This window comes from Rousettus aegyptiacus, unplaced genomic scaffold, assembly GCF_014176215.1.
Source record: "Rousettus aegyptiacus isolate mRouAeg1 unplaced genomic scaffold, mRouAeg1.p scaffold_m13_p_13, whole genome shotgun sequence".
Taxonomy (NCBI): domain Eukaryota; kingdom Metazoa; phylum Chordata; class Mammalia; order Chiroptera; family Pteropodidae; genus Rousettus; species Rousettus aegyptiacus.
Window position 1 is genome coordinate 62,529,203 of NW_023416288.1, and position 288,358 is coordinate 62,817,560.

Genomic DNA, 288,358 nt, shown 5'->3' on the forward strand with positions numbered 1-288,358 from the left:
TGAGCCATCAGCGGCAAACTCCAACAGCTGAGGAAGGAGCATCTCCCTCCTGAAGAGGGGTTGCGGTCGTGATGACCACAGTAATAATAATTTTCAAAAAGCATGAAACAACTTAAATGCCTGTCTCTTGGGGATTTGATACATACATAATGGGACATCCGTGCCGAAGGACACTACGCAGTTGTTAAAAACTCAGTTTACTGACGGAGTGGTAGTCAAGACAGATATGTTCACAAGTGGAAAAAAGCCAGTTGCATTTTTTCCATATTCATATTTAATAAACATACATATTTAAAATATCTAGCTCAAACTTTTAATACTGACCATCTCTGGAGAGGGGATTTTACTAAATAATTAACAATAATTATTTTTATTATAATAATCTTGAGAGTAAAACTTTTCCGGAAACAAAAATGCCCTAGCCAAATGAGACTAGGTAGCAGTGGATCAAATTTAAATCAGAGAAGTGACTTTTCTCGCTGCTGACTTGGATGTCTCTCCCCATCAGTTTCGTGTAAGAAATGGCATTTCTTGCCACTTCCTGCCTTAAATTGTGCTATAGCCCGTGCAGCTGTCGAGCAGCTGTCACATCCCGTTCCAACACAGAGGTGGCTGCTGTGAGCACCTAAAGAGAAGGCTGTTGGCTCCGTGTCCCGTGTGGGAGGAACAGGAAGGGCTGGGGGCGCCCAGATTGCGCAAAGCCACGCAACAAATTCCCAGGCTTTGGCTGCTGCTCAGTGTGTCTCCTGGCGGGAGTTTCAGGCTGCTCCCTCTTCACTCGTCATCCTCGTCACGATCGTTGGCAAAATAACAATTACCACTTATTGAGAGTTTATCACGTGCCAGGTGATGGACCAAGCACTTTATATTCATTATCACGCAATCTTATGAGGTTATATACAATCATTCTGTTTGACAGACAAGAAACCGAAGTCTTGGCACAACTCTGTGACTATACTAAAAACCACTGAACCGTTCACTTCAAATGGGTGAATTTTATGGTATGTGAATATTATCTCAAAAAGCTGTTTAAAAAGAGAGAGAGAGAAAACTGAAGTCCATGTGGGTTAGTTAACGTGCTTAAAGTCACGGAGGTATAAAGTGGCGGGGTATCGTTAGCAAGAAAGAAGCAGGCAATGGATGTTGAGCAGTGTGTGCGACCCTAGGACTTCCTGACTGTGTGCGGCAGACACCCGAGTGCTTTGCGTCACTGACGACCTCAGTCCACGGGGACAATGAAGGGTCTGGAATGGGTGAGCCCTCTGGGCAGTCGCTTCCGTAGCCTTAGCAGTGGAAGGGTACACAGGGATGGTATGAGAAGGAGTGTCAAAAACAAGTGCCATCTGTCACTGGAAGCCCTATGTGAAAAATGCTCGCTCATCAGTAGTAGCCTCGGCCCCCTGGCTGTGCACGAGGCGGAGGGGGCTGAGGAGCTGCTGGGGTTTGTGTTGCAAGTGTCCGGCCCCCCGCTAAGGTGATGGAGAGTGGGGTGTGGAGAGGCAGCTGCTGCTACTGGAGAGGGAGCATCAGGCTGGGTCCCAGATCTCTGTCTTCGCCCACGCTGGAATCTGCCCCTCTGCAGCCAGCGGGCCCCTCCAGGGCCATCCACGCCGATGTCTGGGAGTCGCTCTAATGACGCATGTGCTCTGCCAACAAGAACTTCACCGTTATCTCGAAACAGTTGATGTGAAAAGGTTTGATGAGTTCGGAATCTTTTTGCCTTATCACAAGAAATTTCCTTAAGAGCTGCTAAAACTCTTTAAAGATCATTTCAATGGCTATAAAAGTCTGAAGGGTGGTAAAAATGCTTTAAAAATATTTTTCTCCCATGTGGGCAAAATTTCTCACCGACGGCGATCACCAAGCACTCGAATAGATCATTATTTAAAAATCTCCACTGGCAATTATTTATCGCCATTGTCAGCATATAAAAAGAATGTTTCAGAGGTCTGCTTGTACTGTATTTGCTGTCCTCAAACTACTACAGGCAATTAAAATGAACCATGCATTGGGCAGCTCCTGGCCTCATGTCACCACTGAGCACTTGAGACGTGCTGCAAGTGGAAATACACACCAGATTTGGAAGAATTAGTAAGAAAACAAGAACGTAAACTATCCCATGAATAATTTTTATATTGATGATATGTAGAATCATAATATTGTGGATATATTAAGTTAAATAAACTATTCAAAAAAAATTTAAAGTTATGTTCGTGGAAGTAAGCTTATTTCTCATTAAAATTTGAAAATATTTTATTTGAATAATTTCGTACAAATTCAGTAGTTAATATAGCCTCCAATTACTTTATATTTTATTCTTATAATTCTTTAATATAAATAAAAAAAAATTACCTTTCCCAGCAAGCCCCACAGAGCTGTCCCCAAATGCCTTCCAGTTTACTTGAGCATCCCATAAAAATATGAACATTTCCTATAAGTGTGATGACATGGAATAGTTTCAAAGAGGGTATTTTTGATATCTATATCGTTCGAAAAGTCATTTTTGAGCAGCTTGGAGGTTCGGAAAAGGCATTTTTTAGCATCTCGCCATGCCGGGAGCTGCACTGGATTCTGGGGATGCGGAGCTGTGCATCTGGCATATTGTCCATGTGTACAGCAACAATTACTCCAGGGAAAGCTTTGTCAGCCCAAGACAACAAAGAAAAGGAACATCTGGCGAAAAGCTCGCAGCAAACTGCTTTGTTGGCCGCAGAATTTGTGGGCGTCTCAGTGAGGCCCGGACCAGCCACAGAGCAGTGGGCCAGGAGGCCTCAGTATGAGGAGAGTGACAAGGAGAGGTGGGGCCCTTTGCTTTCCCGAGGTTTGTGTTTAAGTAGAGGCTCTGACCTGGCTCCTTATTGCATGTTTCCACTATACAAGGCTTTCTCTCTGTCTTCCTGTAAACTCCAGCAGCCCTGGCTCAGCTGCTGAGCATCTGGTATGGGTTTCCTATAAGCCACATGCCTGAGGCAAGGCATGTCCAGAAGTCAGAGGCCAGGCTACCCGGGTGCTCGTAAACTTGGTTACTTTTCACATGTGTGACTTTGGCAAACCATTTAGACTCATTATGGGCCAGCCTAACGCCAAGGCTGACTTTCTGTTTCCAGCCTCGGCCCCCTGGGTGGAATACCGCCTTCTCCATAAAACGCCTCTGCCATACAGAAAACCACCTGTGTGTCCTCACTCGCATTATTCAAGACTCTGGCATTTTCTCTGCTCTTCTCTGACGGAGCCCAGGAGACTGCCCATCAGGAAACCCTTCAGGGAGTTCTGAAGGTGACTGAAGTCAACATTAGAGTCCATACTAGAGGGTCTCTTCCTGGAAATACAAAGAAGCAACATGGCATCTGTTAGATGAATACTGCTTTGTCCAATTCTGTGTGGTCTGCACCTGCTCGGTGATGTAACTTTGTCATAACTTTCTCCTTCTTTGCCCCCAAATACCTATGTAATTGTGTCTAAAACAATTGGCATACAAAGTATAGGTGGTGCACATTATCATAAAAACTATGTATATGTGTGAGGTATATACCATAGTTATAAAAAGTAGGGTAGTGAGATGATGAAGGTCATGGGTATTAATTACTACTAAGCTGTTTAAATGTAAATAAACATTTAAACTTTAAAAAATCATCCCATTGAAGGGAAAACCCGATAAAGCCCTTTGAAAAATGTATTAAAAATTTTCAGCCATTTAAATGCCCCATAATAGGGGAATGATTAAATCATAGTAATAATTAGTTATCACTTAACTACACATTTTACTTGGTATCTGGTACTAGGCGAAGTGTTTTATATGCATTATTTCATTTAAAAAAATGCTGGAAATAACTCAACAGAAGAAGACTCTATTGTCATCATCGTTTTCATTTTATAGATGAGAAAACTAGGTCATAGGGACATCAAGCCATCTCTCAAAGACCACACAGCTAACAACTGGCAGGACCGGGATTCGAACCCAAGACTGCTGGGTCCTACGAACAAGCATCAACTACTACTAGGTCATTAGACAACACACTACCACGCGAATGTGGTTAAGTGTTCATAGCCATGCATGCTGTTGATGAGGCTATACTGGGCAGAACCTTCTAAAAGGAAGGCAGTTCTGCAGCATATTTCACGATGTTACGATGTACAACCATTTGTCACACAATGCCCCTTCTAGGTCGCCACCCTAGAGAAATGCTCTTGATGTACATCAAGACAGTTGCACAGGTGATTAGAAACATCCTACAAATGTCTGTTAACGGGGAAATGGCAAAATAAATCATGGCACATCTATAGATGGATGATTTGGCAGCTTTCTTAAAGTGCGGTGGATCCCTATGTACCAATAAAGAAATGTCTCCAGGATACACTGTGACATGAGAAAGCTAGTTGCAAGTCCATTTGTTAAAGAGCTGTTCTGTATGAGTATAGAGAAAGATCTGCAAGAACAAAACTAAACTGTTAAAAGTGGCTTACCTCTGAGATGGCGGGTGGAGGTAGGGGGGTAGTGAAGGGAAGTTTTAACCTTTTCCTTTATGTATTTCTGAATTTTTAAAATTCTTCACAGTGGGTGTGCATTGCTTTTGTAATAAAAAAAAACTAATGTGGAAAAATTTTAATGTTTGCAACCAATTTTTAATGACATGGGAAAATATTGTAACAAGTAAAAAAAATAGAGCATGAAATTATGTATACAGTATGATCTCAGCTACAGAAAAATGCATTTAAAATTCAGGGAGGAAATATATCAAAATGTTAATAGGGCCTGCCCCTGGGTGGCAGGATTATAGGTGGGTTTTTTTTTTTTCTGCTTTTACCTTTCTATACTTTCTAAATGTGCCTTATTATTTTTATAATTAGAAAAAATTAAGCAGGTCTGCCAAAAGTGCATGGCAGGTTGTAAAACTCTAGCAGCTGAGGCCGGCAAAGTGTCGCTACCCATGCTGGGTGGCACTGATGGCCTAAGATGCTTGGCCACCTAAGGAAAATTTCCTAATTGCAATGGGAAGAGGAAAAAGGAGAGGGAGGTACCAAAGATGGGGAGAGAGTTCTGGCGAAGAGAGTGAGACTGCCAAAGGGCCACAATCAGATCATGAATGTGAGAGCACCAGGCCCCCTCAAGGGGAGGTTTCTGACCCTGAGGTCAGGGCTGGGCTCTGCGGGGAACTGGGGGGTCATTGGTGCTAACGGTTTCTGCATTCTGCAGTTGAGTGATTGGGCACAGAGGGTTGCTCCAGAGCCCGGCAGCACTGCAGGGGGGTGGAGGGAAGGCAGGCACTGCACTGGCTGAAGGGTCTTGCGTGGTCCCCAGAGACTGGCTGAGATGCTGCCATGACCTGGTGCTGAGGTTGAGGTCACTGGGGTGGTGGCTTCAGGGAAAGCAAATCTGTCACTTGATGCATATGACCTGATGGATCCAACACTTCTTGAAGTTTCTGAGACTGACAGGGATACTTTGTGGAGCCCAATGGTACCAAGCTCTAGGATTTTAGAAAAAAGTGCATCTCTTCCCACAAGTAATCATTCTCTTTTCGCTAAAGCGCTCTCAGCGTATGCGCCAATTCCAGAACTGTTGGTCATGTGTTTCTTGCTCTTCTCCTGCTTGGCTCTGTAACGCTGCTCCCTGAAAGCCGCGTTTCCTAGCATTCCGTGTTGGCTGATTTCTGGCAGGGTTTAGCCCCTGGGAGACACAGTCGTGGGGAGATTGGAAGACAGGAGATGGGGACGCCCCCTGCCTCAGGCGATGTCTCTGGTAGCAGATGGGTTTCCTGCACGGCCTGGCTTCCACTGCATAACCTTGGGTTGCGGTTACGCTACCTCTTCTCTTTGTCCCCTTCAGTAGTGGGGCAGGAATGGCTTCCTGTTACTGCTAATCTTTGGCTTATTTGGCTTTATATCCCTTGTTTGGCTCCTCAGGTCTTCTGTCACAATGTAGTCAATCCCCTGCATTAAATTCTCTCTACTGAAAGTACTTTAAATGGTTTCTGTTTTCTTGGTTAGATCTCGAACTAATACCTTCTCAGTCTAGGCTAGTCCCAGAAGGAGAATCCCAAGATGAGATTATTGAAGACGACTTACGTGCAATTGGCTTCTCTCACCCTGGCTATGTCCCCCAGGAGTGCCCAGTGCTTCTCAGCCTTTAATTTACATACAAATAACCTGGGGATCTTATTAAAATGTAGATTTGAATTTAATAGGTGTCAGGTAAGGTCTGAGTATCTGTATTTCTAACAAGCTCCCAAGTGAAGTCAGCGTTACTGGTGCAGGCCTGAGCAGCAAGGCACAGAAGCATTGAGAACTATAATAGGGAAGGAAATACCAGCATCCATCCTATCAAGCTCAGTTGTCCTCCGCGGCACTGTCACTAAGAGGCGTAATAACACTTGGTGAATCTGTTTCTCTTAGAGACAAAGCAATTCCATGTTTGAGTCTGTAGTTCTGATACATTTATTGAGTGGGGGACGGAAGGAGGAAGCCAGCTAGCTACCTGGTGGCAGGTTGACTACATTCATGTGGCTGCAAGCATCTGACTCCTTTACTATGACATCTAGAGTTGTTGTGCTTGAGCAATTACTTATTTAAGGAGATTTTAGTTGTCATGAGTTATTTATTTCCTCTGTATTATACAGTTAGAAATATACATACCTTTAAACTTATGTATATAGTTAGGACATTTTACCTCCGAATTTAATTTTCAGGGCAGTAAAGGGAATGTTACAAAATATTTGCTTTACAAAGAGGCTTTGGAGCGGAAGAGGACTGAGAACCGCTGGGTCAGAGGACGCAAGGCGGGATCCAGAAGAAGATGGGTGGCACTTGGAAGTCCTGGACCAGAAGTGGCAGAGGCACTGATGAGACCCTGGGTCGTTGCCCTTTCCCAGGGGAACATGCGCGCGTGCACGTGCGCGCGCCGCCCCCCCCCCCCCCACACACACACTCAGAGCCGTGATTTTATAAGGGTTAATGTCCACGTGTCAGTGTTCGAAGTGTAAGATTGGGGAGAGTTGTTTACACTGCTGCCCAGGAGCCAGAGACCTGGGTTCAGGGTGGAGTGGGGGGCGGGGCAGCTGCCCGGCCCCTGAACACCTTTTCTCTGCGCTGGGAATTCCTCGCCTCTTGAGTCTCAGCAGCTGGAAGAGCCCGCCTCCCACCACAGAAGCTGAAAGCGCTCCCCTGCAGCTGGGTGTGAATTCATGTGTTAGGCGCACGCAGAGCAGAGCAGAGCAGATGCACCCGCCCTGGACTTGGAGTGAAGACGCGATTGCTTTTCCCTGAGTGAGGAGGGAAGCCATTCCCAGGGAGGTGGTGTTTAAGCTAGGCTTTGAAGGGTGAGCAGAATTTCAGCAGGTGGCGAGGTTGGAGGAGTGGGCAGTAAGCGAATTAGGGGTTTGGTGGGTGGGCGGGCATTCTAAATACGGCAAAGGCATAAGTGTGAAGATGCTTTAAAATAGGTAAGTGCCATTAATTTTACTCATGGATGTTGGAGTCAAGGGCCCTGAAAAGGGGTCATAAGACCTAGGTTCAAATATGGCTCCTGCCTTGTGAGACCTTGGGCAAGTCCTAGATGCTCTAGGCTTAGTTCCCTTGCCTGGAGACAGAAACGACTACTCCTGATCTGCTGACTCATAGGGTTTTTATAGGATCAAGGGAAAACAAATGCAAAAATGCTCTTAAATGGGAAAATCTAAATGTAAATTAACAATTATGAATAACTACGGGAGGGGGAGAAATAAAATATTTGAGAGAGCACAAGGCTGAGGGATGTTAGAAGAGAAGCAACAGCCTGGGAAGGAACCGTCTGGTCAAAGACCAGCTCCCCTGAAGTGCAGGGCCTGGGAGGTCAGATGGGGTTCGGGGTGGGCGGGCTGGAAGCTGCCAGGAAGCTTTCAAGTCTGGACAGCAGGCAGGTGTCAAAAGGAGCACAGATATCCAGCCAGAAAAGGGATGCATTTAAAACTGGGATTCCAGGAAGTCTGCAAAAGCAACCCAACCCCATATGACAAGGGTCCATTCATTCCCCTCACCGTAATGTCTGCGAGGTCCCTCTCCTTTCCACTGCCCTGGCACTAGTCGAGGGGCCCACTTCCACTTGGGCTCTAGCAGTGACACATCCCATTTCCTCCTGTCCCATCCCGTGCACACGGCTTCCATCGTCTCCATCCCTCCACTGTGAAGATCCTCAAACACAGAGGCGGCCACACTCTTCTCAGAGCTTTGGGAGTGGATCCTGCAGAATCAAGACCAAGCCTGTCCAAGCCCGCACGCTCAGGCCTGTAGCCTTCACCCCAGCCTTCTCGTCCATCCAGCCTCTCTGTCACCACTGCTGCCCCTCCTGCTCCAGCCACATTCAGCTTTTCACTGACTTCACGACTGAAAAACCAGCACATGTCACACGCTCCGTCATTTTGGCCAGTGCTGTCAGCATCCTCTGTCATATTCTTACTCTTACTAGCATTCCACACTGTGAACGGTCAGCTAAGAAAAGCCAGACCACAAAATGCCGAAAACTGACCTAATGGTTCAAGTTGCATAAATAAATCGTACAGGGGAGAGGAAGAGAGAGGACAGAGACCTGCTGGCACCCGGGTACCCCTGGGCCAAAAGGCTGCCTACTCATCCCACAGGGGCCTGGAGAGCTTAAAGATGGTGGGTAATGGAGGAGCAGGGGAGCCCTGCTGGGTTCCTGGGACTTGTCTCTACCTGAATCACACATAGTAGGAGATTCAGCTTCACATGAAGGAGTTTTTATACCCTGTGGCTAGGAAAAGTTCTGCAGGCAAACGTGTTTCCCCAGAGCTTTGGTAGATTCAGGTCGGTGCTGATGTGCGGGAGAAAGGAAATAGAGGAAATGAGGTCAAGGTCGTGTCCACAACCTCCCTGAACCCCGACCTGGCCTTAGGGCTTTAGGAGAGAGGGTGGAAGAGGCAGGAACTAGAGAGGAGAATGGGAGCCCTAATGCAAGAGGAAGGGAGACAGCAGAAGGCTCCTTGGGTGACAAGGAGGATGTCCTTCTTTAAGTGAGGGGAGGTGTCTACAGAGAGTACCCATCCTCGCCTCTCCTTTTTTCTCTTTCCTATGTTTTAAAATAAACTCAGGATTTTTTTTTTTTTTTTTTTAAATTCTGGTATGGTGGCCAACAGTTTAGGAGACAACTGCCATTGGTAAAAGTTTGTCACTCATAGTCCCCGGACAGAGGGGCCACTCCAGGAAGGGGCTCACAGGGAGGAACCAGGGCTGATTGGGCGGGAGCAGAAAGCATGGCCGGATCCCTGGTTGTGGTTTTCCGGAGAAGGTCAGGCGAGGCGGGGCGGGCAAGCTGGGCAGGCTTAGGGTGGGATAGTTTGGGTCATTTCAGTGGGCACTGGCTGTAAGACTGGTCTCTACTTGTCTGGTATCTGGCCCTGGGGTGACTTAGGGTAGGGAGACAGAGTCCCGGACTGTGGCAAGCGGATAAAAGAAGATGAAAGGCATGGGGATCGGTCGGTTTGCATACCACAGGGGCGCTCACAGGCAGGCTGTTTCCTATCTCCAGAGTTAGTTAACCATGGGAGCTGCAGTCCCTCCCCGGGCCTGCAAGGCCCGAAGATGTCGAAACATCACAAAATACAGAAAATAAAAAGCAGAGTGTCAGAATGTGCCAGAGAGACAGCGAGTTGCTGCAGAGTCTATAACCCCTCCGTGCGTCCCACTCGGTGAGGTGGGACGGGAGAGACGAAATAGTGACCTGAAAGCAGGGTGCCCCCAGGTTTGGCCAACAACCTCGTTCAGCCATCAGCTAGTGAAAACTTAGGCTGTTCCGCTCTCCCCCGGGGTGCAGAATGGGGTGGACTAGAGCTTGGACTCTGGCGTCAGACCTGGCTTGACCTTCACCTCTTCAGTTACTGCTGTGTGGCCGTGGGTGACTTACTTCGCCCCTCTGAGCCTGAGAGGATTAGTGGGAAAATTAAACACATTGCTTACAGAAGCTTCTCTACGAAGGCATCTCGCTCTGTGAGCCGCACAACTCCTGCCTCAGAGACTCGTCCAGGGCAGGCAGGAAAACTCGAATTTCCTGGCTCCACCCAGACCTCCATGTGCCCAGTGCTTGGGCGACACTCAGTAAATTGTAGAGATGGCAAGACGAAGAAAAGAAACGGTCTTGGCGATTTCAGGTAACAGTAGGGAGACTCTGGGACAATACCGAATCCCTCCAGGCAGGTGGAAAGCAACGCCATTACATGGGAAGCCTGGTTAGGCTGGGTGGGCCTCCGTCACTTAATGCCTGGAAGTGGCCTACAAGGGCCCAGGACACAGGCACCTGTCCCAGGCTGTGAGAAGCTCTTTCTGGAGCCACATGCAGTGGGTGAGCACCCTTCCGCTGTGTCCACAGACCTGCTGTAGCCCAGGCCCGAAGTTAGAGGTGGTCAGTAAACACACGACAAAGACGCTATTTTCAGCTTTGTTAGGTCCAGGAGGAGAAACAAATACACATCCTCAAAGAAAAATGTAAATGTCATATCCTTTTCAAGTTCCTAGTAGTGCCTGTACAATCCAAACTGTGGAGGATGGACCATTACTTATTTAAGAATGAAGACTTTTCAAAGCAAGCTGACTTTTCCTCGTCGTCTTTTTATCTATACATTCCGTGAAGGCTAAACATCTAGTTCGTTTCCTCTGATACTCAATCCTTTACCCTGTCTACTCCCAACACAAAAAGATGTCTTTGTATAATTTCTGACAAGAGCAACATTTCACTGAGGCAATTCCACAGAATTCTGTAGTTGACACTCTCTTGTCGCCCATCACCCCCCCAGTGCTGTGACCTGGTGAGCCATGTGAGCCCAGACCTCCCCTGTTTTCTGAAATGCCTGACTCATCCTACCCTGCTTTCTTGAAGGGAGTGAAGTCAAACCCTCCCACACTTCTTTAAAAATGTACACTCCAAATTCCAGTTGTCGTAGTAACATCTTCACGCTGCCCTGGTGCCTTCATGTATTTTGGTGCTTGACGGACCCTCAGTTACCATGAGAACCAGAGTGGTTTTAAACACAGCAAATCTCGTGGTGCTTAGCTCTATGTCTTGTGGAAAACAAACCCACATCGACACGGACAGCCTGAGCAGAACTCAGGGAGTGTAAAAATGAAATATGGAGTCTTTGGCCAGTGGGACCTAGAAAGCACTAGAATTTCCCTTTATTTGTTCTCCGAATTTTATTTTGAAGAAAAAATGTATACTTTTTTTTTTTTTTTAAGATTCAGTTGCTCTCTTGCCACTCTTAAGTGAGCCAAATAGGGATATTTTCGCATTTCATTTTATTTTATTATTTGTGCCAAATGAGCAGATCAGTTTTAAATGCCTTCGGCCTTAAAGACAAACCTGTCACTCTTGCCACACAGCTGTGATCGTGTTCTGAGCTGTACTGCGCTCCGCTCTCCCTGCCTGAGCCGGCGACCGCTAGTGACCGAGCAGTGCCAAGTGACCAGGCGTCCCCTGCCATTTCAGGCCCAAGGTCTCTGCCTTTATTCTTTCTTTCAAAACTGGATTTTGAAGAATGTTAAGTGCTTCGAGTTCAAGGACATAACGCACGCTTCTTCAGAACTCTCCGCATGGTCCTATTTGTTAATTGATTTGACTTCAAGCTTTCCACTTGGATGTACAGAATTAAGTCGCAGCTGAGAATTTTAAATAGTTAATTTCAGAGGATTTGCGTGTGGGAACAAACTTGAAGGTTGGAAGAAACTAATTCCATAGTTGGAATAGCAGGCTGTTAATGACACATTCTTTCATTAATCCTGTTGGTATAACTCACATTTTTCTTGCACTTACCACATGCTGGGAACCAGGCTAAACATGTGACATGTATTATCTCATTTAATCCTGACAAGACACCACACACACACACACACACACACACACACACACACGCAGCATGGCTGTACTGCAGCAACAGACTGCCATGGTCTCCTTGGGCTGGCTCTTGGAGGCTGACTTCAGCAGTGTGGATGGAGCTCAGCAATCTTACAGGAAAACAGACGCCCACAGGCTGCCAAGGGGTTAAAGGCTGAAGGACACCGGGCGGGGCGGGGACAGGGAAGGAACCAAGTGGCACTGGACCCAGATGCATGGACACTGCTGTTCATAGCTCTCCTGGTGACCTATTTGTGGTAAATACAACTATGCTTAATATAATGGTGACCGGTGCCCCAGAGCCAGGGACCAGGAGGCCCGAGAAGAGGAAGCCTGAAGGACGGCGGCAAGGACAGCGGCAGGGTCAGCGGCTCGGTCAGCGGCTGAAGCTCATGAGGTGCTGGACCTCAGTCTGCACAGCCTCCTGGCCCTGCACACGTTCCTCGCGCTGAGTTTGCCATGTGCCTGGCCCCCTCATTCACAGCTTTTCTGCCTCGTTTATCGTTAGTGCATTTTACATCCTAGTCCGGGAGAGAAAACACAAGGTTGAAATAACCGGGGAAAGCTGTTTACAGAGTAACAGATCCAAGGTGCAAAACAGTGAGGAGGAATGCAGACTCCAAACCGGGGAAGGCAAGCCAGGCCCGTGGTGAAGTGTTTTCTGTTGGGAGTGGGCGGAGGCGGGCGGAGGGATAAGGGTAGGTGGTCTGGTGGCACGTGTAGTGTGTCTGTGGCTCGGGTGCCTGAGGGTAAGTCGGGTGGAGGATAGAGAGAGCACTGTTTGCTCTAATCTCAAGGAAAAGGTGAGAAATAAGGTTGTGTGCAGAGGGAGGGAGCCGGGTGAGAGAGGCGTACTGGAGGGGGTCCCATCTCTTTGAGAATGTCCCCTTCCTTCATGCCCCCACTTCTCACTGTCCAACTGGAGAGAGGAAGCCTGGTGGGGGGTGGGGGGCGTCTGCCGGGCACATGCTGTCCCCCCCCCCATCTGCTGGAGATCTAGAACAAAGGAAAAAACCTCAATGGATTGATTGACTGAATTTGTATTTTTTGAACTATGGTAAAACATATATAACACAAAATCTATAACTTTAACCATATCAATTGTATAATTTAGTGGCATTAGGTACATTCATAAGATCATAAGTCATCACAATTACCCATTTAGAACTTTTTCGCCATCCCAAATAGAATCTCTGTACTCATTAAACAATGACTTCCCATCCCACCCTCCCCTCCGCCCCTGGTAACCACTGTTATTCTACGTGCTTCCTCTGTGAATTTACCTACTCTAGATAATGTATATAAATGACTCATACGATATTCGTCCTTTTGTGACTGGCTTATTTCACTTAGCATAATGTTTCCGAGGTTCATGCGTGTTGTAGCACCTGTCAGAATTCCCTTCCTTTTTCAGGCTGAATAATAGCCCATTGCACGTAAAGACCACATCTTGTTCATCCATGTTTCCACGTTTTTGCTACTGCGGGTAATGCTGCTGTGTGAACTGGTGGACGAGGATCTGGCCCCCTGCTTTCACTTCTTTTGGGTACTTCCCTAGAAGTGGCGTTGCTGGGTCAGATGGTGATTTTACGTTTAGCTTTTTGAGGAGCCACCGAACTGTTTTCCACAGTGGCTGCATTAGGCCTTGAGCTGTTTAAATGAAAAACAGATCTAGTCCAAAAGCCTCATGTCAACTTGGCCTGGAAGGATGTTCTAACATCCGGGTTTCAGGAGGCAAGAACCTCACTGGGCTGTGGAATGTGGGTGCCCCACCTTAGCCTCAGGGGCAAAGGCAAACTAGTGACATCCAGAAAAAAGGTGACCAAGAAGGATCATGTCAAGTAAAAAGTAGTTGGAGGGACTGGGGTGTTTGGCATACAGAAGAACAGATGTTCCTTCCCGCAAAGAACCCTCTTTATCACAAGAAAAACAAAATTTGTAATTACATATGGGGACAGATGTTAACTAGACTTCTCGTGGGTATCATTTCGCAATGTATACAAATATCGAATCATTATGTCGTACACCTGAAATTAATATATGTCAATTGTATCTGAAGAATAATAATAAAAAGAACTGTCTCGAGGGGTGTGAAAGGCTGTGATGAGGCAGAGTGGACATTCTTTCTGCAGCCATGGAGACAGAAAGTGGAGAGCTTGTTGAAATCACCAGGAGACCAACTGTAGCTGAACGTGCAGCGCTTGTGGGCCATGGTGAGAAGTTTGATCTTATCCCAAGAGCAACAGGTTGCCATGGGAATGTTTGAGACAGAAGAGCAATGGGATCACATGTGTATTTTTAAAGAGCAATGGCCAACATAGGATTTGTGTGTGGTAAGGAATGGCAGGTGAGGAGAAAATCAATCTCAAGTTGACTCTGACCCTCAAGACAAAACATGATGCCGACCGCCGACCTAGTGGTGAGCGGGTCTGCCGGCAAGGCTGCCCAGCCTCCAGGAGTGCCTGGCCCCAGCAGTGACTCTGCTCCAAGCAGGCGGCTTCTCTAAGCTTTCAGGGCAGCTCAGAAATGCACACTGCACCCTCACACCCCGGGGGAGGGAGAGGGAGATAAGGAGGCATCAGCCACAGCCTGTTGGGTGGGTGCGGAGCCAGATTCTGATCACAGGAGGTTTCGTTTTGGTTTGTGCACCAGCTGAACTCCTCATTCCTCCCCTGTACACTTACTTTCATCTCCTCTTTTATAAAGGAGACCGAGACAGGGAGGACCCCTTGTCTAGCAGGTCGCGGTCCCTGTTCCCATTCCGTTATCCTCCCGGATGTCTCTGCAGCACGCCGCCACACAGATCCCCCTTTCCTTCCAGGTTTCCTCGCCGTTTCCTTCCAGGTTTCCTCGCCGTCTCCTTCTCCTCCTGCTTCTGCAACAGTTCCTCTTCTTCCCTCTGCCCTAAATGAAAGGAGGTTGCTCCCAAGGTTCCTAATTTGGTGCTCCTTTCTTATGTCTTTACACTGTCCTGACCAGCTCTAGGTTCCAACCAGGAGCTTGCTCTGAATACATTGAAACCTACACCGCGGCCAACATCTCTCTTCTGAGCGCTGGTCCCAAATTCCCCAGTGCCCGCAGGCCCTCTTCCTGAATTTTCCATGGCCACCTCACATCTCCTAGGGAGAGGGTCTGACTCACCTACTCATGTTTCGCAGCTCGATGACCAACCCTGGTGCAGTCGAGGGGTGGGCTGGGATGGAGGAGGCAAGTGGTGCAGGGCATAGCCGAGGAGGGAGGAGCGGCATGGGGAGAACCCTGTGGACGCCGAGTTACCGGACCCCCTGTGGACAGGAAGAGAAGTGAAACAGATGGGGAAGCACAGCCCGCGAGGAGAGGAGAGCCGAGAGGGGGAGAGCCGAGAGGGGGAGAGCCGAGAGGGGGAGAGCCGAGAGGGGGAGAGCCAGGAGAGACAGAGACGGCCTCAGAGAGGCCCAGGCGGCAGAGAGTACCGAGCGGAAGGGCGTGGGCAAAACAAGGCATCGGCTCAGCGATTACCAAATTCCACCCGTCCTAAGGCGCTTTTTCCCACATTTGAATATGACATGTCATACGACCGATAGCATTGGTGGTACGTTTCTTTCCCTCTTTCTTAGTGGTACATGTGCATTATTTTTTGCAACATTTGTTTACTCTCTATGATTATATGTATATAAAAACATATGCATGTATATATATGCTTATGTGTATACGTATGTGTTAGTATTACATATGTATGTAATATATACGTGTGTTACATATGGATATATTTATACACAGAGTGTGTGTGTGTGTGCAACTGCGACAAGACGTCAGTTCCTGAATCTGGGTTAATTGTTTTCAACCAGGGGTGATTTCGCCTCCCGGGGGACATTTGGCGATGTGTGGAGACGTCGTTGATTGCCTCGGCTGAGCGGGTGCTATGAGCATCTGGTAGGCAGAGGTCAGGACACTGCTGAACACCCCACAGGGCGCAGGACACGCTCCTGTAGCAACGAATGGTCCAGCCCCTGACGCTGAATGCCGAGGCTAAGAACCCCGCTCTAGGCGAAGCGTCTGGGGGTTCATTGTACTTTCTTTCAACCTCTCTGTAGGCTTGAAATTTTAAATGTAAAGTAGGTGTAAAAATAAGAGAAACAGGTGACAGGCAGGTGAGGAAGTGCAGAAAAAAATGCGAGTAAATTCTTTTCAGGATCTTTCCCATAAAGGGAAGAATTGTAACTAGAGTGAAAGCAAGCAAGCATTCCCCACCCCCTCTCCACCATGAAGAATCATCCTGGTGCCCCTGTTTAGTAATTCCTGCCTGTACCACCCCTTGGCACAGCCGACTGGATCAGTGTGAGGTCCCGGATCCTCACAGCTCATCCATGCCGCTCCCACGGAGCCAGGTCTATGGTCAGACAAGGCGAGTCCATCAGATTCTCTCTCCTGTAAAGACCCAGAGAACACGGCATGTAGGGAACATCGAGAGAGACCACAGTGTACAGCTGGGGTCACAGGGATCACGACAAGCTGAAGATGTGGAAAAGAAGAAACGTAGGGTAAGCAGATCTTGGGAGGAGAGGAAAGGTGAGCCCAGAGCGAGGACAAAGCGTAAGCAATGGCAGAGCTGGTGGTCTCACGACAGTGGGCTGCCGCTGAGTTCTCTGGCACCTTCTTGGATCCTGGCTCCCAGGGGCCTAGTTGGACCCACGAGGTCCTCATCTCGTGCCCCCCTTTAGTTCTTATGGGTCTGCCAGGCACACGCTCTGCTCCCTGCCTGATTTATTCCTAGTCAATGTCTTCTAAGGGCAGGTTCAGATTCTGGGGGCCTAATTTTTTGGGGCCCCTCTTTAAGAAAAGCAAAACGGCAAGAATACAAACTCGCTAGGGACTCATCAGCGCGCGGGGTGCGTCCGGATGCGGCTCCTCTCCAGGCCTCACCTCCAGCTTCACTTCCTCGCTGACGCTGACGTCGACTCGCCCTCTCCCCCCTCCCCAACCGGGTCCAGCCCCTCCACGTTTAATTCTGTGTTCCCCAAACAGCCGCCACTAACGACACGTGGCTGTTTGAATTCAAATGAATTACAATGAAATCAAATAAAAGATTCAGTTCTTCAGTCTGCAGTAGCCACATGTGGTTCATCGCTACCATGCCAGACAGCACAAATATGGGACGTTTCCCTCGTTGAGGACGATTCTGTCGGACCGTGCTGCTGTACGTTGTCGTAGCACTAACTGGTGACTACGCACCCCACCCCCTCAAGACTGGGGCTCTGTAACAACATCACGCCTCTGTTGGCCTCACTTGCTGTCACCCCAGTGCCTGGCACCCAACGGCCCTTGGTAACACATCCATTCGATGAATAAAAGAATGACTGCCGTTTTTGCTGTTCCACACATCTCCTTCCAAATCTGCCCCCAGACTTTGGTGAGCCCCAGGTAAAGAGCCTCCCTTTTTCCGGGCTGAGGGAAGGAGCTGGCAGAGAGAGCAAGCTTGAAAGTGCAGGAGAAAAACGTGCCCTAGAACAAAAACACACACTCTTTCATATATGCGGACATATTCATATTGCCAGGTAGGGAAAAGCCAAAATACGCCAAAATGTTGGCAGAGCTTCTCTCCAGACGGGTTAATTCGAGGGTGATTCTAATTGTCTTCTTTGCGATGTGCGTTTTCCCAGAGTGTCCCCTTGTACATTATTAAAGGGATGAGCAACGAAGTGGGCTCTATGCTCTGAAACGGGAGGGAAGGGATTCCGAAGCCCAGCACATGCAGTCCTCCTTGACGGCCATGTGGGGGTGGATGGGGCAGAAAGCTGAGGGGACGTGTTGGCCCTGAGAGCCCCTGTTCCCCTGAGGAGGGTGGAGGAGGCTGGAGCAGTGGCCAGGACTACAGCCCCGCACCTGCCAGTGGGAGGGGCTGAAACATGTCAGCGTCAGCGTCAGCGAAGGGCGAAACAAAGAATAAAAGGAGGATGGAGAAAAGGCCACTGACCCAGGGACCAGGAAGTCCCTGGTGACTTGAGAAAAGGTTCGGGGTGGTTCAGAGCAAAGATAGGCTTGACCGTGCATTCAGGAAATATGGCAGAAAAGGAAAAAATAAATAGAAAAAGGGAGAGAGGAATAGAATGGGAGCAGAAACGAGTGTCAGGGTCATGCCATGGCTTTTCAAATTCAAGGTCACTTAAGGGGGTTTGAAGGGGGCAGAGGGGTGTGGAGCAAGGATGGAAAGCGTCAACCTCGGACACAGGGTCCTTGAACAGATGGCCACTGAGCGACTCAAGTTATAGCTGGACGGCACCTGAAGAGGGAGTTCGAATGTAAAATGACCTGTGCGGAATAGCGAAGATACTGAAGCATTCAGGGATGAAATGGCATGTGTGTGATGTGCTTTAAAAATGCTAAAAAAATAAAATAAATACAGGAGGGTTAGAGGAATGAATGAGTCTAGTGGAGCGCAGGGGTTGAAGCTGGGGTTCGTTGCGCTCCTTTCTACTCTTGTGTTTGGAAATGTTTAAAATCAGAGTTAATTTTCAAATGCGAAATACAATTATTCAGCGCCCAGCTCTTAAAGTTCCACTAACTTGTTTCTTGCCTTCTTGGCTATGGCCTCACTTTCCCTGGGGCAGTGACAGCTCTGCGTCTGTGTGTGTGTCTGAGTGTGTCTGTGTGTCTGTGTGTCTGTCTGTGCCTGTGCTTGCAGAGTGGGCCCACACGGTTGAATTCCTTCCTGTAGGTCAAATGTCTTTGCAGTCGGCAACACAGGGCTGGAGGAATGGAGCTGCAGGGTCACGGGGTGGTCACTATGATGAAATGTCCCTTGGAGCTTTGCAGGGCTGGGGGAAAGGACAGGAGGAAACCTTCTACAGAGAGGAGGCTGGATTGCTTCAATGAGAAATTGGTTCTGTTTTGAACTCTTCCTGTGTCCTTGCAGAAGAGGGGCGGAACTCTGAATCCAAACGTGGGGTGGGGACGCGGATCCTAATAGGGAGATAGGGTAGCCTGCTGAGGGTGAGGTCCAGAGACACCGGGTAGAAAAGGTGATGGTGGTTGGAACCTGAGTGGAGATGAGGTGGTCCACACCCTAGCAGCCTCTTCCCTGCAGGAAAGGTGGACACTACGCCTATTTAAGTTCCCGCTTTGGCGGCAGGTCCCAGTCTTCCCTGCCCCAGGTATCTGGCTGTAGCTGTTTGACTGCGGCTTCATCTCTGCTGTGGCACATACTCCGGCAGTCGGTACTTGCCCTCACTTCCTTTATCTCCCAGTCTTTTGAGGCCTTTACTCTCTGTCATTTATGGTATGTCATCGCATACCATAAAACCTAGTATAAATTTTAAATCTAGTATACTATAAAATCTAGTATAAATTTAGTATACTAAATTTCATTTAGTATAAATGAAATGACCCGATTCAGTGGCTTTAGTATATTCACGAAATTGTACACGATTCAGTGGCTTTAGTATATTCACGAAATTGTACACCCATCACCACTATCTGTTTCCAGAACACTTTTACCAGCTCACAGAGGAAATCTACCCCTTAGCAGTCACTGCCTAGAACCCCTCTCTCAACCCCCTGCAACAACTAATTCAGTGTCTCTGAATGGATTTGTCTATTTAGGACATTTAGTATAAATGAAATGACATAGGATGTGGCCTTTGTGACTGGCCTCGTTCACTTAGCACAATGTGTACCCTCCGTATATCCTGGGCACACACCCAGGCGTGGAGTTGCTGGGAATATGGTAACTTTGCTTATAACATTTTGTGGCATCGCTGACTTTTTCTACAGCAGCTGCACCGTTTTACATTCCCACCGAAACCTATTTTCTCCATATCCTTGCCAACGCTTGTTATTAGCTTCTTGACTATACGTCATCAATTTTGCAAGGGGCACTTCCGTTCTAAACATGTCCCCTATCCACATGCTATTGCCAAGTCCTTCCTCCCCCTCAGCGGACATGTTGCCTATTGCTGCAGTCGCTTGTCCTTTCCTTCCCACTTTTTCACTCCCCTGGGCCCTGCTTCCATCCTCACAAAAAGCCCCGAAGCCTCACAAGGAGCGCCTTCATGCCAGTCCTTGTCTTCTGCAGACATCACAGGGTCTGTGTGGAGTTTTCCATCATGGCTCCCTCGTGAGCTCCCGCTGCATCCCCGACCGCGGGAAGAATCAGATCCTCGCCAGTTTGGGTTGAGGGGAAATAACAGCAGCCAGGTTCAAGGATTATTTTCTCATCAGCTGCCCTCCAGATTCCTACTAAGGTCTCTTGGTCCCACCCTCCTCTTAATTACCTTCCTGAGTTGTGTGAGGCATGTGCTTTATTGAAACTGAAGTCGAAATTTACCTGCCCTGGTTAAATTAGCATCTGGTCAGGCAGCAGGGTCGTGATGGCTTCTTGCACCGGCCTCTTTCCCAAGGCCAGAAGCCTGTCTTACTCTCCTAGTGCCAAGTATAGTAAAAGCCAAATAAATGTGTTAAAATGAGGTAAATTTGTTGACATTTTAAATGTAAGAGTTCCACCAAAAATGTTATTTCTTTAAAAAAAACTGTAGCTGTTTACTTCAAAATTCCCTCCAGGGTTCCAACGAGTACAGTACCAAAAAGACTTTCACCACTCTGCCAAAAACTGGGCGTAAATGCAGAGCCGCAGTGCCCCATCCAATCGGATCAGTGTTTTTCTTCCAATGCTCACGATCCTTTCTACTCATCACTTACCACCTTAAAAGAAAAAAGCATTTCCGCTTCCAGATAACCTTCTTAGCCTGTGCATGTCTGTGGACTGGCATGCCCCCTAAAACAGGGGTCTCCAACCCCTGGGCTGAAGACCAGTACCAGTCCGTGGCCTGTTAGGAACCAGGCCACAGAGCAGGAGATGAGCAGCAGGTGAGCAACCCAAGCTTCATCTGTATCTTCAGCCGCTCCCCAGCACTGGCATCACCGCCTCAGCTCCACCTCAGATCATCAGGCACTAGATCCTCATAGAAGCATCAGTCCCTGGTGCCGAAAAGGTTGGGGACTGCTGCCCTAAAAGATGTTATCAATGCTGCAGGCGAGATCAAAAGGAAGCCCTGCAAGGGCCCCCTCCCCTGTGTTCCAATAAACGTAACGATTCGGATACAAGCTCCTGAGCCCAAGCGAGGCGGAGGGCATCAGAAGTCCTACGAGTTCAAAAGCTCAGGAAGCTTTAGCATCTGGTCAGGCAGCAGGAGCTAGAGCAGTGCTGCCCCAAGTGTGTGGTCCAGTGGAGCAGTTTAACTTGGGAGCTTAGTGGAAACACAAATTCTCGAACCTTCTTGCTGGGTGGGGCCCAGCAATGTGCCCTTTGACCAGCCCTCAGGGTGACCATGATACACACTCAAGTTTGAGAAGGGCCAAACCAGTTGCCATGTCCACAGAACCACTAGATCCAGCCCGGCCGTTGCTAGCAGAGCAGGAAGGTGCCCCACACCAGAGCCTGCAGACAGGGAGCGGAAAGGGCCTCCCTTCAGGTTAGCGGGTACCAGCCTTCGCTGGAGCGAGGGCTCACCCTGAAACTGCACAGACGGCACAGCTACACAAATGTCGTCCCCCAGAAACTCACGTGTGTTATGAGCACCGACTTCTCAAGTACAAAGATCTACATGATTTCCTTTCTTGTTCGATACTTATAAAATCCCGAGGCCTGGGTTGCAGCCTCCCTTAGCCAACTGTGTGAATCTCTGAGACTCCGGCAAGGCAACCTGCGGCACCATTAAAAGTAATTCAGACAAACTAGCGCATCCCTGGACAGGTGCCACCTGGGGAACCAGAGCTGTGAATGGAGACAACGGTGAAGGCATCGCTGTGGAGGAAGTGGTAAAATGTACCAGGAAGACCGAGCAGGAGACAGGGGTGGATGCTAGGTGATCCAGAGATCGTGTTTACGCTTAAAATCGCCTTTCCTTGCAAGTTACCTATTCGGGGCTTTTAGGTCTTTGGGGCGAAGGAGAAAGAACTGCAGCTTTATCTCTTAAGCGTCTCTGCCCAAGCGAGGGAGATCCTATAATATTAGCAGATGCCCGTGGAAATTTTCTGGCACCAATTCCATAACTTGGGGTCGGCCAAGTTGAAGAGAAAGCCTGCAGAAGGTGTGGAGGAGATGTCAGTGTGCAGAAAAAGAGTGAGAAGAGTTGGGCAAAATAGAAAGGAGAGGGATGAGGCTGATTTGCTCCCTTTTCCCTGCACCCCAACCACTGAATGCTGTCTGTTCCTTTGAATCATTTGCTTGTCAGCCCTAACAAGGTCACAGCAGTAGTGACAATCTTAGTCTCCACCGGTGTCTGTGGCTAATTAGAATCGGGCAAGAGTCAGACTGCTGAGAAGAAAATTATAGAAACAAAATATTTATTTATTTATTTTTTCTGTAAAAGACAAGGAAAGGGAACAGTGCCCAAGAGAGGGACATTCATAAGCAAATCCTGTGCTCTTTGCCACATCTTTAACTAACAAACCCCCTTTGGCAAAAGAAAACTCAGGTAAGCTAGAATCGCCTTTGGAGAGCAAGGTTTAATGCTAACCCAGGATTATGATAACTTCTTAAAGTCCTATCAATTCCACCACACTATGTAGGAATTACTCACAGTTCTTTTTCCCCCTTAACCTCTGAAAGACCAAAGGGGCTAACCACATCTGGGTTGCACTGAGGAAGTAAAATGCATTTTTTTTTTTAAATCATCTACTGCCACAGAAAAGCTTGCATCTCACGTCGTCTTCGGTAAAGTCCATTTTGCTTGCAATAGTTGTATGATCCTGATTTCTCCAAGTTCCGTTCTCCGTAAGAGAGAGATGCTGGCAAACGCTATCGCTTAAGTCTTGTTTTTCCCTCTCTTTGCCTTGGGAGCGCCTGGCCAGCGGAAGCCGCGCATGCGCAGGCAGTCGGCCACGTTGTGGGCGATGTAGTAGAGGTTCAGCATCGCAGCGGGGCTGAGAATGTCCACTTCGGGTTTCTTCTGCTTCTTCCCATGAGGCAAGTTCCGGCTTTTTCCTCTTTTCCCTTTACCTGGCTTTCAAAGACAAGTATATACATGGGGCAAAAAGTTACTTTTTATAGCCTCGACATAATTTTCAACATACCTATTGAACTTAAGAAAAAAAAAACTTCCAAAAAGGAAAAGTTTGTAACAACAAAAACTTTTGCATGGAGTGGAAGGAGGAGACACGTGCAATCCGATTCAATAAATGTATATTAAGCACCTCCACATTAAAAGAGACCCAGCCTAATACAATGTGTGGACCTTGTTTGCATTCTGATTTAAACAAAAAAGACAGTTTTTAGGCAACTGGGGATATTTGATACTATCAAGGAATTATTCATTCTATGAGGTTTGATAATGGCGCTGGGTCATGAAAAAAATGTTTACACATTTCAGAGATGCACACTAAAATCTGTAAGAATGAAGTTAAAGAAGGCCCGAGATTTGCTTTAAACTACTGCAGTCCCCCTTCCAAAAACAAACAAACAAACAAAACAAACAGATGAAACGAATGTGGCAAAATCCTAATAATTTATGAAGGGATATATGGGGATTCATTTTACTATTCTATTTTTGTGTATGTATGAAAACTTTCATAATAAAAATTAAAAACATTTGACAATCAGGATGCAAAGATATATTTAGGCACTTGTTATACAGCAGTCTTTAGCTCATTAAGCAGCCATGTGTATTGAGACATGAATATAAGGCACTTAGAACAGCGTCTGACATGAAGCAAGCACTCAACAGATGATTGTTGCCATCACTTTATTGCCGCTAATCCTTAGAGCCGTATTTGAAGGGAAGTAGGTATCATTTGGCTCAGCAAGGTCACCGTGCAAACTGGTCTACCAGGCTTTATGTCTGTGTTTTTGCCATGACCACAATCTACAATCTGTGAAAGAATAAACTGATAAATTCACCATCCAAAGTAAAAACTTGTGCTCTTCAAAAGATATTGTTAAGAAAATGAAATGCCAAGCCACGGACTGGGAGAAAATATTTGCAAATCTTACATCTGATAAAGGTCTTATGTCTAGAATAGGTAAAGAACTCTTGAAACATAATGAGAAAATAACCCAATAAAAAATGGTCAAAAGATTTGGACACTTCCCCAGAGAAGATACACAAATGGCCAATAAGCACATGAAAAGACACTCAACATCAAGTCATTAAGGAAATGAAATTAGAACCATAATGAGCACACGTTTGTTACAGTGGCTCACGTTTCAGAGACTGACCATACCAAGCGATGGTGAGAACATGGAGGAAATGGAACTCTCATACATTGCTGGTGGCAATCTGAAGTGACAGAAACACTCTGGAGAACAATTCAGCAGTTTCTTTAAAAGATTAAACACATACTTAGCATATAATCCAGCCATTCCACTCCTAGGTATCTACCAAGAGAAATGAAAGTATATGTCTATTCAAAGACTTGTACATGAATGTTCACAGTGGTTTTATTTGTAATAGCTAAAAACTGGAAACAACCTAAAAGTCCATCAGTGGATAATAAATAAGCAAACTGTGGCATCGCCACACACTGGCATACTACACAGCAATCAAATAGACTAACTATTGATACAGGCTACGACATGGATGAATTTCAATGTAATTATACAAGTGAAGTAAGCCAGATCCCTTCTCCCAAAAAAGAATGCATTCTGAGTAATTCTACATATATAAAATCCTAGAAATTATAAACTAATCTACAGACACAGGGCAGATCAGTGGTTGCCTTGGGATGGGGTGTGGTTGGCAGCTATGTATGGAGGAGCAAGAGAAAAGGACTGATTACGGAGAAGCACAAGGAAACTCTGGGGTGATCGACATGTGATCTTGATTGTAATGATGGCTAAATGGGAGCACACACGTGCCAAACTTAACAAACTGTACATTTTAAATAGGTGTGATTTATTTTGCATCAATTATAGTTCAATAAATCTGTTAAGAAATGATTACAAATAAGTGAAAATTTTCTGTTTCTGAGCTGGTTGGGTTGGTTCCCATATAACTCTATGGCTCTTGGCCGTTCCCGGGCTCAGAACACATAGCTCCGGACTTGAAACTCTCCAAACTCCTTAATGAAGACTACGTGGCTACAGCCACACTGGCCTTCCTTCCACTCCCTTCTACTTCTTCACAGAGCTCCCCTGTTCCCACCTCTTCCTGCAGACCTTCACAGGGGACATGCTTTATTTCTTCTCTTTCTGCTGGCCTCTGCTCAAATACCACCTCCTTAGAAAAACTTCCCAGACACCATGTCTCTTTCTATCCGTAACGAGGGTGACCACATAATTTATTGCCCAAACCAAGACACTTCAACAAACGTAAACTGGGACCGTCCCAGGCAAAGTGGGGAGGGGTCACGGAGGATCTCCGGGTCACGTCACTTTCCATCTCCTTACCTACCTTAAGCACACTTCGCCAAGAGTATTTTTTGTCTATGTATTTATTGTATATTTCCCTAACCAGAGGTTTGTCTGAATTTACCACTGAACTCCCTAGGTCCTAAACCAATGTCTGGCACATCGTAGAGATGAGTAAATATTCACTGAGCAAGTAAGTTGTAACTCAGATGCAATGCAGACCCAAGATTTAAAAAGGAAATGTAGATGTCTGCTTTTCTGATTTTTAAGATGCCTCCTTCATTCACTCACCAAATATTTGTTAAATATTATTTGGTGAGTGAATGAAGGAGGCATCTTAAAAATGTGCATCAGGCCCAGCACATTTACTCACTAACTATGCTGTCAAAGAAGAACCCAGGGTACATGGCGTTTTGATGACATAGGTTGAGCAGAGAGTGACCTACTCAGGGATATGAAGGAAGAAGGGTTCCTAAAGAGTGGCCTATGGCCTGAGGGGTAGGGAATTCTTAGAGCAAACAGCATATGCAAATGCTCTGAGGTGAGAGAGAACACGCCAAGATGAAGGGACCAAAAGAAAAAAAAAAAAAGGAGTGGGGGTCGATGTGGCTGGCTCAGAGGAAACCACAGGGTATAGGGCAGAGGGAGTGGTGGGAAGAATTGTTGAGGGTGGAAAGGTAGGCCGGGCGCAGCTCTGGTCTGCAGGTCTTGGAAGCTAAGGTGTTCGACCTTTATCCAAGGAGGTGTGGGACACCATTAGCTTAAATGGCTTTATTAAACTATTCTGCTTCAGTTCCCTGACAGAAAATGGCGATATCAACCTTGTGAAGTAACCTGGGAAGGACTAAGTTTACATTAGTGCTTTTACATGCAAAGAACCAAAAGGAACACAGATTTACTAAACACATTTCTATACTACAGTCTAAAGGGGTGAGGAGCCAGGCTTTCCAAGGTGAAACAGGCAAAGCATCTAAGTGAGGAGCAGAAGGCTATGGGTACTTAGGGAGCAACTGTTAGCAGGAGGTACTTCTCTGAGCTAGGTCTGTCTTGAAGAAAAGTAGATCAAAGCTGGAAATTGGGTTGGTACAGGAGTGTTCCAAAATGTGGGTCTAATGTGGGATTTTTTTTTTTTTTTAAGACAGGTAAGATAAAACGGCAGATAAAGATGAAGAACTTGAGGCCCCTTTATCAAGGACTCTGAGCACCAAGCCCAAGCAGAGCAGTACTTAATTGAGCAGACAATGGACGCCCCCTGAGGACCTACAAGATGACATACTTTCTCGGACAATCAAACTGGCAAGGAAGGAAGACAAAGGAGATGGAGAGCCCTGGATAACATGGACAATGAGGTCGTGGGCTACTGCCAGAATCCAGGCAGGCGGTGAGGAGGGCCCCAGGACCAATGGCAATAAGGGTGGGAAGCAGGTGACAAGAGATTAGATGAGCGATGAGAGTTTGAGGCCAGGAAATGAACTTACCATCAGAGGATTAGAGGCAGTAGTGGTTAAAAGAGCTAGTTTTTGAACATGGTTTGAAAAGGCTCTCTGGTGGAGAGATTGAGCAGAAGTTGGAAATGGAGGTTTGAAGTTCTCAGAGAGTGGAGTGGTTTAACCTGGGGCTCTGTGAGCCCACGACTTGGAGGTGAGATGGAAGTAAGGACTTTGCAACGTTTCCTGGGCATAAAGTGCCAGAATTCTCTGCACAAAACGTCTCTTCCAAAGCCTCCCTCTCCACAGGCAGCGGTCCCAGTCGCACCTGAGCTCACTTTCTACTTAATCCACAGAGAACCCTGCACGGGACCCAGAACGGTGACGGCAGCAGAGTGCCTGGCCAGTCGCGGTTGGCACTTACTGGCGCCCAGGGGTTCCACATTACGTTACCAGCCTCTCTTTATTTCACACATGAACCCATCTTCTGCGTGTGAAAAGTGGCTCGAAAGAACCAAGGAACCAAAATCAACCAACTCAAAGGCAGAGGGCTCAGCCTGATTCTGCTGCTGCGGTGCCCCCTTCAGCGCGTGCGGACCGCCTGGGGAACCCGTCTCCCCCCTCGTCTTTCCTCCGAGTGTTCAGATCACTGGGTTGGGCACCACCCACAACGCGAGGAGATGAAGGCGCCCATCTCGCGGCGTGGGTACCAAATCTCGGCAAAGCGTGCCTCTACAAGGAGGAACGGTAGAAATTAATTCAGTGAGAGCCTTGGAACCTCTTAAATAAGACGTGTATTACCATGGTAACTCCTTTCTCAGTTGTGCGGATGAGTGTGGCATGGGTTCACAGTCTTGAAATGAAGAGACCGACCCCAGTTCTCGGTATCACCTGGGGGCGGCGCCCCCGCGCCCATTCCTGCCGCGCACCCGGCTTCGTCCTCCGCACTCGTCTGGGAACCGCCGCAGGTCCAGGACCTCGCCACGCTTCCGAAAAGGCCGACAAGCTCCGGGGAACTCGGCGGGGTTAAGGGGCAGCCCGTCACCGAGCTGCCACCACGCCGGGCTTGAGCGCCCGCTTCACCCGGGCCACCGGCTCCCCGACTCGCAGCGAACACGCCGCAAGGACAAGGGACGCGCGGGCGGGCCGCGCGCACAAACGCGGGGCGGCGCGTCGCGGGGCGGGGACGCGCAGTGTTTACCTGTTGCCGGGACACCGGGGCCCGGCGCCCGGCTGATGGGCGGAGCCGGGCGGGCCCGGCGAGTGTCGGCGGGCCCGGCAAGTGTCCCCGGACCCGCGCACGCCTTGCTTGTAGCGTCCGCTCTCCCCGTGCGGTCCCGGCTGGGCCATTTCACTTCGCTCAACGGCGACGACGGCTGTGAGCGCCCGGAACCCGGGCTCGGCGCTGGGGCGTCTGGGTTTGGGCGGCGGGGCTCGAGCAGGAGCGTTCGGGGCCGAACCAGGGCGGGTACAGCGCAACGAGCGGGCTGTGCTCGGGCCTGTATGGTATTGGCCTTGGAGTGAGCTGACTCGTGTTTGAGTCTGAGCTCGGCCAGAAAGGTCACTGGCTGACCTTGCAGAAGTTAGCCAAGACTCCACAACCTCTTTTAGAAGGTGAGATAAAGCCTTTGAGGATTGAAGTGAGAGTAACATGGAGATATGTTTGTAAAAGAGCTTGATAGCGGGCCCCGAGGGATTAAGGGCCTGAAAGTTCTTACTCTCCGTATGGGATTAGGCAAGAAAGGACACAGTAGGTGCAGTTCTGCGCCCGGTGCTGCAGTTCATCCCCACATCCTCCTCCCTGCAGGGCTAGGCCACAGTTCTTTCTTTTTTTATGACTACTCCTTTTCATCCAATAGTTTATTGAGCATCCACCATGTGCCAAGCATTTCAGTTCTAGGCCCTGAGATTTCATCCCTGAATGAGGGAAAGTCTTTGTTCTTAAAGGTTTTTTTTTTTTGGGGGGGGGGGCGGGGATAGAGAGGCATTAGAAATGATAAGTGCAACAGAGTGTATTACACTGGGTGTATTAAATTGATGTGATGACTGGTGCTTTTTTAGATTGGTGATTGGGGATGGTCCGAGGAGGTGACATTTAAGCTGAGATTTGGATGATCAGGAGCAGTCGACTATGCCAAGAACAGGGACAGGACATTGCAGGCCAAGGGCAGGAAAACAAAACTGGACTGGGAAGTAGAGGCGGGATCTTGAAAGGATCTGCAACCAAGGATAAGTTGTTCCGCCTTCTTTTGATGAATGACTCGGCTTCCACCTCGGGGAGTACATGTACCAGTATTGATGTATCAGATTCTCAGAATCCTTTCTCTAGTCCTCCATCAACAAAACAAACCCAAGTTCCAACTACTTTAATTTGGTATTTTTTTCATTAATCTGTAGGCCCTTGATATGGCAAATTCCGCCTTCTGCTTTTGCTCTCTCCTCTACTGGCTCCTCTCTCAATCCCTGGGTGATGTGGCCCACACTCCCCACATTTCTTTGGGTAATCATGACTCTCAGGTTAACTCCTTATTGGGTTCGCTCCCAAACCTGTTCCAGCTCTGCTTTTCCTGAGTTCCAGATAGGAGGTCCAGAGCCCTGCTGTAAATTTTCAAATTCAGCTGTCTCAAAGTAGACCAGTGGTTGGGGGTGACATGGAGGGTGTGTGTGTGTGATGGTGGTGGGGCCGATTGACCTTACAAAGGGTTAAGAGTCGGGAGTCATGGAAATGTTCCATGTCTTGACTGTGGTGGTAGTTACACCAGTGCAGAGCTGCCTACATAATTTGCCTAAATCAACGCAAAATGAAAATAGGGGGAAGCAGGAAAAAATGCCACCAATGGTACTAAACTATAAAAACTCCCCTTTCCAGGTATCTTCCCTTCCCATGGGATGCTACCCCACGTGGGTGATCTCCAAATCAGTGCAACCTCTGTGATGGGTTGTGCTTGGTACCTGGATCTGATGGGTGAGATTCTCTGAATGTGCTGGGGTGCCACCATGCTCTGCCCTGAGACCTCAGTGCCAGCCTTACCCCGGAGTGGGGGCAGAGGTGCAGAGGTGAGTGGGAATCAAGGTTAGGGGGCATGGAGGTGACAGACAAGACTCAGCAGTTCATGCTCCAAGTCCCTCTTCCAACACAATCTGTTGTCCCCCTTAGACTTCATTTAAGAAATACAAATTCAAAGATAAATTAAAAATTTCAAGACTGTGAACTCTAAGCATTAAACCCCAAGCACAGGGCCCTTCTGAGAGTAGCACCCTGTGTGATCACTGGTCACGTGCCCATGAAGCTGGCCCTGCACAGGTGTGTAAACATTTAACAAAACTCATTATACACTGCAAATGAGTATAGTTTGTTATACATAAATTATATCCCAATAAAGTTGATTTTAAAACTTCAGCTTTTAGGAACTTCAACGTCACCATATCTAAAATCAAGCATTTCTCACAGCAGATATGTATCTCTTTCACTTTTGATAATGGCATCAGCAGTCATCTAGGACCTAACTGGAAACTGGTCAACTTTGATGCCTCTTTTTTGGATATATCCACAGCTTGCTCTCACCCACTCCAACTCGAGCTGCCTCCTGACTTCATGGTCTGTGGATGGATGGTGGACCTGTGCTCAGTCACCTGGGCTCAAACTTTGCTCCTTGTCAAGCCCTATCTCTCTGAGGACTGTCCTTCCTCTCTCACTCTGCCCCCTTCCCTAGACCACCTCCTGTGTCAGGTCTGCACTGGCCCTGCCCTGTTTTCCTGCCCTCTTAGGCTTCTCTCCACCCTGGTATTGTTCCCTAAAGCGTAGATTTAATCATATCTCACCCATTTTTAAAAACTTTTAACGACTATTTCATACAAAGTTAAGAACTCCTTGGTACGGTGTTGATGGCCTTTCAAAATCTTGCCTTAATCTGCTTTTTTAGTTTTATTTATTCTCACAGGCCCTACATACTTTTTTTTTTTTTTGGTCACACTCCTTAGTCTCTGGGATTTGATGCATTCTCATAGCACCCAGCTTTCGCTTTCCATGGTCACCCTTACCTGGAATGCCTTCTCCTCCTTGCCTATGAAAAGCCCATTTAAACTTCAAGGCCCAGTACACATTGTACCAACTCTGTGAGCTCAACTAATCACTACCAGCACTTTGTGCCCATTAAAGTGAGCCAAGTCCCCTGGCATAGTTATATGCTTACTTGTCTCCTCTTTTCCATAGTGGGCAACCTCTTTCAGGCTCATATTTGTGTGCTATAGCAGTAATAATTGACATTAATGGAATAATTTCATGGTTGAGTGAGAAGCATTATCCCCTTCATTCTGCCAAGCCCAGCAACTTCATTCTCATTGACCTCCGAAACTAAGTTGATGTTGCTCCTCTCTGCTCCTCCTGTTACATCTCCCCACTTGTTCCTGAGAAGTGCATTGTGCTCCTTGCTCACTTAGTCATCTCATATCAAACTGCCTCTCCTGGACTCTGTTGGCTGATCTCAAAGTCCATTCCTCAGCCTTTTGCCATTTATCTTATGTCTTCTCACATGATGTCAGTGACTACTTCTCTTGGGATGATACAATCTCTATCATGGAAGAATGGCCTCCATTTGAGCTCCGGTCCTCAGGCCCCATTATTTCCTGGACCTAGGGCATCTCACCTTCATTTTAACCTCCTGTGTCAGTGGCAAAATTGCTCTCCCAGCCTTTGCCATCTCTGACTCATCTCTCTCCAACTTGAATGATGAGTCCATCACCAAGGCCTCTGCATCCTCTGGAAATTCTCTCATATTGATCCCTCCCTTGACATCTGCATTATTTTAGACTAGACTTTTGTCATTTTGTATTGAAAATAATAGTTAATATTGAAAGAGCACTGATGTCAGGTGCCTTGCTGAGTGCTTTGCACACATCATGGCATTATTACTTCACTACAGCCAGTATCATCGTTACTGTTAAGTTCTCCAATTTGCACTTGAGGTCAGAGAGAGCGAGTAACTTGCCCAAGTTCACACAGAGTCAAAGCCAATTTTGTCTATTTGTTCAGCCTGTGCTGTTAAACACTAAAATTATTCAGGAAGGTGCCCTGGACTTGAGGCCAGAAGATGTGGGTTCAAGTCTTAGCCTCACTATTTATTAGTTAAGCAATTTTGGGCAATTTCTTTCCTTGGGTTGCTATGAAGGTGACATGATAGAGTAGATGTGAAAGTGCTTTGTGAAATCAAATTGTTTAAAGATATAAAGTTGGGGGGATGGAATGGGGAGAGGTACAAATTTTCAGTTATGAGATGAATAGGTCCGAGGATCTCACATAAAACATGGTGACTATAGTTGATACTATATTGTATAATTGAAATTTGCTAAGAGTAGAACTTTAATGTTCTCGCCAAAAAGTAAATAAGTGAGGTGATGGATGTGTTAATTAACTTGATTATGGGAATCCTTTTACAATGTATATGCATGTCAAATCATCATGCTGTAAACTTTAAATATATTTGTCAGTTATACCTCAGTAAAGCTGAAAAAGATGTAAAGCACAAGAAAGCATGCTTTGTCAGTGGACTTCAAATGAGACATAAAATGAATGGTCTAGTGACGATCGGAACAACTTGGCAGCACCATTTTCCATTGACCCAAGGGATCTTCGGACTTTGCACTGGAGAAAGCCTTAGCTTTGACCTTGCAGAGAGATGAGTGAGGAGGGCTGCTGAGGTGTGTGGCTGAAAAGCAGACTTTGTTATAACACGGAGTGCTGGTTACGTTAGAATCAAAATATCATTGACAACATATGCATTTTTCTTAAATACTAGTCTACTTAAAAATCACTTAAGGTTTAAGACTTAAGAGCTGTTTATTCTACAAGAACTGAACAAATCTTCCTGTGTAAACTAGAAGATGTTAAATTTAGATAACTATTCCAACTCACATTTGAATAGCACTAGTTAATTTTATCTGTTTATAAATATACATCCTTATGTCTTCTTTATTAATAGTAACATTAACTGTGCTGTACTTTAAAAAAATTATAACATTACCAGAATTGAAGCATGCATTCTTAGAATAGCCAAACTTAGAATATTCTATCACTATTTTTCTTAGAAGCTACATTTTAAAATTTCTATTTCCTCCTTTCTACTCTGGTAGTATCTTCCTCCTTTTTCCCCTCCCTTACTTCCTTTCCTTTTTCTTTTCATCTCATTAAGTTCCACAGTATAGCACTGCATTCACTTCACCTATTATAGTCCTAATATTGATGAAGTTGCCAAAAACATCAAATATTCTTTGAAAGTCATTTCCTCTGGTCAGCCGCTATGGTCACAGTAGCGAGAACCCAGGGTACAGTAAGAGCAGCTGGGGCAGGCTCAGGAGAGGAAATTCTTAGAGAAGGGGGTCAGCAAACTCTAAATATTTTAGGCTTCGCAGGCCTTATGTCCTCTTTTGCAGCTATTCAATTCTGCTGCTGTAGAACGAAAGCGTTTATAGACAACGTGTAAATGAATGAACATGCTGTGTTCCAATAGAACTATTATGGAAACTCAAATTTGAATTTCATTAAATTTCCATGTGTCATAAAATTTTTTTCTTCTGTGGATCCCCCTGCCCCCCAACCATTTAAGAATGTAAAAATCATTCTTAGCTCATGGGCTATATGTCAGTGGGCCAAATTTGGCCCAAGGGCTATAGGTTGCCGATCCCTGATCTAGAGAATTAAAATGCTATTTATTATTTTTGCTGGGGGATTCTTTGAAAGAAAGGAGAATGAGGTGGAAAATAATAATAATCAGCAATTGGACACTAGTGTTTAGCAAGTATTATTCTAAGTATTATATGCACATAGACTCATTTAATCCTTACAATTCTAGAAGGTAGGTGGTATTATTATTCACATTTTAAAGATGGGGAATCTAAGGTATAGAGAGATGAAATAACTTATCACTTATTACACAGCAAATAGAATCAGAGCCTAGATATAACGACTCACCAAGTTGGGTCCAGTACCTTCCATCTAATCCATTATGCTATATAACCTTTCTGGGTAAAATATCTCACATCTTGTGGTGAAGACATATTTTCACAGGCATACACATGGAGGATCTTTATCATGCCAGCTCCATTAAGCTTTTGAACAAAAAGTTACAGAATGTTCAAAGTAATGTTTCCATTTGGAGGCAAGGGGACAGATGGCACTCGTATTTAGTAAGGAAGTCATCGGAGGTGTTTGGGCAGAGGTGGAATGACTTTTGCACTTTTGCAGCTCCTTAGAAAGACTGGTTATTTTCTTTTCTATAAAATAAAAGTGAAAATTTTAAATCCTTGCTATTTCGAAATTTAAATCTGCCTCATTATAAAGGAACAAACAGTGTGAACACCTCCCCGTAGCCCACTCAGGCACAATATCATTACATTTATAGGATCTGGGAGTCTGAAAGGCCAGAACTACTGGCAGGAGATGATATTTCAGATTGCTCTGTCCTCTTGCTTGGGTCTTCTGGCCCGAATATTACTACAAGCTGATTGTATTGAGATACTTAATTCTGTTGTAGACATTTTAGTTGTTACTATAGAAACTATGAAGTAGGGAGATTCTCGTCAGTGAAAATATTAGAGGCTAGATAAGCACCCAGGGGATGCTGTTCAAGGGATTCTTGCATTGGATGGAGGTTGGCCTAGATGATCTCAGATCCCTTTCAACTCAAGAGTATATTTCCATAGAGAAATCTGCTTCCAAATATTGAGATGTAACATTTTAAGGGTAATATTAGAATAGTGAAACATTGAAAAAATACATAAGGTACTCAAGACTTACCTTCTATAAACAATTCGGACCAGGAATTCTGAAGGAATACCAGAGGCTACTGAAAATTCACTAGTGGAAAAATAACATAATTCACATGTTTTCTAAAAGTCACCAATTAGGACTTAACCATGCCAACGCTTCCAAAAGTATTTCCATGTTGTCGCCAGTACAAACAGAGCTTTGATCTCTCCCTTTGTTCTACCCTATTTTAGAGATTACATATTTCCTTATATTATTAAACTGCCAACTAATTAATATCTCAGTGTTGAGTGGTGAGAGTATACAGGAAGTGAGTTATTATTTTTACTATGCCTATATTCTTTTTTTAGGTGGAGAGAAAATGAGAATGCAGGAGGCCCAGAAGAAGACAAAGGTTATATTTAATATATAAATAATAAAATCATGCTGTCATATATACTCTTAAAATTTTTGATGTGTCTCATGTCGAAAAGCATCATATAAAATATATATTACTATTAAACACATATAAGATAGTACTAGCTGCTTATAGAACCCACTGAGTGTTTCACAAATGTTTATAGCTAAATTCTATGTTTTGTAAAACATTCTTTTATTACAGAGAACATTCTGTTATCACACTAATACAGAAAAGTCTGGTCTGGAATTATAGGTACAGCAGATGTTACTGGACCATGCCCAGTATTTCTGAGATAATGGCGGGACTTCCCTAACCTCTGCAAATCACCCTGGATACACTTAGCATGTAGCTTCTCAGAGTGCCAAAAGAGTGGCAAAGTTCATACTTGACCTAACCTGGATGTTAATTACTTAACTCACCAATTATAGCATTGATGAGATCAAGGTCATGGATTTGATTGTTATATAAACAAGTGTCAGTTGTGTTCCAGAACCACAACTGCATTCTTATCCTCAGCTAGTTTTATTGTGAATATGGGTCATTTCGAGGACTAGAGGAAACAATTCAAACTCACCACAGCTACATGGGGGAGAAACAGAAACCATCAAAACCCTTGTCTGTAGGATTGTCTTTATAACAATGATTATTGTTAAGAGAAGACCTGGGGAAACTGTGGATAAGGAAGTTGGCCAAGGAAGCCACAACTGACTATATCAGCATAAAACACTGAAATGGAAATCTGTTGAAAATCCAAAAATCTCAGAAAGTCCCACTACCAATCTCATGAGCTCACTGGGAAGCTGCTGTAACTCACTGTGTCTGGCAATCCAGATTGCCTGCTGGCAGCGTGCTCCTCTGGTCCAGTGGTTGGCTTGTCCATGTGAATGGCTTTAGCCTAGTGGAATATGAGCAATTTGACTCATGCCACATCTAAGCAGGAGCTTTAAATGTGCTTGCATGGTCTGGTTTGTTCTCCTGTTCTTACCCTTTACTATGAGGATGGTACATCCCAGAGAGGGGCTATTCTATCAGCTTAGGGCCAGAATAAGAAGACATGGGGAACAGAGCCAAACTAGCAAGTCAACCTGAGTTGACCAGAGCTGCAGCCAATGCCGAGACCCATGAACGAGATATAAAAGTTTGTCATAGGTTGCTGAGATTTTGTAGTTGCTTATATTCGTCTACTCCTAGGGAATACTAATATAAAATTTTATATATTCATCTTTTTTAACTTTCCTTTTGTATCTAATGTCTTTAAGAGTCTCATGTTGAAAAATTTTAAAGACTGAATTTCTAACTCCAGTTCAATTCTCTTTTTATTAAAGTGCTTCAGTAGATAAACAGTGTTATCAACAATCAACACAAACTTTACTGAAATATTCACAAATAAAAATCTTCTACTGTACTAATCACTCAAATAATGGTCATCTGTGTAGTAACATTAATCACCATTGGGGGTTGAGTAATCTGAATTTATTCTTAACCACACATATGGGCTCTCAAATTGGGAGATTCAAACTGGTTACCTTAGCATATGGGGCTGGCTGTCAATACTTGAATACTAGTCCCAGCAAGTCAGTGAAAAAATGTTGTGATATGAAACTAATCACTTATCCTTGGTGCCACAGTTTCTCCATCTGCACTGGGAATTAATCTTCCCTTAGAGAAAATTGGTAAGAAAGTATAAAATGTTAAGGCTTAGCATACTTCTATGCCTCAGAAAGCATTCATGTGCATATTTTTAAAAGGGCAACTTATTTGTTCTTGACACAAATTAAATACTATATGGTTTTAAAAGAAATAGATTGATGACTGCTCTTTCCTTGAACATTATCTTTTTACTTAAATCACATTAAATTTATAGAATAGGGTTCAAAGATGATATGCTCAGTAAATTATTTTGATTGCTTCAAGGACTACCGTCCTACTTTGGCAAAATTTACAAATTATTTTTAAAAGATTCATCCATTACATACTTAACATTCATTATGACCTTTCCATAAAAACAGAAATCCTATTACCCTAAAGAGGGGAAATCCAAGCTTTAATTAGAGTTTTGGTACAGCTCCTTTGGAGATGGTTTATAACTCAATCATGACTTCCAAATGAGACTGTGGTTGACAAAGGACAGAGTAAATGAGACTGTCCTCTGACAAAGGACAGAGTTTTGATTAGACCTCCTTGGCACAATTAAAGTGGCCTGGGCTATCACGAAAAAGATTCAGTAGTACCTATGTTGGAGGAAGTGATTTAAAGTTACAAAAACTTGAAAACATAGATGACAAATGTGGGGCTAGAAGAGAAATAAAATTATTCAATCCTGACTGAATCAATCAGAAACTTTTCTAAAAACGTTTCTGTTGGGAAGTATGTGATTCGGCTGTAAGAGAAGTTGAAAGAAGTTGGTACGCCAACCCTTATATTTTCAAAGAAATATGCAATACTTTCAGGTACAAACAGTATCGCTAAATCTCCACACAACACTTTGAAACCACTAGCAGAAAAAAGAAAATAATCAGCATAGAAGCAGAAAAATGGAAAGCTGTAATGTTCTTGCTGTTCAATTAATAATCGATCATGAGTACAAATGGACATGCCATCTCAATAAATAAAACTTTCGGTAGTTAATTTAAAAAAATGAATTAGATTAAAAAACTCACAATTTTCTGCAGTGTACTCAGTCATTTTAAGACTAAGATAGTTTCAGAAATATAGAAATATTCTTAAAGAAGTCCTGACTGTTTCACACTGGTTGTGGGGGAGCACTCTAGGCCCTATACAGAGTACACAAGGAAATAATTTTTACATTGAACATAGTTTCTTAGGGAATAAAGAAAAAACACTTTACACGATACACAAAACACACATGCAGTATTCAGGTAATGGTAAATCATCCTTCACAAAGGAGGTGCAGGTGCTCTAAAATCATCTTAACGCTAATGATTTTAGAAAGAGGTGAGTGTCAAAATTTTAAACTTAAAATACAGACTTAATTTCAAAGTTGGTTTTGCCAAACCTCTGGTAAATCCTAGGAATCCAGGGTGAACAGAAGGAAATGTTCTCTTTTATAACATGCACCTCCCATTACTATGATGAATGCCATAGGCCAAATGCCATAATGAAGTTATTCTCACTCACTCTTGGGACCAGCAAAGACCAGGCTGGTTCTAGGTAAAACTAAAAAGTAGGGAGAAGTCCCACAAAAGAGCCTGTCCAGGACTGATCCAGCAGGAGACTTCCAAGGCCACCTGGCATCCAAGAGACCCCAGAGCAAGTCGATCAATTTTTTTTGTGACTCAGGGTCCCAGCCTTGCACCACCTCGAGGCTCAGTGGGCCCCAGAACACCCTGAACTACACTGAATGTCCTTGGACTGGGCCAGCTCTCCCCTGGACAAGCACTTCTAGAGCTGGAAACAAAGGCTGGATGGGCAGGGTAGGCAGAGCACCATTTATTGGAGCCAACCCCCATGAATCAGAGGCTTTGCAGACAAGAGCTTAGTCAGTGATTCTGGAGCAGCTCTTCCCAACAGATGGGCTGTGAAAACACCTCTCTTTCCAGCCAGATCTCATATGAATAGTGGAAATCCTCAGGCAGATCCAACCTCTGCCCCAGCACACTCTGCAAGCAGTTATCCACAGGTGAAAATTCAGAGTCCTGGGGTCTGTCATATCGGCGGCTGTTAAAAGCCTCAATGTTGGCCCTCAAGGTGCATTCTTCTGCTTGGAAGTCCCATGGCCTGGCATCTATGTCTGTGATGGGAAGAGAGAGAGAAAAAGATGTTTACAACACAGGACACTGCTCCCCTTACTATAGAGCATGGTCTATAGGATATCAGCAATGGACTGCTCAGAATTCCTTTTTCTGTAAAGAGCAATGTACAAAGTAAGTGAACAACATGCTGCCACTCAGGTTTAAAACACACACATGCCCACATATATATGCTTTTATATGCAGAGAATATCTTTGGAAGGGTAGTCTAGAAACCAGTAACAGCGATTACCACTGAGAAGGAAACGGGACCCTGAGGGAGGTGGATTCTTTTATTGTATTTCCTTTTCATTATTTCACTTTCTTACTAGTTATATGTACAGTAAGTCCTCAACATCATTGATTGGTTCTATGACTTTAAAATGATATATAATGAAACCATTTTTACCATAGGTTAACTGATATAAACGAGAGTTAAATTTCCAAAGGCATCTCATCAACGTTATAACGGAATGACTGAACGAAATGATGTTATTTGAGGACCTGCTGATTATATTTTCAAAATGCCAACTCAGTTTCCTTTCTTGAGCTTTTCTCAGGGATGGGGGTTTCCCAGTTAGAATCACCAGCTCTCAAAGAATGGGGAGAGGCAGGAAGGGATACAACAAAGAGAATCAGAATGGACCAATTACTAAAGACTTTCCTGATTCCCTGGTACCTCTCTTAACACACGATAAATCTGTGTGTTGGTTTATGTTAAGATTACAAGGTGAAGGCTTCCATGGAGGTAAAAACAGAAAACATAATCTGTTTTGCTTCTATTTATCCCACTTAGGCACTTACTTCAGGGCCAGAGATACATATTTCCCAGATGTCTTATGTCCCACACTCAACGGTTTATCTTAAGGAAGTGCAGTTGGGGTTTAGGCTCATGAGAGTAGCACAACAGATGGGCAATTTGCAGGATAAAACATCTTCATGTTTTAAAAAACTATAAGAATTTAAATAGTTAATCGTGCTTTATGTCTTTTAGTAGAAGTTGCATCCTGGCTTGTTATCTGCCGATCATATGCTTCTCTTAGTTCTCTGCACCCTTTACTAGAGCACCCTCTAAAATTCAGGCAGGTTACAAACCCCCGCAAAGACAAGTTATTAGTCATCTTACCAAAAACTCCTAAATGCAGTTATGCAAATAATGGTCAAATCCCACTAAAACAAATGTCAATACAATTAAAAAGCTCTCCAAAATAAATTTTTCCAAACTCTGGTCAATCTTTGCATAAGTCTTGGTAAGTTGGCCAGATATTTTAATGTCTCCTGATGTGAGGCAATATGCAGTTCCCTACTTACCTAGAATGTACCATAGCCAAAAAGTTTGAATTCATCGAACCTTCAGATCTAACTTATAGTTTATAGGTAATACCAGAGATAGAGGAATAAGGTAAATGACACCACAAAGAAGCAAGTAGACAAATTCAGAAAGTGGATGTTCTGCAAGAAACTTGGCCTAGTTCTTCAATTCGTGTTTTGGGGAGAGTGATGAGGGGAATGACTGCTAGATTCAAAACTAATAAAAGGATATAACGACCAGATGGAATTTATGGTCCTGGGTTGGATTATGACTTGGAAAAAAATAGCTTCAAAGAATGTTTGGGGGCAACTGGGGAATTCTGAATATAGACTTGATTATTAGATAAAATAAAAATGTAGCAATATGGAAAGGTGGAGATAATGTTAACTGAAGAGAGGTTATAAAATAAGCACGTAGAGTTTGCTTTCATTTTAATAAAATGTGTGTGTGTGTGTGTGTGTGTGTGTGTATAAAGATCTGGAAGAATATACAATAAGTTGTTAACAGTGGCAATCTTTAGGTGGTAATGAATATGACAGAAATGTGGTAATACTGTAAAATGTTTGCTTATTTGTATTTTCTAACTGCTTTGTAATAATAAAAGGTTATTTTAATTTAAGAAATCTCTCGGGAAACCTCTCATTTAAAGGAATGTTTTGGAAAGGAGGTAATTATCCCTCAATATACTTGGTTAATAAAATGAATTTTCATGGAAAGGGTACATGCTAGATTGGGATAGTGCCTTAGTATGTTATATCAGCGCCTGACCTACAATCGCATATTTTCTCATCCAAAATATGTAACAATTCATACTATGAGAGTATAGGTAAATGTTTACTTAGTTTTGTTTAAACCCCAGGTCAAGAGCTCTGAGAACACTCACCATTCCCATAAGCCCAGTCATCGTTCATGCGGTGGCGCACTTTCTGGTAAATGGCTGACATGGTTTTCATGTTGCTTTTCCTCCACTGGCGCCCTAGGTACTTGGTCTGTATTTTAAGTAGCTTCAGGACATAAAGTTGCAGCATGGCCTGCTTGACCTTGAGAGCCCGCTTTAAGATTGGAGCAGATTTAAACACCACCAGCATCTGTCCATTCAAAGAGGGGTGGAGTGAAGAAAGACAGACAACAATCTAAAGTTCTCTGGAATTTCCAACTCACAGACAAATTAAGCCAAACCTGGCTGGCCTCAGATGACCCTGGGAAACTTTTGAGAATCTATGGTCCAAGCTCTACTTGGATTTAGACTTCAAGAACATAGAGGAACGACTCCATTTTTATTTCGCAATTAAAAGTCTCTACTAGTCAAAGTGCATGATATATATGGTACAAAAAAATTCTGTCATACATCTCATTTCAACTGTTTGTAGTTTCTTGTGTACCTTCTAGAGATAATTCTACATATGTATATATTACTTTTATTAATAAAATGATAGCCAACTATATATCCTGTTATATTGTTCCATACCTTGCTTTTTTAAAACAATGTATCTTGAAAATTATTCCAAATCAGTATAGAACTGCCTCATTCTTCCCAATGGTTGTATAATATTCTATGATAAGGAAGTACCACAAATTATTTCACCATTTGGTCCCATATTAATGAGCATTTAGGTTGTTTCTAATCTTTTATAATTACAAACAATGTTGCAATGAATACTCTCAGACTTGTGTCATTTGGGATGTGTGACTACAATCCAAGTAACAATGCTAACTTCCCTACCAGAGATGCCCGGAGCGAGAGTCCATATTCAGCTCCCCGAAAAGAAATGGACTGGGAAATAATTATCTCAAGTAAAACAGATGTCCAGAATTAGGAGGGGCTAAATCTTATGTAGCATTCAGTGTCTGTCTATAGAGTTCGCAAAGCAGGAAGTCCACAAATATTTACCGAAGATGAAAAAAATTCAGTCAAATGGACACCTCTGTGATCTGAAGCCCCACTCACCATGGTTCTGGAATGCTTCCATTTGGTCAGTTTATTAAGCAGCCTCAGAAGGTTGATGCAGGAAAAGAGGTTCCTCCAGCAGAACTGGTTGTTGTCTCCAGCTTCCTGTAATAAGGCATGACTATCATTATCTCAACCCCTACAAGGCTTTCATTCCCACAGAAGTCTGAAAGTCACTATTGGTCAGTTTAGATGAGGCCTTCCATAGAAATGCTACCTCTTCAACAACCTGCTCTTCACACACTGAGGCCTTAAAGCATGCATTATCTTTCATTTGAAAATACACAGCTGCCAATCCTGGAAAACTCTACCTAGAGCAACTACTGACTGGTTAGAAAGATGATACATGAACATAGGAATTTCATTTAAGCAAGCTTTCTTATACGGCTTCCTCTAACAAAGTTGTCTGAGTGTCCAATTTTCTCCATTGGGTGTCGCTTCCTGTAACAGTCCGATGAGTGGAAAATTACCCTCTCCTCTCCCAAATTAATTTGAACCAAGCAAGAGAGGTATAACTGTAATGTGGATTTAACATCCAAGATTTTTAGAGTATTAGGCTTGCCTAAGATAAAAATAAGACTACGGGTAAAAAAGTTTCAGGAGGATTCAGGAGAAAAAATGGTGTAGTTGATAGAGGCTCTGTTCATCCCTCTGGTGACCAGATTGGGGTTGTGACAAGGAGCAGCAGCAGGGAGAAGTCGCCTGGGATCTAGATGAACCAGCTATACAACTAGGGAGAAATACAGGAAGTCACCCTGCAGCAGTGGAGGGTGGGACCCAGTAAGGACCTGGGGCTGCCAGGTCTCCAGCAGCTGAGTGGGACTCAGGCTGCAGCAGCAGCAGACGACTTTTAAAGAGGCCATGTCCGTGATCAGATTTTCTCACTAATGGACCTGCTCGCTCTGAGCATCAATGTGGATTTGGGGATTTGGCTGTGCGCAGTGGGTACCAGGGCACAGGAAGACATTGTCAGAGTGAGGGCCAGGGAGAGACTTGCTCTGTATAGAAGTGCCAGCAGTATACACTGTTCCCTGTTGAGCCCTCCCACATACCAGTACACTAGACACAGCACCACCATAGCCATAACGTCATCAAACTGGATGACAGGTCACTCTGCCCAGAGGATTTCCTGAAACCCCGCCTCCCCCAACTCGTGGCCCCACCCAAGCCACATACAGGTGTATCCTCAGCGAGTCAGGTGCTCCTTGCTGAGCAGCGCCTCACACTGGAGGCAGCTGGCATCAGTTTCTGGTGTGGCCTTCACTAATAAGACGGGGAGACTTAGGAGCTTTGCTTAGTACATAGAAACAGACAAGGAAAGGCAGCCAAAATGGGAAGACAAAGAAGCAGAAACCATATGACAGAACAGAACAGAGATCCAGATATAATGGAGTCAAGTAATCTAACAGATGCAGAGTCCAAAACACTGGTTATAAAGATGCTCAATGAACTTTTGGGAAATGTAGATAAATTCAGTGAGAGCTTCAATAAAGAGATAAAAAACATAAAAATGGTAATGGAAATTATAAAAAGGAACCAGTCTGAAATGAAGAACAGATTACCTGAGATGAGAAGTATATTAAATGGAATAAACAAAGGAATAAACAAAGTGAATAAAGAAAAGGATCAAATGCCCTATCTAGAGGATGGGAAAACCAAGGATACACAATCAAAACAGAAAGGGATACGGTGCAAAGACTACAAAAATAATTTGAGGAGAATATGGGACACTATTAAGGGTCCAACTATCTGGCTGATCGGCATAACAGAAGGAAATCAAGATGTTGAACAGCTGTTTTTAGAAATAATGATGGAAAACTTCCCTAACCTGGTGAAGGAAATGGACATACAACCCCAGGAAGCTCAGAGAATTCCTCAAATCAGGGATCCAAAGAGGCCCACACCAAGACCCATCATAATTAAAATGCCAAAGTTTAAATACAGAGAAAGAATATTAAAAGCAGCAAGAGAAAAACTGATAGTTACTTATAAGGGAACACCCCTAAGACTGGCAGCTGATTTCTCAAAAGAAACTATGCAGGACAGAGGACTTGGCACAAAATATTTGACAGATGAAGACCCAGGATCTACAACCAAGGATACTTTATCCAGTCTAAGGCCATGCCACCTTGAGCAAGCCTGATCCTGGCTGATGTCAGAAGTTAAGCAGGGTCGGGCCTAGTTAACACTTGGATGGAAGACCACCTAGGAAGACCAGGTGCTGTAGGTGTAAAAAACAAAAATAAGGGATTGTAAACTGACAAGGTTCTTGCAATCTGTGAGGTCAACCAAGGGTTGCACCCCCACCCCAAAAAAGGATATTTTATCCAGCAAAGCACCATCAAGCCAGTATTACAGGAAATGTTGGAGAGACTCCTTTAAGAAGAAAAAATACAAAAGACTCACTTCAGATTAAAAGACACACACAGACTAAAAGGAAGGGGATGGAAAAAGATATTGCCTTAATGGACCTAGAGGTATTTAAGTCAGACAGAGAAGTATAAATACTACATGATTTCACTTATATGTGGAATCTAAGGAACAAAAAGAACAAACTAATGAAAAACAGACGCATAAATATAGTGGACAATTTGGTGATGGACAGAGGGGAGGGCGGACTGGGGGTCTGGGAGAATGGGATGAAGGGTTACAAGTACAAATTAGTAGCTGGTGGACAGTCACGGGGATGGGGAGCACAGTAGAGGGAATGCAGTTAGCATTAATACGTTGGCTGGGTGGAGGGTCATGGGAGGGAGAGAGCAATTGGAGGGATCGTTTTATGAACTATATAGATGTCTAACCAATGTACTGTATACTTGAAACTAATGAAAACAAATACATTTTACAAAGTTTCAGGAAAACTTTTTAGAAATATTTAGAAAATATGTTCTTCTTGTACTAAATGTTCAATATTGTGTTTAGAAATAGTCCCAGGAGAACCATTTATTTCCAAGGAAAATCTCTATAGGTGGTCCCATTCTAGTGTATCAGCTAGTTTGGCTTGCCCCAAACTGATCAGGTTCTATAGATGTTTTATCTTGTGTGGCTAACAGAGGAGACAGATTTTAAATGTTCATTTTTTATGTTTTTTTAAAGAAGCGAGAGAAACAAAAAACATGGGAGAGGTAAGTGTATTTGAACTGTATCCTAATTTCTAATGTGATGGCAGCATTAAAAGCCCTGCATTCCTTAGCACCCAAAGAATAATATGGGAGTAGAGGTACGGCCTTGTAGAGGAAGCACTGGAGTAAGTACTGTGACACCTGGATTATGTTTTTGCCCTGACTATATGATCTTGGGCAAGCTATTTCTCTGTCTTCTACAAGAAGTTGAGCTAGATCATTTTCCAGATCCTTTTAGCTCTGACTATCCAACAATTATGTGATTTACTCCAACTTTCTCCAATTGGTTTAAAAGTGAAGGTTTGAGAAAAAGTAAACTAATTGTGGCTGCTTTTTCTTCAGAGCTCAGTCTCAAAAGTTTCAGGAACTAGAAAAGACGTCCTGGTTCCCTCCTGAAAAGTTTCACGTGCCCAGGGCCTTGTTTTCCTTCTGATGCTTCCTTGACACCTATAACTAGCCCTGCTTCTTACATCACCAAATGCTATCTGGAGTGAGCACTGAAAGTACATATGCTGGTCAGTGGCTCTCAGGATAGCTGAGTCCAGGTTCATCTCCTCTGCTTGCAGCAGCAGACTTTACATGGAGCCCTGCTCAAGCCTTCTGTCTTGTCTGACCCAACAGATAATCATTTTCCTAGCAGGTGCCTTCAGCTCTATGGGTGCTCCCCTCTCAACTCCTCTATGTTGTCTTGAGAAGCTGCTGTGGGCTTGCTAAAAGATATTTACTTAACCTATTTACCAGAAATAGTCTTTTCTAAGACACTTCTGGGGGTTGCCTCACATCAGTCATAACCTGATTTTTCAGTTGCAATTTACTTGGTAATGGTGAAGGTGACATTTGGAGATCCAGAAATTATAAACCTTCCTACTTAAAGTGGGTGGGGAAACTGCTTAGTACATGGGTAATGATGGCCTATAGTAGAGGTAAACATTTGGACAAAATGGGAAGACTTTAGAAATTAATGCGCTATTAACTTTGCTTCTATAAGTGTGGCTGACTGAAAACAAAAGTGCAGCTGGAGTTCAAAATGAAGTTGAATTCAGTTAAAATTCAGAAAACTGAGAAAATGCAAATCAAGACAACCTCAGCCAAGTAATTCCACTTCTAGGAATCTATCTTATAGAAATAATTAGAAATAAGTTAAAAGATTTATGTGCCAGTATGTTCGTTTGGAGTTCTACAGAGACAATGGAAATAAATGCCCAATAATAGTAGAAAGCAATCATTTAAAAAAATAAGTAGTAGATATTAGATGTAGCTATTAAAAACTAAGTTTTCAAGAATGTTTATTAAAATCGCATGTGAACATTTAAATTATACTATGTGAATTAAAACACAAAAGCCCTTGTTTTCTAAAATAATATGTATATGTCTATATATTAGTAAATATGTACACATGGAAATTACAGCAAAATATTAACAGCGGTTATATGTTGATAGTATAATTAGGATATTGTAATATCTTCCTCATATTTTTCTGTTTTTCCTCCAATTTCCTGCAATAGTATATATCAACTTTATAATCAGAAAAAACTTTAAATGTCATTTATAGAAAATCCTATACACTCAAAAAGCCAGTACATTTTCTGTTTACAGTTAATTCTCGGAGCCTGAAAAAGAGATAAATCACAACATTATTCTTTTCTGAGTACAGATGCCGAGTTTAGATAACTAAACCATCATATTGAGGACACATGTGTAGTAAACTTGCTAGTAACTTAAGCCCATGATTGGGCTCAGGAAAGTCCTTACAAGTTCAAGCAAAAAAGAAAGCAAAACAAACTGTGGTTAGCAAATAAATCCACCAGGTGCCACTGTTGCTTCACAGAAAGGAGAGGAATACCTAGCATAAATTTGTTTTTTATTTAGATACACGCTTTCGCCCACTCTTGTATAATAATAAAGTCTTCTCAGAGGCATAACAATTATTTCAATAATTTTATGTTCATATCCCAAAAGGTCAATTGGAAGAGATATGAAAGTACCATTCCCATCAATTCCTAAATATGAGATTAAGAGAACATTGGATCAAGAAATAGATTCAAGTCATAAAGGCTGACTATGTTTTGAAATACCCTACAAATAGTAGAATTTTACCTGTGTACCACTGTTTCTGTGATAAAGGGCATTCTTCATTCCAACTCTGAATGGCAGGGATGCAGGTCTCCACCCTGGCTCTGCTACTTTCAACTGTAAGGTTTGGGCAGTTATTTGACTTCTCTATCCATAAAACAGAAATGCCAACCTTATACAGTTGCTTTAAAGATTGAATAATATCATGTATACAAATAGAGTCAGACAACTTATTACCCCTCTCTGCAGGGGTAAGAAGCTCCCAGCTTCCCAGGCTATTGAGACCACATCTAAATAAGACAGGGAATCTCCGCCCTAGTGCCAAAAAGGGTGCTAGACCAGGTGTCTCAGGACATGGGTTTTCCTCTAATTCAGTCTGTCATCTATGAAGAGTGGACCGGGACAAGTTCCTTTATCCAATGGGCCTTCAGGTTTCTCATCTTTGAGATAGGGGTTTGAGACAAATGATTCTCAGTTCCCCTCCAGCCAAGAATCCTATGGTTTTATAAAAGCTTTACCACAGAAGGTATCATTCTATTTTTGAATAATGTGCTTTTCTGATGCAACATTCTGCAGGTATTAATTTTGGGGGACAGAGGGATGTCATGGCACATATGGGTGCCATTGCTGATCATTCAGCATTTATTAAGTTCCTGCCATGTACCAAACATGGTGCTAGACTCTGGTGATATGAAAATGAAGATATTATCTCTTCCTTCAAAGAGTTTTCAGTCAAATGGAGCAACAGATACAGATTACAATGCAACAGAGTGAGGGTATGGACCGAGGTATATCTAAGGAGCTGTGGCAACACATGAGGAGGTAGACACTTGATGTTCAGTATGCTGTTGATCAGTCAACTTCATGGAATTCAGAAGAACTCTGAGGGACTTTTCTGATTTGCCAAGATCTGTTTCCAGGACGAAGAATTTTCTGGGTCATCCTTCTGTGGTTATATTGACTTTTGCCTCAGGGAAACCTAGATAAGGTTTTTCACTGACCCTTTTCTCTTCTCTACAAAATACTATGCTCAGCTTTTCCAAACTGTTCTCAACTGGGTCAGCAGCTCAAAACCCCTGCTGCCTCTGTGCTCTTGCCAATATTGATCTGAGCCTCCCAAACCAGGCTATTATGGGGCTGAAGAAGAAATGGAAGAGCAAATGTCAGCCTCTGCCACCTGGCAATTTCAAAGGCTACCCAATCCCCATCTGCTTACCAGACTCTCCGTAGTAAGTTCTGGCAAATCCTGAATGGTACAGCAAGGGTAATCCAGGACCGAGATGCTGCAAGATGCAGAGATAAGAACAGGCTTTAGGTAAATGGCAATGGCAGGAAACAGCTGTATCTGAAAGGGCAGGAGTTGTTTCTCTCCAGCAGGCCCCATCTACTTCCCAAATTGCTTAGTGACCTCAAACGAAGCTGAGGGCTCTGGTGCCAGGCAACTCCAGCTCCAGTCTCCTCTCCTCGCAGTCGTGAGAGGAACCAAGAGTTCTTTCAGGCTGGCCCACCATCTGGCAGATGCAAAAGAGAGCCTGGGATAGCCACTTTTCTCCTCCCTTCTTTGAAGGAATATGTAAACTTGTGCGCATTTGGGTTTCTGTATTTAAGTGTATGCTGCGTATATGTGTGAATAGAATTGTGGTCCCAGAGATGTTGCCCAAACTTATCCTACTTGTAGATGTGAGGATGAAACAAAAACCTCTCCTGTGTCTCTTGCCAGATGTTCTGAAAGCCAAGAGCTCTGGGGAATGATCATAGAAGCCACTCCTTAAAGCAGTTTGAGACAGAGGCAGCTTCCTGCAGCAGGGCCAATACAGTAGCTCAAGAATGGTAATAGCATCTGTCCCCAAAAATGACAGTGGGGGGCTGTGAGGGAGTTGGAGGCTCTGCAATGAGCCCAGGGAAGCAGGGGCAATAAGGCACCACGTGATGACAGAAACATAGCCACTCAAAATGACAGTTGTCTTTCTTCCCTCATCTCCCTTCTTCATTGGTACAGTGCAGAATTGAGACTAGCTACTCTCTAATGCTCCTTCTGGTTCCTACATTCCATAAGGTTTTAAACACCAGTCTTTCTGAACTAGTGGAGTCGGACATAAAAGATGTTGGTAAAGGAGGGGCTACAAGAGTATGGGGTTCCCTGAACCTGTCTGCATTTCAAGAATCAAAACGTCTATCCAAGCAAAAGGCGATAATTTGACTAGAAGTGTTTTACTTTTGTCCAAGAAACCCACAAAGATAACCCAGGGAACAAGAGGAGGAGAGGAGAGGGCAGTGGATTTACTTGCAAAGTTGCTCTCCCAGGGTTGCCGGTTCTGCTATGCCATTAGGATGAACTTTCTTGGCTGGCTTATCCACTTACCTACCCATCTCCCACTGACAAAGCCCTATGGCAAAGTAGGTGCTGGTGACCAGAAAATGGGGGCAGGAAATCAAAGATGGATTTGTTCCAATCTCAGTGAACTGAATTCTGGCCTCAGGGGGAATAAAATAAAGTTATAAGCTTCTAGACTATCTAGATTGTAAGAACCATGAGGAAACTGAACAATAAAGAGCTGTGGGCACCCCAAGTTCTTAGGGATCAGGCACCAGTAAAGTCTATAGGCGGTGCCCAGGAGGACCATCTTACTCAGGCCAGCCTTGGCAAATTGTGTAGGCTGGCACCATCACTCTTCCAACTCCAAATCAAATGTGATGGACACCTACTGAATTGTTTGACCCTCTCCTTCCAGGCCCATCAGTGCAGAGGTGGGGCATTTAGTTCCTGACCCCCAACTCCCCCAGCCACAGTTGATTGATCCAGGGGTAAACCTCTAACCCTGGGAATGTGGAACAAGGATCGAGAACCAGTTCAATCTTTGAGGTGGCATTGGTGGGACATGTTTAGCTCATGTGGGAATATTTTACCAAGTGGCCTAGGAAGCAGACAATACTATTTGTCAGTGAGACAGGAAACTGGAGTGGAGGTACAGAGGCTTGGTGTCCATAGACAGAAGTGGAGGGCTTCCTGGTCTCCCTACACTATAGATTGACCCTGAGGACCAGAGCTGTATTCCTGTCCTAGGTTCCACGAGATGATATGTCCCCCATCTCCTTATAACAAGTTCCCCATTCTGCATGAGCCAGGTCCAGCTGGTTTCAGTTACTTATAACTTAGAGGGCTGTCTGACACACACGGGTGCCTTCATGAGACTGTGACCCTTACCCAGCCCAACCCACACTTTCATTTTCCCCGGTGACCCAACTAGTATGTCTCAGTGCTGTTTTTAAGGGGGCCAGTACACTTGTCTCTCTGTAGTAAGGGAAAAGTATTTAAAGCACTCTCATATATGTTTATCTTAACTAATGCATTTAAAGCTCTATGTTATAGTCAGAGGAGGCATTATTCTTATTTTAAAGATGAAAATACTGTGGCTCAGAGAAACAAAGTTTCTTATTTGAGATTACATAACTAGCAAATGGCAGATCCAGGTCAGAAATCCAGGTCTCACGATTTCAGTTTCAATGTGTGTGTGTGTGTGTGTGTGTGTGTAAAACCACATATCAGTAAGCTCCTCTCCTTGGTGGAATTTCAGGCAGTACTGACAGAATGATGAGGCAACATCTCCTAGCCCCTCTCGAGTCACTCCAAGTATTAGATCAGTCTTCTTATTCTACTTCAGAAACTTTGCCTCTCTTAAAGTACTTCTGGTACACTCTACTGATAAACATGCTTCTAGTTCACATGGAAGTAGCAAACTAAGGAACAAGAATCTACTGTGTGACACCTCCCCCGCCACACACGTCCCCATTTCTCTGGAGGAGAGGAAAGCAATTTGTATTCACAGAAATTGTGATCAGAAAGCAATATGGGTTTTGATCCTGCCTTTGCTACTTACTTAAGGGGTCTCACTAGCAAGTTAACCTTGAGCAAGTGAATTAATACCTCTGAGTTTCTAATTAGTGAGGTGAAAAATAAAACTTGTGGTAATACCTCTTAGACTTGCTGAGGATATTAAATAATGGATGTGAAAATATTGTAATTTTTAAAACTACAAATTTACCTATCTAAGTAAGGGTCTATTATTTACTTTCAGTTACAAATCCTGTATAACACTTAACAGTTCACAAAGTAGTGTAACTCATCCAACTTATGATTTATACTAAGATCAGGGTTAGCCTGACAAGCAGGCTGCTTCACAAGAAACATTTTTAGGACCCTCTGCCACAGAGCTGAAATTACATTGTTGTAGTTTCATTACTTTGAGTCATGATATTTTTTGGCTTTCAAAACTTTTAAAATGCAAATGTCTTTGTGAAGAGGCCAAACCATATGCCCCATCAGCTAACACTTCACGGAAATTAAATTTAACAGCGACGGCTTTAAGATAGAAGGGATAAAGGATACCAGAACTGAAAGGCTCAGAGACAATGTAATTTTCCCAACCATCCCAAATTAGCCCTTTGAAATAGACCTGTCCAGAGCCATACCTGTTTTTAGCAGTGATGTAGGACAAGATATTTTGATTGAAGAACTTCAGGATCAATGGAATGCAGTTGGCAAATACCAAATGTTGTGATACATATTCAAACTGAATTAAAAGATCAAAGAGGAGGAAAGGGCTGCTTATTTGGGGGAGAATAGAAAGTATGTATGAAAAAAAAGAGGCAAATATAAATCTAATATCTACTCCTAAGAGTATCCACTGTCCACTTGTGTTATCAGTCTTCCTGTCTGGGTAGTGGAGAGAATCATCTTCAGCCAGCAAACTCCTGACCAAAAGCACAAACCATAAACAAGTCATAAAGAAAGTCCCACTCTAGATTAATGGAAAGAATTGCTGTGAGATTTGCTCCTAAGCTCAACAGGAAAGGAAGGCTCCTCAGTTTGCTGTCTTCCGTACCAAACCTCTGGCTCACAGTGCTTCAACTGTGATTGATGCAGCAAAAGGACAGGTGCAACTTAGTCCTGGCAACCACTGGCATCACTCAGGATGGAGACAACACACAGTAATGAAATGAACCACTGGAATGTGGGCTCCAGTGCAAGTCTGTATGGGTCATTGTATTATCCTCTGTACTTAGAATATCAGTATTTTAATGAATGAATTGACAAGAGCCCTTGGGTTAACAGATACTGCACTTAGAATAAGCCCAGGATCTCTTTTATGAGCTAAACACAGGAGCTCCATTTTGCTCTCTTGAATCTGGATGGGGTTTGTGTCCAGGAAGACCTAGTGGAGGCAGTGTCATGGAGTTGTGCCACCTGGATTTTGCCCATGATACATCGAGGAGCATCAGATACTGTTTGTCTCTAGATCCAGAACCTAGACTGCTGGGACAATGCAGAAACTGGGTTGAAAAAGCAGAAAATTATGGTGTTTTAAATCCCTACTTCTTCCTGATTACCAAGAAGTAGCCATGGCAGCAAGCTAAGCTGCCCTCTGCCCTCTGCCCCTGGATGTGTGGTTATAGGTAGGGAGTTAGCCTGTGCTGCCCATGTTTTAGTTCCGCTCAAATACTTTCTTCCTGGCAGCTGACCCAGGGTATTTTCCAAAGCCTGAGATGGAGGAGCCAATATATACCCACTACCAAGCGATGGGAAACTTTTTTCAGTTTGAGATGTGTCTGTAGCCTTCTCAGGATTCACTGACACTGATACACTAGCAAGGCCCATCAAGCCACCCATCTGTCTGGCTGTTGAGCCACATACTGCCCACCAAGAGAAGCAGACAGAAACACACATCCACTGTTCTCTGTTCTTTCTACTAAGAACACTTATCTCCCACCCACCCCAACTCCTCTCAGCCCTGCTGCTGCTCAGCAAACATTGGCAGAAGTGTGAACACCCAGGACACCCTAATACACCCAAAGATGTCTCTGAATGTATTAGAGTGGAGAAATACCCTGGGCGTATAGTCAGTGGACGCAGACCCTGCATGGCCTCCCTGTGCTCTGAGGACCTTCTCTTCCACCAGCAAGCTGTGTTCTGACTTCTTAGGAGGAAAATAGACGCAGACTCTGCAGGAATGAGAAGCCTCCTCTCCTCCCCACAGTCTTGCCACAGAGACCATCCATTCACTGCTCCCATCTTCCTCTATACCTTGGCGATTCCACAGGACCAAGTCTAAGCTCCTTGGCATGGCAAACGATGCCTCCATGGGGAAGCAGGTTAACCTTTCTTAGCTTTGGTTTCCTCGTCTATAAAACAGGGACTAAATAAGGCCTTCCTCGTAGGGTTGAAAGAATTAAATGAGATCTCACACAAGCTTAACAGAGTGCCAGGCACGTTATAGATGTCCCGCAACTATGTGCTATCATATGCAGTATGTATGATCTGTCCTCTGTTGTCCCTCCAGGCTCCTGTATTGCCAGGCCTCCTCATCTTCCCCAATACCCGGCAACATTTAATCAATTTCCTAAGGTACTCAGCTCTCTCTCCTCCGAACTTCCACGAATTAGCTTTTCTGCTTGAAATGCTTCCTGTCCTCCTTCCCTGACAGCTCCCATATTGCAGCTGATATCTCTTTCTTTAGGACTCAGGTTAAAAGTCACTTTTTCTCCACCTCGGGTTGGATTAGGTGTTTCCACAGCAGCCAGTGCATACCTGTATCATAGTACTTACCACTCTGTAATTGACTATTTACGTATCTGTATCCTTCGCAAGCCCTTAAGGGCTAGAACTCTGTTTTATTCAGAATTATATCTCAAATGTTAGAAAAGGGCTTCCCAGATCAAAAACTATGCTCAATATACCTGTCTCCCCCCACCCTGCCCTTTTTGGTAAAATGCTGGAATCCTGTCTTCTATTGCTTCAAAGCTGGCTGGGCATATTCCCAAGAAGCAAGAGATTCCTATCCATGACCCTCACATAATGTTCAGAGGACACAGACATCTGCACCTTCTAGGACAGTTCCCCACATCCCACTCCACACCCCTACCCCGAGCTTGTGCAGGCATCTGGATTCCCCCTGTGAGACAAAGAAAAGGCGTTGAGATGCTCAGCTTCACAACAAGGGCCCCTGCATCCCTTCTCCAGGAGACAGGGCCTGGAAAGCACCTGAGACCTGTGGCGCAGCACTCCTAGCTGCTCACCTGGTAGACGTGGTTCAGTTTGAAGTGTTTGAGGAGCAGCAGGAGCAGGGCAGAGATACTTTTGACAATGATCTCCTTGTGCCTGTTCACATCGATGCCCAGCTTCATGCTCTGGAGAACAGTGACGCTATAATGGGGACAAGAGGAGTCAGTGCAGGGGGTGGCTGGAGAGAGGTCTACATAGACCCAGGTATTTGGTACAGATACAATATACACAAGAGAGCCAAAACTTGGGAAACCTGAACTTCTGTGCTAGGGAAACCCCCAGAGTTCCCACTTATGAGCCTGTCTGGAGAAAAGCTCCTCTAGCCTTTTTGTTTCTCTCTCTCCTTCGGTAATCTCAGAACTTGATAATGTCCACCCACACGCCTGTGCAACGAGTCACTGGCACTGAAGTTACCCTCCAGACCCTCAATGCTGAGCCAAAAAAAAGTACAGTAGAGAGCAAGGCAGTGGAGAAGGGCTACTGGGGGATGGGGGCTGTTCTTTTGAGACAATTCCTGTAAGTGTTAACAAGGTGAGGTGGGGACCAGACACCCCGAAGAAGAGATGGCTAGTATTCAGCAGCTGCCCCAGTTGAAGCACTCACGGCATCTCCTCAGGCAGGACATCTGCCAGGATATTGATAGAGTCTGTCTTAGCCTTGGAGGTGGGGGCTGCAGCCAGCAGAATCTTAAGCAGAGCAATCTGGAAAGTAGAAAATGAGGAAATCCATTCCTGTCCATCCCATTCAACAAGGCTGTTCTTCGGCACCTCAACAGCCCTATGAGAAGTGTTTTAAAGCCTTCCTTTAAGTTCTTCCCTCAATGACTGGATCTCCCCAGCCTCCAGAAGTGCAAACAGGCACCCAGTCCTGAGAGGCCTGTCTGTGCGGTTAAGAAGCCCGAGGGGAGTTTATTGGCTGCTCGGCTTCAACACTGTTCTTTCCAAAGAGGAAAAGGAGAAGCAGAGTGTGAGGGGCAATGCCTGGAAGCAAGGTGGGAGGGACAGGCAAACCTTGCTTCTCCACTTTTTTCCTTTCTCTAACCCTGACCATCAGCATCCTCACCATTCTCAGATTGAAACTCTCTAGGACGTGACAGACTACGGAAGACCTCAGAAGGACTAGGGCCCCCAATGCATCCTGTGCAGACCCCATCTTAATCTCCACCCCTCCAGAAGGACTTGGGAGAAACACAAAGTCCTCCTTCCTCTCGCAGGAGCCCCAAGGAAAGCTCAGAATTCTGTTAGAGAATGCGTTGCTGGAAGGGTGAAGATTCAGGAAACAAGCTCAAATGATGGACAGCTCAACTTGAAATGGCTCTCAGCTATCTGTCCCTTGCAGCACAGAAGGGCAGCTCGGGGCCTGCTATTTCCTTACCATGTACTGGGGGAGGCTGTACAGCATGCCCTGGTAGAGGATTTCACATGGCGTCTCTGGTACCACCTCTTCCCCCTGTGGCAAGAAACACATAGTTTGCCCAGGACATTTTCCAGTTGACCAAAGGGTACATTTTCTTGGTTGTGAAAGGTGGCATGAAAAGAACAGTGAGCTGGGAGTCAGATCTAGGTTCCTGTCTTAGCTGTGTTAATGACCCGTCATACGACCTTGGGCAAGTTACTTCCCTCTCTGTGTCCTAGTTTCCTCTTTTACAGGATTAGCAGGCTGGTCTGGAGGACCTCTGAGGGCTCTTCCAGCCCTAGCAATCTATAATTCTGGTTGTCACATTATCTGGAGTCAATCCAGAATTATTCTTTCCATGTCACTTGCTGGATCAGGAGTCAGAACTCCCACCTAGGAGATGGCTCAGCCCACTTTTGCCGGATATGCACGGGCTTAACTCAGGCTGCGGGTATGCCTGGGACACTGGAACAGACACCCCACACAGAGGCACTGCCCATGGTGTCCATCCGAGGGTCATGGAATGCTCTGAAGCCAGAAAGGAGAAGTAGGTGACTCGATAGAGAGGGTTAATGTGGGAGCTGGGTAGCCTATGGCCTGGAGAGGCAGGAAGGCGTATTAACTGGGAAGCTCTGAGGTGGAAACTATTTTCCTTCCTTCTCTATTGGCCCCTACAACACCCCTTTCTCCTTTCTGACCAGCCCTTCATGCGCAACTCTCTTTGTCCTTTTGATGACCCCCTCTTCTAAGCTTTTTATCAGAGTAGGAAGACTGGGAACCTCTGGTGCTCAAGAGGCAACTCAGGCCACTGTCATCTTTGGCCAATGCAGTTGTTCCTCACCCAAGGTCCCTCTATTACAGGGCATGGGTCACTGCCAAGAGACTTTGAGGCAGGGAGAAGTAAGCAGGCCCCTTCTATCCCACACAACTCAGCTGCTGCTTAAATAAGCACAGGTCTTAAATGCACATTCAGTAAAGCCTGGCAATCCTGCCTTCTTGACCTCCTGCTCTCCACAAGGCTTATTTCATACCTTCTCCCCTCTCCTCACATCAATCACCTCGCCCCACAGCCTCTTAACAGTTGCTAACCCTGCCTCATACTTTATGGAGAAAACAGAAACGAACAGAAACAATCCTCTTCTCAATGCCAAACCTACCAGAACAGTCCCTACTTTCCTTCCTGACACAAATGATGAACCACCTATCGAAGGCCAACCTCCACTTGTGCTCTGTCCAATGCAATAGTTCTGTAATTATCCCCTCTCTCTTGGACCATCTCTTTTAGGACACAAACATACTCTGTATCTCCTCGCTATAAAACATTTTCTCCTGACCCCATGTGCTCCTTCAGCTACCCTCCCATTTTTATCCTCTTCACAACAAAACTTCTGTTTTGTCTAGTTGACTGTCTACTTCCTTTCTTGACATTCCTTTTCAACACACCAAGTAGGCCGCTAGCCCTACCACTTTACTTGAGGTTGTTCTTTCCAAGATCACCAGTTTTTTTCATGTTGCTGAATCCAATGGGCACCTCGTCTTTATCATGCCCCACTTACAGCAGTGTTAGACACAGCTGATCACTCCCTTCTTTTTGATAGTCTTTCTTTTCTTAGCTTTCAGAGTATCATAATATCTAGGATTCCTCCCACCTCCTGGAGTGATTTTTGTACTCTTCTTTGTTGGCTCCTTTCTAGACTCATCCCACCCTGGATGCATTGGTGTGCCCCAGGGCTTTGTCCTGGGTTCCACCCTCTATTCTGTCTCTACTCCCTCCCAGGGTTGTCTCAGCCAGCTCTATGGCTTTTAACACTGTCCATAAGCCAACAACTCCCAAATTGATTTCTCTAGACCAGTCCTCTCTCTAAAACTCTAGATCCATATATCTAACTGCTTGGCTGCTCTGCATGGGTGTCTGATGGATATTTAAAACTTAGTACGACCGAAATAGAACTCTTGATAAAAAAGAACACCCATCTTGGCAAATGGCACTTATTCCTCTTTTTGCCTATCACATACAATTGAACTGCAACTCTTGTCAGCTATACCTCCAAAATATAATCCAAATTCATCCATTTCCCTAGGTCCACAGTTACTATCCCAGTCCAGGTCACCATCATCTCTCACCTTGACAATTTTAAGAGCTTCCTAACTGATCTCCCTGCTTCCACCACCCTTTTCCAGTCCAGTCTTTACACCGCAGTCAATGGTTTTTAAAAAGATAAATCAGACCATGTCACTGTCTTGTTTAAAATCTCCAAAGGCTTTCCTTTGTACTGTGAATCAACTTCAAGGTCCCCATTTTTGCTTACAGGTCCTGCATGAAGTCAGCCCAGGCCTCTTCTCCGACTCCATCTCCTATAAGCCCACCCCTTGACAACTGAGCTCTTGTGGGCCATTCTACATGAACAGCCTTCATTCACTACAGCTACCACTCTGAGCTTGCTCTCATTTTGCCTAGGCTGTACTCTCTGTTTGGAATGCTCTTTCCTGTTGTTCCTATGGCCACTCCTTCTTGTACTTCCTATTTTGGCTTAACTGTCAACTTCTCAGAGGTCTACCTACCCTGACTAATCAATTTAAAGTAGTGTACTACACATCTTTATCATGTCATTCTATTTAAATTTTCTTCATTATATCTCCCACTCTGATAGTCTTCTTGTTTCCTTATTCATTTATCTTTTTTCTCCAACTTTAATATGCCATGAAAGTAGGGACCTTGTCTCGCCTGACACACAGTAAGGGCCTGCACACATGGTCTGCAGACAGATTTCGTCCTGCCCTCTTCCTGTGGAGGATTCCCTTGACTCACCAAAGACATGGGACACTTCTCCAGCTCCTCCTCATTCTTGATTTGAACATCGGCGATGGAGATGTACTTGTGCTGGGGAAGATAAGACATCAACAAAGGGCTGAAGGCCTCAATCTCATGTGTACCAGCCTCTTGCTTGACTTCCTTAATTACAAGGAAACATCCTGTTTATGGGTCCAAGTAGGTCACGAACTCTTTGAAGGCAGGAGTCTTATTCAGCTTTGCATCATTAACTCTGAGCAAAGTGCTTTATATACAGTGTTTCTGTTTATTCCACATTTCCAATTTCCTGAAGAGTCGCAAATACCTAAGCATTTACGTTCAACAAAAGGGCAAGGGGAAGCCAAGAATAGGTCATTGCCCCTGGACCACTGCCCTGAGAGTTCTGCTGCATGGACATGTGCGTATGGAGTGATGATGATGGGGTAGGGGAGGATTCAAGGTATGTGCAGAGATGACTAGGCTTAGCCTTTGTGCTCAAACACACATGAGATGTAGAGCAGCCTGCTACTCAATCCTGGGCCTTTGGAAGTTAGTGGTCCTATGGGGAGAAAGAAATGAGAAGTAAGGAAGTGAGGAATGGGAAGAGAGAGAGGAGGGTGGGAGGAGGAAAAAGGAATGAGAGGAAGAAAGGAGAACTTTTTCATCTGTATGAATGTAGGAAACAGGTTAACTAAAGAGAGAACAGATTTTTGCCTCTTTGGCCAAAACGTCTTTGGGGAAATGTAGAACAATGTGTTTGGTTGAAGAGCCCCACACAGTACCGAGACCCTGGTGATCCAACTTGCCTTGATAGCTCCCTATCCTTGAAGAGCCCACCTTGCTCACCTGCTTTAGGGTCTTCACACTTTCATGGATGGGCCTGGGCAATCCAACCAAGGTATCTGTGTCCCTGTGAAATGCAAGACACATCAGATCATAAGCTTTGAAAGTATAGAGAACTACCGATACCCCCTGCAGTCACATGGACCATGCCACCTTCAGCATCTTTGCAAGTTTCCAGATCTCTCATCATTGCTAGCAGGACACACAAATAATGGTACACAGAAGTGTTCCTGAAAATTAGGTTTTTATATTGTCTTTTGGGGACTGGTTTTGTTTGGGAATAGTAGGTTCCTACTTAAAAGAGCACGTAGCCCAATGACGCTTTTGACGGTGAAACACCAGTAACAATGCTTTCTCAGATTTTGTAGAGGCCAGTGGGAAGAATTCATGAAGGTGGGGAGGTGGGGGAAGACTGGGTCTGTTCTGACCATATCTCTTCTTCACAGAATTCTGACTCATTAGAACAGGAAGGGTCCCTAGGGACCATCTGATCCAACACTCCTATGAGGAAACTGAAGCCCAAGAGGGAAATGACTTATTGCTTAGTGTGCTGCACTGGCTAAAAGCAAAAAAGTTCTAGGAAATTGGAAGGAAAAAATTTCATGGAAAGAGCCACTGAAGTAGTCCCTGGGAGTTGCTCATGTCCTGGTGGCTCTAGGTTGCATCGTGACTACTGGGCAAAACCTCTCATTCCAAGCCACCCACTTTTCTGGCCCCCTAAGAACCATTCTATAGCCATTATGACCATTCAGTCACTTACTGCCCCAGAGTGAATCCGATGAACTTGTTCCTGCTTAGCTCCAAAAAGTGCTCAATGTCCTTCTGTCTGAGAGGACGGTGGAGATGAACCCGAGAAGAGGGAAGAAAAGCATACCTTGAGAGAGAGAACCTTTGGGCTCCTACCCCTCCAACTGGAACGCTGGACCAGTGAGGGAAGAGAGCAGCTAATGGAGGGAACTTCAAACCTAGAGTCCTGACTCCTGGCCCAGCTCCTTGAGCCTAGGATACATAGACCACTCCACCCTGGGTCTTCAGTGATTGAAGCCACAAAGCTCGGGTCCTTGGTTCTATTAAACCTACCTGACCTTTGGTGCCCAGGGAAGACCCTTGGGAAAAGCCACTCGCTCAGCAGAGAGGGGTGCCTGAGAGGGTGGAGGTGGCACGAGAGGGTCCTGCTCTAGCAGGTCTAACTCTCCATCCAAAGTTCGTTCTCCATCACCAGCAGATTCCTCTTCCTCCTCTGTGGTTGGTTCCTCAGTCTTAAAGAGATCTCTTTCATTGTAGATGTCCAGGCTGTCCTGCTTAGTTAGGAGTTGCTGGAAGGGTGGGGAGGGGGAGGAAGGTATGAAGAGATCGCACACTGGGCATCCTGGTCTGAGACCATTCTCTTCCCATGGGCTGCTGGACTTCAGGGAACATGGAGGAAGAATCCAGCTCTTGTGAGACTATCCCCATCTCTCCTCAACTCTACTGTCCCCATCAGGCCCAATCCCAGGACAAGCGGCTCTCAGAGAACCATGCCAACAGCCAGGGAACAGAGCATAGATAATCCCAAAGTCATATTTACTTAGCTTTCAGAATGCACTGATGCTTTTTTTTTTGCCAGCATTTTTCTTCCTAATTATGCTCCACTTAGGTGAACATTCAATTAGTTTGCCTTTGCGAGCATACACCAGCTGGCTGCCTGAGGAAGAGGAAGACAGAAGCTTTCTGCTAGGCAGAGGGAAATGAGTTTGGAATTTTAAATCTTGTCACAGAAAGAAAAAGATTGGACAGAAATAGGCCAAAAAGTTAACAGTCACTGCCTCTGGTTGTTAAGATTGTGGGTGATTTTTTTTCCTCCCTCCGCATTTTATATTTGTTCCAAATTTTCTATAATGAGTAAGCATTACTTTATAAAACAAAAAATAAAGGTTAAAAAAAAATCACACTGCAGATAATGTAGACTAGATAACTGAACTGGCCCTGACACCAGTAGCTGAACTCAGGTAGATGAGGCGAGTGAGTTCATGAAAGCATGGTCAGGTCCCAGGGCAACTTATCATTCTGACCTTTCCGGAGATGCAGACTCTACCTAGAACCCTAACCTGTCATCTCCCATATGTAAGTCTCTGGTTCCAGGGCGACACAAGAGCATGTTTGACACAGAGTAAACCTTCTTGCTACTGAGAAAATGGAAAAGTGTCTCATCCCAGGCACATGGATTTTCTGAGAACCCTGTTCACGTGCCCTGGATCCCAATCCCCAGGATTGTACCCTAACATAACTCTTATTCAGAATAGTAAGGAACTCCAGGCAATAAGGTCCAGGCCGATGACTCTGTATCAAGACAGGGGTCTGTAATGTAATACCATAGTATTACATCGTGACAGCCCAGGAGTCTGTCAGGGCTAGAGGATAGAGGCCAAAGTATTGACAGTAAGGTTTCAGGTTGGTCACAGGGCCAACCAGAAGCAGGATTAGCTGGATCACTTTTTCCCTTTCCTACCATATCCAGAGTAGCTTAGAATCTTGAATTTTGGCCAGACAGTGCCACAACACCACTGTGTGCTTTAGTACATACCCTTCGAGAACCACGGCGGCCTCGCAGCTTGGAGGGTGGTGGTGCCAACTGAGATTCTCCCAGGTCAAGAGTGTAAGAGGGTGGGGAGGCGGCGCGCATGCTCTTCACCACCTGGATGCTGTCTTCAGCCAGCGGAGGCAGGCCCAGTTCTGCCCGCTTCTGCACTTTGAGAGCCTGCAGATGCTCAAAGCCACCAAGGGTAAACTAAGGGGTAAACAGGACAGGGGCAGAGATGACAGAGGAAGAGAGAGAAGTCAAGAGAGAGCAGGGAAGCATGGATGGAGAGAAACAGTCACAACCTCCAGTCCTCCTCGGACTCCCTCCTTAATTAGGAAGTAAAACAGGAAGGGGCAAACGTGGTTACTATCCTAGTCTGAAGAGCTCTGGGGTCAGGATAAAGCACTATTTAACACCCCAGGGCTGGAAATGTCACCAGAAATTAGGAAAAGGACTAGTAGGGGCCACCACTGAAAAAACAGGAAAATGTATCTCCCTCTTTAAGGACCACATCCAGATGCTCCAGTCAAGAGGCAGTGCCCCTTGAGGCCTGCGCTGGAGGGCATGTTGTTCAGCAAGACCTGTGGGGTGGGAGCCACAGATGAATGATCAGGAAGAATAATAAAGACTTCATTTTTTGAAAGCAAATCCTCATCTCCAACTCATAGAGTAGCATCTCTTGTCAGTCCAACAGAAACAGATTACCTGCTCTGATACAGAATATCTGATTTCTCTAGGACAGCTTTGTTGTCCCTCCATTGGCTAAGAACTGCCCTATTCTTCTGCCTAGCTTCTGCCTCTTGGAACTGGACTAGAAGAAACTGAGGTGGCGGAGAGCACTGTGGATCTGATAAGATGCAGTGGGGAGAATGAGGCACTCACCATGACCACCTTCCATAGCAAAAGCAGGACCTTCTTTATGGGGAAGTGGGGAGCCAAGCCGCTGCAGAACTTGGTAACCATGGAGAAAAGCAGAAGGGCAAAAGGCTCCTCATTATGCATGGAGAAGCCTGAGGGAAGTGGAGAGAGGCAAGCGAGAAGTGAGGATGAAGTAATTGAAACCTTGCCCTTGTAACCCTGATACACTGAGGGAGGCACTCACCACCCCAGAAGGATTTGAGTAATTGGTCCTGAGAAGGAGGCTTAGAGAGCAAAGCCCATCAAGGGCAGGAAGGGAGGCTATGGAGGTAAAATGGCTTATCTCCGAGAGCCCGGGGTGAATGCCAAACTAGAAGTAACAGTAATAAAGATATTGCTTTCTGGCTGAAGAACTCAATGCATTTCGTGGATCATAACTCACTTTCCCACATAAATAAATAAAATATTTTTAAAATCCCCATAGGCTTTCATATCTATTCCTGTCTGATGACAATACTAACTCACATTTGAACAGAGTCCTGTTTTCAAGGTGATTCGACTCATTTTTTCATGTGTGATTTGCGATGGAATGGGAGGGGGATGCCTATCCCCATCTAAAACCTAGGAAACTAAGGCATAGAGAAGACTTTCGGTGGGAACTAGCTCACAGACACGGGGCAATCAAGCCAGGCTCCCATGCCTGCTGTGCGATATCTCTGCCCTAAAAGGAAGGATGTTAATTCTAAGAGAAAGAGACAAAAGAAAGGCTGTCTGTCCCTCTTAGAAGCTATGCTTCCCCTCCACCATCAAGACGCCCCCCCCCCCCCCCACCGTTCCTCAACTGTCACTTCTTACTCAGTTCAGTGCGGAAGGTCTCCCGGGCTGTCCTCCACCTGCAGGAGTCCGTCTCTCGCTCCAGGCGGATATTTTCCACCATTAGGTACATGACACTCAGCAGCACCCTGAGGTTATAGAAGGGTCACAAGAGGTACTCAAGGCAGCTCCCAGCCTACAGTCAGAAACCTCAGGGATGGTCTCTGTGGGGCCCACCCTGGTGGAATTAGCAACTTCTAGTGGCCTGGGTACGTCTGGGATTTGGGCAAAGGGTAACCCGGTGCTAACCATCCCCTGTTCAAATCCACGGCCAGCCCCACTCACCGGAGCTCTGTGCTATCCGCGATGGAGATGGCTGGTTTCCGGAGAGCACTGCTGCAGGCCTGGCTGTTGCTGCCAGAGGAAGGAGGGAGAGAACGAGAACCTATAAGGCCTCTTTATTCTGTGTTCCCACTGATTACACACGCTGACATGAGTACATGCCATTCCCTGGCTATGTAGCTATAAAGAAATTGGCCTAAGGTATAGGAGCCCATGGAATTCCTCTGCCACCTCACCTCAGTAAGCCCTCATCTGTGGTGAAGATGGGCAAGGGCAGGGTCTGTGATATTCACTCCTCTTATAATCCCCACTGTGCCTAGTACTGTGCTGGACACAACATAGATGCTAAGCAACATTTGATGAGACAAAACTAGGGGTCACTACAGAGGTAGCAGCAAATAAGGCCACCTCTAGAGCTATAACCCATGAGGGAAAGAATTGGGCACAACTACAGGAATTGGTCCTGTGCCTCTTGGGTTATGTTCTCTGCTAGAACAGTTTTCTTCATGGATTCCAGAATTAGGCTGAGCTGAGAAAGTATCTGGATATAAAGGCAACCCACCCAAGATATGCCCCTGAAGCCCAAGATTAAAGCCATAAGTGGGGCAGAACAGCTGATGAGGCCAACCTCAGGGAAGAGGACAGAATATCAGAGAGCATGGATAAATGTAGGGGAACTCTCAGTGAGCTTTGGACTGAGGTGTGAATAGACCTAGCTCCCCAAGGAGGTCTCTATAGTAAGGGAACCAGCATAGGACATCAGGCATCCTTCCAGGAAGGGGAGTGTCTAGGCCAACCCTCCCCTAAGGCTTCTCACTCGATTTCCATGTGTAGTAGCTCCAGGAAGGCTGAGAAGGTCCCCATCTGATAGAGCAGGAAGCAGTTGTACCTGGACCAGTGTAGCACATCGACCTCTGAATCACATTCCCCAAAAGTGCCTAAAGGACCAGATAATGCCATAGGGGTTGAGGGAGAGGGGACATCCCAGTTCTCTCCACCCTGCCCTGTGATCTTATGACTCTCTTCCAACACCCTGCCCAACAATTAGGGTGACAAAGGTAAGGCAAAGCCACCGAAAACTTCCCGGAATGAGGCTGGGGAGAGGAGAGGCAGACTCCAGGGTTAGGCCAAATGTGCTCATCAATGGCCTATCTTACTTGAGTTCCCTGAGAAGCAGATCCAGAGATGAGAATTCAAGTGCAAATAGTTTATTTGGCAGTTGATTCCGGGAACCATCAGTAGAGAAGAGAGGAAGTTAAATAGGTAAGAGAAGCTAAATAGGTAAGAGAAGGCAGTGGAGAGCTCAACCCCAGGTTGGGGATAGCTCTGGGAAACAGTATAAAGCACAACTCAGAATCATCCCAGCCAAGAGGGGCGAGGTAGTTGTGCTATTCATCTACTGACTCTTGTCAATCATTGATGAGTGTTGCTGGACTAGGGGAGCATGTTAATTCCCTACCACTCCTGGATGCTCTGTATGGGCTGAAGAGAAAGCCCTTAGGTGAAATAATGAAGGTACTGGAAGCTGGAAATTGGCCATAGCACCAGACCCGAGAGATGTGGCTGGGTACTGCCCTGCTCGCTTTAGCCTTCATTCACCCACCGTCTGCTCTTTCTTCTCCATTTATGATTTTTATGCTTTTTAGCTCCCAACTAGTTGGTTCTGCCAACAATCCCATTTATGATCTCAGGGTTTATTTTCACTACTCCAGCTAGGTTATCTCATTTCTCTCTCCAACATCTGGGTAATAGGTTTCTTCTCACTGGGTTCTGGTCATCCCCAAATTACTCACAGCATCCACTCCTGCTGTTATGTTGGCTTGAACCTTCCAACAAGAAATAATGCAGAGGACCCATGTGGGCACCTGTGGTATGCCCTTCCCTCCCCTCACTGTTGGGGCCAGGACATGGCTGATGAAAGAAGCCTCCATGCTCAGCTGGTGGTACAACATCAGCACTGGCCACACTGACACTCAGTCTCCAAATACAATTACAGCCCAGGTTAAGGACAAAAGAACTCATCCTGGCATGCCTGGTAAGATAAAGGCCGATTCCAAAGGATCCAGAACAGTACTCACCACAATCTTCTCTTCTTCATAAGAACCAGGTTACTCCTAGCACAGATCCTAATAAAATCTGTCCTTGAAAGGCAGGGACCTTGCTTTCCCAGCATGATTTGCCTCATCCTAATCTTCGTAACACCATTTCTCTCACTAGTCTCCACATCTCTCAAGTTGGCAAAGGAGGTCACTCACCTTGGGCCAGGTAGAGAACAGCTCGGGCCACCTTCAGTCGCCGGTCTCTACTGACCACCTCCAGCCGATCCAGGAGTCCCATCACATAGGCCTTCTGGGCATCTTCTTCCAACTCCAGCCACTCTTTGCCCTGCACTAGAGTCAGAAGGCCATATGGATCCAGTGTCAGCTGCTGCCTCCCCTTCCTGGAAAAGCTCCTGATCGTACAGCCACCTGTGATCTCAGCCCCCTACAAATCCTTGTCTTCAAAAGGTTTCCTTATTTAGCTGAGAAAAAAATAAGGGATGGGAAAAGTAACGGACCCAGAATGTCCTGGCCTGAACCCACTCTGCGGCCTCATCTTCCTCCACATCCCCTCCATCCTCTACACACAGCCCGTACTGTCCTATCTCTCTGCCTTTCTTCAAGGGGTCTGCCCTCCTACATATGCATTCCTATTCATCATTACAGATCAAATACAAAATTACCTCTTTCCCACTAATGCTTCAACTAGAAGCTCTGTCCCTCAAGATACTTTTTACTTCTCCAATGACATTTGCCATTTTTTTTTCCTTAGCTTTAGCTAGTTTTGTGACATACACATCTCCCCTTTGCTACCTCACTATAATCTCTTTGAAGATACGGCAAATTCACCTTCAGCCCTGCCTCCTGCATCTCTGGGGAAAAAAAAAAAAAAAACTACTCAGCACACATTTGTTGCATTGAAAATGGAACTGCCACTGACCAAGTAAGAGAACAGAGGTCTGAGAGGATCACAGTGTGGGCACATGAAATTATTATTAGATGTTATTAAGAGTAAGGCGGAGTTGGAGGTAGGGGTTGAACATTAAGGTCAAGGAGTAGGCTGGGCACAGGATTCTACCAGGCACCAGGGCACCAGCCCGGTCCCATGTCCCCAGGCTTCTCTTGCCTCCACTCCATGGCCTCTTCACTTGAGATATAGGAAACTCTTTGTTCCATATGCAAGGAGGGATAGAATAGTTATATGGTTATGGAGAGGATAAAGAAGGATCATACTTTGTTTTAGGCTTTTTCTAGATCAGGCTGGGAAATCATTGAGAGAAAAAGCAGGTCTCTATGAGTAAGGATCTGGGATCACCTTGAGTCTTGAAATCTTCTTCAAAGCACCTCCTGTTAGTGGTGAATTCCAGGTTTTCAGTGTAGCTATACAATTCTGTGGCATGGAAAGATAGAACAGAGTCACAAACATTCATAAGACCCTTCTGGGAGGGGTCTGGAGTAGAGAGGGTGGCATGAAACAGCTAAAGCTTCAACACATTCCTGTGTCCAATTCAATCCAGAGCCAGCTTCCTCCCTTTTGGAGCAGTTAAAAATAGCCACTTGTGTCCCTGGGTGATTAAACCATCAAACCTGTCCTCCTCCTGCCAGCTGGCTGCTATGGCAGAGAAGGCAGGCTTCCACGTTTGGTGAGGGCCAGCAGGAGGGCTGGAGCAGAGAGGACTTAATGTCATCACTCCCATTTCTTAGGGCTGCTATCCCTTCTGTTTGTCAACCCAGACTGGGACTATCCCGTCTCTAGGGAACAGGAGGGCAGCACGACTCCTGAAAGTCGGAGGCAAGATCCTTGTGCTATTGAAGAAGCCAGAGTGAGGGCTGGAGAATATGTGTTAGATGGTTCTCCGGGGTTGGAGCCAGTTCATTCCCGCCCTGCTGAGTTTCCTCGAAGGGTATAGAAATTTAAGTTCCTACCCATAGATGCCTGGGCAGAGGCAGCATCAAACCATGTAGAAGCAGCTATGGGTGCCCAACGGCTGCCTGTGCCCAGGAAAATCTAACTTTGCTGACAGTAGTCTCTCAATACAAAATGCAGAGAGCTTATGAGAAATAAAAATGCCCTTTCCGACACACACACACACACACACACACACACACACACACACACACACAACTTACACTCCAGTACACTACATTGTACCTCATCTTACAGAGGATGAAGAACTGCAGGAGAGGAATCAATAGGTGATAAAACAGACTTCCCCTAAACTCTGTTCCCTGAGACCCTTGCTGGAAATTTAACTAGGTCACAAATAATTCACAAAGCAAGAGAAATTCACTTATGTTCTCATTAGTTGTCTAATGGTTGAGAAACACCCTGTCTGGGAGCCAGCGCTTTTGATTTCTGAGTGCCAGAATCCTCTGGTGACTAGAAGCAAATCCCATCTCTGACTCTTAAATTCTTCAGTCACTGGTGGGTAGTGTGGATATATATTTTTGAAGAGTAGAGCACAAACTCAGTCAGAAAAGGGAGCAATACTCTTAGGTATTGAACTTTGTTTTTATTTTATTTTTAAATTTTAGATCATGAACTTTCATCTGTAGATATATATAGAGAGAGTACATATAAGACACTCATGTATCTCCTACCTGGATTAAACAAATATTAACACTTGTCATATTTGTTTGATATCTAAAGTTCCCTCTTCCTCTCCAGTCTATCCTATCTCTTCTCTAGAGGTAACCACTATAATGAAATTGGTGTGTATGTTTCGTCTGCCTATTTTTATTCTTTTCTTACATATGTATGTGCCTGTAAACAACATATGACATCATTCTGTTTAAAACGTTTTTATTCAAGCAGTATCATATTGCGTAAATTATTTTTTCTTAGAAACATTTTTATATCTTTCAATGGTTTTTTTTTTATAAGAAAAACAGTGTGATAAACACATCCACTCACTTAATTGACACTGCTCTCAATCAAGTGTGCAACTAGACTTCCTGGAAGCATCTTTTAGACTTGTATGTTTAAGCAATTGATGCATATATATATTATTTTGTCACTGCTTCTTTCCTTTTCAACATTGCTTTTAACATCATTGATTATAAAATATATTGATATAGATCAATTGTTTTGACTATATGTTGGTACACTACAGTTTGTTTTCAATTTTTCATAATGGCTGCAGTAAACATCTTGTACGTGTTTTCTTGTATGTTTTCTTGTGCGCAAGTGTTTTTAAAAGGGTGCATCCAGAATTACTGTATCAGAATATGTGCACATATAAAAGTACTCATTTAAAAAAAAAAGTACTCATTTTTCTGCATCCTCACCAACTCTAAGCTTTTAAGTTTTGTGATCTAATGACTATGAAATAATATCTCATTATTTTAATTAGCTTTCCCCCATTTACTAATAGAGATGAACATCTTTCTTATAGATTTATTGACCATACGATTTTCTATTCTACACATTCCTATTTGTATTGTTTGACCACTTCTTTTTTGATGGCTTCTGTATTGGGTTGTTTCTCTTCTTTTTTCTTCTCTCTCTCTTCTTCCCTCCTTACACACACACACACACACACACACACACACACACACACTCTGGATTTTAATCCTTTATTGGTTATTAAACTAGCTCTCTATTTCTGTCACTCATCACAGAATTTATTCCCTGTACTTAGTCACAAGAAATTCTTTAAAAACATTTGTCTCTTTTATTTGAAAAAGCATGTCTCAAAGCGTCACTTCCATGTGACAGAATATTTAATTTTCACACTATCTCCACCCAAAAGCTCATTTATTAATAACTGGCATCACAGCACATGTAACATAGAGGACCCTAGTGTGGAGATCACATTTAGCCCAAGCTAAAAACCCAGAAAGAGAGAAGAATCCCAGCACTGAAAGAATGGGATCACTTAACTATAGCTCAGAAACCTCCCAGCGGTGCTCCACCATCATAGATATAGGTGACATTTCCAGCCCTGCTCATCTGGCCAGTTGTCTATAGAATTTTTCTTCAGACATTGCTGAGATTTATTTAAGGTCAGGTGTTAGGGGAAGAGCACAAGATGGGGATAGAAGAGAAAAGGAGAGATGGAGTAAGATAGAAGAGAGGGCGACAGAAAGAAGGGGGTATGCAAAGATATGGGCGAGTATGAGGAGAGAAAGAAAGGAGAAAAGGGAGAGGGTGGAGAGTAAACAGTTTTGAGAGTGCACCAGAAGAGAATAAAGAAGGGTGAACAGAAAAAAAAAAAGTGATAGAATGAAACAATGCAGAATACCAAAGCCAAGGGAGAATTCACAGAAAATGTGTGGAAGTGAACAAATATATTTACCACTGGAGGGTGGAAAGAAGAGGGAATGTGGAGAACAGCCTTTGTTCTATAGCCACTTGTTGAGAATGGACAAGCTGCCAGAGGAGATGACAAGCCCCTCCCCTCTCCCCGGTGGTCACTCTTCCACTCTCCGCAGACCCATCTACCTCATACCTGACAACTCTGCTGCATGCCCATCTGTGTCTCCATACTCAAACTCCAGAGTGGGGCAGTCCACAGAACCCTGTAATGAAGAAATCTTTGCAGTAACTTGGAGAAAGGGTTGACAAAAGGAGATTATACCCTCACGTCATCTTCTTCTCTTGGAGGCCAAAGTTAGATCAGGGAGGCAACTAGGAGAGTCTTATCTGTACCTTTCGTCCAAGAGGTAACCTCCTACAAGCCAAAATTTGAGGCTCAGTGCAGGGCAGGGCTGAAAATTTCTATGTAGAATCAGAAATTCCAGGTAAAGGGCCACAATTGTGAACAGATATAAATTCTTTAATTTGTGCCTATATTTGATCTACATGAACACAGACCAGAAGAGCATCTAGCTGATATCTAGAAAAACGAGATGGACAAAAACAAAAGAGGTGAACTGGATTCTAATGACAGAACTTCATCTCTGTCATTAACCCACTATATGATTTTGGGCAAATCCTTCTGTGGACCATAGTTCCTCACCTGTAAAAATAGGCCCTTCGGCCCTAATGTTCCACAACTTTAGGATTGTCAAATAAGACACCATTTCTATTTCAAGTTGTATTAAAGGCTAGATTTTCCTATGATGTATGTACAAATTTATAATCTCATTTAAAAAAAATTTGAATGCCCTAACCTCTTTAGCATTTTGGGGTATATATATATATGTTTTTAAAATTTTGAATCTCAGCTCTGTGGCATATTCTGTCACATATTGTGTGATCTTAAACAAGTTACTTAACCTCTCTGTACTTCAGTGTGGTATGAAAAAATATATTTGGTCTTTGTTCTGGTTTCTGACACAGAACTAAACTTTGGAATTTCCTGAGTGATAGGAGTGTCTGTTATTCATAAGGAGCCCTGTCAACTGTATTTGAGTTTCCCCTAATGAGGTGACTCAAGGTGAGCCCAGAGAGAATTTCAAAGGAGGGACTGGCCCCACCTCCAAATAGGGAAGGAGGCTGGAGATTGAAGTCAATCATGTGGCCAGTGGTTTAAACAACCATGCCTATGTAATGAAACTTCATACAAAAACCCTAAAACAAAGAGATTTGGGCACACCTATGTGCTAGGAAGGCGAGGCCCCTGAGAAGGCATGGGGGCTCTACACCTCCTCAGCCCCATACCTTGTCTTATGCCTTTCTTCATTTGGCTGTTCTTGAGTTGTATTCTTGATAATAAAACTGTAATCATAAGCATAGTGCTCCTCTGAATTCTGTGAGTCTTTCTAATGAATTATCAAACCTGGGGAGGGCGTCATGGTAACCCCTGAATTTGTCATTGACCGGGAGGGAATGCAGGTAGCCTGGGGACCCCACTTGTGGCAGGTGTCTGAAGTGGGGGCAGTCTTGTGGGACTGGGTCCTTAACTTGTGGGGACTGAGCTAACTATACATAGTGTCAGAAGTGAATTGAATTGAATTGAATTGGTGTCTGGGAATTATTGGAAAATGACTCGGTCAGTTTTCTAAACTGTAAAATCAGGATAATTCATAGTGACATTGTAAGGACTAAACAAGTTAATATAGGAAAAACACTTAGCACATCACTCAACACTTGGTAGAGCTATGTAGGTGGTTACTCTACTTAGAATTTTACTTACTCTACTTACAATTTTAATATTATATTGTAAAGGCATTTTTCTCACACTATCATGACTATCACTTTAAACAGTTAAGGGGACAGATATCTATTGTTTTACCTAACCAGTTCTCTACTATTGAACCTTTGTTTTTAACTTTTCTTTGTTATATGCATGAAGCTGTGATAAACCTTTTTTTTTTTTTCATATTTAGGATCTTTCTTAAGGACAAATTTTTATAAAGGAGAGTAATACATCAAACCTTATAAATATTTGTATGGCTCTTTATACATGACAAGTTGTTTTCCAAAACCACTTTATCAATTTACACTGCCAACAAAGCAAATCATGTTTAAATCCACTATAGCAAGAATTTCCAAACTTCTGGATTACAGAGATGATAAGAAAAAAAGGTGGAGGGTAGGGAATGACATAAGGTTGCTGATGTTGATTCTGATAAGTAGGGACTTAAAACCTTTTTAAAAATGTATTTCAAAAAATAAAGAACAATCCTCCCAAATGGGAAAGACATACTATCATAATAAAAGAGTCATTGAAAGCAGTGTTTTTCAAATTGCTGACTGTAAATCAAAGCATAAATAAATTCTACATCATATCTCAACACACACACATCTTTGCCATTACTATATGTGATGTACTGATGTTTTCTATTATTCTATTTCTTTAAAAAATGTTGGTTTCAACTCACAGGTTACCCCCCTATAGTTTGAAAAATTCTGTTTTAAGTTGCCTACATCCTTTAAATTTAATCTATTAAACTGTATTTTAGGAAAAACTCACTGCAATGCCCTGAATTTGCCTTGTTTTACTACAAACTTTGTTAAGAACTTTGGAAACCAATTAAACCAGGAGATCTGGTTGGAAAAGACCTTAGGTGAATCCTTTGGTAGGTAAGAATCTTTTTATTAAGCAAATAATTATTCTTTAGCTTCCTTTTTAGGTAGGGAATAGTATGCCCCTATAAACTGTGACATAAAGGAGGCTCTATTGCCTTGTGCCAATAGCAATTCTTTAGAAGCCCTAGAGGAGAAAGAAAACCATCCCCACCCCCTAGCACTGTCTTCCACAGGAAAGCAAAAGGGAGAAAAGGAAAAGTAGTCATCTGAATCTGGCACCTGGGTGTTGTGATGACGGGGGGTGTGGTGTACTGACAGGTAGAAGCAGCTCTCTTGCTGCAGTGGAAGGTGGAGGAAAGCTAATCTTTCCAGCCAGCCTCTTAGCAGGCAATGAGCCCAGCTAGAGAGGATCACTGCAGTTGTTCATTTCCAAGCATAAAAAGTGTAGCTGCAGACAACCAGGAAGTAAACTGCGGTGCAGGTGGAAAGCTCTGAGTCTCTGGATACTGAACTAACTGGCAAAGGTAGAGTATTATCAGAGCCTTTTTCTAAAGGAAGACTTGGTAGGTAGGAACAAAGTGTCCAACTTCGGGAGTATTAAATCCCCCATAGAAGATATCATCCTGAAATTGTTTTATCTACTCACATATTGTCTGTCTCTCCACCCCCACTAGAATGTTAGCTCCACGAGTCAAAGACCTTATCTAGTTCTAGTTAGGCGCTATATATCTAGCACCTAATACAGTGCTGGACATATATAAAGTTCTCAATAATTGTCGAATTAATAAATGACTCACCTCCCACCCCCGCCTCACCCCCCTAAAAAACCCACTTGAGCAAGAACATGTCTCTACGGGGGAAGGAGGCATAGGGTGCCTTAAAAGGCTAGATTCATACTGAGGCAGGGAGGGAGATGATGTGGTGGATAGAACCCTGCCTGATCCAGCAAGGCAGCAGGGCTGAGCTATGCCTCGGAAAGATGGTGTGATTTGGGGCCAGTCTTTTCACCTCCTCCACTTCTCTTTTTAAAAATGGGATGGATTCCTACTCATCTGTATCAAAATGGAAAGCATATATGAAATCCCTCGGGAAACTGTGAAATACTATTTAAATGTTAAACCATAGACTGGGACACCCAAAGACCTGGCCTCTAATACCAGGTCGGCCCCTTGCTGCTGATGATAACGCAATACTAAGAGCCACTCTGAACTGACCCATTACATGCTGCGCCTGCACTGAATTAAACATTTTACATTCAATTATCTCACTTTGACTTTATCGCAACCTTCTAAAGTAGACAGTATTAACCTCATTTTACAGATGAAAAAAACTGGAGCTCCTAGAGGTTTGGCAATTTGCCAAATGTCACACAGAGAAGAAACTGTAGGACTGGGATTCAAAACCTGGTCTGGCCGATTCCAAAGCTGGGTGTTCCTGGCCACTACGCCAGATGTACGTTCTTGGGCAAGTTACTTCTGTCTCTTTCACTTATAGAAAAGAAAGAGTTAAACCCAGATGATCTCTTACACACCCTTCCACACTTGACATTTTGTAGTCTATTCTCCAGGTCCCGGCTCAGATCCAATTCCACTCTGGGCTAGTTGATGGAGACAGGCTGGATGAGGGGGTGGGGAAGTGAAGATAATCCTATCTGTGGGCCTGTAACCTGGTACAGCTCCATCCGCTCACTCCAGCACTGCCCCCGCCTGAATCCTGTCTCATTAACCCTTCCAAGTTGGGGTCCCGATGGTGGTGGCAGGAACTCCCTACAGGGCCTGCCAGCACCCGCAGGGGAAAGGGAAGGGCAGAAGGCACGTGGCACAGCTGGATGGGCTCCGGGAGCCTTAGGGTGAGGACAGCTGCCCCCACGCCCGCTCCTCGTTACTGCAGCGGGGCTCTGGCCTCCCACCCCTCAGGCCGGTCGCTCAACCTCCCCGCGACTCTTTGCTCCTCTGTAAATCGAAGATACGGAATCCCACTTCAAGAGGCTGCAGCGATTAGTGAGATGAATATCCGAAAAGTATCTGGTACGCTCGGTATCGTGCTGCATCTTGCGCCTCCGGAGCGAAGGCCAGAGGGCGTCGAAGCCCCAGACCGCGGCGGGAGACGGGTGGAGAGGGGTCAGGGGATGCAGCGCCCGCTGTCCAGACTGCGGCGGACTCCGCAGGCTCCGGCTCCAAGGGGCGGCCCGGGGCACGCCAGGGGGTCCGGGCTGGGGAGGAGGACGCGGCCGAGTCACCTCGGCCATCGCTTCCAGCCTGCGGGCACCTCCCGGCCCCAAGTGAAGCTCTCCCGGCTCCTCACCTCCGACTCCCGCCGCTGGCTTCTGAATGCTTCCCGGCCCTTAGGCGCTGCCTGCTTCCCTTTGCCGCCGCCGTTGCCGTTGCCATTGCCGTTGCCATTGGCGGGTGGGCTCCCGGCCCCCGGGGCCGCGGAGTCCTCCATGCGGCTCTGGTCAGCGGCTCCCTCAGAGGCTCAGCGATCTCTGCTCCAGGCGACCCCACCGCCTCGCGCCGCGAGCCAGGCCCCGCCCCCTCCACAGCTATTGGCTGCAGTCGCCTCCCCCAGCCCCGCCCCGCGGCGCAATTGGCTGTTCTACCGCTCAGAGCGGGACTGGAGGAGGTGGGGGCTCATTCAAGGGATTTTTTTTCCCCTTGTCTTTTTTTCTGTCCTGCGGTGTCACTGGCAGCGGTGGACTCCTGGTTGTCTCCCAGCTTCACTTTCCGAATTCTGGGACTTTGCATCTCATTCAGCGTCCCTCTGCACTCAACCCCTCCCAAATAACGACCTTTTCGCGAGCTCTAGTCTCCACCTCCTGCTCCACTGCAGTCTCCTTTTCCCCATTACCACAGACCCGCTGCCCTCAAATCCTGGCGCTTGCATATGTCCCAAATCTCGCTCCTGTTGCAGGGGAGGGATGGTACCGCCACCGCAGGAAACGAGGGACTCGCCCTCTCTGGAAGCTCAGATTTCTGTAGAAATCTCATCCCTCTAGGAGTGAGGCTTGGCAGGGAAACTGAGGGTCGAGGGATGGGGTGGGGCATTTTCACTTCACTGAAATTGCTGGTTCCTTTTAGGGTTGCTCCTGGTCATCTGCTTTTCTCTGCTGAAGTGGGGCACCTTCCTCATGCTGTGAACTAGGGAGTAAATGTCGAATGGAGAGCAAGCTCCCATCCCTGCTTGCTCCCCAATCCTTTCCTTCATTCTTGTAAGATCCTAAGGGCTCGGTGTTACCTGGGGCATACCAGGCTTTATGTCCTGCCCACTCTGGAATTTATTTAAAAAGAAGTAAATTTTAGGCAGTCTGGGTTAGTAACAGTAGGCCTAAACAAGCAGCCTGAGGGGAATGGGTGGGACCAAATGGTTGGAATTGGGGGATGTCGAATGGCCACTTTGTTCCTGGCATTGCACCAGGCACTTTCTAGATATCACATCACACCTCTCTGACAGGTTCACTGATGGAATATTACTAATGAGGAAACCGGGACTGACAGAGATTAATTGTTTCTTGCTTTTCTCAAGGTATCATAGTCTATCTTGTCTCAGTCTATCTTTTCCCTTCTATATGTGCTGTTCTCTTTGAATGAAACTTTCTGTAATTCTTTTGGCTAACATATTCTTCCTTGAGATTCTATTTAGTCCTCACCCCCTGCTGCATAAAGCCTTCCTTTGGACCCTCCACAACCCACTCAGGCTGTGCTGGTGTCAAGTCAAGACTGCCTGGACCCCAAATCCTTATATTTTCCACTATATCCCCAAAGTAAAGAACCCAAAAGAATTACTCCCCCTTGTTATATCTTAGGGACAGCTCCTTCCCTTTCTTAACTCTCTCTCCCTCTCATTTTCCTCTTCTAATCAGTAAGTGACAGATCAAGGCAGAGTTTAGAGCAAGCACTCCTTGGAGCTTTCTGAGTTTCTCTCCAAGGGCTCCAACATCTTACTGTACCCTCCCACCATTTTCCCTTTCCTCTCCCCACCCCACCTCCAATCTGGATATAAGCTCCTTGATAGCAGGGCCAAGCTTTGTTGATTTTTGTACTCTTCATTTATGTATGTTTAACACAGGGTTTCTCCACCATTGACTGAAAAAGTATTTGTTGTGGGGGACTGTCCCTTACATTGTGGGATGTTTAGCAGAATCCCTGGCCTCTCCTCACTAGATACCAATCGTACCCTCCCTTTAGTTGTGACACCAAAAATGTCTCCAGACATTGCAAAATGTCCTCAGGGGGGCAAAATCTTCTGTGGTCAAGACCCACTGGTTTAACAGAATTAAATTGATATGAATTTTCAAGAAGAATCCCTGGCTCAAGGCCTAAATTATTTGATTTTAGAATTCTTTTCAGGGTATAATTTGTTAAACTCTTAAGCTTCACACTCTGCTTTAAAATTCACAGCCTACGCTTAGCTCATCACTGCTTCAGTGTGGTGAACCTGCCACAGCACAGCCCATTGGGGTTTCTTAATAAAAGATTTATTCTACTTTCCCTTTTCCCAGTATCTCTTCGCCTAAGCAGTCAGAGCTCTAGGACTGACAGGCCCAGAACTTCATGTTCCCTTTTGTAAGCCTAGTCAATCTGCAGGATCCCCAACAGTGGTGGCAGACAGGAGTGGCCACTTTTGAAGCTTTGTTCCTTTTCCAGCCTACCCCTAGGGCAAAAAGAGCGTGATTAAAAACAGCTCGCAAGTCCCCTCTGGCCTCTACATTAGGCTATTTCCTGAGCCTAGAGCTCCATCTGGCTTCACTTTCAGAGAAGGGGTTTGAAAAACTGGTGCTGTGGAGATCACGGAGAGTCAATATGAGGAGGAACTTCAGTCCATTATCTTTTCCACACTCAGTGGAATGGGAGACAGTAAAGATCAGACATTTATCTGATCATTATAGGCCTAGACTTTCAGATCTTATCATAAAGGAGAAAGATACTTGGAAACAACTCTTAGAAGTAACAAGAAAGCACAGGTTAACTGAAAACTTTGAAACTATAGGCCATAGAATTGGCATACACTCAATTTCTTTTAGCTTATTTGTCAGCAAAGACATGACAGCTGTCAATATCATTGACCACAGAGGTACCCATAAATATACCTGGGAGCTAATTAGGGGCTGGTCTTCACGTCTTTCCATCTTGCAGAGATGGCTCCAGAGCTGAGTTATTTTTAAACCTACACCGCCACTTTCCCTTGCCCCAAAACTCAGGTTTCCTAAGGCTGCTGACAGAGGGCTGGAGGTATAAATAGGTGTATTACAAGGACTGAACATACCGCTTTCCCCATAGAAGCACTCCGCTCTAATCCATGGAGGTCAGATGTGATTAAATAGATAACATCTGGCACTGAGAAAGCTTAAAAATAAGATTCTGAAAGTCTTAAAATACCTAGTTTTTGAGGGTATCATACAACCAGAATAAAGTAGTAAAAAAAGGATAGAATGTCCTCTTCTCCCCATTAAGGGCACATGTGGGGGTAATGAGAAAACATCTTGCATATAGGATGCAGAACTAGTTAAGGCTGTCAACTAAAGTAGCTGGCTATCAGAAAGCTACTCAGAGATGGCTACTCTCCTGGTAGTTGAGAAAGAACAGGCAGTGAGAGTCATCCTCTGGTTACCTGACTTAGAGACAAAATCTATTCATGTCCTTCTTCCTTTGAGGTGGATAGCGTCAAGGTCCTTTGGTCTCATAACATGGGATGCTAGCTTCTGTGCTCTCTAGCTAATGGCAGCACACGGAGAGCTTGTGGAACCTACAACCAGGCTTTAGTTTCTCTGCCTTAAGCCTACACTGGTCAACCCCCCAGGGTGGTGGTTCTGAGGAAGCAGTTTCTTTGTACACATAACAAGGTGTCAGGAGGATATTTATTAGTGGAATGGCCCACCATGGAATAAGGATCTCTTACAAGGCTAAGGCCACTCAAATGTGCCTTTTGGTAACTGCTTCAGCTTTTCAGATCCTTGCTCTACAGCGGGCTCACTCTCTGGCCTGTTGCCCAGAAACCTCTTCTCTCTGAATTCCTGGGTCACAGAAGCAAGGAATACACTCTCAAGACAGGAATCCATTTTAAGAATATTTTATTTATCTTTTGAGATTACATATTCATTATTGCTGATCTAATACAATCACTTAGACATAAAGATTTCCAAGAACCTCTCAGAAATAGTGATCCTTAGAAGTTTTATTTCCTTTCAGTAAGGTGACAATGAGAACTAGAGGATTATTTTTATATATAGATATGTTATGTATATATAGTTTAAAACTTGTCCACATATAATTTGCTGGTGTTGCCTATTTTCTTTCCATAATTTTCATATTTTAAAAAAGCTTAATGCAACAATGCATTTTGATTTCTTTTTTTAAACCGTGACAAAGTTAATTTTGAGAAAACCACGGGAGCAGCAATTTCAGATCTGTTCAGAGAAAAGCCAAGCAGCAAAAAGGCATTGCAGGAGTGTGTGGCCACGGGGAGCTGTGCTCATGTGTGTGTGTGGGGCGGGGGGTGGGGGTGGGGTGTAGAAATGGGAAGGTAAGAAGGCAGAGGGAAGGTAGACCAGATGCCTTTTTTTCCCCCCTTACGAGAAATTAAGAAAAAGAAAATAATATTTCCATTTAGAAGGCAAAAAAAAAAGACCTTGAAAACTAGCATAAATTCATCCCAGGGAAAATGTAAGTATCCCCACAAACCAGGGCCACATACAAAGAGAAAATCAGTCTTCTTTCCCATGCTTCCAGATACCTAGGATGTATCTAAGGTGAGAGCTTGAGAAAAGAAGACACATTTTTTTTTTCTGATTCCAAGGATGAAGGGAATAATGATCAAATTCCAATACTAAGGTAGAACCTAAATCCTCAGGAGGCCTGGGCCTCCTTTTCTTCTTAAAAGGTTGATAACACAGACAGAAAGGAAAAGTCATCTGAAACTCAGAGGCACATACCTCACCATGGCAGCAACACTGGCAACCTAACCTAGAAGCCCAGTGTGGCTCCTTTTTCATTTGGAATGGGTCTCTTCACTACAGCAAGGAAGAGTGTGCTCTGTCAGGATTGGCTCCATAGAGAGCCAGGCTTTGCTGAGAAACTGTAGATTATAATTTTTGCCCTAAGAACATAATAGGCTAGAGTCCAGATATCACCCTAATGGAATCTGATTTGGATATAAGATGAGGTACAAAGATCTGAACCTTTTGCAAAAGGAATTTAATTAATACAAAATTCAGAACTGGTTAGGCAAATGAAAAAATTAAATGGCCTAGTGGAATTTTCAGCAATTATGATCCTCTTCAGGAAAGAATGTAGCCATGTATATGGCCTTTTCCCAGTACTTGGTAAAATATATGGTCTCTGAGGAACCAGAGTCTATGGGCTGAGCCTATATACTGTTCAATGAGGCAAACAGCCATTTACCTAAGGTCCATCTCCCTACCTCCAAAAGGAAAGTCACTTCTAGACTAGCTCCAAAAGTATATGTGAAAACAAAGGAAAACTGGAGAAGGTGGAGGCTGGGGAGAATTAGGGTGGGAAGGTTATACTGATCCTGGGTGGTCTGGCATTTTCTTGAGCCACCTTGGTCCTGAGACTTTGAGGCAGACCAGGATAGGAAAAAAATGGGAAAACAAAAAAAACCTGAGAGTGTAATTAGGTTGGCAGAGGGAAAAGGGACTCATTTCATTCAAGATTCAGAGGGCCATTCTAGACTTTAACTCTTAGAATCAATTTGGTTTCAATGGAACCCTTAAGACCAACAGGTCAGTCAGTCTCCAAAAGGAATCAGACTCTTAGGTGGGGCATAAACTTTCAGGCTGCTCACATTACTAATTTTTTGTAATACTGGAGTTACTAAAGAAATGACCTCTGAAATACAGAATACAGAATAATAAAATGAAAGAGGCCAGAACATAAAAAACATATCCCAATGGAGAAGAAAGACCACAGACCAAATTGCAGAGACATTAGATCTCAGTTTCATCAATGGCAATGGCCAAACCGATGATCATGTGGACGCAGTTCAGAGCATCATCTCCTTATAGCTTAGCCAGTGAAGCTGCATAGACCTCCCTGGGTATCATGCTGTGGGCCTGAAAGACCTGTCCCATCTCCTAATCCCTTGGAAAGTATGCTTTTCCCTGCTTAGTTTCATAAGTAGTTTTAGGCAATAAGAGGACGTTTTGGGAAGCAATGTTTCACAACAAGCCCTCCTTTTCTGAGACAGTGCCAATTTAGAGGGAACTTCCTGGAATACTATACAGTTAAGTGACAAGGAAGTGAAACTGTGGGCCCCAGTGAGGCTGGCCCCCACTTCCTGAGCAGAGGTTAGCTGGGTTAAAAAGACGGCAAAATGAATGCCTGACAAACGTCAGAGCTGCTGAAGAAATAATGGAGGCACATTCCTCTTGGAACCAGAAAGTGTTAAAATGGATATAAATATTCAAGGAGACAAAAGGAGTCCTGCGTAAATAAGGAGACTCCCAGTAAGCACAGGCACAACTAAATTCTTGGTGTAGCTTGTCAAAGCCATAACACTCCTTCCTTCTAAGCATTTTATAAAGAAGGCAGTGACAGTGATGGTCAAGGCTGGGAACCCAGGCCATGTTAATTCAGTAGCTTCCAAAAGGCCTTACCTGGGGACGGGCCAAAGCTGAGAAAGACAGCTGCTGAAAATCTATTCCCTAAATCCCCAGGGAACAAGGAGTGTGGAATCCCTGGACTAACTCCTGAGCCTGGACAAGAGAAAAATTACCACTGCTGAGCATTCGGAGCCAACACGGAATAATGCAAAAGATGCACTGGGAATGGTTGCCCCAATTCTTTCCTTTCTCAGCCTGTCCTCTGTCTCACAGCCCTCGGGGGGCAGTAACCACACTTTGGGCCAAGGCAACAGGAACAGGATTCTAGATTTTAATAAATAAATAACCTAACATATAGGGTGAGCACGGCGGGCAGCTGATTAGAGAAGCAGCTTGCTGGGTTCTTTCCTGTATAGGAGTGGAGAAAAGACTCGGAGTTCTATTCCTTAAAACTTCTTCTGGCTTGAGTTACAGGAACTTAATACCTGAAGGGAAAAAGAAAGATGAGACTGTGATGTTATCAGCTTGTGAGGATGCTGGGACATGAAGACTGCCTAACGGTGTAACAGGGAGGCAGGGACTTTTAGGGACTGCATGGTGAGGGTAGATAATAGTGTTGCTTTTCGCATCAGTGAAAAAGGCCAGTATTTCTCCATAAAGAGGTAAAAATCATATCAAGAAGATAAAATGGAGAAAGGCAAATTCAAGAAAGGGAACATTTTTTAATGTCTAGAGAAGGCCTCAAGGAATCTTTTAGGGGTGGCACTGAAGGGGAGTGGTTTATTTTTCTGAGTTCGTGTAAATATGGTAATGGATGCAAAGACCACGTCCAGTGCAGGAAGTTCTTCACTAACCATGCTTCACTCTTTTCTGGGGAGCCCAACACACCTGTAGTAATTAGGCTTGAAGGGTCCATTCTTGTTGAGTCCCAGATACTTGGCCTGCTCATCTGTCAGCTCTGTCAGGTGGGCATCAAAGGTGGGCAGGTGTAGGCTGGCCACATACTCATCTGGAATAGACCACAGAAGCCCTGGTATAAATATTCATGGCTGTTCTCTCAAGCTAGGACTTAAAAAGATACTTTCTAATCTTTGGAGCCGAATGATAATTGCTCAACTTTAGCTCATTGGCCTTCAGTTCTAAGGACTAGTTGCTTGAGCTTTGAGCCCATGCTTTTCACAGCCATACCTTTCTTCTTTACAATCTGCTTCAACCCTGAACCTTTTCCTTTTCCTCAGAGGGAGAAAGGAAAGAAGCAACAGGCTTTAAGGCCCAAAAGAAAGGATGAGATGGTGGGAAGACTAAAAAATGAGAAGTTCCAACTTAAGTTCTGCTGTGAGCATTATACTTTTAGTCATTCGGAAAAACGAATATCTTGGAAATCAGAAAGGAATGACTAAGAATGATACTATACTATTTGCCTTGCTTTCAGTATCCTTCATTATCTCATGCATTTCTGTTTACATTTCCTTACCTGAATGCATACTGCTTATTCAAAATTTTATGCGATTTCCTATGTATTTTTTGGTTTCCCTAACTTCATTATACATTCAGTCAGAATATGGACTGTTCCATTTCTTTTATAGCCTTCCACAGAGTCTATTAAAGGGAAAATATGTCAAGTTCTAATAGTTGCTTTGCATCTAGAGCTAAATAAAGCAAAACAAAACCAGAAGTTGATTTAGTCCCTGATCTGTCTTGGGAGTTTATAAACACAATGTCTCAGTCGAGGTGCTTGAGGCAAGTTCTTTAAAAATTTAAGAGAGTTTAATGTTTCTCCTATACGAAACACCCACATAACTAAACTCTTAACAGAAGCTATTCAGAATCTTTCCTTTGGCCTGAAACAATGGGGTATAAGTTAGAATGTGCAGCCTGAAAGTTTTCTTGGTCTAAGAAAAGTTTGGTAGGGGCTATCTAGCAGCCTAGAACTGGAATGAGTCAGATATCACAAGGTAGGAGATGATTCCTCTCTCTTGAGGGAACATATTTTTCTCCTTTGAGATTCTTGCATACGAGATACTTTTAAGAGAGAAAATTCTTAAAATTCACAGGCAGGTGAACTAGATCACAGCAAAGTGTCACGACTTCACTAGGGTAATTCATGTGGAAAATGTGATAAATTAACTGAGGATGGAACCTAGGAATCCCAGCTTCTACTCTACAAGATAAATGTATTTTTTTTTTCTATCCATAAGAAAAATAATGCCCTCGAACTTCATTTAGCCTCTGATTCTGAACTACCTTGGTAAGGCTAAGGATGGAAGCATGCATGCTTACCCATTTTCTTGGGCAACAGGTAGACATCCTGCTTATAGCGACCCTCAGGAGCATTGTAAAGCTCTATCAAGGCAAGCGCCTAGAAAAGCAGAGACATGGATTTTGACATGACATGGCATTCACAACAATCTACCCCATAGCAAGTGAAACCCTGCTGGTCTTATGGCTCTATCCAGCCCACCACTTTCCCACTCTGGAGGCCTTACCTGAGTAGTAGCAGTGATTGAAAGCACAAATGTAGGCACTGTGGAGCAGCTTAGGTTCAGCAGACGGCCCTAGATGACAAGGATTAAGACACAAACTGTTAGGACAAAGTCTCTGGCCTTTAGGAGTGAGGGAAGAGCATGCCTGACATTTTCCGAATTCTTCCCAACTAATATTACAGGACAAAAAGCAGGTGTTCAATAAATAGAAATTAGCTGACAGATGTTTAAATGAAACCACGAAAAATTCTGGAAAATTTGATGAAGGTAATAGATAAAAGATCTCTGGGATTATGTAAAAAGAAATAGAGATGGGCACACGGTACTGAGGCTTATGCCAAGAAAGGGTATATTTCTCTTGAATTTTCTACTTTCAGCTGCAGAATATCCTTCTTCTAAGGTATTGGCATTCCTTTGAAAGATTGCCCTAAACCATGATCTAGTCAAATCCAGGGCCAATCTCTCCAGGTTGTGAGGGGAGATATTTTAGATTTAGGAAGCTGTGAGGATTTTTCTGCCTCTCTTCCTCAGTTTGGTTTCCCTGAATTCCAGGGCAGCCTTGTATACTAAATGGATTTAGAGACTAGAAGAGCTAGACTCTCCTTCCAATGCCATCATTTCTCGATCTATTTCCTTGACCACCTTTTTTGCTCAACCATAGAAATCAAAACTAATGGTGTTGCTTGCTTTTGTTACCAAAATTATTGGATGGGACCTCCCAGGCAACTGGAAATAGGTCACCAGACAGTGAGCTGACGTCAAAACAATTAATATTTAACAAACTGTCCCTCCCCTCCTCGTACGACCCCTTTCTTGTGAAGAAATAATTCAGTCCCTTTACAGATGTCCTAAAGTATTTGAGAATGTGAGAGAAGGTAAAGAAAGGTGAGGAGAACAGGAAGGATACTCAAACATAAATTTAAGGGTCCCCAGATGAAGACAGTGTATGTTTTATATTTTCAAATTCTTTAATTAAAAAAAAGAAAAGTATTATTATCCTCCTTGTTATTTTGGTATCTTTCCCTAAAGAAGAGAAAGTGTCAAGGTAAGAATAGGGGGCATCATTATAGCTGTCAGAAATCTAGGACTGGGGAAGAGAGGCTTTCAAGAAAGGAAAAGTATCCAAACATTGACAAAGAAGGCTAAGTGGAATGAAAGTCAAGCGTAAGTCTGAGCTAGAAGAAACCAGGAGAGGGAAATGTCAATCACTCAATCAATATATAACTGGGAACTACTACATGTCTGGCTCAGTTCAAGGGAACAGACACTCAAAAATGGAATCGATCAAAGACATGACCTTCCCGGAGCTCACCTAAGACAGTCTTATAGTCAGGAATATCTACTTTGTGCTTACTGATTAAACCATCCCCGAAATGACATTATCTCTTCGTAAGCATCACTCAAAGTGGCATTGGTTCTATTCGTTAATTTCTTTCTCAGAAATAGTCATTATCTGACTCAACTGTAGAGTGACATAGAGAGACAGGATAATTGATGAAAGGTGGGGAACCAAAATAGTTTCTTAATTGCCAAATGAAAAGATTTTTCACAGTGAGATGAACAATCACCTGGTAAAGCAGTTAAGCTTGTACTTAAGAGAAGTTGAAAGTATGAGAGAACATGAGGAGGAGGGGACCTGGTATTACAGTCTCTCCTGACAAAGCTGAATCTCTCTTACCAGCCTCAGGTCTTACCTCTGCCAGCAATACTATCCTCTTGCCATCAGGCCATATTACATGGTCAACTTGTGATCTCACTCGCTCCCAGGTCAGTTCTGGTGTCCGCAGACTTGCCTGGAATACATACAGCAAGCACATCATCAGCCACGCCGAGTCCCACTTTGTGGATGGAAAGATGCTGAAGGGAGCCATTTCAAATAGCAAGTTGAAAGAAGCAACCAACATGCCAGATGGAGAATACCTGTCCTGGGTTGATTAGGACTGTTCCATTTCAGGGAATTTAATCTTAGGCCCAGCCAGGATGTCATTCCACAACAAATACTGTACGCCCACTCTCTGCTGAGCACAGTTAAAGGTGCTATGGGAAATACAAAAGGAACCAAAGACATGGTTTCTGCCTTCAAAAAGCTCATATTTTAGTTGGGGACACAAAACAATACATATGTGAGGGGGGGAAAGCCTTTAAAATATTTACAAAGCAACATGCAAACAAGTGCAAATTAAAACAGTGCAAACTGAATCATAAGTGCTGAAGAGACACATAAAAAAGGATCAGAGCTGAGTGAGATTAATTAGAGAAGGCCGAATGTTCTAAACATAGCATGCTGGGGGCCCAAGTTCTGCCCTCACGTCCCCATGTCCCAGGTTCCACCTTCTCAATGATAGTGGTTCACTCTAAAGTTACAGAAGCTTTGTGACCTAAGTGCAAATGTGAGGTAGCCTTTATAGAAATGCTTAATGGCAGAGTAAAGCTCCCAGTGGCTCACCCTCCTTCCATTTCTGTATATTGTATATTCCGAGAACAAGAGAAGAAATATTAAGTTTATTAACAGCAGCAATCAAGTAACAGTCACAGGGTTTAGATTTAGGACAACTTCCTTCTTCCAATGGGCAATGCCAAAAATAGAAAGGGAGTCGTATTCTAAGACTACCCATTAGCTTAAGCTGGTAAAATTGAGAGGTTCTGCCAAATAGCAGTTTACAGACATATAAAGAGAAACACTTAAGTTATACAGTAGTCATTAGCTGAGTACATACTATATTCTACACATTGTAGTAAAAGACATTATTATAGATAAGACTGTGGATTCCTCTACTTGACTGTGAGCTATCTATGGACAGGGACTGTATCATCTTTTCATTACCAATCTAGTGGGAAAGATAGATATATAATTATACTTCAGTACATCCAGGATTATATCAATAGTCTAGACTAATTATTAAGTAGATGGGAAATAAAAAATTTCTTGAGCTGCCAAGTTTCATAAATTGGTTCAACCTTTCTAGAGGGCAATTTGGCAGTAGCTAATAAAATTTTATATGGACCTAATCTTTGATCAATCAATTTCACTTTTTTAAGGTTCTATCCTATAGAAACACTTGCTTGAGTTCAGAAATACAAGTTTCCAAGAATGTTCCCAGTGTTATTCACAATAGCAGAAATGTAAATCAACAAGGGAATAACTAATTAAACCAGATAATGCCATACAATGTAATATTATGCAATCCTTTTTATTAAAAAAGTAGTATATCCACACATGTTAACATGAAAATCATTTATTATTATTATGTGAAAAAATCAAGCTGCAGAACAATATACTATAATTGTAATTTTGTAAATTTTTTACTCCTTACTTTAGATATATTTATATTGTTTGAAATTTTAAACTAAGCAATATTACTTTAAAATTTAGATTTTAAAAAGAAATTTTAGAAATAAACACTGTAAATAGAGTTATAAAGAAATTTAAGCAGACAGACAATTTGGGGAAGTTAAGGATACACAAGGTAAATCCTTTAGCCTTTAGAAATATCACCATGGAAGGCAATAACCACTCCTTGGTGACACTGGTATTTTTTTATTGAGATGATGGGACTTAAAAGTACTTCAGATTCTTAGTGTCTCACATTCCTAATCTCCCAGAAGACAAGCAATCTTGGTGACTGGGAGCAAAGAGCCATTCCATGGTTAACAAGAGCCTCCTGTCGTAGAAGGTATTCCTTGGGAAAAAAGATATGATGGAATCAAGGAAAGTACAGTTCTCGTGAACATCATAATATGATCACTACTTAGTCGAGGCACTTTATGAGAGCACTGGAATGGTTCTGATGCAGCAAAAGACCTGAGGGTCAGTTTAAAACGATGGTGTGAAGATAAACTTGATTGAATAATCTCTAGTAGTATCCCAGAAGCTCTAATAACCTATTAAGGTTTGTTTGGCAGTCACAGTCCCCGAGAGAAGGGTCTCCTACAGCCAGTGCCGGTTTACAAGAATTTCTCTTAAAGACATCCAACTGTCTTTACTGTGGATTTACAATAACTGAGCAATCCACCAGGAAAAAGGTACCCTATGCAGATCACCTTTCCAAATTAGGTGCATGTCCCGCTGTAAATAAGCCAGTTGCTATGCTTGCACAAAGTGGTATTATATGATTTTGCATGTCAGTTTTTTCAGGGAGAACAACTGTGGTTCTGTCTTAGAAAGTATGTTGTCAATAGCAAGTCTCAGATTGTAATTCTTTTGCTGACGAAAATTTTTAATGCAATTGTACATAAAGATTTAAACTCTTGAATTGTGAAGTTTATGGATAAGCAAATCTGCTTTTGAGGGAGAAATACATGAAAGACATGGCCAAAAGGCAGCTAAGAGCACAATCTCTATCACAGGTTCCTTAAGTATTCACGACATTAATATTTCTCAGAAAAAAGAGAATGCACCTTTCTAAATGACCCACTCTTGATGAGCTATTCCTTCCTTAGAAATGCAGCAGTCACCATATTGAGGTCAGGTAAAATTATAAATTTCTACTTAATCCCATTGTTCCCACACTTTCACAATATGTCACTTCTTATTACCCCCACTGCTTGCTTACCCATCTGATCCAAGCTACCGCCTTCTGTCACTGAAAATACTGAAAGAGCATCTTGTCGTACCTGTCGCTATTCAAACTCCAGAAGTGTTTTCTTTATACAACAGCCAGAGTGATCTTTTAAAACATGTCAGATTTTGTCAGTCATCTGTTCAAAACCTTCCAATGGCTTTCCTTGTACCTAGAATAAAGTCTAAAATCCTTATCATGGCCTACGAAGTCCACTGTCTCCTTAGCTGCCTCTTATCCTCATCCCCTTGCCCATTCTATTTCTGCCAAGATGGCATCTTTTTGTTCTTCAAAGCACGTGAATCATGTTTCTACCTCAGGGTCTTTTACTTACCATTCTCTCTGAATAGAATGCTCACATGGCTTGCTCCTTCAATTCATTCAGGTTTTTGTTCAAATGTTATCGCCTCAGAGTCCTTCCTTGATCACCCTAACTAAATCAGTATCTTCAACGTCCTCACCTTGCTGTTTTTCTTCAACACAAGGCACTGACAATAACCGTCTGTTTATTTTGTCTGTCTCCCACAGGAGAGTACAAGGCCCTGGAGAAGAGGCATGTTGTTCCCTGCCATTCTTTAGCCAAGCACTCAGCACAGAGCAGAGCAAGCATTCAATACAAATTTGTGAAATAGTGAATGAACATTCTGGTTTTAACTATTAGTTGAGTGTGCTATTTCCTTAAATTTCATTTTACATGCCCTGTGACACTATCATCAAAGGTTGAGTTTAACTTAATTTTTCCAAAGCTCTTCTGAGCATCTCCCTTTCTGGACCATTTGGTTGAGTTGTAAACCTTCTGTAAGAAGAGCACAGAATTGTGAGAGATGGCCCTTGGCTAACATTTGTGGCAGATACTGGGTCTACCTAGCAATACCTGCAAAACTAAGCCTAGTCTCAACATAGAAGCCAGGGTAATCCCTTTAAAATAAAAGTCATTCTTTTAAAACAGAAGTTAGATTGTTATAAATTGTACAATGGCTCCCTATTTTTCTCAGAATATAATCGGTTCTCATAATGACCTATGACACCCTATAAGATCTGGCCCATTACCTCTCTGAGTTCATCCTGTCTGCCCCATGCTCATTCTGCTCCAAACGCAATGGCCTCATTGTTGATCCTCAAACAGTCTAGGCATCCTTCTGCCTCAGCGCATTTGCTCTCGCTAAATACTCTTCACTTAAAAATCCACATGGCTCAATCCTTTGAGTCTGTTTGAACATCGAACATCATACCTTCTCGATGAGGCTTATACCTCGATTCCTCTACCTAAAATTACAACCTAGCATTCTCGATTCCCCTTACTATGCTGTAATTTTTCTTTTTTCCTGTGGTGCTTTTGCCTTCCAATATACCATAAATTTTACTTATTATGTTTATTGTCTTTTTTCTCCTCTAAAACTTAAGCTCCATGAGAATGTTAGCTTGTTTTGTTCATTGATTTCAAGCACCCAAAATGGCACATGGCATATAGCTATCACACAATAAATGTTTGTGATTGAAGGTAAAGTGTCTCCCAGTCTCTATGCTGCGAGATTACTGACATTTGGGCTGCTTTCAGAGGAGAGGTTACCATCGCAATTTGAACTTAATCTAGAAATCATGAGGAGGTAGTAGTACGATATGCAGGAAAACTAAACAAAATAAAACAAAAACTAGACTAGAAGCAAAAAACCCTGGATTTTGTGTTCCAGTTTAATTTTGAAACAATGTATTTGACTGAACAATGTACTTAACTTCTTAGTTTCCCAAATGAAAATCAGGGAAAAGAATAATGCTTCATAGGGTGGTCAAGAGGGTGAAATGTAATAAAATAAAAATATAAAATATATATATGACTGTAATTGGAATTATTTTTATTTCAGAGTTTCTTGAGTGTTTAGAAGGAAAATTTCTTCCCCCTTCCCTTAATAAGATTTCTTATCAGGGCTCAGAGCATGACTACTTCCCTTCAGTTTTTCCCATTTGGGGGACCTATGAGCAGATTAACCCCAAAAAAGTACAATCGTATGCTAGATAGTTTTAGAATATTAATATCTTCGACCATTTACTAAAGGGGCAGTATCACACATAAGTGAAATTTAACAACAACAACAACAACTAAAGAACTAACTAAATAATTCATTATAAGCAAAGTATTATGGTAAGACAGAGTAATGGAGCCATGCCACTCAGAAACCTCAAGGGTAGAAACAGACTTTGGTAGGTGGTTTGTCTAGCTATTTTTACAAATAGAAGAAGAGAGCACAGAGTTAAAAAGAGAAACCATTTCAAATAGATATGAGAAACTATTTCAAATAGATATCATCTAACAGGCTCTCAATATATCGCTTGATCCTTACCTGGCAATGCTGAGGCTCAATCAGAGCAGCCCTCAGTGGAGATGAAAGCATGCTTTGCTTGAGCCATTTACTCTGAGAGAAATACGGTTGTGCCATAAAAATGTCATAAAAATTTAAAACCAGGGTGAAAGTCACACTGAGAGATACTTTGGTAAGTCCGAAAAGAAATAAATAACACTGCTATTAACTATTACTTGGGCAACTTAGTAGGACCAAGTGTTATGTTAGACTAAAATTGTTTAGGGTAACTATAACCAAATTAGAGATCCAAAGTGATAGATTTTCCACGTTTGAGGAACATGAGGAACATGCGCTACTGAGTTGATTGTGACACCTACAGACTCGATTACTATAATCTGGAAAATAGTTAAGGGGAGACCTAGCTCAATCAAAGAGGGAGAGAAAAGAGGAACCACATTATTTAACAGACACAGTCAATCTTAAGCAATGTTCTCATTTCAGCCCATAGATTTCTCCCCATTGACTTGTTTCCTTGGACTAACCTACTTATCTCACTTTTATGGAAAGATTAAATACCCCCCAAATACTCACATTTATAGTATCTTTTTTGTAGTTTTGAATTTACCCAGCTCTCAATCCTAAACATAAAGATAAAATGGCCTACAGTGTAAGCAAGCCTCAAGGTTGGGCGGAAGGAAATAATCATATGAAATAATTAAGTTGAGACAAAGAAGTTTTATATTATCCACAAACATAGGTCACAGGGCTAGTAAGTGAATAGACTTTAGGCAGCTCTGCCAGGGCGGTCATGTCAAGGATGGTTGGTGATCCTACTCTTTCCTCTTCCGGTTCATGTTTCTTGGCAAAGAGGAAAAAAGTCCCCAGTGATGAGTCACTTGATCTTACCACATCAATTTCCGTGTTGGAATGTCCCATGTTGCAAACGATACAGCTATTCTTCATACGGTCCAAGTGCTCTCTGGTTACCACATTCTTGTTACCTTGTAGACAGAAGAGATAGCCACATGAACAGGAAGGAAGTTGGACCCATACTTCATACTATATGTAAAATTTAACTTGAAATGGATCAGAGACCTAAATCTAAGAGATAAAACTATAAAACTCTTAGCAGAACATGAGAATAAATCTTTGTGATCTTGGGTTGGGCAATGGTTTCTTAGATATAACATCTGAAGCACAAGCAACCAAAGAAAAAATAAACTTAAATTATACCGAAATAATAAACTTTTGTGCCGTAAATGATACCACCAAGAAAATAAAAAGACAACCCACAGCACAAGACAAATATCTGCAAATCATACAAATGATAAGGGCTTGTATACAAAATTTATAAAGAACTCTTAGATAAGTCAGTAATAAAATGGCAACCCAACTTAAAAATGAGCAAAAGATCTGAACTGAATTTCTCAAAAGATGTACAAAAGAAGATGTGCCAAAAGGCACACGAGAAGACGCTCAACATCTTTAGTTATTAGAGAAATTCAAATCAAAATCACAATGAAAAATCACTACTTCGCATCTACTAGGATGGCTATAATAAAAGGCAGACAATACTAAGTATTGGCAAGGATTTGGAGAAACTGTAATTCTCATGCGTTGTTGGTGGGATTGTAAAATGCTGCGGTCACTTTAGAAAAGCTGGCAATTCCTCAAAATGTTAAAAGTAGAGTTATCATATGATTCAGCAGGTATATACACAAGAGAACTAAAAACATATTCACAGAAACACTTGTACATAATGTTCATAGTAGCAGTATTCTTAATAGTTGAAAAGTGAAAACAACTTAAGTGCCCATAACTGATGAATGGATAAATAAAAGTGGTAAAACCTTAAAATGGAATATTACCCAGCAATAATAAGGAATGAAATATTGATACGTGCCACAACATGGATGAACGATGACATTATGCTGAGTAAAAAAGTGAGTCATAAAAGACCACATACTGTCTGAATCTATTTACATGAAAGATCTAGAATTGGCGAATTGATAGAGACAGACAGATTAACAGCTGCCTCGGGCTGGAGAAAAGCGGAGGGTGAGATGACGGGTGACTCTAATAAAATGGGGTTCTTTTGGGGGTGATGAAAATGTTCTAGAATGAGAAAAAGGAATACTGCACAACTTTACTGGAAAAAAATCACTTAACTATATATACTTTAAAAGGGTGAATTTGTGATATGTAAATTCTACTCAAAAATTAGATTGTGGTGATGGCTGAATGATCTTATGAATCTGCTATACAACACTGAATTGTACATTAAATGGCTGAAATCTATGGCATGCAAATTACATCTCAATAAAGCTCTCTTTAAAAAAAGAGGTCGAAAAGATTGATACAAAGCAAAAATAGTTTCTTATGTTACCTCTTCTCTGACCCTAGCTCTCCGTGAGGCTACAAATATATTTCGATTCTTAAATATTGTGAATTTTCTTCTTCGCAAATACGATTATAAACCCCCCCCCCCAATATTCCAACAGTTTATGGTTCCAACATAAAGATAAAATCCTAGTCCAAGGAAATTAGCCACTTCTGCAAATTCCTCTCTAAAACTCGAAATCCCTTTTTGGGAGTTAACACAACTACCTTTCCCACTTTCTCTAACTATGAAGAATTTTTCTGTAGCCTAGGTTTACTTGCAGGGACTAGAGAGAAACACACGTCACTTTTGGAGGTAAAATAAAAAATCAAAAGTATACATGTAAGATCTGGTTTCCCATATAAAACTCATCTCCAGCCATCTCCTAGGTAGTTGAGGATGGATGGAGATAAAGAACAAAGGGATGGAAAGAAATTTTCCTCTAGGGATGACCTAATGGTGTACTTTTGGTCAGAGCTTTGAAGAGGTAGGAAGAATGTGAAAGAATTGACTAGTTTTGTAGACTACTACTTTTGGTTTTTAGACTAGTTTTGTTCAGAATATTTCCCCAGTCGTTTTTCACTTGTTCCATGAAAATGTTCCCAAGTGCCACCCTCGTTTGTATGTTATAATCATACCTGTACAGGTAATAACAATATCCACTTGTCGGATGACCTCATTTAATTTCACCAGTCGAAATCCATCCATGCTGTAGAAATAAAGCATCAATTAACCTAAATAGACAGCTGGGGAGCCTTTTGCCACAGAGTCTCAGAAGCTATTACCATGTTCCTTTGGTACCTACACTGTCACTTCTTGATATAGCTGGACTATTCTTAGCAGTGAATAATTCAAACCATTCCCTTAGTTCATACAGGACAGAAATAAAAGGTTCTTTCACATCACTGGAACCTAATTAATCCTGAAAATAGGGAGACAGGGTTAACCATGAGTTTCTAGAAAGTGCCATTTTATCACTGAACTTACTCCACTGAAACTGCCCTCCCCAAGACCATCAATAATCTCCTGAATGCCAAAACAAAATTGTTTTCCTTAGACTCTTCTATTACTTGGTTTCCTCTGCTACATTATTTGCCTTCTTAAAACTCTATATTCCTTGGATTCTATGATACTGATTATTCTACTTTTCCGATTGCTCTTTCTTGATCTCAGTCAGTCTTTAAATGTAGGTACTCTTTATTTTTTCAGCACTTATCTGTACCCTTTCCTTGGCTACAAATGACCCCTTGTAGGTGGCTGATTCTCACATCTATTTAGATGTCTCTGAAGCTTCAGAGCCTTGGATCATATTATCTACTAGATAGCTCCTCCCGGATGTCCCATAAGGATCTTGAACTTAATTGGTTTTGAAGAGAAACTCATTATTTTTTTTCACACCCCAACCCTATTTCTTCTATATTTTCTATCTTGATCAACAGCATTACTGTTCACCCAGCTGTATGAGCCAAATAAACTAAAATGTCCTAGCCTACTGCCTCTCCCTAATTGAAGTTGTCACCAAGTTTGGTTGATTATTTTTCCTTAATTCCCTAAAATCTCTTGAATCTGTCCCCTCATCTCCATATATGGAGGCCTTGCTTATGGTCAGGTCTTATTATCTCTTGCTTTGATTACTGTAGTAGCCTTTGGCTCAATCTCATTGCCTCTAGGTTTATGTCTCTTTAATTCATTTGATTTCCTTAAATGCATTTTGGATTATGTCATTTCCTTGCTAAAAATACGTCACTGAGATTGCCTGTTTTTAAGATAAGACTCAAATAGTTACACTGACATATGATTATATTGACACATGATTGCTATCTCAGATATTACCACCACCCCAAGTTTATCTTATCAGCCAGTTATATTAAAATACTTTGAGCCTCTTATATATGCCATGCTCTCTCCTTCCTCAGTAACTAACCATGTGTTACCTGTACCTGGAATTTACTTCCAAACCAAGAAATCACTTACACAAGTTTCAAAACTCAGCTCTATTGAAACCTCTTTCGACCATGCCCTCTTGCTCTTTAGTTAGATATTTCTTCTTTATGTTCATACAGAAGCATGCGCTGTTTATCTCCATCAGAGCACTTACTACACTGCACAGTGGTTATTTGACCATATGCTTCTAAAAGCAGGGACCTTGTCTCATTCATCTATTCATCTTATTCATCGTCAGCACAGAGCACAGTACTTATATTTAGAAAGTGATCAGTTCATGTCTATAATTTGAATCAGTATCTCAATCAGTATTAAAGCAATGGTCAGGTTTTTCTAATGAACCCTTAAAGTACTAGATCGGTGATAGTTCCCCTCATGTGCTGGAGCCCTGACTCTGAGAAAGCCAACAACTCTGTTGGGGGAAATCTGTGGGTTTACAGCTAGAATGTGTGAGGAGTGGTAGGACAGGGGAAAATTATTACAGTAAAATCTTTATGCCATGCCTCTTTTGATCCTGGGTATCTTCCTATGGAAGGCTTAATAGTAAAGACTGGGTGGGTTATCCAGCCTGTAGACACTGGGGCTTTGCAGTAGTTTTCAGAGACAGTGATTTTTCTATGCTGCTGAGGATGGGGAGAGACTATTTAAATGACAGTTACCATTTAGTGAGCATTTATTACATGACAGCAACTCTGTACTTTATATAATTATTTATTTATTATATAATGTATAATCATATATAATGATCATGTAATTGTTACTTAACTTTGAGGTAGGTAAGATTACCCACATTTTACAGATGGGAAAGGAACTTTTTATTTTTAAACTTTTACTTTTTGTTATCATTCCAAACTTAAGAATTATAAGACTACTATGAACAACTTCCACATACCCTTCACTCAGAGTTAGCAAATTTTACCTTTAATTTAAATTTGTCTGATGTGTCCTCCTAATTAGATTTAGGTTATACATTTTGGGAAGGAACATTACAGAAGTGCTCTTTTCAGTGCATCATGTCAGAAAGGATCTGAGGCTGGCATTTTTCTTTTTTTGATCACTGTTTTTTTCAAAGAAGTAGAATTACATATGGAGAAGGTAAGGGGCTACTACTTGTTCTCTGGGTCAAGGCAGGGGCTATTCCCATTGGAATTCTAAATTTTAGGCTCTGTGACAGTCTCTGTTCTCTCTGAGCAGGGCTCCTTGATTTCTGAAAGAAAGGTGCTTACAGTTAACGGCAGCCTCTCTCAGGATCTGGGTTCTCTAAGTCAAAATGTGGTATCAACCAGAGGACACTCTTTGGAGGCAGGTGCAAGATCGAGGTAGATGGCAGTGTGGGGGACAAAGCACAGCTCCTTCTGCATGCTTACCAGGCCTGAAGCGCACAGATGGGGTCAATCTCAGTCACATACACAATGGAGCCCATGGCTTTTAAGGCAGCACAGCAGCCCTTCCCCACCTGAAGAGGGAAGGAAGTACATATAATAAGGAAAGTCAACGAGAAAACAAGATTCTCAAAGCTTCTGGTAATGTGTACCCCCTTTCCGCCCCCAAAAGGAATTTCACTGAATAGATTCATGATTGGGGGGAAAATAAGAAAAACAAATAAATGAATGCAGTTCATAAACAAACTCTTAGCCTCTGCTTAGCACATGCATGTGCATAAGAACACCCACACTCACGATTTATAATCAAAACACAAGCTAAAAGAACATCACAAACTGTGCACCGGAACAGTCAACTTAAGAAAAATCAACTTAAGAAAAAACAGCAAAAATGCAAATGGAAAAAGAAAGATTGTACTTTAATCGGAGGGTCTCTAAAGTTACTATTTTCCCATCTAAAGAGGTAAATGAATGCACGCTTATGTCCATACCGATGAAAAATTCTACTTTATTTCGGCAAAATACATTTTAAACATGTAATAAATGGAAGGTCAAACCTTACCTCTCCATAGCCACAGACCACCACCTGCTTTCCACCAAACATCATGTCTGTTGTCCTTTTAAGTCTGGGGGCGGCAGAAAAAACATTTATCAGAAAAATCTCTTGTTTCTCCCTCGAGAATAGATAGGATGCTTTATTTTCATGTTTTTGTGGGTTTTCCCCTCTATTTTGAAAGAAAGCCTAGTTTCTATCCTACATAAAATATTTAATAACTCGAAGAAAGGTTTAATAAAATATGTATTTTCTCACTCCATGCTACTCAATCAATTCCATTTATATGTGAGTTTTTTTTCAGTTTTTCCCCCTTGTCTAGGAGTGGTATAGAAAGGAAGAAGCTATAGACTACAAAGTAACTTATAAACATAAGAGAAGTATATATTTATTATATAACATTTGGAAATAAAAGATATGAAGAAGAAAATAAGAATCAAGTAATTTTTATTTAGGAGGTGACAAACTCTGGCTTGATAAAAACATTCTAGCTTACTGAATCAGACACATAAAATATAACACTGATAAATGAATACTACATTTAGTAGTAGCAGAGTGGCCAGAAGTCCCACATTAATTCAACAGGGAAGGTGATGAGCAACCAGACAGGGAAGAGCTATGAAACACACCAACACTGACGGCATGAGATAGGGAGTCTTCTGGGGGAGATTACTTCTCAGACATGTTCTACTTCTTTATCTCTGGTTCTCTATGAAACTAGAATAAAGGTCCTTACTGTTTTCAGGGTCTCTTGGAAGAACTTGTAGAAGTTTCTGGTTTCTCTTAAGGTTCAGTCAGTTTCCCCTCTCTAGGAATCCCTGGCTAGGCAGAAAGTTTTCAACTAAAACCAGACAGTTCCTACAAACATCTGTGGGTCTTTCTATTCACTATCTGCTAACCTTTCTTGTTTTAAAGAGCCTATGAATGCCTCAAAGGCAAAGTAGAAATTCTGCCTTCTTAATGATTTGACAACTTTACTCAAGAGGAACTAATGTAACTCCACAAACCCAAATAAAACTCAATAAATATCAATTAAGTGCAGAGAAAATCTTGCTGAGCGAAGAGATCAAGTCTGGCTGGGTACTACCACACTCAAAAGTCGTGGGAGAATGGTCTTGGAATGGCTAGCACAGCAAGGAAAATCAATAGATAATATTTCTGAGCCTCCTCTGCTTTGAAATGACCCTCAAGCCTTTCTGCCTCTCTTCCCAACTACTACTTGGAGTCTTTCCTTACTACAAATGACTGTGGTGGAAAAGAAACTTCATCTACACCACCATTCTGCAAATGATAGGCTGACAGACCTGGATGGATTCCAGTTAGGTAGTGATTTCCCTGTGATGTGAGGGGCCCAGATCTGTCTCAAGGCTCAAGGATAAAGGATAGAAAAGATCTCAGTTAAGAAATGACTATTTTGGGGGGTGGGGTGGAGGTAAGATGTAAGATGTCTGGTGATGTATAAAAGTCACATCGAGTCTCTGACTTCTAACTCTTCTAGCCCTAGAACCCTCTAAAAGAGTTCCTGAAATATAATCTATTTTATGATGTGAAAATCATATCTGAGATACCCTTATTCCTCTTACCAAGTGGAACCTCAGTCTCCAGAAGGCTACGCTTGCACTGCTTTTCAGCACTGAAGACCAATTACAGAAGTGCCCTCTAGAAGTCAACGGGGCCAATCCCTTATAGCTCATGGTGCAGCATGTAACCAGCTCAGAACTACAGAGGCTCCGTCACTAATCCTTTCCTCACATGAACTGATAAATGAGTACTATGGGCCTGAATGTCCTCTCCTTTCCACTGCAGCCTTCCGTGGAGCATCCTTTCCCCCTTCTTTGAGCTCTGCTCTCAATTCCTCTGAGAGGAACAATTGCCTATGACCCAACTGGAAATTTTCTCATCATCTGAAGGTGCTGATGAGCTCTTACCACTCAGCAGGTTTCTGGCAGATAACTGATGTTTTCCTGTTTCTTCATTAACTTTAACTTTTGTTCTACTGTTTGTATCTTACTCTCACTCTCATACATTTCTGATATTAAAGAATCTTTCTTACCCTCAGGGTAAATACTGCTTAGGAGGGACTCTGTCCATTTTTATCAACGAGTACAGCTACCTTTTCGTATCTTTTACTGAACCTAGTATAGGCAAATTTTAGGCTCACAGATTTGAGACTTGAAAAATCTATAAGATATTTAGTTGTAGATGAGTATATATTTTAATGAGTGTACACTTAGATATTGATTTTATCAGACACAAGGCTATTTTCATCACAATAACACTCATATGTGGACAGAACTAGAGACAGTCTATAAACAGACTGATGAATTGAGAATTCATTCAAATGTCCAATCTGTCTGATAATACTATTTACTTAAAGCAGTAATAATTAACAATAGTTCAAAATTTCATTGAACATTTACATCCCCCTCCCCCCAAAAAGATTTCAAAGCAAAAAGTTTCCCCCAAGATATAACTCAATCTTTGAACTTACTATACAGGGTTATAAAAAGAAGGGCAAGGGAACTAACATTGAACTCCAGGATTCATACCTTATCTCATTTAATCATCACCATGTGATGTAGGTCTTACTGTTACAATTTTACAGATGAGGAAATAGGGACAGAGGGGTCAAGGCTTTTGTAGTTAATAAATGATAGAGCCGACATCAAGCCGAGGTCCTTCTGGCTCCAATGCCTGTGGTGTCACAAACTTCCCGGGCTCAGCATAGTTAGTAATGTGGCCCACAGGCCCTTCTTTTATCCTTTACATGATGGAGACTAACTCAGTGGTTTCAGATAAGAGAATTATTGAGTCTTCCTAGCAAGAAGGAAGGAATGTTGGGAAACAAGTGTCGAAACAGAAACTAGGTATTGGAAGAACAGGATATTTGGCACGTACCTAGGTAGAGTTTGTCAGACTGGCAGTCCTTACAGAATTCAAAAAACTAGAAATGCCTCTGTCTCACCAATAGATAGGGGCTAGTCTGATTTTTGAAGTGAAATAGATTTGCTTATAATAGTGAGAACAATGGTTCCTCTGGGTTACAAAAGCTTGAGTATGATGTGGTTGATAAATCCAGGGGTGCTATATGAATCATTCCCAGAAATAACCAAAACCAAAAAAATTAGAACCTCAATTCAACAACTCAAGTTTATCTCAAAGATAATAAAAAATTACCCATCAAGAATTGATTCACGGCAACAGTAGAGGTTGTCAAATTTCTGTTTGGTGACTGAGTCATTGACATTCATGGCTGGAACACACAGCTTCCCAGCTTTGGATAACTGGTACAGCCTGAAAATGAGCGAAATTAGGAACATAAAACAATTAGATACTGTAATCTACTGTCAATTTCCTATCAAATTCCAGAAATATGTTGATCGGGTAGGCGTGAGAGCATGACACATGACAAGTTTATCCTATTAGGTGTATACAGAGAAATAAAGAATATGTTTTATAGAGACCATATATAGCCTAGAATAAATACCTTAGTCAAAAGGCATGTGGGGGAAATCTCTGATCCACCTCTAAATTGTAATGTTTAAAATGTAAACATTTTAATTGCTTATTAATTTTATTCCCCTTTTTAATGATAAAAGAGTAACTTTAAGTACTATTTTAATACTTCTACTCTAATGCACTAATTTTAATTTTCAAATAGTCTCAATTTTATAATCTTGACACATGTATGTGTGTGTGTGTGTGTGTGTGTGTGTGTGTGTAAGAGTTTTATTTAAATTGAGTCAACTAAAAATCAGAATCAGGATTTTTTATTCAAAATTCATCCCTAAGAATCTAAAGGTATGATATAGCCCATAGCTTAGTATATTCAAAAAGATTACAGAATATTGAAGCATACTCATAATTTACTTCTCTAAAACTTTTATTTCATGCTTTCAGTTCTTTCTGGATGACTAATAGTAAACAGAGATGATTCCAACTTTATTCAGGGAATTATTACTCAGTTGAGAAACAGCCTTAAATCCTTGGTCTCTAGGTAAGAATGTAAGCACTGTGAGGGCCTAGGTTTTTGTCTGTTTTGCCCAGTGCTACCACCCTAGCACAGTTCGTAGAGCTGTTCCTGGCTCACTACAGAAGTTCAATAAATATCTGTTGAGTAAATGTATTTGTCCAAAAAGGACAAGTAGTCATTGCATTACAATGACTAGAAAACATAAAGACCACACATGTTCCCTGACCCATTCCCCCTCATTACTTTGTTTGTTATTAATTAAAAACAAACAAACAAACAAACAAATAGGTGTGCAGAATCAATTTCATCACCTCATAGTAGGTTCCAATTCTTTACATAATTTATTCTACAGGTATGTAATTACAAGAATATACATCTAGGCTGCATAAAACCAGGTGTGCCTATGTCAAATCTTACCTATGGACTCCAGTAACACTCTCCTCTACTATGCCCTTGATTTTCTTAAACATGTTGGGATACTTCTTATAAATCCAGTGAGTAAGATCCCCTCCATCATCCAAGATCTGCAATAATAAGCATGAATAATATCACTCATTTTGCTAAAGGCTAAAGGTTTCCAGTGCTTCTCTGGATTTTATATTCCAATTACTAATTGTCGATTTACAGATATTTCAAATTTCCCCCATGGTTATACCGAGTAACTTAAAGCCAGTATATTGAAGTAAGAGACAATGAGGAGTAAAAAGCCAATTATTATTCTCACAGCCAAATGACCATCCCACATGTCACAGCTACTAGATCAAAATACAGAGCACCACAATGAGGATTTTCTTAAGGGCTAACAAGTGGTTATCTAGACCACCAGCCCTTGAATGTACCGTAGATATTCAGAAAGCCTAAATTTGATATCGGCATATTTCTACTGGTTAAGTTCAGGACTTTAAATATAATCAGTCAAAGCTTAGTTTAAATAAAGCCATATAATTAGTCTCCCTTCCAGAACAATGGCTTATAAAACTATATTCACTAATTTTTTTACTTCTCCCAAAGTACAGGCACTCGCCTATCCAAAACGTCAGGCAGCATTGTAGGGTTTTGCCTAGCACAACCTCACACTCGCTATAAACCAAATTAAAAATAACTAGGGAACTGTGCAGCATGTAGGTGTGTAAGCATGCCTCTGAACAGCTCATCACTATTTCAGGTTCGGATTAAAGATAAACACAATGCTGTGCCCACTGGAGCTTTCATCAGCTGAGGAAAGCTTTTGAATTATAAATAAGCTAAAGAAAGACCAGCTAAGAACACTATTAGGCATTAGGCTGTGGCACTTCGGACTTCACCTAGCTGTTACAAATGCCTGACAGGACTTTCCAAATTTGTATACCTATCCTCCTGGAAAGTCCCACAGAACTGAGTTGCCCCATATTGGCATGCACCCAATTTGCAGTCCCATCAATCATTAACTCTACTGCAAGTGCCAAAAATGCCATCCTGGACCCCTGGCTACACAAAAACCCAACCTCATGTCTACTGTCTAATCTCTTTTTTGTTTCTACTCTTGCTATTGACTTGTTTTCTCTGATTCGACTAAACTTTCTTTGAGAGAAGGGATCGAAGGCAGGACTCTCATTAAAACTCTTATATTTACACCATACTATAAATCTGTGTTCTATTTTCTCCCAGCAGAAACTCTCAGAACAGATGCCCTAAGAAATGGAAAGGCTCCTCTGAGTTTCTCTCTCCTTTTCTGCATGTATGAAATCCCTCATGGAGTTTCCCCCTGTAGCCTCTGATTCCCTAGCCACACAAAAGATCTGAGACAAAAAATACTAAGCAACTAGAAACTGTTTAAATCCCACTATTTCGTCCACTTTTTCCTTTTTTTTTTAAATTAGAAGATAATAGAGAATTAGCTGCTCGTATTTACAGTGTAAATTCAATGAGTTTTTTTTTCAATTTTAGTTAGTATACAATAATAGTTTCAGTTGTACAGCATAGTGATTAAAGATCTATATAATTCACAAAGTGATCACACCAATAAATCTTATACTCCTCTGCCTCCTTACATATTTATTACCATGTTATTGGCTTTATTCCGTATGCTATACTTTATACCTCCATGACTATTGTGCAACTATCCATTTGAACTTCTTAATCCCTTTGCCCTTTTTCACCAACACCCCCAATGCCCCTCCTGTTTAGTAACTCTCAAAATATCCTCTGTATTTATGAGATTCTATTTTAAAAAATTTTTTTAAAAAACTTCTTCCCGTTGCAGGGTGATTTCTTGGATTTCTCCCTAGTCGTATGGCTTGTTCATCTAGATTCCAGGCGATTTTTCCTTGCTGCTGCTCCTGTTTCCGTCACAACTTTGCTTTGGTCGCCAGAGGGATGAACAGAGCCTCTATTACCTACGCCATTTTTTTCTCCTCTACGAGTTTCTATTTTTGTTGTTATTGTTGTTGATTTTGTTCTTTAGATTCCACATGTATGTGAAATCACATGGCATTTGTCTTTCTCTACCTGGCTTATTCCATTCAGCACGATACTCTCTAGAGGTCCACCATGCAATATCTTTTCCCATCCCCTAATTTTAGTCTGTTTGTGTCTTTAAATCTGAAGTAAATCTCTTGTAGGCAGCAGTATTTAAGGGTCTTTTCTTATCCATTTAGCCACCTTCTCTATTGATTGCAGCACTTTTTTTTCATTTGAAGTATTTGTTAATAGATATGTAGTTATTGTCATTCTTTATTCATATTTTTGCTACATATTTTTTCTTCTTCTTCTTAAAGAAGTCCCTCCAGCATTTCCTATAACGCTGCCTTGGTGGTGATGGACTCCTTGAGCTTATTTTTGTCTGGGAAGCTCTTTATCTGTCCTTCAACTCTAAATGACAGCTTTGCTGGATAAAGTAATCTTGGTTATAGATCCTGGGTTTTCATCACCTTGAACATTTTGTGCTAAGCCCTTCTGTCTTGCAAAGTTTCTTCTGAGAAGTCAGCTGCCTGCCAGTTGTAGGTATCTGTTTTTCTCTTGCTGCTTTTAAGATTCTTTGTATTTAACCTTAGGCATCTTAATTATGTGTCTTGGTATGGGCCTCCTTGGGTTCATCTTTTTTGGGACTCTCTGAGCTCCTTGGGGTTGTATGTTTATTTCCTTCACCAGGTTAGGGAAGTTTTCCATCATTATTTCTTCAAATAGATTTTCAACTTCTTGAGCTTCTTTTTCTGATAACCCTATCATGCAAATGTTGTTACGTCTGATGTCATCCCTTAGGCTCCTTATATTATCTTTATTATTTTGGAATCTTTTTTCTTGTTGCTGTTCTGATTGGGTGTCTTCTGCTACCCCATCCTCTATATCAGTGATTTGATCCTCCACTTCATCCCTCTAATATACTCTTCACTTAAGACATTGTATTCATTTCCTGGATCATTTTTATAATTTCCACCTCAGTTTTTTAAAAATCTAAGTTCTCACTGAATTCATCTATTCTTTCCTAAGTTCATTGAGCATCCTTATAACCAGTGTTTTGAACTCTGCAACTGGTAGATTACTTGACTCCATTTTTCCGGGAGCTTGATTCTGTTCTTTCGTGTAGGACATGCTTGTTTGTTTCCCCATCTTGGCTGCCTTTCTGTGTCTTTTTCTATGTACTGAGCAAAATTCCTAAGTCTCCCAGTCTTATTAGCAGAGGCCCAGCTGCAGGCCAAGTTTAGCACCAGTCTATGCCTCCCCAGGGCCACCTGTATAATTCAGCAAGCAATCCACAGAGGGCTGACACCTGTGTTGTGCTTAAGTTGCCTAAGAGGTCATGCCAGCACTGAGGCTGGGTGCCACCAGTGTGGGGCTTGAGCTGCTCGGAAAGGGGCACAGGGCACACTGAGGACCCCAACAGATGTAGCTTAGGTAGGGCCACAAGTTAGGATAGGCAGAGTCTCAGAGAGTCCTCTGGGCAGAGTGACCTCTGTTATCCAGTTTGATGATGCCTCAGCTACGGCGGTGCCTGTGTCCACACACGGAGTGGGGAGGGCTCAATAGAGAGCAATGGATATTGCCAGCACCTCTGCCGGGAGAAAGCCTCACCTGTGACCCTTGGACTGAAATGAAGCCTGACAACTCAGCATTCCCCCGTGTGGCCCTGGCGCCCCGACTCCTCCGCTCCCAGCAGCTGACCTGGCACTGGAGCTCTGAGTGAGTACATCCCTGCGAAATGTGGTCGTGGTTGCGGCTCCGCCCAAGAGGAACATCTTACTCAGCCACTTGGGACAGGGTAGCCTCACATCTCTGTCCCCTCCCACCACTGCAGGGTGATTTCTTGTTTCTCTCCCTAGTTGTAGTACCTCTGTTCATCCAGACCCCAGGTGACTCTGCTTGCTGTTTGCTCTGTGTTTCGTCCTATTTCTAGTATGGTCACAAGAGGAGATGTACAAAGCTGCTATGCCCTATGCCATCTTGCCCCAGGAATCTCCGCTTTTCCCTTTTAACAAAAGCATCAAACACAGGCAGGTAGTTGCTATCCCTAATATTTACTGAATGAACGTAGCCCGTAATTCTCATCATGTAATTCTTGTCATCAGGGAATCTTCCTGAGGTTGGAAAGCAAGGAAAAGCACTGTATCTTGACAGGATCCAAAGAGATATGGGTCCTGTTGTCTGGGAGGCGACAACTGTTTTTATTCTTGTCTTACTCTCTTCATCAACATTTCCAGCTGGCTCTACAGTCTATAAAAGCTCTCCGGGAACAATCCCATGTCCTCTCTATGTTCATGACTATAAAACTAATGTTTTATTTCCAGTAGAAACCCCCTGGCATGTCTTTAGTGTTTGTCAGTCACACTCCCTCTTGTCACTGTAAACTCTGCTGGAATTAGCTGACTCATCTTATAGCCTCTCTCCTTTAGAAAGGCTTTAGCCCAGCTTCCCCAAACCAGCATATGGTGCAAAATGACGTGGATCATAGAATCCAGAAAGATGGGCTGCTTCTCTCTGCTGTGTACCAGGTGAGGCTGCTCTGCAGCATTTCGCAGCGAGCAATAGTTGGACTACAGCTTCAAGGATTCTTTTTTCAGTTGATTCCCTAATTTCTCTTCTGACTCACATACAGAAATGTTTGCAAAGTAAGAATGCCTCATACTTTGTGCAGCTTTTTGCTTCTCTTTGTGAATCTAGTACACTATGAGCCTTCAAGAACTCAATCTTTTTAAAAAATGAAACAAACATAAACAAAGCAAAAATAAAAACCCCATAACTTTGCCTAGTTATCTTTCTTAAGGTGGAAATGAACAAAGAGAAAAAATTTGAACTTTAAATACCTTTGGGTTGACTATAAATTTAGCATATGATTCTAGAGAGAAAGCTACCACAGGAGCTGTGTGTTTGCGTGTGCGTGTGCGTGTGCGTGTGTATGTTTAGATTATTGTTGTTGTTGCAGGGTGGTGGTGAGCAGTGGTAGCGGAAATAACTAACGAATCTTATTTTTTAACTAGCCATGTGTGAACTCCGAGTGGTATTTTAATGTTGCTGACGAATATGAATGCTTCTAAAATCGGCACTAACAAATAACATTGACTATAAAGAAGTTCAATATTCTTGGGGTACCCTGGACATAAACATCTAGCTATGCTGGAAACCCAGGTACATCAGCTAGAAAAGAAGGCATCTTTTTTCTTTCCTGTTGGGAAACCCTCTCCTAGGCCAGAACCTCCCTCTTTGAGCCTGCTCGTCCAGGCCCCTACAGGATTGTGTTAGCAGAAATCTAACCCACCATGTTTGGCTGCCAGCCTTCCACATTCACACATCTATCAATGCACCACCAAAAATCATCTTCTGACTCTCCTTTCCAGGCAAAGACAGGAAATCCTGAGAAAAAAGAACAAAGAGAAATCATTAAAACATAAAAAAGGGGCTGACCCTAAATTCTGGCAAGATGATGCTGGTTTTCTCCAATTCTAAACTCTCTCGTTCTGCTGCCCTCCTTGAACTGAATTTTTTCACTGATTAGTATTGTCTTCAGCCCCTTTATCCATTTCTTTGTCTTTGGTAGTCATTCTGCTGTTGTTAGATCAAAGAGGACAAATGAAAGGGACAAGAGTATGATGAATGCCAAAATTATGACCAACAGGAAAAAAGAAGAAAGCAGAAGTAAGTGTTCTTGATCCAGGCCACATGGAATTCTCACCATTTCTCAACTACACTTTGATCTTTCTTGCTTCTATACTTTAGTTAGCTCATCCTCTTCTCCATCTGTTAAAATGTTGTTACACTTCATGGCCCAGTTAAGTGTCATGTTCCTAAAGAAGCCTGATTAACTCAGCTGGAAGTGATCTCTCGTGAAATATGAACTTTTATAAGCTTCTTGTATCATCATTATCTATATATGCATCTTGTCTCCTCAAGCACAATATAAGATTCTGAGGGCAAAGACATTGTCTCATTTGTCCTTACATCTCTTATAGGAGGTGTAATAAGCATTTGTTGAAAATAAATGTATAATTCATTGAGTTATATATATTTGTGCATTTTTCTATGTTTTACACATTAATCAAATTTTTATAAATGAGTGACTGAAAATGAAAGAACAAAATAAAATGCTGAAAGTGCCAGCACAAGGAGAGACATGTATGCACTACAGAGCTTTCCCAGCATCTCTTAAGAGCTCTGAAACAAGTGTTTGGTACTCTAATCTGTATCGTCCTGCCAGAGAGTGAAGAGAAAAAACTGGCAAAGTTCAAATTTCTCTATTTCTTTTGTCCTTCAAGTGTCGGTGGCTGTTGTAAACAAATAGATATTTGCCAGGTCAAATCCTGTTTACTGCTGAAGCAGAAACATCAAACATTAAATCAGGGCAAACTGCTGAAAACCAGCAGGACCATAAAACTATGCCCGAAGCATTTTCTTTTCCAATCCATACTACTTTAGGGTTCACTGCACTCTAATATTAATAACTCAAGGCAAAGCATTAACTAATAATGGAATATTAGACATAAGATATTTATGACTATAAAACAACAGTTATCTAGATCCTATTTAATAAGAGAAGTCCAGAAAGAACAAACTCATCAAGAAGGGGGATCCATTTTGTCGAAGACAAAATGTCGACCTCCTTTCAAGATTTATATCGAAACAACGGAACTTTTTGAAGACTTGCTTTAGCCAAAGACACAGAGAACAAACACAGATCTTACCACTTTCGGCTAGAGCAGCAGCCACTTCATTGAGGGTGGAATAGATGTTGCAGGCAGCCCATCGGCACTGTGCCCCCAGGGCACCCAGAGTTTCCATAAGCACCTATATTAAAAAGCAGGAGATGAGTTAGCCTGGGCCAGACAATTGCTCAAGGAGATTAAGTTTGTATATTTGACAATAGAAAGTACATATAAAATAACTGAGGCCAATGATTTTCAAATTGTGCTCTATGGAAACTCTTCAGTATTTTGATAAGAGGGCAAGGGTTGGGGGTAGGTAGGCATGAGGGGAAGGCTCCAGCTGAGCTTTATGTGTTTACCTATTTAACATACTGAGCCTCCCTGTAAGAATTAAACCAAGGATGTCAGAACCAAAATGTTCTGTTTAAAACCACCAATTTATATAGTTCTGTGAACAGATAGGGAATTTCTACGGAGATGTAAACCATTAAAATAAGTCAAATAGAAATGTCAGGAAATTTTTCATTAAAAGGTATCAGGGATAAAAAATACTCTCATCAGGCTGGACAGTATCTGAAGACAGAATCAGTGGATTTAAATAACCAAATTGAAATATGGAAAGAAAAAAGAATGGGGAAAAAAAATCAGAAGAGAGCATCCAAGATCTATGGCATATTATCAAATGGTCTAACAAAGATGTAATTGGAGCCCTAGAAAGAAAAGGAGAGAAAAGGACAAAAGAAATATAGGAAGAGTAAATGGGCAATTATTTTCCAAAATTAATAAAGGAAGATACAGGAACAATGACATCCCAAGAGCAAAAAGCACACTAGTGTACAGATCCACTAAAAGAAACTAGGGCTCCTCGGAGAAATGGCTAATTCCTGGGCTAGGACAGGGAATGTACAAGATGAGCTTAGATAACCTTCTATCAGAAGCAAGAAAGTGCTCAAAAAATGAAAGGGATATGTCAAAAGACAAGCCACAGAAGCCAGACTGAAAGGGCTTTCCCAAACCCAAATTGGAACAATTTGAGCATCACAGTAAATAATGACAGTAATGGATTATAATCCATTAAATAAGAAACAATGATTTTATACAAATAAAAATAAACAAATGTGTGACTTAAAAGTTTCATGAAGAATGGGGTTTTTACACAGTTTCACATTACCTCACAAAATACTTCTTACAAAGGGGGAAAATAACTTTGAAAAGTTAGCCAGACATCACCTCAATCAAGGGATCAAAATGAACATCAGTTATGGGACAAAGCAAAATCACATGCCACCTGATAAAATTAATTTTTTTAAAATGCAACATCATTTCCTATCAAAGATACATAGCTTGAATCTAATAATGAGGAAGCATGAGAAAAGTCCGAATTGAGACTTTTTTGAAAAACAATTTGCCTCTAATCTTCAAAAGTGTCAAGGTCATGGAAGTCAAAGACTGATGAACTATATTCTGCACTAAGGGAGACTAAAGAGAGATGACAATTAAATGAGACACAGAACTATGGACTGAATACTTTTTTTATAAAAAATATTAATAGCACAACTGGTGAAACTCAAACGGGGTCTGAGGATTAGATAGTAATAATGAATTTATTTTAGGTGGGTTTCCGTAATTCCTTCTGTTTGAATGGTTGTACTGTTGTACAGAGCAATGTCCTTGTTAGTAGAAAATATACATTAAATATCTGTGAGTGAAGGAGCATAAGGTCGGCAACTCACTCTCAAATGGTTCAGAAAAAAAGTTATACTATATTTGCAGCTTTTTAATAAATCTGTGTTTATTTCAAATTTTAAAAAAATTATTTTAAAAATTTAATTCACTGATTTGACCCTCACTTACTTTTACTTTGATATATAAGATGGAGATTGGATTCTTTTAAAGAAGGTAGTGCTTTAAAAGCTATTTTAACAAGGATAAGGCTTTGGTTAAAAAGCTTGTTTTAAAATTTCCTGACAGTGGTTAACCCTGGATATTGGTAATTTTCAATTTAAAACATTTATATTTGCTAATATTTCTATAATAAATAAAAATTGTAATTAAAAATATGTCCTAATTAAAAAACTTATAAATAACTCTCCTAACGTAGGCTAATCCCCTCCCGTAGTCTGTCCAAGGCTACATAGTAAGTTAATAGCAGAACTACTCATATCTCTTAATTGTTAGTCTGTGCTACCTTTCAATATCTGATCCCTATTTTTTCTCTCTTGTTTTATTTTTCATATTAAAGAATTTCTGAATTCCTACAACTAGAACTCTTGACTTTGTCAGACAAAAGAATGATACTGAGACTTACCTACGAAGCAATATAAATTAACTAGAAAAGTGAGTGGGACCAAGAATATAAAAACTGTTCAGATAACTGTTGAGTCAAGACTGTTGGCTATTACAGTTCAAGTGAGAGCGAAGCCAGAACTTAGAATCCAACTTTAAATCATTACCATTTAGAAGGAGCAGCTATGGAATCTAGTTAGAAGGAATTATGGAAACACGCCTCAAAAATATAAGTAGATCCAAGTCTATCAGAAACATGGACAGGAAACTGTTAACTATGATAGCTATTTCTGGAGCGTGGGATTATAGGAGACTTTGTCTTTTTATATTATAGATTATGGTAATGTTTGATATTATAAAATAAACACGAAACTACTTTTGTAAGCAGAAGATAGAAATTAAAAACCAAAGCAAAATTGCTTTGTAATTATTTTTTAAAAGAAAAAAATGTGGAGAGGGAATATAAATAAGATTTAAATTGGTAAGTGAATTTTGATTACTCCGATTTTGACTACTCTGGGAAAAAAGAGAAAGGAACCTTGAAGGGTGGTAATGTCCAGTGAGCCAGGGGGTAAAAAAGAACCTAGATGTAATTTAGCAACATGAGACAGTACAGAGGCACTTACTATTTTAATCCACTACACTGCAGTCTCATATCCCTGACTGGGGAAGCCCAAAAAAGGTTCCAGGAGTATTTCTGCCTCAGTTCATTAGTCTATAGCTCCAAAAAGAAACAGCTTTTCAATTTATTATATTAATTTTGGGTTACCAAAGTACTCTTTTCCTCAGAGAACATGTAACCCAGAAAAGTCTCACAGTGAAGATGCTAACAGCAGCTATTTGCGTCTTGAGGACTCTCTGCTGTTCTTAATAAGGACTGTGGCCACATAAGTGTTATGCTTCAGGAGACGGTCTTTTGGAAGTTGATCTAGTCATACAAACGACCTGGATCTCATAAATTCTATAAAAGATTCTAGACTGTTTCTCAATACAACAATTTTCCATAGTGCTTTCATTTATGGCTGGCAATTCAATATCTACTACATGTTTGATGATGACTCTGAAATGATGGTTCTCAACAGGAGAACTCTGGAAAACTGTGGAGGCATTCTTGGTTGTCACAATAATCGAGAGAGAGTGCTACTGGCATTTAGTGGGCAGGACCAGAGGTCTTGACATTTTAAAAGTGCAGAACAGTCTTTTACAACAGGACTGTGCCACATCTGGTACAATTTTCAAATGTTCCAATAAAATGTTCACGTGAGTGAGAAACCGATTTATAATTATCTGAATCTTATTCCACTTTATATACCAAGAAAAGTGTTTTTTGGTTTTTTTTTGTAGTTTAATACAAAATAACAATAGTTTTTACAGGAATGTAAGTAACAACTGTGTAAATCAAGAGAAAAACTAATACATACTTTTTGTTGTTGTTATTCAGAAATTTACAAAAATTTGTTTATAATTACAGAAAATCATATAATTTGGCAATGCTGCTCTGGTGCTCTGGAACCAGTGACATATTTCTATTTACATTTGCAGCATTTTCATTTAAATAATGTTATGAGTAAGTAAAAACATCTGACTCTTCTACTGTACTTGTAATCAAGCACTTATATATTGAAATATACATTATTTTATTATAAATTACTTTCCTTTTATTCTTTTCCCATGTTTCAGTTAAAATTTTATGTTGATTTTTTTAAAAAAGTATATGTGCCTAGATATGTTATAACTGAATTTCATTTCAAGATAAAACAGGGAATCGTGAATTTTTTTTTTTTATAAAAAGGGGACAATGAATCTGATAGGGGTGAGAATCACTGGTTTAAACCAATCATGGTGATCCTAGTCTCTTTGCCAGGACGGGTGGGCATAGCCAAGCCATCCGGCCTGCCCAATGACACATGATGGAGTGTCCTGGAAGACTTCTAGGAAAAGTTTCTTTGCTCTTGGGAGAGAGGAAGAAATGGTACTTCTCTCTTTCCATGTCAGTTTGTGATGGCTTCAAGAGCTGTAACTATCTTGATATCAGCCTGAGGATAAAGTAAGCAAAGTGAGGCGGCTCCAGGACAATCCCCGGCAGACTGGATGGCTTGCCTATGCATCTGAAGTCTGCCTAACCTTTGGACTTCTAGCTTTGTACTGTAATAAATTCTTTTATGGATAAGCCAAGTTGAATGAGGTTTTCTCTTATTTGCAGCTGAAAGTGGCCTTGTAGAAATGATACTGGTAGGGAAGGCAAGGGGAAAGCAGTGTAGTATAGTAGAGAAAGCGTAAGCCTGGGGGTCAGCTATATTAAAGTTCAGATCTTGATTCTGTGATTTACTAGCTGTATTACCTTGGACAAATTACTTAACCTCTCTGAGCCTCAACCTCCACATTTATAAATTGGAAATAGGAATACTTGCTTTACATGGCCATTATGAGGATTAACAAATTAATACTCGTTAAGCTCTTAACCTAGTGCTTGGCATGTTGCAAACACTCAATAGCCGATGGTTATTATTAACTGTTTTTATGTGGAGGCAGGAAAAAGACTCACAGCAGTCTGAGCAGTGATGTGTGTGCAGCCCACAATTTTGGCTCCAGCCAAAGGTTTTTCTCCTTGAGCTCTCTTCCTTAAAGCCATCAGTGCCGGCATTTCTGAAAAGGCCCAATATACACACAGCAATATTAAAGAGGAGAAAATGAGAGACAAAGAATAAACATAAAAACTTATTCTTAAGGAAAGATTCCACCATTGATCAGGTTCCTGTTAGATGAAGTTCCTCTGGGGATCAAGATATTAAACCTGATTTTTCTGGTATAAGGGGCTTTCAGAGGCAAATATCCAGTGTTCTGATTGCCTGTATTCCTCGCCAGCTAGTCTCTCCCCCTTTTCCTTGTATAGGGGTTCCTTCTACACCTGCCAGAATTTAGTCCCTCTCCCCAAAGTGTTCCTTGAGCTCATATTTTTTGTTGTTGTTATAAGTACTCTTCAATATCACACCAAAATTTTACAAACTACTAGGCCCCAGGATGTAAACGGTGATTAACATGGACAAAAAGACATGGGCAACTTGAGAGGAAAAGTGCTTGCTTTACCTTGTTCAGCAATTTCAATTTCTCTTCGTCCAAACTCTGCCTGTTTGATGTTCTTGACACAGAAGTCACTGCTTCCCTTAGAGTTCTTTTGCTGCTTGTCCCTGGGAGATGTCTCATCATCAGAGCTATCTGTATATGAAGCCGCTGGAATGACAGAATAAAAAACCCTCAGATAAAAAAAAAAAAAAAAATGGCTTCCTCGAAAACTCCAGACCATGGAGTGAACTGAAGCTTCTCTGGTCATCCAGCACCATACAAATTGTACATCTGGTGAGCACCTAAGTGGCAGAGTGGAGCTGCCTCAATCATCTCCCATGGAAAGTGCTACCCAGAGGTCGAAAAAGAGGAAGACAAGAGAGGTGGCCAAAGACATTGCCCCTGGATAGCAGTAAGCTGGAATCTAACTTTATCTTCAGAACATGCAGAGGTCCTTGAATATGCAAAAGGAGAGAGGTTATGCCATGGTAGCAATGGGTTACTGTTCTTAATGCAAGATCGAGATCATTAACTTATGGGTTTCTGGGATCCTAGTGATCCTTCTCTCTCTGCTGCTCAAATGCCTGATGTAATTTGTGTTTTAGTACAATAACTAAATAGATAAGACCTAGTAAACAAGGAACCCATGGGAAAGTAATTCAGAACTACACAGAAAGTGTTTGTTTGACATAACAGAGCTTTCTTTTTTGAGACTGGCTCTGATGAGGCTGAACTGTGACTGCAGACCCAATTAGACACTGACAATGAAGTATTCAGTGCGCTCTCCCTCTTGCTGGTCTCAGTGGGTCCTGAATTAGGCATTTTAGATTCCCAAGGAAGCAGATAAATCCTCTTTGGGGATAATGAAATGCTCTGACGACTAATCCATTAGCAATATACGCCAGAGGGTGGAAGGTACAAGACTTTTGAAGTGGCTAAGAGGCAGCAGCTGCTGCTGCTGTTCCCATGTTTAGTTGAGATCTTTTTAGTCTTCGTATAATTCTGTAGTTGCTAATCATTTGCTGAATGATTTGAATCAGTTTCCTTCCTTGATTTATGTGTACGTTTCTGTGGATAGTTTCTTCCTAAGTCTTCAAGGTCTTTGGAAGAGGGAGGTCGAGGAACATAAAGCACTATCTATAAAACATTATATATCTCCCAATGAGATAAGAAATACTTCCATCTATTTTAAGGGGAGAAAGCTGCAAAAGCTCAGCGCTCCCAGGGTCCATGGTGCTCTGATCTACTTATATCCAGAGAATTAAGGCATTTCTGAGATTTCTTAGCAAAGGGTCTATCTCTGGGAGGGCTGTAAAAGGCAAGTCTGACCTTGCCCACTTAATCAGGCATGGTGCTACACAATGTTTGGGCAGCAGGGGCCTGACTATCTCTCTTGGAGCTGGAAAACTGCCCTAAAGTAAAGTCCTAACACGAGGCAACAAGAATGAACTTGGATCACCAGAGGAGATGAGGGAATTACTAAATCCCCAAAGGGCCTTTTGTTCTTGAAAGGAGTTAATCGGTACAAAAAGTCTGTGGTTCTCCCTCCTAGGGTGAGCGAGAGCTCAGAGTACCTTTTTCAACACAGCCCAGAAACAGCTTCCTGGCTGTGTCACTAATCAATACTCAGAAATCACTCATGAGTTGAAGGCTGAGGAGAACTATGCTTCTACCACCTGAGAGAAGAAAAATAACAGCCAGCCCTAATCCCGGTCCAATTTTATATGAAAATTGTTTTTGAAGAAAGTGTTTACATTCACAATACCCCGAAATTTCAAACCCTTTTCCAGAGCCCTGGTGATTTTTATGCTCCTCAGTGGCCATTTAAATATAGAGGTTATGTGTTCTGGAGTCAGACAGACTTTGGTTGAAGTCACAGTTTCTGTTTCTGGTTGTATAACACAGAGGTGATACCAAAACCTGTTTAATAGTGTTGTTAATTCATTCACGTATTCATGTATTCAGTCATTCACACGTTCAAATTTACACAAAAATTCAACAAATTTTTATTGTGCATCTGCTATGTATCAGGCACAGTCTAAGTACTGGAGATATAGGACAGATACAAGTCATCTTTACCTTTTAGTTAGTAGGTGAGCCAAACATTACAAAATTAACTATTTAGAGTTTTTCTTTCCTTATGGTTGTAATATGTACTATGAAGCAGACTATAATAGGCAGATATGACTCATCAAAGTCAAGTTGTTGAGAAGATTAAATAAGATAGTGTAAGTAAAGTGCTTAGGGCAATGCTTGGTGTAAAGCACTCAATAAATGATGCCTGAGATCAGTACTGGCTTTTGCACATATTTTTAATTCAATACCAGGTATAATATCTTTAAGGTTCTTACTCAGCTTTAGGATTTTAAATGAGAAAGGAATGACATACATACAATATTATTTAGCAGTTTCTTTTTTTCTACCTCTGTCATTTACTAATTTACCCAAGCAGCAAGTGGTTGGCTGGCAGTGACTGAAAAGGTCTAACTCTACCCAGAATAGCTCTCCTCTCCTAGGCATCTTTCAGCTTCTAAGGATGAGTCAGGGAAAAAAAAAACAAATAACAACAATAAAACCCCCAAATTCTCCTTTAGAGAAGCACTGCAATTTTAGGCTTGTGTTGTTTTCTTCTAACTCAAAGAAAAAATTATTTATGCCACCTTCCTAGTCTACAATGGAAAAAAAACCCACAGTATTTTATTTTCTTAACAGTAGTCAACTGGTTGTAGTTAGTTCAGCCAATGTTTTTTGTTGAGCCAAAATGAATTTGTTTTCAAAGAGCCCTTTATATAGACCTGCTATCAGGTGAGAAACAAACATATCAGTGTCTAGATTGTACTAGTATGTAATGCAAAATGGCTGACAGATGCAGACCAAAAACAGTGGAAAGATTATTCCTGAACTAGCATGACATTTATTTTTTGAATTCATACTCATTTCTGCCACTATATTTAAAGAAGCACATTCATGAAAATAGTTGAGATAGCATTAAACATTTTTCCTAGGAATAGTTTCTAAAGTGTTTGTTCTTGCCAGCACATTCTGAAGCCCAGAGTCATAATTTAATTAAAAATAATCAATAACCAGGGCAATAACCTACTAAAGTACAGGCCGAAACCCTCAGCTCTAACTTCACCTCTAATTGGTTAAGTGACTAATTTTCAGTTTACCAACTGTAAAACAAGGAGTATAACAGAGCCCCTCTCTCCCATGCTCTCCCTTTCCTCTACCTACCACCAGAAAAACCTTATGACTAAATGAGATAATACCAGAAAAAGTTTCAACTTTTAGGTAGAAAGTATAAAGTACAATATAATATTACCATGAGATGTTCTCGTTTCATATCCTAGAATCAACATAACTTGATGAATCACTAATCCACAATCTATCCCATAGAACATGCATACATATGTTCTATGGCTCAAGCCTGATTAAGCCTTCCCTCCTAACCCTCCTAGTGGGTTATTGCTAGGAGAAGCAGTCAGAGTCCTGGTTGAATTAGTCCTATTAGACTTTTAAGTCAGACAGTTCTTCCTGGGCCCAATCTATTCATTTGGTAATGGAAATAACAGTAGGGACCTGTGTATCAATGTGCAGCAGATTTCATTGATGAATAATACTCTAGCAATATGTGAATAGCTATATTAGCAACCAAAATATAAACAAATAAAACTTTGTTATTTGAAAAAATCTGAAAATACTTAAACAAATTATGAATTAAGACTTCAGTCTTCCTTATCCTTAACCAATTAATTCCCTGTAAAGACAGCTTTTTCAGAAATATATCACTGAGAATGATCTGACTTCGAAGAAAAGTCTTCTGTTCATTTGTTTTTATGAGGTTTTGTGCTTAGGGAAAATATTTTTAGAAGTTTGTTTTTTATGAAATAATTTTAGGGATTAATGAAGCCTTTTTCAGCCTGGGTTCCTCTGGAATTAAGCCTTACTGTCTTGGAGCATCCACTGAATATATAATTAACCTCTTGCTTATGTATCTAGAAGGGTACCAGTTATGATCCATCCTTTGAAGAACTGAGAAAGTCCCTCAAATCTTTCTCTGTGTTCTGTGATTCAGATGAGAAACCCCAGTTGAGAAGGGCTGATAGAAGTTCCTAAATGAAAGTGTGGCAGAACTTAGTGCTAGGATCATTAGGAACTGAGGGTATACCACGGCCTAAGTAAGCCTCTAAGTACCTTTAGCAAAACAAGCACTTAGGACAGGAAGGTATCTTTTTTTGTAATGTCATAAACCTTTTATCTGTTTACCTGTAAAGAGTATATCAGAGACCTCAATAAATGTGTAAAGTATAATAACATCTCTGGACACCTTCCAACAATATTTATTTATTGAGCACTTCTTATGTGTCAAGCACAGTTCTAAGTCCTGGGAACAGAGCAGTACAAAACAGAGAGAGAAATCTCTGTTCTCATGGATTTCGTGTTCAGGCAAGAGAAGAAAAGACAATAAATTAGTCAAATATATGTTATGATAGTAAATGTATGGAGAAAAATAAAGGAGAAAAATTTGATAGGGAGTGTTGGGTGGGGTGTTTATACAATTTTAAAAGAGTAGCTAAGATAGGCCTCAAAGAGAAGGTGACCTTTGGTTAAGACCTGGAGGTAAGATACCTAGCTAGCGTCTTCTAGAGCATTCCAAGTAGAGGGAATAGCAAGCACAAACGTCTTAAAGCAGGGGAGTGGCTGCCATATTTCAAAATAACAGAGTAACAGTAAGAAGGCTAGTATGACTGGAGTGAAACAAATAACTAGTGGAGGTGGGAGGTTTTGGAAAGTAATGATGTGATTAGAAATGTAATGGGAGCCTGGATTGTATAAGGCTTTGTAGACCATTGTATGGAACAACTTTGGCCTTTACTCAGAGTGAGAATAGGAAACCATAGAAGGTTTTGAGTTGAGAAGTGATATGACTTAAATTATTTTAAAAGAATGAATCCTGCTGTAGTGTTGTGAATAAACTGAAGAGGGGCAAGGCTGGAACTGAGGAGCTAATTCACTTTTTAAGACATGGCAGATCTACCCAACCTAAAACTTACCGCTTCTTAAACAAGCTTTCCTCAATTTTATGTATCGAATACTACTTTCCTATTTGTGTGAAGAACAAAATTTCAGATCACAATGAAAATTTTCTAATGAATATTACTATTTATAATTTTAAGAGACAACTCAGATTCCTATCACAGTCCAACACAAGAACAAAATAAATTAGCTCTGTGTTAGATCAGACATTGTTGCACGAATGGCCAATGTCTTCAAGGGGTCCTACATGGTAATAGCTCATTTGGCATTAAATGATAACTCAACCCCAGGGCCCATATATTTGAATTAACGCCGTTGCAAAGGAAGAGAGAAGTAACAAGCACTACAGTGTCACAGCTTAAGAGAGAAGGCAAATGGCTCACTTGAACTAGGTACGATGTTTTCATGTTTCTTGGGGCAGTTAAGGTTTCCCCATTAATTTGTAAATACTGGATGGGAGGACGGGGAATGTCTTTTATTTTCAAAGAATGGGAACAAAAACCCAGTCTTTACACATGCTGTTCAGTGAAGGTGATCAATGAGCTAGCTACATACTCTCGCCTCTGAATAAACCAGGACTCAGTTTCCTTAATCACCCTCTTCTGCCTTTATTGGAAGGGAAGGCCTCTATTAAGCTCCATTCTGAATGCCTAAGAGGAATCTGAAGATTCCATCTAGAATTTTGGTCTAAATTTCAATTGAGAGGCAAAGTGTTTCTTCCAAAGCACAGAATTGATCATGCTTAATTAACCATGGGTAGACAGGAGGGTCTGCTGATCAAGCCTCCACACATGGGTCCAGAGCAGTTCAGTACTCACCTGAGCTGTAGCTGTCCGTAGATGACTGCGAAATGGAACGAGAGAGAGATCGACGTCCAATTTTGGTGGGACGTTTGTTGAATTCTTGCTTCTGGTCAGCAAATTGGATCTGCTAAGAAAAGGAACTATAGTTATAAAAAGGAAAAGAACCTCCATTTTGAGACAGCAATTCAAAGCTTGCATTATAGGATCTTACCTTGGCTTGCAGTTGATCTGATTGTACCAACCCAGATTTGGAATGTTAAGACCGGAGAGAATGATTGTTCACTCTTTACCTATTGTGTTTCTATCAAATTTAAATCTGATCCACTGTCTGACTACATGCTTTTTACAATAAAACTGTGACCAAAAAAAGGGGATGTTCTGGTTAGAGTAAATTTTTAGAAAACTGAGTCATATTCAGAAATCCTTAATATAGTTTCACTGACAACTAAAGCTGGAAAGAACCATTGAGGCTATCCAATTTTCATACATATAAATGAGAAACTTCAAGGTACAGAAAGGTAAAGTGACTTGCCTTCAAGGTTTAACATTCTTAGGAAATGGTATGGTATAATGAAAAAAAAAAAGGTTTTCCATTCAGACAAAACTAGATTGAAACCCTGCCTGTGCCATTCATTAGCTGTGTGATGTGGGTCAAGATGCCTTTGTGAACCTCATTTTTCTCATAAATACAGCAAAGATAAAAATACCTTACAAGTTTTAGGAACGGTTAAATGAAACAATGTACGGGCATACCTCATTTTATTGCACTTCGCAGGTGTTGCTTTTTTTTTTTTTTTTTTTAACAAATTGAAGGCAAGACCCTCCAGCGGCAAAGATTATGGCTGGCTTGAATGCAGTGGTATGGAAACCAACCAGCAATATTTTCGAGGTATGCCGGTAGGTAAACTGTGAAACGCAGCAGGAAAGTCAATAAATCCACTCCCCCACTCCCACCTCTACGGTTTACTGTTCTGAAAACTCTTGCAGACAGTCGCTATAACTTTCTAAAATGTATTAATTAGCCTTTCAGTACTAATAAGTACAGTAAATATTAAATTATTGTTTTTAATGCTTAGTATCATAAAATGCCTAAAAGCCATAGCTTGATCATTTATTAATTATAATATAACAGATGTAGAAGGAGTAGATGAGTATGCTGAATATGTATAAACCTCAATATTCAAGGTTGCAATTTGGACGTTTTCTGATAATGACTTTCTTGCATTTTTATCTCTTTCTCCTACTGTTGGAGGTTCCAACTGATATTTTATAAAACTGCAAATCAAAGCTCATATTATTTATGCAATAAATCACTTATTTTCTTTTTCCCTAATTGAACATTTGCATAATGGCTTAGATTATTCTGGATCCAAGGTGGCAGGAAGGCAGGAAGGATCAAAGATCTGACAACTGATTCTACTCTTCATGATAAAAAGATGCTTCCCTGAGGGGCACGACACAGACACATCATACCAGAATGCGAGCACCAAGAGCACCAACCGATGGCTCCATTTCCTGCAGTTAGAGGTAACTAGAGTCATTTGAGTATTGAGACAAAGGGACGGATGCCAAATTGAATTAGTTAGCATGCCTTTTAGGGGAATTCATAGCATTTTCATAGCTATAACAGCAAATAAAGCCTGTTTAGCACTTCAGATTTTGAAAATTGTTTTCGGCAATAGAAAAATTCATTGGATTAGAAGCTCTCTGAGAAATGAAAAATGGCAAAACTGATTATTTTGCTAAAGTAGCATTTATTCCAAAAAGATAAAGTGCCATTTCTGTGCACTCCCATGGGATATATATGAACTTCCATGTACATCTCCTACCACAGCACTTATCACATTGAATATAACCATCTACCTGTATCCTGTATAAACTATAAGCTCTATAAAGGCAGGAGCTGTGTATCTTATTTATCCTGATATCCTCAGGCACGAATGCCTGACATCATATGCTGAAATGAACTGGAAGTAGCCTATCCCATCTTCACTGACCCTATGTGGTTGAATATTAAGTAAACACGATAAGTCAAATCTAAAGTTAAAAGAATTTTTAAGGGCAAAAAAAGCTGGGAAAGGAAAGAAGGTGGATGAGAAGATGGGAAGACATATAGCAGTCAAGTTCAAAACTGTCTTCCATTTCACTAATCTTGTTCAAGACAATGATACATCTTCATTCTTTTTTTAGAAGCTCATCTAAGAAAAAGAGTGGTAATTGACTTTGCAAAGGCCATAATGAATCACTAACTTTAGCAGTGCCTCCTTTACAAAAGAGTAACAGATAACCCCTACCTAAGATATGTAACACACCCCCCCATACACACACACACACACACACACACACACACACACACACACACACCAGTAGAGGGGGCCAGTCACTCTTCATCTTTAGATTTGCAGGATCAGGGTGAATGGGTACACATCCATTTACCCCACTAACACTAAACCATGTAGCCAAAGAGCTACATCATCATTTCAAACCAGTTTCTCTAAGCAGAGCTCTCTTCTCTATTGTCTTCTCCATTTGCTGTAATTCCTCCCACTCAGATCAAGTTTAGGCTCCCTTTTGGCACTAAAAAAGACTAAGCTATATAGGTTTTGTCCACTCAGAGACAAAGGGTTCTAAATCTTGTTTACTCATTAGACATTGAACTCAAGTTTAAGACAAGAATATTAGAAAGAGACTAGCCACTTATACAGAATGTTACACAATTTTCCCCAAAAATAAATATATCTTTTACTGACAACCTGAACACAGGTTTTCGGTAGGTCATCCCTGGTGCCCACCTATCCTCAATAGTTAAATACCATTACATTCTTCATCCAACAGTTCACCTTGTAACACAGTAGTCCACTCATCCTGGTTGGGGTACTCTGGTAGATTCTACTCCTAACTTCCCTACCTTGTCTGAAATCAGAGCATTCAAGGTAACACCCCCTTTTTCTCATTTCAGAGAGAACTGCCTAATTCCAACAGGCCTTGAGGTAAGGGAGGGAAGTGAAACAGACTGTTAGGAGGGATGCCAGAAGGAGGGATGAAAGCAGGAGAGGGGGGTGGGAAGCATCTGGCCTTTACAATAATGGCTATGACAGCAGCAAGACTGGTAAATAAGAGCTTAGCCTCACCTGGGCTTTAATCCTAGAGTTGCCATTGACAGTGTTATTTCTTCTTGTTGCTCAGCATAGTGACATTACCAGCCCTACTGCCACCTCTCCAGTCCAGGGACCCTTTTGGCTAGGCCTTTAAACTTTCCACATCAGCAATTCTGTTGGCTCTAGTTCCAGCTAGTATTATTATTTTGTTAATTTTTGGTTGGGGGTGGGGTGCTTCCCTTCCTTGGAATCCCTGAAGCAGCTCCAACAACCCCTCTGGCAATAGAGCCCATTTAATAAGGCATTTCTGCTAGTGGCTCATCAGCCATTACTAAATCTGGTGACTGTTTTGCATTCATTTTTTTTTTTCCAAAACACCTAATTACATGGCTCCTCTGACCTCTAAACCTTAACAAGTCCCTTGACAAGGCCCAACTTGCATGCTCATAACAATAGCTTATTTATATAACCAGTGCACTTCTTTGCCTGCTATAATTACCTTGCTAATTAGGTTCCTTTTTAACCTTACCTCCTCCTTTTCCATGTCAGATGATTTTAGTTAACCTAGTCTCATTAGAAAAAAATTAACTACAGAGCTACTAAAACAATGAGGGAATTTATTAAGATGGTAAGGAGAAAAAAAAATGATGCCAAGTGCTCAGGCGGCCCGTACCCTATACTGTTTGTCCTTGAGTTAGTCAGACTGAAGACTATTGCTGTGCTCTTAATTGTGCATCTTTTATACAGGTTTTGACATTTGATTTCTCTCATCCCATCTCAACACAATTGTTAACTAGGGATTGAGTGACTAGTTTGCTCTTTCACAGTTTTCAAAAACTGTGTTTCTTTGAAGGTATGACCACTACAAAGGGGAGTTTCTTATTTCCTCTGAGTCCCCAGAATCACAATGACCTTGTTACATATCAAATAAATAGTCAAAGGAAAGGGCAAAGAATCACATTATTTATTTGTTGATTTCTAAAAGGGTGAATAGAAAAGCTATATTCAACTGTATGTTACTGAGACAGGGTGGGAATGTGATTTGAATTCTTCCTTAAAAAGAGACTGCATGTTGAGCAGAAGAAAAACATAAAATAGTAGAAGCTCTTCTTTAAAAAAAAAAAATCTTTTGAGAGAAAAGGTCTGTGGAAGAATAAGGGGAGGAGAACTAATTTAAGTGCCTATTATACACAGCCCTGTGTGGATGTTACTTCTATTAATCAGGATAAGAATCTTAAAAAGTAGGCATTACTATCTCCATCTGACAAATTAGAAACGTGCAGCTCTGAGAGGACAAATGAATGCCTGACGTCTCACAGAAAGTGTTGCTAGAATGGGAGCCTGTGTTTGTGTCAGAGCTGAAGCTCCTTCCACTACATCACACCTAATGATATTAATCAAAAGACCAAAAACTGCTCTGGTCCTAATCCTGGGTGTATCAACCCCACTTCATTCTTTTTAATTTATCTTTAAATCTACTTAATTAACAATTACTCTTTCCATTTATTTTCCTATCAGATTGAGTCTCAGAAATTCAATCATCCCAGATGATCTTGGGTCTCTGATCAAACCACAATTCTGAAAATGGCTAATCATATACGAATTTGAAATTTAACTGCCCTTTAATTGGCAACATTGCCCAATGCCACTACCAAAAATTGAGACAGAAATTAATTCTCAAATGTTGATGTTCACTATCACATATGACAATCTTAGTCTCTCATACATAATTTCAAGAAATAAGATTGACCGATATTTTCCTGCTTGCTTGATGAATCTCTAAACTTCTGCTCTTGCTAACCAAGGATGTTCATTCACCCTAATACACTCTCAGCTGGCTCCTCATTTTCCTCTCTCAGGTGAAAAGTAACTCCTTGGTCCAATGGCTTAAGTCACTAGAACTGAGCCAAAGGGAATTGCAGATCTATACCAAATACAACCAGGAGACATTTTGGGATACTATTACTGATAGGAAAAGCCGTAGCACTTAACAAGTTTATCTAACAAAGTAGTTCTCAAACTTCAGGTGCTTCAATATCATCTACAAGGCTTATTAAAAGGCATTGCTGGGCTTCATCCTGAGTTTCTGATTTAGTAAACCTGGGTAGGGCCCAAGACTTTGCATTTCTAACAAGCTTCCAGGTAATACTGATGCAGCTAGCTCATCTGGGGACCACACTTTGAAAACCCCTGCTCTAATGCTTTTTCCAAGCATGATAGAGCAGCCCTAATTCTCTTGACTCTCTCCTTAGTCAACCATTTGATCCTATCTGCGGCTAAACCAAGAAGGATATTCACAGGTAGAAAAGAAAAGGTTATTTGAAAGGCCAGAGACTACAATGAGGTGGACCTTTCTTTATATCCAACATGAGGCTATAAAGAGAATTGGGTCTAATTCTGATTGCCACAATGTAAGGCTGTCAAGAACAGATGGTTAATACATTAAGAAAAAATAGGACTCCTGGGGAGGACAGAAGATCTATTTACCTTAAGAGGGTCAGGCCAGAGAAAACAGTTCATTCCCTTTCAAGTACACAAAGGATGATGATCAGAAGTTCTCACTTTCTGTATTTCCATTTCTTAACATTTCCAGCACTAACATCTGTAATCCTCATTTGTAAAATGGAAACAATAACATCTACTTTGCCTTTCTCAAATGTGCACTGAGAAATAAAATAATGTATGTGAAAGGCTTTTGGATACTACATAACACACAAGTGTAAAATATTAACAATTCTATTTTTTTAGGTCAAAAGTTCTTTGTCCAGAGTTCATTGATGTCTAGATGCTCCCACCGCTCCCCCCACCAAAAAAAAACAGAATGCAAAATTTTGTGTATGTGTATATTTTCCCAGGGAGAGGGCTCATAGTTTTCATCAGTTTTTCAAATGGGTATCAGATTTAAATGTCAATCCTGATCCAGAGTTACAGCCAAGCTATCTCTACCACCATTTACTAGATTCCTTAAAGGTGTCTGTCTCCCTTCCAAGTAAATCTGATTCAAGCATTCTTAAAGATATCTCCCCTTCTAAGTCAAATGAGCTGGTTGAACAAATTCTTCACCTATAAAAGGGATTACCTCTAGCTGAAAGAAAATCGGGTAATGAGCTGGCTGAGTAATCAAGAAAGTCAATCAGATTTCCCATGGAAAAGTACCAAGTACTATTGAGAGCCTGGGTAGGAGGAGAAAATATTGAAATGTAGAAACTTAAAAAAAAAAAAAAAAAAGGTTACTGCTGATCTCCATGCAACATAAGAGGAGGTATTTCACCTACCGACAGGGACTAAAGACTCCTCATATTAGGAAGAACAGTCTTTAAAAGGATGCGTCTCCAACCGTTTAGCAGCAAAACTACCTGAACGAAGCTAAGAAAATCCTTCACATGGAAACAGCCGAAGAGCAGAGACTCCAGCAGAAGTTTTCCAGAGACTGACTGAAAGTTGACTGAAGGTCTACTTTGTCAATTCTCGAGATTGGGATTCATCAAACTTCGTTCGTCCTGGCTTAGTTCCCTGCTGGGAACCAGAGATGTGAGTACTTGTCAGCTGCTGTCTGGTCTGAGTCCTATTCTCTAAAGGGTATACAAGTCCCTTTTTGCTGCTGATCATTAACAACAACAAAAAACCAAGGTGATATAATGCACCTTTTCTGCTAAATTGTCCTCCTGAAAGAAGGTTTGAGAGCTTAGTCATATTTCTTTTGGAGGTAAGGATAGGCTCAGTGGAAGTTGCATTACATTAATATGTAAAGTGGAACATGAACCAGACATTTGTTAAAGCTTTCTTATATTGAAATTTTTTTCCCAACGTGGGAGCTGCCTCCAGGGTTTTCTCTTGGGGAAAGAGAAGGTCTGAAAATCTATAGGCAGTACACTAGAGGGTGCTCAGTGGTTCATGTTGCTGGCTACGTGGACATTGGTGGCAACCTAATGCAGCACTTCCAGACCAGGTCAAAAATTAATGCCTTATGTGGTATCTGAAAGAAGGCCGCAAGAGGTTAAGGCTTTGGTAAGAAAAAGACAGCAGATTAAAAAGCTGAATTATTGAAGATAAGCCCCTCCCTACTCTTTCTCATTGTTGTTTTTTTAAAAAAAATCTACTAATCAAAGTTATTTTCCTGGTTTTTGAGAGAGAAGGGCCAAGGACTTGCTAAATAAGAGATGCCATATAGAAAACAGAGCAGACCTGTGCTTTACTAAGGAATGTTCTCTAAAAGCTGGGAAGTCCTAAGTCATATCCCTTAAGCAACAGTCACACTAACTCCTTTAGGACCGTTTTACTGTTGATGTAAATTAAAAAAGTAAGTAGGTAAAAGTTCAGTAGGAGCACCTCTTGAGAGGATACATACGCTCAGCAGGTAAGCCAGTGAGGACTATTATGAGAACAGGTGTCACCATAAAACTTTCACTGACTCTGAGCCGACATGGTAATGTCCCGTGGAATTCTCTGTACTATTCCCCTAGAGAAGCACTAAAGTTTAGCATCTTTATGTGGTTCCTCCTTCCCCTAAGAAAACCAGAATTCTTGTTCCCCTTTTTTCTTATTAGTAAGTAGCTAGAGATTCAAAACCAAAAACCCAACTGGAATAATTATGTGAATCCTTTCCATTAATCCTAAGACACTTCATTATTTGAAATAAGCCTGTAGATGGGTAGACTTTCTTTCCATTGAATGTTTTAAAACTGAGCACAAAGTTCTGAAGCAACAGTAAGAACAACAACTGCAATAACCTCAACAAAAATTATTTTTGTTATAACAGTATGAGTTGAAATGTAGGCTCCTCAGTTGGGCCTTTGTTAGGCCTACTATATATTCCATCTTATTAGTGATAGTTCCTTAAGTCTGTAATTCCATAAACACTCAAAAGAACTTGGAATATGTTGCATATAGTCTAACCAGTTTTCCATAAGGAATTAAATGTATAAAACACAAGACGGTATAGATTGTAAGAAGTCAGGCTAAACCCAGAAGAAACCAGACAGTCAAGCACATGAAGAATGGATGCTGTTTTAAAATCAAAAGTTGAAACTGGATTTAAAACGTAAGGTTTTATTTGCTAGTTCTTATCAACAAACAAGTCTTACTATCATTATATTAAAAATATTCATCAGGCAAATATGATATTTTGAAGAATGGTACTGAAGGAGCTATAGTTTCTGCCTTTTAGAAATATATATATAAGGTATTTGAGGAAATGTTTTGACTAGAGGGAGAAAAAAATGGGCAGGTAATGGAGAAATGCCTTAAATCTTTTCAGTTCTGGGTTTTTTCCCTCCTCACTACAGGCACACCTTGAAGATATTGTGGTTTGGTTCCAGATCTCTGCAATAAAGCAAGTATCACAATAAAGCGAGTCCTAATCTTTTTTTTTGCTGTTGGAATGTCTTGCCTTCAATTTGTAAAAATGCAACACCTGTGAAACACAATAAAGCGAGGTAGGCCTGTTTTCTTTTTCCTTTCTCCCCATGAGAAACTAAGCATTGGCTTGCAAATGGAATGCAAAGCAATCACAGAATAACTCATGCAGTGCACCAGCAGCACAGACAACCAGGCAAGAAGCTGACTAGCCAGGCGGCTCTCAGACCTTCCCCAGCTTTGCTTGTAATTAAGAAACAGGGGCAACACAGGACATAGGAACTAATCAGAAATATGAGTAGTAACATTTTCCCCAACCACAGGTTTTGGTAGGAACTTCTCACAAGTGATCCCTGTCACCTGTCAGAAGTGGTGGCCTCATAATCAAGAAAGAGAAGGAAAAGCAAAGCGACTAAAGAACTCACCATCCACTCAGGCACGTGAAAAGCTGAGGTGCCCTCATTACCGTCCCACTTCTCCATAGTTCAGGCTTGGGGGATATATGTCCTGAAGCAAAAGGGAAAGCTGGTTTGGAAATGCCAGGGTTTTCTGAGTGTCCCAAAGCAGAACGAAACAGTGATTCAGAAGTTCACAATGTGCAGCAGAAACCACACTCTCCTTTCACAGAGCCGTCCTATTCAAGATCCTTGTCAACTGCCTAACAAGTCCCTCACTGGCCAGCTTGAAAGCTTCTGCTTCTGATTCAAAATCAGAGCTGATGCAAGGTTCTGCTGCACCCAGGCACTGAACTTCCAGAGGGCACTCACTGTTAAAAGCAACCCAAACACTACCCCACCTCCCCAGTGGGGACTTTCTGCAGCAACGCTCAGGCTTCCTCTCTTTCCCTGTATGTAAGGCCCTTGTTAATTTTCTCCCGCCCCTGAGGACACGTCACTGGATATGCTGATATCAAAATCAATAGGGATCAAGGTCAAGAAAGTACTCCCATTTCTCAGGAGTTACTTCATTTGGATCAGTACAGTAAACAGGCGTTTCCTTGAAATCGAGAGTTCCTTATGGCTTTCGAGTTTAAACAGCTCTGCAGAGGCTCCCCGTTTGCTCACATCAGGGGTCTGGCACCAAACTCAGGCATATCTCAAGTAAAATTTTTATTGCACGGGAGATTGGGATAGAGCCGAGGACATCTCTTACAAAATCAGAAATTAGCTCTGAAGTTCTGGGACCACCACGCCCTCTGCTGGTTCCTTGTGCCATTTACATGAAGGTATAAGGCCCTCAGCAGCGTCAACAACATGGGTGCCAATTGTAAATTAGCTGCTTCCTTGAGGTTAGTCAGGTGCTCCTTCAGTGTAGGTTTAGAGGGAGCCAGGGTTTCCAATGGAGACTAGTACTGCCTCAAAGTCCTTATCCAATATCGGTTTTAACTCACAGGTCTGGTTCTAGAAAAAAATACAGGATGCCAACACAGTAGCCCTCCCTACACACCAGGCCTCAGACTGGTATCCATCCACGGCCTGTTAGGAACTGGGCCTCACAACAGAAGGTGAGCAGTGGGCAACCGAGCAAAGCTTCATCTGTATCTGCAGCCGCTTCCCAGCACTAGCATCACTGCCTCAGCTCCACCTCAGATCATCAGGCATTAGATTCTCATAGGAGCACCGGTCCCTGGTGCCAAAAAGGTTGGGGATCTCAGAGCAGTTTCCTCTTTATGTTTCCATATCAGCTCCATCTTCTCTGCATACTTCGGAAGTTTGGAAATAAGAAAAAACCTTTAAAAAAAAAGTGACCTAATCTATTTTACCTTCTTAGTTCATTCCAATAAGAGTACCATAGATTTCAAGCACAAAGAAAGCCCAACAAGATATGCCTGCTTTGGTCCCCGGTCCCCTTCCAGGGCCAAGGACTCTTTACAGTGCCAATTCCCATTGCAGCGGATAATTTCTCTGGAGCCGATGGTCACAATATTATAATTAGGATTACAGGTTCATTGCCTTTTAAGGCCCTCGTTGGTTAAGAACCTTTTGAATGTGGAATGGAGGAGGGAAAGGTAATGTCTAGGGAAAGAGGTATTGTAAGATGCCAGGGAAGAAAGAATTCAAACGACTGACCCAGAGGTCTAGACTAGAAAGAAAGGCAAGTGAAAACAGAAGGGGACCGCTGGGATCAGGTGAATGCAGAGGTGTGAAGGGATTAGAGATCACAGGGCAGGCGGAGCGCAAGAGGCAATGAAAAGAGAGAACACAAGAGGTGGAAGTAAAAGAAGTGGTCAACTTCTGGAGTGAAGCAATTTGGCAATTTGAGTGATAAGATACAGAAAGTTGGTGAAATGCAGGAGCAATGAGGCCTTGTAAGGTCAGCGCATCAACTGTGACAAATCCTGAGCTTTCAGCAAGCTCCAGTTATTGTCCTCTGGTCTTCCTTTTAATCTAAACTTAATAAAACGAGAAGTTACTGAGTAAATCTGCAATAGTATCTTTCATCTGTGTTTTAAATGTAACATACCTAAAATTAAAATGATCGCTCCATCTTCCCTTTCTCTCCACCTTCCCAACAAGTTTCTTTTCCTCATTTTTCCACCTCTTTTCTCTCAGTCAACCAGATATAAAACCTCAGGCATCTTTGATTCTCTCCTTTTCCCCAGTCCCCAGAACAGTCAATTGCACATTATTTTTGAGCCCTCCTCCACGAAGTCTCTCATCTATCCCTCCCTATCCATTTTCCTAAAAACCCTCTGTAAATCTTTTCCAGGAGGGTCTTCTATTACATATCCCTATATAGACCCTATTCCCAGGTAAGCGGCATTACCTGCTATTTCCTGGATGTGAAGACTGCACAGTATGGCAGCAAAGAGCATGGGTTCTGGGAGAACAGATCTGGGTTAGAATTCTCCCTCTGCCACTTAGGTACCACTAATCTGTATAGTGGAAGTAACAGCCGTCTCACAGGATTGATGCAAGGATTTCAAAACGTACGTATATCAAGTTCTCAATAAATGGGAGCTCTTATGTCATTATCATGCTGTCCTTTCCCACCTCAGTGGCTTTGCTTAGGCCATTTTCTCCTACTGAAATGGCATCGTTCTGCCTTCACTTCCATCATCTTCACTTATTCATATTTTTCAAGGTTCAGCTCGAATGATAGTTCTGCCATGGAACCGGACCGAAAAAAAGGAATCCTCCTTCCCTCTAGTATTTTTCTTTGGTCACATCGCTATTTCCGCCCTGCCTCATATTACAGTCACTGCATCCGTGTGCTGCCCCTGGTTAGACTCAGACTCTTCGGGGGCTTAGCCAGCTTTGATTTGCCTAGAATGCCTGGCATATAGTAAGAGTTTAAGAAATTGTCAAATTTTCTATGTTGTACAAATACCTTAGAGGACTCTGGAGGTAACTTGCATAATTAATATATTTATGTCCATTTCATAGGACTTAGAACATTATTTTGTATACATAGGTTAAATACAGTTATATTATTGACCACAGCTATAACTTACTTGTGGTGAGTCCTCACTAGGGTTTTAATCCTTAATTATAATATTATCTCCGTAGGAATATATAATCTTTCCATTGCTTGATCTGCATCAATCATAATCCATTGCGATCTCCATTGTGAAGCTTTTAGGAACAAATCAAGGCCAAAAGACTGTTTTACTGTTAAAGTGGAGCCCGACCCTTAAAATATTTCATTGACCAGCAAATTAGGTTATTGGTATTCTCGTTGATGTTTTCCACATAATCATTTTTTAAAAATAAATAAAAGCCTGCTCTCCCAGTAGTGTTAAAACATGGAAGAAAAATGACTTTAAATATCATTTTAGTTGTAACATTTTTTGTTTTTTAGTGTAGATTTTAACTAAAATAAACTAAAACCGCAGCCTCACTAGACCCCTCTGTAACAAGACAAAATGCTCTTTGCTGCCATGCTGTACAGTCATCACCTTTCTGAAACAAAAATAAAAACGGCAGCTGTTATAGAACCGAAGGTGTATTAACTGAGTAGGGCTGTATAAAGCATAAGGTGTAGGTAAAAGTACTAGTTATAAACTTGTTTCCAGTCTAACTTCATTCTACCTTAATATGTCTTAGAAGATATACTTATAGCAAGGGCAGGAGTGAGGCCACTGTACATTGTAAACTATAACAATCACTCTTAACATTTAGGTGAGGAGTTTGCAACTTCAAAAAAAAAAAATTACACAGACTACACCTATTCCTGCAGTCTTCTGCTTTACAAAAATTGACCAATGTGTATACAGCTCAAACAATCAATTTTCACTCCAAGAAAAACAATTTGAAGTTCTATGCACCAGTTGTGTTCCTACCAATGGGGACTTGCTAGCAGTACCATCATTAGTGGAGGCAAGCCAGACTTGCCAGAGAGAGCACATGCTTGGAGCTGGAGGGGAATGGACAAGAAGTTAATATTGCCAGGGGTCAAAGTCGAAAAGAACTAGGCAGTGGCAAAGAAGTAACTATAATGGCAGAACGGTTTTAAATAAGAAGTGATAAATCTTCAACCTAGAGAGTCATAAGGCACAGGACAAAGAACATAAGAATGTGACCCTGTCCTCTAGTCCTGGCTTGTCACTAATAGTTTTATTAGACTTTGGAAAGTCACCTAATTACTCTTTTTCAGTTTCCTGGTGATAAAATGAGGGGGACTGGGTAAGAGTGGACTGGGGGGAGGTTGGAACTGGTTCCTTCCAGTTCTAATATTCAGTATTTCTAATCCATCTGGTTTCTCTGAAGTTATAGAAAAAGCAATAACTACTCCTTAGTCACCAAAGCTATAGCTTATTAGAGGGTAAGGATCCTAACCACCTGAGTTCAGAGTTCAAAGTTCCATCTGGTCCATTACGAGACTGGCTGGAATCGCTGGGCCTCAAATCCCCCGCCCCTGCTCGTTCAGACTTGAAAAGCCAATGCTGCCAGAATAGCTGGAATTATTAAGTCCTCCCCCTGCCCCACAACCTAGATGTCAGGCATCCTATTTGTCAGTTCCTCAGTGATCTTAAGACTTATACTGCACAGGTATTTCAGACTCCAAATGGAGGCATCATCATCATTGGTAAAGACTCCAGCCTTCAGTGTAGCACAGCCAAAGAATATGAGCTGAATGAAAAAACAACTTAATTAAAGAATAGCTAGCTCAGAGCAAAGTCCAAAATACATAAAACAGAGGACAGGCATCTGAAGCGTAAAAAAGAAGGAAAAGGGAATCAGGTCTGAACAAGAGAACTAACAAAATCATAAATAAAACATCACTATTAACAAAATTATGCCTAGTATAGGTAAATGTACCTCCTTGCCACTGACTAATCCCATCAGTGTTACCCATCAGGTAAACAAGTAATACAGCGACTATAGAACATGAGCGCAGGCACCAAGCCACCTTTTCCACTCCCTGTTAAGTCCTCTAGAATCTGGGAGTGGACTGTGGACTTAAATACTCATTTCCCTGAAACAGCTAATAGGGCGCCACTTAAGTCAGAGTTCCGTTTGCTGCGCAGTTAGCGTCTACCTAAAACTATCTTCAAAGAGAGATCAAGCTTAAATGTGAAAACTACTTAAACTTGAAAACAATCAGAGTAAGAGTTAGAAGGAATTTGTATTCATGGCCCTCAATTTTATCACAGAGTGGGGAGCGCTGGAGGATAGAATGGATGTAGAGTAAAATAATGAAGCACAATGCCATTAAATAAATGTAGAATATGGACTTCTTACTATATATATATTTTTAAATAAACTTTTTTGAAGCATAACTTACCTACAAAATAAGTACACCAATCAAAATCTTTGTTTGAGAACATTTCAAAAATCAAATGGTTCACCTGTGTAGCATTTACCCATATAAGAAAACAGAACATGACCAGCAGCCTAGAGCCTTCCTTCCTGTCCCTCCTCAGTTATTACCCTTACTCTTCCCTATAAATAATTCCTATCTTGATTCCTATCACCACTGATCAATTTTGCCTATTTTGGAACTTGATATATTATACAAGATATACACTGAAGTGCCTCGTTTTTGTTTTTTTTCCAGCTAACATGTTTCTAAGAGTTATCCAAGTTTCTTGCATTTAGCAGTAGTTCATTTATTTTTATGGCTGGTAAATGTCTCATTGCATGAATATTCATAACTTATTAAATACATTCTGTTGAAAGTTGTTTTCATTTTGGGGGCCATAAAAATAATGTCACTATGAACATTCTTGTGTATGTTGTGCTCGTATGAAAATATTCTGTTGGATATATACCTAGAAATGGAATTGCTGGATTATAGGATATGCATATGTTCAGGTACATAATGCCAAGCAATTTTTCCAGAGTACTTGTACTAATTTACACTCCTACAGGCAGAATATCAGCGATCTAGTTGCTTTATATCCTTGCCAGTGCTCATATTGTTGGTCTTTTTACATTGGAGGAGCTGTGTAAGTCATGGCTGAATGTAGCTTCTCTAACACATCACAGCCTTTCTTGTGCTTAGGAAGACTAGATAGTACTTCAGCACTATTTTGGGGGACATTTTAAATAATAAAGACACCAAGAAAAAGCACAAAAATGCAAAAATCGCGGCACTAAGTAGACCATGAAAAGGACACTTGGATGACAGTTATGAGACCTGAGACAGGAAGGCAGAGGGAGCACTGCCTTCTTTGACAACAGCTGGGAACATACATGTCGGGTGACTCAAATTTCTGCTACTCCGCACATGCCCATCAATGACCAATAAAAGGACTACGAGCATTGACTTTGGGGTTATAAAGAAGTTTTAACGAGTTGGCAAATATGCAAATATACAATTCAAGAATAACGGGGATTGACTGTGCTGTCGTGTTCACTTGCTCTGGATGAGTCCAAGGCAATTTTGCTCTGATTTTAAAGGTTATGAGCTAATTCTTGCTTACAGATGTTATCAGTACCTCCCGAGGTTCATAAATTGTCTCAATTTTCCTTCTAAGTGCAGTTCTCTAAAGGATAAAGGTGCTCTAGTAAAAATCTTCTACTAAGTCTAGCAGTTAAAAGAAAATGGAAGAGAATTCAATCTTCTCAAAGCAGTGTTAACATTGTAGTGTCAACGTAAGTCTATGACCTGGTTGCAAGAGAAGGTCTTACACACTGAAGATTTAAAATGGGCCAAATTCGGCCATGCAAGACTACCACTACCAAATAGTCATGCCTATGCTTGGGTCGCTCTGCTGCTGAAAACCACCCAGGCACACAGATAGGTCAATATGACCTAGTAATTCTGTCATGCTCCCTTACTCAATCCTTTCTTCCTATCTCCATATCAGCTGTTCGGTGGTCTCTACTCTGCTCAAATGTTTAACTATAAAGTCTAGCCCTTACCCTTAGTATATTGCTTATACTTTTATTTCACAGAGAAAACTAAAACCATTAGATGAAAAAAACATTTTTCGACTTGACACCAAAGCCTACAACCTTACCAACGTCTCTCTTCTCTTTTCTCCCTCTTGTTTTAATGGGAGAGGATTCTCTCTTCTCATCTGTATGGACTAAACTATATCACTCAAAATTCGTTTGTTGAAACCCTAACCCCTAATAGAAATAAGGCCTATAGAAAGTAATTAGGGCTAATGAGGTCATTAAGGGTAGAGGTCTAATCTCATGGGATTATCATCCTTATAGGAGACAGTGACACCAGAAAGCACTCTCTCTCTGTGGCATGCAGAGGAAAGGCGATGTGAGGACACAAGGAGATGGCAGAAACTATAAACCAGAGAGGCTTCACCAGAAATGAACCCTGATAGCTCCTTGAACTTGGACTTTTAGCCTCCAGAACGTCAGAAAATACATTTGTGGTTGTATTTTGTTATGCAGCCTGAGCAGACTAATAAACAGCATTTGAATCAGAGGTCCCCAACCCCTGGGCCAAGGACTGGTACCAGTCTGTGGCCTGTTAGGAACCAGGCTGCACAGAAGGGGGTGAGTGGCAGGCGAACAAGTAAAGCTTCATCTGTATCTGTAGCTGCCCTCCAGTGCTAGCATCACCGCCTCAGCTCTACTTCAGCTCATCAGGCATTAGATTCTCATAGGAGCATAAACTCTACCGTGAATTGTGCATGTGAGGGATTTAGGTGACGAGCTTATGAGAATCTAATGCCTGATGATCTGAGGTGAAGCTGAGGCAGTGATGCCAGCGCTGGGAAGCAGCTGCAAATACAGATTAACATTAGCAGAGAAGTCTGACTGCACAGAGACCATAATAAATCGATTGCTTGCAGACTCATATCATAACCCTATCAGTGTGTGGCAAGTGACAATAAGCTGCATCTGGTAGCAGGCTTTAAGTCAGAATCTGACACTTATTTTAGTCCACACGTGGCCCACCCCTTATTTTATTTACCACTTCCGTGTGCGCCTGTTTCCTGTACTGCGCATTTGTCTCAGTCACAGTTTTGGTCAGCCCACAAATGAACTCTAGCCAAAATGAGTAAAAAACAAATGTCAATGGAGAGCTTCTTTGAAAAGGGAGAAAGACCCAATGATGAGACAACAGAAGACTGTAAGGCTGCCAACAAAAAGAAAGCTAAATTTAAAAGAAAATACCAAGAGTCCTACTTAAATTACATGTTCATTGCAACAGCTGATTCACATTCTCCAAGCCCGCTTTGTGTAATTTGTGGCGACCGGCTACCCAATGAAGCCATGCAACCTACGAAACTGCTCGCCACATGTAGACCAAGCACCCTGCATTAAAAGACAAGCCTCTGGAGTTCTTAAAAGATAAAAATGTGAACATGAAGAACAGAAGCAATTATTGATGGCTACCACTTCATCAGATATGCCTGCACTGAGCGCATCATTCTTAGTGGCTAACCGCATTGCTGAAGCTAAGAGGCCCTTTACTGTTGGTGAAGAATTGATCCTGCCTGCTGTTGAGAGGCTGCAGTTCACAAGGTGGCCTGTGTTCCTCTGTCAGCTAGCACCATAACTGGATGGACTGATGAAACGGCAAAGGATACTGAGGCACAACTGTTAGGATTAATGAGTCACCGTAATATGCAATCCAGGTTGACAAGTCTACGAATGTTGACAACAATGCTTGTTTTGCGCAATATGTTTTTCAGGAGGATGTGCATGAGGCTATGTTATGTGCACTTTTGTTGCCAGCCAACACCACAGCTGCAGAACTATTCAAGTCTTTCAATGATTACGTATTAGGAAAACTGAACTGGTTCTTTTGTGCACGGACGGAGAGGCTGCCATGACTGGACGGCTTTCTGATTTCACTACTTGGGTCAAAGAGGTCGCTTCTGAATGTGAGTCTATGCACTACGTCATCCTTAGAGAAATGCTAGCTAGCCAAAAAATGTCACTAGAACGTAACATTTTGCAGGATGTGATTAAATTTATCAACTACATTAAAGTACATGCCCTTAACTCACATCTGTTCATGCGACTCTGTGAGGAGATGCACGCAGAGCAGACACGTCTTCTCTTATGCATGGAAGTGAGATGGCTTTCTAGATCACTGGCCAGTTTCTGAGTTATGAGAGCCACTCCAGAGATTCCTTTTAGAAAAACAGTCACCACTGGCAGCGCATTTCAGTGACACAGAATGGGTCGCAAAACTTGTTTACTTGTGTGACATATTCAGCCTGCTTACCCATCTCAATCTGTCACTTCAGGGGAGGACAACAACTGTGTTCGAATCAGCACATAATGTGGCTGCATTCAAAGCCAAACTGGAATGACGGGGGCGATGAGTGAACACTGGGATTTTTGACATGTTTCGAACATTAGCAGAGATTTTGAAAGAGACAGAGCCAGGTCCTTCTTTCTCCCAGCTGGTGCATGACCACCGATCTCAGCTTTCAAAAGAATTTGAGTGTGACTTCCCAACCACAAAAGACCCCCGAAGTGGGAAGGAATGGATCCCCAAAGCCTTTGTGAATAAGCCAGGTGAACTGACTTGGTCTGTGCTGGAAGAGGATCGACTGCTTGAGATCGCAAATGATGGTGGCCTTAAAAGTATGTTTGAGACAACTTCAAATCTCCCTACATTCTGGATTAAAGTCAAGGTGGAATATCCTGAGATTGCCACAACAGCACTGAAAAGCCTGCTTCCTTTTCCAACATCCTATCTTTGTGAAGCAGAGTTTTCTGCAGTGACAGGAACCAAAACGAGATTATGGAGTGGAATAGACATAAGTAAAACACTTCGGGTGTCACTGTCTCCCATCACCCCCACATGGGACCGTCTAGTTGCAGAAAAACCAGTTCGGGGCTCCCACTGATTCTGCGTTACAGTGAGTTGTATAATTATTTAATTATATATTACAATGAAATAACAGAAATAAAATGCACAATCAGTATAATATGCTTGAGTCCCCGGTCCATGGAAAAATTGTCTTCCATGAAACCGATCCCTGGTGTCAAAAAGGTTGGGGACTACTGATCTAAATCTAATCCCTCTAACCAGTGTTCTGGATCAAATTCTCTCTCACCTTCTAAGGGACTGTTCTCTGTCAATTATTTCCCCTCATTCATGTTTTTTTCCAACCTTTCACCCTCTATTGACTTCTTCCCAACAGCACAAAATATGTTCTGGTTTCTCATCCCCAAAATAAATAAATTCCCACCTTCTTCTTGTAGCTACTGTTCTCGGTACCCAAATCAGAGAGCAACTCCTTGGCTTTCTAAGCTCATTATTCTTTCTTTCCATTCATTACAATTCTTTACTTTCCATTCATTCTTCAATCTACTACAGTCTGGCTCCTGCCAACCCACTGAAACTACTGGTGCCAATGTCACTATCTCTTCGTGGCTAAATCTAAGAGGCTTCTCAGCTTACTTTACCTCTCAAGATTTCAACAGTGTTAATATGTTTTCCTTGAAAAATTCTCTTCCTTTGACTCTCCTTACATTATACCCATCTTTCTTTGATTTCCAAGATACCATTCTTTTCCGTTTCTTTTGTAGCTCCCCTCACCCCCTGCCGACACCTCATTTCTGGTCCCTTAAATGTCGGAGACCCTGAAGATTCTAATCTGTTACCTCTTCACTCAAAACATTCTCTTTCCCATATTCATGGCTTCATTTGCTATCAATGTGTAGGTCACTTCCAAAGCTATATCTAACGCCTCTCTGAGCTTCAGTTCTAAATGAACAATACTCTAGATGTTCTCATAGGCACATCCAACTCAACATATCTAAAACTATTTGCTTACTTTTTCTAATAAGGGAGATAGACAAAAAAAAGAAGTGAACAAATAGATAGAGCAGTTAAATTTATGGTATATGTTATAAAGAAAATGACCAAAAAGCTAAAGTAAATTATAAAAGAAAGAAACTACTTTGAATACAATAATCAAGGAAGATATTTTTAAGGTGCTAACACTTGAGCTAGGACCAGAATGATGAGAGAAAGCCTGCTAAATGAAAGAAAAGAAATAGTAATTGCAGAAGCACCAATGTAAGAAATACCTTGGTATGTTTAAGAAATGGAAAAGTAATTTGTGTGGTAAGAATTTAGTGAATGAAAGGAAGAATAAGGTTGCAAAGATAGGCAAAGGCCCAAAGATGAAGGGCCTTATAAGCCAAGATAAAGATTTTGGATTTTATTCTAATGAATGTCATGAAAAGATTTTAAGCAAAGGAGTGACTAAACCAATTTATATTTACATTTGCTGCTGTGTGGAAAACTGATTATAGACAGGGAAGGAGATAGGAAAGCTGATGTAGTAGTAATGAAAGATGACGGTAACCTGGAGTAGGCTGATAGCAATGAAGGAGAAAAGCCGACTTGAGGAAATTTCAAAGGCAGGCTAATGAACTGGAAGCAGGAGGCAAGAAAAAAGAATGACTTTCAATGGAACAACTGGGTTGAAGGTGATTTACCTAGATGAATGAAACTCAGGTGAGGTGAAGAGATAAAATTTCCTGGGAGAAAAGTTCCACTGGGGACATGTTAAGCTTGGAACATCTGTGAAACATTTTATGTGAACACAAAGTAGGTAGGTAGACATAAGAGTCTGGAGCTCAAGTAAGAGGTCTGCACTGAAGGCTGCTTGCCTGGAAGCTGTCGCACTCATGGTGGCAGATTTTGAGTTTCCCAAACTCTAATTTTCGTTTGAAAGGTTGAATTTTATCACTGACAACAAATACTGCCCATTTTCCGTGAAGTGATAGGTTCACTTTGTTCATCTTCAAGATGTCTGCCAAATGCTCAAGTCTGAACAACTATAGTGTATCAGTTCTTTCATACAAAAGTGGTATTCCATAAAAAAGAGGCTAGTTCAATTTACTCAACTCAAAAACATGAGTGCTTTCCTTCAAGACAACCATCATGCTTTCAGCATGAAGCAGAAAGTGCTTTATGTGTGCAACTGACCTTTAAACAACATGGGGGAAGGGGGCACTGACCCCCATACAGTTGAAAATCCACATATAACTTTGACTCCCCCAAACCTAACTACCAATAGCCTACAGTACTGGAAGCCTTACCGATAAACAGTCGATTAACATATATTTTGTGTTATATGTATTATATACTATAGTCTTACCATAAAGCAAGCTCTTGAGAAAAGAAAATGTTACTAAGAAAATCATAAAGAAAGAGAAAATACATTTACAACATTAATTGAAAAAAATCTGCATATAAGTGGACTCGTATAGTACAAACCCATGTTGTTCGAGGGTCAACTGTACCAACTGTACTTCCTATTTAATTAAAAAAAGATTTGTACTCTAAGGTTGACATTTAATAAAATTAATCATTTTAATTGCTTATTCAAGGACATTCTTAAGTGAAACTAGAAAAAAGTTTAACTGCAAGTGCACATGAATGAATACAATGACAACTAATAGTTTGGTGCCATGGCCTTAATTCATGGTAAGGGGCTAATGGTTTTATCCACCAATGCTTATGTACCATTAGTGCAAATGTCAACACGATGGAAAACACAAATAACATGTTAATATTATTATGAAAGTAGCTTTGACCTCAGGGACACTGAAAAAGTATCAGGGACCCCCAGGAGTCTTTGGACCCCATTTTGAGAACCCCTGCTGTAAGAAGGGCTGGAAGGCCAGAGGGAGGCAGAGGATTTTTTGAAGTCTGTGTGGAGGAAGAAGACATAAATTTTTTTACCTGCAAATGAGTGTCTCAGAAAGGTTTCTTCATTCTTATAAACTTCCATAACCTCTACCATTAACAGTGGGGATTTCTTCTTTTGATCCCCACCCTCTCTTTTTTTTACTGTAGGGGTTTCAGAGTCCAAAGTATTTTCATAATAATCCTAAGATGTTATTTGTCTTTTCCTCGTTTCATTCTCTCAGGAGTGCAGAGTGATGTTTTTCCAGAGGCTTCATGATGTGAGCTGACGTCATCAGTGTGCTGGCTAATGGAATGTACGTGATCTCTAAAATTTACCAAGGAGGTTGGCTTAGGGTATAAATAAAAGTGTTTTCAGCTCATTGCTTCTACTATGCTCCTATTGTCTGTCTTTAGTTATACGTGCTATAATCTCTGTAACTTCATTTTCATCCAATAAATTTTTCTATTTAAACCCCAAAGGTTCCCTTGTGGCTATGTGAAAATACAAATAAGTACACTTGTTGACTTGCTTTAAAATAATATTCAAAAAACTTTTTCAACTTTTCTAAATTAAAAAAATTTAATTAAAACATTATTTTCGAATTTAATAATATTCTAAAATAAAGGAAAAATTTTAGTAATGTTTTATACTTAAAGATAAATTGCTTTTAAAAAAGATTTAGAAGGCTTATTTTTTCAACCTACAGCAGTACCATTTATATCTAATGATAATGAAAAAGATGAAACTAACATCAGAGAGTTCTCTGACTCATGGAAGAATCTACCAAAATTTGTAAATATAAAGTGAATATATAATGAAGTTTGTATTTCCCTCAGATTTATAGTTGATAATAATTTACCTTATTTTGTCATATGCAACAGAATATTTTTGAATAGTACAGTGTTACAGTTGTTACTAATCATTTATAAAGAAAAAGGAATTAAATATGTTCAAAAGAAACAAGATGAGCTCTTTAAAATGTCACACAACATGAAGGCTGACTCAATACACAGATGAAATGACCCAAAATAACAAATGACAGTCATCTTGAACTCTTCCAGAAAAAACACAGATGAAAAAAAACTAAATAGAACAGAAAGATAAACCTTTAGGACTAGATGTAGAATCTACTTAGGAGTTATAAATGTTGAAGTAATTGGTAGACAGTAAAGGGGCCTGTTGTAACTTCTAAAAATAATAAAATCTCCTTTTATTAAAAAAAGAATCTCCTTTAGTTCTGATTCAGATGGGTATCTACAATGAGAGAAAGAAAAAAACTCTCTGTGCCCCTTCTCGTGGGAATCCTCAACCTAGAGAGAAACAATGCCGCCAATGCAATCTGAAAACCCAGAGATCTAATGGTTGAGACTGATTCTGAGCTGCTATGCTTTTCTTTCTTTTCTTACTCTCTTTCTTTTCCTTCTCTTTCCCTTTCTCTTCCTTTTCTTTCTTTATTATCAAGAAAACAGTAGAATGCCTAGGAATTCAGAAGATCATTGCTATGCAATGTATGCAACAAAGTAATCTTGGAAGAGAACTGGTTCTTAATTCTAATAATCAACAACTTTATCCAACTCCTTATCTACTTGTTTCACACTTTAATGTGGAATCCAGGAAACCCAATCTCTTAATACAAAATACACTCCCCAGAAACGGATTTTTTTTTCCCCCTAAGTAGTCACCAAAAGTATCAAGGATATTCTGATTGTGGGATAACAGAACAGATTAGCTCTCAGAAGAGTGACTTAAAGGTCATTATTGTGTTACCTAGCACCTGGCAAAAAGAGAGCAGGACATATTTTCCAGGTGCAACCTAACTTTGGGAGGACTAGATCCTCTTCAGTAAAAGGTTTTACTTTTGTTAATAAAATTTGGGAAATCTCTGAACTGACAATTGTTTATAATTTCTATTATGGTGACTAACATATCCCAACTGCTTACAGTGAAATCTGCTTCAAACTTATTACTTACTGAGAGAGCACAATGAAGAAATGAACAGCACATATACCTAAGAGGAATGTCTAGGGATGGTAATACTATTTATAAAACCCTGTGTATCAAATTAAAAAATGAACAGATAAACAATTAAAAGTGTCTTTAGATTCAAAAAAGTCAGCTAAAGAGCTCACTCTTGTGGAGAGAGGGAGGGAAAGCAGAAGAGTTACAGCCGAACATAAATAAATACGGAATGTGTGTACAAACTAAAATCGGGAATTACCATTTTAAGATAACGTGAAGGGAACGATGGAGAACATAATCAAGATTCTGAGTGGGTGGAATTGAGGTATAAAAGCATCACACACGATCCAGGGAATTCATCCTTCAGGTCTCAGCTCAAATGTCATCTCTTCAAGGCCTTCCCTGATCATCCTATCTGGCTCTGCCCCCAATACTTATTTTTACTCATCACTATCTGAAATTATTTACTTATTTATTTATTTCATTTTCTCATTCTATAATTTAAGCTTCCAGAGGGCAGGGACCTTATCTTATTGTTCACCTAGCATAATGTTTGACACATACTGATATTCAATATGAATTCATTGAAAATATACAGCCTCTACCATGTAGGGCTTAATAACTGTTTGGTAACTAAAGATAACAATAACAAGCAAAGAGCTGTGCAAACACAGCTCAACACTGTGGGATCTGGGAGGTTCACTGGGGAAATAATATTAGATTTGGATCTTGAAGTAGTAAGTTATACCTAACTGTTTAAGTCCCCGAAACTGTCAAAGTGTTTAAAGTCTCCATGCCTTTAATAACAATAAGAGAAGAATGACTACATTTATTGAATACTTTCTAAATTCCAAACACTATGTAGTTTTGGCATATATTACCTCATTTAATCCTTATAATAACCTATGAGGGAGGTGCTTTTATTACCACCATTTTATAACCAAAAAAATTGCAGTATGACTCAAGATTATAGCTAATAAAAGGCAGAGCTGGACCCAAATCAAGGTACCTTTGCACTTTTTATCTGAAATGCCCTTAACCTCATGTGCTTGTTGAATGAACTCTTATTAATCCTAAACTACCTCATAGGTCAAGAATCTCAACCTCTCTTAGTCCTTTTGAAATTGAAACAATACACAAAAGTAAACACAGTTGATAACCATATGGATTTGGGGTAAATAATTCTGCGTAACTGAGTTATGCAACTGTGAATAATCAAATGTACAACTGAGTTAAAGTACGCAGGTTGAAGTCAAACTAATGGGGCATGATTCTAATTTATTAAATCAGCCAGTAATAGATAATAATCAATAATGTTCAAAGCAATTCTTATTAGCACAGAACTACAACTCATAAGTTATTATATTTGTTTTTCTCCCTTATCTATAAAACAAAGAAAAGTCCTTGAGATGGGACAGGTTTTGCAGAGATGTCACCTTTAACTCATAGAACCGCCAGACCATCATCTTACGCAGCCCTACCTCATTAATAAGGTACCTTTATTTTTGATATGAAAACAAATCATGGCTATTCAGTTTGGGATCAAGTTTGCATGTATTATTGAGTACGTATACACAAAACCTCCAATTTTATCCCTTGTTTCAGATTTTGGTCTCTATCTAAGGGTTATTTCTAGAATAAGGATTTTTTTTTCTGGATTATGGTAATACTTCTAACTTTTAAATCCCAAACATAGTAAATCTAGATAGAACCACGTTTTCAAAATGAAGGAAATCTCTGAGTTTATCCAAATCAGTCACTTCATTTTACAGGTAAGAAATTGAGATCCAGGGAATTTAAATCACTTGCTAAAACATGACATAATTAGAAAACATATGGAACTAGGAAAAATAAAGTTATGAGGGAGAAATACCAGTCTCTTCCTAGTTATAAAGAGGAAACTATCTGACAGCAAAGTATTTTCTGGTGGGAGGAAACACAAAATAGCAAAATGGCTTAGATCAACATGTCTTAACTTTCTCAGGCCATGAGACCTTCCTTAGAAAATCAGACCCTCTCTCTAGAATCTAGAGATTCTAGCACCTACATATACTTACACAAAATTTGGTATAAATTTCAAAGAGTTCATAGATCCATTCGAATTGACAATCAAATTCACTTTGGCCTAGGTGAAGAAAATAAATTCTAGAAATCTTCCAAAGAGTAATTAGAGAATTGGAGAGAAAAATCAAGAACAAAAGCTATCATTTATTAAATACTTACTATATGCCATATAGTAAGTATTTAATAAATGTAATAGTAAGTAATAGCACTACAATAGATTATAGTTGTCCCTTGGTATCCGTGAAATTGGGTGGTTCCAGGACCCTCCCCCCATACAAATATCCAAGGATGCTCAAATACTTATATAAAATGACATAGTATTTGCATATAACCCACACACGTCCTCCTGTATACTTCAAATCATTTAGATTACTTGTAATACCTAACAGAGTAAATTCTATGTAAATAGTTGTTATACTCTATTGTTTAGGGAATAAATGACAAAAAAAAAAAAGTCTATAGCGACAGCAATCATAGGCCTAACTACATAGTACAAGTCAGCAACAATGCTGTTTCCCCCCACCCCAAGTACTTTCCATCCAGGGCTGGTTAAATCCATGGAAATGAAACCCATGAATATAGAGGGCTAACTGAATGTACATGACTCATTTAATCCTCAGGATCAGCCTATAAGGCAAGTTTTTAATATCCAGATTTTACTTTTTTATTTGTTTTTAATAAGGTACAAAGTTCATGGCACAAAGTTCAAGAAACATAGAGAATATATTGTGAAAAGTCTCTCTTTCTAATACTTTCCTTCAGCATCTGATTATCCTCTCTAGAGGGAAATTCTACTGTGCATTCCTCTAGAGATATCTTTTGCGCAGGTGCGCGCGCGCACACACACACACAAACAAACACACACACACACACACGGGTATTCTTTTTCTACACTAACAGAAGCATATCATACATACAGTTATACATCTTTCCCCACCAACATTATCTTAAAGCTTATTCCATAACAGTATTATAGAGCTGCCTCATTCTTTTTACTGCTGCACATTATCATATTTTATAGGTATACCAATATTTTTTTAACCACTCTCCTACCAATGGACATTTAGATTGTTTCCTATCTTTTGCCATTTGTAAATCACCAGGCTAGTGCTGTAATGAATATTCTTCAATGTATAATATTTCACATGTGAGAACATCTATAGTATAAACGACCAGAAGTATTAGTTATTATTCTCTTTTGGGGGGAAAAAAAGAGACTTTTGCCATTCTTGCCCCCTTCCAAATACAAAATTCTGCATGGAATGAGAAATGAGGGGAGAGTATCCACAAGCCAGAGGCTAGCCAAGTACTGCACATTACTTGTGCAAACTCTTTTGTACACATGGGTATAACCCAATACTCTTTTCCTATATTTTCAGAAATTGTATTGGAACCCACGGAGGAGGGAGGCCCTGGTACTCAAAGTAGATTAATGTACAGCATCTATTTGAAAATCTTTTGTACTTGGATGTAAAAGTTAACAAGGTAAAAAATACAACTAAACAGAGATCCAAATAGTCTTTAGCTTAGTGAAATAAATTTCTTTTAATTATTGGAGTTGGGTTTTCCTCATTATTCCCCCCACACACACACACACGCACAATATAAAAACCCAGACATTTATATTTATACATTCATTAGGCTATCATTATACCGTTCCATGGATTGTAATTGTTTACAGTATCACTGTAAAAAAAAATACTTGACAGAGGTGTGAAGGTGAGGAAGGAAAGCAAAACCTCCCCATTAAGCAGCAGCAAACTGAAAATAAAGGCCTATGAATCCTAGAGTATTAGTTCAGTGATCTCAAGTTTAGACTAGCAATCCAGCTATTTGACCTGTCTCCATGCAGTTTCTTATTACTGTTTTTTTTTTAATAGACTTTATTTTTTTAGAGAAGTTTTAGGTTCACAACAAAACTGAGCAGAAAGTACAGACAGTTCTCGTATATCCTCCGCCCTTAATACACAACCTCCCCCACTAACAACATCCTGCACCACAGTGGTGCACTTGTTACTATGAACCTGTGCTGGCACATCATCATCACCCTAAATCCGCAGTTGACATCAGGGTTCATTCTTGGGGATGTGTTCTCTATGGATTTGGCAAATGTATAAGACATGGATCCACCACCATTATACCACCATATAGAACAGTTTCGCTACCCCAAATTCTCTGTGTTCTGCCTAGTCATCTCTTCTATCACCCACCCCATTCCTGACAACCACTGATCTTTTCGCTGTCTCCTTAGTTTTGCCTTTTATAGAAAGTCATAGAGTTGGAACAGTGTAGCCTTTTCAGATTGTCTTCTTTCACTTAGTAATATGGATTTAAGGTTCTTTCATGTCTTTTCATTATTTGATAGCTCTTTACTACTTAGTGCTGAACGATATCACATTATCTAGATAGACTATAGTTTTTTAACCATTCACTTTCTGAAGGACATCTTGATTGCTTCCAAGTTTTGGCAATTTTGAGTAAATTGAGTAAAGCTGCTATAAACATCTGTGTGTAGCCATAAGTTTTCAACTTATTTGGGTAAATACCAGCAAGTGCAATGGTATGTTAAGAGTATGTTTAGTTTTGTAATAAACTGCCAAACTGTCTCCCAAAGTGGCCATCCCGTTTTGCATTCCTGCCAGAAATGAATGAAGGTTCCTATCGCTCCATATCCTCACCAGCATTTGGTACTGTCGGTGTCCTGGATTTTGGCCATTCCAATAGGTGTGTAGTGGGTATCTCGTTGTTTAAATTTATATTTCCCTGATGACATATGATGTGGAACATCTTTTTACATGCTTATTTGCCATCTGTATATCTTCTCTGCATATCATCTTTTGCACATTTTTTAATTGGGTTGTTTTCTTATCCTTGAGTTTTAAGAGTTCTTTGTCTATTTTGAATAACAGTCCTTTATCAGATATATCTTTTGCAAATATTTTCTTCCAGTGTGTGGCTTGTCTTCTCATTCACTTGATACAGCTATTTTGAACATTTGAGAAAATTGAGGCTCATAAATTTATCTGCTCAAGGCATACGGTAGGAAGTGGCATAGCCAGGACTTAAACTCTGCTCTTACCACCACTCCATGTTGTATTTTCTAGGACATACGTGGAACAGGAGACAGAAGGCTGAAGGAAAAAACAAAACACCAACAACCACCACAACTGCTTTGGTTCGGAAAGAAGGAAACCACACACCCTCCCCTTCTCTAATCCCCTAAATTTCATCTTGTAACATCTTCCACCATCACGTTTCAGTTGTTATCAAAGTGTTGATAACTCCTAAATGTCTGTCTATAGCCCAGATCTCTCAGATCTGTACATCCAAATGCCTATTGGACATCTCCGCCTCCACATCCCATGGTTTCCTCAAACACAGCCTGTCCAAAACCGAACTCATCATATTACCCCTGAACTGACTCCACCTTCTGATTTCTCTCAATAAGTGGACTTCTAAAGGGGATCAAATATATGGTAGCTGAAGGAAACTGGTCTTTGGGTAGTAAACACACAATAGAATATACAGATGTCAAATGATAATGTACACCTGAAAATTATATAATTGTAGTAATCAATGTTACTCGAATAAACTTAATTAAAAATAAATAAATATTCATCATTTTGAGAAGCAATTTGATTTATTAAGGGAGCCAAACTTTTCTTCTTCAGGAATAATTTGATTTGAGCTTCGATATAATGGTGGTCATCACGTGTGAATTCATGATGGATATGAAGAATGCAGACAACTTAAGCCATCAATAAAGCTAGAACCTGACTTAAAAAAAATAATAATAAGTGGACTTCCATTTCAGAAACCTCGAAGCCAACCTATGCCCGGTTCTTCCTATCCTACCATTTCATTTGCAGAATTTGCCCCAACTCATAAAATTCTGTGTTCTTTGTCCAATGACCCCACCATAATTTTATCATAATTCATCAACCCCTTCCTAGTTTCACGTCCTACCTCTTCTAGCCTATAGTTCTTAGTCCACCTCAAAAATGACTCTCATAAATAACTTCTACCCCAACTTTCAAGTGACAGCCTTAACTCATATAAAAAAGAGACTACATATAAGAAAAGAGGAAGATACCTGATGTAAACCTTCACATTCCAACCATCAGGCCTACCTCAGCTTCTTGCCCAAGCTTCTCCTTCTTCCCACCTTTCACTGACGTAAGAGTTTCACGTTCTGTTCTAGAGTCCATTCCCTCTCAAGTTCTAAGGACCTGACTCTCCAAATGATCTGGCTCTTATTTCTCTCTCCAACCTCATTTCCTGCCATTTACCATCTTGCTCACTACAATCTACTAAAAACCAATCTTCGTTTCCAATTTAGAGACTTTGTACATGCTACCTATGCCTTCTTTCCTCCATAATTTGCAATTTTTTGGTTAATTCATTCGTTTATTTAGTCTACTTCTCTTGTGCAGCTGATCCTCAACCAATACCATGATGGCCTTAGGCAACCACTGATCAGCTGCCACTATAAATACATTTACCTTTTATAGTACGTCATATAAATATATACTCTTTTGTGTCTAGCTTCTTTCACTTAGCATAATAATTTAGAGAGTCATCTATATTGTTTCTTATGTAGTTTATTTTTTTTATTGCTAAGTAGTATCCTTTTATATGGATGTACCAACTATCTTCTTGTTGATGAGTATTTGGTGTTTTTTTCCAGTCTGGGGCTATCTTTGTGTCAACACAGCATTTCATTTTCTTGGGAAAAGACAGGCAGAGGTAAAATTGCTGAATCATTTGGTAAGTATATATTAAATTCATAACAAACTGGAAAACTGTTATCTACCAGTAATGTAAGAGCATTTCAATTAATTCACATCACATCAATACTCGGTATTGCTAGTCTTTTAAATTTCAGCCATTCTAGTGGGTGTGCAGTATCTCATTGTGGTTTTAATTTGCATTTCCCTAAGGACTCATGATGTTGAGTAACTCATGTGCTTACTGGCATTCATCTAGGCTCTACCAAGGCTTGTCTCTTCAAATCATTTGTCCATTTAAAAAGCTGGATGGCATGTCTTATTATTGGGTTAGAGGAGTTCTTCGTGTATTCTAGATATCAGTCCTTTGTATCATATATGTATTGTGACTATTTTCTCCCATTCCATGCTTTGCCTTATTTAACTGTTTTTTGAAAAGAAGTTTATTTTGGAGAAGTCTATTTATCAAGGTTTTTTCTTTTAGGATTTTATATTGCGTGTATTAGAAATTTTTGCCTATCTCAACATTGTGAAGATTTTCTCCTTTGTTTTCTTCCAAAGTCTGTGATCCATTTTTAGTTCATTATTATACATGGAATGAAATAAAGGTAAAAGTTTACTTTTCCCCCAGATGGATATCTAATTATTCCAGCACAATTTGTTTAAAAAAAAATCCTTTCCCCACTGAATTACTTTGGTTCCTTTGTCAAAACTCTATTGTATATGTGTGGGTTTATTTCTGGACTCTCTATTTTGTTCCATTGACCAAAATATGCCTATTCTTTTCCCCTTCAGGGTCAATGAGCAAAATGTGATAATTGGCATCTAAATAATTTCAAATTCTCACCCATTTCTCTAAGACCTCCTGCTACTTTTCTTCTTTAAGCATTTAGTACAAAATAGTCTTCAAAGTCAAAATTGCTAGCATAGAGAACAACTGCCCATATATGCCAAACACAGAGTGATCTCAGGATGAAGATTTTATTCATACCACAATGCAGGACAAATGAGAAAAATATGAAAGTTTTCATTCTAAATTCACTATAAACAGTCCAACTAAAACAAAGAATATCCTAGTGACCTCTAGTGGGGAGAAACTGCAGGGAGATGCCAAACAGAGAGAGATGGGCTAGTAAAATATTTAGAGGAATACTGAATACCAACAAACGTGATTAATATTTTCATGTATTCTCCTCACTCATTTTATAACAAAAAAAAAATTTTAATAAAAAGGAAAATGTTTTGCTTTTTAAAGCTATTTTAATCCAGGATGAATGCAATGAAATAGAAAACTGGTTAGAAAAACAAAAATGTTTGGAATTTGTATTCCCACAGTATGCTTTCCTCTACAAAGGAAATGAGGACCAGAGGACAGAGAAAAAGAGAAAGGATTTTACATAGTTCACTGAGTAAGGATGTAAATGAAATGGTTCAAGATATGTAGTTTAAATACACTGTCAACATATATGTTAATATATACTTGTATATAATGCAATACATAATAATATATAAAATTAGACATACGCATAACGTATTTTTCTGGAATAGAACACAAGAAGCTGTCAATAATGATTATTTGTGGGGGCCAGGCATGAATATGGAGAAAGGGAAAATTTATATATATGTTCTAAATATACATAATAAATGCTCTTTTAAAAATATAGGTCAATCATTTTGAAACAGTGAAATGGAATTTTTATATGCTTACGCATGAACCCCCAAAACAGATGGGAAGTGAATACTTTGTTCAGAACAGTCTATTCTAACAGTTGATTATAATAAACTCTTGTTAGGTCCCATTGGGTACATAGCTACATTAACCACCAGCATTTTCAAACTCACAAAAGGAGAAAAACAATAAGTCAATTTTTTTTCAATATCAGTTTTGCTCAACAATCTAATCCTTTAAATATTTCCATATCCCTGCAAAGCTTCCAGGATCTGAAGGAAGAAATCCAAAAATATCTGCTCTCTGCATAACTCATTCTTGACCAGGCTCTTGTGCTATTAGTTCAAAGTCATTTTCTCAAATTGTATCTCATAATTTTCCAATTGGTCTAGAAGAATTTCTGGCTTAGTCTCAAAGTCTTTTGCTAATTCTACATATACCTCCACCTCTAAGAAGCCCCTGCCTCACTTAGCCAATTAGCCTTCTTATTACAAAGAAGACGGAGATTATTAAAATTTCCTCACATTTTAATCAAAATTTCTTGGTATATTCACCTACCTTTTCCTTCTTCCTTCCTACTTTAAAGGAAGAGGGCTCTCCCGTCCCTTCTTTCAAACTATCTTCCTTATCTTTATGTTATTATTTAAAAGAAAAATTTTTTAAATCTATTATTAGTCTGGTTACTTAGGTTGAAAACTTGATCATTATTACTCATCTCCTTCCAAATATGTGTTTGTTTCTTCTTGATATAACCTTTGAGTTAACTCAACAGGGAGGAGTCTAAAAAGACTCTTGGGGTAACCAGAGGATAAGAGGTGGGAAGGAGGGGAGAAGTACACAGGGTAAAGGGAGTCAAATATAGGGGAGTTGAGGGAGGGTGAAGTGGGTAAAGGGGATCAAATATATGGTAGCTGAAGGAAACTGGACTTTGGGTGGTAATCACACAATAGACTATATAGGTGTCAAATTATCACGCACACCTGAAAATTATATAATTGTATTAACCAATGTTACCCAAAAAAACTTAAAAAAATAAAATAAAATAAAAAATGAAGTCTCTTGGGTTCCCATCACTTTCCTACCAGCCGATAGGGTCAACAAGGGTACTAACAAGGTCCAGGAATAACTGTAAGGCCCTGCCTGTGCTTCTGCGATTCCCCAGTCTAAAATGCTTTTCTGTCTCCTTTCTATATACTCCTTCTATTTACTTTCTTTTTGCCTTCTGTACTTTTCTTCTAATGTCAAAGTGTATGCTGCTTATCTGAAGCTCTACCTTGATATCCTTGGGGATAATCCATCCTTCTAAACTTCTGTTGTAATTATTGTCTGTACTACTTAACCGGCTTATAGACCATACTCCTTTACATTGACGTTCTTCCCTTTGAGCACTTGCTAAATTTTCTCAACTGTTGGTAAATTCTCAAGATTATAGGCACATTTTATATTTCTTATTTTCACTGTCTTACCCCACATAGGTTTTATATGATGATCATGAGTGTTAATCCTACCCTAAAAGTTCATAGAATTCTACAAGAGCACTTTGGGGACAGTAGCCACTTCTACTGCCAACAGTGACTTATACACGCCCAGTCCTCCATTTCCATAATTGGCCTCATCTTTCCCTCCCCCCCTCACCACTGCTGCCACCCTTATTTCCTGTATCTTTTTCTTTCTCTCTCTGGTCAGTGGTACCAATGAATTACATGCTATGCTTTTAGTTAATTCTATCTATAAGGGTAACTTGCAAAAGTAATTTGTATTTTCAAAAGTATGAAGTACTGAACACACTGAATTAGTCTCCGCTGTAAACAACTAAATATATATTATAAACACCTACTTAAATTTATTACTTTGTTAGCCAAAAGTTATGAACTAGCAAGGCCAAAAAAAAGAGAAACCCCAAGTAAAAAAACTGTGAGCAAAATAAATTAATTTTAAACCTCTAAATTCTGGCAGTAATTTGTTATGTAACAATACGAACTGTAATAGGTATTAAACACAGTATTGGACAAGCTCTCCACTTTATACTATTTAAAATCAAGATGGAATCTTGAAAACATCTCTGCTTCACTTTTTTCCCCTTTTCTTGCCTTAGAATTTCAGAGAGATTTTTCAAATTCCAAAACACTCATTTCATAGGTGTGGAAACTTAGGGCCAGAGAAATGAACAAATTACAGACAAAATTAGTAATAGAATATAGATGAAAACTCATGTTTTGATCTCGATGTAGTGCTTTTCTCCCCTAACCAAAACTTCTTTGTATCATTTCCTTCAGTTCTTTATTCCACTTTTTTTCCTTGTGGCAGTAGGGCATCCGGAATATCAATGATCCTTTTATGCTTCCCTCCAAAGAGCAGAGACTTATGTACAATTCAAGGATTTAAAGAGCATTTCCTAGTACTGTTTGTCTCTACTCCTGATGAGCCTTTAGCAATGTAAGGTGCCAGCCTCATGGGGTAATTGACAAGTGTGTAGGGACTACCACCAATAGAATGCAAATTTGTTACTAAGAATACCTTGGTAAGGGGGCTGGGGGCAATGACAGTAGAGATGCATTATCTGAGTAATAACACTTAAAGAGCTTCCAGCAAGGAAGACAGTGGGAATTCCCATCCTGACCTAGACTGAAAACTGCTGTGCTTCAGTGGCTGTAGTATGCAAAGGTCGTCTGCAAGTCTAATCATTTCCTAACAAAGATCTAACTAGCAGTAAGGGAGGCTGGTGTATTGGATTAGGTCAGGAAGGAACCAAACAGCATCAGAGAAATAGATGTTAATAAAGAAAAACAAAGTAGAAGGAGGTTACATGAAAGTAGTATAACTATGAAGATATGTAGATATCTACCCACAGCCCATATTAGAACTACAGCTAGATTTGTAGTTTTTCATTTATATTCAGCTGGTTTCTATGTATTAACTTCTGTGGCTAGGCTAATAAAAGAATCTTAAAGTTTCTAAAATTTCAGTTTAAAACTATTTGAAACCACTCTAATGTCCATCAACAGGATTTTGAGTACATAAATTGAAGTACATTCAAACAACAGAATAGTATACATCTATAAAAAGAAGCTTTTTTTGTATTCACATGGAAGGGTCATATTATATGGGGGGAAAAGAATAAATGTATGCATTACTTATATTTGCATAAAGAAACAATAAGATTAAGACTAGACCATGAAAAAAAGTGTTTGGCTATTTACATGTTAAGTTCATTATCAACCTTACTGCCTAGTGAGAGACTTTAGGTTATTATAATTGTATTTCTTACTCAACTTTTGCTCTTTCCAAGTTTAGGGACCATCTGGATGGAATGTTTAATTTAGTGTTGCACGCCACAATGGGGTCTGAAGGTGAACTATATGATGCTGACTGATTTCCAAATTCTCCTCAGATTAGAGATAATTTTTTCTCGTTATCTTGAATAGATGAGTAACTGCCACATTCACTCTTTCTCTTCCTACAATTATGTTTCACCCTATGTTTACCTCCATTAACCCCCTAATCAACATTTACAATTTAAATAAACACCTTACTATCTGATTCCAAGTACTTACATAGTTTCTGTGCCATGTGTTTTAGGTTTTAGCTGTTATTTATTACCTATCCAGTTGTAAATATAAATGCTTGTAAATTACTGACCAACGAGCTACTTATAGTCTTTGCATACTGCCTCCAATGTACATTTAATTAGACCCCCTGGAACTACTTTTTTATGCCAATCCCCAAAGTTAACCCTTTATAACTGAAAATTATAAGCCCTATGCCGTGCTCTGCAAACTTTCATTTTCTTAAGTTTTCCAGTCCTGAAAGACAGCTTAGAATCTATTAACTCCACTCCCAAATAGTGATAGTTTCCAACATGCAAACAAATAGGAAAAAAGTTATAAGTCAACTACATCTCTTTGCTGCTGGGAAAAAATGACTAAGGACCAACACAAATAGCTATAGGTTACATACTCTAATCTCATACTTAAGAGACAGTGAGAATCAAGACTACGAATGTAAACACCATATTCTCTTCCCTCAGTTTCTTCCCTTTCTTCTTGTCCTCCGCAATTACCTTCACCACCTCCTCTAAAGAGGGAGGTTGCAGGGAGCAGCTGGTTTACTTACTAAGCTAGCTTTATTTGGTTTACATGGCAACAGAAAAGCATAAAAAATCAGGCACAAAAGAGAGCTATTTGTTTGGTTCAAATTCTTTTTACCTAAGTAAAAAACCCCTTAAGTAACAAAAAAAAGATTGGGAGAAAGGAACGATGTTCTAGTGGAAAGCTAAAAGAGACGGGCCTGGGGAGTTGCTAAATGGAAATTTCTAGGTACTGTTTCTGGTTTCTGAATCCTGTTACTAGTGGCCGTTGTCCCAGATGTAGGGAGTAAACTAAATAGTTGTACAACGTTATTATTTAAAAATCTTTCATCTGTTCACATCTTGAGATCTCAGAATAACAATGCCATTTCGACCTTCTAGTTTTTATAAACTAGAGCCAAGAGGAAATTACAGGCAACATCAAGAGTGGATACACCCGAACTCAGAAATATATCTTCCTTTAGAAACAGAAAAGAAGGAATGATTATATTTTTAATTCGCCCCACCTCTCTGCTATGAAATGAATATCTTTTAAAAACTTTAAAAGTCATTTATGTTCACCGTGGAACACAACAACAAAAGAAAAGACAAAACCAACCATAATCCCAACACTCAACTATTATCATTGTTGACATTTTAGAATACGTCCTTCTGGTAAATTTTTATATGCGAAAAATGAGATCATGTTATTTTTTTCATTTAATATATTATTACATATTTCATGTTTATAAAATCATTAAACACTATAAGTGAGAGCATGGATTTTGAAGTCAGACAGACATAACCAGATCCCAGCTCTTCCACTTACTGTGTGGTTTCAGACCACTTATTTAACCTCTCTCGATTCTGGAGTTTCTTTTTATATAAAATGGAAATAAAAAGTGCTTATGTCACAGGCTTATTCTAAGGATTAAATATTAGTAAAAAGTCAGCACAAATCTAGTACATAGTAAGTATTCAATGACATAAAATACACTGTGTAAATTTTGTACTTCTACAACATTTTATTAAGTGGCTAGTATTCTACTAAATAAATGTATCCTAGTTTATTAAAAATCCCCTATTGTCAACATTGTTTCTAAATTTATAGTATTATAAATAGCAATGCAACAAACACTAAATCTAAATCTTTATATTCTGTGATTTTTTTCGTCAAACTAATTCCTAAAAGTAGAGTTCTAAGTCAAAAAGAATAACATGTTCATTATTGCCAAAATGTCTACCAAAAATATTATACCAATTTATATTTCCATCTGCAAATATAAAAATATTCATTTCCCTACCCCTCTTCCATATATATTAAAAATATTTTTTAAATATCATATATATTCTTTTATAATCTATGTTTTAGGATTATAAAATACAGGATTCTGATAGAGAATTCCATCATTTCAGAACTATTAGAAATGAAAGTGTCCCTCGTTCCAGTTTTATGCCTATTTGGAGGTTAGTTTTTATGTAGTAAAATGTATCACTCTTATGAATCTTGGGTTTTATGTCATATTTAGTAAACGATCACTGATGACTTCTTTCAGCACCTTTACAGTCTCATTTTTATTTACACTTGCTTAAAAAATAGAAGTTATTCATTAACATCTTTATTTAAAATTCAAATAATACATAAACATACAGAATAGGAAATGAAATTCATCCTTCACTCTTTCCCAGAAGTGACTGCCATTATTAAAGTTCATTCTTCTAACCTTTACCTATGAATTTACAAATAGACGCATTCATGCATAGTTTAAATAAAAATATGATCATGCATCATCATACTACAAAGAGTGGTCTCTGACTTCCTTTTTAAAAAAAAATTAATGAGAATATCCTGGAGACCCTTCCATGTTCAAATCTATAGGATAAGGTGTTTAAAAGAATACATATTCTAAGTAAGGTAAGTCAGAGAGAGAAAGACAAACACTGTATGATATCACTTATACATGGAATCTAAAAAAAGCCAAACTCATACAAACAAAGTAAATGATGGTTGTTACCAGGGACTGTCAGGCTGTTGAGGAACATGAGAAAGATTGTTTAAGAGTACAAGCTTGCAATTAGTAGATAAATAAGAGTTAGAGATAGAATCTACAGTACAGTGATTACACACAACAATTATTGTATTATAAATATGCTAAGAGACTAAATTTTAATTACTCCCACCACAAAAAAGAAATGACAACTATGTGACATGATAGAGGTCCTAGCTAATACTATAATGGCAATCGCATAGCAATATGTAAATATATCAAATCAACATGCTGTACACCTTAAACTTACATAATGTCATGTCAGATATATTTCAATTAAGAAAAATAAACACATGCAATAAAAATGTTTATAAGAAAAAAGTTTATAGTCTATTTAAAGCAAATAGATAAATAAAATGGCACTATGGAATTATAAAATATGCAGAAATAAAATGTATAAAAATAATAATACAAAGGATAGGAGGGGAGAAATAGAAGTATACTATTATTAGACTGACATACTATATGTGAAGTGCCATAATATCACATGGGCACAGTCTGTGATAAGTTAAAGATATACATTATAAATCCTAAAACAACTAAATAATCCTAAAAATAGAAAAGAGTTATAATTACTAAGCCAGTCGAAATATAAAACTAAATGACTAAAATATTCTTGATATAAAAGAACAGGAGAAGGGAAACAAAGGATGGGGAAAACAAAAAACAAGATGGCAGAGTTACACCCACCCATATGAATAATCACATTAAATATTAATCACATTAAATATTAAATACTAATCACATTAAATAACTTCCAGTCAAGATAGCATAGTGGATAGATGCTATGTTCGCCTCCTCTCATGACCACATCAGAATTACAACTAAACTACAAAGCAACCATCATTGGGAAATGCCTGAGGTATGGCTGAACAGAAGTCCTACAACTGGGGACATACAGAAGAGGACACCTCGAGACTGGTAAGACAGGCAGAGATGCAAAGCAACCACGCATGGTTGAATTGTCCCAGCCCCACTCTGAGCTCCTTAGCCCAGGGTTCCAGTACTAGGAAGAGAAGTCCCCAGCTCTGACTGTCTAAACCAGCAGAGACTGTGGCTGAGTGAGATGGAGGGCTAAGGGAATAAGGCTGTGGGAGTCGCGAACATTCTTCTTAAAGTGCCCATGCAGGGACTCACTTGCTCTGACCTCCAGCGCCGGGGCTGTTACTTGAGGAGTGCTGGGGACATGCGAGGAGGAACTGAATTGTCTGGATTTAGGGCGAGGACTACAGGGGCGGCTTTCTCCCAGACAGAAGTGGTGGCAGTATACATTGTTCCTTTGTTTAGCCCTTCCCGCTCCTGGCATACAGACACAGACAGCTGCCATACCTGAGTTCCATTAACCTGGATAACACAGGTCACCCCACCCAGGTGATTTCCTGAGACCCTGCCCCTCCCAACCTGCAAGCCCACCCAGAAAAACCATTTGTATGTCTTTTTTTCCCATACAAATGACTTGTCTTGGCTCATGCTGTGGACTGTCTTAAAATCTCTTGAAAGCTTACAAAATTCAAATGAGCTGCATCTGGACTCGGAGTGTCCCATACCTCTTGCTGAGAAATCCTAAGCCTGGCACTAGCAGCAACCAGCCTTGGTTCTTGGCTTGGCCTCTCAAGGTACCTCTAAGCCCAGGACAGGTGGCGGCCATCTGCGATTGCCTGGTGACTCTTGCCAGATGGCCCTAGGCAGTACACTGGCTGTAGCTGAACCTAGCCTGTGGCTGGGCCCTTCACAAGAGGCCCTTGGACTAGCATGCCCAGTGGCTGGCTTTAACTAGAGCCAGAGCACCACCCAGGGCTGCATGTAAGAGGGACACACCCAAAGGGCAGACTGGGCAGGCACCAGAGCCCTGCTAAAGTGAATCCTGCTCCATAGTGTCAGCCCCCTCACCGGCCAGTCCTCATAACCAATCAGCCCATGGGTTAATCCCTTCCAATGATGTGCAAACAGCAACGAAAGCTCAACTACAACAGAAGGGCACACACAACCCATAGAAGGAACACATCTTGGGCACGAGCTAAAGTGACCAGAAAAGACTGCACCCCTGAGCCCTACAAGCACTTACTCCATAAAGCTACGCTAAGACCAGGAGACTTAGGAGCCCTGTCTAATACATCGAAACAAACACAGAAAGGCAGCCAGAGTGGGAGACAAAAAAACATGTCCGAAGTGAAAGAACAGAATAAAGCTCCATAAAAAGAACTAAACAAAACAGAGACAAGCAATCTACCAGACACAAAATTCAAAACACTAGTTAGGGGATGAGTAAATGAACTCAGTGAAAATTTTAACAAAGCGATGGAAAACATAAAAATGGAGATAAAAACATAAAAAAGAACCAGTCAGAAATGAAGAATACGGTAACTGAAATGAAGGATACATTAGAGGGAATCAACAGATTAGATGACGCAGGGGATCAAATCAGTGACTTAGAAGATGAGGTAGCAGAAAACACCCAAACATAACAGCAACAAGAAAAAAGAATCCAAAAAAGTGAGGATAGTTTAAGGGGCCTCTGAGACAACATCAAATATACCAACATTTGTATCATAACGGTACCAGGAGAAGAGAGAAATCAAGGAATTGAAGACCTATTTGAAGAAATAATGATGGAAAATCTCCCTAACTGGCAAGGGAAATAAACATACAACTGCAGGAAACTCAGAGAGTCCCAAACAAGATGAACCCAAAGAGGCTCATACCAAGATACATCATAATTAAATGTCAAAGGTTAAAGACAGAGAAAATCTTAAAAGCAGCAAGAGAAAAGCAGTTAGTTACCTACAAGGGAGCTCCCATAAGACTGTCAGCAGCTGATTTCTCAATAGAAACTTTGCAGGCCAGAAGGAACTGGCATGAAATATTCAGTGATAAAAAGAAAAGAGCTACGACCAAGATTAATCTACCCAGCAAAGCTATCATTTAGAAGGACAGATAAAGAGCTTACCAGACAAGAAAAGCCTAAAGGACTTCATCACCACCAACCTAGTATTACAGGAAATATTGGAGAGACTTAAGAAGAAAAATATATATATAAAAAATGAATAATAAAATGGCAATAACTACATATAAACAATTACTTCAAATGAAAAAGGATTAAATGCTCCAATCAAAAGATAGGGTAGCTGAATGGATAAGAAAACAAGACACTTACATATGCAGCCTACAAGAGACTCACTTCAGATCAAACAACACATACAGATTGAAAGTAAAGGGATGGGAAAAGACATTTTATGAAAATGGAAATGAAAAAAGAAATCTGGGATAGCATGGAAACAACACGGAGACAAAGAAGAACGCAGTAATCCCACTTCTGGGTATTTATCCGAAGAAACCCAAAATACTACCTTGAAGGGACATGTGCATCCATATGATCGTTGCAGCATTATTTACAATACTCAAAATATGGAGGCAACTTGGGTGTCCATCAATGGATGAATGGATAAAGAAGAGGTGGCACATATGTGCAATGCAATATTACTCAACCATTAAAAACAGAATTAAATCTTGCCATCTGCAACAACATGGATGGACCTAGAGGGTACTGTGCTGAGTGAAGTAAGTCGGACAGAAAAATACAAATGCCATTATGATTTCGTTTATATGTGGAATCTAAGGAACAAAATAAAACACAAACAAACTCATATATACAGAGAACATTTTGAGGGTTGCCAGATGGGAGGGGGGTGGGTGGCGTAAGTGAAAGAGGGGAAGGAAGAAATCAATAAGTACAAATTGGCAGTTACAAAACGGTCATGGGGATGTAAAGTATAGCATAAGGAATAAAGTCAATAATATTGTACAGTATCAGACGGGTACTAATTTATCTGGGTGATCACTTCATAAGTTATATAAATGTCTAATCACTATGTTGTACACCTGAAACTAATATAATACTGTATGCCAACTATCATTGAAACATAAAAAGATATTAAAGTTAAAAAAATATATCAATGATCTAACCACCTCAATTAAAGGGCAGAGTTTGTCAGATTGTAAAAGGCAAGACCCACCTATGGGCTGCCTACAAGAAACAGACTTATATAAAGATACAAATATACTAAAAGGAAAAAAAAAAACTATGCTATTATTAATCAAAGTAAAGCTGAAATGACTACCTTTCATAGACATCCTCAGGTGACTTCAAATCTGATGATGTGATGATAAGACATTCGATATTTACTAGTACCTAAGAACTCTATATCTAATAATTTATGAGGGTTTAAAGGCCGAAGTCATTTAAAATTATATGCCTCATTTAAGAGGGTTTTTTAAAATTAAATTTGTTGGAGTGACATTAGTTAATAAAATATAAATTTCAAGTGTACAATTCTATAATACATCATCTGTATACTGTACTGTACGTTCATCATTCAAAGTCAAATCTCCTTCTGTCACCATATATTTGATTTGACCCCCTTTATCCTTTCTACTGTCCCTCTCCCCTCTCCCCTTTTCCTTCTGGTAAACACAAAACTGTTGTCTGTGTCTATGAGTTTTTGTTTGTTTGTTTAGCTTGTTCATTTGTTTAAGCAGGTTTTCTGCATACTTTATTCAAGACAAAATATTAAGTGCATTTCCCCCTATTATAAATTATGTGGTTTTTTATGATTTATCAACATTTAAACCAGTATATAACTGGATGTCTCTCAGCCTCACACCCTAATGGTGCATGATTCCTGAAAACAGCAAATTCAAGTAACAGAGGCATCCCTGCACAAAGGCATCCCATCCTCAGGCAATTATTCTTGGTGAAAAAAAAAAAAAAATCCCAGAGTTGTAAATTCCTTTTATCAGCCTATGTATTTTAACCTAATTTCGATAAATACAGAAACTAGAACACCCCTCCCTCAGTAAATGTAACCAAACAATTGTTTCAAAATTCCCTCTATTTTGTTGCTTTTTCAAAAAGTGTGCCTATTTTTAAAATTAAAATATGGTTTCTTTTTAAAAATTGAAATGGTTATGTTAATATCAAGTAAAGCATATTTCTTTTTTATTTTATTATTATGTTTTTTAAACTTTTTATGCCTACAGCATCTGGTCTTCCTAGGTGGTCTCCTATCCAAGTACTAATCAGGCCCGACTCTGCTTAGCTTCTGAGATTAGACGGTATCAGGCTTGTTCAGGGTGGCATGGCTGTAGACTCAAGTAAAGTATATTTCAGAGCAAAGAATATTACCAAGAATAAGGGATGTCAATTATTAATCTTGAAGGGCCAGTTTATCAAGAGGATATAACCCTACGTGGTTCTGTATCTTATAACTAAGCTTCAAAATTCATGAGACAAACACTGAAAAAACTGCAATGAGACACAGAGAAATCCACAATTCTAGCTGAGATTTCAATGCCCCTCTCTTTCACAGACAATCAGAAAGGTTATAGAAGACTTGAAAAATACTATCAACCAACTTGACCTAACAGATATTTATCAAACACTCTACCCAACAAGAGCAGAAAATATATTCTTTTCAAGTGCACATAGAACATTTAACAAGATTAAACACATTCTGGGCCATAATACAAGTCTAAATAAATTTAAAAGAATTCAAATCATACAAAGTGTATTCTCTGACCACAATAAAATTAAACTAGAGAACAGTAACAGAAAGATGTCTAGAAAATCACCCAAACATTTGGAAATTAATTATAACACTTCTAAATAACCCATGAATAAAAGGAAAACAAAAAAGAAACTAGAAATATTTTTAAACAGACTGAAAACAGCACATTGAAATTTGTGGGATGCAGCTAAAGCAGCAATTAGAAATTTATAACACTAAACACTTCTATTACCTAAAAAGGAAGGTCTCAAGTAAAAAACCTGTTTTCATTTTAAAGGAACTAGAAAAAGAAGAGCTAATAAAACCCAAAGCAAGTAGAAGAAAGGAATAACAAAGTTCAGAGCAGAAAGCAGTAAAATAGAAACTAGAAAAGTAATAGAGAAGCTCAATGAAACCAAAAGTTGGTACTTTGAGAAGAATTAAAAAGATAAACTGATAGACTGGTGAGGAAAAAGAAGAGAGAAGATCCACATTAACACTATCAGGAATGAGGGAGGTGACATCATTATAATTCTACAGATATTAAAAGGAAAATTAAAAATACTATAAACATATAAAGCTGTGGTCTCAGGCTCTTCCTCCCCAATCTTTTTCTAATAAACTCAACAAATTCCTTGAAAGATATAGCTCACTCAAGAAGAAACAAATAAATCTGAGTAACCCTACATCTATTAGAGAAATTGTATTTGTGGTTAAAAACCATACAGAAAATTCCAGGTCCAAATTGCTTAACTGGTAAATTCCGCCAAACATGTAAAGAAGAAATAATACAAATTCTACATAATCTCTACAAAGGCATAGTAAGAGAAAAAAACTATAGACCAATGTTTCTCACTAACAGATCAAAAGACTATTAACAAATTTTTAGAAAATCAATTCTAAAAAAATATAAAAAGAATAATGCATCACAACCAACTTGGGTTTATCCAATAATAGAAAATTGGTTTGGAATATTAAAAAAAATCAATGGATATAATTTACCATATTAATAAACTAAAAGAGAAAAACTATATGATCATCTCAAAAAGTAAAGAAAAAAGTATTACATACAAATCTTTATATGTATATACGTTTGCATTTTTCTTGGGTGGTTTTCTAGGAGAGTAATAGCGGGTGTGTAATTCTTCCCTATACGAAGTTACCCTAACGGGCAACTTTTGTTCGGGGACTCTACATCTGCCTGCTTGACATTTTCTTAACTGTGCTGTGGTCTCAGGCTCTTCCTCCCCAATCTTCCTTCCCTGGCTTCCCTCACAGGTTAGTTTGACTTGAATCACATCCTGAAAGCGCCCCCTGCCTACTCTTGGCTCCCTTCCCTTTAAGTGCACAGGTGCTTCTCCCAATAAATCTTGCACCTCTAAGCCTGTCTTGACATCTGCCTAGAGAATCCACACTGACCTAGAAAGCGTGTGATAATTTAGTTAACTGAGGAAAGAATTAGCTAGCTACCTGTTTAAATGGGACCTGACTCTACATTCTTCATACCCAACATTATGTTTAAAGCTGTATCATGGATGGCTTCTCTAGGCAAGTAGTTTGGAAGATGTGGAACCCAGACATGAGGGAAGAGATCACAAAATTTTTTAATCACAGTTCACTCTGGGCTCTTTTAGTTATTTCATTTGAACACGCAAATAAATTTGCCTCGGGAAACTGCGCTAACTCTAAGTAAATCACCATGGTGTTACTTGTCCTGTCTTGAACTGAGAAACAACTCAGAGATCTGGCCAGCAATGAAGGCAATGGCACCACTATCTGGCATTTAAAATGTCCTGAAGAAAAAAATATGTTATCAGCCCAAGGTTTCTTCATCCCATCATCACCAAGGAAAATCTCAACCCAAAGACAGATGTTATGCCATCTTGTGACAAGCAACTTTCATTTAAATAGGATTTTATCTGTATTTTCTTCTTAAGTTTACTTTTGGCTTACTTCTACCATCATTCTTTTCCAAAGAGATAGTATGATGAAATCTGCCAAAGTTTCTAAATTATTGAAGCAAAATGAGAATGTTTAAAATCTATACTGACGTGTGGTTTTAGTTTAGAACCTCAAGAATCATGCTGCCTCGTGTATAGTGCTCAATATATTGCGTATGGCTAATACATACTAAACCAATCCTCTATAACCTGGCTTCTAGAACAAAACTTTCTTTAATGATAAAACCAAAATATTCTTCAGCGAATTTTCAAGGGAAAAGCTTCTTAAATTTTACACTTTGGCTATACAGCTTCACGCTATAAAATTCTGAGGGATTAAGGTGACAGACACCATTACCCAAAAACTACACCAGGACATTCCTCTTAGAGAGAGATAAATTTGCCTGCCCTTAGTTTCACTTGACAAACTTCCCTCATCCAGGCTAAACAATTCCTTTCTTGCTCTAATGTTAACGCCCTTCAGATATTCGAGAGTGTCTCCCTGTCTCTCCTCTTCCCTTTCTCCCTTCCTCTCTCCTTTCCTCCCTGCTTCTCTGATCTCACACTTGCCAGAATTCGGCTAACCCTGCATGATTAAAATCTTTAGCTGGTCTCCATAAACTCATCTGTTTATCCCTTTCAGCACCACAGTTGCTCTGAGAGCTCACCACCTTCTGTTTCTATCATGCTGACACTGTGCTAAATGTAATACTCCCAGTGGGCTCTTGCCAACTCCGTATGCTATGGCACAGTTCTTCTTTGTTCACTGCCTAGAATAGCACTGGCTTTCCTTTGATGGTCAGATCACATTTCAAGCCCAAACGAAGTCTGTTATCTGCCATTACTGTCAAGCCTCACTTGCCCTCCAGGGTTTCATTTCTACCCCCGCCCTCAGATCTCTTCAGTATCTGCTCTTCAGCCTCTGAAACAAGAGTAGAATTGTGCCATAATGCAAATTTCCTAGACAAATGAATGTTGTTCATATTAGAGCCTGATATTAGTACTAGAAATTACTTATTGGTAATTTTCATACTGAGTTTTCTTCCCTTCTGTCAGATTTCTACCTAAGATCTTTCCTCATTTGATCTTCTCTCAAACCTATATCTTCCTTCTAATAACTGCTTCAGGTAAAATAAAATAGGTGTATACTCTCCATAATTCCTTTAGTGTAATAAACTTTTACTAATCACCCACTAGTTGTGGATAAAGATGAATATGTCACTTACTCATGTTAAGCAAGGAGTAGAAATTAAAGAAAAATAAGAAAGGAAGATAAATGACCAGTGTTTCAGAAGAATCACTCAATATAAGTACAGATAACAAAATAGAAGGAGTGGGGACAGAGGCAAGAAAGTCAGTCAGGTGTCAGCTGCAGCAACCCAAGTGAGATGTAAGGGCTTTAAATTTGAAATTTTCAGAAGGGAAAAAAATCAAGATGGCTATTTTCAGGCTTTCACCTACTGAGCATCAACTATGTCTGTTGTTCTATATTATGTACTTTCCACATTTTATCTCATTTGGCAGTTACCATAACACTGTCAGGTAGATACTAGCATCTTAAATCTAACATATGAGGAACCTGAGGTTCTGGGAAAACAAATAAAGCTCAAAAATGCAACAAGTAAACCAACCACCGAAAAGAGTCAAATTTAATAAAATGTCCTCTGTACTGGCACTGTGGCTTTGAGAACACAATTCCAGAGTACATACCCTTAATCTAGTCACAGACAGCCTCATTTCCTCTATTTCAATTCATTTATTCAACAAATACAAACCAGTACCTAGCACGTACCAACACGGAACATAAATAACACTACAGTCAATGAGTTTACAATCTGGTCAAAGAGATATGATATAATTACACAATAAAAGCTATAATTAGAAACTAATAAAGAATCGTAAAAGAAAAAGGTACAGTTTATTATGAGATAGTATAAGAGGAGAAGCAAATTTACACTCAAGGGAAAGAGTTATAAGAGGTTCCTTGAAACAGTGACATTTGAGACCTGAAGGTAGGATAAGTAAGAAGGATGCCCTGAGGGTGAAGCTGTTCTTATCTACCTCTCTCCTTGGTGTCACTTGCTACCTCTTGTCACTTCATTTCATTTGCTAAATCTCTCACGACTAGCTCATGACTCAGGGTCTTCACAGTGCATGCCATATCTAACCAGATGCTTGACGTCAATTCCTTTTTACCTTCTCCAGTGTCTTCACCTTGCCAACCTCATCAGGACCTATAACTGCAACACTAAGATGCCATCAATTAGAAGACTCATCACTATTTCACATACCAATAAGAAAAAAAATATTACCAATTCAACTGATATCTCAACTTCAAAGATGTTAAAATAGAAAAAAAAAATTCCTAAAATCAGTGAATTTTATGTTATCTTAACTGATGACAACTTCTAATCCTTTGATTAATCTCGCTCTATTTTTTCCATTATATCTATTCTTTGGCCTCAACTATACCTCCAGAAACTTGACCCTTTTATATTATCCCAATCTTGCCTGTCAACAAAAAATGAGACTGGAGTTTAAATATATGAATTTAGAGAAGTAACAATTCTATAACTTCATAACACATGGTTGCATAGGCACAGACAGAAACAGGGAAGGCATATCTAGGAATATGGGGACTGGTAGAGGGTAAGAGCCAAAGGGATTGAAGGTATTTACAGGAGACTAAAATGATTAACCATCTGTAACTATCAGTACTTGTAATTCAACACCTTAAAATACTTATCTCCCCAAATGTAACAGACTGATGACCATAGAACATCACTGAAATTGTAATGACCCAGATCAGCCGGCTCATATCATGTGGCCCTTCACCACAACTAATTATTCTTCATCATAATAATGGTTTATTTTTAAAATCACTTTAGACCAATTCCATTATCTGAATGTTTCTGGCTTTTAAACTCACAGAAATCATCTTCTCCTATGTATATAAGTATATGCTAAAATATCCTTTAGAAAAATCATTCTGGTGTTTTTAACTTAAATTGTCTGAACTGCAGAAATACAATAAAATCAGAACATTTCAGATTGTATGTGTGAATAAAGAATCATCCTCTACACTATGTGATTGCTCATAATGGTAAATAGAAACAACACTCTCCTTTCAGGTCATAAAAGCATGAAAGTACCCCCAAAAGTCGAGAAATTCTCTTCTATACAATTGCCTCCAACAGATATGAGAACTTATTAGTGGATTTTTCAAACATTTTTTAATATAAATCAGTGGTCCACAGACCAAATATGGCACATTGCCTATTTCCATGTAAGAATGGTTTTCACATTTTTAAATGGTTTCTAAAAATATTAAAAAGATTTATTATATGAAATTCAAATTTCTATTTCCATAAATAAAGTTTTATTGGAACACAGACACACTCATTTCCTTACATATTGTCTATGACTGCTTTTATGATACAACAGCAGAGCCGAGTAGTTGCAACAAGACTGTGTGACCTGCAAGGCCTAAAATACCTCCTATCAGACACTTAACAAAAGAAGTTTGCTGACCTGTGACTCCCCCCACCCCCCAAAAATGTCTTATTTTATTGTATAATTGAGTGATTGCAGTGACAATTATTTCCAAATGGGCACACGAGCTTGAACCAAGAGCAATTTGGAAAATCATGACCTTATGTCAACTGGAATTAACAAAGCTTAAACAGTTTAGTAAGTCAATTAGTCTTAAATGACAGAATGACAGATATTGAATATACGATTGTAAATGTGCCACTTTGTAAGAGTTTATCCCTTTGGTTTGGATATTATAAGCCCTTACCCTGCATCTTTTCAATTATTCCCCAAGCAACCTTTAGTAAGAACTCTAGGAGTTTTAGGAAAAGCTACATAAAAGTAGTCTGTAGTCACTGCAATCCTACCTTGGTACTGTCCATAGCCGTCATATTTCCATGTTTCAGGGAAACAAAACAAAAAAGCAGATGTCCTCACAAAATGTCAAGTGAATTGTGGCCAGTAGGTGGAGACAGTTTCTAACTAAACTAGAGTAGCAAAATTTGATTGCAAGTTGTAATAGAAATTTAAACTGTCTTCAGATCCTTACCTTGAAATATTTAGTTAACTGGATAGGACAGAATGATTTGTTTCCTAGTTCACAGTGAAAGCACGCTACCTCATGTTTCTTAAATGAGATCTCACTAAGGGATCAGCCATAGAAAGGCTGGTTGTTGAATACTCCATTCCCTATAGGACAAGAACCTAATTTTATCAGCTAGAATAAATCAAGGGTTTTCTTCTCTTGCTAATAGAAAAGGAATATTTTCCAATCATCTACTCTCGATGAGGTTAGCATTTTTCTTCTCAAACCATTAGCTACTTGATAATATAAACTGAGAATAACTGGCAATTAAGCAGGTAATGATTTTGATAACAGTTCCAAATCACTTTATCAAACACTATTAACCTTCGCTAACAAAAAATATCCTTTTCAAAGATTTTTCTCATCTTATAAATAAGAAAAAATTTTTCTTTTACATCTTGCAAATGATAGGAACAGAATTGTGCTTTTAATTTCTGGGCCACCAGTCCAGAGCTATAAAGTAATTTCTTGCAGTACGCCGGAGGAAGGAGGCTATTTCTAGTAGGCCTTGGGCAAAGGCATTATAAACTTCCTATCTCAATTCCTAATCCTTCTGCTACGAAGCACTTGGTGACCTGGAGCTGTTCACAAGCTTTCCAAAGCTCCCAACAGGGGCTTCTCTTTGGGGTTGTTCTGTCCTCCACTTTTTCGGTAACTCTAATTTCAGTAGCATGTACAACTCAGCCCAATTTTTAAGATGAAGCTTATTTCAAAGTAAAGCATACTAAGTGCAAAGGATTCACTGGTAACCCCTGCCACCATCATCACTCAGGAGATATATGCACTACAAATAATTTCTAATTGGAACGAAAAACAGTGATGTCTTCCAGAAGCTCCCTCTTTGGAACAGCCACCTCTCCACAGTCCTTTCCTGTCACATTCCCAACCACCCTACTTACAGTCACACATTGTGCTAGGGACACAACAACAACACACACACACACATGCACACACACGCACACGCACTCACGCACATGGTTTTGACGAGCTGGCTGCCTACTTCAGAATGACTGACAGAGCTTACACTAAATCTTAGAAGGAACATAAACTAAAGCCTCTGAAAACTCTAACCAACGAGGCCATGGTCAAAGCTCTAATTTAGCAAGTTGAATTTAGTATGAAAACACATATTTACTGTTTTTACAAGGCTGTTTTCAGAAACTATTTCTTTTGAGTATTGTTCTAAACCAGTTAGTATCAGAAGCTCCTGAAATTTTTATTTTACCTTTCAGATTATGTTAAATATAGATGTAAGCATCCTAACTTTTCAATTTTAATAAAGCACAGGCATTTTACTCTCTATCGACTGCATAGAAGCCAAAATATTTAAATCCAGTGAAACCCAACATAGCACCAGACAATAATTTTATCTTCCTCTCCTGGATATTTCTGATCTTTTGAGAAAGTAGTTAATTGGAAGGAAAGGCTGAGGTTGGCTGATGGTGTATTAAGGGGTTCGGTGGTCCTTCATTGCCTCTCTTTTGTAGCCTCTCCTCTACTGCTATTATTTCCCTGATTTTCTAACTTCAATGAAATATCTGCTTTGCATAATCTTGAATGATCCCCCTAAATAAGACTCTCATAACCACAATCCCAAGTTTCCACTCAGTTTCTTTGAGTAACACATACTGGGAAGGGTAAGACTGGAGCAGCAAAGCCAAGAGACTGGCTTAAAGTACTAAGATTCCAGGGACTAAAATAAGCTATATACTTGTCCAAAATCAATTTAGCAAATACAGGGAATAGTATGAATATAGAGAGCCTTTGGAAAAATGAACTAATCTATTTTGATCCTGATTTTGGCCAAATTACTTAAAGTAGTGGCTTTAACTATGCATATATACATATAATCCCCTAGGACTGAGCAAAATCTTTCCTGTTAGAGACAATCTGAGTTCCAACAGGGCATGGGGCTACTACCTTCAGGGATGCCTGTAGTTCAGAAACTCATTTCAAGTCATTTCTCTGGCCACTGTCTTCTGCTTAAGGTGATAATAATGCATAATTCTATAACTTTTTTTGTTTTGTTTTTTTTTACTATATATTCACACACTTATTTATTGTGTGCCTCCTATGAGTTGAGTGTACTACTTGCAGTTTCCTGTTCTCAACCTAAGGACATAGACTGACTCATGCGTAACATTTTTAAAGCTGCTGCTCTGCAATGCACACCCCTCATAAAACCTTAATCACAATAAATTTAGCTAAATCCTTTAAAACCAGATTGCTCTAGCTTCACAGAACGAGTCTGGCTGCTCAGCTTCAATTCCCTGGAGAGAAGAGAGAAGCTCTACTCTATTATGAAACCAGCTCGCCTAATCAAATTCCCTTTCAGAGAAAGAGGTCAAGGAGAATTAACTGCTGTGCCATTTTTCAATTCTTCCTTCCAAGAAATGACTGTGATTGACAGATGCTATTTCTTTTGAGTTCCAATGGCCTACTGCTAAGATCAACTAATTGTTCCTTAGGTAAAAGAATAATACCAATCCACCAAGTGCTATATGACTCTCTATAATATATAATACTTTACATTTGTAAAATTTTATAATTGAGGCTTACATACACACACTCTCTCATTCTATCTCTCTTGACACTCTGCTGGGAAGGTAGAACAGATATTACCCTCATTCTACACACTGGGAAACTGAAATAAAGGCAATATATCACTTGTCCAAGATATGCATGTTAGGTGGAGGATCTAAAACTCTAATTTTAATGTGACCTTATAGTTGTGTGGTTTCCTACACATTACAATCTCCTTTGTATGTCTACTAATCCCATTATCTGCCCCAACTTCCTCAAATATTTACTAACAGAAGACAGCATGATCAAATGATGTAATGGTGCAGTAGATTGACACCTGAAGCCTGAAATGGGTTCAAATGACAGTCTTGCAATGACCTTAAACGAACAGCCAGATATTTCTCCAGCAAAACGGGTTTATTCAGGGAACAACAAAGAATTGCAGCTCAGGACATGTGATCTAATAGTGAACCACATACAAGTCCAGAGAAAAAGAGGAGGAGAATGGTCTCTTCCTGACTTGGGAGAGACTGTTGAAAATGAGCTCATTGGAAGAAACTGAAAGTGTGAAGTAGAGTAATTTTTCATAGGCTGAGTTATGGCGGTCTACCATTGGCTGAGCTGTTACTGGGCAAGGAAGAATCTTTTCTTCCTCTTGCTGAGGTAATAAAGTACTATCACTTCCTGTCTGAGATGCAAGGTGTATGTCTTACTGCTGGAGTCAGTAGTGTGCACTGAGTGATGCGTGTGTGAGAGTCTTCTAGCCTCCAGACTCCATTTTAAATGGATTTGTTTATTAATTTTCATACTACTTAAGGTATATGACTCAGAGTAAATTTATGACTAGCTTCAATTTATCTATAAAATTGGTATACCATTTATCTGCCAGAATTCTAAGAATTAAATGAATTAATAATTACTAAGTGCCTGCTACTAAAGGCACCCAAATGTTAATTCCCTTCCTTGGAACAGTTCTAAATAGATCACCAGCCTCTTGAGAGAATCTAAGTCCTCTGATCTCAGCAACTCTTAACAATTAAGGGCTGAAAATTAGAGAGAATGGAACACTGACACTTTCCTGGCACTTCCCTCAGACGTGGGGATTTTTTGGCTGTCTGTCTAATAAGCAGCTTTTAGAGATGCAGACAACCAATTACCAGGAAAAAAAAAAAAAGGAAAAAGCAAATGTGTCGAAGTAAATAACATTTATCATGGACACACAAAGTAACTGTTCTACAAACTAAATATATATTTGAGTGCCAGCTATAATACACCATTCACTCTCCCAATAAAGAAGAGCTGAATTAATGTTACTTTTCCTACAAAATAACTTGTTTGATCTATACAAAGAGAGATAATATGAACATTAAACTAAATGACCTTCTTTACTACAAACGAGCCAAGTAGGATAAAGCACTTTTCACAAGCAATAAATGAATAAATGAATAACCATGTTGACTGTAAAATAAGTTCCTAAAAGTGAATTGACAATTTCTAAAATGAATTTCTTAGTTCAGAACAAATCACACCTGAGTCTTATTCTCAATACCATATATAAATTCATACTAAGCCATTTCTTTCCTGGGATTATGCTATGTTTCAATAGCTAGTTAAGAGACAATTATTATAAAAATTTGAATGATTCAACATGTTAAGTCCCTGACTTTCAAGAACTTATTTTGTTCTTGCTGTTTTTATTGTTTTTCTGTTTGACAAAAGTTTTGTGCGTGTATTGGGTTCCCTCAGACAAGTTTTATTCTGTAATTATAATCAATCCATGGCTTCTACCACAACATCTTTAAGGCCATATCCAGGAACTAATATTAGTCATAGGGGCATACATACATTTGCATATAATTTTTATGTGCTGCAAGAGTATTTTTTATCTATCAGTTCTGGGAAATAAGCAAGATATTACTTATTATAATAAATTTAGCATTGCTATTTCTTGGTTTCCTTTTTGAAAATTTCCTTTTTCTCAACCACTAAATCTGAGCTTCCCAAAACTACAGTTTCAAATATGGAAAGAAAAAAATACTACTAGATGTCTTTGCTATATCAATTTGAAGAAAAGTGGTTAAGCAATATGCTCAATTTAGAAGTTACTAAACTGTCCCAAATAACTTATTCCTAATAATACTTAAGTACCTCTTTATGAATAAATTAGAGTAATGGTTTTTCCTATAAATGTCACTCTCATTCTCAGACAGTAGCCTCCCCTTATTCCAAGACCCCCCAGTGGATGCCTCAAACAGCAGATAGTACCAAGCCTATATATACTGAGTTTTGCCTATACATACACAAACTTTACAGCTTCTCTTTGGCATATCCAAATTGCCAATATCACTACTCTTGTGCTCTGGAGCCATCGTTACATTTAAGACAATGGTCACTTGAAAACAAGCACTGTGATGCCATGACGATCTGATAACTGAGACAGCAACTAAGTGACTATCCAAAGGATAGCATCTACGGCATGGATACCCTAGACAAAGAGATAATTTCACATCCCAGGTGGGACGCTGTGGGACAGCGTGAGAACATCACACTACCTACCCAGAACGGCACACAATTCAAACTTATGAACTGTTTATTTCTGAAATTTCCATTTAATATTGACCACAGGTAGCTGAAACCACAAAAACCAAAACCACAGATAAAGGGGGACTACTGTATTACGTTCAATTTTATTGAGGGAGAGGAGTGACATGTAGCCAGCCAGCAAGGAATTTTGCACAACTGTTGGACTCTATTATATATGCTACTGTGTCAGATGTGACAATTACTGATTTTTATAGTGGTTATGAGTTATTTTCTCTTTATTATGTATAAATTCATAATAATGAAGACAGTAAGAAGAGATTAAGAAACTAGGACAACTGCCTCTTCAAGGCTCATGTACGAGAATGCTAATGATCATACTAGTAACCACAGAAAAACAAGTTATAATTAGCTAATCAAAGAGAAAGTGATGGCAAATTATGTTACAGGCACTGTTCCTACTAAAAATGTTTAAGATTTGCAAATTCTATGAATCCCAATTTTTTTTAGAATAAGGAAAAGAATAAGAACTTACTCTTTTAACAGTTCATACATATTTGCCTTTATATTATCTATGAAATATGATGACCTAGGGAAAAAATTAAGATTCATTTTTTTGGGATAAGGTTACATTAAAAGAACAAAAACTGCCTTAGCCATAATTACTTATCATTTATAAAATGACAGACTTTGTGACAGTACGTAAATAATTTTATTATATGACCATAAAATCCTTTTATGAACACCATCCCATCCTGTAAAAAAGAGTCTGTGGTAAAGTCACTGAATGTAATTTAACAGCACAGGCTCTGGAAAAAGAATGCATAAATTGAATCCTTGCTCTAACACTCACTAGTTGTGTGGCCTTGGGCAAGTTACTTAATATTTAATTTCTATGCCTCAATTACTTCATTTATAAAATGGGAAGGATAATAATAATCCTACCTACTTAATGAGGTTGTGGTAAGAATTAAATATATATATTCCATATAAAAGTGCTCAGAACAATGCCTAGCATATTGTGGGTACTTAAAATTAGTTTTGCTTTATTTTCCTGTAAATTTTGGGGGGGAGGATGTAAAATAAATGGATAAACTCCTGAGGAATATGGCGTGATGATGCGACTATTCCTTGACATTTAGACTAAAGGAGAGAAGAATAGGGAGTTCGGGGCAGGATGCTTTTAAATGTCATTTATCTCACAGCAAGACAAGTAAAAACAAACAACCTGATTTATTCCTTTGAACAAAAATACAAATAAAAGATTCACTGGAAACAATGGAGCAAACAACTCCATGTCTGCTAACAAACAGCAATTAAATAACACTCATTTTTGCAAAAATACCTCTTTCTTTCACATTCACCCAGAATATTTTCCACTGTTATATCACCTTTTTTTCAGATCAAACAAGGAAGCCATACTTGACTCCTGCATGCCTCTAAAATGAACTCATATTTGTAAATGCTGCTCAGAACATTCATTCAGTCATTCAGCATTTACTGAAAGCCATGTACTAGGCACCACAAACACAAAGATGACTATGACATGTCACCTTCAAGCTTAGTCTATTAGAAGAAACAAATATGTAAAATTACTAGAAAAGAAATAATATGTAATAATAACAGCAATTATATTTTAAAAGGTTTAAACTATGTTCATAATGATACCAAAAGCAAAACAAAACAAAAACTCTAGTCAGTCGTCAATGGAGAATGCTAGCGAACCAATTTATTATTTTGAAAAATGGGTAAATAAAAGGAAAAAATCAAATACTCATGACTTTACTATATGAACTATACCACTGGGTAATCAGATTGTAGATAAGAGGAAGTCTCTCTTTATAGAAGTATTAGTCTAATAAAGAATGATAGACTGAAGCTCATTTTGCAGCTCTTCATAATTTTATGAATCTAAGCAAAGATCATCAATAGCTACTAATATCACAAAAGGAGAGTCAGATTTTATGCACTTACCAATAAGTACTTACCACTTATGAAGCAGTCTGAGCAAACTTATCTAAGTACCAATTTATAAGAAATGCAGAACAAAGGAACATGTTAAAGGACACCACAAAGATGCAATCGGCAACATTCAGACTCAAGGAAACTCTACAACACAAATGACCAAGTTTCTAAAACAAAAAAACTACAAACGAAAAGAGAGACAAAGAGGAGAGACAAGAGACAAATCAACCAACAGCACTGTACAACATTTATTTGAATTCCAATTCAAATGCACTGAAAAAAAATATACGTATAACACAATCAGGGTTAACACTAGGTTTTTGATGTTATTGAAGAATCAGTGTTAATTTTTTTAATGTGATAACACATTTACAGTAATTTATTTAAAGCCTTTATCTTTCAAAGATATACACAGATATGTTTACAAATGAAATTACACCATGTCTAGAATTTGCATCAGTAATTCAGGGGAGTGGGTGGAGTGGGTATGGGTATATATGAAACATTTGTCCATGAATTAACAATTGTTGAAGGTGGATAATGGGGAACATGTTTGAAATTTTCTATTATAAAAAAACATTAAAAAGAAACAGTAAAGATCAAAATGATGTGTGAGAGTGTGCGAGCACGAACAATTGTACGTCAAGTGCTTAGCCTGTACGCCACAAGTACTAGTTATAATTATTATAAAGCTTAAGGACTGGATTAGATGACTTCTCGGGTACTTTTCAAAACTTCAAATCTAAAATGCTATGATTAGATTATCTTTAAAGGCCATTTTTATCTCTAAAATTCTTAGATTCTGCCCCAGGGAACTGGCTCAATTTTCTTCTCCTGCTGGTTAACAATAGCTTACAAAACAATGAACAACTTTTAAAAAGCACATGAACTGGGATTAACTCCCAGTTCAGTGCTTGGATGTTTCAGATATACCGCCCACTTCAATTCTGGCGTCTGGATATTAGTTATACTGCTTAATTACTAGGTTAAACAGCCAGTACTGATTAAACACATGGAAAATTTTGCTTTATCCAATGGTGATAACTCTTATTTCTTTTTTAAACAGTTTGGAAATAGTGGTCCAGAAACCCCTGGAGGTAACAAGACACTTTCAGGGGGTACTTGAGGTCAAAGTACGTTCGTGATAATACCAAGAGTTTTCCAGAGGGTACGTGATATGTGGCAATAAACCAGACTGAATGCAAAAGCAGATGTGAAATTCAAGCTCTTTTAATAAGGCCAGATATCAAAGAGATTTGCAAAAACAGAAAACAATACCTTTCTTCCCACTAAATGTTTTCTTGTTTTGGAAAATAGTTATTTTTCATGAAAATGTTATTTATGTTAACATGTAATGGGCTTATTGTTTTCAAACAAAATATATCAATTTTAAAAATTTCTCAGTTTTAAATAAATAGTAAAACTTAACATGTTTGTTATTTCTTTTAATTTTATTTTAGTATTAGTTTCAAGTATATGGCACATTGGTTAGACATTTATACAGTTTATAAACAATACCCCTGACTGCTCTTTCTTTCTCTCCTCTGACTCTACACCTCACCATTACATTAATATTTGTTATCTTAAATAAATTTAAATTGTTTTAGATCCTAATGCAGTAAATATTGATAGGTATAAAATACATACACAAAAGCTCCTTGGGATCCTCGAATTTTAAGAGTGTGAAGGGGTCCTGAGACCAAAAACTTTGAGAATTACTGCTGCAGAACACACACAACTTTGCCTGATATTACCTCATATTACCATTAAAGTTTATGTTGTACAACCTTAGTTCTTTCATTTTCATGCTACCAAAGACACTGTCCTCTAAAACTAGTTGGTTTGACATTCCTAAAATTTATTGGGGGGTGAAGTCCTGGTTTAAAGAGAGGATTACTGCTCACAATTATTAAAAGATATGAAGAATTTTAATCACATGTTTTCTACAAGGTCAGGAAGAACATTTCCCTTTAAAGAGAGGTTGGCAAAAAGTCCAAAGACCTAAGTTCTTCCTTTTGTTCTCTTTTTTCCTTTTCATTAACAGTTGCCAATACTGGAAGTTAGAATCCTCAATCCCAGTTCCCCGACACCCTGGGAAGATTTGGGCAAAACAATTCTTCCCCGTCAGGGTAGGAAAGCTGGTCATCTCAGGACATAGAGCAATTCATTTCCTTGTCTTGTAGATTCTCCATCATGAATCTCTATGCACTCATCTCTGCCCAATTCTTCCAACAAATACTTAAAGTTTAATTTGTTTCAACAAACTTGGATAAGTTCTTGAAGGAACAACTCAAGGAAGCCACAGATGAGAGAGAAAGAAAGGACTGGGGCCCTAAACAGCTGGTGCTATAAGTAAATACATACTTACGAACGTACATATAAATGAAAACACTCATCCTCACTAAACCCGGAGGAAGCACTAGACCCTTCTGTATCATGTCTTCTAATTTTTTTATGCTCCAAGGCATTTTAACTGGATTTCACCTTTATAAAAATGTTGTGGGAGAAATTTGAAATTTGTCCACCTTCCTAGAGCTATAACTCCATAAAGTGATTCCAAAACTATACCATCCAGTTTTCTAAAAATAAAGCTCCAGAAACTAATGATTTCCATTTTCTATTCTTGATATACTTTCCTGCTTTGAAAAAAAAAAAATTCTTTTAAAAAATCTTCATTCCAGTTCCTTTTCAATTAATCAATAACTGCATAATAAGCATAGAGAGAAAAACAAAAGAGTGAAAGTGATAAGCTAGCACCCTCCAAGAGGTTTCTCATCTTCATCCTCAGAAAAGTGAGAATCACACTGCCTCAAGATGGTCCCCAAAAAGCTATCCCAAGCTTTTTCCATCCCACCTAGAAGTTGAATTTTCCTACTCCTCACTTTTGTGGAATAGGAAATGATTACGCAAGATGACTCTTATTCTTCTCTGTGAAGACTGACAAACTCTCTCATCTTAACTTCAGAATTACTCTTTACTCAAATTCAATCCCTACTCTATATCTTTCCTTCCTTTATTACTTCCACCAACAGAATCCATCCCCTTATCACCTACCTTAAACTACTGAGCTAGAACACAGTCTTCCTACCCTAGAAAAATCTCGAAAATAAATTATTTATAATAAATTAGTATTCAAGTTAAATAATTCATTAACTAGGCTAGAGGACAATGTTCCTTTTTTTAATGACGCCATTGTAGAAAGGTCCAAAGATATTAAAATCATTTTAATATTTGGATCTTCGTTTTGTTTTTTAAAGCCTCAGGATGTAAAATGTTTCTTCTATTCCTGTGAGGTCTCTTCCCTGATGTCACAAGATCAAATAAGACGAGATTAGTCGACTGATTTTAAAGTAAAGAATGACCACCTGATGCTATTTGGAAGCTTTTATGAAACAAGATAGTGACACTGAGTTCAGGTCTTGGGGAGTATAGTACAATAAGTATTGCTCTATTCATACAATCACGGAACATAATAAATCTCTTTGTGTTAAACTACTGAATTCCACTAGAATCAAAGCAAAAGGAATTATCTAAAAAATACCCAAAATATAAAATTTTAGTCTCTGGAAATGTTTGAAGAGAAGGTAAAATATGATTCAAATCTAAAAAGTTCCAGTAACTATCTTTGAAAAATATACCTGTTTGGACAAGGAATAACAAGTGTTGGAGAGGATGTGAGGAAAAGGAATCGTCATACACTGCTGCTAGGACTGCAGATTGGTACAGCCATTACTGGAAAACAGTATGGAGGTTACTCGAAAAACTAAGAATTGAATTACCATATGATCCAGCAATCCTTCTTCTGGATATTTACCCCGAAACCCCGAAAACACTTAGCAGCAAAGATAGGAGCATTATTCACTTTGGCCAGAACATGGAAGCAACCGAAGTGTTCTACAATAGATGACTGGGTAAATAATATTGGTACATATATACAATGGAATATTACTCAGCTAAAAGAAAAGATGAAATACTGCCGTTTGCAACAACATGGATGGATCTTGAGATAATCATGCTAAGTGAAATAAGTCAGACAGAAAAAGTTGAAAACCACATGATATCACTCATATGTGGGATATAAATCTAAAAGCAGCAAACAAACATGACAGAGACTCACGGACATGGAGAATGGATTAGTAGTTACCAGAGGCAGGGAGAAGGGGGAGGTAGATAAGGGTAAAGGGGGTCAAATATTTGATGACAGAAGGAGATCTGACTGTGGGTGGTGAACACACAGTGCAATGTATATATGACATATGGTTGAACTGTACACTTGAAACTTACAGGATTTTGTTAATCAATGTTACCCCAATAATTTTTAAGTTAAGTGTGTGTGTGTAGAAAGATGAAAAAAAAAAAAAAAGAAAAATATACTCGTTTGGGTTAGGCTTATGTATTTATCACAAAACATTCTAAAGCACCTAAAAAAAGTATAGAAAATAGGGACTTCCACTTCCAGCCAATATGGTGTAACAGGTACAGAATTTATCTACTTGTCTAAAACAGATGAAAAAACAGACAAAATATATGGAACAATGGTTTTGAGGACCCTGCTCAACAGGCAATCAATGAAGGACAGTGATCTCTGAGACAGGAAATAAATGAGGTGAGTTCTATGAATGCTTTAGCTTACTGACCTTGTCCAGGGTACAGCCCAGGTAGAGTCCAGCAAACTATCTTAGTTGAGGAGATGGAGCTGAGAGTCAAAGGAGACCAAGGCAGATAGAGTTTGTAGAATGGAGTGCTGGAGAAGAAATGACTGTATAGACAAAACATTCTGGAGATATGTGGTAGGCATTCCTCAAGTATTTAACAGAGTAATGATTAGCGATTCCATGTAAGGAACCAAAGAGTTAGACAGAACACTAACTGGCACTCAAATAGAACAGGAAGAATGCCTATTCCTATCAAATGGAATGAAAAACCCCATAATTTACAAAGCACTGGGTAGAGTATTCAGAAAGGTCCTGGAGAATAATTACCCTGGGTGGAAAACTGCTTTGACCTCACCTAACAAACCTTAAAAGCAATACCAGAAAGGGTCAAAGATGCTAACTTAACTGTGATACACAAGAAAAAGAAAAAGATCCAGTACCCAACAAGATAAAATTCACATTTGGAATGCAGGCAAATTACGAGACATATAATGCGGCAGAAAAATATGGCCCATAAAGAGGGAAAAAAATCAATCAGCTGAAACTAACACAGAATTGACACAAATGTTAAAATTACAGAGGCATTAGCACAGTTATTATACCTGTATTCTATATTTAAAAAACTACATAGAAACATGGTAGATATAAAGAAATACCTAAATCAAACTTCTTGCAATAAAAAGTACAATGTCTGAGATGAAAAATACATTATAAAGAATTAACAACAGATCAGACAAAATCAAATAAAAGATGAGAGAAGACAGAACAAAAGAAACTATATCCACAATGAACTGAAGAAAAAAATGGAGGGAAAAGACCATTGGTGAGTTGTGGGAACACTTTAAGTAGTCTACTATATATATATAATTCGAGTTTTTTGAAGAAGAGGAATGAGGGACAGAAAGATATTTGAAAAAATAATGGCCAGATTTTCCCAAATTTGATAAAAGCAATAAACCCATAGGTCCAAGATACTCTATGAATCTCAACAAGAACTCAAGGAAAATTATATCAATAGCATAATCAAATTGTTTAAACCACTGATTAAAAGGCAATCTTAAAAGCAGCCAGGAAAAAAAGACACATTATGTATAGAGGAGCAAAGATGAAGATGACAACAACAGATTTCTCATCAGAAACAAGCAAGTCAACAGTGAAGTAACAGCTTTAAAAAGACAACTGTCAATCTAGAATTCTATACTCAGCAAAAAATCTCTTTCAAAAACAAAGGCGAAATAAAGACATTTTCAAATACACAAAATAATTCATTACCAGCAGGTGCACACTAGAACAAATACTAAAATAAATCCTTTGACCAGAAGGATACCAGATGAAAATCTAAATCTGCACAAAAGAATGAAGAGCACCGGAAAGAATAACTGCATGAGCATGTATATAAGATTTTTTCCCCATTATTTATATCTCTAAGATAGTTTATTGTTGCTATAGAAATAAGATGGTGTGGGGTTCATAACAAGAGAAAATGTATGACAAAAATAGCACAAAGGCTGAGAGAAGAAAAATAAGTATTTCTTCCATTTTCTAAGAACTATTGTAAACTTTTTTCTTCTAGTTTATTGTAAACTTTTTATACTATAGGCGAAGTGGTATAACATCATTTAAAAGCAAACTGTGAAAAGCTGAAGATAGATACTACAAATCCTAACGTGATCATTAAAACAAAAAAAACAAGCCAATAAGGAAATAAAAGAGGATAAAAATAATTATTATTTCCAAATAAGAAAGGAAAAAATGGACGTAGAACAGATGGCACAAATAGAAAACAAACAGCAAAATGGTAGATTTAAACCTAACCATATCAATAATCACTTTAAATATAAATGGTTCAAACAAGTCAATTGTAAGACAGAGATTGTCAAATGCATTAATAAGGCAAAACTGAACTATATGTTATATACTACTATAGACTTATTAGAAAGGCTGAAAACAGTGTGCCCATATCAAATGCTGACGAGATATGGGAGAACTCAAAATTTTCTATATTGCTGGTGGGCATGTAAAATGGCAAAAACACTCTGGAAAACAGTTTAGCAGTTTCCAAAAAGTTAAACATGCACTTACATGATCCAGTTATTACACTCATAGATATTTAACAAAGAAGAATAAAAGTATATGTCTATAAACACTTGTATACAAATGTACATAGCAGCATTATAATAATCCCGAATGGAAATACCCAAATGTTTGTCAAGAGGTGAAAATCAAAGTGTGGTCTAGCCATACCATGCAATGCTACTAAGCAATGAAAAGGAATGAACCTTTGACCATTCAACAACCTGGATGAATCTCAAAATAATGATGCTCAATGAAAGACACAGAACACTTCCCCACCACCAAAAAAAAAAAAAAAAAGAATATATACTGCATGATTCTATTTATATAAAATTCCAGAAAATGTAAACTTATCTATTGTAACATAAAGCAGATAGGTGATTGCCCAGGGATGAAGTCAGGTAGTGCGAAGGGTCAAAAGACTTCAGACATGATGGACATATTCTTTATATTAACTGTGATGACTGTGATGACAGTTTCACGGTTTTACACCTATGTCAAAACTTTTCAAATTGCATACTTTAAATATGTACAGTTTTTTGTATGCCGATTATACCTTTATAAAACTTTTTAAAATTCCACCTGTGCCTCTTCTATACTGAGTAGATTTTTACTTGCTAATTCAATATATTTAATGATTATGAGTCTATTCAAGTTTTTATTCCTTCTTGAGTCAATTTTGGTAAGTAAGCTTTAATACTAATTTCTATTATTTTTTCTTTGACCTGTGAGTTACCTTGAAGTGTGCTTTTAAATTTCCAAATATAGAAAAGGATTTTAATCATCTTTTGGTTTAATTTCAATCTTAACGGAATTGAGAAGAGAAGATAGTCTGCATAATACCTATTCATTGGTTTTGTTCGGACTTGCTTTATGAATTTAGTATATGTTCAAAACTGCTTAAAGAGAAAGTATATTCTCATCTATTAGGCACAGGGCTCTGCATAGGCCAACTAAATCAAGCTTGTTGGTAGTTTGTTCAAATCTCAAATTTTTTGTCTGTTTGACCATCAATTACTGAGAAAAATATTTTAAAATTTCCTGCTTTTGTAGATTTATCAATTTCTTCCTATAATCACATCTATCTATTTTCTCCCTGTATTCTATCTATATATTTTGTATTCTATCTGTATCCTATTTATTGAGCCCATACTACTGGATGCATACTAATTTAGAATTACAATGGCATCCTGGTTAATTATTCCTTTCATAGTTTTTCATGGTAATTTTTAATCTAAAAATGATTTTTGCCTTCAAGTTAATTTTGCCTACTATTACCCTGCTATACCAGCTTTCCTTTAGGATTTTTTTTTCATACCTTTACTTTCAATGTTTTTGATTCCTTATGTTTTATTAGGTAAACTCCTTATATACTGCATAGAACTGGACTGCTTTCTATTCAATCTGACAATGTTCCAGATATCTATTCCTGCATAAAGAAAAACTACCCCAAAACTTAGTGGTAAACGAAGATCATTTTATTATTCTCATGATTCTGTGGGTCAGAAATTCTAGCAGGGCAGAGCAGAGACAATGTGTCTCTAGTCCACATGTCTGGGACCACAGATGAGATGACCTGAATAGACTAAGATGGCTGGGATGTCTCAACAGGAGCTATTTGTCTAAGAACTCAGTTCTTCTCTAGGCACTGTTTTGCTAGGGCTGGACTGTTCAACATGGTCCTTCACTCACTCGCATGGCTGACAGTGATCCTAGCTGTTTGCTGGTAGCTCTCTGGAGCTATCAACGAGTGCCTACATGGGTCCTCTCGATCTGGCTTGGGTTTCTCACAGCATGGTGGCTGGGTTCTGAGAGTGAGTATTCCAAAGGAGAGAATTCCAAGAGGTATAGACAGAAACTGCAAGGTGTCTTATGACCTAGCCTCAGAAGTCCCAGAAAGTCACATTTAATTGGTCAAGCAAGTCACTAAAGCCAGCCCAGATTCAAGGGGAGGAGAGAAAAAGACTCCACCTCTGAATGGCAAGAAGGGAGGAAACCGACAATGGCCACTTTGGAGACAAGCTATCACATGCCGCCCCCTGGTCCCAACAGGTCCCTCCCACATGCAAAATACACTCACCCTCTCCTAAGACCTTCAAAAGTCTCATCTCATTATGGCATCAGCTTGATGTCCAGAATCTTGACATCTAATTCAGGTCCAGGTGTGATTGAGGCTCCTCAGATGCAGTTCCTCAGGTACAGATACTGGAGTATAGTTCCTTTAGATCTGAATAAAGAGACAAATTATCTACTCCCACACACCCAACATATAGATGTACAATAGTGAGACTGACTCAAGACAACTACAATAGACACTCTCATTCAAAATAGGAAAAAAGGAGGGGGGGAAGGAACAGGAGACACAAAGAGGTTATTGGTCCACAGAAATTCTGAATTTAATCCGACACATGTCACCAGTTCCTTGATTAAAACCCAGTCCTACTCCCTGAGAATGATTCTCTAAAACTCTTGGCTCCGCCCTCTGAGTCATCCATCCTTTTACAAAGAGATGGTTAACATTTGCAATGGAGTAGGATTCTTAGCCTGCTTCTTGCCTATAGATGGTTAGAAGTCTGAAGGCCTATTTTCATTTTGTACTGTCTCTGTTTCTTATAATCCAAGCCAAAGCTTTTTCTGTTAGTAGAATTTATAAAATCCTTATAGATTTCTTATAAATCTTATAGGGGTTCAATCTAATAGACAGAGCCATATCCACCTTCTCTATCTTAAGTTTCGAGTGAGGTTATACTATAAGAAAAGACCCTTAAGATACTTAGAAGCCCTACTGTTTAACAGAAACGATCTAAGAGGTATTCCCTTAAGATCTTTAGGAATCTTTTTAGCTAGCTGAAAGGTTCTATGAAACAAACAGTGACTAAAATCTTTCTAAAGTCTTAACAAAGGGATTTACAGTTGTACCCTTGAGGTCCTTACTTTAAGGCCATGTTATGATTTATTAATTCTACTCTGTTATAACTTTCTGAATGTATGTACTGTATTTTATTCACCTATGGTTGCCTCTTCCTCCACCATTCCTACCCCAGCATCTAGCTCAGTATCATGATTAAATTAGACACCCAATGATATGAGTGACTTATCCAGATAGGATTACCCTGGTAAAAATATTATGTCCATTATGCTACCTAAACCTCTGTGACATAACATTTCACGGCTGTTCCAAGGTATGCTTTTTTTGGACAACCCTTTGATTCTGTGAGTTACCCCTATTATCCTTATAACATCCTCCTCCCCTCACCAACTGTTTACCTTCTTTTCTTAAGTCAATTTGCAACCAAACAAATCTAACTGATAAAGGCTGGAACACTTTGTAATTGCTCAACAGACATTTGTTTATTAAAACAGTGAACAAATGTACTGAAAGCCAGTAAAATGTGCACTGAGAAGAAAGAAAAGGATAAACAAGAAACAGAAATGCACTGAACCAGGAAGATACTGATCATACCTACAGTAGATTACTGTACCAAGAAAATTATCTTCATTTTAGACAACTTTTTCCTATTGCTCTCATCCTCGTTATGGCCAAAGGCTCTGAAGTCATCCTTAATGCCTCCCTTTCAAATATTCATTGAATTCATTAAGCATATCCCATTTGCTCTATTTTTCAAAATAGTGCAATATATGCAGAATCTAATCACTTCTCCCATCTTCACTGTTATCACCTGATCCAAACTATCATCATCTCTCATCTAGTTATTGCAATAACCTCCTAACTGGTCTCCTGGCTACAACCCCTGACCTTCTTCAGTCTACTCTCAAATGTGTAGCCAGAATGCTCTTGTTAAAATTTAGATTAGATCATGTCACTCTGCTTAAAACCTTCCAATAGTTTCCCATCTCATTTAGAAGAAAAGTCGAAGCCCAAAATCCTTAATATGAGCTATTCAAACCATATGTGATCTGTCTCACTGTTACCTGCTGGTCTCATCTCTACAACTCCTTCTCTTTCTGCCTCTACTCCAGCCACACTGGCCTCCTTGCTACTCCTTAAAATCACCTGGTATATGCCCCCCTCAGAATCTCTGCACTTGCCATACTCTGCCAGAACATTATTTCTTTACTCTCTTATAACAAGCAGCTCCTCTGAGGTCATACCATTCAATTATGTCCTCTTTCCCTCCTAGTTACTGTCAACTATTAAATTACTCTCTATGATTCTAGTCATCCTAAATTCCACCATTAACCTGCATTTATCAAATGAAAGGTAAATGGAAGTTGTTGGGTGGAGCTTCTGGGAAAAGCCCTTTTTGCCTTTTGCCCTCCCTCCTCCTTGCCGGTTATAATTCAGATATAACGCTTTAAGCTCCAGCAGTCATCTTGAACCATGAAAGTATCCCTTAAAAAATAGAAGCTACATATAAAGAATGATGGAGCAAATTAATAGCAGTCTGGGTCCCTAATCTTTGTGAGCTACCATACCAACCTGGTAATATTTATCTCTGTATACATTCTTTATAAATAAAATACAGTACATACATTCTGAGAGTTACAGTTAAATAGAATAAATCATGTACATTATGTGCGCAGAATGTAATAAATATCATTAATGCTATAAAAATATAAAACAAAGACTTCATATAAACATAGATAGTATATTTTGTGAGAAAATATACCCATGTATATATAAACCATTGTTATCAGGGGTTACTGTCATATGCAGTTGAATCTAAGTATAATTTTTCCAGTGCACACTGCCCAGGGTTCTGTTAAAAAGGAAGAAGTATGCAGTGGATATTGAGTAGACAACTAGAATTCCTGCAACACTGGGTGACTGGCCTTTAAGTTCCTTCATCTTATCCATTCTACCTCAGCTAACCACCACAAAGGCCACACCCCAGATGCTATTATCACCAAAAATTGTTCCATCTCCAAAACAGCTAATTTGCGTATCCTGCTCTCTGACTTTTCCTTTTATCTTGCTTGTTTAATTATTCCTACTATGATCTCGCATTGCCTTTAGCTCACTATTCCTTTTACTTTCAATCTCATGGCCATTCCCTCTATTCTTTTTCATTTTTACCCCTGCATTCCATGAATCATCATTTTAATAATGCTCTTAACAGCCTCTGAGCTCGATATCAGTATATCAAATTTGTCTATTAGTCATTTCTATTTAGATGTTCTAAAGAAACCTCTAATTCGACACGTCTAAAATTAAGATATCTTCTCCCATTACCTATTTTACCTTCCCTGTTGGTGAATGGCACCCCCATCTAAACAACTATCCCAACCAGTCATAACTTTCTTACTCTTTCACTTCTCCCTACAATAATCAGGACCTGATCCTACTGCTGGAGTAACTCTGAAGAAACAAAAAAAATCTATCTATACCCTTCTAATCCCACTGTCAGGCCTCTAGTTTGTGCTTCCATATCTAAAACGGATTACTAACCATTCTTTCTCCATAAGGTACCAACTGTTCTTCCTGCTTCTACTCTGATGCACTCTTCCCATTTCCATATTGCATCTAAAGTAATCTAAAATGCAAACCCAATCATGACACTCTTCTATTAGCTCAGAGACATAAAGGAAAGTTTCAGGAACCAGAGAAGCACAAAGGGAATACAGAGAAAAAAGCTGCCAGGACATTTTCTGGTCTCCCATTTCTCTGCACACTACTAACTTCAGGTTAAAGTTACTGAAAATATAGCCACCAGAAGCTCCAGGGTAATCCCAAAAAGTAAAGAAATAAAATCTGATACATGCAGATAGTTTCTATTGTTATTCAAAATATTCACTGCCCCTTCCTGGTGAAAGTTTAGATATTCCTGATGTCAGACTTGTCAATACGACTTGCTTTAGCCAACAAAATATAAGAAAATGACACGTCCCATTTCTGAACAGAAACTTTCAGAATAATAGTATGGTTCTACCATATCTCATTTATCCCTGGTACAGAGCCACATGATAAACATGCAGCATGAGCAAAAACTAAACTCGTTACTATAAGCCACTGAAATTGAGGGATTTTTGTTGCCAAAACACAACCTAGCCTAATGTGATTTACATAGTCTAGCATAAGGAAGGACTCAAAGGGCCTGGTTTTGATCGCATCCACTGCTCAAAACCCTTCAATGACACGCATGTGCCTACTGGAGTCCAAATTCTAGCACATTATAAAGGCCCTTTCTGTATGGTTCTGCTTTCGTCTCCAGCCTCATTTTCTGGGACTCCCCTTTATATTCTATATTCCAACCATACTAGATTATTTTAAGATTTCTTAACACACCACATTGGCCTTTAACCTCCATTTATTTGCATGTGCTGTTCTTCATAGATCAGAAAGGAATGTTATTCCTCCAGTCCCACCCCAATATACACAAAATGCCTACACTTCCTTTAAAAACCTACTTAAACAGAACCTCTGTGGAGGTTCGTATAAAACTGCCCCATTAAATACAATGGGTTGGTCTTTCCTCAGTACACAGGATTTTGAACATCCTCTATTAGCCCTTATCTTATTATTCTGCAAAAATTTATATGTATCTCTCCAACTACAGTATGACTTCCTTGAGAGAAAAGATCATGTCTTACTCATCTTTGGAGTCCAAGAATCTAATGCAGTGCTTAGCACATAATAGAGGATCAATATAAGTTTATGAAAAGTGCTAACGTACAGACTTTTTCTAGCATAGCTGGATATAAAAAGATGAGACAGGCCTTCTGTCATGTTAAAAGATAATACAGAAAATCTAACCTATTCCATTCTTATTTTGCTTCCATTTTCTTTATCAAGAATAATCTTCTGAACTGGAAAGAACAGAATACAGATTAAGAGGTTAAGAAGTTAAGCTATTAACACATGTTTAAAGAAAATTGAAGCCTAAGATAAAAGAAAGCTTTTTAGTATGTTCAAATTCGTAGGACCAGATAAATTATAGCCTCTGACACTGAGATCTCCATGCTAGCTCATGGAAAATAGAAGAGAAGCTAGAACACCAGAAATCAGAAAATTCTATTTCAATTTTCTCAATTTCAAAGGGAACAAAAGAGACTATTCTAGAAACTAAAGAGTTCTACAAGGATTCCCAGCAAAATTCTATGTCAGCCTACAGTAGTGAAGGGAGGGGTACAGAGAGCACCAGCAGTCAACTGGGTTCAATAAGAAAAATAACATGCTAACCGAATTTTACTTTTGACAAAATTACTAGACTAAGAGATCACAGAAATAACACGGAACAGGTCAAACACAACTTGTTGAAAATCAAGATAAAGTTTCTTATGCTAGTTAGGTAATAAATTAAAATTGGTTGAACCATCCTCAGATTCATCAATGGCTTAATACAAGTTGAATGGGAGGCTCTCATGTTGCCACAGGGCTCTGTATTTGGCCTTCCTTTAGTAAATGTTATCAACACCTTAAAGATTTAAATGGTAGCTTATAAATTTTACTGGTGATGTAAATCCGGGAAGATTAAATAATACCATGAAAGATATAATCAAGTATCAAAAATATCTTAACAGATAGAAACAATGGGCTGAAAACAAAAAATAAAATTTATCAAGGATAAATTTAAATATATTTATCTTTAAAAAGTATGCTATTAGTAAGAAATCAACTTTAGTTGATCATTGAGAATTTAGTTGGCTGTAAACTCAAGATAAGCCTTCAGTGTGAAGTGTCAGCTTAAAAAGGTTACAAAAACTTAGCTAATAAAATAACAGTACGATGATCTGAACAAAGAAGAAAATTGCTATAGGTCAGACAACTTCCTGAGAATTATAACTTGGAATATCATCTCTTACAAGTGACAGTGACCACATAGAATAGATCCAGAAGAAGATAACCAGAAAGATGGCAACGGGGCTGGCAAACTAATTATATGAACAATGATTTCCAGAAAGAGGAGAAGACCTGAGAAAAGTAATATCGGAGCTGTTCCCAAGTATTTTAATGACTTAGATTGAAGGGCAGAAATTATGACTTTATACATTTTATATTCATTCCCCATGCACACAGTTCCAAGCTTTGTATATAATTAATGCTGAAATATTTGAAGTTCAAGATCAACTCACCTGTTGACTAAGCCAACAAAGACAGTTGTTATACAGGAGTATCCGAGATGTCCTGAACAACTTAACAAAATAGTAAGGCTGGAGTAAGAAAACTTAAAAACCAAAGTAAAAAAATATAAAAGCGTTAGGATACTGAAGCATATTACCCTAAAATATAAAATGTTTGTCTTACATCAGATGGTATTCTTGATCATACAACTAGTTGTATTTTAGTTCCATTTGTAAATATTTCCCCACAACAGTCATTGTTTGCACTCTTCCTTTGCAAAGAGAAAACTGAGAAAGATGGCATCTATTTGCCTAGCACCAACAGCGTAACAGTGGTTAATCATGAGTAAGAACTTTAAGCTTTTCACTTCCAAGCTGTTAAAACCACTGAACTCATTAGGGAGGTAATAAACAAGTACAGTACTCAGCAACTCAATCCCAGTCTGGCCCTGTACTTTGCTTTCACTTTAATTACTCTTCTCCAATCATTCGATCCCTAAATCCACAAAGGGTAAACCTCCATTAAAACTCAAACATAAAGAAAATTTTATTTCGTAAAGGTTAAAACAAAATTAAGATTTGAAACCAAGGATTTATCTCTTTCATACTGCTTATGGAGTAGCCTTGGCACTACTGGTTCTACCATGAGCCAGACTTTGGCCAGCAGAGTATATACTAAGCACACACCACAGGGTTTCTCCGGAAACCTAAGTGGTTTCCTTTGTGAAAGGAAAGGAGATTTGGTGCAGGGCTGTAGCCATGTTAGTGCTAAAACACAATAAGAAAAAGGAAATATTAGTAAATGTGAAAGAGGTCTTCATGTTTATGAAGAGGATAAGCACATCAGAGATTCGTTTTGTTTTGAACACATATTAAAACGTCTAGAAAACTAAAAGAAGTCTGGAGTAGCACAGAACTCAACGGTGTCCAAGCAGCAGCTACAGCAGGACTTTAAAATAGCAAAATGCTAGGGAGCTCTAGTTGTAAAAGCTAAAAGGAATGCCCTAACGAGTGCCCACGCTCTCAACTTCCTTTCCTAGGAGGCTCATTTACATTATAATGGTTGCCAAGGTTACTTTAATTCCATTACAGCTCCTTTCTTCAGCAGCTAATCTGGAGCACCGCCTGGGTGGTATAGTTAACAACCAAAAACCTCAATTAAGGATAACTCAAAATTTAGGCTACTCAAAAGTTCATGACCTACAAAAGGAGAGAAGTTTTAGCAACAAAAATTGCAGACACATAGGGGCTGTTTGTTTCTTATACTCTATTCTACCCAAAATCTTACTGCTACCTCAGGAAACTCTTGGAGTCGTTATTTTTATCTGCCCTAAATAGAGATTCTTGTAGGAAAAGCCAGATAAATAACATAAAATTTTATAAAGGGTATAATGGGTCAAAGGAGTGATTGCTTTATTCCAAGCATTTCCCCCCTTGCTTTAATCAAAAAAGGACTTTTTTACCTAAAAGGACGTTGAAAAGTCTGTCATATTATTCATCTCAAAGTATTATCTTCTAAGAATGACAACATACAGTGCTAGCTTTACAAGTAGTACCTAAACCAGACATAAACAATGAAGCTACTATATTCTGTATAAAAACAACCGAACAGAACATACTGTAACAGAAAAAGTGAAGAATAAGGCGGGGGGGGGGGGGGGGGGGAGCAAGCTTCCAGAACCATGAACCCTAAACATTCACTTTAAGTAGTTAGATTAAGAAAAATATGTTCCAATGATAATTTATTATCAGAAATTTTACTCCCAAAAGTATACAATGGAAGATACTGGTATACTTGTCTGTAGGTGTGCTCCTAGTCCCGCTTGGAAGATCACCTGATGGAGAAACAAGTTTCACATTTACATATTTTCATTCCGTTTATTCTCTTTCGTCCTCACTCCCATCATCCATCAATTTAAGCAATCATTGGAATAAGTTTAAAGTGTTTACATGTTGTCTTACAAACTGTGCAGTGTTTTTCTGACATACATTTTAAAATGTACATAAATGCTATCATGGTACATATCTCGTTCTGTTTCTTTGTTTTTAGTCAGCACTATGTTTCTAAGACCCACCATGCTGCCATGTGCTGCCATCGGCACATTTATCCATTGCTTGGACAAGATTGTTTTCTGTAAACACAAATAACACCGTAATGAAAGACCCCTTGTGGACTCGTGTAAGAATTTCTTTCAGATATATATCTAGGAAAAGAACTGCTGGATAATGGAGTATATATAACACATAATCTGATTAAGTATCACCCTTCAAAATGGTTATCCCAGTCTACACTTCCACCAACAAGGAACTAGCAGCCACCACGTACACTGAATTGGGCACCCTAGATCTTTCTCCTATACCACTTCACTCTCTTTATCAAGTCTCTGACCTTTTTGCTTTTCATATCAGCTGTCATATCAGAAATATGAAGGTAAGGGCTTCTTCCTTTTCTTTTTCCTGACCATTGGGTTCCCTATTCTACTCCAAAGATGCCTTAGGCTGCCAAGGCCTCCACAAACCATGAAGCTTATGAAAACAAAATCAACCCGCAAATGTTATTTTTAAAAGGTCTGATTCTCAAAAAGTCATTGAGGTTTACCTGTTACACAGAATATTAAGAAATTCTTTTTGCATACATTTCATAGCCATTCTTATTCTTTTCTGAGGATTCTATTGTCTGTCAGCTTACTACTTTTGGGGAGGTCTTGGAGTAATAGCTCCATCTCTTTGGAACTCTTCTATAGAAAATAAAGGAAATGGATTAAAATTATTGTTTTCAATTTATACTCTGGAACCCTAGGGGTTCCTCTGAGATAGCTCAAAAGGATTATCTCAAGACAAAAGGGGGTTGGTTACCTACCTCTCTTCAATTAGAACAGCACGATACAAAGAAGGCACAATAAAAATTTATTTTTTTGTTTTCTCCTAAGATTCAGTTTAGGAAATCAGTCCTATTCAAGAAAAAATTTATTCACACATTACAAGTTAGGAGTGCTAACAGATATAAACTCTACTGCATTTAGCAATCTTTATAAATTTTTAAAATATACATACCTTTTTAACCAGAAATTCCAGTTTTAAGAATTTATTCTACAGACATTCACATATATGTTCAACACATATATGCCAAGATATTAATTACAGTATTGTTTGTAAGAAAAAATATTGAAAACAACAACAAACCATGAATAGCAAACTGGTTAAATAAACTATGGTACATCCATACAGTGGAATATAATACAGCCCTTAAAAAACAAAGCAGCTCCAAGATATATTAAGTGGGAAAAAAGCAAGATGCAGAATGGTATATGTACCATGCTATACTTTTATATATTTTTAAAAGAATATATACACATATATACATAGGCTACTCCTGAAGGATACATAAGAAATTAAATATTCTGGTTGCCTCTAAGGAGGGCAATAAGTAGCTAGAGGAAGTTTTAGTTTTGCTATATAATTGTTTCATATATTTTGAATTTTGTATCATTACATGCATAATCTTTTAAAATTTTTAACTTATTTAACACTCCAACAACATATTATCTTCTAAAGTTTATTCTAGCTCTCACATTCTGATTATTAACTGACTTCCAATTTAGATAGTATTTCTTTCAAGTAAGAAAGTAGTTGAAGGGTAACAAGAAGCCGGCTTTCATTTGGCAAGGTGGATGCATCTACATAAGATGACGGTATTAAATTTAGTCTTGGCACTGCCTCCTCCTTTTGAATGAATTACCTTCTAACTGGATCTCACTTTATTTATTTATAATATTTATTTTTTATTTTTCAATTAGAGTTGACTCACTTTATTTTTAATTCATATCAACTTCCCTTGAGTTCATAAAGCCAGGTCTATCAAATGAATTACCTTATCCCTAAGAACTGCTAGAAAAAAAAAATATTATATTCATGTAAATAGCAGATAATATCTATGTATCTCAAAACTTATTTACTTTTAATTCTTTTGAACCATGCTGTTTCATAGCCTCTAGCCATATGTAGCAAGTGAACACTTGAAATGTGGTTAGTCCGGATTCAAATGTGCTGTCAATAAATAATACACAGCGGATTTTCAAGACCTAGTATGAAAAACAGTATAATATTTCAATTTTCATATTGATTAGAAGTTGAAATAACATTTTGAATTTATTGAGTTAAATAAAATATATCGTTAAAATTAATCTCCTGTTTCTTTTTACTTTTTTAATGTGGCTACTAGAAAATTAATCCTACTATACTTTCTGATTAAGTAAAAAATGACTCAGGGCTTAGCAACACTGATAGTTTGTTAATAGTATGGTGCAATGAAGAGACTCCAATAGAAAATTAAGAGACTTGGTCTCTGGTTTCAACAAAATTGCTATTTCTTTAAAAACATTAACAATGTACCAATCAAGTACAAAATAATTCAATGTAAAGTATCTAGGGTTTTTTCCCTCATACTTTTTGGGGAAAAAAATGTAGTATTAGCTTCCTAGAATTTTACATGTTATATTAAGAAGTCAGTTTAAGTTTATTTCAAACTCTGTTTCAATGTCAAATAAAATGATAGATTTAATTGGATCAAAACGTATAAAAAGCTGTACAAAAGTCAAATTATGTCACTGTAGAATAATGTAATTCTGCCAAGTATTCTTCTTGTCCATTAATAGTACCCAAAGTTCTCTCATTAGACATCTTTGTCTTCCCTACAATCCTTCTAAGTTATAGCTACAATTAGGGTTAAGACCTTTATGGTAACTTTCAAAGCTATTTCTTGACTCCCTCCTCCAATTTCCACACTGACTCCAGTTCTATCTACAAGACATCATCATTCAGATGTTATACTAACATTTCAAACATAAGATAGAAGGCTGAACTTCAGTTCATATTCTATAATATTTTAACCAATTGCTCATATTATGATTAGTCAAAGCAGCATTTGGTTGCAATATTATAGAAGAACTCAAGTTCGTTTTTTTAACCTTATGTTTGATTTGACTAAATCATAATATTTAAGCAGAAAATATACAACTATAAACTAAGCTTGTTTCTCGTTTTTCTAATTCTGACTTTTTACCCTTATGAAAATTCATAAAAACCTAAACAAGTATATTTTAAAGCACTTGCATTCTAATCTCTGCTTAAGCATATTTATTATAAACTTATAACTCTAGAATTATTTATGTTTACAAATATAGAAACTGAGATGCTGCCTTGGCAAAATGCAGCGTTTTGTTTTTGCATTTTACAGCTGTCTGCTGTGGAGCCTTGGACAAGCACTAAGTAGAGTGCTTAATGGTACTTAACAAACATTAATTGAATTTCATTTTTTTCAGCCTTTCCATTAGTAAACTATAATTGCTTACCACAGTGCTACTGTGAGAACTAATTCATATTTATAAGTGCTCTAAAGAATGTATTCTTTGATACTCTGCTACATTTTGGCAAGGACCCAACTTTCCTAGGGTGCCCTTCCTTTTCTTCCCAAGAGTGGGACAGAGGCCTCAGAAGTCTCACTGTGACTACCAAAATGCCCATCACTTTTGCTTGCTTCTTTAAGCCAACAGCCCTACTGCTGAGTCTCTCAGTCTTCAAGCGGAGATATGTATCTACCATGAACCCTCTGCTATGTATTCAAGGAACAATTCTGAAGAAAAAGAATAAATAAAACTGTAAATTCTATAATTCAGCCAAAAGAATGTTAACTGGCTTAACCTGATGCTATTGAATAAAACCAGTTGCTTTAGAATTGCCAAGCGTCATAGGAAGATATATGCTACACACTGTTCTTGTTATTAATTAGCCAAAAAGCCTGAAACCCTTGGGCTCTTTCCAAAGGGTTAATTATTAGTGCCATACGACAAAGAACCTAACCAAGAATGTTAGATACAAGAGCTGAAAAGTTAATGCTGAAATTTCTGTGCGTGACTGTATTAGGGGTTACATTCATTCAAAGGACAGAGGTAACTAAGCTGGTAATAAAAAAAGAAGTATGTTATGAATCAATGGTTCGTGACTGAGGCTCAGCTCTATAATCATAAACATTCATTAAGCACCTATTATGTGCTAGCATTAAATTGGGAAAGATCCACCAACAGCAAGCCAAAAACCTAATGAACAAAAAGGGGGTCGGCTAACCAAACTGAAGAGATTAAAAGACCCACCTCACAGGAAGGAGAAAAAAATCTCACTCAATGATTTCTGGGATACTCAAAAGATCTAAAAGCCACAAAATTTATAAGCCATTATGAGAGCTCAGAAGACAATGTAAGAGGAAAAGAATATAAGATTAACTGCAGATTAATGGGTATATTCAAAATGGAAATATTTTTGGATATCATTACCAAACTATGTGAGTTATCATCCTTCTTGATAGAGTAAGATCATGCTATTCCAAAATATGGCACTTTGGCATATTGAAATTTTAAGGTCTGGCTAAGTTTCCCCCAGTTCACGACCGTCAACTCACATCCGTTAGTCCTACCACATTTTGCCATGACTTTCTACTCTTCATCAGAGCTGATATAAAAATCCTCAGGTTTAACCATTGGCGGGGAAGTATGGGGAGTTGAAGGTTCTCCTCTCTTGTAAAACATGTCAAATAACTTTGTATGCCTTTCTCTTGTTAATCTGTCTTCTGTCTATCTAATTTACAGGGCTCCAGCCAGAGAGTCAAGGAGAATAGTAGAAAAAAAAATGTTCCCTCCTCTACAGTTTCAGCAACTATGAAGAGAGGTCTGGGACATCCTGCTCACCCCAGAAACCATAATAAAAAATCCTGGAGCAACTGACAAAAGCCAGAGAAAGGTAATAATTGTCACCAAAGTCAATCTACCCAGATTTCTGTCTGCAGTGTCTGATTGAGAATGGAAGGTGAACTTCTCTTTGTCCCTTCTTTTCCAAAATCATATTAGTAGGGGTAAAAGATTAGTAAATTAGTTCTTTGGATTGCGACTCGTGTGAATTTGGTTTTGGATACCCATTGGTTATTGATCTTAGCCTCCTAGAAATAGTCACTGTTTTCCTGTCCCTCTGTCATCTGTGTCCTTTGTTAAAAGGAGGTCCTTCATACCACCTGTAAAGACAACAGAAGTCTTTACTTTCATAGACTATCTTTGGGAGTAACTATAGCTTTGGGGTGGGTCTGCATCTTTTGCAGCACCTTCTTTGAGGATGCCTCTTACATTCATATTTAAACCATAAAAAGGCTTATTGGCTTGAAGTTACATAGAAATAGGAAGGAATATCTTTGAAGATTTGGACTTTTATATCGAAAAGGAATTTTAGACAGCATGCATTCTAAACAAATGTCCTATTGGTACCTATGGGAAGATAAAATTGGGGGTGGAGGGAAGAAAAGAAAAAGAAAATGTCCAGGAGAATGCCTTGGCTGGTCTGAGGGGGAAATAAATTCCTGCAACAAGATTAGGAGGCAAGATCAGAGAAAGCAAACTTGAGATTTACGTTAACGCTAACATCAGAAAATAGTTTTGACGAAGGCCCAGAAAATGCACAGTCCTTTCCATGGTAAGCCCCTTGCAAATATATTTTAGACTCCCACCACAAATAATTTCTTGGACTGTTTGTACAGAGAGAGAAAGAGGCGGGGGGGGGGGCGGGGCGGGGAGAGGGAAACAAGTTATAATTACTCCAGATTTCTGACAATAAGCAATTACGGCCCTGTGAATTCCTTCTTAGAGAAAGCACATCCTTTGAGGTGCCTTTGACGTGTAAATTTTCTACTCTTTCTTCTCTAAGACCTGAGAGTCATCTCTTTGAAATGGAAACTTTGAAGGAGTAACTCTTGCCTCCCAACCCAAAGGGGAAAAAATTAAAGAGGTTTTATTTACCAAAAGCAACTACTACTGTTTCCAGAATCACTTGCGAAAATTTAGTCCACAGCCTCCAAAGATTATTTATCAAGGACAAACAAAACTGTAAATGTCTTCTCCACAAATATTGGTTAAAAAAACACTTTAGCAATTATTGGGCAGGTAACCTTAACTTGTTCCATCCACCGGAAACATATTTGGATTAAAAAAAATAAGGTAAAGATGAGAATTAACTCTTATATAAATCGGCGAATTGTATGTTTATGTATTTATAACTAACTCATGGCTAAGATTTAGAATGAAAACTATAAGATCTGTTTATGTCTGTAGGAATGTTTTTAAATGTTCTGTATGTATGTATATATGTTTGTATGTATGTTATGGATACATAATATTTCCTACCTCCAGATGGTATCACAGAATTTATCGAATCCTTTAAAGGAGTTCTATTCGAATTGGCCTACAGATAAATGAGTGCTTATAAAAATTAAGTGCTCCAAAAACTCTCAGAAGTATAATCCAAATGCTCTTTTCAAGTTCACAGGCTCTGAGAAAATCTTTGGTAAAAAAATGGTTTAATATTTTTGGTTTAATAAAAACCTTCAGAGTTTTCATCATTAAATAAAATGCAGAAATACAATCTTTTCAACCTAGGTTTACTAGTCAACGAGCTGATATTAGCTCAACTAGATGTTTAGGATTATAAAACTATAAACCCAACCCAAGAACAAAATGCACAACGAAAATGAATTTCTTGATGTACAGCAAGTACAGCAGCACAAAAAAAAAGCCATGTTTAACTTTTTAGATTCTTTGCTTCTGCAATTTTTTGATACCTATCTGATTTGTCAACAAGAAAAAAATAACTTACAATGATGCAATTATTTAATGTCACATGGAATTTTGTTTAAAAAATTGATAATTTTAAAATTATTAAAATAAGCATAATTGTTAAAAACAATTAAATAGATGTAAGTGGGACAAAAGTTTATAAGTAAACGTTTCAACAATATTTGTTTTTTTACTTAAAAAGTTTCTAAAATCTTTTTGATAACTTGAAACCTTAAAGCTATAGTAAGTTAAATGATGGATATTCATTAAATATGTCTAGATCTAGCTCCAAATAAGATAAAATATTGAAACATTAACTGCTAAGTATTTATAAGTATACCTACTTATGGCTTCTTAATTTTTACATAAAGTCAAAGATATTTGGGGCTGTTAGTAAACATGTCCTTTACCACACTGAAAAATTGTACTATGAAGAAACAGCATATATCTATTTAGAAAAGTGAGATGGTATATTCATAACATTTGCTAATCTGCTACAGAATGCTGGTATGTGACAGGCAATTCACCATTATCTACTTCCTAATCTTCTCAGTAAAGAAAGGTTACTAGTGGTTAAAAATTATAATGAATATATGTAGGTGAAATTATTAGACAGAGTTAAAAAAGTATGCAGACTAAGTAAGATGTGTTTTTGACAAGTAAGGGTATGAGGTATGAAAGATATGTTTTTGTTAAGGAAAAAGAGAACAATTTTGTCATAAAGTTGAATGACTGGTTGTTCCAGAATAAGAAAGCCGAACTAAAAAATTAAATGGATTTTAAAAATGTAGAAGTTTGTGGAAAAGTAATTTTATATGTGCTCAGACTGCAAGAATGAAAGCATTTCTTTATAAGTTTAAAAAAAATGATAGCCTTAATATCAAAAATGTACTGACACAAAACTAGAATAACAAAGTTTTCATGAATTATTGGTCTGTTCTCATTAAGAAATCTGGCTAGGAAACAAAATTGTATCTTACCAAAATAATTTCCTATATTTCATGTTGTCTTTATCATGTCTTTGATTACTTAAAAAAAACTAAGTCTACCCAGTTTTGAAGGAGCTAAAGGGTGTGTGTGTGTGTGTGTGTGTGTGTGTGTGTAAGTCTGTGTGAGTCTCTGTGTGTGTGTGTGTGTGTGTGTGTGTGTGACAGTTATGTTACTTCCTATATTTGTCTTTAAAATCTTTTTATTATCACTTTGGTTAAATGAATAAGTATTGTTTCATAGCAACTTCTTACCCTATTTAATCAAATGTTCAAACCTTCTGACATTTTTGACAAACCTAAAACCAAATTCTAAATGAAGTCTTTTTGACCTTGAACTAATCTGAGATTTCCCAAAGGGCCCCTGGAAAAGATCAAAGGATTTGTCCTTTTACCTTATAAAGAGAAATGTTAAAAATAATAATTCAGTTTATCTGATATATTAAATTACATGAAAAGGGATGTTTAAGCTTCCCTAGGTTATATTTTTACAGGTAAATGTTGTTAATATAGACATTCCATAAATTGTATAAAGTTCATAGGAATTTGTCAATACCCTGTCAGATTATAAATGTTAAATTGTTATATGCCATAGAAATAACCAAATTTTCTTATCAAATAAACTCCCATTGGACCTTTAACTTCAATCGTTTTAAGTCTTTTGTCATCCACAGATAGTTTTCGTATTATTCTTCTCAAATAACATTTGGAACTGCTAATCCCAAATCAAACAGAACAAGAATTACATGGGAACTGATTTTTTTATTCCCTTCTCATTTGAAACTTTACTGGCTCTTTCATGTCCTATTTTCTGGCTATAAGGAACTCCTTTTCCTTTTCCTTTTCCTTTAAGCTATCCCTATCTTACAGCAATTTAATAGATCATACCTTGGTAAACAAAATAAAATATTTATCTTTTCTTCCTGCCAGATCCCTCCAGAATTTGGAAACTCTAAGCGTTCTTATTTTCCTATTTTCATAGCAATGTAGGTATTTTAATAAGTTCAATAAGACTCTATTCTCCTTATAACAGGATCTAATTGGAATACTGGTTACATTACCAAGGCTTTGACTGGAATATCATATTTAAGGATGATGTAAAATCAGATATGAGTAAACAACTTTAAGAACAAAGTTTGACTTTATGGAGCCAATGCTTACAAAGTCCTCTTAGAAAAACCAGCCTGGTACCCAGCTTACAGATTTCCTGGCCTCACAGGTAAGAAAGAAAGGTCACTTTCTGCCATGCCCAGGAAACGTGAGAGAGCTTGGGGATCTCAAGAAGAGAGGAATTCACTCAAATCTATAGGTACTGCAGGTGAAATCTAGTGTTGTATTCCTAATTTGGCCTCCTAACTTTGAGGGTTTTTTTAAAAATCTAATCTGAGAATCTTTATGACAAGCTCCAATAAAGCAAACGTTTAAAGGCCTGTGTGACCATTACCATTCTTGGTGCATTTATGTAAATAATCAGGCCAAATCTAATGATATCAGGCTCATTTTGTAAAAAGATAACCGTACTCTGGCGATCTTGATCAACGAAAGGGATGACTGTAGAGAGATACTTTTATGTTTCAATGGAAAACTATAGTACATGCCTATGGGTTCTCAATTCTTCTAGTTTCCTCAAGTATCTGGCTAGAACTCTCCAAACATTTCCAGTTGTTCCCCCACCCTCCTGACTTGGTGTCACTAAGAACTAAAACTGCCCTCTTCCTGAAGCCCTAGAAGCTAAAGGTAGAAAACTCGATATAAACTTCAAAGAAATCACCACGACAGATCTTGTCCAGGCAACTTTGTACCTGCTGCTATGTGCGCCACTCAGAAAGTTGACTGGAGGGGAAGGAGATGGTGTAAAAGGGATCAAATATGTAGTAACAAAGAGAAATCTAACTACGAGGAGTGAATGCACAATGCAATATATACATGCCTTACTGCTAAATTGTACACTTGAAACTTACTGGATAGCTTTAACCAGTGTCACTATAATAAGAAAGAAAAAAAGAAAAAAGAAAAGAAAGAATAGAAAAGAAAAGAAAAGTTGACTAGACTGACTACCCAATACTATTCAAACTGTAAACAGGTAAATTCATCAGCTTGCCGCTCCCTATCTTCGCTCCACAATCTAAAGATGCTTTGAGCCCAACACCTAGAAATCTTGACTGATTGCCCTCTGGACTCAGAAATTGAGTTTATAGTTTGTTCTAACCGTTAACTTTTGTTTTTATAGAAATGCCTCTCGTTAAATGCCTGATTGCTCATACCATTTAGAGGCCTAACTCAGGTATGTGCCCTGCTCCCGTCTATACCACCGCCTCCTGAGACACAACCGTTTAACTGGACTGACTTATTCCCAGGACTGAGAGACTAGTTCAATGGGTTATGCAACAATCTATCAGCTCAGTTTCTCAACTGTGAAACTTTCTAGGTAAAGTCTCGGACAGGAGAAATGATGAAGTTCAGGACACGTAATCCTCAAATATGATGCTTTGGCATATGACTATTTCAAGCTAAAGGAATTTGAAAAATGGCAGGTGCAGGAAGGACTCTGACCTCCCCAGCTCCCCTGAAGCAGGTCATAAGACCCTCACGTGAGAAGTGCTCTCCCTAGACTTCGAAGAAAGGAGCATTCTTATCTCCAAAGACAGAGGGACGCCAAGAGGAATCCTAACGAACAGGCTTGCTAAGTTTCCCCCAGTTTACTACCCTTAGCTCATACCCTGTGGTCCTATTACATTTTCCCATGACCTTCCACTCTTCATCAAACCTAGTATAAAAATAGCCAAGTTTAACCATTTCTATGGTCTTCATTTCCTGAAAAAGGCTTCCATGTTACATAAAACATATTAAATAAATTTGTATGCTTTTCTCTTGTTAATCTGTCTTTTGTCAGTCAGTCCCACTTACAGAATCCCAGCCAGTGATCCAAGAAGAGTAGCAGGAAAAAAAAAATTCTTCCCCTATATTATCAAGCAGTATGAGAAAAACAAACAAATTATGGGCTAATAAGGTCACTGAAGCATCACTAAAGCACTAGAGAATAAGGCTGGGAGCCAAAAATTTCAGCTCAACTCCTGATGAGCAAGTTCTAACAATCCTCCCTGTTGTAACAAGGTGATAGTCAACAAACAAGAGAAATGGTGACAAGAACGCAAATGCTAAATATAAATTCTTTATTCAAAACAACCCTAGTGAACTCCTAAAATCAGAATATATTTATTAACCAATGACAACTAACAAATCCTGACCCTTCTTCAAAGGAAAAGATTTAGGAGTAAACATCACTTTATTGAAATGATATCAACTTGCTATATGATAATCATAACCATCCTGTTCTCAAAATTGGTTATCTCAAAGGTTTATATTTAATTATTGAAGTAGATTCCTAAAAAATTACCTAAATCAGTCTCGTCTGTCTAGGCCTAAAATCTCTCAGAAATGACATTAAAATAGTTTAAAAATAGCACAAATTTACTTTGATTCTACGAAATTGTAAAGGAAAAGAGGTTTCAAAATTTTTAAATGTATATGTGTAAAAGACTAATAATAAACTTGGTAACATATAGCTTAATTACTGAGGAAACTGGAAACTTTTTCTATTAAAGCTAAATAACACACCATACTCTGAAATGTTTTGAGGATTTAAAGAATGAAAATTCATCCTAGAGCCAAGCCAATTTACACTAATCACTACTCTTACACAAGTATCACGAAACAAACTGATTTCATCATTCTTGCACTAGAGACCCTTGCTATCTGCCAGATGCTAACAATAGAGTGCACAAGACAGACATGGTCTCAGCTCATGCAGAGTTTACAGTCTAAGGGATAAGGCACAATCAAAATATCACACACAGACTTATCATTAAGGTATGTAAACCTGTGTTCCCATCCACAAGAAGAGTGCTGCCTGTGGACCTTATGGGAACAGATAAAACAATGCATTTGGGCTATAAAATAAATTACATCTATTAGTTGTAAATGTATACATTCATGTAGTTTATATGTAAATACACATACTTTACTTTAAAGAGAAAATATGACAGAATCTCTCCCCACTGAAATGAAAACCATAATGAACTTTAAAACAGCATCAGAGGATATAAAGGATTTATTTATTTATTTATTTATTTATTTATTTATTTATTTATGGTCACAATCTAGGTATCCTAGACTTAAATATGGCACATAGCCTATGAATTGCCAATTTAGAATATTGATTTGAAAAAATGACTCAAAGTAGGAACTTAAAAGATACCAGGTTGCCCAATTCTATAAAACATAAACTTAACATACTTGCCCAAGAGAAATTAAAACATTTCCACACGAAGACTCATTATTTTTCATATTAGCATTATTCGAAATGACCAAAAGTTAGAAACAATCCAAATGTCCATCAACTAGTAAAAAATTGTTAAACAAAATGTGTTGCAGCTATACAATGGGATGCCATTCAAAAATTAAAAGGAAAAACTACTGATACATACATGAACCTCAAAACATTATGCTAAGTGAAAAAGCTGGATACAAAAGGCCATATATTATGATTCACTTACAGGAAATTTCCACAAAAGGCAAATCTATAAATTAAAAAAAGCGAATCAGTAACTATCTGGGGCAAAAAGTAGGAACAAGGACTAACTACAAATGGGCAAAGGAACTTTTGGGGAAAATGGAACTGGACTGTGTTGGTGATTTTAAAACTCTACACGCTTTCTATCCATTAGAATGGCTACTATAATTAATTAATAGCAAGTGTTGTCCAGGATGTTGAAGAATTAGAACCCTTGTATACAGTTTGTAGGAACATAAAATGGTGTGGCTGCTCCAGAAAATAGTACAGAAGTTTCTCAAAAAAGTAGAAACAGAATTACCATGTGATCTAGCATTCCACTCCTGTGTATACACCCAAAAAACTAAAAACAGGGATTCAGTCAGGTGCTTGTAAACCCATGTTTATAACAGCATTAAAGTTTAATGTTTGACATAACCACATACTAGTAAGGATTCAGAAAACAGGAATTAATACAAACACTTTTGAAAGCAATTTGGGAGTATTTGGTAACGTTGATACACCTTAAGCAATTCTGCTTCTAGGGGTGTACACTAGAGAAAAACGATCATATGTGCAACTAAGGATGTTCACTTCAGTAAAAAAAAAAAAAAAAAAAGGTGGGAGGGATGAGTATAGTCATACAATGAAGTACTACACAAAAGTAAAAATGAATCAACTAGAACATCTACATATATCCTGCTGGCTAAAACTCAGACCAAAGTTGAGCGAATAATAGCTACTCTATCATACCATTGACATTAAACACATGAAACAGTGCTATATATTGTTTGTTGATATACAATTGATATTGTTAAACAATATATGAAAAAGTATTAAAACATGAAGGGGAATTATGAACAGCAAAGTTTGGGCAGAAGTTACTTCTGTGATGGGAAGGAGAGAAGGGACAAAAGGGAATGACTAGGTAAGGGGTATAAAAGGGTCTTCAATTTTATCTACAATATTTTCTATCTTTAAAAGTATTTATAGAAAATTCTGCAAAATGCTAACATTTGTTAAATTGGGTCGTGAATACAATTTTATCTTCCATATGCCTAAAAAAATATTAAGCAGGCTTTTGGTCAAATGAATACATATACATGTACCAGGCAGCAAGAGAACCTATATTTGTAAAACTACTCTGCTAATGGATCTCTAGAGCCTAACTCGCTCGGCATAATAGAAACTTTCAAGTATTTAGGCACAAACATGGTACGGTCAAATCTCCTTTTCCTTAACAAGATATTTTTCATAAAAATGCTGCCTGAGGCACTAAAAAATATGGCTACAAGGATACCAGTGATTGATCAACCAACACAATCCCCCACCCACATCAGTGTAGTTTTAAAATCTTTTAACTTACGCCTGAATTATTCTCCTGAGTTATTCTTAAGTTTTATCACAGGTCTCTATGCAAATATAACATGAATGACCCAACAAGTAAAAAAAACCCAAATGATATCTTTTTCTAGTTTTAACATAATTTTCCCTCTGCCCTACATTCTTCAAACTCACACACCCACAGAGGGCTCAGTATGAGTCCTCCACATAGGTGCAGTTTTTCTGGATATTCTAATCCCGGGCAGACTTATGTGACGCAGATACCATTGAGAGAGCATGTTAATTAGTGCCAAGAGGAATTAAGCATGGACTCTTAACCAGCAATCTATGACAAAACCTCCTGAAGGAGAATGAATAACTTTCTACCTAAGCATGATGAGTATCAAACAGAAAATTATGCCCAGAACAAGCAGTCCCAGAAACAGGAATTCAAATAAAACTGGCTTTGTAGCATTCACTGTTCGGCAGACCCAAAGGCAACTTGTCTGTTTTTGCTTCATTTTCTGGCTCAGTTAAAAGTACCTTAGAGAATATACCTGTCCCTTCTCAAAATAACTATGCAGAACAAACACTATTCAAGTCCCATGAAAATCTGAGCTTTAAGCATTATCTATTAGGTGTGTATCTCTGTGCGGGGTGTCTCTACAGGTACATGTAAGGGACTCTGTGGAGATGCATGGAGTTTCTCTGTGTGGGTGTATAGGTGTCTTTGTGTATGGGAAAGGTCTGGCTAGAGAGGTCTCGAGGGGTTCTGTTATATGAGGGGATCTCTGTTTATCTTTGTGAATCTGTGCCTGTTTGTATTTCTAGGTCTCCGTGTCTTATCAAGTATTTTATTATAAATCTTACAATAAGTTTTATTATAAATTTCTACCCTTCCATAAAACCCTAAAGTGATTTTCTTGCCTCTCTACTCTGAGGTTTCATAAAAGAGAAACATTAAATAAAACCATATGCTAAGCCAACATTATTTTACTCATCAACAATGAGTAAAAATTGAGGTTCTGGGGGGTGTATACTAATCCAGAACCAGAGTTGCCCGAGATTGTGCATTTCTAACAAGCTCCCAAGTGATGCCAATGCTTCTGACCATGGACCAGTCTCAGTAGCAAGAATCTAGAAGATTCCAAACTTAATCAATTGCTTCTAACTATAATTAGACTTCCCATCTAATTTTCCAGAGCATACTCTGACTGACATGTATATTAGATTAGCTCAAGCATTATACATCTGACCATAAATTAGAAGTTATCATTCTATTTTAAATATGAACCTCTTAAGTGTATTAAAAGGGTGGATTTCTGGATTTGTAACACTAGAATATGGAAACCTCACAAAGGTTCTGCTACATTGCGAAGCCTCCTGGGTGGACTACCAACCAGTTTTCCTAAGGTGATACACTTTGATTTCAATGCTGACCTCTTCAAATTGCAACAATTCCTGCTTCCAGTATTGTTCATATCAAACTAGACTGTATTTATTTTCATATCTACATTCCCCATCCTCTCCTTGAGGGCAAGGATGGTATTTTGCTGATTTAATAACCCTGCCACTTAGCAGTGTTTAATACACCACACATAAATGGTTTTTACACAAAAGAAGTTAACAATGGATTAGAGCAGAGTATTAGACAAGTATCCAGAAGTGATAAAGTTGCTTCTTTACTTCTCAAGTGCAATCTAGCATAAGCCCTAAAAAAGAACTATCATTAGACCAATCATCTTTTCTCCTTTACAGAAATAGATATAAATGTAGTAAAAATTCCTATTGCATTTCTGTTTCCCGAAGCAGAGTGACTCAAGACTAGATCCAGTCAAGCTTTATCCAACAAAGCTTTGGTTGAAAAAGACACTTTATTTACCTACCAGGAAAAGAAGTCCTTCTTTAACCTGGAGCAGGTAATGTATTGTCAATGCGTACAACTATCTTATCAGAGCAAAAATTTTTCCTCCTACAGTCTCATTGCATATACTCAATTCCTGGAATACCTTTAAAACAATCAGGTGTCATCTTGGAAAAGGCCCATACAGTATTACATTTTTCAACTAAGTATAACTACAAAAGGTAAGTTCCTCCATAGGCCATTGCTGCATAAGATATGTATTTGAGAGATCACTGAGACTCCAGTTTCTATCAAAACATAATCTAAATCCACTAAACAATAATAACTATGTTTACTTTAAACAATAAAATTTCCTAAAATAGCAAGTGCTTCTATGAATAACTCATTACAAGTACTAAGTTGGTAGTATTAGGATAGCAATTTTTAGTGTCATTTTTGAGTTACATAGATATTGTCTTCAAACTAAAGTTACTTCTATGTGTCCAGCTAAAAGCTAAGGAAGAAAAACAGTTAAGGACACGTTAAAGAGAAAGAAACAGAACAAACTCAAAATAGTAAAATATTAAATTTTATTTGGAAACAAAAGAGCTATCTTACATTATAAATAATCTCTATCATATATTACAAGCAAAGATAAATTCCAGATAGATTGAAGCCAAAATATTTTAATGCAAGCATAAAAACAGTTGAAAAAGAATTTATTTATACACCTGGGGTAAGAAAGGCCATTCTAAGACACAAAATGTTTAAGCCATAAAGGAAAAAACTGTCAATCTGACTACAAAACTTTTTAAATCATAAAGTTACAAGTCAACAAGAAAAAGAATAGGAAAAAATGTTGTTACATATACAAAAAGAATTAATATCCAGAATATACAAAGAATTCCTACAAGCCTGTATGAAAAAGACATGTCAATAAGGAGAGCAGAGACCTATTTTGGTCACTGTTGTATCCCCAGCACTCGGCACACAGTAGTCACTCAATAAATATTAATAAATAAATATAAACAGGCAATTACAAGAAAAAGAATATAAACTGCCAATATATGCACGCACGTGCACACACACACACACACACAACTCTCATAATAAGCAAGAAAAATGCCAGTAAATACAATAGTAAAAGATTTTCTTCATAAAAGAGAAAAATATTCAGTATTGGTGGAGGTGCAGTGAAAGAGCTATCTTGGATATAGTTGGTTATGTGTAAATGTGTAAAGTGGTATCACATTTTGAAGGCAACATGGCATTGTGTAGTAAGTTTAAAACATGGATATCTTTCAACTCCAAAATTCTACTTTTAGTTATCTATCTTAGAGAAACACTTACATATACACACGAAGAGAATGCACATAGTTACTACAGCACAGTTTATAAAATTAACAACTTAAGTTAAATGTGCATCAATAGAAAATGGTATAGACTTTGGAAGTCAATTCGGCAGTTAAAAAGAATGAGATAGATATGTACTGACATGTAAAAAGCATCAAGACATGCTATGCTGTTAAGTTAAAAAAAGTAACCTGCAAAACAGTGTATATATATAGTGCACTTTTATTTATGTACAAATTATAAAACTATAAACCTCTCTATTTACAAATATAAATGTAAAGTCAGAGAAAAAGCCAAGAAAGACAAACTGAGAGTAAATGTCACCTCTGGGGAGGGCAATGAGATTGGCTAAGGGACAAGGAAGGACTTTGCTTTATTAGATTTAATTATTTTACAAGAATATATGCAAGTATTACTTGTGTAATTAAAAACAATTTTTTAAAGAAAGGAAAAATAATGTAAATCTCATTTTACTGATATGAAACAAATAAGCACAATATTTGGAGATTAGACAGGGAGATAAATATTCCACTTTGGACATGTTAGTTTTGAAGACCGAATGCAAGTAGGTAGTTATAAACACACAAGACTGGCGTTCAGAAAAGGAGTCTTGACTAAAGAAATTTGAGGAGTTGTTGGTATGGAGATGATACTCAAAGGCATAGGAATGGCGTGGATGACTTAGGGAGAAAACACAATGGAAAGAGCAGAGGGCCCAGGATCAAGGAGAAAGAGCCAACAAAGAAGACTGAGAAAGAGCAGCCAGAGAAATAAGAGGAAAACTAGCAAAGAGCAGCGTCCTGGAAGCCAAGAGAGGAGACTGTTTTGGTAAGAAGTTGGTGTCAGATGCTGCCAAGAGGTCTGACATGAGGGCTAAAAAAACAGGCGGCCATGTTTCTCAACCTGATGGACATTAGTAAATTTAGCAAGAGGGCTTTGTTTGGTTCAGAGTATAAGGGCTGGAGTGGGCTAAAAAGTTCATGGAAAGAAAAAAAGTATATATAGCATGTACTGAAAACTCCTTTAAGAAGCTTAGCTGTGAAAGTTGCGGAAAATAGGAGTAGCAGAAAAGAAATATGGAGGTCAGAGGACAGAGTTTTCAAATTGGGAGAGATGACAGCAAGTTTGAATACTATAGGAAAGGCTCTAATAGAGGAAATAACCAAAGGAAGAAGATCTTTAAGAAGACAACAAACTGTGAGTAGAGCACCTATGGAGGGACTGGTTTTTGATACAATGAAGGACACTTCCTCTATCATACAAGGTGAAAGGCATAAGAGATAAGCCCCAGATACAGGTAGGTTTGTAGATTTGGGAGGTGCAAAGATAAAGGAATTCCCTTTGGGTAGCTTCTGTGTTTATAATAAAGTATAAGGCATATCACTGGTTTAAAATGAATACAGGAGACATTAGAAATAGAGATAGTGTGATGCCCCGGGTTCGATCCCTGGCATCTCCACAAAAAAAAAAAAAAAAAAAAAAAAAGGAAAGAACAAGAAATAGAGTTAGTATGAAAAATCATTTCTAGTGAGTGGGAAAGTGAACTTACTAGAGAAATGTGTAACACTGCTAGGTAATGCTGATTATGCACGAGGTTGACAATTATGAATCTATAGTGACATTGATCTGCCTGTTTTTCTGATTTTTCTCAAGCAACTCTCGGCTCCGTGGATGCAAACAACTAAAACGGCAGATAGGTTCAACCAGTGCATCATTCGGAGTTCCACAAATAGAAAGAATTTACGGAAACGATATGAGGTTAACTTTCAGAGCAGAGACTCTGCTTCAGGGCAACACAGCTAAATATTCTACCCAAAATCACACACAAAATGGGCTTGGGAAAGATGTGTCTGCTAATGCCAAGCAGGAGATGCTGAAGCTTAGGCTGTGTCGTTATAGTTCTGGATACCAGGTGCCACACTAACTGTACCCCGACTGTTGCCCCTATAACTTGATCTTGCTGCTAGAGGCTGAGACCACATGGGGATTTGCTGATAATGGGCGGGGCAAGCTATAGATCCTGAGACCCAAAAGGTTGCACAGAGCAGTCTTAGCGGCACCCTAGGTGCAGTAGCTTAAGCAGATTTCACATGTGAGTTCAGTCAGTGAAGCAAGAGGATGGCAGTGTGGCAAAGCCTCTCACTGTTGCTTTAAGCGGTGTTTCATCTCACTAACCTCAACATTATCACAGGTTAGCAAAGCCTTGGGTAAGTCAATTACTCTTTGAGCCTATATTTTCTCACCTGTATAATAATAATATTCATCTGATAAAGTTGTTACAATTAGATGTGATAGATATATGGCTGGCAGAGAGTAAGTATTCCGTAAATGGTAGCCATAAGTGAAGAGTTGTAACCAAAGCCAAGAGGAGTTTCCAAGAAAAGGTAATCAACAGTATCTAATCTTCAGAGTGATCAGAAGGGTTCACATTGGAGCACTGCACGAGGTACTTTGTAGGGAAAATGAAACCAGTTTTATCATCAGGTTGCTTAACTTTCAATGACAGTTTTGCAGTATTCCGAAAGGCTGTAAGGAATAGCCTGATTTGTTGTTCGAGAAATTCCACTAGCAGCTCTAAAACCTCTGTACCCTTCTTTATAGGTTCTGAGCTAAGAAGAACCAGGTGCTCAAACAGATACATTTCCACTAGAAAAAAAAAAAAATAATATACTGCCAGCTATTAATACAGTGTCCAAGAAGAAAAGTGGCTTATTGAATTATTGAAGAACATAGCTGGGGAAGAAGGGAACTGAAAATCATACACATCTTAAATTATTTAATTTAATCAAAATAGTTTTAGACTCCGAACAGTTACTATTTAACCCACCACTTTCTCCTTTGCTCAGCTCTCACCAGATCTCGGGCCACAGGTCACTCAGACTACAAAAAGCTCCTACAAATTCCATAGAAACCTGATCAAGCTTACTAAACCACATATTGGGTGAACTGAATTTCAGCTCCTCTAATTGCGCATACCACCTGAACACAATGGCAGGGCAGTAGACCAGGGCAACTGCCAACATTATTCTCCCATTCACCTCAGTTGTACTTCTCTAAATTACTTAAACAAGAACCACCAGAAAGAAACTGCACATTCTTTATAAATTCAAAAAAGAGTCTGAATAAAGAGTCCAACAAATCTCTCTCTCTCTCTTTTTTTTTTTTTTTTTTTATTGGTGGGGAGGGGAACACTTTCCAGGAAATGGTTTAATAATGAAATTCACTCTCCCTTTTCATGGACTATCCATTTCCTGAATTAAGTGGACATTTAGGACCTAAGTTCTACCTCAGGACATCAAGTACACAAAGGCAACTTCGCCTGGCCGTGAGCAACCTCCTAAAACAGCTATTAATGATCAATCTTTCCCAAGTCCAAGGTGAACACAATACACAAATTATACTAATATTAAATAAGCGCTGCCTTCTCAGAAGTTTCAGAAATGGTCACAAAAATATATGGTAAAACCACTGAACGAGTTTAATAAATAAAAAGAAACTACCTGCTAGTGCAATAACAAAAACATACATACATACACACACACGAAACACAAATTAAAGTTTCAAAGATTCAATCTGAGTTTTGAACAGAGATTTTTCAATTAAAAAGCAACAGAGTTTGGCCTTTGGAGTCAAACAGATTAGAGTTCTGTCAGTTCTATCACATTTCTAAATGTGTAACTTTGAGACAAATTCCTTAATCTCTTCAACCCTCAATAAATCAAGGATAACCTACCTATCCTTGAGAGCTCTTAAAAGGATTAAATAGTATATGTAATACTCTAATACAACATGGCAGGAATATGTAACAGTACGCTTCCCTTCAAACTTGCTAAAGGTTTAATGAGAAATTCATAGAAAAGGTGGGACTTGAACAGGGAAAAATGGTTAGCTGGACAGGAAGGGGAAGCATATTCCTCAGGTACTCCTGATTTATTTATAATGCTAAAAGCAAAAATAAATTTCTCAGATTATCAATAAATTAGTAATGTGAAAATGCATCATTCATCTTTAAATGCTTTTCTCTGTATCAGATGCTCTTCTTCCTCTCTTCTAATTTTACAATTCTTTGAGGTTCTACATTTGTGCAATTTTTTCCATCCTCTTCCTAAAGCCCTGACTCAGACCCTCCTTTGATTCTCAGATGACGTATGCCTAAAGCCAGACACACATACCTTTGAGTTCACAAGTATTCTGAAAGACTTCTGGGAGAAGACTAGAACTCAGCATCTAACAAGTTAAAAGTGGTGTGGCATATTGAAAAGGACATGGGCTTTGGAAACAGATAAAGGTTTAAGACAGAGATTTAAGTTCTACCTCAGCCACTTTTAGATGTATAACCTTGGGCAAGGCACTTCACCTCTCTGGACCTCATTTCCTTATCTATAAAATGGAGTTAATGCTATCTATATCTCATTGTGTTATTGTCAGGATTAGAAAACTGCCTATAGATTCCTGGCATATAAAAGGCCAATTAATGGTAGCTCTTCTTAGGGTCAATATGCCAATAGCCTTACTAAACATTTTGCAAGACTGTACTTTTCTAACGGGCAAAAGAAGTCATACGCTCACACATTCCCATGCCTAGATCCAAAAAGTTCCATTTTGTTAATCTATAATTAACTAAATCAAGAGCTTAAGGTATTCAAATCAAGAAAACACTAACATGGCTCAACTCATCCTCTGCTGACAGCAACAAAGCCAGCGCAAGGTGGATACGTTTGCCAAAAGAAAAATAATCCGCTTGAACATGATCATTACCAAAACTGACCTAAGCAAACTAGTTGCGGTTCTTGCATGCTCAGACTTATTGTCAGAAGGTTTTAACTTTTCTGAAATAAATCCTCTTCTGCCTGGTTTTCCCTGCTATGCTATGACATTCCTATTACCTTATATTTATGAATGTAGGGAAGAAATTCTCCCAACTTTACTACTCCATTCACTGTAGAACTTATCTTCCCATTTTGCAAATCATTTCTTATAGAAATTTTTGGTTTATTGGATTCATTTGATGTGAACTTATGAATAAAGACAAACATACCAGAGCCACAATGACAAGATCTGGTCTCCAGAGCACAAGTTACACGACATAACTTGTGCCAAAGATAAGATGTGACCGAGTAACCTGCACACCATATGTTCATTCTCATTAACTACTGCACTTGGGAATTCTGGCTCTTGTAAAAAGTTTATTTCCCTTGTGTGGCTGAGCAGAAGAACAGAACGAAGAAAAATGATAACAGATACCTGAATGGAGTAAGGGAAGCCATCAACGGAAATGTGACTTAAGATAAATAAACTTGTATGTGACAGTTACTAAATAAAAGCAACAGTTACCAGTTACATAGCCCAAGGAAGCTATTTCAATCCCTACAGTCTCTCCCTAAACTGTATAAAAGCAGGAGAGAACCAAGGTCAGAGTTATTAAACAAACAATCTAAGAATAAAGAAAGGCTCAACAAATCAAAATGTCACACTATAATCCTTGTTGAGGTGACTTTCAACCTAGGGAAAGAAGGGCAGTCTTGTGCACTTATTTTAATTGAGTCAATTCAGTATCAAGAATGTTAAAGTTTCTGAACCCAAAAAAGCAGCTCGGCAATGCCTTTGGTTGTGTCATATAGCTGCATCTTTGCCCAGAGTTTTACCTGCTTAACTTCCAGCAGAGAAGTTGTTTTTTTGGTTGCAATTAACATTGTAGGGCAAGCTCAGCCCTGTCTTCCATAGCCTTGAGGTGCTGAGTAAATCTAGAATCATGGAACCTACATTTTGATGCTGGAAAAACAGGAAGAAGGTGGTTCAGCAACAAGGAAAATGGTCAAGAAGCACATCTAGAATTAAAAAAAAACAAACTGATATGCTGGCCTGTGATTTTACTTCTTTATATAGAATCTATTGACTTGTACCTTTCAGAGGTCATAGTTGCATGCACTTAAGCTATAATGGAAGGAGTAATAAAATAAAATCAATTCTTAATAATAATAACTATAATTCTTAAGCTGCTACTCTATGTTGCAAGTTCAATTCTAAAGCCCTCTACAAATATTTCTAAACCTCTTATTAGTATCCTCATTTTATAAAGGAAACTAAGATTTAGAAAATTTGGAAATTACCCAAAAGTACCATTCGGGTATCTGTCAGGGTACCAGGAATAAAACCAGGTCCACTGCCTGTAAATTCTGTGTTCCAAAAACAATTGTCAAACATTCTGACCTTCGGGAGACCTAATCGAATTACAGATTTTACGTAAAAAGACCTAAATCACAGCACAAATATTTGGCCAAAGTTATAACACGACTGAACTAGTCAGAAACGTCTTTCAGATTTCCAGACTCATATCTGGGTACTGCCAGCACTGGTGCCTGTGCTGCCTCTCTTTCATCCTATAATTTCTCCCAGAGGAATTTCATACTTCAAATGACAAAGACACAGTCCTAAAGCATCACTAAACAACTTGTTTCTGACACTGTTTATCACCCGTATTTGGGTAATTCGAATGAAAGGGTTATCTGCTTTATATTTTAATCAAGAGGTTATTACAACTAAAGTTAGGCTGGATCCAAGGTTCCTACTCAGTGAAACCAACACAGACTTCGCATCACCTTACTGCTGTTCTGATAAAGCAATTAGAAATCATTTACACACACACACACACACACACACACACACACAATCACTGTGTTCATATTGTACCCTGGAAAATAGAGCCAAAATCCTTTTTTATATGATCCACATCTGTCTTTTCCAATAGTTGCCCCCTTTTTCCTGTGCTAATTTAGCTTTATGAAAGGAAAGACACGCAGAGCCATTGCAAGGGTAATACAGAAGTATCATACCTCTAGGCATACTTAATACTTGGTGCTTCGAGGATACTGCCTCTTCAAAACTAGATCTGAAAGAAGCTGACAGCTGAGACAGAAAGCCCCGGAATGAGCGCTGTTCCCCGAAATAGAGGCATTTCTTTCTAACACTTTCAGATCACAATTAAAAAAATTATAATAAAACAATAAAAGAATCGTTCTTTTCACAGTCTAATAATCCTGGTGGCCAACTACTGAGCAGAGAGAACAAACCTCTGAAGAGTGAGGAGAATCTCTCCATTACCCTTCCACATTTAGAGAACATACAAGGATATTGCAGTATCTGGAGTGAAGGGCAGGCACAGCATCAGTACTGTTCTATAGAAGCGGTTGACCACAGAAAGGCATAAAGTCATCGTCTGTACGGAAAACAGACAACTGAGGATTTCAATGCGAGGCAACTACTGTTTACTCCTACTATGATCAGGTCTTTCCATCCTATTGCTGGGTGAACTCTCATAAATGGTAAGTAAGGTTTTCCCATACCATCTCTCGGGATAGTCTGGAAAATAACACGGGAGTATGTTGGGGGTGCAGAGAGGGGCAGTACTAAGTGCCCCTCCTCTCCGTGCCCATTCCAAGTAGTAGGGGAGCGCTACCTCCATGTTATTCATAGCGAAGTACGGCCGTGCCGCCTGGAGTCTCCGCTTCCCAGCACTGGGAGCGGGTGGGGGCATCTCTGAGAGGGTGGGTTTAAGGGGAAAGGGGTCTCCTTGCTTGCGTGATCAGAAAGAAGGACGCTGAGAGTGGTGCTGCGGCGCCGAAAGGATCTGCGTGCGGTTCCCCCTCCCTTCCTCTCTCTCCACGAGAGGCAGCCCGGCCCCAATACCTTCTTGACTGTGCGCGGCGCCTCGGTGACGGTGCCGTCGGGGCTGACTAGGGCCTCGCCGCCGTCGCGGTGCCGCTGGTGCTGGTGATGAGGGTCGCTCCGCTTCATGGCCGACGCCTGAGGCACTTTCCCGGCGGCAGGGCTTAGAGCAGCGGCGGGCCCCGAACCCGGGCCAGGGGCCGGGGGCCGCTCCGCGGCCGGAGCTGGAGCCTCGGGGTCCCCGCCGCCCGCTGGGGGGCCCATGGCGCTCACGGCCGCCGTGCTCAGTCCCAGTTGTGGCTCCGCCTCGGAGGGGCTCAGGTCCTTCAGCTCCACCTCGGGCACCTTCGCGGCAGCTGCTGCTGACACTACCTGCACCGACATCACCGCCTCCCCTGCAACCGCCGACTCAGACACCAGCTCCAGCTCCTGCTCGGCCCCGCCTCCCGCCTCCCTTCCCCTTCCCTCCCCCATTCCCCCACTCCTCCCCTCCATCGCCTCCGCTCCCACCCCCTTCCTCCGCCCGCCCGCTAGCAGCCAGCCCCGGGCTCTCCCTCCCCTCCCGGCCCCGCCCGGCCTTGGTCTGACCCCGCTCTCGCGCAAGGCGCCACGGAACCTGTAGTGCGCTTGCTCTGAGCCGCACGAGGCGAAAAGACCATGGGACCTCAGCCCCCAACCTACACTGCGCGCCGCGGAGGACGGTACCCGCGATGCCCCCTGGGAGTTGTAGTTCCCATCACCCGACCTCCCACAAGTGGGATTCGTAGGCGAGATGGAGCTCTAGGGCCGGCGACTAACGGAAAGGAAAGGAATAAGAAACGACGAAGGGAATGAGAAAGAGAAAGTCTCCAGAGGAGTTACGGTTTCCAGGGAGGGAACGCCAGAAACCCTAGGGTTGGGAAGGGGAGTTAGGGGGGAGGTGGGACGGCTCTATCCTGACAGCGTGAATTTCTTTCATGTGCACACGTTTGCGATCACGTGAGCAAGCATTTAAAGGAAAAGCGGCGTCGTCACGTGAGAAGAGCGCCTGGCTTAAAGTTGTTTTATTTTTCTGATGTGAAATTGGGAGCCTGATGCCTTTCTGAACTTTAATGACGTTTCTTTTTTTTCTTTAGAAGAAATAAAATGGGACCTTGCCTGCTGTGGCAATTTCTGGCAGGTTTTGGGTCTGGAAGTTTAAAATCAGTCCCGAAAGAAATTAGGTATCACTAGGTCGAAATTTAAAGGCTATGTAATTACAGGTGACCTGAAACAAGGCCAAAACTTTTGACCTTTTAATTCAACTAGGGAAATAATCTGAAATCAAGATAACCTATCAGCATAGAGGAATATTAACTAAAATATCAATCATGATTTCCCTAAGTGATGGGATTCGGGGTGATTTTTTAACTTTTTTTTGTACTTTATGTATTATTTTAAGTTTGATGTTTATTTTAGAAGGCATAAGCACAAAGACACGTATGGCAGTTTTATTTTTAATAACAAAAAGTTAGCTGAAATGACTTTGATGTCCAAAAATAGGGGAAAGTTTACAGCCTTTAAAATTAAGTTTGCCAAGAAATATATCTAATGATAAAGGGAAATAAATGCTCATGATAGAATACACTAAAAAGCGAAAGACAAATTCACACATCCCATAAGATTTTAACTGTGTAAATAATACTTTTTTAAAAATACATTAAAATGCAATTGAATCTGGGTGACAGATTATGAAATACGTTTTTTCTTCTCTATTTTCAGAGAGTAGGTAATAGCCCTGACAACTGCAGAAAGACCACTGGACATCTAGTCTTTGGAGTAACTTTTTTTTTCCCCTGGCAAGAAAGAGGGGAAAATCACCTGCCCTTGATCTTCTCCTTCCCTGTGTTACTGCTTTCTTAAAACTCTGTTTATTTGTGGAGTTGTCCTACAGTGAATGGAGTCTGTCTCCTGGTCTTCGAATTTGCCCCTGACGCTATGTGTTGGCATCTGAGCACTGACGTTTCCACAAAGCCCATAAATTCACCAGACACAAAGGCTTCTTAAGATTTCTCTTCACACTCTGGCTTTCAGAATTTCCTTCCTGTTATAAAGTATCAGCCAGAGCTTCATCCTCCATCTGTTGGGGCAGAGATTAGTAGCTCTATAACTGATTTCTTTCTTCCCTCTAATGCACAAGGGAGCTGCGATACAGCCACCAGCTGCCTACCAGGACTGCCATTAGAATCGATTACTGAGGGAATGCATTAATTCTTTGGTGGGATGTACTTATAAAACATAAAGAGTTGGAGCACTGGAAAGAAACTTGATATTTATCCTTTATTTATTCAGGCCAAATATCAGGTCACAGTCCTCAGCCATTCTCAACTCCATCCCTACACATCTGTTGCTTCTGCCATCTTTGTTACTGAGGGAGATCAAGCACAGTTGAAGATGGAGATACCATACTGGAAGCAGGATAATTAAGCACAAGTTTATGAACTTGTGTAGTTTATGAAATATTTAGACTATAGGTATTCTTCTCTCACTTAGTTCATTCAGCTTTCAGACTCTGATAGGCAGGAATTTATCTTCCATGCAGGAGACTGGAAGAACTCTTAAGGTAGCCGCCGATCAGTCCAAGAGAGAAAACTTGAAGATACTAACATGAGAGTTCTATAAGAAATAGGCCAGCCAGATCACTCTTGGTGAAGACTACTCCCATGTTCACAGTTTCTAAAGAACCTTTAGTGCCATACTCAAGTATAAGCACATAGACAAAGTCATCAGATATGTGAAGAAAACCTTTAATATGAAAGACAGAGACCAACATAAACAAGCAGAAAAAAAATAACTTGAAGGAAACAGAAGAAATCAAGAACAAAAAAAAAAATTATTAATGTCCTCAGAGACTGAAGATATTGTATTTGTGAAAGAACATGCTGTTTCAAGAAGTGAACATTCAGAAAACAAATAGGACCTTTAAAATGAAAGCATTCTAGCAGAAATTTTTTAAAACTCAATAAACAAAAGATGAAGAAATTAGAAAAAGGAAAGATGCATTTTATCTTTGCTCAGATTGTCAAAGAATGGCATCTTGTTTTAACAGTTTTTATATGTGTCTAATGCATGTGTTAACATGATAGATGCAATGCATTGTGTAGCTAGTTTTCTGGAAAAGTTGGTCTTTTAGGAACTGTTTTTCAGATCTTCATTAAGGTTTTTTTTTTTTTTTTTTTTTTAATTTCAGAAAAGAATTAGACAGCCAGTCAAGGAAGTCCAACATCTAAAATATATGAGTCCCAGAAAGAAGTAACAGATACGTTTGGGGCGGGGAGAAGGGGGGAATTGTGAATCAAAGAAATAATTTAAATAAACCAACAATCAGCCAAGGTTGGGAAGGGCAATCATCCGACTGTGCAGAGTTAGATAGGGGAACAGAGATCAATCCTTCTGGTTTCATTTCCATCTTCTGAAATACCTGCTTCCTCCAATTCTGAGCCTTTTTGTATTGCTGCAATATACATTTTCTCTACTGTTAGCTAAGACTCTAGCTTTTTCAAGTCTCAATAAAGTACCACTCATTATTTGCTTTTCAGCTTTCAGAACTTATTATGAGCTCTTCTCTGCTCCACCTCTCTTTGTCCTAGCAGGATAAGAATGAAAAAGAGCTAAATCTTTATCTTCTTTATTGGGGTCAAATAACACCTAAAATGAACACTCAGGAGATAGTGTTATCATGTTATTCGACATGTAGAAGTTAATATCATAAGGATCATCTAAAATAAAATAACTGGCTCTCAGAAACAGGAAATGATAGGGGTAGATGGTGGGAGTAGGGTACTCAGACAGCCATTTAACCAACAAAACCTGTAGAACGATGTATTTGACTTTTCAAACTGTATCATGTATAACTTAGATGAAAATAAAAACTTTAAGAGCAGGCAAAATCAATAAACAGTTTATGAATGCATAGATATATATGCATATATAAAACTGTAATAACGAACTGGAAGGACACCCACTAAACACAAACAGTTTTCTGTCAAGGAAGGGGAAGGTGGGAGGAAAAATGAGACAAAGGTATTGATCAAAGAGGATTTTAGCTAAATCTGTTACACTTTATTTTTTAAAAAGGCTGGAAGCAAACATGAAAAAATGATTTTTAAAAAGTTATTTCTGAGTAGTGGGCATATGGATATTTATTAGGTTGTTCCTTGTGCTTTTCTGTATCTTTCAATTTCTTAGGTTAAAAAAAAAATGGGCAGAGAAAGGGTTGGGACAGTAGACAGACTGCGTAGCTGAAATTGGGACCAACAGAGGCAAGCCTCACAACCTGGGTAGATAGATGGATGACTGACTGAGTAATAAGAGCCTTCTGGAGAGGTGAACCTGTGGTGACCTCTGTTCTCATGTCAGCAGCTGAGCCACAGGGAGTCCCACAAAGCAAGCTCCCCGTGCACACTGAGGTATTTTTTCCAGGGATCTAAATCATGAGCTTTGGTAGGAAAGTGGCCTCTGTGGCTCAGTCGTGAGAGGTCTGGTGCTCCTATAAAATACACAAGATTTCTTGGTTGGGGGGATGTGGGGGCGCTGGACTTCCAGCTGCAACCTACTGTCTCCATTCACAAAAGATGGGGTCACAGTGCCCTCTAGTGGTCACAGAGTCTCCCGGTCAGCCTCCACAGCCAAATAGAAGGGTAACATTTCTGTTTATTTTAAAGCCTGGAATGAACTCCTCCTACACCCCATTACCCACCCTTTACATCAGTATTTCCACTAAGGAAAGAAGAGGCAGAGGGAATGTTCATGGAGACGTGAAGAAGAAAAACAACCATTAACATTTTCCCTTATTTCAGAAAAGATCATTAGACAACACGGATACATTGTTTTGAATATTATTGTTGATAAGGGTTAAAAAGTAACCATACTACCTACTGATGAGAGAAGCAGTGATGGCCAGAATGATCAAGCTGAGAAAGGGAGATGTGGCAACCACAGGGAATACAACATAGGAAACCTGGACAAGAGGAAAAGACAAGGACAGAACTGAGAGTGGAGGGTTTGGACTCAGAGTCAGAAAGACCCTAAGCAGCGTCTTTTACTGACTAGCTATGTGGTTGTGGGCAAGTTATTTTGCTTCATCGAGCTTTCTATAAAAAGCTAGTTTCTCTGATCCATCTGAATTAAACAAGAGGCAGTAGATTGCAGTGGCCAAGGGCCAACCTGGAGCCAGTTAGAATGCAAGAATTACCACTTACCGTGAAGCCTCAGGCAAACTATCGAACCTATTTGTGCTTCAGCATCTTGGGGCTGGTTAACTGCCTCATAGGTCTGTTGTGAGATTCAGTGAGTTAATGCATGTGAAGTGCTTGGTAGAGAACCTAGCAAGCATTCAATAAGTTAACTATTATTATCACTATTTTAATGATATACATGTAAAGTACCTAGAATACATCAGATCGGTGTGTTAGTTTCCCTTCCCCTGGAATCTGGCTCTTGGCAAAATGCTTATGTACCCATTACATGAGCTACTCTCTAAACAAGTCTGCTCACTACCCTACAATACCACCCGATTGGGTACCACCCCCTTTTCTCCACAGGTCTCCTTTTACATGATCCTGAGTCCGTGCAACCCAGTTCTCAGTCTTCTACTGACATCTTTCTGAAGGAGGTGGGGCTGACAGGCTTTCCTTGGGGAAGTCTGAATTCCTTTGACTGCCCAGGGGAGCAAGCTGTGGATCAGAATGCACCTGATCCCACTGACATTCCTTGTAGAAGGCAAGAGGCCCCCAGAGGTGGGGCCCAGGATTGCCACAAGGAGCTGTGCTCATCTACATTAGCAGGAGGACACTTGCTATCAATCTTCACTCCAGGGGCAAGCTGTGTGTTCTTACTCAGTCACCTAAGATCAGTGTAGAGTGAGGCAGCTGTGGCCACGGAACAGCTATTTTCTACATAAAGCCGACTGGTCAGGATAAATGGCCAGCACATTAAGCTGACATCAGCCAGATGTCTGTTATGATCTCATAGTACCAAGTTCTTGGTCTTTCAGAATAGCCTATGGAGGAAGTGGAAGATAAATGAGATCAGGACCTGGTACACAGTTAGGTCGAGACTGGGCCCTTGGAAAATAAAGCACACCAAGAGTTTATACAAAACCTTTTATTTACTGTTTATATTTCTTCTCCACATCCCTATCCCCAAATCTGGAACCCAGCCAGCTCCTAAGGCTTCCTGCTGCCTGGTTCTTGGAACTGGGGCCCTGGAGACATGAAGGGGGCTTATAAGAGGTGGGAAATCTCACCCACCAGTTGTGGACATTGAAGGAAGCTTTCCCACCTGCCTGAAGCTCCAGCAGCTTCCCAGGACAGCCTCTCAAGTCAGAGGATCCATCCCCCCCCCACCTGATGGGTATGAGGAAGAGATAACATGGGTCTCTCAGAGGCCCAGAGGCTTCTCATCACTCACCGCTTCTACACCAAGCCAGGCTCTCTCTAGAGCTGAACCAATCTCTCTCCTGGAGATGGAGCCCAGCAACGGGGGTGGGATGGAGATGGTTTTAGTTCTGGGTCCTAATCAGATGGGAAACAGGAAGAGGTTGGCCTGGTTGGACTGAAATGCAAAAGGGGAAGGAGGGTAAAGAACACAGGATGGGTGAATGGCCTGGGGTGGGGCCAGCTGGACACCTGTGAGGAGAGGTTATAGCCCCTAGGGGAGCAGGCACTCCTAGCCCCACAACCACCTGGACAAGAGAGAAGGGAGCCCTATTCCCGCTTAGACAAAGGGCTAATGACATAATAAACACTTCTGAGAATGCCAGGAAAGAGCACCCACTGGCATAGCAAAGGACAGCCAGCTCTCATCTGGCAGACATGGGCTTGTCTGCCTCCCTGGCCACTACAGTCACTCCCAGTACTGTCACTCCTACCTCCACCACTACTGCCCCTCCAGAAGCTCTGCATGCCCCATGACCCTGTTGCAGACTGGTGATGCCAGCCAGACTCCAGCTGGTAGGGCAGAAACGAGGGTCCTGAGCCCCAGGGCCCTTCCCTGGGGGATTTGTCAGGGCTCTTTTCCTACAGTCCTGCTGTTGTGAGCCAGACATATATGAACCCTCCGTGGAGGGCACTGGGCCCTCAGGTTCTCTGCAAGATGAGATTTCGGGGAAACACTCTCAGGGAGGAAGAGAGCCTTGGAACAGTGCTTGTTCCTCTTTCCTGTCCCAGGTCCTGCTCTCTTGGCTCAGAAGTCCGAGTCCGCATCCATGAGCTCTGCCTCCATCAGGTTGGTACGGGAGTGAATGGGCCCCAGCCCCTGCCGGCGGCCTTGAGCCCAGGCCATGGGGGCAGAGGCACTAGGCAGAAACGGATCCTGCAGGGGACTGGGCTCTGGGCAGAAGGGGTTGGTGACCAGGGTCCAGGCTCTCTGTCGGCAGGATTCCCCAGCTCCCCAGGCACCTGTGGCCACCAGGCACTTCTGCCGGGGCAGCTGTGGAAGTCGAGGAACAGCGCTGGAGACGAGAGCGGGGGCAGGGTGGTGGAGCTCGGGAGGTGGCACCAGGGGGCACACCTCCTTCTTCCTCTTCCTCCGCTTCTTCTTCCGGCCCAGGCGCTTCTCCAGCTCTGGGGAGATCTCTGCCTCAACCAGCCACAGGTTGGCTTTTTCCTCAGGGGGCACTGACAGTGGGAGAGAGAATACGAGCCTGGGACCTGGCTCTGTCCACATCACCCTTCTCTCCTCAAGACCGCCACTCTTTGAGCTCTGGATCTCTAGTGCTTCAGCCCCACACTTTAGACCCCCTACGGTCTTGCCTTCCTCCTCCCCTTCTGGCAGCTCCTGGTACTCCAGCCCCTGGAATCCCTAGCCTCTAAGTCCCCCACCTTCCTACAGAAGCCTGAACCCCATACCTGGAGTTGCCACAGGGGTGACAGATACATCCTGGGGCAGTATGGCTCCTCTCCGAGCCACCATTTTGGTGACGTGTTGGGCCCAGGCAGAGGACACATCTGCTGAGGGCTCATTGATGTCAAAGGCCAAACCCGCTATGGGGATGAAAAGAAAGGATAAGGACTCACGAGTGCCCAGCCCCTTGCAGTCACGACTCCTCCCTTATTTGGTACCATTCACGTTCCCCCAGCTGATGGCTCCCACTCCACCTAGCACAGGAAACGTGCCCTGCTAGTCACAGTGGTCTCTACTCGCTCTCAATCTGAGGAGTGGGGCCTCACTAGACTGGGCCAGCTATCTAGCTCCTAGAACCATGACTTACTCCAGCCCAGGAAAAACCACCGGAGAAGACAGAAGGGGAACGGTGTTGAGTCCTTTTGGAATCAAGATGAACTATTAAATACAACGGTAGAAACAGAAAGGGGAGAGTGACCAGGTACAGGAGGAGGACTGAAGAAGGATGAGTATGTGGGGAGAGAGGATGGAGTGCCTCATTTGTCATAGCCTTCCAAGCAGCCCACGTTGTCCACACAGGCCTAAGGGGAAGGAGGGGCAGGCGCTGTGGGCGTTAGTGGCTCCGGGGAAGGTAAGGGGCCAAAGCTTACCCACAGGCCCATCGTGGGAGACGGTGTGCATACTGAAGGAGAGCTCCTGGCCTGGGTTCTGCAGCAGCTCACGCCGCTTGGAGAAGGCCTTGGCGATCATCTTGCTCTTCTTGATGCGTTTGGGCTCATCATCACTCTGCCCCGTCAACCTGAGAGCAGAAGGGGTGGGCGACGGCAAGTGGAGGAGCAGCCACTTCCATCGAATCTTGTGAAAGACCAGCGAACCGATCCCCCCAGGACTCTGAGGAGAAGGGGCCTTCTCTACAAAGAAGGAGGCCTAGCGTGCAGACCTTCCATGTGCCCAGTTCTCAAATCGTTCCACTCTTAGAAGATGCTGGCAGTGGGCTCAGAACCTGGCTGGCCCCTGCTCCAAGGACAGGAGGTGTCACCAGGGGGCAGCAGTGAGCCACAGAGACGGCAGCTTTAAGCGGCTCTGCACAGATCCTTAGAAATCACACCCACGCAAGGTTGTGCTGGGAGACATGGGACCAGGGAAAGCCTAATGATGGGGACACCGAGGCTGAGGGAGGAAGGTGGTGGGGTCAGAACGGGCTGGCTGTTGACCCAACCTGCACCAGGTACGCTTCCAGATGAGTAATGTGGCCTTGGTCCAGACCCAGGTGCTCATAGCAATGCCAGTTCCAAACATGGCAAACAGGTTGATCTTCTCCACCAGGAGGCTAGGACGATTCTTGATTTCACAGTCAGGGATGGGCTTCTTGGTGGGCAGCCCGATGGTCACATTGGCCTGGCATCTATGGTGAGGGGTGGTAGACATGTGAGGCTAGATGGGTCCCCCCGGATGGGTATCCAGACAATTGCTAAGCTCCACAGCACTGATCTGCAGTCCTGGGTGCTCATTAGAGTCACCTGGAAGCTTTTAATAACTGCTGATGTCTGGGCTGCACCCAAGACAATTAAATCAGGTCTCTAGGGGAGGGACCCAGGCATCAGTGCCGTTTAGAGCTTCCGAGTCTGGAAGCAGGAGCCTTTAAGGAGTGTGAAGCAGTCCAGACGTGAACTGGTGTCCATTTTAATGAGCATTTTAACTGCTGTTCCTGGGACTATAAAGTGCCGCACTTCTTTCGGCAGCCGATATGCCTTATTCTCTCAGATTCATTCTCACTGTGACACCAAAAAGCACAGGCCAAACAGCAAGCATTCACAGGCTGTTAACTTACTGCAGAGAGGTAACTACGTCGGTGCAGGGCTTGAGAATAAGCTCTAAAAAGAGCATGTGAGAAACAGAAAGAACAACTTCTGTGGCAACAAGAGTTGGTTAGAGAAGCCAAAACATGAGATGACTTCTTAAGGTATTAATGCACCAGGACAGATAGCCATGGGGGTGTAGAGGGAAGGGCAGGCTTGAGCAGGGACTTGAGGGCTGTTTGCCATGTTTGCAAATTACAGGGCAATCGACATCTTGGGCACCCAAAGCAAGACAAGTAATTCACCTGCCATCTGAGTTGGACCCAGTAGACCCCTGCTGGACAGCAGAGGAGAGCCATCCCTGCAGCCCTAGCTCTGGCTCGAGCTCCCACCACGGCTGCCCCTAAGCCCCCGGCCCCACACTCACAGCACATAGTCCCGGAAGCTGCGCTCCCACTCAGCCTGGTTGAAGAAATCATAGAAGTGGCAGCTGAAGGTGATGAGCACAAAGCCAAAGGCCAGGAAGCCAAAAATGCCTGTGGAGAGCCAGGGGCGAGCAGGGTGTTACCAATCCAGGTGTGGGAGCAGCTGTGGGGAGGAGGGGTGCTTTCCCCACTTGGGCCTGAAAGACAGCTAAGTTTGGGGTGAATTTATGCTGGGCTTAGTTCAAGAACTGTAGTCTTCAAAAGAAGGCACGAAGGGCACTTGAGGCAACTGTGGGAGGCCCCAGTGGGAGGGAAGTGGGCATGAGGAAGCAGTCTGGGCATGAACTTGAATTCTTTCACCTGAGAAAGTCCCCTTCTCTTGAGCTGCTACCACAGCCACCACCACCATCCCCCCCGCCACACACACACACACACACACACACGCCAGTCTTGCTTTGTCCCCATGGCTGCCAACTTGGCCACTGACTTACTATTCTTTAAGACTCCGCCCTGCAGGTCCCACAACCCCAGGATGGTGCCATGTTGGGCTGGATAGTACCTTGGGCCGGAAGCCCCAGGGCCCACTCACCCAGGCGCAGCATGGTCTCATTGATCTTGCTGGCAGCCTTCTCGCTCAGCAGCCCAGGGTGGTTGCTCTTGATGGAGAACAGAGTCATGACTCCTGGACAGAAGGGAGACCTCAGACATTAGCAGGGGCAAGGCCACTCCTGGGAGAGGTGGGTGTGTGGCAGGGGAGGCCCCCATGGCCCTGGATGCCGGATCTGATTACTCCTGTGCTGATGTAAAGCTTGGGGAATTGGAGACACCAGAGAAATGGAGCATAGCTGCTGGCAGATGTGCCATGGACGGGAGAGATTTGGGCAGAGCGCAGATGGACAGTTAAGAAGAGAGAGAAGGCGCTTCGGTCCTGGCCTGGCCACCCCTAAGTAAGGCATCCAGGAAGAGGCATAAAAAGAGACTTGAGAACAGCACCATCCGACAAAAATCCAACGTGAGCCACATATATAATCGCAAATTTTCCAGAAGCCACATTAAAAGAATGAAAAGACACAAGCGAAACTAATTTCAATATATTTTATAAACGGAATACCATCGTTTATTACATTATCATTTAAACATGTAATCCATATAACAAATTATCAACGAGATAGTTTATTGTGTGCTACATCTTTGAAATTTAGTGACACATCTGGACTAGTTTCAACACATGTGACGAGTGGCTACTGAACAGAACGACACAAATACAAAACAAATCCGAGGCCCAGACACTGCCAAAAAGAGGTAAAAGAGGTGGGCAGAACAGAAGGCTGACAGTGCAGGGGGAGGAAACTGAAGTTTACAGAGAAAATTCAATACAAATGAGCTAAGAAGACACGGAGGCTTACTGTGGAGGTGGCAGATTGAGACAGGAAAATTAGGGAACAGAGAATCTGTGCATGTTGTGAAAACTGCGTGAGTGTATGTTATGGGTAGGAGGGGGATGAGAAACTGTGCTCCAAAAGACTGAGAGCATATGAAAATTCTGGGTGCACACATCCCAAGTTGGTCCATGTGGACAGAGAAGGTTACCCAACACACAAGGGCACCCAGCCAAGGGCAGAGGATGGAGCCAGCCCAGGTTCCACTCAACGAGCTATGAGCCTAGGCTCAAGGCTCTGGAGAAAGGGGCGTGTTTTCCTGGCCAACACAAAGGTGTTGTCCCACACCAAGTGCCCAAAGTACTGTGCCTGCCTACAGGGGCACCTTCCACTTTGCACCAAGGTCTTGTGTGACCTGGCTGAAGTCCCACTGCAAGGGCAGCTGAGCCAGCAGCTCCTAGCTCCTACTTTCACAGAGCAGGCACTCAGTGCATTTTGCTGCCCGACTGGTCCTGGCCGGGTCCTCACTCACCTCGGATGAGGAAATAACCTCCCACGATGAGCACCAGGCCGATTGGGGCCAGCACGAAGCCAGCACGGTATCGGTAGTTCTTATAGCCCACGAAACAGATACCGCTCACAGAGTCCCCATCCACCTGCAGCAGGAAGGGGTGAGAGGGACAGTTGGTCACTGGCCCTCCCCCCCAAGCCCACCCCAGTTCCCTACCAGTCACTATACCTGGGCCACGGCGAGGATTGCCACAGTGAGGACGAAGGGGAGTGACCATGTGAGCAGGTGGAAATAGGAGGTTTTGCCAGAGAGGGGCTGGTAGGTGGTGCCCAGGGCTTTGAAGGAGGTGTGCCAGGCATAGGTAAGGACCACGAACCAGACGACGCCAGCCATCAGGGCATAGTACACGATGACAAAGATGATGACACAGGACAGGGTCTCGTTGGAGCTGTTCAGACATATGGGGTGTCACTTGGGGAGCTCTCTACCAGCTCTCTCCACCTGGTCCCCAGACCCTTGACTTCTAAGGTCTGGAGATGCCCCAGGAGTCAGGGCTTGGAGACAGGACCCAGTCAGATTTGAAGAGGATACAGGAGCTGCCCCTTTGAACAGATACAAGCAATCAAGATGCTAATACTGAAACCCAGGTCCTAATGCGGGAGACCTTGGGTGCAACAGGCAGAGCTGAATCTCAGGTTCAAGTCCAACCTGGCCCTTTTGCAGCAAACACACATTTCGGCCTTCCTCCCCTTCCCTTCACCCTCATCCCGGGTCCCCAAGACACCTACGTGGGCTCCCCAAGCCTCATGGTACCATCTGCACGGCAGACGATCTCCCGGCGGGCACCGTCCATGAACTGGGCCAGCCAGCCAATGCTGCCCACAAAGAAACACGCATTGACATAGAAGAGAATAACCGCAGGGTAGCGATTCGAATTCCGCCAGTCAGCCACAAAAGTGGCCTGGAAGAGAGAAGTGGTGTCCGTTCTCTGAGGTAAGGGCTATTCTGCTGCTGCAGACACCCTTATGTGAACCCCAGACCCCTCTCATCATGACCCTTTCCCAGGGACCCCCACCAAGTCATCCACTGCCCACCTCCCTCTCCACCTGCAGGGCCCAGCCTCTCTCACTGACAGTCGGGCTCCTTCCCTCTGTACTGGCTGAGCGTCCTGTCCCCACCCCTTCGTTCCCTTGACTCCTCCACCCGCGGGTCTGTCCTTGGTTACCAGGGTGAAGAGCGTGCAGAGGCCTGTGACAGCACCGAAGGTCGCAATGTATCTGTGCATGTCCAGGTGCTCGGCCTCCGTGAAGAGCGGGTTCTGGCACTGGATCCCGCAGCCCTCCACGTCCTCGTACCAGCTCTTGGGGTTGTCGGTCCGAACCAAGGGAGCCTCACACTGGCCTGAGCTGTTGAACTTGATGTTCTGTACTTCATTCTGGCATGAGGCAAAGGGAGAAGAAAGACAGTACAAAAGGGAGTAGGAGGCTCAGGAGCAAACTTTGGTTTAATAAGCGGCCCAGGGGTAGCACGGCAGAGTGGCTATAGGCCCAGGCGATGGAGACAACCTTCTAAGATTTGAATCCCAGCCTTGCTACTCAATGGTGATGTAGCCTGGGGCAAATTACTGACCTCTCCGGTAGCTCAGTTTCCCTATCTATAAGAGAGCAGAAAAAAAGAGATTCATTTAAAATATACTGTGGGAGGAGGGCTCTATGCCTACGGGACCGCCAGAAAGATGAACGGTGGGTCCTAGAGCAAATTAAACCTGCAGCATCACTGGAGGCAAGAATGACAAAACCAAAGCTGTCCTACTTCGGGCATGAGAGGACAGGGGTCTTTGGAAAAGACGAGAATGCTGGGAAAAATAGAAGGCAGCAGGAAAAGAGGAGGACCAAATATGAGATGGATCGACTCCATGAAAGAATCCCAGGCATGAGTCTTACAGGAGCTGAGCAGAGCTGCAGAGGGTGGGACTTGGTGAACATCACTCATTCATAGGGTCGCCAGGAGTCGGAGCTGACTCAAGGGCACGTAACACACACACCTACTTCATGGTGGGGTTTAAGGGTCAAATGAGCAAATAGATGTAAAATGCATATAATTGCATTTGGCAGGTAGTAAATTATAGTAAGTAGGATCGTTACCATCATGATTATCATTGTTATTATCAGTTATGAGCTATCCTTCCTCACCTAGAACTAGAGCACATCCCATCTTGGTGTCTCTGGCAGTTGTACATGTGCTTGACTCCCTAAATACACGATAGGATATGTTCCTGTCATCTGTGACTGTCATAACTCCCTAACGCCTAACAGAGTTGGTGCTCAAAAAATATTTGTTGAACACAGCTATTTAAAAAAAAAAAAAAAAAAAAAAAAAGACAATCCCTGATGAATGGGTGCAGCCAGTGAGCTTCACTGTGGGTTTGTGGCCCATTGATCCCATGGCTGCAGGCTTGGGGTCCCCCAGAGAGAAGGCTCTGCGCTCCACTGTCCCGCCTCCTGTTGGACCTGCCCTTTGCCTGGCCCCGCCCCGCCCAGGGAGCACGGACCTTGCGCCGCAGAGCACTCACCGGGCAGCCCTCCGGAAAGTGGTCGGGGGTGCAGCGCAGGAAGTCGGGCCAGCCCCGCTCCCTCTCCACGATGGCACAGGGGCCGCGGGTGGCCTGGCAGAGGGTGCGGCTGGGCAGCTCCACCCGGTCATTCTCGCACTTGGGCATGTACACGGCACACAGCAGGGGCTGGATCACTGCCCAGCAGCGAGGGGCATTCCGGAGGCCTGCAGGGTGGCGACAGTGTGGACACGTTGCAGTGCGGACGCCTCCTCACGCTGACCCACAGACACAGCTGCAGCCACTGTTCCCCAGGCCTCAGGCATCGCTTTTTGCCGCATCGCAGGCCATTACTGCTCAGAGCTGTTGGGCAAGGTGTTTCTCAACAGGGCATTTGGGCAGGACGATTCTCTGTGCTGCAGGATTATGCCGCATTTCGAAGGACATTTAGCATCCCTGGACCCTGTCCACTAAATGCCAATAGAATCCCTAAGTCATATTGACAACCAAAAAATACTCCACCTCTAGCCCCATTCCAGTGGTGGTGACTGGAAGAAAGCCTGAAGAGGAACTTCTGGGACGGGGGTCATGCTCTATTTCTTGATCAGGTACTAAGCTACCTGGTGTATTCACCTTGTGAAGATCAAGCTTATAATCTGTGCACACCTCTGCATGTATACTATAATTTAATTAAAGTTTTATAAAACAGCCTCCCCTTCCAAATGCCCTGCTAGGGAGTGTTAGTGCCTCTGGCTGAGAACCCCAGATCAATTTACCTTTTACCTATTCAGGGGCATTCTTTTTTCTTTTTAAAATTAATTAATTTTTTAAAAAGTTTTTTTGGGAGAGATAACCCTTGGTTTACCTCACAGATTGTAAGGCCCTTTTCAGCTTACAGCACCTGGTCTTCCTAGGTGGTCTCCCATCCAAGTACTAACCAGGCTCAACCCTGCTTAGCTTCAGAGATCAGATGGGATCAGGCTTATTCAGGGCGGCATGGCTGTAGACTCAGAGGCATTCTTAAAACCTGCTACAGGCCTCTAACAGAGGGAAGAAGGGTACTAAGACCCACCCCACACAGGGCCCATGCTCCAGAACCAGGAGACATGTCCCCTTGCCCAGCCCCCAGGACCCTTGCTCCTCTTACCAAACTGAGGTACATAGAGAACAGGTGAGAACTTAAGAAGAAGTAGTCAGGGGAGCCAGGTATTCCAAGGCCAGAGGAGGAAACAGGAAATCAGATGGAGAGAAACAGAGGAGGCTGTGTCCAGTGCAGAGGGAGGAAAGGAGGTGTCAACAAGACAGAAACAGGCAAAGGTCTCCCAACACCCCCGCCCCAGCCCACTTCTACCCTGCTGCCCCAGCGGCTGGACTCACTCAGCATTTGCTCCCTTCTCCCCTCCTAAATCACCCTTCCTTCAGGAATACCTCTTTCCTAAGCAAGAAGTTGTATCAGGAGAAGCTTCTGAGGACATGAGAGCCAACATGGATGCTGGCTGCATTGCCAGGCTAGAGGGTCGTTGGGAAGGGTAACTGCTCTTTTTTGGGGGGAGATAATAGAGTAGAAGGATAAGCAGCACGAACACTGCAATTAGCCCACCTGGGCCCAAATCCTGGCTTTACCATTTCTTGGCTGTGTGATCTTGGGGCAGATTACTTAAACTCTATCTCTAGCCTCAGTTTCTTCATCTGTGAAATGGGGATAATAGATTTACCTGGTGGAACTGTTGTGAAGAGTGAGAAAATAATGAGTTAAGTGCTTAGCATAGTACCTGTCATATACCAAGCACTCAGGAAATGTTAGGTGTTATTATTACTTGTCTGAGGTCTCTGACCACTCAGCTCTCACTATGACAGAGCTTATTCCAGGGGCGCAGAACAAGTTCCTCTCACTCAGGCAGTGGTTCCCAGACCTGACTCAAATCAGAATCATTCGGTAGTACCTTATCACTCTAGATGAATAATCTACCCAGAAATTCTGACCAAGCGAGTGTGGGTAGAGAACACAACGCTGGGTCGAAGGGGTTGGGAGGGAAGGGGTTTGTCTACTAAGGGGCAGCACTGGGACTATTTGGGGGTGACGGGGTTGTCCTCTATCTTAAATGCTGTGTTTGTCTAAACTCATGAAAATGTACATCAAAAAAAAAGTGAATTTTACTGGATGTTTATTAATAAATTTAAAATAGGGGTTCGCTAGAGCAAAATGTATTCTAGAGGAGCAGCAGGCAGTTGATTAATAAAAATACTGTTATTTTTCTGAAATTTGTGATATTTGTGGTAATTATCAGCTTTTTAAAATGTGTAATTTTTAAAATTTTTTCTCATTTTAAATGTTTTTTTTTTGTTTAAAAATAAATTCTTCAAGGAAAAGATAGATTATTAAATAAATCTTAATAAATCTTGTTTAAGTTTAATAAATCTTAAATAAAAGACGATTGAGGAGCCATCGAGGGAAAAAAATATGTTGGATCCTTACCTCATTTCTTACATAAAAACAAATTCCAGATGAATAAAAAATAACTACATTATTTTAAAAATTAAAGTACTAGAAGAAAAGATGGGAAATGGTTAAACCGTGGAGTAAAGACGGCCTTTTGATGTATGACAAAACCCAGAAACTGTGAAATAAAAGATGTACAGAAGAGACTTCAGGACAATAGATAAATTCAGTAGGGTTAAAAAACAAACAAAATCATTTTAAAAACCAACACACGGAAAATATATTTCTGATACATATCATGGATAAATACATAATTTCCTTATATGCATCAAGCTCTTCCAAATCAATAAGAACTTCATAATCCTAGAGAAAAAAAGGGCAAAAGACAAACAGAACAGATCAGAGAAAATACAAGTGACCTTTAAACAAATAAAGAGATGCTCTACCTCACTCTTAATAAATGTGAAATAAAACTACAATGAGATACAATTTTTTTTAAATTAGAGTGAGAAAGATCAAAATATTTGAAAATGTATTGGCAATATGTCGGGGAAACTGGCACTTTTGTATATTTTTAATAGGAATAAAAAATTAGTAAACACTTATGGGGACTATCTGGCATTATCTATCAAAATTTTATACTAGCAACTCTATAAGTTCACAAAAATAATGTATAAGATTATTCATTGCAGCATTGTTTGTAATAGCAAAAGAATAGAAACAGCCTGAATGAATGAATATCCATCAATAGGAGACCAGCTAAATAAAATTTCATATATTAATATACTATGACACTATTCAGGGCTGAGCTATTTGTACCAAAATGGAACTATCTTCAACACATCTTGTTAAATGGATGCAGCTGAGTGGAAAACTAAGGATACATTTACATTTACATATATGTTGGGTATCTCTAAAAGGACACTCAAAAACCAGTGTGCATGGTTGCCTCTGGGAAGGCGAAATGGGTAGCTAGAAATAGAAGTGGAGGGATTTAATTTTTGTTACTTTTGCATTTTGTACTGTGTGCGTATGGTACTTATTTTTTAAAAGTAATTAAGCTTAAAAACATAAATATGCAAATTACTGGGATGTGGGAAGCTCCCCAAAGGAGAGAAGGAAATGAGATTGGAAACAGGAAGAAAAGGAACATCAACGTTATCTGTATTGCTTTATTTCTTTTATTTTAATAAAATATAAAACAAAAAGAAAAATAGGGACATAGGTGTTCATCACTCTTTGCAGTTTTCTACGTTCATAGACTTTTAAAATAATATTTGCCACAATTTAAACTTCGAAAAAAGATTTTTTTTGTTTATGTGATCTGATGATCAGCTCAAGTTGAAAACCTTTGTTCTACAGTTGGTTTAACATTAGAAAATTTTATCAATGCAATTTACGTGAACATATTTAAGAAGAAAAATCACAATCATCTCAAGAGATGCAGAAATGGTTGATAAAATTCAATATCCATCCATAATAAAATGAATAATTGTCAAACTAGGAATAGAAGAAAAACTTCCTTAATCTGATGAAATGTAACTATAAGAAACCTACACCGAACACCATATTTAATAGAGAAAGGTAGAAAAGCTTTCTCTTTAGACCACAGAAGTCAAGGATGAAAAATGCTGCTACTATTTCCACTTCTCTTTAACAATGCATTGGAGGTCTTAAGGAGTGCAGCAAAACAATAAAGATTAAAAGGTACACAACTTGCAAAGGGAGAAACCAATTTGTTATTCACAAAAGAGACGATTGGTTTACTGTATTCAAAATTAATTGTATATCTGCACACCAGCAACAAACAGAAAATGAAATGTTAAAGGAATCATTTACAATAGTGTAAAATAATCAAGTATATAGGAATAAATCTAACAGAAGATATTTATAGGAACTCTCCTCAGAAAACTGTAAAAATTATTGAGAAAATGAAAGAAGATCTAACTAGAAATATATAATAAAATGATTGGAAGACCCAATAGTGTAAAGATGTCTTTTTTTCCCCTCAAATTAATCTATGTACTTAATGTAACTGCAGTCAAAACCACTAACAGATATTTTTATATTAAAGCACAAAGGCTCTAGAATAGCCCAGACTCTCTATTAGATACTGTACTATAAAGTAGAGGTTCTTAGTCTCAAGTTCCCAAAGAATTCTCAGAAAGAATTTAGGGGTCCATAAATTCAAATGGGAAAAAAATTAAATCTAACTGAAAATTTGCCTTTTCTTCAATTACGAATGTAAACAACATACCATAGTAATGTTAGCAGTACCTGTGGCTTTATCATAAATGGAAATGAGATATTTTTGTTGCAAATACCTCAAAATGTTGTCATTGCTCATCACTACCTTGACATTGTAGTGGTTATTAAACCCACGCTGGATCTTATTTAGTGTATCAGTAAAGAAGCACATATATATTAGATCATGAACTTTTTTAAAATATTTGATAACTACATTTCAATAAAATTCATTTCCTTCGTAATCCTGAATTTTCCTTTTCAATCCCATATGTTTTTCTTTATTAATTTACAAATGTTATACTGAGGAGGGGCCCATAGGTTTTATCGGACTGTCAAAAAAGTTCATAGCTCAAAGAAGGTGAAGAACCATGTTTAAAGATATAATTAAGATGGTGTGATATTGGCAAGGGATAGACAGACAGACCGATGGAACAGAATAGAGATGCTAGAAATGAAAATATGTTTGGACACTTGATTTATTTCAGGACAGTGGAGAAAGAATATTCTCTTTAACAAATGATGTTGAGACGATATGAAAGTGAAGTTTTAAAAATACTCCAGGTAAAGTACATGCCTAAAATGAAAGGAAAATCTATAAAGCTTCGGGAAGATGAGATAAGAGAATAAATTCATGACTTTGTGGTATAAAAGGACTTTTTAAAAGAAGACACAATAAGCATTACTCATAAAAAGTTTGATAAATGACTACCTTAAAGTTCAGAACTTCTGTTCAGCAAAAGACACAAAGAGAATGGAAAGGCAAGCTACAGAATAGAAAAAATTTTCAGTGCAGACAACCAAGAAGGGACTCTTATTCATGAAATCTCCTACAAACTTTATAAATACGACAACTACCCCTATAGAAAAATGGGCCAAAAAATTGAACAGACACGTCAAAGAATACAGATAGCATGATTCCATTTGTATCAAGTTCAAAAACATGAAAAATGAACTATACAGTTTAGGGATTTCAAAACTAGACAGTAATATGATAGAGGAAAAAAGAAATGATTATCGAAAACATCAGCATGATGGTTATATCTAGAAGAGGAGAGGGGGATATGATAGGAAAAGACAAAAGGGGAGCTTTTGGGGAACCCACCTTGGTCCAGTTCTTGACTCAGCTGTCATTTTGTAGTTATTGTTATTTAGTACCTTAGTGTTTCATGAGCTTTCTGCATATATACATGCAACATTTCACAATTAAAAAATTAAAAATCTGAAGCGAAAATGAAAACTAGGTGTTTTTCTTTATTTTTATACTTTACCAAACTGTGTGTGTATATGTGTGTGTGTGTGTGTGAGTGTGTGAGTGTGTGTGTGTGTATACTTTTTAAGTGATTCTGATCATCAGCCACGTATAGAAACAACTCTAAGGAAATTCTTCCTGATTTGACCCTGCAAATAACCCATCATCACCAACAATATCCTTCCTCACATCTCTCACTAGACTTCTGAGAGGCAAGCGAGAAATTCCTCCCAGCTTCTCTGGCTGTGACAGCTGGGAGACAGGGCACTCACAGAGCATAGCAGTGGTCAAAGAGGCTACGTGCTTGCTCTCAGGGACCCATTTCCCTTGCCAGCCTCAGACCTCTGCTTTCTTAACCCATTTACCAAGCCAGATTTGGCCAAAGGTGGACCATGACCTGGATATTTATTATGTTTGTCTGGTCAGCCTGGAATGCCTGAGAGGAGGCATTTCAAGCTATAATAGGGAAGATGCTGAGTGCCTGAAGAAGCTCAAGTCCAGAGAGCTGAAAGATGTAGGAGAGACCCGAGTTCTATACACACCTGGAAAAATTAGCCCGGCCCTAGCTATGAACTTCCTCACTCAATGGCATTGCTTCGAAGGCTCAGCAGTCCAGGCCAAGAAAGCACATAGTGGCCACCTCTCTCCAGGAACTCCTATTCCAGATCTGCTGGGACTCTCCACATAGATGTCCAATGAGCACCTCTAATTTAACTGGCCAAAACTGAGCTCATGCTTTCTTCATAAACCCACTCCACTTGTAGCATTCTCTAGCTTAGTGAAAGGGAAGGTACCACCTTCCATCCAAGCCTGAAACCCGGAACCTCCTGCTTACTCATACCCTCTACCCAATTCTGGCAAGTACCATGGGTTCTAGCTCTGAAACTGTGGGATCTGTCTACTTCCCCCAGCCTGTTACCCTAGTCCTCACTGCCATCATCTCCCACCTGGACTCCTTCGACCATGCCCTAAACAAGCAAACAGGCTCCAAGCTTTTCCTCCAACTGTGACTTCTTCACACAGTACTCCAAGAGATCTTTCTAAAATGCAAATAATGATTACATATCTCCCTTGCTTAGAAACCTTCAATGGCTCATATCTCCCTTGCTGAGAAGCTTTCAATGGCTCCTTATTTTCTTCTGGATAACAACCAAACTTCTTAATATGGGGTATGAATCCCTTTATTTTCTAATTATCTAGGTCTTATCTCTTGTAAATTCTATCCCTCACAGCTTTGATTCAGCTCTACTAAAATTCTTATGCTTCTTTAAAAGCACTAAGCCCTCTTACCTCTACACTTCTGTGCACGCTATTTCCTCTTCCTATCCCTTCCCAACCATCCTTCCTTGGCCTAGGCAATTCCTATTTATTTCTCAGGTCATGGGGGAAATGTCAGTTCCTCTGGGGTAGTCTTCTTTTCTCCCCAAAGTCCTCTGTGTTCTTTCAGCACCCTCCCCCCTCACAATGCCTTTCACGGCTATTGCTAAAGCCTGTTTGTCTATTTTCCCCTTGATGATAGGAATCATGTCTGTATTCTTAATACTTATATGCCTCACAACCTGATGACATGTAGCAAGTACTCAATACCCAAATGAATGAATGAGTGGATGGCTGTGCACTAGGGCCTCAGGCTTTCTGAAAGAAAAAAGAAAGTGAAGAACAAGTCTCTACTTTCAAAAGTTTATAGATGACAGCAATCTAAATCATCTTCATCCTTCACCCACAAAAATGCTTCCAAGAGCCAGGCAACACTGAACATGTCTAATGCCAAATCAAGACCACTAACTTAAGATGGACCAAATCACACTAGCCAGAAGTTCCCAAATGACACCCTGTCTGTGATTCTCACCCTTGGCTGGGGTTCACTCTACCCACTCACTGACCCAGCTCACTCCAACACCTGCTTCAAGCATCATTTCACAGACCATCCTCCAGAAAGGCCCAAAGCAGAAACAAAACAACCAGAACACACACGAGAACAGGACTGAGCTGAGGAATAATGGGCAACAGTAGAGTCGAACTCGGAGAGAACTAAAAATCTGGGGCTCAGTGCAGGCACCTGGGCCCAGGCCCAACCCTGCCCCACAGAGGCACAGCTAGCAGATGATTCTAACTCCTTAACTTTCCTGCCAAAACGACTTCTGCCTACTCAGCAGTTGCTCTTAGGAGTATGAAAAGAGGTTCATACCCTTCCTCCTTGATTTGATGGTAAGGACAGAAAGGCAGCACCACGTGTGCATTTAACTTAGGAGAAATTCAACCAGGGGTCCTTGCAAAATACATAAGTAGAGAGAAAGAGGAAATCCTTTCATAGTGTGACCAACTCAGAGCTGGGTGAAATTCTAGTGCTGAGAGATTCGTATTGTCCATACAGTTGGCTCATAAACTTAAGCATTATTTCATGTAGTGTTCAAAGAAATACTGTTTATATCTTTTGTGTTCCTTTTATTCTTTCAGTCTTCTGCTCTTTTACATATATGTCCCTTTAAAAAACTAAAATAATAGTTCCTATGTATGCCCTTTCTTATACACTGTCCATTGTCATATGTGACACATTTTACAAACATATTGCCAGAGAGAATGCATATGCAAAATCCCATAGGCCTTATGGCAATTTATGAACTTTTCAAAACTACTGTTGACTACACATCATAGTTTTTGCCTCCACGCTGACTTTAAACCTGATATCCACAAAGGATATAGTGCCACAGCGGGCACCATCCTCCAAGCTCCTCCTCTGTTATCTGTACCAGGCCAAGAACCATATGGTTTTGTCCAACATCAGGCAAAGACTCTGAGAACTCTAGTGGCCAAGTTGACAATGACAGGCAACCTGCATACACTCCCCCCATCATCAGCAGGACCCAGGGCAGAATGGAGACAGGAGATGGGGTACCCAAGGCCTCTCAAAGAAGGAGGTTGCCAGGTCTACTCCTGGCTTTCGATTTTGTTTTCTTTTTCAAAGTCAGTTTTGGAATCACACTGGCCAGAAGCAAAGGCATGACAAGGCCAGTTCCCTCCCTGATCCCCCATCAGGCCTCCAGCCCAGAAGAGTGACAAGTGGGGAGATAATTTATCCCACACTGCTAAGGACCGACCTGTTTGGGCTCAATCTGCAGCTTTTCAGACCAGGCCATAATCCCACTGAGGTGAGGGCTCTGGGACTTCAGACCACCATGGAAGTAGTCACACATCCCAGGAAGTGTCCTTCCTCAGCCCTAACCTGCCTGAGGACCCAAACTTCCAAAGAACACACAAATAATTGTTAGAAGTCTCATTCCTTCACAACCTCAGACAAAAATCAGAGCCCCTGTTTTCAGATGAGAAACAGTGAAATCTCCTGTGAAAGCAAGACAAAATCCTGGTTCTCTGGACTTCGTGTCTTCCAAAACAAGATTTCTGGAACATTCTGGTTACCTTTTAATCACTCATCACCAGGGGATTTCTAACCTTTCACAAATTTCACTCAACTCTCATCCCGTCCCGCCTCCCCCCCCCATGCCCGCATCTTCTACCCCTATCCTCCCCCTTTTCCTCTCCAACTTGATTTCCCAGTCTCTTCTTCAAGGCCTGACCACCTTGAATCATGGAGGACCCCGCTTCCAGAGTAGCACTTACGTGGAGCATCTCTCCCCTTAAAAAAAATGTCCTTTCCTGTGGCTCAGCGCCCCCTCCTCATGAGCCCCTTTCCCCGCCCCCCCCCCCCCGCATCCTTTGCTCATCCACCCTGCTCAGGCCTTTTGTGACCCGATTCCTCAACTTCTCACGCTCCTCATCACCGAGGGTCCCACCCTGCGTACAGACTGCCCCCAAAGTTTCACACTGTTTCTCCACCTCGCCCGGGTGCAGCTCCCGCCCTCTCCAAAGCTCAGGCCCGAACCTATTCTTTCCCAGTCCCTACATCCACCCGTGCAGCGTCTCCGGCTCCGGCTTCCGCGCGCTTACCCGACCAGAGCACGAGCTTGCCGTGCGCTTCCTCCTGGGAGTCCGAGTCTCCGGCCAGCAGCGTGGAGGTGGCCCCGTAGGGCAGCGCCGAGCCCAGGCACACGTTGTAGCGCAGCGGCTCGCAGGGGGCGGCCCGGCCGCAGTGGCTCAGCAGCGGCGGAGGGCCGGTCACCACCGCGCTCCTTCTGGCGCTCCCGCCCGCGCTCCGAGGCCCAGGCCCTGTTGCATTCCCGCTCAAGGCCGCCCCCTGACCCGGGCCCCCCAGCAGCAGGAGCAGCAGCAGCAGCAGCCCTAGGAGCAGGAGCTCCGGCCCCCGTGTGAGGCGGGCTGCAGCCATGGCCAAACCCGCCAACTCAGCAGAAGCCCGGGCGCCCCCACTCGCTCCCCGGAGCCCCCCGGCCACGCGCGCAACCCTTGGGGCCGCGGAGGTGACTCAAGCGACCTGTGCGCCCCACGAGTTCGATGCCCGGCTTCCCCGGACGCTCGGTGCGCCGCGGGCCCTCCGCGCCCAACTTCGCAAACTTTGGAACCCGGGGCCCATGTTGGGCGGCGGAGGCCCGGGCCCGGATGCACAAGTCCCTACCCCTTCACCTGGCAATCCAAGTTGTCTTCAGCCCCGGGAGCCCCTTGGGCCCCCAATCTCCGGCCCCATCCCCTCTCCCACCATTAAAACCACGTCCCGGCCCCGCGCTGGAGGCCAGGAGCGGGCCGGGAGTGCCGGACTAAGGCCCCGGCACCGACCCCGCGCCGACCCCGGGCCCAGCCGCCACCTTCGCCGGAGCGCGCCGCAGCCCCCCGACTTCTCTCCGCCGACTACCCGGCTCCTTTGTTGCTCTAGCTCGCACGGCTCTCTGGAATGCACGGGCCTCGCCGAGCCAAGTCCGGCCCCCCCTCCGCCACGGCTGGGGGAGGGACTGGCCAAGGGAGGGAAGAGGAGGGGAGGGGACGAAAGAGAGGAAGAGCGCGAGCTTCAGCGACCTGGGCGCGCGGAGGGGCCCGGGCCAGGGCACACTGGTGACCCTGCCCGCCGCCCTGGGGCAAGAAAGAGATAGATGGAAATCGTGGCCCGAAGCTGCACCGAGACCCAGCGGGCACCTCGGTTAGCCCGAGGATCCTTCGACTTGGTCTTCTGCAGTGAGTGGACTCTTCTCGTTTACAGTGGGGGGGGGGGGTGCCTGAAATCAGCGGAAACCTCTGCTCCCCGACCCGCCAGTCTTTTCTGCTTTTGGTTAGATCTTTCAGTTTGTCACGGGACCCCATGGAGAACCAGGGTTTGGGGTAACTTGTTGTCCAGATCCATCCAGCTTGGGATCTGTGTGAGAGATGACCTCAGAGTCACTCAAGCAGTGGCCCCGGCTGCTGTTACCTGTGAGAGCAGGTGTCTGGAAACCAAACGTGCCAACGTCAAGCCTTTATTGTTACAAATGTGTGAAGTTTCAACTATGGTTTCCAACGACTGGCGCTGGCGTGTCTTTGGTTATGTCCAAAGGAAGCCAGTCCATCTTTGATGGCCCTTGTTGCTCAGAGGCTGGCCAAGGAAGCTTCTGCTGCTCTCCTTCCTTACTCTGCTCATTTGGTCTTTCCACGCTCCCTTGCTTGTCTTGCTTTCAGTCACCACACTTGATTCTGCAGTTTACACCTAGAGCCAGGGGTCCAGCCAGGAGAGTGGACTTGCATTGGGCAACTTTTCTGTGTTGCTGATCATGCAACACTCTCGGGTGGCTTTTCCTTCCTTACCCCAACCCTGACCCCCTCGGCCTAGCTGAAGTGGACTAGTTCTGTTAGCTTTGGCCATTTAAGAGCAAAATAGTGATTACACTTCAGCTATCGTCTTCATTCAGTATGTAAGCCCAAGAGGGGAGAGGGTTTAGCAAGTCTTTCTGAAATCCTAGGATGTACACCCTGATAAGTATGACATCATCACAGAATTTGTGCATTTTACTGTGGAGACAAGGCTTGCTTGCCTTCAAGAAACAGTAATATATCATGACAAAGCAGCAAAGTCTCCTTCTCCAGGGCAATGACCTTATTCTAGTCTCCGTATCCATAAAACATCCAGTGCAGTGGGACATGCATATTAATCACTCAATAAATAAGCTGCCTAAATGAGGGGTACAGTGAGTGTGCTATAGGCATTTATAGCAGGGAGAGATCTGTGTGGGGAGAAGTGGAGGAGGTGAGATTTGAATCCAGCCCTGAAGTGCAAGTAGGAGGAGTTAGAAAAGTAGAAGTATATTTGGCATAACAAGTGGAGGAAACTGATTATCGCTCAGAGCATGACTTCCCTGGCAATAGGGACATAGTAGGGGATAAACAGGGAGACCAACTGGTAAGAAACCTCAAATGACATACAGAGGAATTATGGTTTAATTCTACTGGCAAGAAGGACACAGTGCAAATTTTTGATGAGAGGAGTGATGTGTTTAAGAACATTAATCAGATGACATGACGATGGTCTGAAGGGTAAAAGGCTGGACCATTTTGAGGGAAGTTGTGAGTGATTTATGGAAGAAGTAGAAATAGACTCTGTCATCAGGGCATAATATTCCCACTGGAAAAATAATTTCAAACATTATGACCTACTTCGGTTATTTTTTTCTGTGATATAAATGAAATGACTGTTATAACATGTCCACGGCTGGAGCCACAGAGAAAGTTGCCTGATACCACACTGATGTTTTGCTTTGTGAACTTTCTCCACTTGTTTTCTATATGCTTGTTACTGTGGCAGCTTTGAAGCCCTGGAGGGTTTTCTTAGTATTCCATGTATTAGGGAAGAACTTACATATGTGCTTAGGCAGCCCCTTACCTCTCTGCCTAAAAACGATAGTAATTTTTCAAGTATGAAAGCTCTGCCATTCCTTGTCTGGGATTTCTTGGGAGGCATGAGGAATAATCACATCATTGTAATACAGCACCTTTACGCTGGAGATAGAAGAGAGTGAAGTAAGGAGATCCTAAAGTGTTATCTTCTGGCCAGAATGTTCTTTCCTTCAAAAGGAGGGAGAAGGTATTCTGATTTCTCAACTCCGTGTGTGTGTGTGTGTGTGTGTGTGTGTGTGTGTGTGTGTACATACACTTCTATTCTCTAGGCTTCAGCATTCCTTTCTGGGAATCTTGCGAGCCTAGGCAAAGGGCAATGGAAAGGCAGACTGAGAAAATTCTCATAGTACCATCCACAGCTTCTGGGTTAAGTTCTCAAAAGTGGCAGCTGCCACAATAACCATAGTTCCACATTTAAAATGTCTGTTTCCCCAGAAACAGAAAGAAGTAGAGATTCTATAACCCTGGCAGACAGCAGCTTTGGGAGAAGGAGGAAATGTTCAGTGGGGACCCGAGGAAGAGAGAATTTCCTGGTGGTTCCTGAACGGCATTCAGGGTCCTGGAGAAAGCTGATCCATTCCTCCTGTAAGCATGCCAAGACTGCTAGTGTCTTTAAGAGACTCCTCTGAGCGATATGACATACTCCTGGTCTCCAACCTCATGGAAGGCTGCAAAGTGCTCTTCACCTGAGCCTGAGCCACTCGCCAGCCCCCATCCAGTCCCTCAAGAGTCTTATCCCCATGGACATGTCATAACAAAATCATTTTGTGTTACGGGCTGTGAGAAGCTGTCCTGTATTGACAGTGTATTATGATACTTGATTTGCTACAAGTAGCTTCTTGATTTCTGAGCTATTCTCATCAAATATTTTGGCATTTTGAAATCACATATTCAATATTGACTCTTTGTGATTTGCCTCTGGGCCCTCTACTAGAAAAGAATGGATATTCATGGGTATCCTTGAAACCTTGGCTGCTCCTTATGGTTCAATTGTCACAATGGTCAGAATTGGGAATATAATTGTTACAGTGTTCCAGTTCTTTCTTTTTCCAGTGTTTCTTATTTTATAGCTAAAAGCATCAAGTCAGAAGGAAAGGGCGAAGTGAAAAAGGGGCTAGATAAGCTAACTCCTCAGAGAGAAAATAGATTTGTTAGTGACTTGAATTGGACCTTACTAGACAAGACCTTTGAGCAACTTTTCTAAGCCCTTATTTCTTCCTTCACAAAAATTAGATATTATCAGCTGTGTTTCTATACACAAGCAATGAACAATCTGAAAAGGAAATTAAGATGACAATTCCATTTACAAAGTATCTAAGAGAATTAAATACTTAGGAATAAGCCTAACCAAGGAGATGAAAGACTTGTACATTGAAAACTCCAAAATGTTGCTAAAAGAATTTTCAAAATACCTAAATCAAACAAAAGATATTCTTTGTTCATGTATGGAAGACTTAATATGGTTAAGATGTCAATACCACCTGAAGTGATCTGTAAATTCAATTCTATCCCTATCAAACTTCCAGTAACCTTTTGCACAGAAATGGAAAAGCTGATCCTCAAATACATATAAAATTGCAAGGGACCCTGAATAGCCAAAACAATCATGAAAAAAAATAATAAAATTGGAGGACTTACAATTCTTGCTTTTGAAACTTACTATAAAGCTGCAGTTATTAAAACACTATGGTACTGGCATAGGACAGACATAGAAGCCAAGAGAATAGTATACACAGCCTAAAAATAAACCTTCACATATATTGCCAGTTGACTTTTTACAAGGGTACTAAGATTATTTAATGAGGGAAAGGACAGTCTTTTCAACAAATAGTGATAGTAAAACTAGATATTTATATGCAAAAGAATGACATACCCTTATTTTTTACAATATACAAAAAATTAACTCAATGGATCAAAGACTTAAGCTTAAGAACTAAAACTATAAAACTCTTAGAAGAAAAGACTAGGGAAAATATGTATGAGATTTGATTTGGTTAACCAAAAACACAGGCAATAAAAGAAAACAGATCAATTGGACTTCATCAAACTTAATAACTTTTATGCATTAAAGGATACTACCAATAAAGTAAAAAGACAATCTATAGTATGGGAGAAAATATTTTCAAATCGTATATCTCATAAGGAATTAATATCCAGAATATATAAAGAATTCCTAAAACTCAACAGCAACAACAACAACCCAATTAAAAAAGGGGCAAAGACTTGAATAAACATTTCTCCAAAGAAGATATACAAATGGCCAATGAGCACATGAAAAATCTTTCAACATCATTAGTCATCAGGGAAATGCAAACAAAACCACAATGAGATATAACTTCATAACTAGTAGGACAGCTATTTAAAAAAAAAATGGAAAATAAGCATTAGCAAGGATCTGAAGAAATGGGAACTTTGTGCATTGCTGGTAGGAATGTAATATGGTGAAACTGCTGTGGAAAAGTCTAAAGGTTTCTCAAAAGGCTAAACATAGAATTACCATGTGACCCAGCAATTCCACTCCTGGGTGTATGTCCAAAAGAACTGGCAGCATGAAGTCAGGTACTTGTAAACCAATGTTCATACCAGCACTATTTACAATGTCCAAAAAGCAGAAACAACCCAAGCATCCATCGATAGATGAAAGGATAAACAAAATGTGCTATATACACGCAAAGGAATATTATTCAGCTATAAAAATGAATGAAATTTTGATATAGGGTACAAAACATTATGCTTAGTGAAATAAGCCAAAAACAAAAAGATAAATATTGAATGATTCTGCTTATATGAGCTACCTATAATAGGCAAATTCATAGAGACAGAAAATAGGATGTGGTTTAAGGCTGGGAGGGAAGAAAAGGGAGTTATTGTTTAATGGTACAGAGTTTTTGTTGGGGATGATAAAAATGTTTTGGGTCTAGATGGTGATGATGGTTATACAACATTGTAAATATATGTAATGCCACTGAATTGTAAACTTACAAATGGTTAAAATGATTATTATGTTATGTGTTATGTATACTTTTGTGCAATTAAAAAAGAAAAAAGCATATTACTACTTATCTAAAAGGAATCTAATGAGGATTAATATTAACATGAGAAAATGGTCATTAAGTGCTTAATAACTGTCAGTTTCACTTCCCTTCTTTCATCTCCAACATCCTTCTTATGGTCCATTTTAGTAGTTCCTGGAAGTCCAACTAGTAGCCGGCATTGTAGAAATATGGCTGGTTTGGGTAGCCTTACTGCATTCCAATCTGTGACTACACACTGTGACATCAGATTCCAGGTCTTTTCTGGGTAACAACAGTTCTGTTTTTATACTAAAGAATGCAGTTTTCCTTTTCTCACTAAATGGCACCACAGGTTACCCGGCTTCACTGGCTAAGAAGCTCGGAGTCATCCTTGATTCTTCTCCTTCTCTAATATCTCACACCCAATCTATCAACAAATCTTGTCAGCTCTAACTTAGAAATATATCTAGACTCCAACTACTCCTCGTCAACTCCACAAGCGCCAACCTCATCTGAGCTACTATCGCGCATCACCTGGGCCACTCCAAGAGCTTTCTAACATAGGTCCTTATTTCCCCTTACCCTCCTATTCTCTCTATAGCCTATTCTCCAGCCGGGTGCCAGGGTGATCTTTTTAAAATATAAGTCATATGTATCATTCCTGCACTCAAAACTCTCTGATGGCATCTTATAATACTTAGAGTAAAACTCCAAGATCTCATCATGACTTCACCAGTCAACTTTGAGCAACCTCCTGGATCTCATTTGCTGCTACTCTTTCTCTAGCTCGCTTCATTGCAGACATGCTGTTCTTTTTGCTGGTTCTTACGCACACCAACAGGCTCCTGCCTCAGGACCTTTGCACTCATGTTCGCTATCATATTCTGATGTTCACTCAGGTCTCTACTCAAATATCCCTCCTCAAGAAGGCATTCCTTACAAATTGCTCCAGAAAAAAAGAAAAACTGAGGTATAAATTTAAGAACAATTTATACAGAATCTGTATTAAGAATATTATAAAATGCCAATGAAGCAATAAAAGACAACCTGAGTCCTTAGAAAAACACACTGTGTTCATGGATTGGAAGATTCAATGTAGTAAAGATATCAATTTCCCATAAATTAATTCCCTAAAACTCTCAGTTTAACACAATTCCTATCGAAATCTCAGCAAGTTTCATTGTAGACAAAGAATAGACAAACTGATTCTCAGATTTACATGGAAAGTGAAAGGCACTAGAATAGCCAAAATGATTTTTGGAAAAAGAAGAATAAAATGGGAGGAATCACTTTTCAATATTCAGACTTACTACGTAGTTACAGAAATCAATACAGTGTGGTACTGACAGAAAGACAGACACATTGATCAGTGGAACAGAACGGAGAACCTAGAACTATGACTTCAAATATGCCTAATTAATTTTTGACAAACTAGCAAAAGAAATTCAATGGAGGGATAATCTTTTCAATGAACAGTGCTAGAGAATTAGATATCCATAAGCAAAAATATGAAATTCTACCTAAACTTCACAACTCATACAAAATTTAACTCAAAATGAATCAGACTTAAATGTAAATGAAAAACTATAAAACTTCTAGAAAAGAACATAAGAGAGAATTTTTAGGACCTATACGACTAGGCAAAGAGTTCTCAGACTTGACACCAAATGAATGACCAGTAAGAGGAAAATTGATAAATTGGACCTCATCAGATTTAAAAAAAACTTTTGTTCTGCAAAAGACACCTTTAAGAGAAAGAAAAGGCAAATTACAGACTGTGAGAAAATATCTGTAAATCACATATCTGACAAAGGTCTAGTATCTGGACTATACAAAGAACTCTCAAAGCTCAGCATTAAAAACAAACAACACAATTAGAAAATGGGCAAAAGACATGCACAGACACTTCACCAAAGAGAATATACAGGTGCCAAATACATGAAAAGATATTCAACATCATTAGTCACTAGAGAAATGCAAATTAAACCGCAATAAGATATCCCAACACACTTATCAAAATGGCTAAAATGAAAAACAGTGATTAACACCAAATGTTGGCAAGGCTGTGGAGAAAGTAAATCACTCACACATTGCTGGGGAATGTAAAATGACACAGCTACTTTGGAAAACAGTTTGTCAGTTTCTGAAAAAACCATGCATACACTCACCATACAACCCAGCAATCACACTCCTGGGCATTTAGCCAAGAGAAATAAAGACTTATTTTCACGCAGGAACTTGTACACAAATGTTCATAGCAGTTTTATTTGTCATAGCTCAAAACTGGAAACTAACCAAATGTCTTTTAATGGATAAATGGTTAGGCAAACTGTGGTACATCCATACCATGGAATACTACTCAGAAATTAAAAGAAACAAACTACTGATTTACATAACAACATATAGATCTTAAGGGAACTATGCTGAGTGAAAAAAGCCAATCTCAAAAAGATACCTACTACATGATGCCATTTATTTAACATTCATGAAAAAAACACAATTATAGAGATGGAGAACAGATTAGTGGTTGCCAGGGGTTAGTCATGGTGGGGAGGGATGGGTGTGGCTATAAAGAGGTAACAGGGATATCTTTTGTGTTGAAGACCCAGTTGAATACTTGTTTCGTCATAGCTTTATTGAGTAGAATTCATATATGTAGTTTGGTACCTTGATTGTAGTGATGATTACACAAGGATACACATACGATAAAATTACATAGAACTATGCACACATACTCAGATGTGTGCATGCATAACTGGTGAAATCTGAAAAAACTCCATGAATTGCACTAATGACAATTACTTGGTTTTAATATTTTACTGTAATTGCATAAAATGTTAACATTGGGGGAGATTAGGAAAAAGGCATGGGGCTTCTCTGTATATTTCTTTGCAACCTCCTGTGAGTTTATGATTATTTCTAAATAAAAATTTTTTTTAAATTTAACGTATTTCTTAAGCTGCCTTATCCAATATAGCACCTCTTCCATCACTCTCCACCCTCATACCTGCTTTATTTTTCTTCATAGCCTATATCTCTCTATCTGACATAAGATAAAACGAATTTTGTATAAATCTGTCTCCTGCAGTAGACTTAGGAAGGCAGGAAGCTGTTGTGTTGTTCACTGTGTGCCCAGTGCTAGAATGGCACCTGGCACATTGTCTTTGTTGAGTGAATGCACGAGTTTGCCTGCCTTCCTGTAGGTGTATATTTCATTTATTATGTCCATACATAAATTGGCCTTTACGGTCTCCTGCCAGGAGCAATACCTTTATCAAGGTATCCACCCCAAACTGTTCAGAGGAATTTCAATTGCCTTGCTTTTCAGTGGTAACATTTTAATATCTGTAATTCCCTAGTAGGGAGTAGGCATTTGATCCTATTCTATTCATTCCTTCCCAGCTCCAATCAGGGCTTTTGGGAATTTAGTGTGTTTCTGGGGTAGTTAAACCTTCAGCTAGAGGCAGCTAAAAAAAGGTCCTTGAATCTCACGGAGTTGACCCTGTGTTCCTCATAAAGACCTTCAGGAGGTCAAGGCTTCAGATCAAGTTTTTCAAGGAGAATGAAGCAATTTTATAAGAAAAACAGTACAAAGAAAGATCACTAAAGTCTCAGACATCTATCTTTTATTACAAATGGTCATGATACGTTTTATTGCACATCCGTGGAAGGCAAGATAATAGGTTCTAAAGATGTCTATATCCTAATCTCCAGAACCTGTGAATATGAGCCCTCATGCGTCAAAAGGGACTTTGCAGATGAATATGATTAAAGTTAAAGATATTGAGATGGGGACATTAGCCTGGATTGTGCAGGTGGCCTGATCTAATCACACGATTCCTTAAAAGCAACAAAGCATTCCTGGTTGCAGAAAACCAGAGAGATTACGGTGTCCTGAGAAGGACTTGAGCTTCTTGTTGCTGGCTGTGAAGATGGAAGGAGGGGGCTTCAAGAAGCCAGAAAAGGTAAGGCAACCTACAGAAGGAATGCAGCCTTGCTGATACCTTTAGCCCAGTGAGACTCATAGCAGACTTCTGACTTACAGAACTCTAGGATAATAAATTTGTGTTGTTTTAAGCACTAAGTTTGTGCTAAGTTGTTATAGCAGCAATAGAAAACTAATATAGCATCTTATTCTAACTTTCCTATTAGCTTTGCTTGTAAGCAACAGAAACCAAGTTGGGCTTTCTTAAGCAAACAAACAAGCTTTTCTGTAAGCAGAGTGTCTCAGGGAACCCAAGGCAGGACTAGCCATGGAGCTACAGAAAGGCTGCAGGACCACAGTGAAAGCTGTCACCAGAAGTTTCCTTCCTCTGCTCCTTTTGTCTCTGCCTCCCCATCCCCACCCCCAATCTTTCTTTTCTTTTTCTGTAAACAGACTTGCTCTGCTACTTATTCCATAAGATGTGTAAGAAGTTCGACTCAGCTTCCCTTTGCCTTTTCTTCACCAGACCAGTTAGCCCAGGCTGTGACTAGAATCTCATTCTCAATTTCCAGGGAAGGAACTTTTTGGCACACTTTGTTACAGCAGCCAAGATTGTTATGGGTTGAATTGTGTCCCCCCCCCCGCCCCCCCACCAAAAAAAAAATATGTTAAATCTCTACCCTCCCCCTACTACCTCAGAATGTGACCGTATTTGGAAATAGGGCGATTACAGATGCAATGAGTTAAGATGAGTACATACTGGAGTTGGGAGGGCCCTTATTCCAATATGACTCTTGTCTCATAAGAGGAAATTGAGACACAGACACAGACACAGACATGAGATCGCCCTGTGAAGATGAAGAGGGAGATTGCAGTTAAGAGATTGCAGTTAAGCTGCTATAAACCAAAGAATGCCTGGAGCTACCAGAAGCTGGAGAGGCAAGAAAGAATCCTCCCCTTGAGGCGTCTAAAGAACCATGGCCCTCCCAATACCTTGATTTCAGACTTCTGGGCTCCAGAACTGTGAGACATTAAGTTTCTGTTGTTTTGAGCCACCCAGTTTATGATACTTTGTTACAGCAGCCAAGACTGATTCCAGTCTGTTATGCCTAGGAGACCACGTCTCATAGTACAAATATGGTTCCTCAAGACTCGTCCCCATGACTTGAAGAGTACAGGGTCAGTTTCCAAAAAAAAAAAAAAAAAAAAGAATCATTGTGAGCTGGGCAGATGCACTGAAAATGGTCCACTCTTGCTCCCTACACCTAGGACAAGTATGATATTCTGTCTTTTTGTTGTTGTTCTGCTTTCAAATATCTAATTCTATTACTCTCTGGAATGCATTGCAGTGTATACGTGAGAGATATAAATCTAAACTACTTCTTTTCCATATTGTAATCCCTTCTCCTAACACCTTTTATTAGTGATTACCCTTTCCTCTCATCACTGTGTTGCTTCTTGTTTATTAGTCAATGTATACTGATAACTGAAAATATTTCTGAAATCTCTATGCTATTCTATTCATCTAATTGATTTACCAGGTTCCTGGCATAGTAAAGACTCTTGGGGTTTAATTTCCAACCTGAGTTCTAGAGCTTTATTCTCTCCTCTAAGTGTTATCTCCTCTCTTCTATGGCAATTTATAATATCTAATTACTCTTAACATATTTTGGGGGGATAGTTTACAAAATGTTACCGACCTTCCTAGAGTAATGGACCAGGGGAACTATTATGGTAAAATAAGCCATGCCCTTTCTATATCTCCTTTTTGAAACGAGTCCTAGACTGTGTTAACAGAATCGGTCTTCAGGATGGGGACAACTCAGAAAAACCAAAGACCCGCCTATTAAACTTTGTAATAAGATATATGCCTGGCACACAGTGAGCATGCAATAAATGTTAATAATTATTCGAATGAAGGCCAGACAACACCTACCTCAAACTCTTGCCAATCTCCAACAATAGTTCATTTCTACATCACCTCCACCTTAAATCATGCATAAGAGTGAGAAAGGGATGTGGTAGGCTAAATACTGGCCACCCCACCATGTCCATGTTCTAATTCTGGAATCTATGTCTACGTTATCTTGTGTGGTAAAAGTGACTTTATAGATATGATTAAAATAAGAATCTTAAAAATGGGAAGATTATTGCAGATAAACTCATTGGGCCCAATGTAATCACAAGGGTCCTATGGAGGGACGTGGGAAGAGTTGGAGGGCAAAAGGGATGTGACTACAGCAGCAGCAGTTGGAGTGAGGTGCTCTGAAGACAGAATAAGGGGCCAGGCACCAAAGAATGCAAGTGACCTCTAGAAGTTGGAAAATGGATCCCCTAGAGCCCCTCAGAAGGCACTCGGCTCTGTTCACACCTTGTTTTAATCCATTTTGAACTTCCGACTTTTAGAACTGTAAGATAACAAATTTGTGTTGTTTAACTGGGTGGCCATTAAATTTGTGGTAATTTGTTACAGCAGAAATAGAAAACAAATAAGGAGGTATTAATGTAGGGAGGAGGCAAGAGAACTAAAATGTTGTTATATTCAGAGACGGCAATATGCTGATCGGCCCTATAGCTAACTGAACATTCTGCAAAACTGGCACTCCTGGACTCCCATCCTTGTTGAAATTGCAGGGGTTGAGGCCCTAGTGGGAATCTAGTGGTCTCCTTCTTGCCATGTTGCCCCAGCTAGATTTTCACCATCTTTCAGGTCTTTTCTCTCCATTTCTGCCCATCCAGCCTGCCCCAAGAATCTTCCTCCATTCGTCCATATTTAAGGCCTAGATTTGATAGCTGTTCTAAAATACTGGTGCTTGAAACTAAGGTTATTAGAAACATGGGAATTCAAGTAACAAATTAAATAAAAACATGAAATAATGAAAAAAAAAAAAACCTTTTAAAAATTGGGGCATAATTTTCTCCCTGCGTCAAGCCGAAGAAAAGAAAGCAAAGAAAGATACTGAGAATTGGAGACACTGAGAAACAACCTAGCTAGAAACAGTGAACCACACTATAAACTTCTGAACCTTTGCTCAGGGCGTTTCAATACCCGACCCTTTTGTCCAAGCCCAGAAGGCTAGATAGGATCAAGAGAAGTAAAAGTGTAGTTTGGAGTTTAAGAAATATAGATGTGCATCTTGGATCTGTGGGTCACCATTTCTGGTCTCTTCCTCCAAGAGGCCCCAGAAGGCCCCTGCCAGGTATGCACTTCAGAAGCCTCTGGCGAACCAGGAAGATTCATCACCCCAACTCCTAACCCAAACTCGTATTTCTAGGTCCGCATCGCCAAAAGAAGAAAAAATATAAAATGCACGACTCTGGTATTAAGAAAGCTCATTTTATGGTTCTCTCCCAGAATAAAAGGCCCTTACTTTTAATTTTTTATTTATGATGATTTTATTTTTTCTTTCCGTTCTGTTACTAGCTGGAACCAAACATTGGCTGGGGCCCCAGGCGGCTGCTGGAAAGGCGCCCTCCCAGGAGCAGAAGGCGCGCTTAGGCGAAACGGACGGGGGTGGGGGGGACTGGCAACTCGGTAGGGATTCTCTCGAGTCTTTCCCTCGCCAGGCCAAGCCTCTAGTCTGAGCCCCCGGCAGCAAAGGGAGGCGAGGAGACTTTGGGGGACCCTCGCCCGGTGGTGAGGTCATACAGCCCAGCCCTCAGCTCTGACCGCCGCGGGGGCAGGGACCACCCACAGCGCCCGACAGCCCCTCCCCGGCTCCGCCCCCCGACGCACCCGCGAGGCCTCCCAGCTCGCCGCCCTCGCACGCTCTTCTGCGTGCGAGAAAGCCCCGCGCCTGGCTCGAGTTTCTGTAAGTCCTGCGTAAAGCAGAATAGGTCGTGGTACCTAGCTCCTCAGATAAAGACAGAAGCGGGACGGCTAAAGGGCCCAGAATGGGTTGAAGAGATGGCTTTTTCCCTCCGCATTCCCGTCTCCCCCTAGCAGAGTGCTAGACTGATTTCCAGACGTATCCTTGCTTACCCCCGTCCTAAAAGTTTTGGGTGGCAAATTAATTTTACTCTGCTTTAGTTTGGGAAAAAAATTAACATCAGGTTTTGGGACAAATTACGCCTTTTCCATCAGAATTGGGATCTTTCGACCTAATTTAAACAGAGAGGGTGGCTTTTGGGAGGAGGGAGACAGGGCCAGGGAGGTATTGTGGCATTTAGGGGAGTCTCCAGTCCCCTTCTGAAGGGACGGCCCACCGGCTGGGCTCTCTAACCCTCCGTTTCTAGTTGCCAGAATGGAAAATTCATGGAGTCTAGCTTAGTCCAGGTCAACAAACTTTTATTGCCATTTCTGGCTCCCCCTGCCCTAGCAAGATCCCTGCTTCTTACACTGTAGAAATAATGAGTTCTGGAGCAGGGGAATGGGGGTGGGGGGTGTTACCTCGCCTCCTCTGCCCATTGCCAAGGGTAAAGAAACCCCACTTGCTGGAGAGGGAGGGCCAGACAAGAGGAATGCAAGCGCAGGTATGGCTCAGTTCCATCTCTGCTGGCTGCAGAATATAGAGACTATGGTCCCAAACATTTTTCAAAGGGGTTAGGGGGAGAGAGGGATGAATTTGGCTGCTGTTGTACCCCTTGCTCTTGCTGCCATGTTTCCATGGAAATGAGGGAGGGGCAGGATGTAGCTCACTCTGACTACCTGGGAGGATGGCAGGGCAGGCATTAGTAAACATATCGCCTTCCATTCCTACCCAGCACACATACAACTGTCCCCAGCCGACCCCCAAGCTCACTGGCTGCTCCACTCCCTTCCCTTCTGGAGCTGGTATCATGCCAACTGGACTCCAGGCAGGGCTGCTGGTGTCCACTCTCCGGCTAGGTCTCGCTGGCACTCAGATTCTGAGTGCATGGGTCAAGCCCAGTAGCAGCCCTAGTACAGCAGTTGGTTGTCGTGCCTCAATGAAAATCAGCGGCTGTACCCCCACAACTCTGTGCAACTGCTGTTCCTGAACATCTCTGCCCAGACAAAACTTTAAAAAACATAAATCCAAATGGGTAAAGTTAGAAACAATACAAAATAACTTTCTAACAATGCTGAAGGCTAGGAAGGGGAGAGGAGGTGCATCCTCCCGAGACTTGAGCCACCTGTGCACCTGCCTTCTGCCTGTCTGGAGTTTCCTTCTTCCCACTGGGCTGCCACTGGGGGGCTGGGATCCAAACCTCCATTTGGCACTGAGAGCTGTTCCCGCTGCTGTTGGTCAATGAGGCTCGCCTGTCGCCACGGTGTGGAGGTGCAAGATGGATTCTCAGTACCATGGGTCAGCCCGATGCTGCTGGTTGTAGAGCTGTAACTTGATCTGATCTTTGATCTGATTCACGAGGATCTGGGACAGCAGGATTCCCAACAGCTGGAAGAAGTGAGAAGGATTGGGCCCTCAGCAGTGAGCAATGCCCTTGTTTTCCCTGACTCAGTCTTCCCAGCCCGGTCAGCACCATCTTATCCCCTGCTCCTCGACAATGTCAGCGCCTGACACCTCCGCTGATCCCCAGGTGCCCTCCCCAAAGCAAAGGAGTTTTTGAAGAATTGTGGGACCCACAAATCTTACAGAGTTAAGTTACCTGGGGGATGGCCAGGCCCAGTGCCATACCACCGAGTAAGAAGAGGTTGCTGTGTATCCAGTTGACCAATTTATCAATACAGCCATTGGCATAGATGACTTTACTAGCTTCCAGGTAGTCGAAGGCCTGCACACCTTGGCCACACATGGTGTTGATCACTGCCTAAGGAGAGAGTTGAAAAGCGAAATGGTACTTCATTCCAATAACCTTTCTTTCAGTCCCTAGCTGATGGGCTTCTCGCCCTTTCCAAACTTCTAAATTGTCAGAGAATACATGTGGAAGCTGCTAGGTTGGACGTTGCTAAATACCACCTTCTCTCCTCCGAGAGTCCAGTTCTCCTTGCTTTAGAGACCTGCCCCTTCTGAACCCCCATGTGGGCTACAGGAGTGAAAGGTTAACAGAGCCATCAGATTGGGGTGAAGAAAAACATCTGACAGCTGTCCAACAAAATTGATTGGTTAAGGTAGGAAATGGGGATTCCCGACAGCAGCTGCCCTAATCAGAAACTAACTCAGATCACTGCCCAGGAGGAAATGAGGTGGAACAGGTACTCACCTGGCTGGGGGTGGGCAAACAACAGGAGTAAGGCACAGAGCAGCGCTCACGGCTGGGGTTTTCTTCTGAACAGTTGAAGTACATGTTCAGAGACCAGTCCTTGTAGGAAATCCCTCCACAGCAGCGGAACTGCAACAAAGCCCACCACTAAGGTTAAGAATCACCCACCCCTCAGGGAGAATTCTCAGAGCAGACAAAAGTCTATGGCAAGCTTCCACTTGTAAGTTTAGGTTGTGTTCAAACACAACCTTGAAACTTGAGCTCATGTTTCTCAGTGGCCTAGTGAAGTGGTTTTCTATTCTTAATTTCTATTACTTTACACATCTTATTATAACTTACCATAGCTGTATATATATATATTTTGTTTTACACATTAAACTATGAGCTCCTTGAGGGCAGTTTCTGGTTTGGCAGGCCTACGTAGCATAGAGCCTGGCAAAAGGAGCTGTTCAAAAATACTGGCTGAAATAATTAAAGGCTCAGTGTTGCAAACATTTATGTTAATGTAGAGAAAACACAGGAGGAGAATCTTCGATATTGTGGGCCCATAATTACTGCATGAAAACAAGTAGGATCCAAGTCAACTGTCTGTTGCACCAAGGAAAGGGGAGCTCAGCACTAGTTTCAAAAATACTTTCACTTAAAATTTAGCTTTTGATTTACAGCAGCATTATTCATAATAGCCAAAAGTTGAAAGTGATCCAAGTGTGCATCAAAAGATGAATGAGTTAAAGTGTGGTATATACATACAATGGAATATTATTCAGCCTTAAAAAGGAAGGAAATTTTGACACATCCTCCAATATGGATGAGCCTTGAAGACACGCTAAGTGAAACAAGCCAGTCACAAAAGGACAAATACTGTATGATTCCACTTATAAGAGGTACTAGAGTAGTCCAATTCATAGAGACAAAGTAGAATAGTAATTGCCAGGAGCTGGGAAAGAGGGAAATGGGAAATCAGTACTTAATGGGTACAGAGTTTCACCTGGGGAAGATGAAAAAGTTCTGGAGATTGATGGTGGTGATGGTTGCACAACAATGTTAAAGTACTTAGTGCCACAGATCTGAACACTTAAAAATGGTTAAAATGGTAAGTTTTATGTATATTTTACCTCAATTTAAAAATTTTTACTTCTGAATAGAAGTCAATATTTAAAAATCTTCCCAGTTCCTCATCCCCTGATTACCAACCACTTATAATGGTTTCTCACATATCTTTTCAGATTCCTTTTGCAAATATGAGTACATGTTCTTTCTTCCTTTTTTTTTTTTTTTTTTTTTTACACAAATGGTAGATTACTATGTATACAGTTCTGTGCCCTTAAAAGTACTTTTAAAGCACTCTGCATATATGGTTTTTTGCCAAACTCCTTTCCAGAATCCATTACACTGGGCGGTAATAAAAATGCCCACAGGCCTGGAGGGTGAGGCTTCTCTTGGGATAACACTGACTTTTGATCACAGGTTCCCAGACCACGCATTTACTGCCCCCGCCCCCTTAATCCATACCTCCTTCTGACCAAAATCAATGAGGTTCTGTAGGTCCAAGTCATCTCGGTAGTGCACAATAGCATCACTGATGAACTCGCTCACTTTCCCTCGTGCCTGCCAGAGACATGAATAGGGAATCAGAACACAGGACTAACCCCAAACCTGCTCCTCTCTGCAGAAATAAGAGTAAAGCATGGTCATCCTTCTTTATTTAAGTCGGCCTTGAAATCAGAACTAAGTCCTAGTGATGGAAGATGGCCAGTTCTGATGGCCCGATTGATTTCTGGGCCCTCAGGTACCAGTGGACCTGTTTTTGCTACTTCTCAGAGCCACATTTCATGATAATCCAATATTTATCTACTTCTGAGTATTACTACCACAAAATACTTGCTGATTAATGCAAAGCAGAGAAACTATGTTCTTTAGTAAAGGCTTACTGAGCTGTGGCACTGACCCCTAGTGGACATAAGAAAATGGCATCTCTTTAGACTTAGATTTACATCTATCATTTTAGGATTTTACTAAACCAGCAGGATTAGGATATTCTGCATGAACACAGTGGCTCTCCATTTCACAGTTTCTATCCTGCTTTCTTCCTTTTTGCTCTGCTGCTGTTCTCAAAGTTTCCTAACCATAGTCCTCTACTCTGCCCTAGCAATCATTTACTCTTTGGGAAAGGAATTCTAATCTTTAATTAAAAGGACTATCACTAAATGGCAGACCACTTCCAGATATGATAAGTACTATACAAAATGTTGTTTACTTTCCCCCTCCCTTCCTTCTGTTTCTTCATGTTGTCTGTGGTCCACTTGACAACTGAGTTTTATCCAATCATTTGCCATTAAAGTTTGCAGATTATTTTGACTTTGTGTTCATAGTATTTGCTTTCCTGTTGGACTCAGACTGTCAGAGAAAAACATCTTACAACCTTGAAATCCTCTTTAAATATGGTGACTTTAAAGGCCATTCATTCATCCCTAAGGAGAACCTTTCAAAGGCTGACACATCCCAGGGGAAGGAGTGCTGTGCTTAATTAATCAGGCTAAGCACAGGCAGGGACTTTCCCTTCCTCCCTCTGGTTCACACCTGAGGAGGCCCCTTGGCTCCCAATGCTACCTTGTCTGAGAAGATGAAGCCCAAGACCCCAGCAGCCACCTGTAGCAGGAACACGATGGTGAGGCAGAGCGAGAACTGTGGGGAGCAGTCAGAAGAAGAAGACAGTCTGTTACCATGTTGGGCAGTGGACTCTTCCAGGGCTATGGGAATTACTAGGGGGCCACAAGGTACTTCTCCCAGATGTCCCCCATACTGTAAAGGCTGCTGCCTCCCGGATGCCCACCCTGTCCTGGGTCACTTGGGCTGAACTCTATAGTGAGGAGTGGACAGCACAGGCCTTCGGAGTAGGGTGGAACAGAGGAAAACAAAAGGTTATTGTAGGAATGGCATCGGGAGACTGAGAGGCACAGGGAGGAGGGGGCCAGGGTCTCCCAATGGGGCCCCTGACCACTCACTGTCTGCAGGAGGCAGATGTTCTCACGGAGGGATCCAATACAGCCACAGAAGGTGAGCAGAAACATGAGGACGCCCACCGCGAACAGAAGGATGGCTGGGTCCACTGCCAGGCAGGCAAAGGCTGCTTCTGGAGGAAGGGGTGTCTCTCAGTCTGAACCCGATGCCAACTCGGGATGGTACCCAGGGATGGGGTAAGGGGATGCCCCCCAAATGTTCTCTCCCCTCATAGGGGGATCTCCAGTGTGGTCAGGTGAAGGTTACAGAGAGGCAGTACTGCCAGCCCGTGGGGAGAACAAAAAGGGCCCAGCAGGGTTTGTGGCGTTTAATTTGAGGAACTAACAGAGTAAAAGCCTTTATTCCCGGGTTTAGGAGAGGAGGGACCACTTTCGCTCCAGAAAAGAATTAGAATGGCATTAGGCTCACCAGCTTTGCTGATCCGTTTCCTGGAGACTTTGTGCAGTAGAGTAGGAATGGAGGTTGAGTTACTCCAGGACAGAGCGAGGGAGGGGCCGAAGCCTCTGATTACTCTCTGCTCCCAGAGTCTTTCCTAGACACTTCCTAAGCCTAAAAGGCCGGCATATTTGGAAGATTTGTGGGAGCTCCAAAAAATCCAGGTGAATTAGCATGGGAACAAGCTGCCAAGATTTGACTAGAAAGTAGTTGGCCTCTGTCGACCCCCATAACCTATGTGGGAAGAAATACTACAGGGCTGAAGGAAGCAGAAGAGGAAGGGGCCTGGCAAGAGTCGTGGGGCGACAGAGGGAGACCTGTAGCTCACCTGCGTGCTTCATCAGCCGAGCATAGACTCCTATGGACACCAGCACCATGGAAATCACCTGCAGAGACAGGGAACCAGCCAGACCCTGAGATTTTTGGAAACCAGAGGCCTGATCTCGGTGAGTAACCTTAAAGAAGGGCAGGTGGACCCAGAGATAAACACTTTTCTCATCCCCAGTGATACTGTTGATAGTGTCTATCAGTGAGTGCTTTACCTCCACGAAAAACTTTCACTGAGATTATCTCATTCGAGCCCCACAAAACAGTTATCTGTAAGGCAGCTATTATCCCCATTTTACGAATGAGGAAATTAAGGCAATGTGAGGTTAAGAACAGTGGTTAAGAACATGGGCTTTGGAGCGAGTCAGACCTGGGTCCATGCTAGATAAATAAATCACTGAGCCTCAGTTTCTGTATCTGAAGACGGGAATTAAAAACAACTACATCTAATAAAATTAGATGAAAATTAAATAAAATGGAAAGCGCTCCACAATGTCTGACAATATTATCTATCATTACTAGTAGTTAACTCTCTCTGGATCACATAGAAACTCTGTGAAGTTCTGAATTCTAAACTAGCTACATCAAAGGTGGGTCTTAAAGCTAAAGCAGGCCTAGGATAGATGCACACTCCCAGGTCTCTAAGTCTCGTGAAATCAGTATGGTGCCAAATGCAAGAATGAAAGTGCATATCAGAGTGAAAGAATGCATGCATGAATGAGTGTGGGTAAACCAGAATTGCCTTGGCAAAGGAACCTTTGTCTTTATAAACCCCAATTCCAGTGCGGAGGACTAGAGTGTAGACCTTTCATTCTTCCAGCTTTGCCCTAAGAAAACAAACCCATTCGAGACCTCCATGGGCCTTTCTGCCAACCCTCAAGGCCTCCAGGAGCGCAGAGCAGCCCACTGTGCACATCCTTGGGCCACCCTTTCTTTGTGCCCAGTCCCCAGGCTCGTGCTAAGCAGCAGCTGGCTGTCACCATGGCAATAGCTGGGGCCACGCTCTGGCTGGAGGGAGTTCTCAGCAGCAGGGACTTGACCAACTCAGTGGGGAAGGAGGTGGCTGGCTAGACTCCACTATTCGGCGAGACAGAGACCAGCTGGAAAGAGTCATCTTGGGGCTTTGGTGGAAGAAGGGAATTGGGCCCCTATAGCACCTAATAAGGTCAGACTAGTCTCTCCATAGAAAGACATTTTTCCTCAGGGCCTCTGTCATCTGGTGCATTCAGCAATAAATGAGAAATCCTTATCTAAAACCATGTCTTTCAGAACACTTTCTGCCTGTATACACAGCCCTCTCTCCTTGTCCCCTAATAAATAATTTGACACTGTTTCCGACTCAGGGCCAGAATTGTTATCTGCTGGCCCTCACACTTTATCCAGGAGAAAAGGAGATGCTTGCAGAGCTGAGGGTGGGGCTGGAGGTGCCAACTGGCTTCTTGTCCCACAGCACAACCAGGCTCAGGGAGCAAGGGGGAGGGTGGGAGGCAAGGAAACCACACAACAGAGGTCCAGTCATCTTCCAGGCCCAGAGACACAGCCCTCTGCCAGAGTGAGCATCTCTGCCCGCCCTTTAAAACTCAACACAGTCAATTACGGTTCTGCATATCACTTTACTGAATCATTTAAAAATACGTTTCTGCTTTTTGTGTTGTTCAGGAGCCTCACTGGTTTTTCACATGTTAAATTTTCACTAGTGTATGTAACTTTCCACAAAGATGGTCTCTGACACTAAATCCTAACATGGCTAAAACAAGAAAGGGAAAGAAACAGGTGCCGAGCATCACAGGGTAACTTAATTCCGTACGTGGGCCTGTTACTAAAGCAGTTACTCTGTCTCTGCTGTAGATAGAATAGTGTCACCCCAAAGATGTCCAGTCCTAATTCCCAGAACCTGTGAGAATGTTACCTTATGTGGCTAGAGGGGCTTTGCAAATGTGATTCATTTAAGGATCTTGAGATGGGGAAATTATCCAGGTGGGGCCAATATAATCACAACAAACCCTAAAAGAGGAAGGCAAGAGGGTCAGAGTCGGGGGAGATATGTATGACAATGGAAGCAGAGGTTGGAGATGCGGTACCCTGAGCCAAGGAATGCTGGCAGCCTCTAAAACCTAGAGAAGGCAAGGAAATGGATTCTCCCCTAGAGACTCTGGAAGGAACCATCCCAGCCAACACTTTGATTTTAGGCCACTGAGAACTTTTTTGGACTTCTGAGCTCCAGAACAGTCAAGAAAATTCAATTGTTATATTAAGCCATTAAGTTTGTGGTAATTTGTTACAGCAGCAATAGAAAACCAATACACTATCCAAATTCAATTCATCAGCTACCATGTACAAGGACCACAAAGATGAGTAAGATGTGGTCCCTGCCCTTTCAGAGATGCATGTGATGTGTGGGAGAAGGGCAAAGGCATCTATGGACTAAGGTGCTTCTCAGCCTCAGCTGCCATTAGAATGGGGTGTGAGGAGGAGGAGATCTTAAAGCTCCCGATGGCTAGGCTGGACCCCAAACAAGTATATCTGAATCTCTGGCATTGGAACTTAGGCAACAGTAGTTCCGATTGTGTTCCAGGTGATTCCAATGTGCAGCCAAGTTTGGGAACTGCAGCCTAAAGCACACTCAGCCAGGGATCTGGAGCAGCAGGTACAGGCTACACTAGAATCAAGATTAAGACTTTAATACTATCATTAACATTTGATATGATCATTAATGATACCACTTACCTGGAGCTCACGAACTCTGAAATTCTGCGTTTTAGTCATTGACCTGTCTCTTTCCCCTGGAGTCACAGGTTGCCCTCCACGTCTACATCTCCCAGCCTAAATTCCAAAGTAGCGCTGCTCTTGTTAATAGAGCATTTTAGAGCTGAATAGAACCTTAGCAATGAGCTTGGCCACTCTTCTCTCTATAGTTGAGGTGGAAAGAGTGAAGAGAAACTTGACCAAGTGCGTATGGGTGCAGTGGTAACATCTGGACTAACTCAACTTCCAATCTCAGTCTACTATTTAAGTCTTCGCCACGAAATCCTTATAATACTCCACAGTATCACCAATAGACCTCCTTTCATGATGAAGATGGAGATAAAGACATTTTTCTTTTTAGAATGACTTTTCATATTCTGGCTAGAATGAAGTCTTGTCCGAAACATTTAAAAGCTAGACACAGTTTTAAAATAGCCGAGTCCAGCAAAAGGCATGTTTCTGAAGAGCTTTTGATCGAATTATATAAAATAATTTGTACATACCAATGCCTTTATCCATGTGTAAGGTGAATAATCACCTAAAAATGAAAATAGCCATCCCCTGGGCTCCATGGAAAAATGGCTGATTCCAAGACTGGGGTAGGAAATATACAAGATAAGCCAAGAGCATCTGGTAGTACCAGAAAGTAAGGAAATGCTCAAAAACAGGCAAAAAATAATAAAACCTCATATTGATGTGGGTATGCCAAAGGGACATCAAAATAAAGTGTGCAATTATTACCCCAAATATAAAATAAATATCCATGAGTCCCTAGTGATATAAGTGACATAATAAGTAAATAAATGGAGAATAAAAGACAAATCTCCCATGCAGAAGAATTCCAAATAATTTATGTAGATATTGCACTCTTGAAGTGGAGCATAACTCCTCACTCCTCAGCGTGCGCTACACATGGTAACTTCCTTCTACAGGGTACAGTATGGAAAAGGGTGGGGGGCTAGCTTTACAGTGGAGAAACCTAACAAATATGACCTCAGCCAGGTAATCAAGGTCATTATCAACAGAAAGAAACCATCGGTATATGACATGATGTGATAAAAATGGCACTGTCCCCTCAAAGGGCCATTGGTCTTCCTCCCCACACCCCATAACCCCGGTACAACTGTGAGAAAAACATCAGGAGAGTTCCAACAGAGGGACATGCTACAAAACATCTGGCAAGTACTCCTCAAAACTACCGAAGTCCTCAAAACCAAGGAAATTCTAAAAAAAACTGTCACAGCCAACAAAAACCTAAGGAGACACGACAACTCAATGAAATTGCTAACCTGGATGGGATCCCGGAATACACAAAGGGCATCAAGTAAAAACTAAGGAACTCTGAATAAAGCATGGACCTTAATGATAATGACAATGCCATTAATTTTAGCAAGTATATACCCATGTGAGATGTTAAAAATAAGAGAAACTGGATATGGGAGATATTGAGAACTCTTTGCACTACCTTCTCAATTTTTCTGAACTAAAAATGTTCTAAGAAATGAAAGCTTTAAAAAATAAAAAAAAAAACCCAAAAAATTAGTGACCCCAACTTGTTAGTTCTGTAAATCCTCTCATTTATTTATTTATTTGTTATTTTTTATTTCATTTTTTTATGGTGACATTGGTTAATGGAATCCAATAAGTTTCAGCTGGACACGTTAATAGTAAGGCATATAGATATTGACACTGTGTTCACCTCCCATAGTTAGATTTCTTTCTGTCACCACATATTTGACCCTCTTTACCCCATCTACCTCCCCCCTAAATCCCATATCAGATTTTCTTAAATTGGGATCTCTTGCATGCAATTTTACAAACTTTGGTCAGGGTGGTATCTCCTTACACCAAAGCGCGAGGCAGAGGGTCTTGGCATTGTTCAGGCGACAGCACCGGCAAGCAGCGGAGCTCTGTTGGTATGCCCTGTACAGCTGTGAAATGTTAAATTATTTTTTAAACTTTAATATGCTATTACTACTACCTAATTTACAGTCCCTATTTAACTTTTCCCAATTACCCCGATAATGTCCTTTATAACGGATTTCTTCTTTTTTGGGAGTCTAGGAGCCAGGCAAGGATTATGCATTTAGTGATCAAATCTCCTTTAGCCTGGAAGAGCTTTGCATTTTCTTTCTTTTGGGTCTTTTAAGTCACTGACTTTTTCAAAATTGTGGTAAAATACATATACCACGCAATTAACCATTTTAAACTGTACAATTTAGTGGCCTTAAGTACATTCCCATTTCTGTGCAACCATCATCACTATCAGGTTCCAAGATTTTTCACCCCAAATCGAAGCCCTGTACTAATTCCCTCCACTCTTCTAACCCTAGCAACCACAAATAGGCTTTTCTGTCTCTATGGTTTTGCCTATTCTGCACATTTCCTATAAATGGAATCATACAAGATGTGGCTCTTGGGGTCTGGTTTCTTTCACTTAGCAGAATGTTCTCAACATTCATCCATGTTGCGGCATGTATCAGTACTTCACTACATCCTAATAATATTCCATTGTATGTGTGTAACACAATTTGCTTATCCGTTCATCCATTGATTGACATTTGGGTCATTTCCACCTTTTGGGTATTGTGAATAGTGTTGTTATAGATATCCCTGTACAAGATTTTTTTTTCTTTTTTTTTTTTTCCCCTGGGGTTTACCTGGTAGCCCACCGCACCACCCAACCCCGCCTCCAGGTCTAGGAGCTCGGTGTCTGTAAACAAATTTATTCCTGAGGCCAAGTCCATGAGTCAGGGTGTTTCTATGGTAGCCTTTCGGGCCAGTGCTGGCCATGGGTGGGCAGGCACAGAATTGCACATGGCTGCGGCCGTGTACAAGTCTTTGTTTGAAGACCTGTTTTCAATTCTTTTGGGGTATACACCAAGGCGTAGACTTGCCAGGTCATCTGAGTAATTCTATGTTTAATTTTTTGAGGAGCTGCCAAACTGTTTTTCCACAGTCGCTGTACCATTTCGCATTCCCAACAGCAATGTATAAGGATTCCAATTTCTTCACATCCTTGCCAACACTTGTTCTGACATTTTTTTTTTTGACACTGATATTTTTGCTAAGTCTAGGCCAGTTGTTTTGCACAATATCCCTCGATTTGGGTTTATCTGATTGTTTCTTTACAATCAGATTCATATGACACATTTTTGACAGGAATATTACACAGATAATGTGTCGTCCTCAGTGTGTCATGTGAGGAAGCACAACGTGTTAGTAACTATCATAGAAATAAGGAACAATTTACCAACAGGTGATATGGCTGTTACACATATATCTCTGCATCTCATAAAATAATAATACAGACACGACTCTAAATAGTTTCCTAGTTTTCCATAATATTTGGTTGCTATTTGTCCTCTTCCCTCTGCCTTCGGCTAGTACTTGCTGGCAGATAAGCAGCCACAGGTACTAATGTTCATGGGAGAAAAAAGAAAATGAAGACAATTTTCTCCATTATCTTGACTTCCTTTTTCTTGCAAATTGGGAAAAGAGAGCCATGATTTGATGTTGTGAGAACCAACCTCATTCTAGCTCCCAGGGCACTATTTCAGACCCATCAGTGCTAGGAGAGAAAAGGTAATAGTGCCCCAAGTCGAGACCCTGAACAAGAGTTCTTCTCCTGGCTCTAATGCCCAAATGCCAATAAGTACAGCAGATTAGCTCTTGGAGTTATTTCCACTGGATTGTACCTTAAGACCAAGGTGGTGTGTCAAGCCCTGAGGAGTAGACCTAGGAGAGGCCGTTGGAGATAACAGTGGGGTCTCTGATCCTATGCTATACATGAAACTTCTCTGTAAACTGTAAAACAGAAAGACCTCAATTATCATCTCTCTCTGGCTAACAGTAGGAATGTGGGTTCAAGGCTGAAGAAAGTCAGGCTCAAGGTTAGCCTTTATCTAGACTCAATCCCCGTCCATTTGCCACTTGTCAGAAAGAGCGCCCACCCTAGCTCTCCAAGTCTATCCCCAACAGCTGACCTCTAGGAACTATTTCTAACAATAGTAACAGCTACTTTCTGTTGAGTGCTAAGGGCCAGGCACTAGCCTAAACACTTTATATACACTATTTCATTGAATTCTGACCACAACCCCAAGAGGGTGTTAGTATCTCCATTTTACAGAACCGATGCTGGGAGAATTCAAGTAACTTTCCCTGGTTCATTCGGTTAGTGAGCAGCTGAAGTGGGACTGAAAGTAGGCCCACGTGTCTCCAGAGCCTACAACCTCAGTCACATGGCTGCCTTCCTCTCTCTGCCTCACAGCAGCCCCAAGACTCGTGCATTCGCCTTAGGACATATGAGATGGGAAGAAACTGTCTACAGTTCTTTGGGAGAAGCGGTTGGTAATCTCCAAACTGGGTGAGGTTCAGGCAGGGGTTAGTAAGATAGCACCATGAGGTAATGGTGCCAGAGGGAAGTCCCTGGAACAGTGCCCGGAAAGGGGAAGACACGGCATCACCACACAGGGCTTACCAGCCCCCGAGAGAGAGCCCTGGACTTGAGTCTTATGCATTCTGAAGTCTCCTCAGCGCCAAGTGGGTGGATCTGTCTCAGAGTCCCCGCCCCCACTTTGGAATGTCTTTCCCTCTTCTTTTGATGGCGGCTGGGGTGGGGGGAGGGTGCAGGACAGCTGAGATCAGAATGATTGATTCCCTGTGTGTTAATCAAAACACTGTCCCTACCCAGAGGGATGCTGAGGAGGGAGGAGTCTGCACCTCGGGTTTCTCAGTGCCATCTGTCCTCATTTCTAGACGAAGTCAAGGAAATAGCCTGCTCGACCTACAGCTGGGCCTCCTCTCCCGCCCAGGATCTGCACACACCGGTCCTTCTGTGGTCATCCTGGCACTGTCGTTCCTCTGTTCTGAGGTGGCAACTCTCCATGTGAAACTGGGACTTGGCTTTCTCACTCTGGACTGGATGGAAGGAATTGTCCTGCTGGAGTCGAGGAGTCCACAGGAAGCTTTCCTTTCTGGCATCCGGGGCCAGCCCATTAGCTTCTTTCTTAGGCCATGACTGGGTTTTGTTTCCCAAGGTTACAAATTAGCAAGGGAAGTCCACAAGGGTCACAGTAGTCTAAATACTCAATCCCACGGCCCTGAAGTGACCAGCCTGATGCATCACCTGCTACCAAAACCCTGAGAAGTACCACAGGGTTTCTTTTCAAAGATTGCTTGAAGTTTTTGATGGTGTCCTTGGTACAAGGCAAATAGAGCTACTAGGTGAGTTAAGAAGGCATGTGTGTGACCTGATAGCAAAGGGTGTGGTCCTTGTCTTCATTTCTGGTGTGTGTGTTTTTTTCCCCATTAAATGAATGTGACTACTTCATTTATTGCAGCCTAGCCTATGGGGAGTGAAAATGAAGGAGGAGATGGGTTCTGCCTCCCAGTGTATTTAGGGGTGTGTAGGGGTGTGTGTGTGGGGGGGGAGGGGTTGTTAGGTGGTAGAAAGGGCCCCTGCCACTCAGAAGGCATTTTTACCAGGCTTGATGCCTGGTCTTCTCTTCACTGCTTCTAAGCTAGCTTACAACAGATGATGCTGCAGGCGACGTGGGGGCATTCTGAGTGCCCTGGGGACTCCAACGCACTGGCCCTGGATGGGACAGCAAATTTCTCGAGGAAGATACCTCACCAGAGGACTGAATCAGCCTAGGGAAGACCTGAACGGAGGTCCACATGTGCTGAAGTAAAAGTGAAAAAATCTCGGTGCTGTAGATAGTAATTATGCTTGGCTCCGAGGGAGATTCTGGAGAGGATGGCTGCCATTTTTTCTGACCTGGCTTGAGAGGACCATAGTGCCCACTGTAATGGAGAACACAGTTGGATACTCAACACCAGGAATGCTCGAGGACTTAAGGTTATGTTGCATGTTGACAGACTAGTGTACGCAAGGGACAGAGGAAGAACACTGTGCCTCCACCCTGTAGGGTCTGCTCTCTCATTCGGTAAGTACCCACTCTTTGCCAAATATAGCTGGGCAGTGAGAATCCAAAATAAAGCAGTCTCTACCCTCAGAAGCCTGAAGTCTGGGGTGGGGAGAGATATAAATAAACACGAAATTGCAGCACAGGTAAGAGGTATGACAATTAACGTATGCACAAGGTGCCATGGGATCCCTAAAGCATTGCCACCAAGGAAGCCTAGGCTGAGACACAATTGGAGCACCAAGCTTCTGGGCTCTGCCTAACTCAAAAGCCACCCTAACTGCTGCCTTGAGTGGGAAAAGGACCAGCAAGGGAGGAAGTGGCTGCTGTGAGCAGCACTGATAATGTTCCTGCCAACACATGCCCAAGGCTGATAAAGGATGTACCACCCCACTGTTTTCCCTCTGAACAGAGCTGTCCAATGCAGAGAGGTGAGGAAAGCCAGCTATTCCTTAACTGAAAGACTGAAATACAACTTTTGGAATCTTGGGGCAACTACTCCAAGCCATTGGATCCTAAGGATCAGTAACTCAGCAGCATGATTCTAAGGAGAAAATCAGAAGTCCCAGGTAAAAAGGAAAGTGAGATTTCAAACATAAAAGAGGAGCAATTGGTCATGGTCCCAAAGGAGCTTTCTGAGTCAGGCTCCGAATGCCCCAAGGGTCAGAGCTCCTAGAGCAGCAGAAGAGGTAGCTACCACCACCACCACTGACTATGAGCCCAGACGATGCTGGCTACCTTCCCAATGTGTTCCAGGCACAGACAAAACATCACCCATACACAGCTCTCCCAGCAGCTGGCCAAAACATGCATGCTGCCTGGAAGAAGAGTGAGCTGACAGTCCCGACAGTCCCAACTGTGGGTACCTCCTGGGCAGATGAAGAGAATTTGATTAGGATGAAGAAAGCCTGCAACAAAGAAAACCCAGTATCCAGTCCCTGAAGCGGGGATGGGAAGGAAGATGACCTTATTTGGAGAAGCAGCCCTTCATCCCCAGCTGCACTGGTGTGGACTGTAACTCTGCAGCTCTGGGCCTGGGGGAGAGGTGATACTCAGGAACACCTGAAAAGTCCCCTGGGAAGGTCAGTGTCCCAGGATACCAGGACACAGAGAGATGCATCCTTAGATCCAACTCCAGGTCTTGAAGAAAGAAAACAGTCCCTAAAATGATGCATTCATCTTTAAATAGTTCACAGAGTCAGAAAAAATGTTTTTTAGAGGAGAAAGATTAAGGACAGAGAGACAGATATATTGGCTTTGGGTCACACAGTAAGTTGGTGCCAGAAAGAAACTAGGCCTCTTGTCCTTCAATATGCTATTTCTAGAGCCTCTGGCTTTTTATGAGTCTAAAGTAGGGCCAAGAAGGGGCTCTTCTCTAATTTGGGGTGGTGCCAGCTTGGTTAGGCAGGTCCTCTGATCTTAAACGTAGCATTTTTACCAAGGTAAATGGGTCTATGCGGCCAAATCCTCTCCCTGGCTGCAGACTCCCAAAGTCATTTGTTTGGTAAAGGGGGGGGGCAGGGGGTGAGATGAAGTGGGAAGTCCAAGAAAATGACCATGTATACAAGTGCAACAGATGTGCCCAGCTGTTGTCACTGGGGAGTGCAGATAAGGGTGCTGTGCCAAAGGCTCCAAAGGAGATGCAGTCCTGGCTGATAGAGGAAGTCAGCTTGAGGATCTAAGGTTTCTGAGAGGCTAGTGCTAGCTCTGAGGACGGCATGTCATCAGCCCAGCAGACTCAGTGAGCATGTGGGAGGGTTCACTGGGACTTGCCTTTAGGTGGAGAGTTCCCCTTAGGACATCCCCCAGCCCTGGCAGAGTGATGGCGAGATTTTCTTCTGTTCTTCCCTAACCTCCAGCTGAAGCAGAACCTAAACCATGGGGACTTGAGTTGACTACTAACACTAATAATACCCCAGCTACAGTAGCAGTCATGTGGACCAAGGACTTCCCCTAGAGGCACTGTAGTTCAGCAGAAAAACCACTAGATCAAGCCTACTAACCAGCTGTGGGACCTAAATAAAACAAGGAACATCTCTGTGAAGGTGCTGGACAAGCTGTCTTCTACTTTTTTTTTTCCCCAGTTCTAAATCTGAGAATTTGTTAGGAGCTCAAACTTCATTTTCCCCAGCACGATAGTTGAGAGTGAGCTGTCATCACCACCTTCTGGGATTGCTCTTATTTGTCCCAACAGGCTAGCACTTAAGTACTCTGTGTCTGTTCACACCATGGTCTCTGTGAAACCTTCCCAGAGACTGGCTTAGATACCTGGTCTGCTCCCTCTCTTCAGAAACATACTTTAGTCTCACAATTCTTCCCTTCTGCAAGACTGAACTTTAGGTCTCAGGGCAGAGTTGGGCAAGCATAACGGGCACTTAGAGCAGAAGCTCTGGTGTATTGGAGCTGGAAGAGAAAAGTGGAATGGTGGGAGGTTGTGTGTGTTTGTGTGTGTGGGGCGGGGGGGGGGGGGGTAGTAACGTGAACCTTCCTACATTCTCAAACCCAAAGGGGCCCAAGGACTCTCTAGACAGGAGACAGGATTGAAACAGGATTGAGTTAGCATTTCATGATCTGGTCCAGCTTGATTCTCAGTTCCAGCAGAGTATTTCTGCCATCCTTGATTGGACTGGGTTTGATTTTATAGAGGAGGAGACTAAAGCCTACAGGGAAGAATATATTGCCCAGGTTAGTCAAGTCGGCAGTTGATGGCAGAGTGGGGATGAGACTCCAGGTAGCCCCAGTCTGATATTTTTTCCACCCCCAAGCAGAAAATTCTGAAAGGATCTCTGGCCTTCCAGTCCAAAATAGGGTCCTATTTAAAGAAGCTGAAGACTGTCCCACCCCTGGTCCTGAGAAAGGTGAGGCACACTTTGGGACCCTGCTGGGACAAACATCCCCACCTGGAGGCCATTCCTGTCCCTTCTCAGCCTTTGAGGGGTAAGAGGCACCAGAGGCCTGCAAAAAGGGAGAGACGAATGCCCCTTAACCCATCCTCTCTAAGGAAAGGGGGAGGGAAGGTCTGGTTTTCCCCCTTCCTCTTTATTCTTTGTAAGTAGGGCCTCCTAGTCCCCAGGCCTGAAAGTCCCCCAGTCATAAATGTACCAGTGGGTCTGCCGTGGGCCAACAGGAAAGCGCCCTCGTCCCGTTCATACCCACCTTTTCGGCCTGACACAGACCCTCATCAGAGAATATCCGTAAGTCTTTACTGAATCCCTTGAGCCCAGCACCCCCCCCCCTCAACGCCCCATCTAGACATGGTGCCACTGTGGTGTCCCTCCCCAGGATAAATTACCCCAAAGTGCCAACAGCCCAGAAAGCTAGGCATTGCCATCCGCCACGCTCGCCTAGAACCGGGTATCCCAGGACGCCCCCTCCTCAGCCGCGGGCAGCCCACTTCACTCTCCAGGGGTGCCCTGCAGCCCAGGTGCCCCGGCGACCCCCAAGACTCACCCAGAAGAGCATGTTGAAGAAGAAGAGCAGGTATTTTATCAGCGGACTGACGAAGGAGAACTCCTCCCCGTAGACTGCCGGCCCCCCGGGTCTCCGGGCCATGGTCCCACCGCCGCCGCCCCTGGGGGCCTATTTCCCCACGGCGGCTGGCCCACCTGCGCGCTCCGCGCCCAGGAGCATGAGCCGCGCCACTGCCCGAGCCTGAGCGGCGGCGAGCTGCGCCGCGGCGGGAGGTTCCCGAGCCCTGCGTACTGGAGAAGCGCGGGCAAAGGAACGGCGCCGCCACCGGAGCCGCCGGGAGTCGCTAGAGCCGCTGCGGGCCGGGTGAGCGCCGGCGACTCCGCGGCAGCGGGAGGACCAGCCCTGCCCGCCCGGCCCCCAGGAAACCGGTCCCGCCCCCGGCTGCCTATTGGCGCAGCTGCCGAAGCTTGACTTCTCATTGGTCAGTCTCTGATGTCACTAAGTATCCAGCCATCCCTCTCCTCGGAGAGGCGGGGGAGACACCTGTTCTGTGAGGGACAAGTTGCTAAAGGGTCAGAGGTTCTGCCTCCTCCCTTGAGAAGGAAAGCATCCAGGCTGCAGCTGCTCAAAGGAAAAAGAATGAGAAGGAATGCACATTGCATCACACACCCACGTCGTCTGCCCAGTTGCTGTGCACATATGCAAACACACATACGTTGAAATCAACAAGTACCCGCACGGTGTGTAGAGCAATGCGCCGTGGGAATACAAGAAAATAGAGAGATAATCCCAGGGGGCGACAATAAAATCAGAGAGACAAAACTAACTTACACATAACAAGTAAAGAATATTTGATTAGCTAGCTGCAACCCTGTTTAGTAGCTATACGTTTTAAATGTTTATTTCAAAAGCTCTATAACCCAATAGTGGACATTTGGAAACATCACCAAAAATCCTGCCATCCAAATTCGTTAGCGTTTCAATCCCCACTCCCTGTTTCCTTAGAGTCTTGGTCTACACGCAGACATCGTTTTTAAAACGTTGATCCGACACACACAGGTTGAAGGCAGTGTACATGGTAGCAATGTGCTGAGTACCACAAACAATACAAACATAAATCCTGTGAATCGAATGTTTGTATCCTATCCCCACCACCACCAAATTCATATGTTGAAATCCTAACCCCCAAGGTAATGGTATTAGAAGATGGAGCTTTTGGGAGACACATAGGTCCTGAGAATGGAACTTTCATAAAGAGAATTGGCATCCTTATGAAAGAGACCCTAGCGTGCTCCCAAGCCCCTTCCGCCATGTGAGGACACAGCAAAAAAATAGCTGCCTATGAACCAGGAACCAGGCTCTCATCAGATGCTGAATCAGGGTGCCTTGATCTTGGACTTCCCAGCCTCCAGAACTGTGGGAAATAAGTTTCTGTTGCTTATAAGCCATTCACTTTGTGGTATTTTTGCTATAGCAGCCTGAGTGGACTAAGACGATGAGCATGAGGGGGGAACCCGATTTCACCCTCGTCAGCTGCATGACCTGGGTGAGCTATTTAATCTCCCTGAACCTTTCTTTAATGTTAGATGGGGAGAGTCCTGGCCTAACAACACTGATGTGAGGCTTAAATGAGATAATGTATACAAATCACTTAGCACAGGCTGACACTCAAAAGGGCTCTCTAAATGGAGTATTTCATTTGAACAGAATTTAGATTCCAATAGGAAAATATGTTAACTGCACAAATAACTATAACATGTTTCTTGCAGGATTGATTAATGAAGATATCATGGCAAATGGAATTAGCTGGAAGGATGAGATTTAGAATAGCAGAGATGGAAGGAAAAGGTAATCCAGGTGGGCAAAAGCGTGAACCAAAGCCTGGAGGTGTAAGGCATACAGTGTTGAGTGAAAAATGAGCAGACTGGTTTGGCCGGAGCAAAGGATATGCTTAGCATAGCAGTGGAAGATAACGCCGACTGATGCCAATACAAGTTGAATTGAGTTAAAGCTGTGGAAGGACTTGAGAGTCAGATTGGAGAGTTAGTGATTAATTGATTTAGAACTGAGAGTTTTGAAGAAGGGGATGATTTAAGACTGGCTTTATTTTTCTGTTAGAGTGGGAAAGAGAGAAAGGTTTGTTAGGAGACCACTATTAATGGCCTAGATAATCAGAAATTAGAATCTGATTTAGAGGTACTGTATAGAATTTATAGGAAAGAATAGGATTGAAGCCGTTGGGAAGACAGAATCTCTAGAGCTAGGCTATGATGGGGGGGGTAGGGGCGACAGGAGCACCACGGGTAGGGGTCAAAGAAGTGAACCAAGGCCATTATTGGTCATTAACGAGTTAGGTGACCACTTGGAGATCAGTTTTAGTATGAAGGGGATGGGGCCGGCAGAAGTCATTTTACAAGAGGTTAAGGAGTAAATGGGTAGGTACCCATTTGCAGCTGTTAGAGGGGTGAGAACTGAGAAAAAGACCAAATTTGCTGAATATTTCTATTAGATGACTGTCCAGAGATCAGATTTAGTACAGACAGGAAAAGGAGGGCAGATCAGAAGGGGTCAAGGAGGGACCGGAGGGATAAAATGGAAGCAATAGATGAAAACTGGGGACACTTCTATCTAGAGATGTGAAGGTTACAGGAGCTTTAGGGGATCTTAGAATGAAGGGAAAGTTCCCTTTAAACAAATAAGAAACATGACATGCTTGTAGGCAGAAAAAAAAAAAGAAAAAAGAAAAAAAGCCAGTAAAAAGGGATTGAGGTGGATGAAGGATGAGGCAAGGTTTTGAGTAATGGGATCAGGAGTCAATGAGATAACCACGAAGACCATCATGTGGAAGTCAAGGACGACGCCCTTACAGTAGGAAGCCATGCAGTTTTAGAACAAAGACTGAGAGAACGTGGAGTTTACTGAGTTGGAACAATCTCTGAGATAAATTATTAAGTGAAAAAAAGCAAAGTGAGGAAAAGTGTATATAGTATGTTACATTCTGGTTTAAAAAAGAGAGAAAGAGAGACAAAAATAAGAATGACATTTGCATCTGCCTAAATTCTGGAAAGATACAAAAGACACTAAAAAAGAAGTGAGGGTGAGAATTAAGATGTGAGTAGAGAGACTTTACACTGCAACATTTAATTTTTTCTGTTTTAAAAACACAGAGTGTATTGATTCTTTAAAGCATTAAATTTAAAAAATGACATTCTTGTTATGGAATGCTATGCAGCTATTTAAAATAATGTAGAAAATATAAGTACTGACTTGAAAAGAAGTTCATGATATAGGAAGCATAAAAAACAGATTGTAGAATTAAGTATATAAAGTATTCAATGACCAGGAAATGGTTTCAATTTATTTCAGGTCTCTGAAAGGCATTTTAATTCTTTGGAATATATGATGTGGACTTTAAAAATAAAAATCATAAAGATTATTTAATAATATGTAAAGATTTTTACAATGTAAGTGAAAAATTCTAAACAGCATATTCATAGTATGAAATAATATAAATATCAGTAGAGATGAACCAAAGAAAATGTAAAGGTAAAATCAATTGCACTGATGTGGTGAGATGTGTAGCAATCTCTAACTTTAAAATCATATTTAATATTATTACATATGTTTGTTAAAAGAATAAAAATATTTGAAAGAAATTTCTGTAAAGCAAAAAAAAAAAAATTAAAAAATGAGTCATGAGGCTGAAGCTAACATTGGCCAGATGATGTGTGAAGAAAGGAACGGTGACAAGGGGAAGAGGTGTGGATTAGTTAGGCGCTTTAGGAAGAAGAAGCTTGAAGTAGAGCAGAGCAGGAAACTGGAAGGAAGATGGTTTGGCAGCAGTGATAGCCCAGCTGGGGTGGCTGCGAACGGCAGTGATCCCAGTTAGTCAGGCTGGTGATTTCCTCAAAAAAAATATGTGGTAGCCTGGAGAGCCCACTGTGAGAATTACAAGTGTCGTGAACTGCAAAAAGGCAAGTGATTCTGGGATGGTTTGAAATGCAGTGTTGAAAAGCCCATCTGTGGAATTTAGCATTGTAAGAGAATTGACTGGTATGAGAGTCTAGGAGAATTAGAAGGTTTGTCTGCACATTTCTGTTTAATCTTAAAAAAATTTTTTTTGTATTTTAATTTTTTATTGATATATAACATACCTACAAAATGCATCATTCTTTTATTTTTGTGCTCTTCTTTTACCTTTTGTGTATATTCTTTTAAAATCTGAGATCATTACAAAACTGTGTCCAGAGTAATCACAATTTCATAAAATAAAAACATTTATATTTGTAATTGTATAGGAGGAAAGGTATCATAATATAAATAATGATTATCTCTGCATAGTAGGATAATGGTTGTTTTTTATTTTTCCTTAAATTTTCTTTAGTGAATATGTTTCACTTGTTGTAGGCAAAAAATGTTTGAGTTTCTTGTTTTCACTTGGATTAGAAACATTTTCAAATACACAGAAAGGTAGAAAGAATAATCTAAAAACATTTATATTTCCATTACCAAATTTTCACGTTTTGCCTTGTTTGCTTCATCCATTTTTAAGCCACAGCTATCATAACATTCCACTCCAATTAATTTAGTTTTTATAGCTGAAAATGATGACTTTTTAAAACAAAACTGCAATAACACAATTCCTGAAAATTTTAACAATAATTCTCTAACATCACTTTGTACCCAGTTCATACTCAACTTTCCCTAATTTACCCCTAAATATCTCTTAGAACTGGTTTGTTCAAACCAGGATTTAATCAAGAACCAGTCATTGCATTTGGTGTAACATGGAGTTCTTTTTAAGAAACCTGACTTCACTGAAACTGCATGGAGAATTAAAACATTTCATGGAAAAGGCATCATTTGAAACTGGGTCCTTAAGGAAGGGTATGACAGAATCAACATGGGAGAGAAGTGAGGAGGTCATTTCAGGAACAGAGATCAAAGTGAGAAATGTGAGAGACAGAAAGGTAGCAGATGTGTTTGGAGAGCAGTATTTAGCCCAGTTTATTTTGGATCAAAAGAAAGAGAATAATGGGGGATAACATAAGCAAAATAAATTGGAGACAGATCACGGAGGGCCTTGAAGTTGTTGCCAGTGCACTCTGTAGAGCACGTGAGAATTTAAGTGTGCCCCAGGTGTAAATAACCCCTCAATCCATAACTCTTGCAGGACAGTGCCTGTGTTTTATGCACCTTTGTATCTCTGGCACCTAGCAGAGTGCACCCTGTGGGAAGCTCAGAGTGTATTCATTGTCAAAAACATGGTGCTATTGAAAGATTTTTAGTTGGAGACTAACATGCTAAAAATCTCCTTCAGAAAGATATAAAAACTGATTGGTAATGATGGTGAGTAGAATAAGAATTTAGAGAAGAGAGTTGGCTGAATGGATTGGAGTGCTGGGGAAGGCTTCGTAGAGGAGCAGGGGCTCGCTTAAACTAGATGGGGAAACAGCATAAGTAAAGATGAAGAGTCAGGACCGGGTCGAGGATAGCAAAATGACAAATGAGGAGAATGTATTTTCTTTTTACATCAAACATCAGACACTTAATCCAACATACTGAAATATTTAAATTAACAATGAAAACAAATCAAAGTTGCCAATATGGGCTCTTCTAATCATCTTTGTTCTGGATGTGTGCTGATACCAAAATACAATACATAAAAATAATAAAGCACAGTAGGGAAAAGAATTGACTGGGAAATGGCAAAAGAAAACCTTTTAGAGTAATGGTAATATTCCATATATTGATTCTATACAGGCATGTGCATTTGTTAATACATACTTATAAAACTGCCCTTAAAATGCGTTGTATGCAAATTATATCCTCTTATTGTATACAAATTATATCTCAATAAAGTTTAAAAAAATACCTGTACCAGGTAGCAATAGTGATTATGGGGAAAAGGACTACAAATTGAAGAGACACTTAATAGTGGATGTAGGCAGGCCAAACTGCTGGGGGGAAAAGGAAAACTCTCAAAGTGTGATTACTCAAGCAAGATAGGGGTTTTCTCTCTCATTTAACTGTCCAAGCATGTTCTGTTCCTTGAGGTCATCTAGGAAACCAGGCATTTCATCGTGGATGCTTTGTCATCCTCTGCCAGTGGTCTTAACTTGGAGTCGATGGACCCCATCATGGGAGGAGAATGTATTTTGGGGTGCTTTGAAAAATGAGATTCCAAAAGATGAGATCAGAAATGGTTCAGGGGGTCTGACAATGGTCAAAAATTTCTGTTGTCACTGATTAAATGATCATCCTTGAATTCAAGATTGGGGGTTTTAAAAATTGAATCTACTTATGTTCCTTCATATAAGAAAAACTTTTAGTACAATAAGAAAGACAAAATTGGATGAGATTATTCTGAGACTAAAAAGAAGTAATAACTCAAGGACGCCTAAACAAAGGGAATATTAAATCAGAATTATATCGGATTATGTTCACTTTAAATTTGTGAACAATTGAAATATGATACTGAGTACAGCTGCACATATGAAATGGGAATATGATTGGCAGTGATAGCAAATTTAGTTAAAATAAACATAATAAAGAAAGCAGAACATTTGCTGAAAACAACATAGGGAATTGTGTACTCTCATTGAAGCTTGACAATTTATCCCTCTTCCGGAAGGAAGTTGGACTCTCCTTGATTATATTTAAGTTATGGTTGGTAGGTGTGGGGGTTGGCGTAGACTGGAATAAAAAAGAAAAAAGCTAACTACACTTACCTTGCTGCCCAGCAAATGACTCAAGCTTGTGTGGATTATTTGGCAGTGGTTCTCAAGATTTCCTGAGCACAGAAATCACCTGGGAAGTTTGTTTAAAAGGCCTTAGCCCCATCCATTCTGATACTTGATTGGGTGGGCAGGTTGGACACACAAGCACATGGGAAATTTACCTTCATAAACAAATAGCCTGTGTAATTCTGATGTAGATCATCTATGGACCATGCTTCAAGAAACTTCTCTAAAGGACTTACTGTCTTTCCTGAGGTAAGAATATAACTGATACAATTGAAATATGAGTGATAATTAAGAGTTTTTTTAAATTTGTTACAACTATCTTCAGCTACAAGTAACAAAAAACACAAGCAACAGTCAGTTTTAGTCTGTTTTTGTCTCAGGCAACAAGAAGGGTAAACAAAACTGTTCACCACTGGTCCCTTGCTCTCAGAGATTCTATAATATCTTCAAGGAGCCAGGCTCCTATTTTTCTGCTACCCTTGTCTTAGGGTACAACCTTCACTTTCATGGTGATAAGAAGGCTGCGGCACATCAAAGTATTACATCCACTCTCCACGTAGGGGAAGAGAAAAGCAAAAGGTAAAGGCCAGACATACTTGTCACTTTTACAAAGCGTTCACAGGTGCTTTACCAGCAACTTCTACATGTATCTATTGGCCAAAACGGTTCACATTGCCACCTTAGCTGCCAAGGGCCTGGGAAAGTAATATATAACTAAATGTACTATTTAGTAGTAGTATATTAACTAAATGTACTATTTCTCTAAAGGGGAAAAAAAATCTCTATTGTTAAAAAGGGAGGGATATGGGTAGATGGGCAGAAAAATAGAACGATGTCTGTCACAGCGTTTATTGCATGTTAGAGTGTCTATCGGAATATGTCTGTATGTATTTATTAATAGGGGTGTTTGTGTGAGCCTAATGTGTGAGTTAAGGTCAACAGAATTGGTTTTCAATTCATTCAATAAATATTTGTTTCCTGGCAAGAGCACGTGAAGATGAGTCAGCCACTATGGCTGTCCTTGAGGAGCTCACAGTTTAGCTGGGGAATCAGACATGTAAGTAAATCTGATAAAACCTTTGGACAACCTACCTGTTCTCAGTTATCCTGAAGTGTTCCTTTCATTCCTAGAGGCGGTGGCCATTTTGTAGGATGTGCTCCCGCCTGCCCACCATCCACCCCACTAGATACATCCTGACCTTTAACTTGGGTCAGTTAATTCTTTCCCTCTCAAAACAGAGAGAGTATCACTCTCTCTTTGTGTGGCTAAACCTCTAACAGATGAACCTGGTCACTGAGGGACAGCCATGTTTTTCGCCACAGACACCAGAGAGCAAAAAGCATTGATTTTCAGCAGGTGAATGAACCAGTCACCCAGATAAAAGCAGAGAAGAGACAAGGCTGGAGGGAGGGGTCTCTGCACTTCTGGTACCGGCTCCTTCCTGGTGCTCAGTTGCCTGCTTGCTCTAGTGTTCTAAGAGTTACTTTGTCATTCTTTCGATGGATTTCCTATTAAACTAGTTTAAGTTACTTTATCTTTTATTTCAACCCAGTAATTCCTATTAATATAACAGCAAACTACAGAAGGCAATAAATGTTATCATGGAAATATGAGCAAAGTTCTATTAGAGCGGAAGGGAAGGGAACTTGATATTGCTAGGAGAAGGGAAGTGGGTGGGGTGAAAGGGAAAGAAAGGGCTACAGGGAAGAGAAAGAAGTAGCATTTGATCTGGGCCAAGAGGGATGTGGAGGATTTTGCCAAACAGAGAAAAGAGGGTCATGCATGATAGTCTAGAGGTATGCAAGTATGTGATCAATGGGAAGCAGAGCACACAGTGTACAGGGTATGTGAAGGGGGTGAGGCTGTCGAGGGCAACTGGCACCAGAATGGTCCTTAGGGTAAGAAAACAAACATATCTCTTCTTGTTTCTACATGTTTAAGTATAGTAAACATATAGTAACATATAGTATAGTTAACATATAGTAAAATTCAGGCTAAAAACAGCAAAATTAGATCAGAGTAATTTGAACTTGAAATAATAGGCAGAGGCAACTTGAAATAATCAAACAAACAGGCTTAAGGAGGAAAATAAAGTTGCTTTAAAATATATTTCAGGGAGGGAGGGAGAGAGAGAGAAAGAGGGAAATATATTTATAGAGAAAATGAGAGTACAAGGAGCCTCCATGAACCCAATGCCCAGCTACAACGATTGTCAACTTATGGCTATTCTTATTTCATGGCCACCCCCACTTACTAACCCCACCGCTGGTTTACTTTTAAATAAATCTAAAACATCATTATAGCACACATCGCATATGACAGAAACAAATAATCATGAAAACTATTTTCACCACGTTAACTGCTATCGGTTATTATCTGATCACTTTCAGGAACGAACCCTGTGGGTAGAAAAAGAGCTTTACTTTCAACACATAATTGCTTCATTTTAATAGCTCTGATCTCTTTTAATCATAATGATGGGGGGAAAGATGATGAGAACAGGTTTGAAGCCTGGGCTAATGGTCATGCTGATGATGATAGGAAAAGAAAGGCCACCACAGATGTGATCAAACACTGGATTTTCTCAGTGATAGTTACACTTTATAGCTATACATTTATAGCTATAAAAACATTATTGAAATTTCTGCAGAAAATTGTTATTACGAGTGTGAATTCTCCAATTACCAATTCTTCTTTTTTATTGAGATTTTTAAAATTTTTATTTTATTATTACTTTCAAGTACACAGTACATTGGTTAGACATTTATATAGTTTATAAAACAATCCCTCTAATTGCTCTTTCTCTCCTCTGGCTCTCCACCTAGCCCATACATTAATGCTTACTGCATTCCCTATGCAGTGCTCCACACCCCTATGACCATCTATCAACTACTAATTTATACTTCTTTAAACCTTCTCCCCATTCTCCCAGTTCCTCGACCATCGCCACATTGTCCTCTATATATGTGAAACTGTTTTTGTGAGACTGTTTGTGAAATTAATTTATTTTTTTTCCTTAGGTTCCACATATAAATGAAATCATATGGTATTTATCTTTCTTTGTCTGACTTATTTCACTCAGCATAATCACCTCTAGGCCTATCCATGTCATTGCAAATGGTAGGATTTAATTTTTGTAATGGCTGAGTAATATTTCGTTATGTATATGAACCATAACTTCTTTATCCAATCATCCGTTGATGGGCATTTAGGTTGCTTCCATATTTTGGCTATTGTAAATTGTGTTGCCATGAACAGAGGGGTGCATAGATCTTTGCAAGATGTTTTAATCTTTTATAATAGTTTGAAGGGAGTAAACTGTACATTTTGTAAGAGTGAGGGCCATGTCTTGCTCATTTCTGTATCTCTACTGTGCTGACATACATTAGGTATTCCATAAATGTTGAATGAATAAGAGGTGAACTGTTCTGTTATAGCAGAATAGATTTAATTATGATAACATTGATCTCTGGCTATTAATCATTATAAGAAAATATATAAATTGATACTTTTTTGTTAGGTTACTTGGATAAAGAATTTATTTACAGAAATAGAACCATGTAACCAGATGACATCTATAATAAACATCTATCATAACCCATATAGGCAGGAGTGTTAAAGGGCCAGGCCCTTCAGGAACAAAGGTTTGGGTCTCCACACCAGATCACAACTAGTTGAGGTGCTTACTGAGAGCAAAGGAATGCAGTAGTAGGAGAAGGTAGCTCTAAATAACACTACAATGTGCTAATAATATTTAGACTTATATCTCAGTATTTAAGGTACAGAATATGAAAGGGGAGGATATGAGTCAGGTAGAAAAAGGATAAACATTACCCAAAGATGGATAGACTGCATATGCTTTTGGGAGAGAGGGTTAGTGAGTTTTCTGTTGCACAAGGGATAGTTGTATTTCGTTAAGTGGAAGTATGATCTTGCTTTTGTCTTTATTTGGAAGTTAGGTAACCAAATGAGGTGTACATGGATGCCAAGTACACAAGGGGTGGACTGTGGTGATGAGTAGCACTTACTAACCTCTCATTTAGAGGTTCATTGGGCATTGTGCCTCTTTCTCAGAGATAGGAAGAACCAGGTATTTTGAAAGAGTTATCTCAAATGCTCCAGACCACTGGACCCCTAGAAATTTTATTGAGATGGAAGGCTCCTGAAATATTGTGGGACTTATTTCCAACTCTATGATACAAATGAGCATTGCCAATATGTCTACACAGTTACTATGTCCTGCCCATTGGGTCCAATCAACATGATACATCCATGTAATGGACCAGCACTATGTTCTGTGGAATGAAAAGGTGATCAAAGTCCTGTGGACTAGATCAAAACATAGTGCTGGAGAATTGATAGGGCCCTGAGGTGGTACAATGAAGGTGTATACTGCTTCTAACGGCCTTTACTAACAGGTACTGAGGAAAAAGCGTTTGTCAGATCAATAGTTGTCTGCCTGGTGCCAGGGAAGTGGGTGATTTCCCTCAGCAAAGAAACCACAGCGGGAAGAGCAGCTACAATGAAAGTCACCACATGCTTTAGTTTAAATTAAACTGTTTTCATTCTCCGAGATCCACTAGTCTTCATAGGCCAAATAAGCAAGTTGAATGGGGACGTAGTAGGAATCGTCACCACTGCATTGCTCAAGTTTTTGAGAGTGACACCGATTTCAGGAATATGATATTGCTTTTAGACTACTATACCGTTAGGCAGAAACAGTTCTAAAGGCGTCCACTTGGCCTTTCCTACCAAAATAGCTCTCTGCAAATTAAAAAACCACCGTGGGGATTCTGCCAGTTGCTGAGTGTGCCTGTGCCAGTGATACATCACAGAAGTGAGAAAATAACCAGAGGGTGGTTGTGGGAACCCACTGGGCCCACTGGGAGATAAACCTGAGGGAGAGCTCCATTAATCACCTGACAAACTCAAACTTCTGTTCTGACTAGTGGACCACAGTGGCATTTTGGGTGTTCAGACATTAGTATCAGTTTAGAACTAGTGTCCGGTTTTCCCTGAAATGTTTATTTCTCCTTTCCCAAGGTATTGTCATCCAGGAAAATGACTGCAGCTCCTGTTAGAGAAAGCTTAATTAACTAATTAGAAGAAAATTTACATATAAATTTTTAACTATGTAGCTATGACTTCCAAGGGGACCTGGATTCCCCATCACGCAAGGGACTCTGGGTCTGTGAACTTGTTGAAGTTTGGGATTGGTTGGTTGATATAAATTGGTAAAATAATGCAATTCTTTAGTACGTTTATCACCTCTTCACAGGTTATATTCTGTACCTCATCCTGTGTGGCATGCTGTAAGTTAAATTTTATCTGGTTAGGAGTAAGAAGTCGTGGGGATGGGTCCTCAGGAGGACCTGTAGTCCCTTGTAAGGGGGAGACTATTATGAGTTCTTTAGGCAAGGATAGCCTGTCGTACATTCATAATGGGATAACATAAAAAAATAAAAATATTAAAGTAATATTGAATTTAGCCTCTCAGATATGATCAGTTCTTTAAAGATAAGATTTCATTACATAAAAACAAATGGAATTTGTCTCTTTTTGAAAGAGTTTAGATGTAAATTAGGTTTCATAGACCAACTATTCTATTATGAAATCCACATATTTGTGACAGCGACTACTAGGGTAGAAATTACCACCGGCAATTTAAACCCCTATTAGTCATGGATTTTGTGTCACACTGATTTGTGACTCACCTTTTCAAGCTGATATATTTGTAATAGGATACCATTCTCCGTGGCACTTTTTGTGGGCACTCACCATGAGTGAAAACCTATGATAATAGGTTTAAACTATTTTTTGATATAAATTCATGAAAAGAACTTGGATCCTTATACCTAGAATGAAGTTATACTTATAGAAGTGTTCAAATCTAGTATAGCAAACATGTTGTGGGCACCCATTATATGTCAGGCATTGTGTTGGGGTACAGGTAAGATACAGCCTTAGGCATAAGCTAAAGAGCACACAATCTATATGCAAGCTTAGCTGAATTATTTAGATTCAAAACAAAAATTGGGCTCTGCATTATCAATAGAGACAGAAAATAAATTTGAAAAGGATCGAGGTAATTCTGTAAACAATATACCAGCACCTTTTCATAAAGAAAAAAACAGTACTTCAAAACTGCTATACAGTTAGAACACATTCATTATTTAAAAATACAAATAATAAAAAAAAAGAAAAGAAAAATCATCTGTAAATATTCCCAGAGTTTTCTCTGGACACATGCATGTACATACCCGAACACGTATTCTTCACAGAAATAAGTCTGGTAGTTAATGTTTTCAGAGCCCTAGACAACATCATGGGGAATATTTGACATTTTTAAAGAACAAGGGAAGGAATTCAGTAATTGTCTTTTGAACCATCCCCTGATAGATAATTCTGCTCATTTTGTTTATGTACTATTTGTGGGTTAATTCTTAGTGAGAGCTAAGACTGTAAGTCCACTTTTATGTCGAATTTGTTATATTTGTTGAAGTATGTTTTGCCTAGTGGTTCAAAAGAGAGATTGAGTCTGAAAAGCAAAAAAAAAAAAAAAAAAAAAAGGAATAATAAAGTAATCTTACAACAAACATGAATGGATTTTAATAAACAACAAAGGCAAAGAAGCCATTCATAAAAACATGCTTAAAATAAAATATGGTCAAATTGGCCTTGTTCGCCTGGGTCTGAGGGGATTCCTGGGACATAGGACTTAAAGTGCTGTAAACGGGGCGGGCTAGGACAAACTGGGATGTCTGGTCATCCTAGACAGAGCCTGGGGTGTTACAAATATATACCATACACATTTTATTACAGCCCAAAAGCTGAAAAGCTCTGGATTCTGAAACCCATCTGTCCCCAAGTATCTGGAACATAGGACTATGGACCTGGATGTGCATAGACTATCTCTGAAAGGAAACACAAGTAATGGTTCAAATCCTCGTCCCCCAGGAAGAAAACAGGTGGAAGGGAGAGCTTTCACTGCACATCCATTTGTATCTTTTGACTGTAAACCACGCGCATATAACATCTACACAAAAAATAAATACAGTAAATTATTGGGGGAAAAAATCTGGTCAGCATTAATTTCGGGCCTCTATGTATCTGCTACAATTAGCTTATTGGTTATTTATAAAATCAGTGGTTCAAGTATCACTTGTTCACTTATGCTTTTTAGCTGTGTCTATGATATTCTTTCTACACATATCCCTTTACCCTCCAGGAACGGCAAGGAAGAGTATAGACAGGCCGAACTCTGCGGAAACATGCTACTTTAAGAGTTTCCAAAGTGACGATTTTGGACCAGACAATGGTTCAGCCTGAGGAGGGGATCCTTCTTGTAAAGGTAGTAGGTCTTAACTAGTCAAAGGAAAATGATATTTGTAACAATGCTTTCTTAGCGCCAGTCACTGTTCTAAGTACAGGGTGTCTAAAAAGTTAGGAAACAGGATAAACTGTTTTTTAAATCATACGCCGTTTAGCGTTTCAAATAATATGTTTTGGTTTCTTTTCAATCTCAAGACATCTTTTCAGTGAAATGTCTCTAATTTGAAGCAATAGATACGTATGTTAATTTGGAAAAAGTTTATTTCACATATAGTTTTATATATAAATATATATAATTTTTAAAATATATATAAATTATATAATTATTCTTATGCTTCCATACTTTTTAGACATTCTTTAGTGTATTTATTGTTTGGGTTTTTTTTTACCATAAAATGGAGGTTTTAACTGGGGGTTGTCCAAGTGGTTTGAAGAAAAAAAATACTGATGATATTATTTTAAAAGCTAGCATACTGTTTAAAAACATTAGCCTACGTTTCCAGACTTCTCGCACACCCTATACTTTATATATATTAATTCATTGAATCCTTTCAGTGATGACGTGAGGTAGGTACTATTATCCTTACTTCACAAATGAGGAAACTGAAGCAAAGAGAGTTTGCCTAGCACGTCCAAGGTTATTCAGGCAGACACAGTCAGGAAGCTGTAGAGTCTAGGTTTAAACCCAGATAGACTAGCTCTTGATCTGTGCTCATGACGACTGACCTTGACTGCCTCTTAATAAAAAAAAAAAAAAAAAGTGTTTGAAGAAGTAGGTATTTGGAGCTGAGTCCATGTAGGATCCAGAGTCTGATTCTGAAGAAGGGGAAGGAAGCTAATATTAAATATTCGGGAACTGAAGTTTTCATACAGCTCACTTATGATCACAGAATACATTGCTAATAAAAAATGATAAAGAAATGATATTCTAATATTTGCATATGCCTCCTCCTCCTCAGTCTTCATTTCTAATTACTGTCATTTTCTACAAGAGTTTTGAATAATACCTTCTAACTCCACCAGGTAAGAAGTCCTGCAAAACAGAAAACCTTCAACGCAAGCCTAAGCAATGGTTTGCACACTAGCCTCTTCAGACAGTATGTGAGTTTTCTCTGTCCCACAGTGTCTTAAAATTTTCGAATTTGAATGCTTTTAACCTTGACTTACCCTCTCCAATTTGCACAGTCTCTGCCACTCTTAATTATATATTCAGCCAGCTTCCAGCATTGCATTACCTCCCTGGCCCTAGTAAGCATTTACGATTATAGTCTTGGTACTAGAACCATTCCTTACTAAGAAAGAGCAGGACATGCAGAGAGGTA

The 288,358-nt window shown here is 40.7% G+C and overlaps 5 protein-coding genes, 2 long non-coding RNA genes, 2 other non-coding genes and 1 pseudogene across 21 annotated transcripts; 2 read left to right on the top strand and 8 right to left on the bottom strand.

Moving 5' to 3' along the window:
* Positions 1-22,178: 22,178 nt before the first annotated feature.
* SMKR1 (small lysine rich protein 1) lies at positions 22,179-27,973 on the bottom strand. Its single transcript, XM_036230928.1, is given in 4 exon segments — positions 22,179-22,854; positions 27,825-27,869; positions 27,871-27,952; positions 27,954-27,973. Coding segments are annotated over 4 exon segments (345 nt in total). The 3' UTR covers positions 22,179-22,656.
* Positions 27,974-28,115: 142 nt separating this feature from the next.
* Positions 28,116-36,582, top strand: LOC107512807. Of its 2 annotated transcripts, none has more exons than XR_004954062.1 (3): positions 28,116-28,237; positions 28,685-29,680; positions 34,736-36,582. It is a non-coding gene; the product is annotated as an uncharacterized LOC107512807 (long non-coding RNA). The 2 variants fall into 2 exon arrangements; XR_001597391.2 differs by having other exon boundaries at positions 29,493-29,680.
* A 230-nt stretch (positions 36,583-36,812) lies between these two features.
* STRIP2 (striatin interacting protein 2) lies at positions 36,813-75,102 on the bottom strand. 3 transcript variants are annotated; one of them, XM_016148690.2, is made up of 22 exons: positions 74,911-75,102; positions 70,142-70,211; positions 67,006-67,080; positions 65,907-66,041; positions 64,469-64,589; positions 63,655-63,723; positions 63,352-63,458; positions 62,521-62,648; positions 61,642-61,845; positions 60,159-60,394; positions 59,839-59,904; positions 59,082-59,145; positions 58,254-58,325; positions 55,424-55,498; positions 54,653-54,750; positions 54,064-54,190; positions 51,460-51,560; positions 48,206-48,272; positions 47,014-47,106; positions 41,795-41,899; positions 40,730-40,934; positions 36,813-38,536 (listed from the first exon to the last, which is right to left on the bottom strand). In XM_016148690.2, the coding sequence occupies exons 1-22, from the start codon at positions 75,049-75,051 to the stop codon at positions 38,286-38,288; spliced, it is 2,610 nt and encodes an 869-aa protein (XP_016004176.2). In that variant the 5' UTR covers positions 75,052-75,102; the 3' UTR covers positions 36,813-38,285. The 3 variants fall into 3 exon arrangements, with proteins under 3 accessions (XP_016004176.2, XP_016004177.2, XP_036086820.1); XM_016148691.2 differs by lacking the exon at positions 47,014-47,106; XM_036230927.1 differs by lacking the exons at positions 36,813-38,536; positions 40,730-40,934; positions 41,795-41,899; positions 47,014-47,106 and adding an exon at positions 47,115-48,126.
* Positions 75,103-78,656: 3,554 nt separating this feature from the next.
* AHCYL2 (adenosylhomocysteinase like 2) lies at positions 78,657-217,240 on the bottom strand. Of its 4 annotated transcripts, none has more exons than XM_016148687.2 (17): positions 216,819-217,240; positions 119,054-119,162; positions 113,223-113,366; positions 112,681-112,781; positions 107,889-107,991; positions 106,469-106,563; positions 101,155-101,261; positions 99,942-100,058; positions 96,774-96,837; positions 96,197-96,285; positions 93,524-93,594; positions 91,412-91,506; positions 85,341-85,439; positions 83,650-83,718; positions 83,444-83,522; positions 82,052-82,172; positions 78,657-81,648 (listed from the first exon to the last, which is right to left on the bottom strand). In XM_016148687.2, exons 1-17 carry the CDS (start codon positions 217,179-217,181, stop codon positions 81,642-81,644), a joined length of 1,833 nt encoding a protein of 610 aa, XP_016004173.1. In that variant the 5' UTR covers positions 217,182-217,240; the 3' UTR covers positions 78,657-81,641. The 4 variants fall into 4 exon arrangements, with proteins under 4 accessions (XP_016004173.1, XP_016004172.1, XP_016004175.1 ...); XM_016148686.2 differs by having other exon boundaries at positions 119,054-119,165; XM_016148689.2 differs by lacking the exon at positions 216,819-217,240 and adding an exon at positions 127,917-129,017.
* On the bottom strand, positions 162,077-162,195 carry LOC118610992 (annotated as a pseudogene).
* Positions 217,241-222,905: 5,665 nt separating the features above from the next.
* SMO (smoothened, frizzled class receptor) lies at positions 222,906-242,117 on the bottom strand. Its single transcript, XM_016148684.2, has 12 exons — positions 241,207-242,117; positions 231,347-231,552; positions 230,000-230,209; positions 229,563-229,735; positions 229,003-229,222; positions 228,796-228,919; positions 227,474-227,566; positions 226,887-226,995; positions 225,880-226,065; positions 225,311-225,459; positions 224,666-224,800; positions 222,906-224,434 (listed from the first exon to the last, which is right to left on the bottom strand). The coding sequence occupies exons 1-12, from the start codon at positions 241,541-241,543 to the stop codon at positions 224,001-224,003; spliced, it is 2,376 nt and encodes a 791-aa protein (XP_016004170.1). The 5' UTR covers positions 241,544-242,117; the 3' UTR covers positions 222,906-224,000.
* LOC118610974 lies at positions 232,215-232,333 on the bottom strand. The gene has a single exon (XR_004954151.1). It is a non-coding gene; the product is annotated as a 5S ribosomal RNA (ribosomal RNA).
* Positions 242,118-252,159: 10,042 nt separating the features above from the next.
* TSPAN33 (tetraspanin 33) lies at positions 252,160-273,289 on the bottom strand. Of its 7 annotated transcripts, XM_016148681.2 has the most exons (10): positions 272,997-273,105; positions 262,784-262,878; positions 260,876-260,933; positions 260,521-260,547; positions 260,097-260,224; positions 259,702-259,776; positions 258,604-258,699; positions 257,092-257,220; positions 256,537-256,698; positions 252,160-256,325 (listed from the first exon to the last, which is right to left on the bottom strand). In XM_016148681.2, the coding sequence occupies exons 3-10, from the start codon at positions 260,922-260,924 to the stop codon at positions 256,224-256,226; spliced, it is 768 nt and encodes a 255-aa protein (XP_016004167.1). In that variant the 5' UTR covers positions 260,925-260,933; positions 262,784-262,878; positions 272,997-273,105; the 3' UTR covers positions 252,160-256,223. The 7 variants fall into 7 exon arrangements, with proteins under 7 accessions (XP_016004167.1, XP_016004164.1, XP_016004163.1 ...); XM_016148678.2 differs by lacking the exon at positions 262,784-262,878 and having other exon boundaries at positions 260,097-260,221; positions 272,997-273,289; XM_016148677.2 differs by lacking the exon at positions 262,784-262,878 and having other exon boundaries at positions 272,997-273,289.
* On the top strand, positions 260,715-268,979 carry LOC118610782. Its single transcript, XR_004954063.1, has 3 exons — positions 260,715-260,993; positions 267,890-267,965; positions 268,378-268,979. It is a non-coding gene; the product is annotated as an uncharacterized LOC118610782 (long non-coding RNA).
* On the bottom strand, positions 266,327-266,445 carry LOC118610877. The gene has a single exon (XR_004954135.1). It is a non-coding gene; the product is annotated as a small nucleolar RNA SNORA5 (small nucleolar RNA).
* Positions 273,290-288,358: the final 15,069 nt, after the last annotated feature.

Excerpts from the sequence above, each read along its gene's own strand:
- STRIP2 (XM_016148690.2), bottom strand. The coding sequence starts at position 75,051 with ATGGAGGACTCCGCGGCCCCGGGGGCCGGGAGCCCACCCGCCAATGGC. Across the intron at positions 60,395-61,641 it reads GCCGCCGTGGTTCTCGAAGG|CAACTCCTAACTAAGCAGGA; the intron begins GTATGTACTAAA and ends CCACCCTTCCAG. Across the intron at positions 41,900-47,013 it reads ACAGAAACAGTGGTACACAG|GAAGCTGGAGACAACAACCA; the intron begins GTAAAATTCTAC and ends GCCTTATTACAG.
- AHCYL2 (XM_016148686.2), bottom strand. The coding sequence starts at position 217,181 with ATGTCGGTGCAGGTAGTGTCAGCAGCAGCTGCCGCGAAGGTGCCCGAG. Across the intron at positions 112,782-113,222 it reads AATTGAAATTGCTGAACAAG|AAATGCCGGCACTGATGGCT; the intron begins GTAAAGCAAGCA and ends GGGCCTTTTCAG. Across the intron at positions 82,173-83,443 it reads CCTGTTGCCCAAGAAAATGG|ATGAGTATGTGGCCAGCCTA; the intron begins GTAAGCATGCAT and ends GGTCTATTCCAG.
- SMO (XM_016148684.2), bottom strand. The coding sequence starts at position 241,543 with ATGGCTGCAGCCCGCCTCACACGGGGGCCGGAGCTCCTGCTCCTAGGG. Across the intron at positions 231,553-241,206 it reads CAAGCTCGTGCTCTGGTCGG|GCCTCCGGAATGCCCCTCGC; the intron begins GTAAGCGCGCGG and ends GCCACCCTGCAG. Across the intron at positions 225,460-225,879 it reads TGGAAGCGTACCTGGTGCAG|GTTGACGGGGCAGAGTGATG; the intron begins GTTGGGTCAACA and ends TTCTGCTCTCAG.
- TSPAN33 (XM_016148677.2), bottom strand. The coding sequence starts at position 273,098 with ATGGCCCGGAGACCCGGGGGGCCGGCAGTCTACGGGGAGGAGTTCTCC. Across the intron at positions 258,700-259,701 it reads GCTTCATCTTCTCAGACAAG|GCACGAGGGAAAGTGAGCGA; the intron begins GTAGCATTGGGA and ends TGTCTCTGGCAG. Across the intron at positions 257,221-258,603 it reads TTGATTTTGGTCAGAAGGAG|TTCCGCTGCTGTGGAGGGAT; the intron begins GTATGGATTAAG and ends GCTTTGTTGCAG.